The 240,462-nt window shown below is 37.4% G+C and overlaps 2 protein-coding genes, 2 long non-coding RNA genes, 1 other non-coding gene and 1 pseudogene across 15 annotated transcripts, besides 7 other annotated features; 2 read left to right on the top strand and 4 right to left on the bottom strand.

Moving 5' to 3' along the window:
- Positions 1-6,407: 6,407 nt before the first annotated feature.
- CCDC39-AS1 (CCDC39 antisense RNA 1) lies at positions 6,408-26,779 on the bottom strand. Its single transcript, NR_046725.1, has 2 exons — positions 26,670-26,779; positions 6,408-6,586 (listed from the first exon to the last, which is right to left on the bottom strand). It is a non-coding gene; the product is annotated as a CCDC39 antisense RNA 1 (long non-coding RNA).
- Positions 26,870-26,919: an enhancer, noted in NCBI's record as "active region_20877". NCBI's record gives its function as "activates an Ori minimal core promoter by ATAC-STARR-seq in GM12878 lymphoblastoid cells {active_cell/tissue: GM12878}" and the evidence as "EXISTENCE:reporter gene assay evidence [ECO:0000049][PMID:35858748]".
- Positions 27,000-27,099: an enhancer, noted in NCBI's record as "active region_20876". NCBI's record gives its function as "activates an Ori minimal core promoter by ATAC-STARR-seq in GM12878 lymphoblastoid cells {active_cell/tissue: GM12878}" and the evidence as "EXISTENCE:reporter gene assay evidence [ECO:0000049][PMID:35858748]".
- Positions 27,371-92,852, top strand: CCDC39 (coiled-coil domain 39 molecular ruler complex subunit). The gene is made up of 20 exons (NM_181426.2): positions 27,371-27,569; positions 42,874-42,993; positions 44,853-44,999; positions 46,132-46,290; positions 47,091-47,183; positions 47,280-47,408; positions 51,907-52,098; positions 54,594-54,697; positions 55,327-55,459; positions 58,501-58,695; positions 59,617-59,781; positions 62,603-62,740; positions 64,659-64,867; positions 75,268-75,391; positions 86,890-87,049; positions 87,495-87,601; positions 89,894-90,034; positions 90,165-90,344; positions 90,497-90,579; positions 91,783-92,852. The coding sequence occupies exons 1-20, from the start codon at positions 27,480-27,482 to the stop codon at positions 91,937-91,939; spliced, it is 2,826 nt and encodes a 941-aa protein (NP_852091.1). The 5' UTR covers positions 27,371-27,479; the 3' UTR covers positions 91,940-92,852.
- Positions 79,693-79,742: a silencer, noted in NCBI's record as "silent region_14926". NCBI's record gives its function as "represses an Ori minimal core promoter by ATAC-STARR-seq in GM12878 lymphoblastoid cells {active_cell/tissue: GM12878}" and the evidence as "EXISTENCE:reporter gene assay evidence [ECO:0000049][PMID:35858748]".
- On the bottom strand, positions 88,531-104,697 carry TTC14 (tetratricopeptide repeat domain 14). 7 transcript variants are annotated; one of them, NM_001288582.2, is made up of 13 exons: positions 104,438-104,697; positions 103,845-103,969; positions 103,537-103,736; positions 102,551-102,635; positions 102,253-102,382; positions 101,853-102,008; positions 101,023-101,094; positions 100,488-100,607; positions 100,257-100,379; positions 99,095-99,212; positions 98,050-98,159; positions 96,857-97,230; positions 88,531-89,480 (listed from the first exon to the last, which is right to left on the bottom strand). In NM_001288582.2, the coding sequence occupies exons 1-13, from the start codon at positions 104,596-104,598 to the stop codon at positions 89,293-89,295; spliced, it is 1,962 nt and encodes a 653-aa protein (NP_001275511.1). In that variant the 5' UTR covers positions 104,599-104,697; the 3' UTR covers positions 88,531-89,292. The 7 variants fall into 7 exon arrangements, with proteins under 7 accessions (NP_001275511.1, NP_597719.1, XP_016861228.1 ...); NM_133462.4 differs by lacking the exon at positions 88,531-89,480 and having other exon boundaries at positions 95,730-97,230; XM_017005739.3 differs by lacking the exons at positions 88,531-89,480; positions 101,853-102,008 and having other exon boundaries at positions 95,730-97,230.
- Positions 101,114-101,369: a silencer, noted in NCBI's record as "fragment chr3:180323279-180323534 (GRCh37/hg19 assembly coordinates)". NCBI's record gives its function as "represses an EF-1alpha promoter that drives an FKBP-Casp9 reporter gene in an ReSE screen in phorbol 12-myristate 13-acetate-treated (for megakaryocytic differentiation) K562 erythroleukemia cells {active_cell/tissue: K562(+PMA)}" and the evidence as "EXISTENCE:reporter gene assay evidence [ECO:0000049][PMID:32094911]".
- Positions 104,617-104,906: an enhancer, noted in NCBI's record as "active region_20875". NCBI's record gives its function as "activates an Ori minimal core promoter by ATAC-STARR-seq in GM12878 lymphoblastoid cells {active_cell/tissue: GM12878}" and the evidence as "EXISTENCE:reporter gene assay evidence [ECO:0000049][PMID:35858748]".
- On the top strand, positions 104,747-225,995 carry TTC14-DT (TTC14 divergent transcript). 5 transcript variants are annotated; one of them, NR_183701.1, is made up of 6 exons: positions 104,747-105,013; positions 122,183-122,512; positions 139,999-140,133; positions 140,720-140,852; positions 179,613-179,707; positions 180,685-181,033. It is a non-coding gene; the product is annotated as a TTC14 divergent transcript (long non-coding RNA). The 5 variants fall into 5 exon arrangements; NR_183702.1 differs by lacking the exons at positions 179,613-179,707; positions 180,685-181,033 and adding exons at positions 123,297-123,360; positions 142,875-143,449 and having other exon boundaries at positions 104,747-104,882; positions 122,203-122,512; NR_183704.1 differs by lacking the exons at positions 179,613-179,707; positions 180,685-181,033 and adding an exon at positions 142,875-143,449 and having other exon boundaries at positions 104,747-104,957; positions 122,203-122,512.
- On the bottom strand, positions 125,697-125,803 carry RNU6-486P (RNA, U6 small nuclear 486, pseudogene; annotated as a pseudogene).
- On the bottom strand, positions 164,024-164,159 carry LOC124900551 (U8 small nucleolar RNA). Its single transcript, XR_007096299.1, has one exon. It is a non-coding gene; the product is annotated as a U8 small nucleolar RNA (small nucleolar RNA).
- Positions 189,549-190,049: an enhancer, noted in NCBI's record as "H3K4me1 hESC enhancer chr3:180234599-180235099 (GRCh37/hg19 assembly coordinates)". NCBI's record gives its function as "activates a minimal SCP1, AML or CMV promoter by ChIP-STARR-seq in naive H9 embryonic stem cells {active_cell/tissue: H9 hESC(naive)}" and the evidence as "EXISTENCE:reporter gene assay evidence [ECO:0000049][PMID:30033119]".
- Positions 190,050-190,550: an enhancer, noted in NCBI's record as "H3K4me1 hESC enhancer chr3:180234098-180234598 (GRCh37/hg19 assembly coordinates)". NCBI's record gives its function as "activates a minimal SCP1, AML or CMV promoter by ChIP-STARR-seq in naive H9 embryonic stem cells {active_cell/tissue: H9 hESC(naive)}" and the evidence as "EXISTENCE:reporter gene assay evidence [ECO:0000049][PMID:30033119]".
- Positions 225,996-240,462: the final 14,467 nt, after the last annotated feature.

Raw genomic sequence — 240,462 nt, 5'->3', positions numbered from 1 at the left:
CCGGGTTCAAGTGATTCTCCTGCCTCAGCCTCCTGAGTAGCTGGGTTTACAGGCATGCACCACCACGCCTGGCTAATTTTGTATTTTTAGTAGAGATGGGGTTTCTCCATGTTGGTCAGGCTGGTCTCAAACTCCCGACCTCAGGTGATCCACCCTCCTCGACCTCTCAAAGTGCTGGGATTACAAGCGTGAGCCACTGCGCCCGGGCTTTTTTATTTCATTTCTTAAATAAGCCTCTGATTTATAGGTTATATAGTATGGTTTGTATAAACCAGTGTGCTTATCCTCCATATTGATAGTGAAATAGGGGCTGTGTCTATGTGTTAATGGTGGAACGGTGGCTGTTCTCTACTTGTGCTAACCCAGGGACTAGTCATTTGTATTTGTATTTGAGATGCCTCTTTCATTTGTCCATGCAATCATTCCATGATATGATCAAGCCTCTGCTAGAAATCAGGCAGTGCATTGGGCATTGAGAGACCAAAAAAAAAAAAAAAAAAAAAAACCCAAACAAATAAAATGTAAACAAATAACAAACATATCAAAAAAAAGTTATGATAAAATGCTATTACCATATATTCCACATCGTATATTATCACAGCATACTTTACGATATCATAATATGCCTGAGTGCCTATAATAGGATGCTGTGGGAGCAGGAAGTATTACACAGACTAGGCAGTCAAGGAAAGGTTCCTGGAGAAAAATATATCCACGCTAAGGCCTGTAGGACAACCAGATGTCAGCTATTGTTAGGCACAGAGGTAAGGGGAGAAAGAAAAAGCACTGTAGATGCGTTGTAGACATAGAAACTCCGCAAGAGGTGAGGGAGGACCTGGCATATTCTAGGGGTTCTGGTGCAAGAGTATCCATGTGTGAAAAGGAAGTAGAAGACATAAGGCTGAAAAAGTAAGCAGACCCCAGAAGGTGAGGCACTCATGAACCATGTTAAAGAGTTAACCACTGAACAGTGGAACGGGAAGCCTGTGAAGGTTTTGCTTTGTGAGATTTACACTTCAGGATGATAACCCTGCTTCCTACGTGAACCAAAGGGGCAGTGGCCAGGAAGGCTGAAAGCCTTTAGACAAATGCAGGAAAAAGGTGGCGGTGAACTGAGCTAGCGTAACAGTGGTGGCAGTGAAAAGAAGCAGACAGATTCAAAGATTTTCAAGAAGGGAACATGGACAGTTCTTAGAGTTGGATGACTTGTGTGGCCCAAGAAAAGAGAAGACTCTAAATGATACATGTGGTTGGGTCATTGTAGGTTACTTAACTACTTAGTTATCTTTTGTTCATGTTTTTCTCTAATCACTTGACAGCAAAGAAGGAAAAGTACCTTTAAATTTAGCAGTGCATTTAGTGTATTTTAATTTAGCAAGTGTGCATAATTTGCAAAAATAGAAGAAAATAAAAGTAATCTCCCATTCCTGCATTCAGAGACAGGTACTTTTTAACTCTTTTAATATACAGTTATTTCTAACTGTCCAAATTCTTATTATCTGAATTCAGAAACTGATATGAGTTTGGATAGCATGAAATATTTGTATTTCCTTCCAATCTTTTAATGTAGACATTTCACGAAATTGGCTACAAGTCAAATGTGTGATTGTGCTCTGATTTTCTATTTAACATTATATTTATACATTTCCCTATGTCATAATATAATCTTTAAAAACATGATTGTACTGACTGGATAATCATCCCCTGTACTATAATTTGTAAACCATTTCCCGATTGAAGAACATTTAGGTTTTGTGTTTTTTTTGCTATAATAAATACTGTAGCAATGAGCATGTTTTTACGCAGTATTAGCCTTTGTTTTCTTAGAATAAATTCCTATAAAAGGAATTGCTAAATCAAATTATTCACATCTGTAAGTCTCTTAATAGATGATGCCAAATTGACCTGATGTTTTATATGAATATTTCGAGTGTTCCCTGTGTTCCCAGAAAACTATGAGTGTTCCCAGAAAACAGAAACATTTCAAAAATGCCCTTAAATCAGGGATACATACCAGTTATTGAAAAAAGAGAAAATGTGACCATTTGTTTAGTGAGTCATTTCAAATAGAGCAGTAGGTGTGCCTGTCATAATAAACAATTGCCTAATATCTCTTCACACCAACTGAACATACAGCACCTATCACAGCCCAGTAGAGTGGGGATGGTGAAAGAGACCTAGTGAGGAGCTCATCAATTTGTGACACAGTCAGTGGAGAACAAATAAGACAATACATATCAAGCATTCTGACTTCATATTTACTCAGGTATTAATTCAGCACACATTTCCTGAGTGACTGTCAGGTGCCAGATACTTTGTTAGAGAACAGAGATACAAAGATGAATGGCACAGAACCTGCATTCAAGAAGTCTGGTAGGTAGAAACAGACTCATAAACCAATAATATCTACCATTACTCTAGTGTTTTCTATGTGCTACTCACTATATTAGTAAAAGATTCACAATTGTCTTCTTTATTTTCAAAACAATCTTGTGAAGGAGGTATTTTTCTCAACCTCACTTTCCGCAAGCAGAACCCCACATCCTTGCCTTTTTTTCTTTCTTTTTTTTTTTTTTTAATACATAGGAGAAAACCATGACTTGGGTAATTTGCCCAAGGCCACATGACCAGTGAATTGTGGAGTAGAAATCCAACTCAGATCTGTATAAAATCTGAAGTCTGTTTTCTTGTCCCAGTGCTATAGAATAAGAATATTACAAGAAGTATAAAAAGAATATTATTGTACAAAGCCCCAGGGGCATGGGACAAAGGTTTGAAGTCTACTAGATGATGAAAAACGGAAGATCCAACAAAACTCCATGGAGATTTTATGATTCTGTGGTATCATCTCAGATGAAGATACATTGCCAAGACCAGCCTGGTTGTGGAGACCCTAGGCCAGCAGCACTAGAGGAATTAAAGACACCCACACAGAAATATACGGTGTGGAGTGGGAAATCAGGGGTCTCACAGCCTTCAGAGCTGAGAGCCTCGAACAGAGATTTGCCCACATATTTATTGACAGCAAGCCAGTGATAAGCATTGTTTCTATAGATTATAGATTAAAAGTATTCCTTACGGGAAACATACGGATGGGCTCTGGCTAGTTATCTGCAGCAGGAACATGTCCTTAAGGCACAGATCGCTCATGCTATTATTTGTGGTTCAGGAACGCCTTTAAGCGGTTTTCTGCCCTGAGTGGGCCAGGTGTTCCTTGCCCTCATTCCGGTAAACCCACAACCTTCAGTATGGGCATCATGGGCATCACGAACATGTCACAGTGCTGCAGAGATTTTGTTTATGGCCAGTTTTGGGGCCAGTTTATGGCCAGATTTGGGGGCCTATCCCCAGCAATACATTCATAAGATAGATGAAGGAAAAAGACCACTCCAGGTTGAGGGATTATCATGAACAAAGGCCTACTCTTTAAATGCTGATGTTTTAGACTACAGAGAGTCCGTTTTCCACCATCTTTTACTTCTCACTCTATGGGCTGTCTGTGAACAATCTCATCCACTGTGGAGGCTGTAAACACTGGTATAGATATATTACTTTCAAGCCTATATATTTATTATGGCCCTCCTACAGATCAGCAGAACTGTATTCTTTTTTTATTTTTTAATTTTTTTTTTTAATCCCCCAGAGCATCCCTGCAAAATGAACTGTGTTCTTAACAACCCACTTCTCAGGTGTGTTGGCTTATTTCTGTAATCCCAGCTCTTTGGGATACTGAAGAGGGAGTTTGAGACCAGCTTTCGGGATACTTGAGGCCAGGTGTTTGAGACCAGCCTGGGCAACACAGTGAGACCCCATCTGTGCAAAGAAAAGCCCCAAGAATTAGCCAGGCATGATGCTGTGTGCCTGTAATCCCAGCTACTTGGTGGGCTGAGACAGGAGTATCACTTAAGCCCCCAAATTTGAGGCTGCTGTGAGCTATGATCGAGCCACTGCACTCCTGCCTGGGTGACCGAATGAGACCCTTTCTCTAAAAAAACAAACAAATAAACAAAAAACCCCAGCTGGATGGCTCCACTTGGATATTCAACAAGCACTTCAAATGAAACATGATTTGTTCCTTCCAGCCATGTTTCTTCCTATACTTACTTAAGTTAACCTGATTTCAGAATTTTCTTAGATTTCTAACTGTTCCTCAATATTTAAAATTCATTGATAAAATCAACAGGAATCTAGAATCACTAGATTTTCTTTCTTAAATATCTCTTGATTTTGTCTTTTCTTCTTGTCCTCACTGCCATACCTTAGTTCAGGCTTTTATTATTTCTCACCTGGAATATTGATTTCTAATGATACTGAAGCAATGTAGCATAGAGACAGTAAAGTGGAAAGAACATAAACTTTGGAGTTGAACAAAACTTTAGAATGTCATTTCCAACTTTTAACAACTAACTAAATTTTGGGGAGTTACTTATTTGACTCAAGGATTTTCCCTCTGTAAAATGGAAGATCATAATATCTACATTTCAAGGTTATTATAAAGATTTAGTATGATAATGGGCATAAAGTACCCAACACCATGCCTTGTATACAATAAGTGTTCAATAAATGGCAAGTGCCTTTTCTTTTAAGTCAGGACTTTTTTTAGTCACTGAATGAAAGAGATGGAGTTTGAATGAGCTTGAACAAAAGGAGGATAATATTGACACATGTAATTGAGAATTTCAAGACACTTTCAATCCAGGGCTGAAGCAATGTCAATAGAGTTCTGCCTCTTTTCTTCCTTTCATCTTGATTTTTCTCATGTGTTGGCTTCAATGTAATGGCAAGATGGCTACTGGAAACTTAGTCTACATTCTTGGAGAATGCTGTCTGAAAGGATTCAGGTATTAAACCTTAGAAGGGACACAGATTGGTCCTGCTTGAGTTATGTGCTTACCCATGAACTAATCACTGTGTCCCAGAAAATACAGCTCAACATTGGCCCTGCCTTGTGGTTATGTGGGACGCTGTGACAAAGCAGAGGAGAAGTTCTTCCCAAGAAATTAATGCTTTCAGACAAAATCAAACAAAACAACAAAAAAAATCCATGCCTGACATACCTTTCCTACTCAATTCCTGACTTTCAGCATTTCTGTCCAGTATATACTCCACAATATAATCACAGTTACCTTTATAAAACAGAAAGTATATTGTGTGACTCTCAAAACCTTAAAAACCTATACATTGCTCAGAGAACACCTGGCCAATTTCTTCATAGAGCTCAAATATGCACATCTATCTGACCCCAACCAACCCTCCATCCTTTCCTGCTGTGTTTAACCAATACCATCCGTTCCTTTAATAAACACTTTTCCCCTCTTCTTGTTTACTCAGACTCTTGTCCCCGCTTAGAGTGGCCTTTTTCTCCATGTCAGCTTAACAGTGGCCAGTCTGTCTTGTAGGGTGCAATGGAATTCATTCTTTTTGTTTATCCAGAACCCCTCTTTTGTTAAGAACCTGTTTTATTCTCACTGCAAAAATGTGTTTTTGGAAGGCTTGTCATCACAGCAGCGACTCAATTCTGGTGACATGACCCACACCAAGCAAGTCATCAGTTTTGCAGCCGCAATGATTGGTCCAAGGATAAGTAAGTAACCAAATGTGCCAAGTGGAGTCCTTCCTATATTGAAGTTAGGCGAGAGTTACTCTTTCCTTCTGAGTCATTAATTTGGAATTATGTTAGCCCAAAGCTGCCAGTAAACATGTTCTGCCAGCAAACAGAAGGAGAAAGCTCACATGCAGTAGGAGAAAATGAGGCCAACATGCTTCGTGACTAAGGAGAATCAGAGAGATAGGCTAAGGAGTCAGAGACTAAGAGAGTCTGGGTGTTCCAGGCCATGTTCCAACAGTGCCAACCCATAATCTCTGTTTTGTTTTTTTCTCTTAAACTACTTTGAATTGAGCCTCTGTCACTTGAAAGAAATTGTCTTCCAGGTCCTGCTTAAATATTTCTTTCACTAGGTTGCCTTTCTGGACTGTGTCGTTATAGACCTCTTTTATTACACTGATTACTGTCTGCTTTTTAGAAGGTATACATAAGTATTTAATCATTCTACTAGGTTCATTCATTCAGTAATGCTGGCCAAATGTTACTGTATTTCCGACTGTGCTAGGCTGAAAGCTTGACTCCTACCCTACTTAGCATAAAGCCTGGTAAAGAGTCGAGTTTTGAAAAATATTTATTGAGTTGAATTGTGAAAGGTCATTGAAAGACCTTTGTGTTTTCACATTGTGCCCAATGACATATATTTCTCTCTCCATTCTAAACTCTGCACTGATAACAGAATCACAAATGATTAAAATATTTCACTGAAAATGTAAATTTTGCAAAAAAACTATGTGAACTAGAGAACATGAGCTACATTCAAAGCGGAAAAAGGTTAGGTTTTCAAATAATAAACTCAAGCCATTTCTGTGTCTTACCTCTAAATAGCAGGTACAAATTGGTTTATTTGCATTTTCTTGGTTAATTACACATTTTGGAATGATCTTTCCATGTGGAAGTCATTGATAACAGGATCTAATTCCAGAGACCAAAGTGCCATTAGTTTCATTGAATTGAAGCATTTTCAGAGGTTGGAGTCAAAGCCTGGGAATTAGAAATCATGGGTCTTAATTACATCTTGGTCACAGATTGGTTGTTTTCTTGGAAGCACACAATCTCAAAAAATTCAAGTGCCTGTAAAATGAAGATGAGAATCTGTGCTGCCTTCAACTTCAGGCCTTTATAGACTTGAATAAAATATTACCTATAAACACCTTTGAAATCCTAGGATGGTATGCATTAATTACTTTCCTGAGCCTTTAAATCCAGGGGCTATTTCAGCAATTTGAACCAATAAGTAAATTGGACTGTGCTCTTACAGACCTTTTTTTATTATGCTGATTGCTCTCTGATCTGATTAAGATCTCTTGATACAGTGATACACAATCCAGTTGTTTGCAAAGAAGTCAAAGGAATAGGGAAGAGAAGGAAGCTGACCTAAATTGGGTACCTACATTACACTGGTTGGGTGTTGGGCTAGGCTCTTTACCTACCTTTAATCCTTAGCAAATTTTTATGGGATAGAGATAACATTTTACCCATAATGAAACTAAACCTTAGTTACCTCAAGTAATTTTCTTTAGGATCATGCAAGGAATAACTGGATGATGGTCTGTGTGCTGGTCTTTTGTAGAATTAATTATTATGTAAAAAGGGCTATGCTTTTGGTTCTGGCAGACTCAGCTGTTTACTTACAACGTTTAATAAAAACTAGGCACCCATTTTGGGTGTCTTATCAAAAGCAGTGCTATATGTTTTATTGTTAATTATTGCCAACTATAAAAGGAACTTTAGGCTTTAAGGGTGTTTTTGCTTTATCAGAGAGGCTCATAAACTTAGAAATTTAGCCCTTGAGTTTGTCTTTAGTTGGGACTAGGAATTCTATGGGAAGTCATTCTCAAGCTACAGATTTGGCATCATATTCACTTTGGAATCTTGTTGTAAAACCCAACCCTGAATCCATTTCATGTAGACTCTGAAGAGTGTGTGTGTGTGTGCGTGTGTGTGCATGTGTTTACAATCTCCTCTCTCAGATAGGGAATTATGACCCAAAATAATATATTTCTCTGGGAAAAGACTAAAGCCAGTTCTGTGGAGGCAGATAAGTGTAGGAAACCCAAGTCCTCTTTAATGTAACCTGGTTCCCTAAACTCACTTTACAGTGGCAGATGTTTCTAAATCAGCTTCAGAATTGACCTGTGATTCATAAAACCCGTTTGGCAGAGTCATCACCTGGACCCAACATGTCCTCATTTCTCATTCTGGAGCAAGTCAGAGCCAAAATAGTTAACAGAGGTGAAGAGGCAGGACTCTGGGCGAATATGTGAAGCAGCTAAAGTGAGAATCCTCTGGCAACAAGCCAAAAACCTTACCATGAAGGAGGCTGCACCCCATTCAACCAGCAGATAAGACAGGATAATACCTTCATGTTTCACTTGGCCAGTTCATAATGTACCACTCGAAAGGGAGCAAGTCTGTCAAGCTTGTGACTGCATTATCTGGTTTCCTTCACACTGCTCCTGCCATGCCTCCATTGTGTGGGAAGTGCATTACTTGTTGGAGCAGTGAGGCTCAACCAACGTGGAGAGCAGGCCTGGGAGGATTATGGTGAAGGGCAGTGAGGCTCAGCTAATGTGGAGCATGGGGAGAGGTAGAGAGATGTCTGACAACACAAGCCCTGCTTTGCCTCACACAACCAGACCCAGTTGAAAAGCCGGTTCAGATTTTGGTGGACAACTCTATTGGCAAAAGACAGCTAGAGTTTTTCCAGAGCTGTTTCTTTTGAGCTCAGAGGAGACAGTGTTAGGAGGTGAATACTACCCTCTTAATTTCGTTTATTGAAAAATAAGGTGTGTGTGTGTGCATTCATCATTCCTTATGTTGGCATATAAACATGGAAGTCTTTTTTGGAAGTAGCCATAGAATGCTATGGGATAAAGGTATTTCATTGATATTCTTCTTGCACATAAGACACATAATTTAACCTGATAATCCTTTCCCATGGAAACTGGTAGGCATCAAACAATATAGCATTAGTTTCTGATGATAATTAGGGTGTGTGAGGGTCCACATCTTGATTTGAGAGTTTATCTACATGTAAAAGCAAATAGTCTATAGCATAGTTAAAACAATCAGTGTATATTGACTATGAATTTGAAATAGTTTCATAAAAATTATTTTTTTAATTGAAATAGATAATGCTAATCACATTGATCATGAAAACTGGCCTTAGAAAACCACAGGGATCATTTAAAACATGCAGTTTAACAAATTTAAATAGATCCTCTCATAGATGATAGCCTGCTTTTCCTCATCTCTCTGCCAAAGAAAAATTTAAATTCTTCGGTTGAGAATATCACATAAAAAGTGCATAGTAGCTTTTACTAGAGAATCTCACACGCACAATTTTTTTAAGAGGCAAGGTCTCTCTCTGGAGTGCAATGGCACAATCATATTTCACTGTGGCCTCAAACTTCTGGACTCAAGGGATCCTCCCACCTCAGCCTCCCAAGAAGCTGGGTTGTGTGCCACTATGACAAGCTCAATTTCTTATTTTTGTTTATTTATTTTTTTTTGTAGAGACAGGGTCTAGCCATGTTGCTCAGGCTGGTCTTGAACTCCTGGCCTCAAACTATCCTCCCACCTCGGCCTCCCAAAGTGCTGGGATTACAGATGTGAGCTACTATGCTTCATATGCACTTTTAAAAATGAACATTGAACAATAACAAAGGCTATTAATAAAAATAGCTACCATCTATCTACTGAGTAACTACTAAGTGCCCTACATAGTAGTGTTTTACATATGTTATTTCAGTTAATTATCTCAAAACCCCTATATACTGATGAGGAAAATAAAGTCTATAGACTTCAAGGTCATATGGCTAAACTAAGTAGTGGATTTAGGAATGGAACCAAAGAGAACTGATGCCTGGAACTTGGCACTTAACCATTACTCGATCTTAAAGTCACTAATACCATCAACAGAATGCAGAGATGTAGCAAAAGGAGTTAAATGGCTTATCATATTGATAGATCTGGGGCAAGAGTTTCCAAATTCTCATTAGGAGTTACTCAGATCACATAAAATCGGCATTAAAACAAGCCAGGTAATCCTTCTTGTTTGCCAGCATGATATCAACAAAGGATTGACTAGGGAGATTAGATTCCAGTTAAAGTTAAAGCATGGCTGTTCCTATAAATATACAATGTAAGCACCACCCCACTGTCTAAAAGACCCCAGACATACTCCATTACAACCTCCTTAGATTACTTTTAAATTAAGATTTGCTATTTAGAAATATACTTTAATTATTTGAAAAAAGAAAAAATATATATTCAATAAAAAAACCACCTACCACCTCATCACCCAAAGACTACTGTTTACTTTTTGTTGTTCTTCTAGTTTGTTTGTATATTCTTCTAGTTTATTTCTGTGCCTATATATGCCTACTTTTAAAATAAAAACTAGATATGTCATAACATTATTTCATTTACTCTCTTTTGTTATCAATATATCATATGTGTGATGTTAATATAGTACTTGCTTCCTCTACAACAAAGTATTTATTTGTTATAGAGTGCCATATGAATTTACAACCATTTCTTTCCACTTTTTTATTATAGGAACAGAGCTATAATGATAATGTCTTGTGTATATACATAATTACTTCTCAAGACTTGATTTCTAAAATTAAAACTACTGGATAGTGCAGTGATTAAGGACACTTAGATTCTGTAGCTACAACTCAGCTTCACACCTGAAGAATTGTGAGATTTTGGGAAAATCACTTAGCTTCTAATTGCCTCAGTTTGGTTTTCTACAAAATGAAGATATTAGTACCTACCTCATGCTGTGGTCATTATTTTGTTTTTTAATATATGAAAAACACTTAGAGCAGTGACTGGCACACTGCAAATACAACATAGATATCTGTAACATAAAAAAAGGACTGGAGCAAAGGATATGCATCTTTTAAAAGACTTTGATAACATATTAACAAATTACCTTCCAGAAAGATTCTACCAATCTTTATTCCTTACAGCAGCGTGTAAGTGGAGTACTCATTTTCCTGCCCCCATGGAACAGTGGTTAAGAGTATGAGAGATCAGATCACCTTATCTCAAAGTCTGGCTCAACCACCCAGTATTTGTGTTATCTTGGGAAAGCTACTTGACCATGCTAAGCTTCAGTTTTCTTTTTTTGTAAAATGGTAATGACAATAAATATCTACCTCATAGAATTATTGTGAAGCCAAAATGAGACAATATAAAGTGCTTTAAAAAGTGCATAGTGTAGGCCAGGCTAGGTGGCTCACGCCTGTAATCCCAGCACTTTGGAGGCCAAGGCAGGTGGATCACCTGAGGTCAAGAGTTCGAGACCAGCCTGGCCAACATGGCGAAACCCCGTCTCTACTAAAAGTACAAAAATTAGTCGGGTGTGGTGGGGGGTGCCTGTAATCCCAGCTACTTGAGAGGCTGAGGCAGGAGAATCTCTTGAACCTGGGGGATGGAGGTTGCAGTGAGCAGAGATTACACCACTGCACTCCAGCCTGGGCAAAAGAGTGAAACTCTGTCTAAAAAAAAAAATAAAAATAAAAAAATAAAAAATAAAAATGCCTAGTATAGACTAAGGGATCAATAAATGCTGTTAGTCTATGTTTGCTGCCTCTTCATTTCAAAGATGAGGAAAAGTAGGACCAGAAAATATGGCATCTATGGCAGAAGCACTAAGGTAATAGGTCAAAATGACGCAAGAAATCAAGCGAGAAAAAAGAAATATTTGGTTCTGGATGATAAATATTTTCTGCTTGGCCGGCCAATATGGATATCTTTTTAAAAATGTCAGGATGCCTTCCTGTGTCTAGTGCTCAGCATATATTAATCAGAGACATGTACAGGGGAACTGAAAGGATGGTTACTAAACTTGTCACTGTGAGTTCAGAAAGGAGTGAATTTCATCTTGAAAGAAAGAATCAAGAAAATATGATTTTACAAGGAAAAAGAATAGTCTATGTATCAGAGTCCTGTGAATAAAATCAGTTTTCCAAGTACCAGATGTGGAACGAGTGATTGTGCTCAAACCAGTCAGCACAAACCAGTCAAAGTTGTATTAGCCATACTGTGCAAAACAGCAACTAAAACCATCTGACAATGAACATAATTCCACAGATAAAAACTTTACCAATGATACTTGAGTAGACAGACTGAAACTAGATGGTGTTCTGTCCTTTTTGGGTGCCACTGGCCAGCTTTCTATGAAAGTTAAGAGGCAAGACTGGATTCCCTAATTAGAGATGGTCTTGCAGAATATAAGACTCATCAGAGGAGACCTACAATACCAATGGTTTGAAAGATAAAGGATCTAGCATTGTTCACTTTGAGGAGTTTAAGACAGATAATTTTGTTATTTTTCTCAAGTTTGGCCAAGATTCTTAGAAAGGAAAGTGTACAATGGTTTATTTCTACTGAGAATGGAAGTGTAGGAAGCAAATTTCAAGCTGCAGCATGAAAGATTTAAGTTAGAATGATTGAAAAAAATTTATTTGCAATATGCCCTGAAAAACACTGCAAATGATTAACAAGGAAAGCTATGCAAGATCTTCAGAAGCATATAAAATAGGACTGTTTTTGTGTTGGTTTCACATTATTTTTGTGGGTCTTAACTAAAGGCAGGAGAATAGGCTAGGTAGATGCCCAAGTTTCCTTTCTATGATTTGATGATAAAAAAACTTGGTCCTATAAAGATTGCTCTGGTTTCTTTTCTATTGCAGCTACCCAAGGAATAGCTGTTGCCTTGACAACAAGAGACATTCTTAGGTTCCTCATATGCTAATAGGAAAATGGCCAATTTTCTTGTTCATAAAAGAAAACTGTTGGTTAATGTGTGCATCTCTCTCTCTTTCTTTCTCTTCCTCTTTCTCTGTCTCTCCCCTACCATTACTAGCTACCCTTCAATGAACCTTAGTGAGAGGCAGGGTTAAAAGAAAATAAGAAAGGGTAGAATAGTTTGTATCTTCAGAAATCCTCATTGAAACTTAAGACACTCACTCATAAAGGAGTTTGGAGTAAGATAATGATATGGGAATAATAAGAAATTGGCATTGAGTGTGGAGAGAAGAAAAAAATTTGATAGCATAAAATTCTCAGCCTATGGTAGGACATGGGCAGACACACTGACCGGATTCCAGGATGAAGGAGTCAACGTAACTTCACAAATGTGTCAACATGGGATAGTATTTGTAAGACAGTTTTTCAAATAACTGCTTCCAACTATCTAGGTACATGAATACAGGCAGTTCATCCGCTTTTGAATATACTGACTAGATTGTACTCAGAATGAGCTTTACATAGGATTTATGTGAATAAAACCACAGAATATAGCAGAAGAACAGCAATTACTTCCACATACAATTCACTAAAGTAACAAGCAACAATTAATTCCCCCAGGGCAAGAGCCATGGACTAATCCCTGCTTTCTCCTTTGCTACCTGAAATGTAGCCAAATGCAAGCTAAGAAACAGATTGACAGCTGATAAAAAGTGCTTTGAGTAAACTTACCCATATATTATGTGCAGAGCTATAGCTCATAGAATAAAAGCCAGCCACCTCTCTGCAGTGTCTCTTAAATTAAAGCCTTAGCTATAAGAAAGCCAAGTGTCTCAGCCCAGTGGAGGGGTGCTTTTTCCATATAGCAGCATGGAAGTTCAAGCTGAAGCCTCATACCAGCCTTGTTTTTGTGCTGTGCTCACATGGATGGTGTGTACAGTATCATGACAGACACACATTTCCTTATATCTTTACCCCGCATTTTTCTATACAGTGGTTACACGGTGGGTATGTTTTTTGTTTGCTGTTTTCACTACTCCTTGTTACACCAAGGATCTTTTTTTTTTGGCATATCGTTGTTAGAAAGTATTTTTCTTTTAATTATAAGAGTAGTTCATGCTCATTGTAAAGAACATGAAAAAAGTTCAAGAAAGAGCAAGGAAGGAAATGAAAGATAGTGTAATTTTGAAGAGCAACACTGAAAGCAAAGAAAGTCATTGCCAATATTTCTTTTACTAACAGCTAGTGCAGCATAAGACACGGGGCATAGAATTCCTGCCCCTTTTTTCTTTATTTCCTGTGCTGAGGCCTGGTCTTCCCGTGGACCCCGGATAATTAGCTGATGTTTACAAACATACAGGCACTCGTAGGTGTTAATATATACTCTGATGCCTTAAGGAGTGTGGTTGTTAGGAATGTTGGAGAATATATACGCATTTGAAAAGTTAGGCAAAAACATATTTACACTTTATAAGGTGATCTTAAAGAGGTTTTGAAAACTTTGCTACTTGTGGCACAATATTGCTGGTAGATTTGGGGGTTAGTTTTTTCACCCCAAATCCCCTGGTCCCTGATAGTTCTCACACAATGAGAAAAGCATCCTCTTGGTTGGCCCCCCTTTAAAATAGTCACAAGTCTTACTTTCTGCCTCTTTTCTCTTCCCCTATTTCATATTCTCCTTTCCTCTCATCTTGCCCATTTAAAATTATTCAATTTATGCTTATTGTCTACAAGAAAATATTTTTGTGATCTGGTATCTTTCAACTCGTCCTGCCTTATGTCATGTCATTCTCCCAGGCAAATGTTACTCCACAAAAGTCACCCTATGACCAGCAGTGTTAAACTACTGGTATTTCTCCACTAATTACAAGTAGTTCCTTGTACTCTCCCAGCCAAACTCAGGAGTTTCTACATTATTGTCTTTTTATTGTTATTCCCACCACGTGGAATGCACTTTCACCCAACTTTTTATGGGAACCTTTGTATCCCTATCTTAAAAGCTTCAGGTAAGAGGCTTTTCTTCCTGGGTGGCTCCTCTGCCCCTGCTGCCCTCCCACCTGGAGACATAGAAATGCTTGCCTTGATGAGTCCTGACAGCCTTGCTGTACTGTGTGCACTTGGTCTGCTCTTGTTAATTTAACAAAAGTTCTGGAAGGCAACATTCGAGTCTTCTTTGTTCACAGATACATGTCCCTATCACTCTCTACTGAGAGCATGTCACATATTTGGTGCTCAATGACTGTTAATACAATGAACGCATGAATGTCTACTGTGTACCTAGCGCTAGGGAGCCAGTGCTAAATAAGGCGGATGCTCTCTGACTTATGTTGCTTTTAGAATAATAGAAGACCAGGAGAAATAAAAAGTATAACAAACTCAAGGAGGCAGGACTGTGCCATGATAGCAAAAATATGGTGTTAGGGGGGCACATATAGGTTAGAGAAGGTTGGGATTAGCTGGGCAAATGTGAAAAGAGTACCCAGGCAGAGGGAACAGACATGTGAAAGACTGAAGTGAGAGAGAACTTGAGGGAAAAAAATTTAGTCGGGCTAGAAATTGTAGTGTTAAGGTGAAGGTGAGTGAAAGGTAAGGCTGGGGAAGAAGGAGGGGCCAGTTCAGGAAGGCCTTATATGCCATGTTAGAGGGGGTCATGGAGAGCCATGGAGGAGTGTTCATGGGGAAGGGGTGATGTACTCAGAGTTGAGGTTTGGAAAATCACTTTGGCAGAGGTATGGAGATGATATTAGAGAAATCAATTATGGAGGTCAGGAGTCCAGATAGCAGGCAGCTTCTGTGGTCAGTTCTCCACTTGATAGTAAACTCAAGGAAAGGATAATCATTTTTTTCATTGTTGTAAATTAAGGGCTTAGATCCTGTCTGAACGAATGCAATGTTTCTTTTATAAATGAAGAACTTTACTTATGACAATTATCATATCTCAAAAAAGTAAGAATTTAGAAGCTACTTCCCTTAGGAAGTTCTATCCCTTTACGGCTCATCTAGTCGTTCGGTCAATGTTATCACCTCTAGTTAGGCTAGTTATACAAAGGAGGTGTTAGCAGCACCCTACTCTGACCTCATCTACCAAGAGATATTTAAGTTGATTTATATTATCCACCTTGCCTATATTATAATTGATCATTTTTATTATATATATTTTTGGTCTTTTTCATTAAGTTGTCATTCTCTCGATAAAGATCATGTGCTTTTCTATTTTGTGTAACGTACCTAGGAGTAACCGATTCTATCCTGTTTCCTTGAGTTTGTTCAAAGATAGGTAAAAGAGTTAATGGAGATATGAATGAAGGAAAGCATAAATGATAAGTCATCTGAAAGGTTACTTCTGATTTTTCTATATTTGTATTAGAATTTAACCCTTAAAGGGGTATAGTTCATCAACTAAAGCCATTTTATTAAGCCTTGTGTCAGCAGATTATGAATACCTGTATTATCTATAGCACTGATTAGTGACCATAGCTCTCATCATCACTAAATCAAACTCAAAAGAGGCAAAAAATGGATAACTTCTGATTCAGATTATATGTCAAGTTTAGTTGTGTTTAGAGTAAATAGGAAACATAAATTAATTGTTTGTAGGTTGCAGGGTGATATGGGTTATTTGTGCTGACACTTAAAATATCATCCCTGCTTTTCTAAAGCTTTCTGTTTTTTATGATCCATAAAGAAACATTAATTTATGTGACTAGATTAATCACTGATTCAACAAAAACTTCATTTATAAATTTTTATATATCTAAGTTTATAACTTGAGTAACAAGCTGATTTATCCATTACGATCCTGAATTTGAACTTTCATTATTAATTATTATCATTATTTTGATTGCTTTAAAACAATAGCAACTAGCAGTGTTTAGAAGAATAAGAGGGATTATGATTTTGCATCTAGATGTTTTTCATGGATTGACAGAGAGTTCTGTGTGGGGTCAAAGATTTGTCATTTTAAAGTAAAAACGAACTGAGGGGAAAAATGTTAATAAATTGTTAGGTTGGTATCTGGTCCAAAATTATTTCTAGGGGGTTTTCTTCTTAAGTACATCTTTAAAGCTGCACCCAAAGATTTGGCTCAGATGTCAGGAATAATGATCTTCATTATAATAGTAGACGTTGATGAGAGTTCTGGGTCAAAAGAAAAAAGAAAAAAAGAAAGAAAGGAAAAAAAAAGAGAGAGAGAAAAAAGGCACTGTGATACTTTACATATACAGACATGTAGCACCATCTACTGGATCAGAGTAAATGAATAAAATCAGTAAAGTGTGTTTTTTTCACTAGTAAAAGTGTGGACCTCTGAATATCAAAGCTTCTTAAAGTATTGGTTTAGTGATTTCCTTTGATTTTTAGGACTATTTTACTTATATGTAAGAATACTTTGATATAAAGAGTCTTTTCTTCATTGTCTTGGGTTGTAGGAAATAGTCACAGAAAATTGTTAGCTTTTGTTTCAAGTCACTCATCTACAGAAATTAATTACACACACACACACACACACACACACACACCCCTGTACCCAGGTTAATTATATAATAATATACATACATATCTTTAAAAATATTAAGTAAATTACATAATTTTTTTTTACAAGGCAGTGGTTATCATGGGCAAAAACAAATTGTGAATGTGTATTTCCCAGAAAAGGATATTGAAAATCTGTAATTAGAGAGGTCTTTACTGTTCCTCTGCATTAGAAAATTTGTTTTAATGTAGTTATGTCTCTCTGTTATTAGGAGAAATAAATCCATAAGAATGATCCATTCATTAATTCATTAATTCAGTGAGTATTAATCAAGAGATTACTATGTGCCAGGAACAATGATGAAAACACTGAAAAAAGTAACAATGATTTCAGAAATATTGCATAATATTTGACTGTGAGGTTAATGTCCCTTTATAAAGACTTACATCCATCTCCTTAATTAACAGTGCTCAACAGAACAGCCAACAATCTGATACAGCCTTGTGAACTGTACACATTTAAAAATTTTTATACATACTGATCAAGATAATCATCACTAAAAAAGCATTTTGTGTAGATAAGGAAATTATGAAATAGGACAATTACAGAACTTCTCTGATATTTTCCCTATGTGACTTATTTCATTATCCAAGTCATTATCTATTTCATTATCTATTGTGGGAAAATGTATTTCCTTAGGAGGTAGTGAGTACCTAATCAGTGGAAGTGTAAAAGCACTGCATGTTGCTGATGTACATTTTGTAGTCGGGGCAATCTTGGAGGTTTCTTCTAATTCTGGGGTTATAGAAATGCTCTGAATCTGGTCATGTGCAAGTATATTAAGAATTAATTACATAAAAGAAGATCTGAACAAATGGAGACATTTAGATATTTCTGGGTAGGAAGACAATATGATAAAAGTTTCAGTTCTTAAATTATTCTGTATATTCAAGAAACTTTCAGTGAAAATGCCTAGGGCTCTTTAAAAAAAACTTGACGACTCAATTCCAAAGTTCATTTGGAGGTGAAAGTGTGTGATACTAGACAGAATAGTTGTGATGGTGGTGGTAGTATGTTTTGCCCTACCATACTAAAAAGCTATGCTACTCAAAACAGTGTGGCACTTTTGTAAAGATAAATAAATCAACGAAACACCAGACATCCAGAAGCATATCTTTCCATGTGTGAGAATTTATTATAAAAAGAATGCATTTCAAATCAAAAGAGAGAGATAAACTATTTAATGAATGGTCTATTGCTATTTGTTTTGAAAAAAGAGTTATGAATCTGCTTCCTCTCACACATGAACATACATTTCATGTGCCTTACAAATTTTGCTGTAGAATATGTAATTATATAAGTATGAGAAGAAATTATTGGAGACTTTTAAAATAATCTGGGAAAGGCGTTCCTCAGTGTAGCCAAAACATGAAAATCACCAAAGAAAGGACTGACAGATATAACTACATACAAATCTAAAACTCTTGTCATTGTCTTGTCATATCTATTCTTTCTATGGATTTTACTATTATGTTCCAGGCATTACTCTAGATTCTGAATATAGGGTGAACAAAATGCATATGCTTCTTGCCACTAAGCTTAAGCAAATTTTTTTTTAAATGCATATGGTTCCTGTTGTCATTCATGTTGTAGTCTAGTTGAAAGGATAGAAAATAAGCAAATAGAAACATAATTACTAATTGTGGTAAGTTGTTTGAAGGTAATTACTAAATGTGAAAAGTTTGCCATGAGAGAAAATAACTAGGAAAAACTGTATTGAATTAAATGGGCAGGGAAGTGTCTCTAAATTTATAGATAAACTGAAGAATATGGGGCCCTGGAGAATAATAAGGACCTAGCCATTAGGGAAGGAAAATGTTCTGGGAAGAGAGACCAGTGTATCTGAAGACACTCCTTTTTTTTGTTTGTTTGTTTTGAGACAGGGTCTCACTCTGTTGCCCAGGCTGGAGTGCAGTGGTGTAATCTCAACTCAGTGCAACCTCTGCCTCCCGGGCTCAAGCAATCCTCCCACTTCAACCTCCTGAGTAGCTGGAACTACAGGCACATGCCACCACGCCTGGCTAATTGTTTCATTTTTAGTAGAGACAGGGTTTTGCCATGTTGCCCAGGGTGGTCTTGAACTTCTGGCTTCAAGTGATCTGCCCACTCTGGCCTTCCAAAGTGTTGGGATTACACACATGAATCACCATGCCCGGTCAGTTTTTTGAGGCTCTGGAGAAACAATTTTGGAAAGTCAGTATGGCTGAAATGTAGTTAGTGAAGGAAAAGTTGGCAAGAGATGGGATGAGAGAAATAGGCAGAGGTCAGATCACACAGGACTTTGTAGACCAGTTAAGGAGTTTGGATTTAATTCTAACTAAACTAGGAGTCCATTGAAGAGTTTTAACTTGGGAAAAATTTGATTTAACAAAAGAAACCCTTAAAATGGCACAATTACTTTGGAAAAAGCTCTGGTGTGTTTTTATAAAACTAATCATGCATCTATCTTTTTTAGAACAATTTTATTTAAGAAACAGGGTCCTGGTATGTTGCCCAGCTGGTCTCGAACTCCTGAGCTGAAGCAATCCTCCTGCATCAGCCTCCTGAGTAGCTAGGATTATAGGTGTGTGCCACCATGCTGGCCAAACACCTATCTTACGGTCAGCAATTGCACTTCTTGGAATTTATTCAAGAGAAATAAAAACATATGTCCATGAAAACACTGGTACTGGAAGTACAGGTTAGTAATTCTGAAAGTACTTTAAATGTATACTGGGGCTGGAAAAAATAAGTAAATGAATAATCGATGGTAGGAGCAAGATTTCTCATGACTAGCAGGAAAGTTATAAATAGGTAAAAAGGGAAGGCTAGTACAAGCTTTATGGTACTGGGTGAGAGTCAGAGATAGCAATATGTGCTAGTGTTTAGCTTATGCATACAGAAGCAAAAACAATGATAGATATGTATGAATTCATGGGTTAATAATGTACATACGTATATTATTTAGCTCTGACTCTGAGAGGACCTGAAAGCAATGACACCACCACAAAAACAAACATACCCAGACTCCAGATCTTGGTTTCTAAACACCATTCTCCCATAAAAGGAACCAGGCCTCCTTGGAGAAATGGCTGATTCTCAAGCTGGGTTAGGAAAAATACAAGATGAACCTGAAAAGTCATGCAGTACCAGAAAGTAATGAGGTGCTCAAAAACAAACCAAATGAAACAAAAACAAAATGATGAAGGCATGTCAAAGACACACAGGGGCCAATGGCCAAGGATGGAACAAATTGAGCCACAAAATGACTAACATTGTTTGGATTATAACCCCAAATATAAAATACGCATTTGTCCATAGTGACATAAAAAGATTGAGCAAATAAAGAAGAAATAGTGTTATTTACAAAAAATTTTAAATATTGTATGTAGATATTATTCTTTTAGGCGATAGAGTTTAATCTCCCTCCTTTGAGACCAGGCTGAACTTAGTGAATTGCTTCCAAAGAATTGAGTATGGATGGGAAAAAATAGTAACTTTACAGTGAAGAAACCTGGCAAACATTACCTTAACAGAATGACTGAAGATAAAATCACAAGTGATGTCATGGAGACATAATATACCTCCGATATTATGTGATGAGAAGGACACTTAACCTCTGTGGTTTTCTTTCCAAAAACCCCTAACTCCAGCCTAAGCATGTGACAACCATCAGACAAAATCAAACTGAGGGATATTTTACACAATATTAGATGAGTCAGTGCTCCTGAATACTGTCAAGGTTATGAAAAACAAGAAAAAAATTGAGAACTTATCACAGACACAAGGGAGACTAATGAGATATAACAAGAAAATGCAATGTGATATGCTGGATTGGATTCTGGGACAGAAAATGAACATTAATGGAAGAACTAGAAGTCTGGGTTGGGTGCAGTGGCTCACGCCTGTAATCCCAGTACTTTGGGAGGCTGAGGCAGGCAGATCACGAGGTCAGGAGTTCGAGACCAGCCTGATCAACATGGTGAAACCTCATCTCTACTAAAAATACAAAAATTAGCCAGGTGTGGTGGCGGGCGCCTGTAATCCCAGCTACTCTGGATGCTGAGGCAGGAGAATCGCTTGAACCTGGGAGGTGGAGGTTGCAGTGAGCCGAGATCGTGCCACTTCACTCCAGCCTAGGCGACGAGTGAGACTCCATCTAAAACAAAACAAAACAAAAAAATCAAGTGTAGTGTATAGTAATGTAGCATGGTTGGCTTCTTCATTCTGATGAATGTACCATGACAATGTGAAATAATAACATTGGGGAAACTAAAACTTGGTGAGGGGTATCTGGAAACTCTCTTTACTATCTTTGTAAATTTTATGTAAATCCAAAACTATTCTAAAATAAAAAATGTGTTAAAAAGACTGGTACAAGGATGTTTATAATAGCTTTATTCATAATTATCCAAACCTGGAAACAACACAGTAATAAAAAGAAACAAACTATTGCTATGTACCACAATTATGGATAAATATCAAAAACATCATGCAGAGTGAAAAAAAGCATGTTATTTCTAAAAGTACAAACTGTCCTTGTATGAATCTGGGTCCAGTGAGGAGAAAGAAACCACATAGTAACTTAACAGGGAAAGTTTAATATAAAAATTCTTCATTATACAGAGGATAAGAGTCAACAATGGTTGACTGTTAAGATGTAAAGAGCTCTAAGGAATATAAAAATAGCAGCTATAAGGAGCAGCCAGTATCCCTAAAGCTGAAATACAGTACCCAAGGAAGAGACTCCTCCACCCCCACCACAGGGTTCAGTGAATGGCAGAGTTGTTTTGGTGCAGTGGAACTGGCTGAAAATCTATTCTTTATGATGCCAGGGAAATCTATTCATTGGGACATGTCTCACCAGAGGCACTCTGCTACAGAACTGCCCAAGTGAAGAGTTCAGAGTGGGGTGGGGCGCTAAGGAAAGCTTCTGGATGCTGCTGCCTGCTTCGCACTGCAGGAGCTGGGAACTGGAGAAGTCACAAGCACTGCAGGAGCCTAATGCTGGAGAAAATGCCTGTGATGCAGGGGCTGGACGCTGGAGAAGCTGTGTGCAACACAGGAGCCAGGGGCTGGAGAAGCTGTGTGTGCTACAGGAGCCTGCCAGGTGAGCTCATGGAAACCAGAAAGAAAAACAAAACAAAGCAAAAAAAAAAAAATCTATTTTCCTTCTGCAATGTCTCTCCTATGCCCTCTGTTGATAAAGCCTAATTTTATGCCAACAGCCAAAAGAGAACTCTTTAAAGAGCCCATACTGTTTTAACAGAACAGGAAAAATGGGTGAATTTGGAGCTGAGAGGCAATAAATTATTAACTGGTACAATATGGTACCTTTCTGTTTATTTGGAATTTTAAAAGAAAGAAAACTTACAATAGAAAAAAAAAACCTGGAAAAATAGTTGTCTCTGGGGATTTGGGGAGGTGAGAGGAGGGACTGACTGGAAAGAGGCATGAGGGAATGTTTTGTGGTAGTGGTAATATTCTATATCTTGAGAGTAGTTTAGGTTAACCAAGTCATGCACTTGTCAAAACGAAAGATTTGTGTTTTTCTTTGTATGTAAATTTCACTGTAGAGGAGAAATGTAAACAAAAGTAAACATAAGCATGGTATTTAAGAAGGAAGTGTATTGATTCTTAGAATTTATTTTGAAATACATGAAGAAATAATACGGATTGATGGATGAATAGAGAGATAAACATATGAAGAGGCAAATATTAATGGCAGGATCTAGGTACCAACTAGATCCAGAGGACTAAAACTATTTCAGCTTTTTTTATGTTGGAAACATTTTGGAATTTGATGTCAGAAAGAAAAGATTACCTTAATTGCTGAGGGGAGGATGGATTTTTAGGAGAACAAGAGCAGAGGTGGGCAGATTGATGGGGAGACAATTTTGGTAACGTAGTGACAGGTGATGAAAGCCTAAATTAGAGTAGTGGCAGTGGAGATGGAGAGCAGTAGGATCAGTACAGCTTTGGGGGCTGAAAGTGAGATGTAATAGTGATGTATTGAAGATGAGAGGTGAGGAAAAGGAAGGAATCAGTAATCACAGTCAGGATTTGATTTTATACAGTTCAGTAGATGGCGGTGTGCTGGCTGTGTAGAAAAGACAGGGAAACAGCTTTGAAATATGTGCAGTTGAAGTCAAGAATTCTATCTTAGACCTGTGAATCGGGTTTAAGATATCGATGAGACATCTTGACAGAATTTTCTAGTAAGCAGCTGGATGTATGTTTGGAGAACAGAAGAGAGATCTGGGCTAGAGAAATGTTAAGAATAAAATTAAGAAAATATCAGCTGTTTTGGACTGAGTTGGGCCCCTCCCCTGCCCAAATTCATAAGTTGAAGCCACTCCCAATTTGACTGTATTTGGAAACAGGGTCTTTACCGAGGGAACTAAGGTTAAACGAGGTCAGAAGTGCGGAACCCTAATCCAACAGGACTGGTGGTATCCTTATAAGAAGAGAAAGAGACACCAGCAATCCATGTGCACAGAGAAAAGACCATGTGAAGACACGGTGAGAAGGCAGCCATCTTGCAAGCCAAGGAGGGAGGCCTCATCAGAAACCATCCCTTGCTCTTGAATTGCTAGCCCCTAGAACTGTGAGAAAATAAATTTCTGTTAAGCCACCTAGTGTATGATATTATGGCAGTCCTAGCAAACTAATACACCTACCATAGCATTTAAAGACATGAAAATGGATATCATTACCTAGGAAGCAATTGTAAGAAGAGAAGAGTAGAGGGATCAGCTTTGGGTCTTGAGGAATACCATTGTTGAGTGGCCAAATGGGCCAAGATAAAGCAGCAAAGGAGATAAATAAAGTTAATGGGAAACTGACAGGAAAGAAAAACTCATAAAAGCCAAGAGAGGAAAATGTTTTAACAGGGAAAGAACAGGTGAGTTTAATGCTGCTGCTAGATTGGGTAAGTTGATGATGAAAGAGTCCGCTGAGTAGGAAGCATGCTGATGGCAACAAGGGTAGTTTCTGAGGTGTGTATGGCAAAATACACTAAAAACAAAGTTAAACAGAAAGCCTCCAAAAACAGACTGGGAGAAAAATACTTACACACACACACACACACACACACACACACACACACAGAGAGAGAGAGAGAGAGAGAGAGAGAGAGAATACTATCCATAACACAGAAAGCACTGCTATAATTCAATAAGATCACTGAGTAGGGAAAAACTGGGCAAAGAATATGATAAAGAAATTCTTAGAAGAAATGTGATGCTGAGTCTCCCTTATTAGGGAAATGTCCATTAACTATGAGATACTGTATTTTGTTCTCTATATTGTAAAATATTTAATATTTCATAATATCCAGGTATGCAAAGATACTCTCATATTTTTGGAGAATATGTAAAGCCTTTTTGAAGAATAATTTAGTGTTACCTATCAAAATAAAATTGCTTAAATCTGTTTTCCATTAATTTTACTTCTAAGAATTTTTCCTGTAGAGACATTTACATAGGTATGCAAGATTATATCATATTTCACCAAATCTAATTTCATTGATTAAAAGATGCATCTCGATTTCAGAGATATAAAAATGTGAAAAAAAGTATAACCAGAATTGATGAAATGCAGTATTATCAAGATGTGCATTGCAGCACTGTTTATAAAGTTATAATTGATAATACTGAATTTTAAGCTTCTGTAAAAAGACTAAGGTAGATCTAAATGTACTGACATGGAAACATGGCCACTATTGTTAAGTGAAAAGAATGGATTTGCAGAATAATATTTACTATATGATTATATTTATGTAGGACAAAATTGACATATGTAAATATTTATAGCTTCATTTAAAAATGCTGGTTAGGTAAACACTAAACAGTGGTACTCTCTTACAAGTAGGATTGGCATGGAGGTGAAATACATCTTTTTCTTTTACTTCATACATAGAAGTATTTTTTCTACATTATTTTTGCAGAACAAATAAACTTTATGTTTTAGCCTGCGCAACTTGATTTGGTGAATTTAAGGGAATAAGACAGTAAAAGGGTAACATCTTCTTTAGCATGTTGGAATTAAATTGAGCATTTCAACAACAAAGCTTATAAAACTATGGGTTTTGTTTCCAAAGCTAGATCTGGATGAATGCAAATAGAGTTATGGTCTAGAACTTGTAGAATTCGAGTGGGAACTAGGTGATACGAGATTCTGTAATGAGATACCATTTTAAGGCAGAATTGTAGAATTTGGAGAAAGCATGGGCATTTCATCTAGAAGTAAATATCATATAATTGTTATCCTCAAATTCAGGAAATGGAATCTTTGAGAAATGAGACATGGGATTCTCAGAGCTTCAGTTGCTAGACTTCTTATGCCCGTGCGGTATAAGGGCATGGAACTTACCTATGTAACTGTTTCTGTAGGACGTATTCCTAGAAGTAAAATTAATGGAAAGATGAAAAAGACTCCACAGTCATGCATTTGGCAGCTACAGCTGACACTGAGAGGGGTGCTTCAACTCATTGGCACAGGTCGAGGCAGCTCAGTATTCATATTAAAAACTGGGATGGTAAATTAGGTAATTTTAAGATACATGGGTGATAATACCAATTATTTTATTTTTACTTTTTGCTGTATTAAAAGGTAATTAAATGTGATTGGTTTCCTTAGCTCTTGTGAAGGTATTTTCGTAGGTGAATAGTTTTGTTCCAATTGATGTTTCTGTGAGGGCTGATTGCTGGAAGTCTTGTTCTGCCATTTTCCTCCCCACCTTTGACCCAACACCAATAATTTTAGAAAGCAGCATTGCCACAACATATCCCAAGTATAAATAACTATGTACCATCTTAACATAAGCTGAATACTAACATTTTCATTAGTTGGAATGACTAAACTATTATAAAATAAGTAATGATCATTTATAAAGGATTAAATGTCATTATATCTAAAATTCCACTATTACATGCAGGTCAAATTTCTTCTACAAGTTGAGCCTTTCTCCCCAGCCTTTAATCATTGTAGAAAGGGGGAATAAAATGCTTTGCTAATTCTAGTCTTTAAAGGCACTAAGTCCACAAGATTAAGTTTATGGAAAACAATGTAGGCACAAAGAGACAAAGCTCCTACAGGAGGATTTCAGAACTATAGTGACAAACAAATCGACTGTAAAAAGACATTTTTAGGACAGTCGAAATATGAATCTGAAATGGTTATTAGATGATATTGAAGAATAGTTGATTTTTATAGGTGTGATAATGATATTGTGCTTATGTTAGATAACATTAACCACTCTTCTACCAATACATGCTCATGTATTTAGGGCTGTAATGTCATGATGTCTATGATTATTTTTTCACTTGAGCAAAAGATACAGATGATGCTAACATGGCAAAATATGAATGCTAAATCAAGGTGATGCATATATAGCAGTTATTTATACTCTGCTTTCTATTCCCATATACATTTAAAATATTTATAATAAAAGTTTAACAATGTCTAGGTAAAATAAAATTCGAAAGAGCAAAAAAAATTACAGATGATTATTGGATACGTAAAATTAATTCATGCACAGCATCCCTTCTTTAATCACTTTGCCTCAAGGAGCCTCGGTTTAACTTACCGAGAAAATGAAAGGATTAGATTAGTTGATTGTTTTGTCCTTTCCAGTTCTGAGATACTATACAAGAGAGACTATAACTCAAATGCCTACCCGTGCCAAGCAGGTAATTCAAATTAGTGAACTGGTAAAGTGCTTTGTTGGTCTAAAGGGGGCGCCTCTCCAGCGGAACATTGCCTTTTGATAATGGGGATTGTGTCACCTACCCTTTTTCAAGCAGAGGAAATACAGACGTTTATGCGAAATTCCACACTTTAAATGTTAGCAAACAAAAATGCAAAGAAAAATGCAAGTATGGGAGTGGTGCCGGAGGGACCACCACACCGCGCCACAAGTGTGCGGCCTCCGCGCGGTCCGCGTCTGTGATCGACTGGGACATCCGCGATGGGGCCGGTGAGTGCGGTGAGGAAGGCTGGCCGACTGAAACAGGCGACGATCAGAACATCCCAGTGATGCCAGAGAGAGAGTTGTTTCCAAACACCAGTTCACTTCGGTCTACTTTCACCTACTGTAGTAGCTGAAATCTACACAACACAGCAAACACACCTTGAAAAGAAACTTAGTTTATAATCCCTGTTGGCTCCCGTCTTCCCCCAGGCAATCGGAGGATCGTGTGGTTTACTTCCAGCCAGCTGCCCCGTGGTCCTCCAGCCAGCTCCGGGGGCCACAGTTTTCACACGCTCCGGGAGCGATCCGAGAGCCGCCTTTTCGTGGAAAGTTACGCTGCCGCCTGGCAACCCCCGGGAACGTCGGGAGGGGCAAGTTGCTGCTCATCCCTCAGTGCTCAAGGTAAGAAAAAGATTCTTCGGCCTGCAGGCAGGGAGTTCTCAACCGGAAGTTTCGCCTTCGGGCTGGAGCGTTTCCTGTTTGGTAACTAAGGACGCGGGAAGGTTGCTAGGGCTCCCCCGGCAATTGCCGCGGCACTGTGCAGGTGCCTGGGCTTGACGCGGGTGCTGCTCACCCGCTGTACAAGAAGGCGGATCTTTGCTCTGTATCTTCTCTATCCGTTTGCAGTCATGAGTAGCGAATTCCTGGCTGAGCTGCACTGGGAGGATGGGTTCGCCATCCCGGTGGCGAACGAGGAGAACAAGCTACTGGAAGATCAGGTGAGATCAATTGAAGCAGGCGGGAGGAAGCAGAGAGAGCCTGTTGGGGGCGTTTTCTGGTTGGCAGTACTACCCCAGCCCTTTTATTTCTCTCCTTTCCTAATCCTGTGCTTCCTCTAACACTCCCCCGCACCATCGCCCTCCTCCCTTACCCTCTCTGCCTATTTCAGTAATTGTTAAGCATTTAAAAATGCTATTAAAACCATAATTGACATTTAGGGTTATAAAGCTCGAATTATTACTCCCTTCCTCATGCCCACTCCTCTTACTTATTTCGTTCCTCCTGGCGAGAGAGGAAAGGCTGGTTCCGGCGCCCGCTTTTTCCTTGCTCAAAAATTAAAGAGCTACTTGGAAAAGAATTTCTGAGGTTTGCATAGCAACGGTTATTTGCGCACGTTTATAAATTAAACTCCAGAAGGTTCATATTTCTTTGTGAGTTTTTGTCTGTAATGTTTAAAGCTGAAAGTGACTTGAGATGTTTTCAAGAGGAACAGCCCGGTAAGAATGAAATGTGCGGTTTACAGTTTTTCAAAGAGAAGATTGAGTTGTCACAGATTAACATAAGAAATTTTACGTTGCAAGGACGAACTTACACTAACTACAATTCATAGCAGTTGTTAAAAAAAAAAAAATTGCAGGCCGGGCGCAGTGGCTCACACCTGTAATCCCAGCACTTTGGGAGGCTGAGGCGGAGGAACCCTAAAAGCCAGGAGTAAAACAAGCTTGAACAACAAAGCGAGACCCCCCACAAACCCCTCCCACCGCGTCTCTACGAAAAAATAAAAAAATAAAAAATTGCAACCGGGTCAGCAAATTTTGAAAAACTTTGGTGGTGATATGTTGTGTAGAAGAAGGTCCAAGAATAACAGATGATGCTTACACAACTTTGTAAAACGGAACAGAAAGTTTTCTCAGCTCTAAAAAAGGAAAATGAAAATCCTGTTACTCTACCTTTTGAAAACAATGGAAATGCTTTTTAACACGTTCTGACCTATTTACTCATGTGTAATTTAGAAGACTGCAATTTTTCCCCAAAGGAGGGCAATATTAGGAAATGTAAGGGATCTAGCACTGAGTACCGAGGAATTAATACTAAGTATCCAGCCCTGGGTTCAGATCCTACTTACCAACCCTAATCCTGCTTCTTTTTTTGTAAAGCGGAGATGGAGATGAACAAACTAATTACTTCGCGGGCTCTAGGGACATAATATGGGTTAAGGTTCCATCCAAATTTTAGGTTTTAGTATTCTTGCCATAATATGTGTCACACAGGATTTTTATGTACATATTAAGTATATTAGCTCTTTTAAAAAAGTATAGAGCCATATAAAGAAGAAAAATGAGCACCACAATTGCATTAAATTAAATTGCTTTTTAAACTCTGACATTTAAAAAGCAACTCCTGTAAATTTAAGATATTCAAACAGAATAGAAGGGTATGAGATAAAAACATAAGGTATTTCCTCTCCAAAGTGTCCACTGTACTGTAGAAATGATTACCATGGCATTAAACACACATTTCAGACATCTTGGTATACAGATATACAGAAAGAAGAGAAAAATGAGTATTATAATGGAATTATATATATGCGGTATTTAACACAAAATATTTATTTTAGTATTTGAGAGAAGAAAAAGCAGTTGTTGAATTTCAGGTAAATATTACTTGATCACAAGAGGTGCTGATTGCTAAAAAAATTCCTCTAAGTTAAGAAAAAATTAAATGGTTAATGTTTCTAAGAACTCTATATTTCAAATATAGATTACTGAATGTCTCTGATTTTAAAGAATAAGTTAGCACTCTTACACATTTTCCCACCTCCTTTTCCCCTATTAAAAATAATGGTTTTATCATTTTTAATATTATCAAGTTTTATTTGCATTTGATTCAATGCCCTTAATTTATCACAAGTGTTTAGTGTTAGTTTTATACTTGATTTGCTTTAATGGTCCTTACCGCAGTCACTTTTATTCAGTTTATCTTTCTTGAACTTTTCATTTTGATTTGTCTTTTGGCTGGCTGGATTTTATCCTCAAATGATTGTTGCAAGAAGGGCCCATAGTACTGTGATTTTATATATATATATATATATATATATATATATATATATATATATATATAAAATTATTATTATTATTATTATTATAATACTTTAAGTTTTAGGGTACATGTGCACAACGTGCAGGTTTGTTACATATGTATACATGTGCCATGTTGGTGTGCTGCACCCATTAACTCATCATTTACATTAGGTATATCTCCTAATGCTATCCCTCCCCGCTGCCCACACCCCACAACAGGCCCCAGTGTGTGATGTTCCCCTTCCTGTATCCAAGTGTTCGCATTGTTCAATTCCCACCTATGAGTGAGAACATGCAGTGTTTGGTTTTGGTTTTTGTCCTTGCAATAGTTTGCTAAGAATGATAGTTTCCAGCTCCATCCATGTCCCTACAAAGGACATGAACTCATCATTTTTTATGGCTGCATAGTATTCCATGGTGTATATGTGCCACATTTTCTTAATCCAGTCTATCATTGTTGGACATTTGGGTTGGTTCCAAGTCTTTGCTGTTGTGAATAGTGCTGCAATAAACATACGTGTGCATGTGTCTATAGCAGCATGATTTATATTCCTTTGGGTATATACCCAGTAATGGGATGGCTGGGTCAAATGGTATTTCTAGTTCTAGATCCTTCAGGAATCGCCACACTGTCTTCCACAATGGTTGAACTAGTTTACAGTCCCACCAACAGTGTAAAAGTGTTCCTATTTCTCCACATCCTTTCCAGCACCTGTTGTTTCCTGACTTTTTAATGATCGCCATTCTAACTGGTGTGAGATGATATCTCATTGTGGTTTTGATTTGCATTTCTCTGATGGCCAGTGATGATGAGCATTTTTTCATGTCTGTTGGCTGCATAAATGTCTTCTTTTGAGAAGTGTCAGTTCATATCCTTTGCCCACTTTTTGATGGGGTTGTTTGTTTTTCTCTTGTAAATTTGTTTGAGTTCTTTGTAGATTCTGGATATTAGCCCTTTGTCAGATGAGTAGATTGCAAAAATTTTCTCCCATTCTGTAGTTTGCCTGTTCATTCTGATGGTAGTTTCTTTTGCTGTGCAGAAGCTCTTTAGTTTAATGAGATCCCATTTGTCAATTTTGGCTTTTGTTGCCATTGCTTTTGGTGTTTTAGACATGAAGTCCTTGCCCATGCCTATGTCCTGAATGGTATTGCCTAGGTTTTCTTCTAGGGTTTTTATGGTTTTAGGTCTAACATTTAAGTCTTTAATCCATATTGAATTAATTTTTGTATAAGGTGTAAGGAAGGAATCCAGTTTCAGCTTTCTACATATGGCTAGCAGGTTTTCCCAGCACATTTATTAAATAGGGAATCCCTTCCCCATTTCTTGTTTTTGTCAGGTTTGTCAAAGATCAGATGGTTGTAGATGTGTGGTATTATTTCTGAGGGCTCTATTCTGTTCCATTGGTCTATATCTCTGTTTTGGTACCAGTACCATGCTGTTTTGGTTACTGTAGCCTTGTAGTATAGTTTGAAGTCAGGTAGCGTGATGCCTCCAGCTTTGTTTTTTTGGCTTCAATGAGAACAAAGACACAACATACCAGAATCTCTGGGACACATTTAAAGCAGTGTGTAGAGGGAAATTTATAGCACTAAATGCCCACAAGAGAAAGCAGGAAAGATCTAAAATTGACACCCTAACATCACAATTAGAAGAACTAGAGAAGCAAGAGCAAACACAGTCAAAAGCTAGCAGAAGGCAAGAAATAATTAAGATCAGAGCAGAACTGAAGGAGATAGAGACACAAAAAACCCTTCAAAAAATCAATGAATCCAGGAGCTGGTTTTTTGAAACGATCAACAAAATTGATAGACCGCTAGCAAGACTAATAAAGAAGAAAAGAGAGAACAATCAAATAGATGTAATAAAAAATGATAAAGAGGATATCACCACCGATCCCATGGAAATATAAACTACCATCAGAAAATACCATAAACACCTCTATGCAAGTAAACTAGAAAATCTAGAAGAAATGGATACATTCCTGGACACATACACCCTCCCAAGACTAAACCAGGAAGAAGTTGAATCTCTGAATAGACCAATAACAGGCTCTGAAATTGAGGCAATAATTAATAGCTTACCAACCAAAAAAAGTCCAGGACCAGATGTATTCACAGCCAAATTTTACCAGAGGTACAAGGAGGAGCTGGTACCATTCCTTCTGAAACTATTCCAATCAATAGAAAAAGAGGGAATTCTCCCTAACTCATTCTATGAGGCCAGCATCATCCTGATACCAAAGCCTGGCAGAGATACAACAAAAAAAGAGAATTTTTAGTCCAATATCCCTGATGAACATCGATGCAAAAATCCTCCATAAAATACTGGCAAACCGAATCCAGCAGCATATCGAAAAGCTTATCCACGATGATCAAGTGGGCTTCATCCCTGGGATGCAAGGCTGGTTCAACATATGCAAATCAATAAACGTAATCCAGCATATAAACAGAACCAAAGACAAAAACCACATGATTATCTCAATAGATGCAGAAAAGGCCTTCAACAAAATTCAACAGCCATTCATGCTAAAAATTCTCAATAAATTAGGTATTGATGGGCCGTATCTCAAAATAATAAGAGCTATTTATGACAAACCCACAGCTAATATCATACTGAATGGGCAAAAACTGGAAGCATTCCCTTTGAAAACTGGCACAAGACAGGGATGCCCTCTCTCACCACTCCTATTCAACATAGTGTTGGAAGTTCTGGCCAAGGCAATCAGGCAGGATAAAGAAATAAAGGGTATTCAATTAGGAAAAGAGGAAGTCAAATTGTCCCTGTTTGCAGATGACATGATTGTATATCTAGAAAACCCCATCGTCTCAGCCCAAAATCTCCTTAAGCTGATAAGCAACTTCAGCAAAGTCTCAGGATACAAAATCAATGTGCAAAAATCACAGGCATTCTTATACACCAATAACAGACAAACAGAGAGCCAAATCATGAGTGAACTCCCATTCACAATTGCTTCAAAGAGAATAAAATATCTAGGAATCCAACTTACAAGGGATGTGAAAGACCTCTTCAAGGAGAACTACAAACCACTGCTCAACAAAATAAAAGAGGACACAAACAAATGGAAGAACATTCCATGCTCATGAATAGGAAGAATCAATATCGTGAAAATGGCCATACTGCACAAGGTAATTTACAGATTCAATGCCATCCCCATGAAGCTACCAATGACTTTCTTCACAGAACTGGAAAAAACTACTTTAAAATTTATATGGAACCAAGAAAGAGCCTGCATTGCCAAGTACTGTCATTTTAATTTCTTGCATCCTAGATTGCCAGTCTACTTCCTTGCATTGCCTGCTTTAAGTTTATACATCTTAAAGCATCAGCTCTTCAAGGTACTCTTCTATTCCTTCTGCCCCCTACTTCCCACCCACTTCCTTCTGGAGTGCTGTATTTTCCAATATGTACAGATTTTCCCACAGGCCTGTTTTACAACTGTTACCTTGGAAATTCTCTTTATTCCTCTGCTGAGCTGAGGCTGTATTTCCTAGATCACATACCTTCGTTTTTCTTGTGTAGGCTTACCTTCAAGATATTGTGAGTTCAGTTCCAGACCACTGCAACAAAATGAACGTTGCAATAAAGCAAGTCACACAGTGCATGTAAAAGTTATGTTTACTTTTACTTCAGTCTATTAGGTGTTCAATAAAAAATTCAAAACGTGTGCATACCTTAATTGAAAATACTTTATTGTTAAAAAAAATACTAACAAGCATCTGAGCCTTCAGTGAGTTGTAACCATTTTGCTGGTGGAGAGTCTTGTTTTGATGTTGATGTTTGCTGACTGATCAAGGTGGTGGCTGAAGGTTCAAGTGGCTGTGCCAATTTTTAAAAATAAGAGAACAATGAACTTTGCCGCATCAACAGATTCTTCCTTTCATGAAAGATTTTTCTGTAGCATGCAATAATGTTTGATAACATTGTATGCACAGTAGAACTTTCAAAGGTGGAGTCAATTCTCCAATACCCTGCTGCTGCTTTATCAAATAAGCTTATGTAATATTCTAAATTCCTTGTAATTTCAACAATGTTCACAGCATCTTCACTAGGAGTAGATACTATCTCAAGGAACTGCTTTCTTTGCTCATCTGTAAGAGACAACTCCTCATCTGTTCAAGTTTGTTAATAAAATTGCAGCAATTCAGTCACATCTTCAGGCTCCCCTTTTGATTCTAGTTCTCTAGCTATTTCTACCTTATCTGCAGTTACTTCCTCCACTGAAGTCTTGAACCTCTCAAACTCATCCATAAGGGCTGGAATATTCTTCTTCTAAACTCCTATTAATACCAATATTTGGTCTTCTCTTATGAATCATGAATGTTCTTAATGGCATCAATAATGATAAATCCTTTCCAGAAGGTTTTCAATTTACCTTGCTCAGATCCATCGTAGGAATCACTATCTATGGCAGATATAGCCTAACAAAATGTATTTCTGAAGTAAGTCTTGAAAGTCAAAATTTTTTGTTGATCCATGGGCTGCAGAATGTTCTGTTAACAGGCATGAAAACATTAATCTCTTTGTACGTCTCCATCATAGCTCTTGGGTGACCGGGTGCATTGTCAGTTAGCATTAATTTTTTGTTTGTTTGAGATGGAGCCTTATTCTGTCATCATCCAGGATGAGGTGCACTGGTGTGATCTTGGCTCACTGCAACCTCTAACTCCTGGGTTCAAGCGATTCTCCTTCCTCAGCCTTCTGAGTAGCTGGAATTACAGGCATGTGCCACCATGACTGGTTAATTTTTGTATTTTTAGTAGAGATGGAGTTTCACCATGTTGGCCAGGCTGCTCTTGAACTCCTGACCTCAAGTGATCTGCCTGCCTTGGCCTCCCAAAGTGCTGGGATTACAGGTGTGAGCCACCACACCTGGCCCAATGAGCAGTAATATTCCTTTTTTTCTGAGCAGCTGGAATCAAGAGTGGGCTTAAAATTTTCAGTAAACCATGTTGTAAACAGACATGTCATCCAGGCTTTTTTTTCCTATCTATAGAGCACTTGCAGAGTAGATTTAGCACAATTCTTAAGGGCCTTAGGATTTTCAGAATAGTAAATGAGTGTTGGCTTCAACTTAAAGTCACCGGCTGCATTAGCCCCTAAGAGTCAACCTGTCCTTTGTAGCTATGAACCCAGGCATTGACTTCTCCTATTGAGCTATAAAAGTCATAGATGGCATCTTCTTTTAATATATGGCTGTTTCATCTATGTTGAAAATCTGTTGTTTGGTGTAGCCACCTTTATCAATGATCTTAGTTAGATCTTCTAGATAACTTGCTGCAGCCTCTACATCAGAACTTGCTATCTCACTTTGTACTTTTGTGTTGTGGAGATGGTTTCTTTCCTTAAACATCATGAACCCAGCTCTGCTAGTTTTAAACTTTTCTTCTGCAGCTTCTTCACCCTTCTCAGCCTTCATAGAATTGAAGAAAGTTAAGGGCCCTTCTCTGGATTAGGCTTTGGCTTACAGGAATGGTGGTGCATGCCTGTAATCCCAGCTACTCAGGAGGCTGAGGAAGGACAATCGCTTGAACACAGGAGATAGAGGTTGCAGTGAGCCGAGATCACACCACTGCACCTGTAAGCTGATTGTGGCTGATTTAATCCTCTATCTGGACCACTAAATCTTTTGATGCAGGGAAGGCAAACTCCAGAATTGGGGCTTAGCCCTGGAGGGTTCTTGGCTCCACACAGGAAATAATTCAAGGGTGAGCCAGTGGTGTTAGACAGCAACTTTTATTGAAGTGGAAGTATGCAGCAGCAGAGGTACTGCTCCTTGTGGAGCAGGGATACTTGAAAACAGGTGCCCAGAGTAGCAGCTCAGAGGCAGTTTTGCAGTCATATTTATACCCACTTTTAATTATACATATACTTAGGGTCAGATTATGCAGCAGTTTCTAAAACAAGGGTGGTAACTTCCAGGTGATTGGGTTGTTGCTATAGAAAGGAGTGATAACTTTTTTTTTTTTTTTTTTTTTTGACACAGAGTCTTGCTCTGTCACCCAGGCTGGAGTGCAGTGACACCATCTTGGCTCACTGCAACCTCTGCCTCCCAGGCTCAAGCATTCTTGTGCCTCAGCCCTGCAAGTAGGTGGGATTACAGGTGCATACCACCACACCTAGCTAGTTTTTGTATTTTTAGTAGACACAGGGTTTTGCCATGTGGGACAGGCTGGTCTTGAACTCCTGGCCTCAAGTGATCTGCCAGCCTTGGCCTCCCAATATGTTGGGATTACAGGTGTGAGCCACCGCATCCAGCCCAAAGGGGTGATCACTTCTGGGTGTTGCCATGGCAATGGTAAACTGACATGGGACGCTGGCAAGCATGTCTTATGGAAAGCTGCTTCCCCTTCATCCCTGCTTTAGCTAGTTCTCAATTTGGTTGAAGCCCTGCCTTTGAGTCTAGACCCACCTCATATTTCACTTTCTCCATATCAGTGATAAGGCTATTTTGCTTTGTTATCATTTGTATGTTCAAGGGAGTAGCACTTTTGATTTATTTCAAGAAATTAAATGAAAAAAAGTAAAGAAAGCAAAAAAAAAAAAAAAAGAGAAAAAAAAGGCACTGTGGTACTTTACATATACAGACATGAAGCACCATCTGTGGAATTAGAGTAAATGAATAAAATCAGTAAAGTGTGTTTTTCCACTAGTAAAAGTGTGGACCTCTGAATATCAAAGCTTCTTAAAGTATTGGTTTAACCAAATCTTTTGATTTTTAGGACCATTTTACTTGTAGGTGAGAATACTTTGATATAAAGACCTTTCTTTTCTTCTTTGCCTTGGATTCTAGGAAATAGTCATAGAAAATTGTCAGCTTTTGTTTAATGTCACTCATCTTCAGGAATTAATTACACACACACACACACACACACACCCCTTCCATACACACCACTGTACCCAACTTAATTACATGATAATACTTGTACACATCCTTAAAAATATTAAGTATATTACATAATTTTTTTTTTACAAGGCAGTGGTTGTCATGGGCAAAAACAAATTATGAATGTGTATTTCCCAGAAAAGGATATTGAAAGTCTGTAATTAGAGAGGTCTTTACTGTTCCTCTGCATTAGAACATGTTTTTAATGTAGTTATGTCCCCGTTATGAGGAGAAAAAATCCATAAGAACGATCGATTCGTTAATTCAGTGAGTATTAATCAAGAGATTACTATGTGCCAGGAACAATGATGAAAACACTGAAAAAAAGTAACAATGATTTCAGAAATATTGCATAATATTTGGCTGTGAAGTCAGTGCCCCTTTATAAAGACTTTATTTACATCCATCTCTTTCATTAACAGTGCTCAACAGAGCAGTCAACGATCTGATGCAGCCTTGTGACGTGTACATTTTTAAAAATTTTTATAGATACTGGTCAAGATAATCATCACTAAAAAAGCATTTTGTGTAGATAAGGAAATTGTGAAACAGGACAATTACAGGACCCCTCTGACATTTTCCCTATGAGACTTATTTCATTATCCAAGTCATTATCTATTTCATTATCTATTGTGGGAAAATGTATTTCCTTAGGAGGTAGTGAGTACCTAATCAGTGGAAGTGTAAAAGCACTGCATGTTGCTGATGTACATTTTGTAGTCAGGGCAATCTTGGAGGTTTCTTCTAATTCTGGGGTTATAGAAATGCTCTGAATCTGGTCATGTGCAAGTATATTAAGAATTAATTACATAAAAGAAGATCTGAACAAATGGAGACATTTAGATATTTCTGGGTAGGAAGACAATATGATAAAAGTTTCAGTTCTTAAATTATTCTGTATATTCAAGAAAGTTTCAGTGAAAATGCCTAGGGCTCTTTAAAAAACACTTGACAACTCAATTCCAAAGTTCATTTGGAGGTGAAAGTGTGTGATACTAGACAGAATAGTTGTGATGGTGGTGGTAGTATGTTTTGCCCTACCATACTAAAAAGCTATGCTACTCAAAACAGTGTGGCACTTTTGTAAAGATAAATAAATCAGCCAAACACCAGACATCCAGAAGCATATCTTTCCATGTGTGAGAATTTAATATAAAAAGAATGCATTTCAAATCAAAGGAGAGAGATAAACTATTTAATGAATGGTCTATTGCTATTTGTTTTGAAAAAAGAGTTATGAATCTGCTTCCTCTCACATACGAACATGCATTTCATGTGCATTACAAATTTTGCTGTAGAATATGTAATTATATAAGTATGAGAAGAAATTATTGGAGACTTTTAAAATAATCTGGGAAAGGCATTCCTCAGTGTAGCACAAAACATAAAAATCACCAAAGAAAGGACTGACAGATATAACTCCATACAAATCTAAAACTCTTGTAATTCCTATATCTGTTCTCTCTGTGGATTTTTATTGAGTGCTATTATGTTCTAGGCATTACTCTAGATTGTGAATGTCTGGTGAACAAAATGCATATGCTTCTTGCTATTAAGCTTAAGCAAAAAATTTTTAAGAATGCATATGGTTCCTGTTGTCATTCATCTTATAATCTAGTAGCAAAGATAGAAAATAAATAAACAACAAATAGAAACATAGTTACTAATTGTGGTAAGTTGTTTGAAGGTAATTACTAAATGTGAAAAGGTTGCCATGAGAGAAAATAACTGGGAAAAACTGTATTGAATTAAGTGGGCAGGGACGGCCTCTCTAATTTTATATACAAACTGAATAATATGAGGCCCTGAATAATAATATACAACTAGCCATTAGGGAAGAAAAATGTTCTAGGAAGAGACACCAGCATATCTGAAGACCCCAAGTCTGGAAGAGTCCTTGGTTTTTTCATTTGTTTTGTTTTTTTGAGACAGGGTCTCATTTTTTTGCGCAGGCTAGAGTGCAGTGGCATGATCTGAGCCGACTGCAACCTCTGTCTCCCAGGCTCAAGTGATCCCCCTACTTTAGCTTCCTAAGTAGCTGGGACTACCATTGTGTGCCACCATACCCGGCTAATTTTTTTTTATTTTTAGTAGAGATGGGTTTTGCCATGTTTGCAAGACTGGTCTTGAACTCCCGGTCTCAAGTGATCTGTCCGCCTTGGCCTCCCAACATATTGGGATTACAGGCATGAGCCATTGTGCCTGGTTCAAAGGGGTAATAACTTCTGGGTGTTGCCATGGCAAAGGTGAACTGACATGGCACACTGGTGAGCATGTCTTATAGAAACCTGCCTTCGCCTGAACCTGTTTTAGCTAGTCCTCAATTTGGTCTGGTGTCTGAGTCCTGCCTCTGGAGTCTAGACCCATCCCTACCTCACTTTTTCCATTTCAGCAATAAGGCTATTTTGCTTTCTTATCATTTGTGTGTTCAAGGGAGCAGCACTTTTAATTTTCTTCAAGAACATTTCCTTTGTATTCACAACTTAGTTAATTGTTTGGTGCAAGAGGCTGAGTTTTTGGCCAATGTCAACTTTGGGCCTTCATCATTTCTAGCTTTTGATTTTTATACATAGAGGCCATCGCAAGGTTATTAATTGGCCTAATTTCAATATTGTGTTTCAAGGAATAGAGAGGCCCCAAAAGAGGGAGAGAGATGAGGGAGGCCTGATCAGTGGTGCAGTCAGAACAGATACAACATTTTTTGATTAAGTTCATTGTCTTAGAGAGGCACGGTTTGTGGCACCCCAAAACAATCACAATAGTAACATCGACGCTCACTGATCACTGATAACCATAACAGATATAATAATAATGAAAAAATTTTAAATATTGCAAGAGGTACCAGAATGTGACATAGAGACACAAAATAAGCACATGCTATTGGAAAAATGATGCTAATAGACTTGCTAGACACAGGGTTGCCACAAACCTTCACTTTGTTAAAAATGTGCCATTGGAGAAGTACAATAAAGTGCAATGAAATGGAGTGTGTCTGTATTATTCCCTTATTTTGATAGAATAGTTTCTTGTGTCTCCATAAGAAGACTGTTTGAGATGTAAACACTCTGAATCTTTGAATCTCTGAAAATATCTTTATTTACACTCACATCTGATGGTAGTTTGACTGGGTAGAAGACTCTAAGTTGAAAATAATTTTACTTCAGAATTTGGAATGTATCAATTATCTTCCAGCTGTGTTTCAGTTAGTAATCTGATATTAGTCTGATTTCTGTTTCTTTGTAGTTTACCTTTTTTAAAAAAAAACTCTGAAAGTATTTAGGGTTTTATCTTTCCATTGCATGTTTTATTTCGGCAACTATATTGATGAACTATATTTTCAAGTTCTTTGTTGCTTTTTTGTAGCACCATGGTCTTGTTTTAGGGGTAAAATATCTTCTCCAATCTGATTGTGTGTGTGTGTGTGCGTATGTGTAATGTGTATGTATTTAGTTCTTGTCTTTTTTGTCCTGAATTATCTGTTTCTTCTGGGATCTTCTTTGCTTATTTTGGCATCCTGCACATGATGTAAGTTTTCAATAAATATCTGGTGATTGTTACATGTCCCTTTATATTTAAGAAAGAAGCTATAAAATGTTGTTTGGAAACTCTTTGGGGAAGGGCTTTTCAACTTATGGAGAGTTAATTATGCTTTCATTTAAAAGTCAGAAGTTTGCTCTGGGGACATTATGCAATTATAAATGGCATAATTGATGAAGCAAATAAAAGTCATAAAGCTGTATGTACAAAACACAAAAGCTAATTACTTAAAAGCAAGACCTATTATAAATGCAAGTAGACTTTGACAAAAGTACAGTTACAGTGAGCTATTTCATTAATGAGCACCTCAGAATTAGACAACTCTACTAGACAAAAATAAGGATATATGGGATATAATACAATAAAAGTAAAAACATAGAGACACCTGTCTCTTGAATAGATAACATACACCTTAAAACATACCCATAAAACATTTACAAGAGTGGATCATGTACTATACCAAAACAAAATCTTAATGCATTAAAAGTCAATGACGAAACTTGAAAGCATTATGCTAAGTGAATAACCCAGAAACAAAAGGCCAAATATTGCATGATTGCATTTATATGAGGTACCTAGAGTAGTCAAATTCATAGAGATGGAAAGTGGAATGGTGGATGTCAGGGGCTGAGAGGAGCAGGGAATGGGGAGTCAGTGTTTATCTGTATAGAGGTTCAGGGAAGATGAAAAAGTTCTGTAGATGGATTGGTGGTAATGGTTGTATAACAGGGTGAATGTACTTATTGCCACTGAACTGTACACATAGCAATGGTTAAAATGGAATATTTTATGTTGTATATTTTGCCAAAATTAAAAAATTATAATCCCTAAAATGCTGTACAAACAAACATTTTGTAGGTCACATTATTTGATGATAAGCCAATAGAATTTATAATAGATTATTTTTAAATTATTTTTAAAAATTATTAAATAATTAAAAATGATCCTCCGTATTAAATACTTAGGCATGTTTCTGAGAAATATTCTTGGGTGGCCCTTATATGAAAAAGAAATTGAAAAGGAAAAATCACCTTTTAGAAAACAATAAAGAGACTGCTTTATGCCCAGATCCATGGGAAACGGCAAAAATTTTATTTAAAGAAAACATATAGCCTTAAATGCCTTTTTAATTCAATCATTAAGACAAAAAGTAAAGAAACTAAGAACTCATTTTAATAACTTTTTAAAAAAAGAACAGGAAACGAGAGGGAATTAAAAGTTTAATGACACAAAAAGCAAAAAAAAATTTAATATTAGTATAGGACATACAAATGAGTAAATTAGTATTTTTTTCTTAAATTGAAATTCTAATATTTCCTTTCACACTTCCGTGGATTGTGTTGTGTACCCTCAGGAGATATCCCTGACTTTGGGGACTGTAGCTCCAGACCTCAAGAAAGCATATTTTTATTTTGTTGAGCTTATATGCTGCTTTGAGGGACAGTATATTCTAATAATCCTGAGAATCTGTCTTATAATTTCCCAAGGATTTATTTTGTTTAACATTTACACAGTTTTGTTTCCAGTCAGAGTTATAATTCAAAGGTAAACAAAATACATTAAGCAACAGTTTCTAGGTACATAAGAGTCAGTTGTTCTGTTCTCTTAAACTTAGCCCAGTTCAATGGGGTTTGAAAAGGAGTTCTTGGAGAAGAAATCATGCTTGATGCCTTGCGACTATTCACATTTATGGTTCCTGCTCTGTTTTTGTTACATCTTGTTAGTATGCTCTTGTTCGCTTAAGATATCTTGTGGTTTAGGCCAGGTGTGGTGGCTCATGCCTGTAATCCCAGCACATTGGGAGGCTGAGGTGGGCAGATCACCTAAGGTCAGGAGTTCGAGACCAGCCTGGCCAACATGGTGAAACACCTTCTCTACTAAAAATACCAAAAAAAAAAAAAAATTAGCCAGGTGTAGTGGTGGGCACCTGTAATCCCAGCTACTCAGGAGGCTGAGACAGCAGAATCTCGTTGAACTCGGGAGGCAGAGGTTACAGTGAGCCGAGATCGCGCCACTGCACTCCAGCCTGGGTGACAAGAGCAAGACTCCATCTCAAAAAAAAAAAAAAGATCTCTTGTGGTTTAATAATGGAGTAGAATCTCATTTTTGCCCTATAAAAATATAGTATTGCTGTATGAAAAATGCATTTTTGAGTAGATCTGCTACCGCTGCAAATCTAAGAGAGATTTCCATTCCGTGTAATATGGTGCTAATTTTCCCACAGCAATCTCCAAATCACAACACTATTTTATAACATTTAAAGAATTAGTAGATTTTAGAAGTTCATGTGGACATTTAAAGAAACAAAATGCTATGTTTTTAATGTTTGTGTCCTCCCAAAATTCATATGGTGGTCTCAATCCTCAATGTGATGGTATTTCGAGGTGAAGCCTTTGAGAAGTAAACAGGTCATAGAGGTAGAGCCCTCATGAATGGTGTTGGTGCTCTTTTAAGAAAAGACAAGAGGGAGATGATCTCTTTCTCTGTCATGTGAAGATACAGCAAGAAGGCATCTGTCTGCAAATAAGAAAGAGGGCCCTCACCAGGAATCATATTAGTTGGCACCTTGATCCTGGACTTCCTAGCCTTCAGAACTGTGAGGAATTTCTCATGAATCAAATTAAATTTTGTTTAAGCTACCTAGTCTATGATATTTTTGTTATAGCAGTCCAAATTGACTAAGACAATGTAAATGAAAATTTAATTTTCTTTGATTTTAGGTCCTTCATATGGTAAAACTTAATAGGACTTTGGTTAATCATAGTATTTATTATTTACAGTTGTCAAAGCTGAAGGATGAAAGAGCAAGCTTGCAAGATGAGTTACGTGAGTATGAAGAGCGAATTAATTCTATGACTTCTCACTTCAAAAATGTTAAGCAAGAGCTCTCAATTACACAGGTACAGTAACTGAAATTTATGTTGATTATATCGTGTAGTCATGGAACATCTCATAGTATATTTACATCTGCGATTTTTACAGCTATAATAGGAAACCTTAGCATAATTAAACTATTGTGAACATAACCTTGAACATGAAAGTAGATAGAAAAAGGCTTAGAGGAACTAACTACTGGTCCAATTTTTTTTTTTTTTTTGAGATGAAGTCTCGCTCTGTTTCCTAGGCTGGAGTACAGTGGCGTGATCTCAGCTCACTGCAACCTCTGCCTCCTGGGTTCAAAAGATTCTCATGCCTCAGCCTCCCGAGTAGCTGGGATTATAGGCACCCACCACCCCCAGCTAATTTTTGTATTTTTGGTAAAGATGGGATTTCACCATGTTGGTCAGGCTGGTCTCGAACTCCTGACCTCAGGTGATCCTCCCGCCTCAGCCTCCCAAAGTGCTGCGACTGCTCCAATTTTAACCAAAAAATTAATCCATATGAAAGGAGAAATCATTATTCAAACAATCTGTATTAGACAGCAGGTTATTTGAGAAAGGTACAATGATGGTGGTGAGAAATGATGGCTATAAGCAGAAACAGAACTAATATAATACATAATAAAATTTCTGTCTCCTTTTTAATTTTTCAGCACAACTCACTGGGGCCATTTTGAGTGGAGGCCAGTAGTCTACACATCTTAGCATTGTTCAAGAATTGAAATTCATAATAATAATCCTGAGATTAAAAAGTTAGATTATACTTAAGAGACTTTATTTAAGATAACTGGGGAAGACATTAGGCATCTTAGAAATGTTAACATAAATATAATAAAAATTAAAACTTGTGGTTATTAAGTAAGCTTCATAATCTGTTCAAGTGTAGAAACTCACTCCCTAATGATGCCCAGCAAACCAGGCAGCTCAGCAAACAGCATTGGAGAGTTTTCTAACTTCTGTCTCAAACTAGTTTTTTTAAAGTGCATCTACTGTCTGAGAAATAGTATGTAGTTTCAAAAAAATGAACAGTGCCATATTTTAAAAAGCAATTTATAATCAATATAGATAAGTATTTCATGACTTACAAGTCTTATTAGAAAGTTACAAATTTAATAAACTTAAAAACAAACTCAGAATTCTTGAATCTCAATGTGATTGAGTAATTGATAAACTATTTGGAACAACACTTTTCCTTAAGTTGTTAAACTACTGAGCTGGGGATTGGAGAGGCAGAGACTCTGTAGTTGTATCTTATTATCATCAAACCTCAAATGAATAGAGTAATAGAGACAAAAGAATAATAAACCTCCAACAATGGTAGCTTTAGTACTGTAAAATTAATACTAAGTGATAACTTTGAAGCACTGTAAAATTAGTTAACACATACTCTTTTATTACATAAAACTGAACATAAAGATGTGATTATATGCTAATATATTCTAGAGAATATTCACAACCATTGGTGTTTAAATAATTATTTAAAAATAATGTCTGTTAATTAGAATATGTGATCAATTCATATAAAACATGTCATTTCTCAACTGTTTTTTAATGGATATTTCTTATTTGTAGATAATAAGTTTTAAGTCTAACTGAAACTTTGGTTTTCTTTAGTTTTCCTAGACCAGCGTAGTATCTGAAAACTATTGACAGTATTTTCTCCTAGCACAGTTCATTGACTTTCTTACAACTAGTGAGCAACACCAACTATATTGTAATCACAGTCTAATGTAATGTAGATTTTAGAGTAGTGGAATTAGTAGTACTTAATGTAAGCAATTTATGGGAACTTTGTTTTAATCTAATGGATTATTATAAATATTTGTATTCAAAATTTCTAAAATTTTAAAAGCCTTTTTATCTTGTGTGTTATTCTGTAGTCTCTTTGCAAAGCAAGGGAGCGTGAGACTGAAAGTGAAGAACATTTTAAGGCCATTGCTCAAAGAGAATTGGGACGAGTGAAAGATGAAATTCAACGGCTGGAAAATGAGATGGCTTCAATACTGGAAAAGAAAAGTGATAAAGAAGTATATGTTGAAATATTACTTAAAATTCTGTGCTACTGCTCATTCTTCCATCACCAAATGAGCATTGACTTTTTTTTTTCTTGTATGGGAAAGGCATACATTAGTTTCCTAGTGTTTACTTACGTATTTTTTGGACAGTGAAAGGCACATGGAGCTGTGATTTGAATGAAACAATAATAGAATAGTACATTTTCCCATTATTCATTCATCAGCTACTTACTGAGGCTTACTATATGCAAAGTACCATGCTTGCTGCCTGTTATAAAATACTAGGCGTGGTTTATATGTAAGTGTTAGATTTTTAACAGCCACATTTTAAAAAATACTTTTAGTTTTGAATTTCATTTAAAATATTGACCTTTCATATTGATTTATCAGTTTTGTGACTCTAACATTAAACTACTTTAACCTATTTCTGTCTTTTCTTTAGTTTATAGTTACTTGATTTGGGAGCTCTTTCCAAATTCTGATTCTTCTCTTTACATGTGCATATACATATGGAAATACACTTACATATTTTATAATGTAATCTTTGTGTATAATTACATACTTATTAATTTGTATTTGTTTATATAGTTGTCTCTGTTTTTTTATGAGTCTAGATTTGTTAAGTGACTAAATATACATAAATGTTTTTATCTCTTTTACTATATTTACTTCAGTTAGAAATGTTTCCAAAATTTCTCTATAAGAGACTTCTTAGGGCAAACAATATGATTGGAAATGGGGCTGAAGGATACTTGTCTTGGATTTGAGTTAGCATACCAAACATATTATTTTAATTATGATTGCATATATATTTGGGGTGGCTTTGGTGGAATGATTAATGCAGTTGCTGTGAGGGAGCTACCTTAAAGCCTAAAGGCTTTTAAAGCAAGCTTTGGCTCAACTACTGTTCTTGACTTTGTATAGTCATCTCTCCTCTATTTTACAATGAAAGAATTAAGATACAAGCTATATAATTATAGTTTATATTATTAAAATATGGCATATTATAAACATCTGGAAGGCAGGGACAGGATTTCCTCATTTTTAATTTTGCTCCATAGTATATAAAGGTATGTTTTATTTTAGTCTGTATAGTAAGTAATGTTTTGTAATCTCCCCTTTTCTCTCTCTCTTTGGAAATTAGAATGGCATATTTAAAGCCACTCAAAAATTGGATGGTTTGAAATGTCAAATGAACTGGGACCAGCAAGCATTGGAGGCCTGGTTAGAAGAATCAGCTCATAAAGATAGTGATGCTCTCACTCTCCAGAAGTATGCACAACAAGATGATAATAAAATCAGGGTGAGAAATTACAAATTGTAACTGTTAGGTTTTCTCTAACTCTGTAGTATGTCAACCTATTTACCTAAAGTTATACTTAGGATTTTTAAGGCAGCAATTCTTAAACTTCTGAGTCAGAGGCTTCTTGGAGAAGCTAATAAAGCCAAATGTCTTCTCTGTAGAAAAAATGACTATATTCAAATACCCATAAAATATTGCTGACTGTTTCATAGATTCTCTGATTCCCTTTGATTATTTGAGGATTCATGGATCGCAGGTTAAGAATATCCTGATTTATAAGGATGCTCAAAAGCATTTCAGAAGAGAAAGTTTTCCACTAGAACTATTTTAATATATTTTAGCTATTTTGCCTAAAATGTAGTTTGAATATTACATGTAGTTTTTGCTGATTTGAGACTGTAGTGCTATTGATTATGTTATAAAAATCACTTAAAATCTACTTATATCTGGTGATACTAATAAAGCTAGTATTATAAAACATGCTATTTTCTAGTAGATTTAATACCAATGCATTATTTTAAAACTTTCAAATAGGAAATTATAACTTAATCTTTTTTCTAATTTACTTTAAAAATATTAAAAGTCATTTTAGAAACAATTGAGTTTTTATGCAGCTATATGCAAACACATTAGATTAGCTTTTTGGGGTTAAAAGATAAGAAAGATATTTATTATTTCACAGTTTTAGATATAAAATAAATGTAAATGTATAGTGTAATACTATTTAATGTTAGATACACTAATAACATTTAAATTAATAGAATGAGAATTATAAGTATCTGTATATAATTACATCATAGGCACTGACTCTGCAATTAGAAAGACTAACTTTGGAATGTAATCAGAAAAGAAAGATACTTGACAACGAACTTACAGAGACTATAAGCGCACAGGTTAGTTTAAGGAAGATTTTTATTTCTTAATTTTCAAGGTGATGTTTGCAAAACCACTTAAATTCACAGAAATGTTCTTTGCTCTCTGTTTGACAGTTAGAATTGGATAAAGCAGCACAAGATTTTCGTAAGATTCATAATGAAAGACAAGAACTCATTAAACAATGGGAGAACACAATAGAACAGATGCAGAAGAGGGATGGAGACATAGATAACTGTGCTTTGGTAAAGTAGTTGTTTGGTCCTTGTAATGTTCAGCTGCATTTGTCTCTTTTGTATTTAACTCATTATTCCAAATGTAAATCACATTGTTATTTGAAAGTCACTTTTGTAGCAATATTCAGTAGTTTTGGTAAATATTTTTGAAAGCTGACTCTATATCCATTTGGAAATGTGATGAAGATTATTTGAGTGTAGTATTATAACTCCAAACACTGGATCCTGTCATCTCAGAATTGCGGAACAAGAAAGAGTCAGTAGATACTGTTCTGGCAATAAAACCAATGCCCTGACTTACACATGGCTGTCCAAGGTCCCTTGGATTTAATGTGTATGCTATTTGGCAATAAGTTACAGTAGGGAAATGGAACCTCCATGAACAGCCAAGGGACAAGGAGTCAGAAAAGAAACCTAGACTGCAGTAAAGTTTCACTTTTGAAGCTGAGACACCAATAATGACAAAGAGGCTTGGAAGCGGGGAATACTGCACTGATAACACAGACCAAGTGTTATCTCTTGTTATTTTCAGAGGTAATTTAGGAGAATGTTTTTGGAAAATCATTAAGGAATGAAATAATGGGGAATAAAAGTGGGAAGATTTGAGAAAGAGAAGGAATTCAGAGTCAGGTGAGAAGATGGGTTAAATTCTATCTACTCCATGGAAAGGCATTTGGCAAGCAGCTCAGGCTACTGGGAGTTTAAATTCTGGTATCTGGGTGTGGTTTACTTTTGGTTGTTATATTTTCAATTTCTGTAAGTAACCAACATTTTATCAACAAAACTGGTTATACCTCCCTAGGAGGGACAAAGGAGAACCAATCTTAACTATGAGGTTCTCTTAATTCTCTCTTTTTTTTTTTTGAGACGGAGTCTTGCTCTGTCACCAAGGCTGGAGTGCAGTGACCTGATCTCTGCTCACTGCAAGCTCCACCTCCCGGGTTCACGCCATTCTCCTGCCTCAGCCTCCGAGTAGCTGGGACTACAGGTGCCCGCCACCATGCCTGGCTAATTTTTTTGGATTTTTAGTAGAGACGGGGTTTCACCGTGTGTTAGCCAGGATGGTCTCGATCTCCTGACCTCGTGATCCACCTGCCTCAGCCTCCCAAAGTGCTGGGATTACAGACATGAGCCACCGCGCCTGGCAGAGGTTCTCTTAATTCTTTTTTTTTTTTTTTAAGGAGGTTCTTTTAATTAATGCTGATACTACCTTTTTTTTTTGAAACTGAGTTTCACTCTTATCGCCCAGGCTGGAGTGCAATGCCGTGATCTCAGCTCACTGCAATCTCTGCCTCCCGGATTCAAGCAATTCTCCTGCCTCATCCTCCCAAGTAGCTGGGATTACAGGCTCCCGCCACCACGCCCAGCTAATTTTTGTAGTTTTTTTTTAGTAGAGACAGGGTTTCATCATGTTGGCCAGGCTGGTCTCGAACTCCTGACCGCAGGCAATCCACCCGCCTCCCAAAGTGCTGGGATTACAGGCGTGAGCCACCGCACCTGGCCTGCTATTAATATTTCTTAACTTCTCATTGCTTTCAAACATTAAGCTGTTGACTTACAAGGAAGAAGCTGAAGCAAAATTAATGGAAGCAGAGTTTCTTTTGGCCAAGCTTGAGGATTGATTCCTGGGAACCTGGGAGTATAGATTCAAGTTGCCCTGAATATACACTCCAATTAGCAGCAGTTACAAGTTGATTTTTAAAGAGGGAAAAAAGAGCGAGTTCCTGAGTTGTTTATCAAGAATTTACATTGAAATAACATCAGCTATTGATTGGCTATACATTGTTGAGCTGCAGGGTGTGGGTTATAGTATCTGCTGAGGCATTATTAGGTTAATTTATAGCTGCTTGTGGCAATAGCAAGCTGTATCAAGACATGAGTACACAGCTCATAAAAGGGGTGCAGTGGGATGTTATTTCTGTCTGATTTTAATGCCTTTCTGGGCTTGATAATGTAAAATTCTCAGATAAAAATTCTTTTCTCAAGTCATGACTGCTTCCTCTCTGTCAGTCATGTGCGAGATCCAAGATTACGGATCCACAATCAGTTTTCTCATACAACCCCATGGCTAAAGTAACTCGGTCAGCTGATTTGGCAGAATACACAACTAGTAGCTCCCTGGTCACATTCATAGTGGTTCCTTACTTACATGTTGACATCTCCTGATTGTGCTGTCAGAGACTAAGGAGGGTGCTAAGAGGTGGTTCCGTTAGGCAGCAGGATGCTTCTAAGTGTTTGACAACTGCTATATGAGAATAAAACAAAACAACACATTTTGAAAAAACCCCTGATCTATAGGATTTCTGATTTCTATGGTTTTATTATTTTCATACTGTTACCAGAAAGGGGTCCTGATCCAGACCCTGAAAGAGTGTTCTTGGATCTCATGCAAGAAAGAATCTGAGGCAAATCCACAGAGTAAAAGTGAAAGCAGCTTTATTAAGAAAGCAAAGGAATAAAGGAATGGCTATTCCATAGGCAAAGCAGCCCTGAGGGCTGGTGGTTGCCCATTTTTATGGTTATTTCTTGATTATATGCTAAACAAGGGGTAGATTATTCATGCCTCCCCCTTTTAGACCATATAGGGTAACTCCCTGACATTGCTAGGGCATTTGAAAACTGCCATGGTGCTGGTGGGAGTGTCTTTTAGCAGACTAATGCATCATAATTAGCATATAATAAGCAGTGAAAATGACCAGAGGTCACTCTCTTTTCCATCTTGGTCAGGGGGGGTTTTAGCTGGTTTCTTTACTGCAAACTTTTTAATCAGCAAGTTCTTTATGACCTGTATCTTGAGCCAACCTCCTGTCTCATCCTGTGACTTAGATTGCCTGTCTGGGAATGCAGCCCCGTAGGTCGCAGCCTTATGTTAACGCTGCTCCTCTTCAAGATGGAGTTGCTATGGTTCAAATGCCTCTGACGGTAGCATATTGGAGGGTGGAATATTTTATCTCCTAACTGATATTATACTCTTTTGTTCCTCTTCCTGCAAAACAGTTCATTCCTGCCTTCTCAGCATTTTCTTTTCAGGGGTCTGGTCATAAAATCCTGAAATTGTATTCTTAAAAGAAACAACGTGTAGAAGTGGAAAAATATTTTTCTACTATGCTTTTATTACAGTGTAGAAGTTTTAAAATATTACTTAGTATTACCTATATGAAAATTTTATGATGCATAGCACTATTAAGTATGATGTTGAAGTAGAATTAAAGCATCTGATTAAGTGGTAGAAAAAATCATAAGGCAAGAAACTCTGGATTCATATTCTGAAATATTTAAACTTAGGAAGTTTTGACGTGTCTTTTGAGTGAATGAACACAGTAAATATTTAGAACAACTTAAAAATTGGATTAAACAACTTGAAAACTAAACAACTTTAAAATTTCCTTTTTAAAATATATCTCAGATGTGTAGCCATTTAATATGCTAATATGTATACATGCAGCATTTCTAAAACCTGTTGATTTCAGAACACATACCTCCTCCCCCAATCTCCTGTGATTAGTTGTTTGGAAGGACCTCATTTTGGAATACATGCAAGTAATACACATTAGGGTAATTTTTTTTCTAATTCATCCAACTTATTGCCATCAGCATCACTTGTAAAAACAACATCTAATCTTTTTATTTCCCAGCTTTGAAATCTTTTTGCTTCACATTGCTTAAAAGTTGATCTTTAACATGACATTTGAATTTTTTCACAATTTGGCCCTAAACCCTACCTTTCCAGCTTTATCTCTTTCATCTGGACCCCAACCCTTCTTAATATATTCCTTTTGCACCCCTGCCTTCCCACCCTACACTTTAACTACATTAGAGTATTTATGCAACCCCATTCATGTTTGTAAGCCTGACTCAAATGTTGCCTCTTGGGCACGTCTTTTTTCTTCTTCTACTTTTTCTTTTTCTTTTTTTTTTTCTTCCCTATCCTGGAAAGCCAGGAAAGTATAATGTCGACTAATGACTCCTCTTGGAAAGAATTCATCATCTCTTTGTTCCCATGGTACTTTGTCCACATTTCAGTTACAGTGTTTTGTGTATTCTATTTATTATTGTCTCTACGACCAGTGAAAGGCCTGAGTGAAGACATTCCTATTGAAACCAATAACTAAAATGCTATTTTCAAAACACTAAAAAAAAACCGGTCTGTAAAATATTTGGAAAACTTCATTGAAACCCCGCTTTCCATGTGAAAAATATTCAACACTGTTACATTTGTAGGTTTTTACCTTTCATATATAAAAGCATAACCATTTTTCTCATCTCTTTAGCAAAATTCCAGATATATGAAAGAAAACAGAGACATTTAACAATATGAATTTATAGACATTAATATGTAGCATACTAATATTTTGTTTTTATTAATATAAAAGTATTTAAAAATGTCTTCTAAGAAGTTTTGGTAAAATAAGTACTAAATGTAATAATAGAAAAATAGAAACTAAATTCCTTTTAGTTTTCTCAGTTTAAACATATATTTAAGTAAACATATTTGTTTTAATCCTAGGAATTAGCAAGGATAAAGCAGGAAACGAGAGAAAAAGAAAATTTGGTTAAAGAAAAGATCAAGTTTTTGGAAAGTGAGATTGGGAATAACACAGAGTTTGAGAAAAGAATTTCTGTGGCTGATCGTAAACTTTTAAAATGTAGAACGGCATATCAGGACCATGAAACTAGTAGAATTCAGCTGAAGGGTGAGGTATGTCAACTCAAAAAAGACTGGCTTGTATGTTCACGACAAATCACTATAAAATATAAAATAAGCATAAAGCTTTTCCTGTGATAAAGAAACTACTTCTAGTTTTTTTTTTTTTTCCTTTTTCTTTTTTTTTTTTTAATGTCTCTTTGTTTGTGGAACTTTTGGGATACTCTGATTAAACCCCTGATTAAGCACCACGGGGCGCCATTCACATCACAGGTAAATGGTTTGCAAATATTTTCTTCCATTCTGTAGGTTACCTTTTCATTTTGTTGGTGGTTCCTTTTCCTTAAAGAAAGTTTTTAGTTTGATGTAGTCCTGCTTGTTTATTTTTGCTTTTGTTGCCTGTAATTTTGGTGTCAAATTCAAAAAATCATTACAGATACCAATGTCAAGGAGCTTTTCTCCTGTGTTTTCTTTGAGAAGTTTTACAGTGTCAGGTCTTATATTTAAGTCTTTAATTCATTTTGAATTAATTTTTGTATATGGTACCAGAGAAAAGCCCAATTTCTTTCTCTCTTTTTTTTTTTTTTTTTTTTTGCGTGTGGCTATCCAGTTTTCTTAACATCATTGATTGAAGAGACTATCCTTTCCCCATTGTGTATTCTTGACACATTTACTGAAAATTAGTTGATCATATATGCATGGGTTTATTTCCGGGTTCTCTATTCTGTTCCATTTTTCTGTGTGTCTGGTTTTTTTTTTTTTGCCAGTACAGTCAGCCTTCCTTATCCATGGATTCTGCATGTGTAGATTCAACCAACAATTGATAAAAAATATTCAGAAAAGAAACCCAATAAAAATAATACAACAATAAAAAGGGAAACAAATTTTAAAAATATGAAAATTATTTACATAGCATTTACATTGTATTAGGTGTTAAAAATAATCAAGAGATTATTTAAAGTATACAGGAGGCTGTACATAGGTTATATGCAAATACATGTCATTTTATATAAGGGACCTACACATCCGTAGATTTTGGTATCTGCGAGGGATCCTGGAACCAATCCCCTGTGGATGCCAATGGATGACTGCACTATTTTGTTTTGATTAGTTTAGCTTTGTGATACAATTTTAAATAAAAAAGTATGTTGCCTCCAGCTTTGTTCTTTCTGCTTAAGATTACTTGAGCTATTTGGGATCTTTTATAGTTCCATATGAATTTTAGAATTGTTTTTCTGTTTCAGTGAAGAATGACATTGGAATTTTGATATTGTATTGAATCTGTCAACCTAAATAACAGAGAGAGGCCCTCTAAAAATATTGAGCTTAATTAGGAATGAGCAGGGAATTTGAAAATCCAGTATATACAGGCTATGACAGATTATAGGCATATCTAGGGAGATAAAGGAAGGCAAAAGTTTTTAAAGGTAAAATGAGTAACTTTACCTAAGTTGTATTAAAATAATAATCCTTGGCTATAGGAATCAATTAGGGTAGTGTCAGTCCAAGGTTGATCAGTCAGTTGCTGGGCAGATGTCTTTGTAGAAGGGTTTTGTACAAGGTTGCAGTGGTCTTTATGCAAGGCTGTGGTTCTGGCAGAGTCTCTTGGGATAGTTCTTGTTATTGGGCAAATATGTATGAGAACTCTCTCTTCATGGCCTTCCCCAGCTCAGTTTTGTCAGGGTTTGACACAAGTGACTCCATTTTGATTTTGACAACTTTCACAAATCTGTAGATCGCTTTGAATAGTATGACCATGTTAACAGTATTAATTCTTCCAATCCATGAACACAGGATATCTTTATGTCCTCTACAATTTCTCTCATCAATGTTTTGTAGTTTTTAGTGTACAGATCTTTTTCTTCCTTGGTTAAATTTATTCCTAAGTATTTTATTCTTTTTGATGCCATTGTAAATGGGATTGTTTTCTTGATTTCTTTTTTGGATTGCTTGTTGTAAGTGTATAGAATGTAACTGGTTTTGTATATTGATATTGTATCCAGAAACCTTACTGAATTTGTTCTGAGAGTATTTGGTGGAGAGTTTAGGGTTTTTGCAAAGGTCCTTAATAAAAAAGAAAATTTGTATCTTAGATTTTCTGTTTAAATAATTTTGATTAATAGTAAAATATAGTTTACTATTGATTAACAGTAAAATGTAGTTATTAGAAGTCTGATATATTAGAATCTTTTGAGATTTTTCAAATCCAGTTAAACTTATGATTCTTATGAGCACATATATATTAGCTTATCTGGACTTTGGGGATGTGCTCTTTCTGAGCAGGTCTAGTGATATTAGACATTTCTGTATTTACTTTCAACACATATGTGTTCTCTATAATTTGCTAGGATTATACAACAAAGCCAATTAAAATTTGATAGCAGATCAATATGGAAATCTGTTTATATATTAAATATAAAAAAATGGCTACTACTTTTGTGGGTGTGATGTAGGTTAGAACTTAAAGTGGGCAGAATAAAACTCAGAAATGAAATAAGTTATAAGATACAGAGTAAATATATAATTTCTGTCTGTTAACTAATAAATAGCTGGATTCTTTAAAAGCCACTGTGAATAGAACTTCCAGTGATTTAGAAGCTCTGAGGAAAAATATTTCCAAGATAAAGAAGGACATTCATGAAGAAACAGCAAGGTAAGAAAAAAACTATCTAAATATGTTTATGATTATTTTTTACTATATCTAGAAAATTATTAAATACTTAAGACTATTTGTTGTTTAAATAATTGCAATATTTTAGCTACTACTTTTTTTTTTTTTGAGAGGGAGTCTTGCTTTGTTGCCCAGGCTGGAGTGCAGTGGCGTGATCTCAGCTCACTGCAAGCTCCGCCTCCTGGGTTCACACCATTTTCCTGCCTCAGTCTCCTGAGTAGCTGGGACTACAGGTGCCCGCCAGCAGGCCCAGCTAATTTTTTGTATTTTTATTAGAGACGGGGTTTCACCGTGTTAGCCAGGATGGTCTTGATCTCCTGACCTCGTGATCTGCCCGCCTTGGCCTCCCAAAGTGCTGGGATTACAGGCGTGAGCCACCGCGCCTGGCCAGCTACTACGTTATTAAACTTAAAAAAATTTTACTCATATTTTCATCACAAAGACTCAGAAGCCATATTTTTATGGTCTATTAAATATGTAGTGGTAATAAAAAGGTTTACGCAAAAAACCCCTTCAAGTTATACAAATAAATATTAGGATAAACTATTATTTGTTTGTATGAAATGCTTTTTAGGCACGTTTTCTATCTTTTTGTGATAAACCCTCTTCAGGTTACAAAAAACTAAAAATCATAATGAGATAATACAAACAAAATTAAAGGAGATAACTGAGAAAACCATGTCTGTAGAAGAGAAAGCTACTAATTTGGAAGATATGCTAAAGGAGGAGGAAAAAGATGTGAAGGTAAAGTTTAGTTTTAATTTTTCTTTAAATCACAGAAAATTTAGCAACAGTGAATTAATTAGACTCCTAGGATCAGAGGACGAGGAGGTCTTGTAAGAAGCTCTGCTTTTTGGTATGATCACATTTATAATCTGGTTTTGGACCTCTTCTCATGCATTGCTTCTGAAGTTATTCTCAGTCTCCTCTCTCTTTTTTCTTTTTTTTTGTGATGAAGTCTGGCTCTTGTTGCCCAGGCTAAAGTGCAATGGCGAGATCTTGGCTCACTGCAACCTCCGCCTCCCAAGTTCAAGCGATTCTCCTGCCTCAGCCTCCCGAGTAGTTGGGATTACAGGTGCCTGCAACCACGCCTGGCTAATTTTTGTATTTTTAGTAGAGATGGGGTTTCGCCATGTTGGCCAGGCTGGTCTCGATCTGCTTGCCTCAGCCTCCCAAAGTGCTGGGATTACAGGTGTGAGCCACTGTGCCGGCCAGCCTCCTCTCTTTTTAAGCTACTAATTTTGATGTCTTTGTATTTATTTTTTATTTTATTTTATTTTATTTTTTTGAGACTAAGTCTCGCTCTATCCCCTAGGCTGGAGTGCAGTGACATGATCTCAGCTCACTACAACCTCCACCTCACAGGTTCAAGTGATTCTCCTGCCTCAGCCTTCTGAGTAGCTGGGATTACAGGCGCGTGCCACCACACCTGGCTAATTTTTGTATTTTTAGTAGAGATGGGGTTTCACCATGTTGGCCAGGCTGGCCTCAAACTCCTGACCTCAAGTGATCTACCCTCCTCCGCTTCCCAAAGTGTTGGGATTACAGGTGTGAGCCACCATGCCTGGCTACTTTTTAAAAAAGTAGCTCCCCCACTGTGCCCTGGATTCCATTCCTTCCCAAAGCCTACTGTACCTATGTCCCTGCCATCATCCATATATCTATTTGTATATTGCATACAAATAGTTCAAAAAGTGGCTTTGTTTTACAACTGATTTCTACATGATTATCACTGTTTTTTTGTAATCAAATTCCCATCATCATCTACATTCCTGATTTGTACTTCTTTATCATCTACTATCTCTTTAACCCCTTATACTCTGGCAAAATTTTTTGGTAAATGGGCTTTGAAATGCTATAACTTTGCTAATTCTACTGGCACCTTCTTCTACCTCAGTCTTTTTTGGCATGTTGATGGCATTAAAGCCAATTTTTGAGGAACTGGAAAAGGCTGGTGCACCACTTCGTCTTTGAAAACTTCAAAGTGAACTATAAGTGTGAACTATAAGTGTGACCTGACTCTACTTCTTGCTTTTACTCGTTTGGGGGGGTTGAAAAAGGGGTAGTTGAAGATGGTGGCAAAATCTCCCAATATAAGGCTTATATCTCATCTGGCTCCATTTGTATTTGGATGGGATCCAGCTTCCTCAGTGTGCTGTAAAATTTCTAAGTCATAAAATCATGCTGCAATCTTGACATGAATGATATTCAAATTACACATTATGTTTTAAAAGTTTTGGTGTTTTCTTCCTAAGAGCATAATTCCCTGTAACAGATGATATTAGTACTTATCAGAAACCTGTAAACACTGTGAAATTTATATGAAATAGACCTTTTCATCACAGAGAATTAAAAACTTCAGACATTTTTGAAGAACTGGCTAAATTAGAAAAATTAATAATATTAGCAGCAGGGTGTACCGATTGTTTTTTTAGCAGGGCTGTGTTCATAGTCTTGGGGGTTTTTTCATTGCTGTTGGTTTTTGTTTGTTTGAAAAAATCCCAACCCTATCTTTTTTGGAGATGTACTGTGTTATTCACCACGAAGCATTGGCTTTAAAACTCTGCCAGGCAATCTTTGAGAAGATCTTAAACCTATAGAAAATTGTTTATGTAAAATAATGCACTGAATATCAGATTATATTTCTTGTTTATGCAAAGATTTCAATGTGCCAGTCACAGACTTGTTTTGTGTCATATTCAGGTTTGTTGGTTGCTAAAGGAAAATATACTTATTTGGGTATAAGATCACATAGGCAAATTATTTCAGCATTTAAAAATGATAATTTTCAACTGATCATGGCATGGTAGATCAATTTAAAGCCTAGAACACATTGGTTGTGAGGCTTCCGGGTCAAGACAGGTTTGCTTCCTGAGAGAGTATCTGTGGGAATGGGAGACTCATTTCTATTTCCTAGAGCTGCACGTGGTGGAGGCCAACTGGAGGCAAAGAGTGAGTGACAGGTAGTTCCTGTAGTGTGCTGGTAGTGCTCCTACCAGCTTACAAGAGCCAATAGTTAAATTTTTAGAAATTTTCCTAAATACAGCTATGATTAAAAATGAGATTATATAAACTCATAGTTAAATAAATAGCGTTTACAAAAAAAGTAATACATACTCAGCACTCATTACTTCCAAATATTTTATTATTTTGTACTCTTAAGGTTACCTATGTCTGTTTTATCTGTATGTTGGAAACACCACAAAATGGTCTGTTTCTGTGAATTTCTTCCCAACTCTGCCTTTAGTGGAATCATGTTAGTAGCAGGAAATTGGCCATAATGGGAGTATTTATACCGTGGAAATCAGATTCTCCCCCTAGCCTCTCATCTCCTAGAGAGATGATGGTTAAACATTTAACATTTACCTGCTCACCACTGTATAGTGCTTGAAAGGTGGGAGATTGGGTGGTGTGATTTCTTCCCCATAGCACCCTCAAGACTTTAGGAAACTCTGTGCATGTACAGGCTGCATATTTCCAGTGGACTTTATTTTTTGAGGAAATCAGTAGAATGACCAACTGCTAGGCTAGGGTAGCATGGGATGAAATTAAGACGACAGGTCAAGGTGTATGACACGGGCGTAAAAGCTACCCTAGTCTACTAGAATAGAATAAACCATAAGAAATGCTGGGGACTTGTTAAAATTGTGGGAAGAGCTTTATCTTCTAAAGGGCTAAAATAGTGGAGGGTTCAAATTTATTTGAGTTTCTAAATTATTATGTTCATATAAATACAACATTTCAATATATTTAATTCCATTAATCACTATAATTCTCATTATCAGGAAGTAGATGTTCAACTGAACCTCATAAAAGGTGTGCTGTTTAAGAAAGCTCAGGAGTTACAGACTGAGACAATGAAAGAAAAAGCTGTTTTATCAGAAATTGAAGGAACTCGTTCCTCTCTGAAACATCTCAACCATCAGTTACAAAAACTGGATTTTGAAACCTTGAAGCAGCAAGAAATTATGTACAGCCAGGTAGATGTTACTTTTATGAATATCTTCCATATTGATTTATTACAGTTGTGATGGTCAAGATACGCCATGTTCTAAGAAAACAAAGAATTATAAGCCCTTTTGTGGAGGACAGACAGATGCTGAAGGTGAGACATCATGTTAGATCAGTAGTAGGGTGAGGGAGCCTTAAAAACTATTTTTTCCCCTCAATCTGAAATAAACAGGCAAGAGGAGAGAGAACTCTAGTGAGGGAGAACCGTGTTTTAAAGGAACCTGAGACATTTGCATCCAGAGTAAAACAGAAGAAGGCACGAGATATCTGAAACCGAGAAAAACTGTATGTTGATTCTTAGTTAGGCACCCCCACCCTCACCCCCATGCTAATAGAGTAAAAGCATTTTTTTCAGTTTTTCCTTATTTTGTTCTATTTATATATTTGTGTTAATCTCTTAATATTCTCCATCTCTACATCTTAATTTTCTCATCTAATATATATTCTTAGTTTTTAAAAATTACAGATGTTAAAGTATAATATTAAGAATAATTAATTAGATGTTCATATTTGAACCTTTCATGGCTAACAATTAGTGACTACCTGTTTTGTATCCCTTAGATAATGTGCCCTCAGAAATCCAAATTCATGTAAATCCAGTGAATTTACTGAGATTCCATCATGGTAGTATGATAAACATCCCCCAACTTTGTCATATTTTCAGAAGATTATTTCTGTGTCTATCATGTACCTTGATTGTTGAGATATAGTTTATTTTTGTTCCTCTTAGAGTGAAAAGGATTTTATCCTGAATTACTGAAAGACTAAAGTGACTTTATTACATGATAATGCCTAGTCCAAAGTCATAAGAAAGTATTCACTTTGTTTTTACACTTGTAGAAATGCTTTTTTTTTCTTTGTAATACCTTTTTTTTTTTAAACTGTAACAGGATTTTCACATTCAACAAGTGGAACGGAGAATGTCACGGTTAAAGGGAGAAATTAATTCAGAAGAAAAACAAGCGCTTGAAGCAAAAATTGTTGAACTTAGGAAGTCTTTGGAAGAGAAAAAATCTACATGTGGCCTTTTGGAAACACAGATCAAGAAGCTTCATGTAACTTAGCCAAAATACATTTTATATTTCAAATATCCTAGTCATTCTGTTTTAGGACAACATGTTCTTAAGACTACTTTGGATAGGGTGACTGCCACTCTACACACATATATAACAAATGTATGAACAATGTTCTTATTTTTGTACTATTAGTGTGTAATGTTACCATTGATGATGCATTTAGTATATGCTAAATATTGTATGACATGCCTCTAGTATTTTATTTCATATAATCCTTACAGATGTCTTGTGAGGAAGATACTATTATCTGTTTTATAGAGTAAGTAATTTGTCCAGGTTATACTGCTAGTACACAGAGAGCTAGGATTTGACCCCTCCTGCATTTGACTTCTAAATACTCTTCAAGAGTACACTGTTTAGAACATTGATAAGTTCTAGTTTTCTATTTTATTAACTGCCATAACAAATAACTTGATGGCCCTTTGTCTTTAAAACACCATGTAAAAAGAAACTGCTCTTTATGAGTCAGCAGTTGTTATTCAAATCTTTACTTAGTTATAATATTTGAAATGATTGGATTCTGTTAATAAGGTTAGAACGTCTTCATCTTTAGGCATTTTATTATGTTTCTTGTAATATAAAACCTATGTTAAAGTTTGACTAGAGAGTAAAAGTGAGATAGTGAGTGTGGACATGAATGGGGTGAGAACTTAGTAGGGTCTAATTGTTATTTACCACTGGAAAGACTATTGATGTGTCCTCTGGTGGTTATAAAAAGAATTGCCCTAAATTCCTTGAGGGCTGCAAAAGGTGGAGAGTTATTACTTTTTTTTTTTCTTCTTAAGAAGACAAAATTTTGGTTTGGAGTAGTTTGTAGTCTGATGAAATATTTTAAAATGGTTATCTTTGTTTAGTGGAAAAAAATACTTGTTTTTGGATCAGATAAAACTAGTTTTAAATTTCAAGGCTATACCACTACTGCTGTTTTAAATTTTCTGAGCTCTAGTTTACTCGTCTATTAAATGGGGGAAAAATTAATATTATTTTAGGACATTTGGGAGAACTAGAAGCAATTTATATCTTAGCACAATTGTAGGTACTCAATATGTGGTATTGTTTTGATTATTTAGAATATGAGAATGGTATAGAATGTTAGAGGTATGACTTTGTTTCTTGCCCCTGGCCTGGATTGTGTCTGTTTTGCTGTGTGGGGATGGTTATAATTCTTCCCCCTTTGAACTACTCTGACTGCTCCCTCCATCATACCATTGTCAAGTGCTTATGCCATTCCAACTCTGGTTTTAACAGAGAGATACATAAATTAATAGAAATGTAAGTGAATTAACAAATTATATTAAAGCTAGTTAGCCTTTGGTCATTATGAAGAGCTGCTCTTTTCAATAGTAGCAACAGATTGTAAAGTCATCCTGTATGCCCTCTCACATGCCACTCCATCTCATTTTACATACAGAAAATAGTTTCTTCAGGTTGAAAATCACATTGTTTTAGCTCTTTTTATCAAATTTAATTTTATAAAATCACATTTTTATGCAAAAAATTCCTCTTCTTACTATCTTGCTGAAATCTTAGGTCCCAATACTTCAGAGAAATGCAGGCAATTAGAAACAGAGGAGAGGAGGAACGGATAGAGGGAGGAAGAGAGGGAAAGAGATCTTGGAACTGGAAAGTTTAGATTTAGGAAACAAGAAGGGAATAAGAGCACAAACCTTATTCTGGGTTCTGGGTGGGAAGAGGGATCTAAACAGGTATAAAACTGGAAAACTGGTATCTGCAAATGTATGATCTATTTATGCATATGATGGAATTAGTTCTAATCAAACATTTTTCTCTTTAGCAATATGTGATTATGTATGTAATTAATAATAGCTGACATTTACATGGCACTTCTATGTGTCAAGCACTGTTATACACATGCTTTGACAATAACATCTTTAATCTTCACAATAACCCATGAAGGTAGAAACTGTCCTCATCTCCATTTAGAGATGAGGAAACTGAGGAAGAGTCCATCATACTAGGGTCAGATGGTTAGTAGGTAATTAAAGCCATCTGATTCTAAGAGCTTGTACTCTTAACCAGCACCCTATGGTTTCTCAGATTGTTGATATCCTTACTATCTGGGACTTGCGTAGAATCAAACAATGAACTCCAATATGGGAGTGGTAAACCATGTGATGAACTGGTGTATGCTCCCATCTCCTCATAAATGGCTGTCTCCTAGCACAGTCGCCCTCTGTATCCACAAGCTCCACATCTGCAGATTCATCCAACTGAGGATTGAAAATACTCAGAAAAATGGGTGATTGCATCTGTATTGAAAATGTACAGACTTTTTTCTTGTCATTATTCCCTAAATGATATAGTGTAACAACTATTTATATAACATTTACATTTTATTACATAAGTAATGTAAAGATAATTAAAGGTATACAGGAAGATGTGTGTAGATTATATGCAAATACTATGCCATTTTATATAAGGGACTTGAACATCCATACCTTTTGGTGGTGGTAGTGCAGTTGTCCTGCAACCAATCCCCAGACAATACTGAGGGATGACTGTGATTCATTAGGTTGAACTGGAAGTTATGTATTGCCTAGAATTACTGAACTCATACTACATCCAAAACATCAATTGATGATAAAAATGAAAATGTTTCTATGTGACTATCCATGTGTATTATATTACAGACATAGCAGAAAGAGAGATAATAAAACATAGGATTATTTTAAATATCTGAGTATATAATTTAATGTAAGATATATATAATACAGCATGTATTTAATATTTTTGTCAATATTTAAAACATACATTTATATACCTTTTTTCTTTTTTGCAGAATGATCTTTATTTTATCAAGAAGGCACATAGTAAAAACAGTGATGAAAAACAGTCCCTTATGACCAAAATAAATGAACTAAACCTTTTCATCGACAGATCAGAGAAAGAACTTGATAAAGCCAAAGGTTTTAAGCAGGTGCAGTAAAATTGTATGCATATGTAGTATTGAAAACCATGTTTCCATGTTAATTGTAGACAAATGAAAAAATATAGCAAATTATGAAAAAGAAAATGTCACTATAATCACTATACCCAATATAAACAGTGTTAAAGTCTATAATTTCCCTCCAGTCTTGTAAAGAAATTTGGCTTTTTATGTTGTATTAAAAAATTTCTATATATCATATGCTTCCTAAAACATTAACTATTCTTTCAAAAACATTTTTGAAGGCTTTCTATAAGTCCATTGCATGAAATTACCATAGTTTATTTAACCATCCCCTATTTTTTAGATTTTTGTTTCTTTCTAATGCTTGGCTATTGTAAATAGTACTACATGTACAGTGCAGTTGTTCAATTAGTTGTTCATTGTGCAGTTATTCAGTTAGTTCCTTTGGATAAATTCCTAGCTATATAATTATGATTCAGAAAGAAATGAATATTTTTAGCGTCTTGAAACAATTTTTAAGCCCAATTCTCTTCTAGAGGGTACCATTAATACTCCTATCAGTAGTATGTAAGCATTCTATTTTATTCACTACCACTGAGGCTGGATATCCTAATTTAAAAAATTGTTGCCAATTTGATAAACATGGTATCTCATTGTTTTAGTCTGCATTTTTAAAATTGGTGGTTTAAAAATATTTTGTTTAATGATACATTTTCAAACATTTATGTTTAAATAAAAATGTTTAAAACACTTTTCTCTGTTATGTCATGTTCCATATTTTTTTTCTTTGGAGCTCTAGTTTGTATTCTTGGCCCATTTTTTTTCCGCTGGGAAGTTTACATATATAAATTATAAAAGATTTTCATATGTAAAAATATTGTCTCTGTCGGCCGGGCACGGTGGCTCACACCTGTAATCCCAGCACTTTGGGAGGCCGAGGCGGGTGGATCATGAGGTCAGGAGATCGAGACCATCCTGGCTAACATGGTGAAACCCCATCTCTACTAAAAATACAAAAAATTAGCCGGGCGTGGTGGCGGGCGCCTATAGTCCCAGCTACTCCGGAGGCTGAGGCAGGAGAATGGCGTGAACCCAGGAGGTGGGGCTTGCAGTAAGCGGAGATCGCACCACTGCGCTCCAGCCTGGGCGACAGAGTAAGACTCCGTCTCAAAAAAAAAAAAAAATTATCTCTGTCATAAATATTGTAAATATTTTCCCCATTTACCTTTACATTTTTATTCAGTGTTTGTGACACAAAACTTTTTTTAAAACATCAAATCTCTTAGTTTTTTTTTCTTTTTAATTTTTATGCTTAGAAACTTCTTGGTTACACTAAAAATCAGACAAATGTTTACTATTTCTAGTAGTTACGTTGATTTCATCTCTTAAGATTTTTCATTCATCTAGAATATATTTTTGGTGCACGTGAGATGTAAGTATCTAATCTCTCCAAATGAAAAGCCACGTTTATGAAACAATAAAATCTTATATCCTGGAGTGTTTTTTTCTGGGGTTTCTATTCTGAAAATTGATTGATATGTGTACTCTTATGTCAGTACTCTATTCACGACTGAATTGTTTTAAAATAAAAATATATTTCCACATTATTTTGTGAGATTCAGAGTATAAAAATGGCCATTCATAGGGCTTTATGTTTTTTGGATAGCGTAAGTTTAACTTCAGGAATAACTTCTTCCCTTTGTTTTTTATAATAGCAAAGCTTGACTTTAAAATTGAATTATGAAAAAGATTTGGAATAACTATAAACCCTTTTCTTAAAAGAAAAAAAAAAACTATGATCAATTTTAGGCCTAGCTAATATCTTAGTCAATGGTTAAATTGGAAAAAGGTATATTTTCAAGTTTTACTTATATAGCAATAAAAAAAATTTTGGTTTTGCAATTAAAAATAATTTCAATATTTGACCATTTTGTTACGTTGATAGGATTTGATGATAGAGGACAATCTTTTAAAACTTGAAGTTAAGCGTACTCGAGAAATGCTTCACAGTAAGGCAGAAGAAGTTCTTTCCCTAGAAAAAAGAAAACAGCAATTATACACAGCAATGGAAGAGCGAACTGAAGAAATCAAGGTTCATAAAACAATGCTTGCGTCACAAATAAGATATGTTGATCAAGAACGGGAAAACATAAGGTAATTTTCAGTTTTAAAACTGCTGAGGAATTAAAAAAACAGGATGATGTCAGGAGAACTAGCTGCCCCCTCTAACATCCCGGATGTGCATCGTTTTTACTCATTCGAAATGGCTTTTCATATAAGAAAGACATAGGGCATGTTATAGCCATAAATCTAGGCTCTTCTTTTGGTTAATTCTTCATTCTTTAGATTGTCCCTTTTACATTAAGATCACTAATCTACTTGGAATTGCTTTTTATGTATGGTTTGTGGTAAAGTCCAATAACACGTCTTTTTAAAAATAGATATTCAATAGCTGCATCTATTGAAGTGATTTTGCACATCTTTTATAAGATTATTTCTGGCTACATGTTTTTTCTTTAATGTTACTGTCAATTTCATTTTTGGTTTGCTGCTGGTATGTAGAAATGCAGTTAATTTCTGTATATTAAGTATTCAGCAACCCTGCTTAACAATCTTGTTCTAACAATCAGTACATTCTAATTTTCTATATACTGTATTTCATTTATATTATTTTCAAATAATAACAGTTTTATTTCTTGCTTTCCAATCTTTATAACTTTTCTTTTTTCCCCAGTTCAATACTGAAGAGCAGTGTTGATTACAGGTATCCTTGTCTTATTATCTGATCTCAAAGGGAAAGCTTTCATTGTTTTTGCATTAAATATAAGGTTTACTGTAGTTTATTTCTATTTTTTAGATACCTTTTACCACATTGAGCTCCTATCTATTTTTATCCTTTACTAAGAAGTTATTTTGTTTAATCAAGAATGGATGTTGACTTTTATTATATGCTTTCTCAGCACTTATTGACAAGATGTATCTTCTTCAATCTGTTGTGTTTAATCATATTGATCAATTTTTCAAAGTCAAACCAACCTTACATTCTAGAATAAACCCAACTTGTCTGTTACATATTATCTTTTGCATACATCTAGATTTTGTTAGGGAATATTTTAATACAATTTTTGCATCTATGTTCATGTGTATAAATGACCCATAATTCTCCTTGCTCTACTGTCCTTGTCAGGGTATCAGGCTATTAAGGTTATGTCTGACTTCATAAAATGACTTGTGTGTATTTCTTATTTTTCTATACATTGAATATGTTTCTAAAAGAGTGGAATTATATCTTTTTTGTTTTTCAAAGACCCCACTGGAAAAAAAAGCCATTGGGAGCCTGAAGTTTTCTATGGGGGAACATTTTCAACTATTGGTTTATATACTGTTTATAGGACAATGCAGATTTTGTATTTATTATTGATTCTGTTTTGGTAAATTCTATTTTTCTCTAGGAAAAATTTTCTATATTTATCCAAATTTCAAATTTATTGCCATACAGTTGTTTATAATTTTATTAGTTAATAGTTGTAGTATTTTTAGAGATGATTCCTTTTATATTCCTGACATTGGTTATTTGTGCATTCTTTTGGGGTAGGATAATTCTCACCACAAGTTAATCAGTATTAACATTATTTGGAAAGGATCTGCTCTTATTGCTATCTTCTATTGTCCATTCATTATTTCATTAGTTTCTGATCTTGCCTTTACTATTTTTTCCTTCTTTTATACAGGGTTTTTAAATGTTATTTTCCTAAATTCTTCAGATGCTTAGCTCATTAATTTTCAGTTTTGAAGTAAAAAAAACCCTCTAAGTATTATATTAGCTGCATCCCACAAGAAATTAATATTGCCATTTTTTCTTTTTTACCTTTCCTGTCTTTCAATTGTCATAGACTTTACTTTTTAAACTTTATTGAGGTATATTTGAGATACATAAGTTGCACATATTTAAAGTGTACATTTGATAGGTTTTGACATACGTAATGTACCGGAGAGACCATCACCACCATCAAGATAATGTATCCATCACCCCCACAAGTTTCTTTGTACCCCATTGTAATTCCTCCCTTCGGTCCTTCCCCCATGTTTCTCTCTCCGGACAACTGATCTCCTTTTCATCCATATAGTTCGGATTGCATTTTCAAGAGTTTAACATAAATGGAATCCAATAGTAGGTCTGCCTTTTGTCTGGCTTTTTTCATTCAGCATAATTATTTTGAAATTCATCCATGTTGTGTATATCAATATACATTCCTTTTTGTCAGGGGTTGACACACTTTTTCTCTAAGAGCTAGATAACTAACTTACAGTTCCTTGCAGGCCATATTGTCTTTGTTTTATTTTTCAATTTTTTTCTAAAATTTTATTTCAATAATTTTTGAGAAACAGGTGGTTTTTAGCTACACAGATAAGTTCTTTAGCAGTAATTTCTGAGATTTTGGTGTATCTGAACCCAAGCAGTGTACACTGTACTCAAAGTATAGTCCTTTATCCCTCAGGTCCCTCTCACACTCCACCCCCCACAAGTCCCCAAAGTCCATTATATCATTTTTATTCTCTTCCATCCTCATAGCTTAGCTCCTGCTTATAAGCGAGAACATAACAATATTTGGTTTTCCATTCCTGAGGTACTTCACTTAGAATAATGGTCTCCAACTCCATCCAAGTTGCTGCAAATGCCATGATTTTGTTCCTTTTTGTGGCTGAGTAGTATTCCATGGTGTATATATACCACATTTTCTTTATCCACTTGTTGGTTGATTGGCATTTAGGCTGCTTCCAGTCATAGTTTGAATAACTCAACTCACTCAACTCTGTCATTGTAGACTGAAAGCAGCCACAGACACTGTCAAAGATGAGCATGGCTATTTTCCATTAAAACTTTATGAATACTGAAGTTTTAAATTTTCATGAAATATAATTCTTTTATTTTTCTAATCACTTAAAAATTTAAAAGTCATTCTTAGCTTGTGGGCTATCTAAAAACAGGTGGCAGGCAGGATGGTTTACTGACCCTGGCTTTCTCTTGTTAAATAGCAGTATTCCATTGCATGTGTTTACTCCAGTTGATTTATACATTTACCTGCTGATGGACATTTGAGTTGTTTCCAGTTCTTAGCTATTATAAACAAAGGTACTATGAACATATGTGTTCTTGGTATGGACATATGCTTTCTTTTCTCTTGGATAAATACTTAGGAGTAAAATTGCTGGATCATGTGGTAGGTATATATTTAACTTTTCAGGAAACATTAAGAAATTGCCATGTATTCATTATTTCTGTCTTTCCTGCTTTTCATTGTTTTTACTGAATTTTGTTTAGCCTTTTCTTTATTTGGAAGGTATACATTCTAATTTTAATTATTTTGTTGGTTATTCTTAGATTTAAAAGAAACTTTAATCATTTCTCTATGAATATTGAAAATTAGTTTCTATTATTTTCCCCTTCCTAAAGAGTAAGACTTTTAGCATCTCTTACCTCTTCTTTTCCTTTTCCCATCTTTCACATATTGTTGAAATACTGATTATAGTCTCTTGCTATTGTTTTTAATATTATGTCTTTACTTTTTTAAAAACTTCTTCATGTGCATTAAGCTGTGGATCCAAATGTCAGCAATAATTTAAAATTACGTATGTGTTTTGTTTCTTGATTTAATGGTTTTTTCATGTATCCCTTGTCATCATTCTATTTTCTTGGATTTCATTTCATTTTTTGGAGTATGATTTTGAATTTGTTTTGTCGAACTGATGTTTTCTGAAACTTTGCAGTCCTTGCATGTTTAATACATATATTTATTCTCCCTTAAACTTGAATGACAGAACATTGTAAAACATTGTTTCATATTCTGCTAGATTACAGTGTTGTTTATGAGAAGTCTGATTACAGATTAATGAAATTTATTTTGTAGGGAAACTGGGCTTTGTTTGTTTTCTTTCTGGAAGCTTTGGGACACTCTCTTTATCCTTGGTGTTTTATAATTTTCTTGTATGTGTCTGGGCATTTTGTCATTTTAAAGTTTCTCTTGCTTGACCCTTCCTGGAGCTCTTTCAGTTTTAAAAATTTTTTTATCTTTGGTTCAGGGGTACATGTGCAGGTTTGTTATACAGGTAAACTTGTGTCATGGGGGTTTGTTATACAGATTATTTCATTACCCAGCTACTAATCCTAGTACCCAATAGTTATTTTTTCTGTTTTTATCCCTCCTTTCACCCTCCACCCACCAACAGGTCCCAATGTCCATTGTTTTCCTCTTTGTGTCCATGAGTTATCATTTAGCTCCCACTTATAAGTGAGAACATGCAGTGTTTGGTTTTCTGTTCCTGCATTAGTTTGCTAAGGATAATGGCCTCCAGCTCCATCCACGTTCCCATGAAACACAAGATCTTATTCTTTTTTATGGCTGCATTGTATTCCATGGTGTATATATGGCACATTTTTTAAATCTAATCTGTCATTGATGGGTGTTTAGGTTGATTCCATGTCTTTGCTACTGTGAATAGTGCTACAATGAACATTTGTGCACATGTGTCTTTATGGTAGAGTGACTTATATTCCTTTGGGTATATACCCGGTAATGGGATTTCTGGGTTGAATGATACTTCTGTTTTTACTTTCTTGAGGAATCACCACATAGCTTTCCACAATGGCTGAACTAATTTACATTCCCACCAATATTGTATAAGAATTCCTTTTTCTCTGCAACCTCACCAGCATCTGTTATTTTATTTTATTTTATTTGACTTTAATGGCAGCCATTCTGACTGGTGTGAGATGGTATCTCGTTGTGGTTTTGATTTGCATTTTTCTAAAGATCTATTGAGCTTTTTTTCATATGCTTTTTGGCACATGCATGTCTCCTTTTGAAAAGTTTTCATGTCCTTTGCTCACTTTTTAATATGGTTGTATTTTTTCTTATAAATTTGTTTAAGTTCCTTATAGATGTTGGATATTAGACCTTTATCAGATGCAGAGTTTGCAAAAATTTTCTCCCATTTTGTAGGTTGTCTGTTTTCTCTGTTGATAGTTTACTTTGCCGTGCAGAAGCTCTTCAGTTTTAATTAGATCCCATTTATCACTTTTTGTTTTTGCTGTGATTGCTTTTGGCATCTTCATCATGAAATCTTTGCCCTTTCCTCTGTCCAGAATAATATTGCCTAGGTTGTCTTCTGGGTTTTTATAGTTTTGAGTATTACATTTAAATATTTAATCCATCTTGAGTTGATTTTTATATGTGGTATAAGAAAGGGGTCCAGTTTCAATCTTCTGCATATGGCTAGCAAGTTATCCCAGCACCATGTATTGAATAGCGAGTCCATTCCCCACTGATAGTTTTTCTCAGTTTTGTTAAAGATGAGATGGTGGTAGGGATGCAGCCTGATTTCTGGGCTCTCCTGTTGCATTGGTCTGTATGTCTGTTTTTGTACCAGTACCATGTTGTTTTGATTACTGTAGCCCTGTAGTGTACTTCGAAGTTGGGTAACGTGATGCCTCAAGCTTTGTTATTTTTGTTTAGGACTGCCTTGGCTATTCAGACTCTTTTTTGGTTCCATATGAATTTTAAAATAGTTTTTTTCTAGTTCTATAAAAATGTCATTGGTAGTTTGACAGAAATAACATTGAATCTGTAAATTGCTTTGGGCAGTATGGCCATTTTAACATTGATTCTTCCTATCCATGAGAAATCAGTTTTCTGCTGATTTCCTTGAACAGTGTTTTGTAATTCTCATTGTAGAGATCTTTCACCTCCCTGGTTAGCTGTATTCCTAGGTATTTTATTCTTTTTGTGTTAATTGTGTAATGGGATTGCGTTCCTGATTTGGCTATTGGCTTGGCTGTTATTGGTGTATAGGAATGCTAGTAATTTTTATACGTTGATTTTGTATCCTGAAACTTTGCTGAAGTTGTCTATCAGCTGAAGCAGCTTTTGGGCTGAGACTATGGGGTTTTCTAGATATAGAATCATATCATCTGCAAACAAGGATAGTTTGACTTCCTCTCTTCCTATTTAGATGCTCTTTATTTCATTCTCTTGCCTACTGCTCTGTCCAGGACTTCCAATACTATGTTGACTAAGAGTGACGAGAGAGGGCATCCTTGTCTTATGCTGGTTTTCAAGAGGAATGCTTCCAGCTTTTCCCCATTTACTATCATGTTGGCTGTGGGTTTGTCATAGATGGCTTTTATTATTTTGAGGTATGTTCCTTCAACGCCTAATTTACTGAGAATTTTTAACATGAAGAGGAGTTGACTTTTATCAAAAGCCTTTTATAGATCTATTAAGATAATCATGTTATTTTTGTCTTTAGTTCTGTTTATGTGATGAATCAGATTTATTGATTTGTGTATGTTGAGCCACGACAGCTTGCACCATGCACCTTGAAAAGCCGCAGGTACTCAATATCAGCCTGTGAAGGCAGCCACAGGGGCTATACCCTAAAAAGCCACAGGGGCAGAGCTACCCAAAGCCTTGGGAGCCCACCCCATGTATCAGTGTGCCCTGGATGTGAGACATGGAGTAAAAGGAGATTATTCTGGAGCTTTAAGGAGTGCCCTGCCAGGTTTTGGACTTGCATAGAGCCTGTGGCCCCTCTGTTTTGGCCAACTTCTCCAATTTGGAACAGGAACATTTACCCAATGCCTGTACCCCCATTGTATCTTGGAAGCAACTCGTTTTTTATTTTACAGGCTCATAGGCGGAAGGGACTTGCTTTGTCTCAGATGAGACTTTGGACTTGGACTTTTGAGTTAATGCTGGAGTGAGCTAAGACTTTGGGGGGATTATTGGGAAAGTATGATTGGTTTTGAAATGTGAGGACATGAGATTTGGGAGGCACTAGGGGCAGAATATGGTTTGGCTCTGTGTCCCCACCCAAGTCTCATCTACAATTGTAATCTCATGTCGAGGGAGGGACCTGGTGGGAAGTAATGGATGTTGGTGGTGGTTTCCCCAATGCTGTTCTTGTGAGTGAGTGAGTTCTCATGAGATCTGATGGTTTAAAAATGTCTCTTGCTTTCTCCTGCTGCCTTGTAAAGATGCTGCTTCCCCCTTGCCTTCCATCATGATTCATGATTATATGTTTCCAGAGGCCTCCCCAGACATGTGGAACTGTGAGTCAATTAAATCTCTTTTATTGCAAATTATCCAGTCTCAGGTAGTATCTTTATAGCAGTTTGAAAATGGACTAATTAAATGGTTATTCCTTTAACTGTGGTGTAGACTGAGTACAGTCAACAGATTTCTTTTCTGGATGTTTTCATAGGGCCAAGGCTTTGTGTGGGGTCTTTATTTGTAGCTGACTTCTTATCTTTGGTTTCACAGGGGTATATGTTAGGAAGTTATTTTTGGTGTTGAAGCTTTGGGGTGTGATCCAGTAGGTGGTGCTTAGGTGTAGTGGTCAGTAGGTAGGCTCTTGCTTGGCTGTGTGGCTGCTCTATATTTCCTCACAGTCATGCTCTCTCTCAGTGCTCTGTAAGTGGGGGCTGCTCTCTCACCTGAGTGCTGGCTGTAGATCACGGCTTGGTGCTACTGGGCTGCCCACCACAGCTCTGGGGTGATCTCAGGGTTTATGTTTCTTTCCCAACTTGGAGGCAGCTGAATAAGGTACCTTAGTAGTGGTTGTGGCTGAGGGTCTTTTGTCTCCTGATGGCTTCATCCCAGAGAGGTGCAGGTCAGCAATCACTGAATGCAATAAACCCAGGATGAGGTAGTCTGTGCTATGGGCCCAATCTGGGGACACCCTACCTGGTGATGAGCAGTGGGTGTTTATGTGATCCATGGGAGATGGACTGGCTTCCTCTCCTTGGGTGGATTGCAGCTTGTTGCAAATACGGATGAGGCACTTAGGGTCTCTGCTCCTTGGTTAATCTGAGGATAGCTGGGGTAGTACCACTGCAGAGCCAGTGGCAGAAGCTTTTGGTTGCCTCTGACGGCTCTACCTCTGAGAAACATTTAGCTGCTGTTACTGGTAGTGTTCAGCTGGTGGGGTGGGGTGGGGTGGGGTGGCTGTACTGCTGGTGTGAGCTTGTGGCTTGCTGGGGAGCAAGGAGTTAAGGGAGTCAGGAGAAGAGAGTGGTTGTCTTCTCTGCATGGTGACTGTAGTGTGCTGTAAGCTCAGGCATAGTCCTCAGGCTGTTTTTTCCCCAAATCAAGGGCAGCAGGGATAGAACTGCTGCTGTGGTCGTGGCAGAGGGGCTATCATGTGCCTCTGGGAGCCTCTGCAGGACACTCCAGGCCACTACCAGTGGGTATGCTCAGCCATGGGTGGAGCAACTGTTCTGTGGTCACGGGCTGGGGCCCCTGCCTGGTGAAGAGTCAGGGGATAGGGGTTCCCAGGGAAGAGGGGCTGAACTCCTTTCTGTATGGTCTATTTTAGTTATTTCATTCAAGTCTTCCTTTGGGTCAGGAGAATATTTTTCTATTTAATTTTTTTCTTACCATCATACTCTCCTGTTTTCTCCATTTGTTGCTCATTTTTACTAGATGTTGGCCCTTTTAGGTCTGTCCTCCAGGTTTCTTTTTTCTACTTGTATTTTACTTTCTCAGATATTCTTTATCTCTCTCTCCCTATTCCCCTCTCCTCTGCCTAATCTCCCCCCTTGTCTCTCTCTCCAGATTGCTCATTAAATCTTTATTCTTCACTGCTCTTACATTGAAGAAGAAAACTTATTTGCAAGCACTGTTATTCTTTCATTAGTCCTTTATTTTCATAGCAGCCCATCTTGTTTTATGGGTGTTTTTGGAATCAATATCCTCTTCTCTTTTAGATGGTACTAATTAGAAGACTGAACATTGTCTTCTATGCATTATGTGTCAGGTCTGTTCTTTGTTCATTTTTGCCATTTGCTTTCCATAAATGTTTAATGGTCCTTTGTTAATATTTATTAATGAATGCTTATTAATCGGTGGATATTGGTAGCTAACTGGTAAGGGTTTCCTCTGCAATTAAGTGGATCTCTGGTTTTCTCCAACAGATCGCTCCTCTAAATGGGAGGGCTGATTGTAGGCTCGTGCTAGTTTGTCCTGTAAAGAGCGTAATAGCTATTAAGCAGGGTTAGGATTTCATGGTTACAAAAAGTTAGGAGGTGTTTATTTTGAGTGATGAAGACTTTATCTCATTCCTAAGTAGAACTGCCTTTCTTTTTCATTTACTTCCACTGTCATGTTTTTACCTCTTTCTCTAGCTTCAACATACATGCTAGGAACTGTGGTAATTTTTTGGTTATCATTGGAGCAGAAAGCATTCCTGACATTTCTGTATGTTTTGAGGGGTTGAGGGGAATGGCCCAGAGTTGTTGATTATAGCCTCACAGATCACTCTTGTTCTTTTTCTTGTTTCTGAGTTTGGATTTTTTTCAGACTTCTTTGGTGGAAAATGGCTCCTGCTTCTGCAGTGGTCTTCCGTGTGTGTCTATTTTTTTTCCGTTAATCTTACCCCATCTGTTTTCCATGAATTCATGAAAAATTATTGTACCTTTCTGATTCTCAGAACTGCTATGTTGCTGTTTTTTTTAATCTTTTTTTATTTTAGAAAGGAAGAGTAATATACTGTGCTTGGTCCACAATCTTGAAGTCCAGCAAGTTTTTATGATCACATAAAGGATGAGTAAATATTTTCTGAGGAAATGAGTGATAATTAAAAATAAGAAAAACTGTAACTTATGACACTAAATATATCTTACCATGAGTTTTCTCTAGCAGTAGAAAAACTGGTAGGTTGAGGATTTCTTTTTCACCATGGTTAGAGAGCTTACTTGCATGAGTTTGTAGCAGGCAGTTGAGGCACTCTCCATATTGCCAGGCATATATTAAGATTACTAGTATTAAGTTCTAAAAAATAGCTCATAAAATATAAATTTACTGAAATAAAAGGAGAAAGTAACCAACAGATTTAAGAATCTGAATTCTGGAAGACAATTCTCAACCGCCCTGTTTGGACTATCTTTTTAAAGACGTTTGAATAGCAAACAGCCTCAGAAACTAGAGGTAGTATCTCCTTCTGGAGCAAAAGTTAGGCATGTTTGCTTATTTCCCACTATAAAATATTTGGGTTACCTAGGCTTGAGATTCCTCAGCTGTGATGCAAATCTACTGTTTGCAGCATCCACTTGAGCCCCTTCTTGCTCCCATGGGATGTAGGGAGCAAGGGGAGCCAGTCAAACAGGAATCTTATGCTTCTTGCTGTGTCATGAGAAATAAAGTCCGTTGTCTCTGAAACAGGGATTGTGTCTTCTGCCAGCAAAAGACACAATGAAACTGTGGCAGGCTAACTTGTCAGCTTTCAAGTAGGGTAAATATCAGATCCTTCACACTGAATTATTAAATTAAAACGTGAGAACAAATTTAATCTGTTTGAGTTTAGTAGTTACACAAATCCAAATGTCTTCAATAAGAACACCTGATAGTCTTTTTATTAAATTAAAACGTGAGAACAAATTTAACCTGTTTGAGTTTAGTAGTAACACAAATCCAAATGTCTTCAATAAGAACACTTGATAGTCCTTTAAAAATTGTAAAGTATGTTATTCATTTCTCAGTGTTTCTTTTTCTTATTAGCACTGAGTTTCGCGAGCGGCTAAGTAAAATTGAGAAGCTGAAGAATAGATATGAAATTCTGACTGTTGTTATGCTGCCTCCTGAAGGAGAAGAGGAGAAAACACAGGCCTATTATGTAATAAAGGTAATTTTAATTGATTCACAGTTGTGATGGTATGAAATTTTCTTTGTTAACTCATTCATCATAATCCTCTGAATTTAAATAAAAAAACAACAATATTGCAACTTTCCCTCCATGAAATCTAGCAACTATTTCACTTAATTAGGGCCACTATTACACTTAACAAAGGCCAAAACATTCATTCCTAAATGGAGATACTGAAAGCAGTATTCATTCTATATACCTCTAGTCCGTGAGGTCAAGCACTGCCCTCTGATTCCCAAAACTTACTGTGAACTTGCTCCAGAAGTCTTCCTCTTTTGAGTTCAGGTCATTCTACTTGACCATTCTTTGACACTTTTTTCTTTTTGCTATTATTTGCAGAATGTCATTTCTCCTAGGCAAGATTCGTAATCTTTTTAAGACCTATTATCACTCTAAGTGTCTTTGGTATGCATGTGACAACCTGTTCAACAATTGAGGCTTAAAGCTTTCCTTTACTTCACTATAGCCACCCACTCTTATGCCACACCCTGGCTGGACCTTAGCATTTCTTGGAGCTACACCACCTCTGAATTTTAAACTCCAGTTTACCATTAGAGTCCTGGTATGGCAGCTGTTCAGAGAGGAAGAGGGCTGCTTCCCTGCCCATATATCCCTATAATATGATATTATAGGGAGACAGACCAGGTGAATCTGTTTTTTTCTGATGTTTGACAGTTGTCTGTCATCCCATGGTTATCTTTAACCCAAAGGGGAAATTCATTAAGTGATGTGGAATTGAATGCTATTCTCTAAGCACTGCTATATTCATCTTTCCCATGTAGAAAATACCCTGAACAGGAGTAATTTCCTTTACAGAAAGGTCTAGGAAATTACTCAAAATGCTACAAACAAGGGATGGAACTTGTAACTTTGACTCACTTCCCTGTACCATACATGAATAGGGGTGAGATCATCTTCCAGTTCACACCTTCAGAGAATGGCTCTTGTGGATGCTCTCTCCCTTTGATTTCTACCAACTTAATTGGCCAAATTTTCTCCTGTAGCTCTTCTTCAAATCTGCCCCTAACAAATGCAGCAAGTATGGTATGCCTGTCACTTTGCTTGAAATTCTGCCTTCCCTATGAGAAATCAGTCCCAGCTCTCAAAACTTTCTTATAACTTGTCAGTCTGTAATACCTCAGGCTTCTGCCCAAACAGGACTTTTCTCCTCTCAGGTTTTAAAAGTTCCTGAAGGATAAAGGGTAGGCTCTAATTTTTTAGGTATTGGGAAATCGGAAGATGTTGCAATTCCAATTAAGTTTCTCTAACAAGTGGTGTGATGGGTTACCTAAAAGTACTGGTGTTAAGTGTGCCTTCATCCATATCCTACCACTGCTTCGGTAGGTGACCAGGAATAAGTTACTTAACCATGTGAGGCCTAAGTTTCCTCACTTGGAAAATGAAGAGGGTAATATTGTTACTTTTGTTGGGAGAAAAGAGAAAATACATGTAAAGCCCTTGGGACGGTGGCTGGCACAAAATGAGTCCTCAATAAATGTTAGTTATTATTATTACTGTGATGATGCTGATTAACCTAACTCACAGGAACACAGACAAGTTTTATATGAAGAAAGAATATTCCTTCTGTTTACAGTGAAAGTGCTGGATAAATATCAGAATAATGATTATGCTAAATGAACTGAGGCTATCAGTTACTTTCTCAATGTCCTGATGCCATATTTCTTATCTTCCATCTTCTCTGGGATCCACAGCTTGCCACGCAGTTATTCCCATTTTTTGTTGTTGTTGTTGTATAGCATGTTTACACTTTTTACTGGTAACACTTCACAAGTCTCAGATGTGTAAAAATGAAACTTAAATAATAACTAAACTCAGTCTAGCTTATATCAGGAAAAATTATGGCCTGAAAAATAGAGAAAAGCAAACCATGGGTGCAATGATGCCAGTGCATGGTGATACCAAGGTGTTGGCATTTTCTAGTGGGCCCTCCAGGTATTATCTGATTCTATAGGAGTGCAGACCTTCGACTCTCTATTGACTAGTTTATTTTACAACTCTGTAGGTATAGATGATAACTAACTTGCAGACAACTGATAGTAACGTAAGTGATATCTTGCTGCTAACAATGTAAATGAATTTTGGCCAGTAGAAATACAACTCTGCTCTGTAGAAAAGATAACCCAAGCACTGAAGTTTATTACACTAAAATATATTAATATGTTTTGCATCTACCAGCAAATTCATGTCAGCATTTCTGATTCAACATGTCTATAATATAAAATCTGTTTTCATATTCTTCTTTGAAATAAGTCTAAATATCTTACTGGCTCTTCATTAACAAGTTGAGTAAAACCTTTAATAAAAGTTCATTTCATATTTGTATAAGAATTTTTAACTATTTGAAAATAGTACCTTGGCATTTTCACTGCTGGGACAAACCTTGCCAATTAGAAGTTAAGTTTTGTTTTTTCAATGTAAGTCTGTTTTCCAACGTAGTGGATTCTGTTTGTTGATGTAGTAGATTTAGGATTTAAATTTAGTCAGTTCAAAATTTTTTCCCTTCCCTTATTCTTCTTATGTTATCTACAAAGGGATCTCTCCTGATGGATACATATATTATGTTTATGGCTGTGGGTAATAGGAATTTGATTACAATGCTAACCACTGTTGTGTTTTCTGAATGTTGTGGATGAGGCCTCAGCAAACTATGCACTCCAGCCAAATGCTGCCCACCACTTGTTTTGTAAGTAAGTACTGGAAGACAAAATACATACACTTATTCATTTATATATTGTTTATGGCTGCTTACATGCTACAATGACAGAATGAAGTAGTTTCGACAGACTGAATGGCCCATAAAGTCTAATTACTATTTGGCCCTTTACAGACAAAGCTTGTTGACCCTTTTTATTAGTTTCTAGGGCTGCTGTAACAAAATACAATAAACTAGATGGTTTAAACAACAGAAATATATGTCTCAGGCCAGGTGCAGTAGCTCACGCCTGTAATCCCAGAATTTTGGGAGGCCGAGGTGGGTGGATCACGAGGTCAGGAGATCGAGACCATCCTGGCTAACATGGTGAAACCCCATCTCTACTAAAAATACAAAAAATTAGCCGGGTGTGGTGGTGGGCACCTGTAGTCCCAGCTCCTCGGGAGGCTGAGGCAGAATGGCATGAACCCAGGAGGCGGAGCTTGCAGTGAGCCAAGATTGCACCACTGCACTCTAGCCTGGGCGACAGAGTGAGACTCCGTCTCAAAAAAAAGGAAATATATATCTGATACATCTGGAGTCTAGAAGTCCAAGATGAAGGTGTTGATAGGGTTGGTTTCCTCTGAAGGCTATGAAGAATAACCTGTTCTATGCCTCTCTCCTAGCTTCTGGTGGTCTGCTGACAATCTTTGGTGTTCCTTAGTTTGTAAATGCATCACCCTGAAATCTGCCTTCATCTTTACATGGTGTTCCTTCCTGTGTCTCTTCACACAGTTTTCCCTCTGTCCAAATTTCCCATTTTAATAAGGATACCAGTTATATCAGATTAGGACCAACCTAATGACCTCCATTTAACTTGACTATATCTGCAAAGACCCTATTTCCAAATAAGGTCACCTTCTGGGGTACCACAGGTTGGGATATCAACATATCTTCTTATAAGGGACACAGCTCAATTCATAGCTCCTGTCTTTGGTCTTGTAGTAAGCTCCTGTCTTTGGTCTTTGTTCTATGGGGCATACATGGCTTTTTCATCAACTCTAGTATCTTATAATATCTAACCCTTAAAGGCCAAACTGAAAAATATAATTAGTAACCAGTGAAGGACTAGTATTTTTCAAATCTCATTTCCAAGTTCCTCTTAGTCTTTATAAGGAAACAGTATAGTTCTGACTGCAATTTAATGACACTGTCCAATTAAGTTACTTGAAAATATTGGACAGACTTTTGAGAGATATATCATCTCTGATTTAGAAGCGAATGGAATCAGAATTTTAGAACTTCAAGCTATACATGGAATTATATCAGGAATTTGCATAAAATGAACAAATTCAACTCCTTCATTTGAAAAATGAAGAAACTGACCCAGTAGTCCACAACTAAAATTTGTTTGGCTCATTCCAGCTCATTTTCCCACTATTCTTTTATATTTCAGATGAAATGGGGTTACCAATTTGAGACTCAAAGGAATTAGATATAATTTCTATAATTTTTTTGCTAAACTTTTTAAAATTATGTAATACTTATCACAAAATATGTGTAACTAATGTTCTGAAGCACGATAAAATAAATGCCAGTGAAAATGTTAAGAATGGAAATATTACTAATAAAACTTATCTTTACAATTCCCCCTGCCCTGCTGCAGGCTGCTGTGAAAGTGACACATAAGCAGACTGTACTCCCCACAGCTTCCTACCCATGTAAATCACCTGAGAGGAACCACAACCTCTCTGGCCATGGGCCCATAGCATTTTCACTGCTGGGAAAAACCTTGCCACTTAGAAGTTAATTTTTGTTTTTTCAATGTAAGTCTGTTTTTCAATGTAGTGGATTCTGTTTCTTGATGTAGTAGATTTAGGATTTTGCCATTTTGAGAATTTAACGCTGGGCTGTGCCTTGAAACACTACTGCAACTACCACCTGTCCAAGGTGGGAGAGGGGTGACCAAGCACTCCAGTGCACCCCTAAGACAATTCCCACGACCTTGCTACTGGCTGTTGTGAGACGGAGGTGTGAGAAGACTGCACTCCTCACAACTTGTTACCCACCTGAGCACCTCACCTGAGAGGAACCCTGCATTCTGGTTGCAAGGCCACAGCCAGGAGCATTTGGAGAGTTTAATGCTACACCGTGCCCCACATTTGGGCCAAGTGCAGGTTGACATTGCTGCAGCTGTCTCCGATCCAAGGAGGGAGAAAAGAGACCAGGCACTCCCATGTACTCTGGTGACGATTCCTGCTGTCCCACTATGGCTGCTGTGGGACTTCCTACAGCTTCTTACCCATGCTGTTCCACCTGAGAAAGGTTGCACCCTCCCTGGTGGCAGGCCTACAGCACAGCCACCACAGCCCATATCTGAGTATTCTGCCAGTGTCCTGGGAACCACCCCACCTTTGACTGTCACAGCCAGAACCTCCTTAAAGGTATTACCAAGGGGCCTGGGACTAGTCTGCTGGCCCAAACCCATCCCCCAAGTACTCAAGTATGCCATCCAGGGGCCCAGATATTTACTAACCCAGTGCATCACTGTTGGCACATGATCAGTCCTGCTAGAGTCTGAAGTTGGGGCAATTCAACCTACAAATACCACCACAGCTGACACCCACTCCCATGCACTACCAACAGGCCAGAGGACCAGCATGTCCAACCCATTGCAGCTACCAGCAACACCAGTATGGACCTTCTGGGTTCCAGTGAGTTGCTTTACCACCGCTACTGCCATTACCTGCATCACACCAGCTGCCCAGGGGCCTGAAAACCCGCCTGCATGTCGGGCCCACCATTCCCACTACCAACATCTGAGCAAGCTACCCAGAGGCCCAAGAATCAGCCTTCCAGGATCCACTAACACCAGTGACAGTATAAGCTACTCTCTGGCCTGAGAATAGATACACTCAGCCCACCACTGCCACCAATGGGGCCCAAAGACAGGCTTACCTGGCATCCTAGACCCCAGCAAAACTTCACCAAAGCTCAACTAATAACCATACCTTAAGTCACTGAGGAAATCACAGATACCACTGAACCTGTGTACTGCCTAAGAAATCATACAAAGACCACACTACCACAGGCACCCCACATCAAAACACCAACTACATATGTACTTCTTCAGGAGAAAATCCTCTCCTAGGAAAGCAATTTCAAAAAATTAGCAGAAGCAACTGTTACATGAGATATGCATCTATCAATGGAAGGACACAGGAACCATGAAAAAGCAAGGAAATGTGACCCACCATATAACAACTGTTCAGCAATAGATCCCACTCAAAAAGAAATCCTTGAAATGCCAGATGAAAAATTCAAAATATTGATAGAAGCTCAATTAGATGCAAGAGAAATCTGAAAACCAATATAAAGAAATCAGAAATCAATTCAGGGTATGAGCAAAAAATTCACCAAGGAGATATCTTAAAAAAAAAAAAAAAGAAAAATAGACTACACAAGCAAAAGAAAGAGTCAATAACAGACTAGACAAGCAACAGAGAGAATCTCAGACCTTGAAGACAGGTCTTTTAAAATAATCCAGTCAGACAAATTAAAAAAAAAAGAATAAAAAAGAGTGAACAAGGCCTTCAAGATGTTTGGAACTAGTAAAGTGACTGAACTTACAAATTATCAGTTATGCCTGAGGGGTAAGAGAGAGAAATAAGTTTAGAAAGCCCATTTAAGGAAATAATTGATGAAAACATCTCAAGTCTAGTAAGAGAGTTAGACGCCGAGACACAAGAGGCCCAGCAATCCCCAGGAAAATACATTTCAAAACAATACCTCATCATGGTGTATTGTAATCAGAATGTCTAAAGTCAAAGTGAAACTGCAAGAGAAAAGTTAAAATTAGCAAGAGAAAAGCATCTAGTCACCTATAAAGGAAACCCCATCAGAATAACAGCAGACTTCTCAGCAGAAATCTTATAGGACAGAAAAGAATGGGACAGAATTTTCAAAGCACTAAAAGGAAAACAAAAACAAAAACAGAACAAAATAAAACCAAAAAACACCTGTCAGCCCCCAATTTTATATCCAGCAAGAATAAGCTTCATAAAGGAAGAAGAAATACCCAGCAAAGCAAACACTAAGGGAATTCTTCACCACTAGACTGGTCCTCTAAGAAATGCTCAAAGGAGTTTTAAAATGGAAACAAAATGTCAGTATTCACCATCGTGAAAACACACAAAAGTACAGGACTCAAAGGTCTTATAAAACAAACACACAAAAGAGGAAGAGAAAGGCATCACTGGCAACATAACAGAATTCTACCAAAACACAGACGACCACACAGAGAAAAAAAAGAAATAATTTATAAACCAACTAGGTAACAGTTGAAAATATGACAGGAACAAAATCATACATATCAATATAAGTTTGAATGTAAATGGATCAAACGACCCAATTAAAACATATAGATGGTGGAATGGATAAAAAATGTGATCCAACAATATGCTGCTTATATGAAACTCACCTTATTGGAAAAGACATATATACTGAAAGTAAAGGGGTGGAAAAAGACATTCCATGGAAACCAAAAGCAAGTAGGAGTAGCTTTACTTATATTAGATAAAAGAGATATTAAATCAAAACAGTAAAAGAAGACAAAGAAGGTTATTATATAATGATAAAGGGATTACTTCTGCAAGAGGATATAACAATCCTAATTATATATGCACAACACTGCAGCACCTAGATTCATAAAACAAGCATTACCAGATTGAAATAAAGAAAGAGCAAGACAATAATGGTGGGTCAACACCCCACTGACAGCACTAGGCAGATTATCAAGACAGAAAATCAACAAAGAAACACTGGACTTAAATCGGGCTTTAGACCAAATGGACGTTAACAGACATCTACAGAACATTCTACCCAACGACTGCATAATATACCTTCTTTTCATAAGCACATGGAACATCTCCAAGACAAGCCAGAAAACAAGTCTCAAAAAAAATAAAAAAAAAAATCTTCTCAGACCACAGTGGAGTGAAAAACCGGCAATCAATGCTCAGAAAACTTTGGGCACTTTACAGATATATGGAAATTAAACAATATGCTCCTAAATGATCACTGGGTTAACAAAGAAATCAGGATGGAAATTTAAAAAAATTTTTGAAATGAATGAAAATGGATACACAACATACCAAAACCTGTGGGATAGAGCAAAAGGAATGCTAAGGGGGATGTTTATAGCATTAAATGCCTATATCAAAAATGTAGAAAGATCATCAATTAACAACCTAACACTGCACCTCAAGGAATTAGCAAAACAAGAAAAAAAACAAAACCAAACCAAAGTTAGCAGAACAAAAGCAATAACAGATCAGAAGCAAAACTAAATGAAATAGAGACAAAAAAATTTACAAATGATCAAGGAAATTAAAACTTTGTTCCTCAAATGACAAACAAAATTGATAAACTGCTAGCTAATCAAGAACAGAGATCCAAGCAAACAAAATCGGAAAACAAAAAGGAGACATTACAACTGAACTACAGAAATATGAAAGATCATCAGGGACTATACTAACTTATAAATTAGAAAACCTAGAGTAAATGGATTCCTGGAAACAGATAAATTTCTGGAAACATATAATACACCCTCCCAAGGTTGAACCAGGAAGAAACAAAAATCCCGAATAAACCGATAATATAAATAGCAAGAATGAATCCATAATAATAATAATAATAATAATAATAATAATAATAAAAATCTCCAAACAACAACAAAAAAGCCCAGGGTAAGATGTAGTAACAGCTAAATTCTACCAAGCATACAAAGAAGAACTAATACAAATCCTCCTGAAACTGTTCCAAAATATTGAGGAGGAGGGAATGCTCCCTAACTCATTCTATAAGGCCAGTATCACACTGATACCAAAACCAGACAAGGACACAACACAAAAAAGAAAACGATAAATCAATATTCCTGATGAACATAGACCACAGACACAAAAATCTCCAGCAAAATACTAGCAAATTGAGTCCAACAGCACATCAGGAAGATAATACACCATGATGAAGGGGGTTTTATGCCAGGGATGAAAGGATGGTTTAGTATATGCAACTTAATAAACATGATACATCACATAAACACAATTAAAGACAAAAATCATATAATCATCTCAATAGATGCAGATAAAGCAATGTGATAAAATTCAGCATTCCTTCATGACAAAACCCTCCATAAACCAGGCATAGAGGGAACATACCTCAAAATAATAGATGCCATCTATGACAAACCCACAGCCAACATCGTATCGAATGGGGAAAGAGCTGAAGGCATTTCCCGTAAGAATTAGAACAAGACAAGGATGCCCACTTTCACCACTCCTATTAAACATAGTACTGGAAGTCCTAACCACAGCAATCAGGCAAGAGAAATAAATGAAAGTCTTTCAAATAGGAAAAGAGGAAGTTAAATTATCTGTGTTCACATGATATGATCTTACATCTAGAAAGCCCTAAGAACTCCACCAAAAAAAATCTTAGATTGGATAAATGAATTCAGCAGTTTCGGGATACAAAATCAAGGTACAAAAATCCATAGCATTTCTAAACACTAATAATGATATAGCTGAGAACCAAATGAAGAAGGCAATTCCATTTATAACAGATACAAAAACAGTACCTAGAAATGTATTTAACCAAGGAGGTAAAAGAGCTCCATAAGGAAAACTACAAAACACTGATGAAAGAAATTATAGATGACACAAAGGTAAAAACATTACATGCTCATGGATTGGAAGAATTAATATTGGTAAAATGACCATGGTGCCCAAAGGAATCTACAGATTCAATGCAACCCCTATCAAAATACCAATTTCATTTTTCACAGAATTAGAACAATCCTAAAATTCACATGCAACACAAAAATCCAAATAACCAAAGTAATCCTAAGCAAAAAGAACAAAGCTGGAGGGATTACATCATCTGACTTCAAATTATATCACAAGGCTATAGTAACCAAAACATCAATGGTACTGGTATAAAATGAGACACAAAGATCAATGGTACAGAAAAGAGAACCCAGAAATAGACCCACATACAGCTAACTGATCTTGGACAAAACTGACAAGAACATACACTGGGGAAAGTATGCTTATTACCTGTGTGACAAAAAAATCTGTACACCAAACCTCCATGACACACAATTTACCCATGTAACAATCCTGCACATGTAGCCCTTGAACCTAAAAGTTGGAAGAAAAAAAAGTGGGCTAAGGACATGAGTAGGCATTTTTCAAAAGAAGACAAACAAATGGCCAAGAAGAATATGAAAAAATGCTCATCATCATTAATCATTAGAGAAATGTAAATTAAAGCCAACAATCAGAATGGCCATTAGAAAGACAGAAAACAAGAGATGTTGGTGTGGATATGGAGAAAAATGAATGGTTATACACTGTTGGTGGGAATGTAAATTAACACAACCTCTATGGAAAACAGAATGGTTTCTCAGGTAACTAAAAATAGAACTACCTTTTGATCCAGCAGTCCTACTACCTGGTATCTACACAAAAGAATAGAAATCATTAAATCAAAAAGATACCTCCACTCCTATGTTTATTGCAGCACTGTTTACAATAGCAAAGATGTGGATTCAACCGAAGTGTCCATTGATGGATGACTGGATCAAGAAAATGTGGTATATATGCACAATGAAATACTATCCAGACAGAAAAAAGAATGAAATCCTGTCTTTTACAGCAACAAGATATAACTGGAGGCCCTTATCTTAAGAGAAACAACTCAGGCACAGAAAAACAAATACCATATGTTCTCACTTATATGTGGGAGCTAAATAACGCGTACACATGGAGGTAGAGCGTGGAGTGATAGACACGGAAGACTCAGAAGCATGGTGGAGGTATCAGAGGGACATGGATAATGAGAAATTACTTAATGGGTACAATGTACAGTATTCCAATGATAGGTAGTACACTAGTCACCACTACACAATATACCCATGTAACAAAATATACTTGTACTCCATAAATTTTTACAAATAAAAATAATCAGAAAAAAATTTATATTTCTAATTGACTACATTCAGGTTTAAATACATACATCTAAGAACTGAATAAATTTAAATGAAATTATTAGTGATTTTGACTAAAAATTTTCTTGCATATATATACACATATATATGTATATATATGCATACTATCTATGTCAGCCTTTAGGACGTTCTTTGGAATTGTTTAGGTACAGCTCTAGAGAACCGCTTAGCCCAGTGACAGCATTACCCTGGTAGAAAGTCACTGAGTATGTCCACTCTTAGAGGAAATAATTTTGGCCTTTAGCAATTCATAGACTTCATCTTTTTCAGCCACACTTATTACAATGATCTTTTTTTAAAAAAATTATTTTTAAAATTGTGGCAAAATACATGCCATTTTACCTCTTTTACTCCTAAATTTTGAAATAAAGTGTTCCTGAACCTCTTTCAGGCCAGAAACATTCTTCTGATTTAATATCTAGTATCAAACCTCCCTCCCTTTCTTCCCAGTAATATTTATACTTGATTAACTCTTTGGCAATTTTTGCTGGAAATTTTTATATAAGCTTTGGTTAGTTACTACATTTCCATCACGGTTTTGAATTCTGTATCCTATGTGCCATATTTTGAAGGCCTGATAATTTGGGCTTTCACTGTAAATCAAGCACAACAAATAAATGCTTGGTGCCATATGTAGGCCATGAGATAAACTGTTATTGTCACAAGTCAACTATTTTCTGCTCCAAAGACAGCCATTAGGCATTTCTTCCCATAGTAAATGCTTTTATTCAACCAGTTCTATTCTGTACTTCATAGGCTGCTCAAGAAAAAGAAGAACTTCAAAGGGAAGGTGACTGTTTGGATGCCAAGATCAACAAAGCTGAAAAAGAAATCTACGCTCTAGAAAATACCCTTCAAGTGCTGAACAGCTGTAACAACAATTATAAGCAATCTTTTAAAAAAGTGACTCCATCTAGTATGTAGGAGTTAACTTTTTTTTATACATATATACAGTGACGAGTGTATAGTTAAAAGGAACACTGTGAGACATGAGGAAGAACAAAAGCAAACTATGTTAGATTGGGTCAGAAAAACTAATCCCTTTTCTTTCCTCCCCCCACGACATTTTTTTTTCTAAGTGGTTTTCTAGGGTGTTACTTCCATTATTAGTTCAGGATCTGTATGGCATATCACCTCTCTAGGGTAATTAATTCAAAGACTGAAAAAAAATGGCAGCATATTGCTGCTCTATGTTGACAAAACAAGAAATGGCTACTACATGCCCATAGTGTTTTTCTACAAGTGGATATAAAAAATTTAAACTTTCATAACAAAAATATTGGTGCAATTTACATAATACTTTAAAATTGATTTCTACTTAGTATGTTGAAATTTTAAACTAAAAATGTTCTACATTTCAGGTGATGAGTATGAGCTAAAAATTCAACTAGAAGAACAAAAAAGAGCTGTTGATGAAAAATACAGATACAAACAAAGACAAATCAGAGAACTTCAAGAAGACATCCAGGTAAATTCTACAGGCATTTTTAGTAATATGCCTTCAATAAAAGTCAACTATCATTACTGCTACTTCTATTCTCTTGCTCTTCCACCAAGAAGACAGTTATTTAGAATCTCTTTTAGGGAAGTAGATAGTAAGAGATAACAGTCTCATTTAAAGGAGACAAAAACAAGTGCTCAGAGTCTTAGGTAAATTAGTTAAAATCCTAGTGGTAAGCCCTGATGATTACTTGTTATTAGTTGGTAGGTCATAGTTATTATGATCTACCCATTAATCCTTTAATGAACTTTAATTTCTTAAAGATCACATTAAGATTGCTCCTTAAAACAAAATAGTTTGAAAGAAAAAATAATAATCTAGTAGAAAGTACTTACTAAGGCAAATCACTGAAAGATAAAAGAATGTGCATTGTCTATTCACAATAGCAAAGACTTGGAACCAACCCAAATGTCCAACAATGATAGACTGGATTAAGAAAATGTGGCACATATACACCATGGAATACTATGCAGCCATAAAAAAGGATGAGTTCATATCCTTTGTAGGGACATGGATGAAGCTGGAAACCATCATTCTCAGCAAACTAATGCAAGGACAAAAAACCAAACACCTCATATTCTCACTCGTAGGTGGGAATTGAACAGTGAGAACACGTGGACCCAGGAAGGGGATCATCACACACTGGGGCCTGTTGTGGGGTGGGGAGAGGGGGAAGGGATAGCATTAGGAGATATACCTAATGTTAAATGACAAGTTAATGGGTGCAGCACACCAACATGGCACATGTATACATATGCAACAAAGCTGCATGTTGTGCACATGTACCCTAAAACTTAAAGTATAATTAAAAAAAAAAGTGCCTTGTAAGCAGGCGCTAAACATTGATTTTACTAATAAAGCAGAAGAGATACTGTGAATCTTTGCAGATTCCATGATTTCAATTGTCATTGTTTTATTTTTTCCAAAATAACATAAAAATACTTTCCAGTTGAATTACATAAAAAATTTAATCCATAAAACCATTATACAGTCATGCATTGGATAACAATGGGAATGTGTTCTGATGAATGCATCCTTGGGCGATTTTGTCACTGTGTGAACATCATAAGAGTGTACTTACACAAACCTAGATGGTATAGCCTATTGTTCCTAGGCTATAAGCTTGTAAAGTGTGTTACTGTACTGAGTACTATAGGCAACTGTAACACAGTGGTACTTGTGTATCTAAACAAATCTAAACATAGAAAAGGTACAATAAAAATATGGTATAATGGATTAAAAAAATGGTACACCTGTACAGGGCACTTACCATAAATGGAGCTTGCGGGACTGGAAGCTGCTCTGGGTGAGTGACTGAGTGAGTGAGTGGTGAGAGAATGTGAAGGCCTAATTGCTGAACACTACTGTAGACATGATAAATAATGTACACCTAGGCTACAGTAAATTCATAAAAATAATTTTATTTCTCCAATAATAAATTGACCTTAGCTTCCTAGAGCTTTTTAACTTTAAACATTTTTAATTTTGTAAAATTTTTTTACTCTTTTGTGATGACATTTAGCTTAAGCACTCATTGTTCAACTGCACAAAAATATTCTTTATATCCTTATTCTCTAAGCATTTTTCTATTTTTAGTTTTTTTACTTTTTAATTTTTTTGTTAAAAACTAAGACACATACACACACATAAACCTAAGCCTACCCGTGGTCAGGATCATCAATACCACTGTCTTCCACCTCCATATCTTGTCCCACTTGAAGGTCTTCAGGGTCAGTAACATGAATGGAGCTGTCATCTATGATAACAATGCCCTCTTCTGGAATATCTCCTGAAGGACCTGCCTGAGGCTGTTTTATAGTTAACTTTTTAAATAAATAGGAGTACACTGTAAAATAATAAAAGTATATTGTATAGTAAATACATAAATCAGTAATATCTTTTATTATCACTATCAAGTATTATGCACTGTACATAATTGTATGTGCTAGACTTTTATATGACTGGCAATGCAGGTTTGTTTACACCAGCCATCACCACAAACTCATGACTAATGTATTGTGCCACATTACAATGTCGCTAGGTAACAGGAATTTTTCAGCTCCATTATAATCCTATGGGACCACCATCATATATACAGTCCATCATTGACCGAGATGTCATTAAGAGGTACATCAACAGAAATAATGTATATTATGTACAAAAATAAATGAATTAAAATTAAATGAATACTTGATAAATGACAAGTTATAAAAGTCAATTTCTGATTCTAAAAAATACATGTTAATATTTTTTCTACAGAGCATGGAAAATACATTAGATGTTATAGAACATTTGGCAAATAATGTTAAAGAAAAGTTATCAGAGAAGCAGGCTTATTCATTTCAACTAAGTAAAGAAACGGAGGAGCAGAAGCCAAAATTAGAAAGAGTGACCAAACAGGTATCGATATCTTTTAAAAACTGACCTTTCATATTTACATTTTTGAAGTCCCAAATCCTCCTTCATCTATTAAAAATATTAAATTCTGGTAAACACGTTTATAGAATAATTGACTATTATTTACCAACAGTGTGCAAAACTCACAAAGGAAATCCGTCTTTTGAAAGACACAAAAGATGAAACAATGGAAGAACAAGACATCAAACTTCGTGAAATGAAACAGTTTCACAAAGTTATTGATGAAATGTTAGTTGATATCATAGAAGAAAATACTGAGATCCGTATTATCCTTCAAACATACTTTCAACAGGTAATACAGCACCTTCTATTAAATATTTCTTAAAAACTTCATGAAAATAAAAACTTTCATGACATTCATCATGAAGTGAAAGCTAATTAAAAATATTTATCTTCTAAAAAACAGTAGGTAGTACTAATGATTGCTATTGAATATTCCTCCAGAGTGGGTTAGAACTACCTACAGCTAGCACAAAAGGCAGTCGTCAGAGCTCTAGATCTCCTTCACATACTTCACTATCAGCAAGGTAAGCGGAGGGTTAAAAAAAAATCTGCTTAACTCTCACAGCTGTACACTAAGTGATTCCAGCCACTTCTACATCACCGCAGCTGTTAGGCAGGCCCATGCACTCACTGCCAGTGTTCTTTTCACTGTCAGACATCTCACTAGTCAGCATCATATAGATTAGATGCAGAAACAGCCAGCAGAACAAGAATTTCCTTCTGACTTCTGCTGGTGTCACTATTTCCAGTATAGCCCAAGTGCTCTGTGACTATGAGCTATTTCAGTAGGATAAAACAGAAATAAATTTGGGGGCTACATCTAGCATTTGGGGGTGAACCCCCAAGTTGGGGGAATTTTTTTAAAAACATGTAAGGGCAGCTTAGATGTACAGACATATAGAATATGATTTTTGTGATTCAAACCACACTGTGGTATTTTACATAATCAGGATTTGACTTTATGAAGCTTTATTTTGCTAAAAAGGAAACCCCTTTTTTTTTCTTCTGCAGTTGTTACCCAGAATTCTATCACCAGATGCTTAAGCAAACATTCTTGTGCTTTGCTGACAAAAATTTATTAATAATGATCCTGATTTTAGAATTCACAATCTCCTGCATTCAGCAGCTACTTATTAAATTACTATTCCTTAGTCCAGGTAAAAATTTCATGAAGAGGCCCCTAAAAAAAGTGTTTCATTTAAGTATAAAAAACTGTTTCTATATAACTGAACATCCCTGTACTTTCATAAAATATATATTTAAAACTTTTTTCAGAATTATATAGCTAGCTGTTTTTCAAATGACCCCACCACTTTATCCATCAATATGCTTCTCTCTTCTCTTCAGCTTAAATTACAAAAGGTATCATTTTAATTATTTTTGCCAGCACCAAATCCTCTTGGCCCTATTTCCTCTGTTTTGGAAACTTTCAATGCTTAATGATTCCAACTCTAAAAAACTGATTATAGTTCAAAGCATTTTTACCATGTAGGAACATACTTATTAAACTACTTTTCTACTGGTTTGAAACTCATCTATGTTCATCTTTCCTTTCCTGTTTAAATTGTTTGATATCTATTGATGGTCATTTAAAAACTTAACACTATTAATATGTACTTTTTTGATGTCTTTACTTATGGAATTATGGTACCTTTTGCCAATAATGAGAGGGTCTATACTAAAATATAAACTTTGCATTGAATTTATAATTCTGGTTTTTCTTCTAGGTCATCTAGGAGTACAAGTACATCTACTTCTCAGTCTTCAATTAAAGTACTGGAGCTTAAATTCCCGGCCTCCTCTTCACTAGTAGGCAGCCCTTCTAGGCCATCTAGTGCTAGTAGTAGCTCTAGTAATGTTAAGAGCAAAAAGAGCAGCAAATAAACATTTTAATCTCTTCTGAAAAAGTTGTAAACACAAAAACAAAAATATACTTTAAAATACAAAACGACCCAACACATTTTATCTAGTGGAAAGTGTAAAAACTTAGTGGTAAGTGTAAAAACTGATAGTTTTAAAAAAAAAGGAACGTTCTCATTTTCTCTACTGTTTTCTTCATACTGAAGAAATTAATAGCAGATTCTTGACAAGGCTACATGTTATACAAGCATAGGAAAAATGCTGTATTTCACTGTAATTCTGATGTTCGTAGTGTTAGAAAATAGTTTGCTTCATTATTTCACGAAACTACACTCACTTCTAATGTAACAATCTTTCAAGAAGAAATTTCTAAAGATTTACTGTACTATTATGAGCGTATTGCAATGTGAAAATCTCATTTACCCTACAAGACACCAAAATTAGGTTTTCTTTATTCAAAGTAACTATTTCTCAGACTTTTGGGGAGAAAAATTGTTAAAGGCAGTTTCTTCTTTTGCTATAATTTTTAACCAAAAAATAGCATCAACCCCTACCCACCCCACCCCCCCAAAAAAAAACCGGTAAGAGAAACACTGTATATCAATTTTAAAATGCAGCATAAATTTAGAAAAATCACTTCTGACCTTGAAATAAATCACTTCTGACCTTGAAATAAACGCATTAAAGATTTGCTTTCAGATACAGCCAACCAAGTATAAACAATTTTGAAATTTTCTTGATTTAATAAACGATTTAATGAAAGCTAGGTATGACTTGATTTGCAATAGAAATTTCATTTACAGTTGGAGGTAGACTGCCAAATGTAGTAGTTTTTCCAGTTAACACTTCATTATAACATGTGCCCAACACTTTGTACTCTTGGAATAGAGTGTGGAATATTATAAAACTGGATTTTAAATAAATGTATTAGAATTCACGAATGTACATGTGTCTCCTTCAAACCTTGGGAAAAAATGCTCATTACAACTGTCATTATTTTAGAACTGTTGTTTGTACTTCTTTCTGAAAAGCAGTAGTGGTAGTGAATAGTTCTCCTGATTATTTTTTGTTTTGTTTTAGAAATAGGAAAAAGGCATAGCAAAGTCAAGAATAAGGTGGGCGAAAAAAAAGGTAGGTAATAAAATTTTTGGCTAAAGTACTGCTCTAATGCATGAGATTTATAAGACCTAAAAACTAATTAAAGTCACTTTGCTCATCAAAGTTCTTATTCTCAGCCCTGTGCTAGTTTGGGAATTACTTAAAACTTGAAGTAATATTAAACACTCTTCTATGAAGGTAGAGGTTGTATCTTACTAGCTCTGTAACCTTGGATAGTTACTTCCCTGTTTTCCTCATTTGTACTATAGACACAGAAAGTTACCTACAAGTTTACCGAATTTGATAATATAAAAAAGATGCACAGGGCTTGACACACAGAAATTGCACTATATAACTTCTACTTACTGAGTTGCCACCTGGAGCTTAGCACAGAATTTGTGGAATGGTTTGGTTCTTGGGCCAGCATACGAATCTACATTTAATCCTTAAATAACAGTTCTAACAACTTCAGTGTAGTAATGACAAATGGTGCGACAGGGGATCAACCTATCTCCAAATCTGGACACTTATCCTCATATCCAAAAGTCATGCTTCATCTGCTTATGGAGACCAAGATATGGCAATATATGATCTTGAGAAAAATTACTGAAGATGTCGCTATTCTTGACAATGTAAATCCCCAATAATTTTTGCTGTGATGAACTTCCTTAGAAATTGGTTTGTATACTCTGCTTAATATGGCATAAACTGCAATTACTTTTGCGCCTACCTAATAAATTCAGGCAGCCTACAGGATAAGGTACTATTCTCTTACATTGAATGGGGTGTAATAGCCATTCTGACTGATGAGAGATATCTCATTTGGTTTTAATTTGCATTTCTCTAATTAGTGATGTTGAGTATTATTTCATACGCTTCTTGGCCATTTTTATCTCTTCTTTTGAAAAATACCTATTCATGTTTTCTGCTCACTTTTGGATAGGGTGATTTGGTTTGCTGAATTCCTTGTAAATTCTGGATGAGTCCCCTGCCTGATGCATAGTTTGCACATTTTGTCCCATTCTGCAGGTTGTCTGTTCACTGTGTTATTTCTTTTGCTGTGCAAGAACTTCGTAGCTTACTTAAGTCCCATTTTGTTTTTGTTGTGTTTAAGACACCAGTCTGGCTGTCACCCAAGTTGGAGTGCAGTGGCACAATCAGAGCTCACTGCAGCCTCGAACTCCTGGGCTCAAGCGATCCTCCCGCATAGCTGGGACTATAGGCATGCACCACCACACCCAACTTATTTGGATGGAGTCATGCTGCGTTGCCCAGGCCAGTCTCAAATTTCTAGCCTCAAGCAATCCTCCTCCCTCAGCCTCAAGTGCTGGGATTACAGGCATGAGTGACTGTACTCAGCCCCTCTTGCTTCCACTTTTGAGGTCTGAATCATGAATTCTGCCTACGCCAATGCTGGTAGGTTGGCAGGGGGGTAAGGGATGATAAATTATGAAATGGGTACAATGTACATCATTTGGGTGATGGTTACACTAGAAGCCCAGACTTCACCACTACACGATAGATCCATGTAACAAAAATGCATGTGTACCCCTTAAATTTATATGAATTAATTAAGGAAAAAAAAATTTTTTAAATGTTGTGTTTAAAATTTTAAGCTGAACTAGGGATTCCAAAAGGTCAAAGGCTATGTATGCCAAGAAGTAGTTTTCACTCTTTCTTTATAAACACGACTTTGTAAAGATGATACTGGAGCTATTAATACATAGAATTATTAAGGACTCTTTTTAAGATGAATTTCTTAAAGAAGCTTCTTCTTGGTGCAAAGACTAATGCTTTGAGTGACTAGCCGATTTCTATCACCATTATCTATTGCTCTTGACCAGGGTTTCTTTTCACTGTTCCATTTGCAAAAGAAATTTCAGATTTTTCACTAGGCTCTCATTACTGGAGTTTGATAGACACAGATAATACACACCCAGTACTTAAGGCCTGGACATTTTACTGTTGGCAAGAACTGCAAGACAGAACAAGGAATAAGTCTCTTCTTCCTCTATTATTCTCCCTCACTTAGACCTCTGTAGATCCTCAGCTACCCACCCACTTATCTAGTGTCATTGTGTGTGACAGTATCTAAAGTCCATTGTAATTTACAGCTTTGAGAATCTTAAACTGCAAACTCTAATGACATCATAAACCCAGTACCTATGACTCCTATCTCTATCTGTCTCCCAAAGAATATACCACACTATTTTCAGCAATTTGGGGAGGATCTTTATAATCCAAGTCTCTTTGTTCTTCAGCTCTAGCTGCTGGAATTTATTATTCTTAGTAAAACCAGGCTCTAGTTGGTCTAGTTATTTATTCAGACTCTGAGAAAGGGGTCATCAGAGAAGCATCAAGGCACAGGAGGTGGTAAGAAGAAATGCAGGTCAGATTTAACGACATGCCTAGTGCCTTCTGGACTGAACATCTGCTACACTAGGAGAGTCTCCCAATTTTCTTTCCCTAAAGAAAAGCCAGATTTACAATGTGCTTCTCTGCTACTGCTATGTTTTTGCTAAAAGGATTTTTTTCTTTTCTGATTTACCCTTGCGTGGAATACAGGCCCTAAGGGCCTTGTAAATATTTAAAGTTAAAAAGCTTTTTATGGCTATGCTAGCAATGAGGTAAAAAATAATGGAGAAATAAGCAAAATGGGCTCCTATTCAACTTTTATGATCTTATTCCTAAGGCACTTATGCTGGGTGGAAGCCAATGACTGTTCACAAACCACTTTTAATCAAATTGGGCTTTAGAGGAAAATTAAGACATATAATCTACCATTTAAAAATTTTAAAAAAAATTGGGCAAAAAATGTAATATTTAAACTGATAAATATAAAAGTGTTCAAGAAACATTCGAACATATAATCTTTCAAAAGCTGACGATTTTTAATTTAACAGAAAAGAAAATGAAATTAATTTTTATAAAAATGATCCAAGTGTTCAATGCACAAATTTTTCTCTCAAACAGCAGAATAAGATGCACCCAGGAATTCTCATATACCGCAATAGAATGAAGAAACAGTACTTTCAGAGAATTATCTTTAGGTGAAGAAATTCAAACTGTCAAGAGTAATATACTGTACATAAACATATACATAAAAAGTCTAAAAACCAAGCTGTGACAAGGGACCTAGAACTGAAACAAAATTTGAGAAAAACTTACTTAAAAGCATTTGTTTCCTGTAATCTCTACAAATAATTTTAGAAGCAGAGATTTCTGCACTCAACTGTTATGACTAATACAACCAAAAACTTCACTTAATGGCATTTTGTGTAATGGTGCCGATATCCTTGGTGTATTAATTTTTTGACTTATTTCCTTTTTCTTTTTCAAATTCAGCTATCTGATTAAATATATTCAGTAAATTCTGAGGTAAATTTTTCTTAACACTGCTTTCTGAGTGTTCTTTGCTACTTAGTGCATCTTCTTCTGGAACCTCTGTTTTGATATCCTCCCCATAATTGTCCTCTCTTTCATATTCTCCTTGATTTGTATTTAAACGGTATCTTTGCTCATGTCTACTGAAATCACGTGATCCAGAGTGAGCGTATTTTTTGTATTTCTCAACTGACTTCCAAGAGTATTCTGAGCTTGCTGGTGAGGTAGAATGCCTCACAGAACCTGGTTCCCACCTTCTATAGTGCTCTTTTCTTCCCTCTATATCCTTTTCAAATCTCCTATAACCATAAATCTTGTCCTCTGAATTCCTACAGAAGGAATCTGAGGAATTTCTTCTACTGGAAAAATGTCTTTCTGATTTATATGGCTTTTCTGTTTTGCTACTACCTGCTTGGGTTTTATAGCTGTTATAAAAATCTCTTGGATCTTCAGACCTACCTCCAAAATCATCCGGTATTTCAAGTGAAGATGAAGAGAGAGGGCATCTATCTTTCTCTTTTATCTGTGTCTTTTCATACTGTAACCTATCCTGCTTCCCCAGTAGTTTCTCCACTTCTTGTTTATGGTTAAGAAAAGATGCTGAAGTATTAGCTGGAACTGGGTAGCACTCATCTTTCCTATTCTGATCTATCTGATTTGAGGATGCCCTAGATGAATGCCTTCTGGAACTGCGAGAAGACTCTGAACGGTTCCTCTTATGTTTCTTATGCCTTTTGTGACCAGAAGAGGAAGAGGATGATGATGAAGACACTGATTCATCAGCAGAAGAAACACTTGAAGAAGAAGTTGATTTTCTTCTTTTCTTCTTTAGCCTAAAAAAAACAGTTCATTTGTCATATATATACAAAAATGTTTCTAAATTATTCATAAAGATGTGGGCCCTATTTGTTTCCTTTAAAGATTTTATAAAAGCTGTGGTTCAGATAAATGATACAATAATCTCGGCTACTACAAGATCTAATTTTACTATTAAGCACTTTTGGGGGAAAAAATGCTTGCAGACAGGTATCATTGTAAGCAAATCCATCATCTCTGAAAGACAGACTTTTTTCAACACTACCTTAAAAACTTAAGACTACTGAACACATAAAGGAGAACTCAACTTTTTTATTTGGCTACCTCTAGTTCATGGTTTCTTCACCTGATTATTGGTATTTTCAGCCAAATAATTCTTGGTAGGGGGTGGGGGTGCGGGTGGGAGCTGACCTGTGCATTACAGAATGTTTAAGAGCATCCCTGACCATTATACACTAGATGCAGTAGCACCCTATCAGTTATGGCAATCAAAAATGTCTCCACATCTTGTCAAATGTCCCCGGGTGAATAAATCCACCCCTAGTTGAGAACCACTGCTCTAGTTCTAAAATATTTCTTCCTAAAACATAATTAAAGTAACTTATTCTATATTTTAATTCTAAGATACTCTTTTTTTGTAGAATTCTAGCCTTAAATTCCACTTCATCTCTTTAATAAGAAAATACATGGAACACATATTTGCTAAAGATTCTTAACAGTCACTGATTGGCACTTGAAATACTTTCATATTTTTATTTACTTTACCTCCAGTATGGCACTTTGGGTTCAATTCAGTAGTTGCCTTAAGTTTAAAAATACTGAATATTATAGTTTACCTCTTCTCTTCTTTTAAGAGCTTACGCAACTTTTCTGCACTTGTTTCTATTTTCTTTGTTTTCTGCTTTTCTTCCTTTTCAGCTTGTTTTTCTCTTAATTCCAAAGATTTCTTTTAGAACCCAGATATCGAAAAAAACCACACGTTAAAAATAGCAGAATATATAAAACCCAGTATTCAAAAGACCACCCCCAACGAGAAACCCAATTTAGTAAAACCAAATCACCATAGAGCCAGCATTAAACAGTATTTTTTTAACATAAAAAAATTAGTCATACAGATGTTTGGCATTAGTCATTGAAATGGCCAGAACAGCATTGAGGACCATATTGCAGTTGGTATCCCATAAAAAAAGGGGAAGCCATTGCAGTGGTACCCATGACCCAGAGTGCAAGAAAGGTTAAAAAAAAAAAAAAAGTACATAAAAATTATTTTTAAAGATTGAAAAATTTAAACAGGACACATTTTACAAATAAAATTCAAATAAAGACATTCCGTTAAGGTGAAGTGAAGGAGGAATCACCATGTTCAAATACAAACCATTTAAAAAAATAGCACAGCCCAGTTGGATGCATGATTACATAGGAAATCATTTTCCAGTTTGTGGATGGGGATGAGCAGCACCAGATGTCACAGACACAGCAGCAATGGTCCAATTCAGAAGAAAATGCATGAGAAAACATCATCATCAGTATTACAGGAAAAGACAATTTAAAATATGTCTCAAAAAGGTTTTTATAATTAGCTCAATTATAGTAGCAACAATAATTTAAAAACCACCAGGTGAGCTCCCTATAAGGACATTTCTCAAAACAACATACCAAATTTAGGTAATAGTTTTCTCACAGCTATCTTTACTTTCGATTATGGACAAAAACAGAGGCACTATGAAGCAATGTCAAACCCAATTAGGAAAAACTATACCTAAAAAGAAACTTTTCATAATGCCTTACTTAAGTAATGTAGAATAGTTTTCCTCAGGAGAAAATTAAGTTTGGGCATTATTTCAAATATCACTAAATTTCTAAGAGGAAATAAGGAATCACCTGCATATATTTATGAAGTTTCTGCAAAGCATCCTCTGCATCTTTAAAAGTCTCATCCAAAGCCAAAGCTTTCTTATAGTAACTTTCAGCATTTAAAAACTTTTCTTCTTCTTCTAACCTAAATTTGAAAGAAAGATTTAGCTTTTTTGTAAAAACAACAAAACTATCCAAATATGCATACAGGTCAAAGGCTTATATGAGAGAGCTTATTAGGGAAAAGCCAAGTAAATTATTTTCCAAAATAAAATACCAAAATAATATGCTTTTTACTGTAATTTATTTCATAGACCACATAAACAGAAATCTTACTAGTAACTAAAGGTATATGTCCAATATTGGCACATTTTTGCAGTAATACACAAAAACCCATGATAAATGGGTGTCCACAAATTTAGTATGATCTTGAATTTTAGCACAGAATTATACCAGCAGGCTTTTTTCCCTAGTAGTTTATGAAAAATTATCTACAGAAAATTTTGGAAATCTTTGGAAATACCAACATACACATATATCACAATGAGCCTGTAAATAGCATAATCATTAGATGAATTTCACAAGTCTGGGTTGTGAAACACCAGAATGAGAAAGTTTGGACATAAAGCAGTCAAAAGATGTTGCAAAGTGCTTTGGGTTCTTAGAAGGAAAAAGAAATTACTATAAAACAAATACAATGGGATCACTTTTGTGTCAGTAGACTGGATATGGGAAACAAAGGACAAGTCAAAGATGAACAGTATCTCTGGCTTAGGTAACTACAGGGTATTGCTATTCACTCAGCTCAAAGACATCAATACAAGGCTATAAGACAACCACATATAAGTAGTTACTAGTTATCCACCTAGTAAGTATGTAAAAAGCTGCTCCAATCATTAAATAGAAGTTCCTATAAATTATAAACGAATATTGCAAAATTTAATCAACTTGGAATTTGTGATCACAAACAGGAATGACTACACAAATAGTATAGTCATTAAACCAAAAACTTTTGAGTATATTATCTAGGAAAAGAGTATTTGCCTAATCTCTTGTACTTTCCCATTTATTTATTGAAACCAAGAGTGTTATAAATTAAGTGCTTAAGAAACTATTTCCTTAAGTTCAAAATTTTTTAGTGGTTGGTTGAACATTAGACCTCCACTATTAAACAAAATCTGATACTTACTGTCCTCCTCTCTCTACAAGTGTCTGGCAGAGGTATTTTCTTGCATTTCTGTGAGTTGGACAGTTTTCTAATGCAAGCTCAAAATCTTCTATTGCTTTGTTCAAACTTCCTTTTGTCGCATATCTAGAGACATGAAACAAAGATAGAGGGCTGTATCTCACAAGCTCTTCATAAATCTTGTTCGCATTTACCTGGTAAACATTCCTTAAAATCCATGTATGATTCACTTACAATGCTCCACGAGCTACCAAAGCTTCCACGTTTTGTTTGTCTATTTCCAAAGCTTTATTGTATTCATTCATAGCATCCACATGGCGTCCAACTTTAAAATAGTCAACTCCGATCTTCACACTAAAAAAGACATTTGTAAAGCATCACAAACACTTCAAACAATATCTAAATAAAATGTTAGTGTGAATAAGTTTTAAAAGCAAATGTCATCAAACTTGGCAAAATATTTAGTTTTCAGAGTACTCACAATATACCTAAGGAACGTTCTTCTGCCTTTGGACATTTTCACAACAAATATTGGTGAAACCTAGATATCAATATACTAATTCCTTTTGAGAAAACTGAAATGCTGAGTAAAACTTATCTGTTAAGTGTAAAATGTAAGACTACTTACATCTATAAAAGAAAAGCTCATGTCAAAAAGGCATCACTTTAATGCATCTCAAATTTGTCTTATTGATGATATAAGCATGCTTGCCTTGCCCTAAGCTTTTAGACTAGATATAATGCAATTGTTGAAAGACAGTCTTCATACCATTTTAAAGCCCAAGATGCGGATTGTTTTTTTCTCAATGCAGAAGCAAAATCATCTTCAGAGAAATTTTTGCTATTAAAGAAAATAAAAATTAAAAAGTTAAACCACAAATATTTTTTAAGTAACTATACTTAACTCTGCTTGACAGGCACTCGACAGTGAAAGTATGAATCCCAAGCAAGAAATCTGCATTCTATTTACATACCAAAATCTTTGAACTTTCGAAATGATTATTATTGTTAAACAGTATTTTTCTTGGCCAGGTGCGGTGGCTCACGCCTGTAATCCCAACACTTTGGGAGGTCGAGGCGGGTGGATCACGAGGTCAGGAGATTGAGACCATCCTGGCTAACACGGTGAAACCCCAACTCTACTAAAAATCAAAGAAAAAAAAATTAGCCAGGCGTGGTGGCGGGCACCTGTAGTCCCAGCTACTTGGGAGGCTGAGGCAGGAGAATGGCGTGAACCCAGGGGCAGAGCTTGCAGTGAGCTGAGATAGCGCCACTGCACTCCAGCCTGGGTGACACAGTGAGACTCCGACTCAAAAAACAAAAACAAAAAACAAAAAAACCCAGTATTTTTCTTTAGCATACACACAAAATTCTTATAAAAAGTTTCTGCATCCTTCTCTACTTGGTTACATGGTACACATATTAATCACTGATAAGACAGTCCAGTCCAGAAGATGGGATCACCTGGTTCATTCAACCTTTGGCATATGCCTGCTACTAGGTGGCTTAGGATGGTAAAATACGTCCTTCAGCTAAACGCAGCTTCTGAGCTTACTGCCACTCCCCTCACCATCTAAGAGTAATACTGATGTACTATACCTTTGTAGGCCTCTCATTAAAGATGGTGGATTAGATTCATCTATTCCTAGTTTTTCTAGAAGGAATTCAACTACTCCTGGATTAACAAATCCCAAGGAACTCTGCATGACATTTTCATAGGACTCCAAAGAATTGCTATTTAGCTCAACACTTCTCCTTAAAAAAATACAAACACAAAAATTGTAAAATGACTAATTTGACATTCCATTTCTAGTAAAGAAATAATATCATTTGAGGTTTAAATACTAATTCCATTTTTTGCATAAGATGGTGTGGCAATATTATGATATGGTTTCCTTTTACCAAGTCTGAAGTAATTTAACCGTTATAAAAATGTGGTATTCCTCAATCCAAGAGACTTTTGTAATGAACTGTTGTTGAAATAATACGGATAAATTACCTGTAGTATAAAGGAAGCTCTTCAGAGCTAATTACACCTAATTTAATACCAGATAGGTGTGGTGGAAGAGAAGAGCTATACAGAGATACTGCTAGCTTTTCATGGTATCTGTCAATATCCTTGATTCCAGCTTAAGAAAAAAAAAAAGAGAACTAAGCTGATTAGTAAGAAAATGTAAACTAACATAAAAAATATAAACTTTCCCAAACACTACCCTCTTAGACTGTATTTTTTTAAATTAATAAAAACAAAAATTCAACAATCATTACTTTTTTATTAGTATGATGAAACTAATCACCTCGAATGATGTCACCAGTTTGGTAATATGATAAAGGATCCCCATGGTTACTGTGAGAAGGCACATCTCTTAAGGGACAAAGAGCCTGTAATGAGAAGTATTTTAAAACACCAGACATTTCAAGCTTTGATAAGAACAGTGTCTTCTTTTATCTTAGTTGTTTGGTATGAAACAGCTAGTAGTTGAACAACCTAAAGTAAAAATTTAAATAAGGATTTAGTTAAAAGTAATTTCCGTGTCCAAACACAGTAAAATATGTTTGCTGGTTCAGTTAAAAAACTAAAATCTCATGAAACTTTCCATTAGTTTAGGAACCAAATATGATGGCTTATGACAGTATACAACATGCATCAAAAACAAACTAAAATTTGTCTAAAAGGTATAAGGATTCCAGTGAAAATGAAATGCCAATTCTCCAAAGTATTTTGTCTGTTATCCAATCTGTAATACCTTCTGCTTTTCTTCCTTTTTATCTGCCTGGATAGATGGCAAATACCCAATCTTTTATCGTGACACATTAGTTTAAATTCAGGACTATCCATCTTGGGCAAAGTATCTTAATATAATGTACAAACCACTTACATTTAATTATTGTAAATATATAAATGAAACTTCTCTCCAAATTATCCACATGAAAATATACAATGCCAAATATTAACTAATTAAGAATACATATGTTCAACTACAAGAAATAAGTCTGAATATCAATCAACCTCACCACGTCCACTGATACCTCTTTGAGCATTTAGAAAAGAACACTGTGCCTGCCAACCAGTTTAAATTTAAAAAATCCCAAAAACCAGAAATGGAGGGAGAAACTGGGTAACTTACACTAATTTTTTTAAACTATTTTTCTCCAATTAACATTTAATTTCCAAAAGCATCTTGGCAGGTATACTTGAGCACAACTGCATGCAAAGATATAGTTCTTGCATTGAGATGCGTTAACAAAAACAGAAGCAATCCAAGTAACAAAAATAACTTACTGTGATTTCTAAGTGGGCTATATCTCTCATGATACCACTTCCTAAACAGATCAACACCATGAAAAAACCGAATTCCCGAATAGAACTAATTCTTCCAATCACTATATCACCACGCTCAATATCTCGGAAAAACAGCTCTCTCCGATCCATACTAGGTATCTCCATGAATTGCTCTAAAGGTGGCATGATTGCATAATGATCTAAAAAAAAAAAATTAACAAAATCACTAACGATAGTTTTGAGTTCCGTTTCACCTGAAGTACTGTTAAACCGAACCGCAATCTTAAAGATTTTAAGGCTAAACTGACCTTCACTGTCTTCATTAATTTCAGAAGTTGCAGGTGCATCTGATTTCCAGGAAAGTGCAAAAAGCAGATCCGCTTTTTTGGAGATGAATTTCTGTATCTCGATGTTGTCAACTCTCTTCTCTTTTCTTAAAAAGAAAAAAATATATATGAAAATTGGGTTATCTGCAAAGCCTCTTTACTTCTAACCTTCTGCTTATGGCTTTCATCGCCCATTCCGCTCCATCCTAAGCTGCAGACAATACAACCTCAGACAAAAAGTTTTAACTAGGCATTCCCTCATTAACCAACCTGGAGGTGGAGAGCGGGGAAACTTAAAAAGTGACGCCTCCAACTCAGATAGGAAAGCTCAAGGGATTTTTAGCTAAGGAATCTGCGCCTCTACCAAGCAGTGCCAGAGAAAAAGTTCAGCCCGCATCCCGCATTGCACAACCCAGGAGCGCCCCCCGTCCACCCAGCCCAAGACACCAGCGCGCGATCGTCCTGTGCTCACGGCCGCGGCTCCACTTCCTCTAGACGCAAACCCGGGGCTGCGGTAGTGGCTGCCAGAGCTGCGTCCCCTCTTCCGTGGCGCAGTGGCACCAACGTCTCATTACCTGCCCTGCAACGGGTGCTGGGGCGGCGGGCCCCGGGCTGGCTCGGCGGCCGACCCCAGGAGGCTACGGAAGTGTGGATTGTCCTGCTGTTCGCTCCGAAGTAGAGAGAGCAAAGACGACCCGTGGCAATTTAGCGACTGCCGCAAAAGGTCCCGGTCCATGGCTAGAGAATGCAGGGCCCGGAGGCCGACGGGCTGATAGTTCCCTGTTCCGTGTCCGCTACTTGAGCCGGGTGGTACAGGAAGCGGAAGAAACTGTCTGGAGGCTGCCGGAAGTACACAGACAGCACAACCAGTTACACCCGGAAGTGTTCTGGGGTCGCCCCCACGGCGGCGCGGCGGAGCTCAGCCTCGATCTCGCGAAACCGAGCGAGACTACGGAAGGCCGAAGGATTGGGCTCAGCATTGCTTGGGCTAAAGGCTGACTAGGGCTTCCAGGAAGTGATGTATGTGAGAAGTTTGCTTTTTAAAGTGTACGTGGGATCGTTATTACGTCGAAATAGCTCGAGCTGTAACCTAGGGTAAATAATAATTCCTTTTCGTATTCATCAAGGTGCTTCTAAGTGCCAGTGCCAGGGTAAGAACCCTATACGAGTCTCCAAGCTTCTTCCCTCGACGTACTCTCTGCGTAAATCAATACCTGTGTCTCTGGCGTAACCCCATTCAACCGGCTGCTCCGGGAAGGTTTCCAGGTGGTTTTAAGGGCAGAAGAAAGGAAGGACACGGACATTTGTTAAGCACCTGGAGTGGTGTTCTCCATCCATACCCCATTTACTGTTAGTGATTGTGAATTCTAAAACCAGGATGGCTTTAATGTCTCCACACGTGCATATGCCATTCAAGTTTTACAATAACTAATGAACACATGCATTTCTTATTTAGTTTATCTCAATGGTTGCTCAAAATTTAGTGTCTGTGGGACTTACTGTATAGTGGTATGTACGCAAAAGTCAATATACTGTTCTTATGGACAATTCAAGTGATTTTCAAAGGGAATTTCAACTTAGGTCCCCCATCCCCTTACTTACTGACTTGAGAACCTAACCACTATGGTAGCTATTGTACTTTTTCATTTTAGAAAACGAGGAAACATGCTCAGAGAGTCCCAGTAAATTGCTCAATGGCACACAGCTAGTAAGAGGCTAGAGTTAGGATTCCAAACGAAGTATTAATTGGTCTTCTCAGGCAGAGTTGCTGGATTGAGTATTTTATCATATGGAAGGTCTAACTAACCCTAATTTTGAGATCATGTAGCTTCGTTTTATTCCAGTATAAAATTTGTACCATTTAAATATGTTCAGTGTAAATAGTTCAGTATAGTCCTCTTGAACAGAAATAAACGGTGACAGTTAGTCTCTCCACTTCCCACCATGTGTCTTTGAGGAAATCAACTTGCCTTTCACTGTGTTACCACTTTTGTATAGGAGATCTAGCCCAGAACATAATCGATACTGCCACACTGTTTTGTGGAAAACCCAGGCAAATAGGTAAACAGTTTGAGACTTGAGAAAATGCAACAAACAAGAATGCAACTGTAAAAGATAAATTTGGGTTAGGCACGGTGGCTCACACCTGTAATCCCAGTACTTTGGGAGGCCGAGGGTGGATCACTTGAGGTCAGGAGTTCAGAGACCAGCTTGGCCACCATGGCCTAACCCCGTCTCTACTAAAAATACAAAAATTAGCCGAGCGTGGTGGCTCATGCCTGTAGTCCCAGCTACTCGGGAGGCTGAGGCACGAGAATCTCTTGAACTCCGGAGGCGGGGGTTGTAATGAACTGAGATCGCGCCACGGCAGTCCAGCTTGGGCGCCGGAGGGAGACTCCGTCTCAATAAATAAATAAATAAATAAATTTCAAGCTTCTATAGGCATATCAACTTTAATAAATGGTACAGACTGACTTGTTTTAAGCCATAACTCTAGAGAATGGTTGTTTTTAGGAAAGAGTGCTGTCACTGAAAAGGAAAGCTGACCACTAAAAATTATTATAGACATCTTGATAAGTATGTGATTTGTGTTAGAGTCAATCTGTGATCAAGGACCTCATTTTTTGGAGGGACTAAGAAACCGGTGTCTGAGAACCAGACACCAAATAGTGTTACTTAGCCTGGGAATGTCACCTTCTGAGGCCATTCTTCAGTAGCACATGGTTTTATCACTATGGGATCTGTCTATACTTCTTCCTAATTCCAACACTAGGATAACCCTCCCCCACCTCATACCTTGAACATCTGAAATGGCCGTGAACATAGAAAGCAGCTCCTTTTAGGGGGTAAACAGCATTTATCAAGAGTGATATTTTTCGTATAGTAGTGACAGAAGAAATGCACTTTAAGCAAATGTACTCAAAACTCAGCGTGGGATTTTCTGTCTTTGGTTAGTTCCTTATGTGAAAGTAGCCACATTAGTTGGGTGCCGAAGGCAGTCTTATTCTTTACTTCCGGAATACTACTCCCATTGCAGAGGATAAAGCCTTTTACAATTACAGGTGTATTTGAGTTCATTTTCTTTTGAGACAGACACCCCTTTGACTTTGAAGGGGACAGGGCACTGGATCTTTGACATGGGATTGGAGGGAGTGAGGAAAGGAAATGGGACTAGGTTTGCTTCTCATTTTAGAAAAACTAGTCCCACATGTGGGGCCTCTCAAGTGGGCGACGAAGAAAATACTGTTTTTCTTTTTTACTTCTTGCCTTACCTTAAAAAAATCTTTTTCGAGAAACTTTTCCAGATTAAGCAACATAAATAACTAAATGAATATGTTGAGGAGAGGGACAGGGGAAAGTGTGGGATGGGGTTGGGGGAAGAAGGCAGGACATCTAAAGCAGTCAGATCTTTGATGTCTGGTTCCTGTGCCTATTTTTATTGTAAATGTTAAATTCAATTTCTAAATAAACACATATGTACATTATTTAATAAACACTCTAGACCCTAGAGATATAAAGGTGAAGAAAATAACTCTGGTTCTTGAGTGGCTCACAGTGCAACACAGGATTAGACATAAGAAGAAACAAATATGGCACAGTGGTAAGTGCTATTGTGGACACCTACTAGGGTGTCTGCATAGATTCCTCTTCTCTGTGAAGTGAGGTAGTGGGAGTTGCTGGGGGTAAGAGGAGAGAGGGGGAGGCAACTATGTGCAGTCCAGGCACAGAGGGCAATATGATTAAAGAAGTAGAGGTGTGAAAAAGCAAGATACATTCTGGAGACAGCAAGTGTGAAATGGAGGTAGGTAGGGATATTTTAATTATAGACATTTGGTTATGTAAGCGTGTCATTTCAGGTAGGCTATAGATTGGTGGGAAGAAACCCCTGGTGCCTCTCTGTGGGTACAACACACATACATACACCCACACACACAGAGTAAATTCCTGATTTCTTTAGCAAAGAACACAGAAACTTAGGTGAAACAAGGTAGCCACATAAAGAAGTGGGAGAAGCAGCATATCTCATTGTAGCTTTTCTTGGATCTCCCAAGTTTCCACAAATAACTTCTGCAGCTAGTGACATAATCTGCAAAAGATAAAGTCTTTTTTTTACATCTCGGAAACGTTTATAACCAATTGTTAAGAATCTACAAATAATCCATGACTTTATGAGAAATATTTATAGATAGATTGTTTCTGGTTCTTGATCCTGATGCCAACAGTTTCAACAAGGCCTCACCTTTAGCTGGGGTTAAGGTTGGAGTGTGTGTGTCAGGGATGGTGGGTACCAAATAAGGTCCTAGAAATCTATTATGATACTTCTAACTTTAATTTTTCAGTATCTTTTAAAGGCTCTCTTCTTTTTAGAAAAAATGGACTTTATTTTTTAGAGCAATTCTGGGTTAAAAGCAAAAGTGAGGAGAAAGTAAAAAGTTTCCCATGTATCCCCTGCCCCCACATATGCATAGCCTCCCTCATTATCAATATCCCCCACCTGAGTGGTACATTTGTTAAATTGATGAACCTACACTGACACCTCTCTATCATCCAACGTCCATAGTTTATCTTAGGTTTCATTCTTGGTGTCATATATTCTGTGGGCTTGGACAAATGTGTAATGACATATTCACCATTATAGTGTATTACAAAGTAGTTTCACCACCCTAAAAATCCTCTGTGCTCTGTCTATTCTTTTTCTCCTTGGAACCCCTGACAACCACTGATTTTTTTACTGTGTCCGTATTTTTGCCTTTTCCAGAATGTTATGTATCTGAGATCATATAGTATATAGCATTTTCAGACTGGCTTCTTAGTAATATGCATTTTGGTTTCCTCCATGTCTTTTCATGGCTTGATAGCTTGTTTATCTTTAGTGCTGAATAGTATTCAATTTGCTGGATTTATAAAACAATTTATCCATTATCCTATTGAAGGATATACTGGTTTCTTCCAAGTTTTGGCAATTATGAACAAAGCTGCTATAAACATACATGTGCATATTGTTGGTGGACATAAGTTTTCAACTCTTTTGCATAGGAGTGCAAATGCTGGGTTGTGTGGTAAGAGTATGTTTAGTTTTGTGAAAAAGCACCAAACTGTCTTTCAAAGTGGCTGTACCATTTTACATTCCCATCAGCAATTAATGAGAGTTCCTGTTGCTCCACATCATCACTGGTGTTTGATGTCAGGGTGCTGAAATTTGGCCATTCTAATAGATGTGCAGTGGTATCTCATTGTTATTTCCATTTGCATTCTCTTGATGATATATGATGTGGAGCATCTTTTTATATGCTTATTTGCCATCTGTATATCTTCTTTGGTGTGGTGTCTGTTAAGGTCTTTGGCCCATTTTTTAATTTATATATTTATTAAAATATTTTAATATATTTGCAAATATTTTGTCTTGGCCTGTGGATTATATTCTCCCAGTGGTATCTTTTGCAGAGTAGAAATTTTTAATTTTAATGAAATCCAGCTTATCAGTTTTTTTTTTCTTTTATGGATTATGACTTTGGTATTGTATCTAAAAAGTCATCACCAAACCCAAAGTCATCTAGATTTTCTTCTATGTTATTTTCTAAGAGTTTTATAGTTTTGCATTTTACATGTAGATCTATAATCCATTTTGAGTTAATTTTGTGAAGGATGTAAGACCTGTGTATAGATTCATTTTTTTGCATATGGATGTCCAGTTGTTCCAGCACTACTGGCTGAAAAGAGTATCTTTTTTCTCCATTGTAGTGCCTTTTTACTTTTGTTAAAGATCAGTTGACGGTACTTATGTATTATGTTGGTCTATTTCTGGGCTCTTTATTCTGTTCCATTGATCTACTTGTCTATTCTTTTGCCAATACCATACTGTCTTAATTACTATAGCTTTATAGTAAGTCTTGAAGTCAGGTAGTTCCAGTTCTCCAACTTCGTTCTTCTCCAATTACTGTCTTTATTTTCCTGAAAATAGTCCCTTTTTGTTGCTTAAGCCAGATGGAGGAAATCTGTAGTTTGGAACCAAAGGTTTTGACTAATACACTAAGAAGCCACCAACTAGTAGCCTCTGCTTTTTCTACTCTGCCATTTTAAAAACGAAGAAACAAATATGGAGAGGTTAATACATGCTTTTGTTTTTCAAAAACTAACTTTAGAATACATGTCGTCTAACTGTGTATCTAGTACTCTTTCTACCATTACCATGCCATTTAGAGGGTCAGTGAAACCATGCTCTTTAAGGATGTAGCTTTAAAATATATGTATGGAATTTATTTTATTAAAAAAAATTATGACATAGGTCAGGTATCCCTTATCTGAACTGGTTGGGACCAGAGTGTTTTGAATTTGAGATTTTAGAATAATTGCATATATATAATGAGATACCTTGGGGACTCAAGTCTAAACAAAAAATTCATTTATGTTTTGTATGCACCTTATACCCACAACTTGAAGGTAATTTTATTTTACCCTTGGGACGCTGAGTAAACATGGTGCCACGTTCCTACATTTTGACTGGGTTCTACCACATGAGGTCAGGTGTGAAATTTTCCATTTGTGGCTTCATGTGAGTGCTCAAAAAGTTTCCAACTTTGGAGAATTTTGGATTTTGGATTTTTGGAGTAGGGATGCTCAACCTGTAGTTAATTTTATGTGTCATCTTCACTGGATCAGGGGATGTCCAGATAGTTGGTTAAAGACTATTTTTGGGTGTGTCTGTGAGAGTGTTTCCAGATGACATTAGCATTTGAATTGGTGGGCTCAGTAAAGTAGATTGCCATCCGCAATGTAGTTGGTCATCATCAAATCCACTGAGGGGCCAGGATCTGTGGCTCATGCCTGTAATCCTAGCACTTCGGGAGGGCCGGGAGGGCGGATTGCTTGAGCCCAGGAGTTTGAGACCAGCACTGGCAACATGGCAAAACCCTGTCTCCACCAAAAATACAAAAATTAGCCAGGTGTGGTGTCACATGCCTGTAGTTCCAGCTACCCAGGAGGCTGAGGTGGGAGGATCGTCTGAGCCTGGGAGGTTGAGGCTGCAGTGAGCCTTTCCCAGCCTGGGCGACAGAGTGAGACCCTGTCTCAAAAAATATATATATATCAATTCAGGGCCTGAATAGAATAAAAGGCAAAAGTAGGGAAAATGTGCCCCTTTTTGGCCCCACTGTTTGAGCTGGGACATCTCATTTCATCTTCTTTTGCCCTCAGAGTAGGATTTATATCATTGGCTCTCCTTGGCCTTTGGACTCAGACTACATTATGCCAGCAGCCTTCCTGGGTCTCCAGCTTGCAGATGGCTGATCCCAAGACTTCTCAGCCTCCATAATCCTCTATAACTGTATGAGCTAAGTCTTCATCGTGTGTGTGTGTGTGTGTGTATGTATGTATGTATGTATGTGTATGTGTATCTCCTGTTATCTGTTTCTCTGGTGAACTCTGACTAATACAAATGTCCGTTATTATGTTATTATCTAAAGATCGCCTTGAACTCTTTTTTTTCCCATAATGGGGCCCCTTGATTTCATTCCTAAGCACATGGTGTAAAAGGTTTAGATTACAAATTTGCTACCATATAAGGTAGCCATCTGTGTTTAACACTCTATTCAAAGCTGTCCTGAAGTGACTCAAGGAAGAGTGAGGAATACTAAATGGAAAATATGGCAAACTCAGCCAAATGTCTATCCCTGTTGTTAGAGGAATAATTCAAACTGCAAGCCCTTCTGATAAGAGTTGGCACATCTTCATTCATTCCCATGGTTTTTGTTTGAAAAGATTCTCCCAGCTTCTATTTCTTTTTCATATCACAGACCAACACCTTTCTTCAAGAAAAAAAACATTGTCAGTCTAATCCACTTGAGGGTGCTGTAAGATCATCATGGTATCCAGTTTTATGTCCTTCACCAGAAAACCTGCTAACTAAACAAGGATTTAGGGATGGGGAACTGTGACCCTATTATATACAGTCATTTTGGGATAATTTTATGTCTAACACTGTCTCCACCTTTTAGTGACTGATAAATGTTTTGAGGATATTATTTTAATTTAAATCAGTTCATATCTCATTAGAATTGATTAACTTAGTAATCTTGAGTTATTTTTTTCTAAGAAGAAAGATTACTGATTTCAGTTTCAATTCAGCATGGTTCTAAACAGACCCAGAGGTGAATATTGCACAACTCCAGGACAAGAGGCCAGAGTAGTGATACACTATAATCCATCTTCAGGGTATGTGGTATTCCTGGAGATGTGCAACTTTTGATCAGTTGTAGTGACCATCTGCAGTGCTAGTCTCAGCTAGCATTTCTTTCATGTTTGTCTTTGTTTACAAAAAGGATGAGGAAATAGAATGAAGATATTTCAGATTAAATCTATCATGATTGTTAGAAAAAAAGTCAAAAGATGTGTGTAATACTGATATGGAATAGGTTAAGGTGTTTGTCATCAGGTTCTTGGTCATGACTGCTCATAAAGACACACACACATACACACACACACACCTCTTAGATTCTCAGATTCTTGTTTTGCAGCAATTTCTCAGAATGCTATATGGGAGAACATGTCAGGATTATCATCAAAAGAATTGAAAGTTTAATGCTCAATAAATAGTATTTGTCAGTACATTCTGGATTGCTTCGATTTTTTAAATGCAATTTAGACATTCCTTTAAAATGAAAGCAATTGGTCATCTTCTAATTTTTAAACACATTCTTTTTTGTTTTATTGACAGCAGCACTAAAGGAGAATTTTGGGGAGTAGAAATATATTAGTGGCTTAGTATATTGCCCTTCTTAATGGAATTCATTGGAAGATCCAGTATGTCAGGGAAATGATTTAACCTTGATCTGGACCACATTAGACATAGCCTTTGATTATCTGTAGACATAATGGTCAAGTTGCCAAATGCATTAATTTATTCATTTAATAAATATTTGAGGCTTAGGCTGTATTTTAGGTGTTAGGAATATAATAGTGAAAAAAATACACCAACCTCCCTGCCTCTATGGAGTTTATATTCTGGAGGGAGACATATGATGAGTAACAAATATAATAAATAAGTAAATGATATAGTGCATGTATTAGAAGGTGATAGATCCTATACAGAAAGAAGTAAGTCAGGGTAAGGGGCATTGGAAGTACAGGGGGGTGGGTGTGGTAGTTTTTTTAATTATTTATTTATTTATTTATTTATTTATTTATTTAATTTTTTTTTTTGAGACGGAGTCTTTCTCCAGGCTGGAGTGCAGTGGGTCAATCTCGGCTCACTGCAAGCTCCGCCTCCTGGGTTCGCGCCATTCTCCTGCCTCAGCCTCCCAAGTAGCTAGGACTACAGGCACCCCGCCACCATGCCCAGCTAATTTTTTGTATTTTTAGTAGAGACGGGTTTCACCGTGTTAGCCAGGATGGTCTCAATCTCTTGATCTCATGATCCGCCCTCCTTGGCCTCCCAAAGTGCTGGGATTACAGGCGTGAGCCGCCGCGCCTGGCCTGGGTGTGGTAGTTTTAAATAGTTACAGCAGATCTCATTAAGAGGGTGACATTTGAGCAAAGATTTGAAGTAGATGAGGAGTTAGTCATTCAACCTGTTTGAGGGAAAAGAGTTCCAGGCAGAGGGAACAACCAATGCAAGGGTCCTGAGACAGGAAGGTATTTGATGTATTTGAGAAATAGCAAGGAAGGCGGTGTGGCAGGAACAGAGTGAGCATGGAGGATGGACGTATGGGGCTTTGTAGGCCATTGCAAGAACTTGGCTTTTACTGTTAGTGGTTGGGAGTAGCTTCAGGGTTTTAAGGAGGAGGGCACATTATGACTTTCATTATAAAAGTATCACTTTGGCTGTTATCTAGGTAGGAATTGATTAAATACCTATTGCTCACAATAAAAGGGAGAAAGTTTTGTAGGATGTCTTCTTATTTCTTAGCAAACATAATTTCATTTTAAAATTTACCTATCATTGCATAGAATAAGAATATGAAGTTTCAATAGCTGCAAGAAGATTAAGAGTGTAGGGCCGGGCGCTGTGGCTCACGCCTGTAATCCCAGCACTTTGGGAGGCCGAAGCAGGCGGATCACCTGAGGTCAGGAGTTTGAGACCAGACTGACCAACATGAAGAAACCCCATCTCTACTAAAAATATAAAATTAGCCAGGCGTGGTGGCGCATGTCTGTAATCCCAGCCACTTGGGAGGCTGAGGCAGGAGAATCGCTTGAACCCAGGAGGCAGAGATTGCGATGAGTTGAGATCGCGCCGTTGCACTCCAGCCTGGGCAACCAGAGCGAGACTCTGTCTCAAAAAAAAAAAAAAAAAAAAAAAAAAAAAAGAATGTGCGCAATTATGAAATAGGGAGTTATCATAGTGGAAAGAGCTTAGCCCAGAAGTCCCAGCTGTATTTTGAGTAAATAATCTAATCTTCCATGCCTCTCTTGCCACCTTTAAAACTAAGGGATTGGATGAGATGAACTTTGAGATCTAACCCTTAACATTCATTGTTCTATGATGAACAGTTCAGGTGCTAAAACTGCATGTCTCTCTTTAAGTCAGTGTGCTTCTTTTTCTATGAAATCTGTATGAAGTTATTTTCCTATTGTATTGCAGTACTGGTAAGTGTGGCTTCCTACTGTGGCTGGTCTCTTTAAATGAATGAGATTCTTTACAGTTCCTTTAGTTGTAGTTAGAAAAGGGACCAGCCACAGAAGTCACAGGGGGAGATTGGCTGATCACTGTTTGGAAGTCTCAGTGTGGCAGTTCCATCAGGTAGATTGAGTTCTGGACACTGATCCTTAGTTTTTCAAGTGCAGAAATTCAAGTAAGGCTCGACATACTGATACACACTAACCAAATTAAACACTGATTTAGAAATCAAGTTGACAATGTATTAAGGGTGAACTGTAAGCTTGACATACTGATACACACTAACCAAATTAAACACTGATTTAGAAATCACGTTGACAATGTATTAAGGGTGAACTGTAAGCTCGACATACTGATACACACTAACCAACTTAAACACTGATTTAGAAATCACGTTGACAGTGTATTAAGGGTGAAGTGTAAGCTCGACATACTGATACACACCAACCAAATTAAACACTGATTTAGAAATCACGTTGACAATGTATTAAGGGTGAACTGTAAGCTCGACATACTGATACACACTAACCAAATTAAACACTGATTTAGAAATCACGTTGACAATGTATTAAGGGTGAACTGTAAGCTCGACATACTGATACACACTAACCAAATTAAACACTGATTTAGAAATCACGCTGACAATGTATTAAGGGTGAACTGTAAGCTCGACATACTGATACACACTAACCAAATTAAACACTGATTTAGAAATCACGTTGACAATGTATTAAGGATGAACTGTAAATGTTATGTGAATCAGAAACTCGTAGAAGTATCAATATATTCTCCGGTGGAAAGCCAACTTCAGTCAGAAGCTTGTTTGTGAGCCCAAAATAAGAACAAAAACAGCCTGTTGGGTATTTTTTAATGACTAATTTCATCAAACTATGTAATCTTATGCATTCATTTCCTCTGCATGTGTATTTCTTCTAAGACATAAAAAACTCTGCTTACCTGTCATCCTTTTCTTTCTCCCTTTAATCTCTCTTTCTTTATACACACACACACACACACACACACACACACACACACATACACACGTATATAATATATAAAATATACATGTATGCATATGTAAATATGTAACTGAATAATAGCAAATATATTGAGAATATGACTGCTGCTATGTGTGTATATGTTTGAAAACTGCTTTCAATTTTGTTTTAACTTTCTTAAGATGGAAGCCCAATATATAAAATAGACAGGAAGATACTGAGAACTCAACCAAGTAATATATTTTCCTTTTTGTTTCCAGCCCCCTCTCCCTCATACACAGCAAATGATGGCTGGAGAGGTTACCTTTAAGTCAGCAATCCCTAACCTTTTTGGCACCAGGGACCGATTTTATGGAAGACAATTTTTCCATGGACTGGGGCAGTGGGGATGGTTTTGGGATGATTCAAGTGCATTACATTTATTGTGCTCTTTTTTCTATTACTATTACATTGTAATATACAGTGAAATAATTATACAACTCACCATAATGTGGAATCAGTAGGAGCCCTGAGCTTATTTTCCTGCAGCTAGATGGTCCCCTCTGGGGATGATGGGAGACAGTGACAGATTATCAGGCATTAGATTCTCATAAGGAGCATGCAACCTAGATCCCTTGCCTGTGCAGTTCACAGTAGGGTATTCACTCCTATAAGAATCTGATGCCGGCTGGCTTGGTAAGCGGGGGTACCCGCGGGCCTCCCCAGACCACTGCGTCCTCCGTAGCCCACGTAGCCTTGGCACCGCGTGCTGTGGGGGTCCTAGGCCCTCCGCTGCAGGGCCGGGGCACCGGTGAGGCCGAGGGGCAGGAAGTCACCGCCCAGCCTGGCAGTGTGAACGTGCAAGTCGATCCCCTAACCCAGAAAGCCCCAGGTGTGGTCTGTACGGGCGGCCCTGCTCCTGTTTTATTTTTTCGGGACAGGGTCTCGCTCTGCCACCCGGGCTGGAGTGCAGTGGTGTAATCACAGCTCACTGCAGCCTCGACCTCCCGGGCTGAAGTGATCCTCCCCCCTCAGCCTCCTGAGTAACTGGGACCACAGGTGCACCTGGCTGATTTTTAATTTTTTTTGTATTTTTTTTGGTAGAGATGGGGGGTGTCTTGCTATGTTGGCCAGGCTGGTCTCAAACTCCCGGCCTCAAGCGATTGTCCTGTATCAGCCTCCTGAAGTGCTGGGATGACAGGCATGAGCCACTGCGCCTGGCCTCTTTTGAATGGGCCTCCTTGCGTTTCTGTTTCAATGCCTGGTGCTACTTTTTTGGGAGCCCCAAGGCTGTACTGTTTGACTCCTTTTTTCCCCCTTTCTTTTTAACCTAAATTAAAGCTGCCACTGAAGAGCCCCACCATGGAAGACACGCCGTTGGTGATATCAAAACAGAAGACAGAGGTGGTGTGTGGGGTCCCCACCCAGGTGGTGTGCACGGCCTTCAGCAGTCACATCCTGGTGGTGGTGACCCAGTGGGGAAAATTGGTATCTGTGACTAGGAATAGTCTCTCTGTGGTAGTCCATGCTTATGGGACAAATATCTGCATACTTCTTGTATTATGGTTCTTCAGGGAAACAGAACCAATACGATGGGTATATGTATATTTAGAAGGAAATTTATTTTAAGGAATTGGCTCGTGATTTAGGAGGCTGACAAATCAAAACATACAGAGTAGGTTGGCAAGCTGGAGACCAAGGAAAAGCTAATGCTGCAGTTTAAGTCTGAAGGCTATCTGCTGGTAGATGGCCCTCTTTCTTGGTGGAGGTCAATCTTTTGTTCTATTCAGGTCTTCAGCTAGCTGGATGAGGCCTTACCCAGATGATGGAGGGCAATGTGCTTTACTCAAAGTTCATCAATTTAATTGTTAATCTCACCCCCTAAACACCCTCACAGAACATTTAGAATAATGTGTGACTACATATCTGGGCACCGTGGCCCAGCCAAGTTGACATATAATTAACCATTGCAATTATGTCCTACTTCAATGCCATATTTTAAGACAATGAAGCCTATTTAAAGCATTACAACCCCATGATGGTGAAGCAGCTGGAAATCACATGATTTGAGGAACAGCTGAAGTAACTAGGAATGTATAGAAATACTGCCTTGTTTAATCTACTGGGTTTCACACTTAATACACAGCCAATATCTGAGTTGCATCATCATTTCTTACATCAGAGTTATAATATGAATGGTAGAGATTTCATAGTCTTTTGGTGTAAAATTGCTTTAAGTTCATTTAAAGGCCTTTATCAACAAAATTTCTAAGCTTATAATGCTTTTTTATTTTTCCACTTTCAAGTTCTAGAACTTAAAGATATTCCTTATCCTCCATGGTGGTTTCTGAAAAATAATTTATGTGTTGAGCACTGAGTAAAAAATTTGGGGTCATGCGATGACTGATTTTGCATGGGTCATTGACTCCAGGTGACTTCCTTTTCTGAGCTATCGAAGATCATTCCTAATTGTGGCAGCCTAGATTTTTGCTGTTACCCATTTCATGTCTATTTCTGTGGCCACATTTCACTTCTAACAAACAAAAGAAACACCGTTATGTTAGGAAAGTTGTTTGGCTATGTTTTTATTATTTTTTTCCTGAGACTTTTTATTAGCCAATAATCCAGAATTTATTGTATCCATTTTCATTGGAATCGTAGTGACAAGCATCAATATGAGAATTGTAACTCAGAAATTCACCTAACGTTTATTTGACTATCTCCTTGTTCCAAATAGCTGTAGGTGCTGGGAATTCAGTAATGAACAAATCATAGAAAAATCCCAGTTGAAAAAAGATAGTGTGAGTGGTTATTGCTGATGTTTTGCTTTCATCCTGAGAAATGTTCCTTAATTCTAAACCTATGGACTTGGATATGAAAGGAAAAGTATTCTGTTTTTTATAGCTTCCATCAGCTCCACAGAATAAAATATCTAGTACCCTTTTATGATTTAAAGATGTAGGGAAGAAAAAAATTCACAATAAAATAGTATAATTTCACAATAATAAATATCATCACCTTGACTATATCTGTATAATTAAAATATTTCTAAGCCATTGCCATTACCTTTTATTTCAGGCTGAATTAAAGATAACTCATTTTCTAAATTGCATAACAAAGTAGTCTCTGTAGGACCCTTGGAGCTAGTGTTGTGCAAACTGTATCAGTGAAATTTCTGTACCATTTACTAGGATATTTGTTTTACGGAATAGTCTTGGTTTACATAAACTCTTTTCCCAGCGTTCATGGAAGCAAGAGAGTTGAACTGGGATACAGATTTTCTTATGATAGATTATATTAAAAATGATTAAACAAAAATATGTTTTATATAGATAATACTAAGTGGATTGACAGCATATTGCTGCTGAGATTTTTCTTGGAAGTCTGTCTTTTACAAAACTGTTTGTCTTTTTCAAACATTGATGCCTTATCTGTTCTGAGAACTCATATGTGATATTTTTGGCATACTTGTCCATTTAGGTTGTATGCAGCTTTCAGTTTTCCTAAAACTCTATCATAGGTGTTCATTTCAGTTTCTCTAAGATCCATGCAAGACTCATGTTCACTTGGGGCATATGACATGCTTCCTCTCTAAGGCTAGCCCTACCATGTCACATCTTAGGTCTTGGAGGGAGGGATGAAAATTCTTTTAGATCTTCCTCACTTTAGCATCCATTTACTCTTTTCCACACACTATGTTTTATTTTCCCAGAGACCATGAAGTGATCAAATACCAGCTCCCTAAGGAACTCTTTTCAGTTTAATTAGAAAAGAACAGTATTTAGTTCCTTTTTTTTTCTTCTGGAAGTCATTTCTAGCTCCTGTACCCATCTTCTTCCTCTGTTCCAGTAAGTTATCTTTTGTCCTGTATTGCCAATCAGTCTTCCAGCCCTATCTTACCACGTCACATACCTGGATTAAAGTCATTGCAGTAGTAATAAAATTTGACAAATCTGGTTTGCAGACGCATGGCAACTGGGGATAAGGTATGGTGGCATGACTTAGGAATTATTGATTTTTTTTCCTGGTCTGCGTGATTAAATGGTGATCCTTTTCTCAGTTGGGCACTTACCATAGAAGGGTAACTATTGTTTTAGGGACTGTCAATAATAGTATACATGAAGAAAATCAAAAGCCTTGACTCCTGATTGCAACTATGACTGAGTAACTGGTACAAGACTAACCCTTCCGCCATTAACAAATCCCCTGCCACAGAAAGGAAACAAAATTATATGAAACAACTGCTTTCAGATATCGGACAACAGGTCATGAAGGGTTTCACTGTCTGAGCGAAAAAAAAAATAAACTAGATAACTGTTATTATTGTCGAGTTTTCTGGTTAGAGGCACTTATTGGGCAAAGGTGCAGAGAGGTGAAACCCAGACAGAGCATAGCAGCCTTGCTGAGATGATGAGACAGATATTAGAGTTTGGAGAGGCACAAACAGCTGAAATTTATGGGTAGAAGACCAAAGAGGAGAGAACCAAGCAGGGAAAGAACTCCAGAAATCTGCATAGGTTCCTTTTGAGTATTTGCTTACTAATCTGCACAAATATAGGGTGAGACTCCACAAGACCAAAGAACAATGACCAGGGAAAGAGCAACTACTGGGAAGCTATAAGCTGAACAAGTATCAGAATTTCACAGGGCTGAACAAGTAGGGTGGAAAGACCCTGTGGAACACTCAGGCAATTCATTAGAGATCCCCAAAAGGCCATACCCCTTTTTGGTTTTAGTCCTAAGAAGAAGGGCTAAAACTAGCCTTATAGTAAAATCTCTTCTAGACCCTTCTTAACAAAGTTGAAAAGGAAGTTTCAAAATAGACAATGCAATTCAACATATCCAATATATATATAGATATCAAAAGTTACTAGACATGCAAAAAAACCCATGAAAATGTGATCCCTAACCAGGTTTAAAAAATCCATTAATAGAAACAGTTCTACAAACAGGCAAAATTAATGGACTTGGACTTTTAAAGAGCTATTATAATATGTATAAAAATTAAGGCTGGGTGCGGTGGCTCACGCTTGTAATTCCAGCACTTTGGGAGTTCGAGGTTGGCGGATCTTGAAGTCAAGAGATTGAGACCATCCTGGCCAACATGGTGAAACCCCATCTCTACTAAAAATACAAAAATTTAGCTGGGTGTGGTGGCGTGCGCCTGTAGTCCCAGCTACTCAGGAGGCTGAGGCAGGAGAATCGCTTGAACCTAGGAGGAGGAGGGTGCAGTGAGCCGAGATCACGCCACTGCACTCCAGCCTGGCAACAGAGCAAGAATCTGTCTTAAAAAAAAAAAAAAAAAGTAGGAATGGAGATGGAAGAAAGGAAAAATAACTTAGGCATTGTTTTTTTCTCTCGGTTTCTGCCTTGGAATAAATTCTGGTGCAAGTACAAGGAAGGAAGACAGTAGAGGTAAATTTCTTCTCCCCGTCTTCCTCTGATGGGTCTAGTCTCTGTGTCTTACACCTTCTCTCTGGAGCTCTAGTAGGCTTGCCGAGGTTTACCATGCTGTGGCGACTTGAAAGAAATGAATCAGAAAATGCATAAGGGATGCTTTAGAACAATGAATACCTGCTGACAACCCTGGGATACTGTGGAGTCCAAGAGGTATGGAAAAAAGCAGTGAATGTTTCTCTGTGTCCACAAGAAAGAAAGGGCACAGAATATAGGTGAGAAAGGGGAACTCAACAGACTTGGAGGAGACCTATTCGTTTCCTCAGCCAGGATGAGGAAACCCCTAGGGAAGACGTGGGAAGATCAGAAGAAAATGCTGCCACATCTCAGTAGATTATCAAAACAGTGGGGAGACATGATCTCCAAAGATACCAGCTCCTAAGAACGAGACCAGTTAAAATTCAAAGTACACAACCTCTATCAGGATGGCATGGTGGCATTTAGTTAAGGCTCCCATCCCAGCAACAACTAGGGAAGAGAAAGAGGGCAAAAAGAAGGCAATCTTAAATAGTGCTAAGTGCACTATTTATTTTGGTACATCTCAGTTTGTTTCATTTTGGTACATCTCAGTTTGTTTCTTGTTAAACAGGCTGAAATAAAATGATATCCTGCTCCCCAATTGCTTTTCTAAACATGTAGCTTTAGATTCATTAGTGAATAAGTTTAGAAATGTACTTATTTCTGTAGAGAAGTATGAAACCAGCCAACGAATTCGTGTGAAGCTAATGCACTTTGTGTAGGAAAGCAATTTACAAAGTAATATGTAGCTATCTTATTGAAAGGAAAGGTAAAAAAAGCATCATAGACAGCTAAAAAGAAATGATCTTCTGTATCATTTTAAAGATGTGATGATTAAATACTTGCATACTTCACTTTGTCTTATCTGCACATACACAGCTGCAATAAAAATCTCCATCTACCCTATCAGTGTGATCTGAGAGAACGGAATACTATGTCTACTTGGTTAAAGCTTTTCTTCTCTAAACATCAGGACGATTTAAGGAAAATACACATCTAAGCTCAGTTCTAATAGTTCCTTGCCACTCACTTGGAAAAATTCACTGTGGGTTGCAAGTTCATGTAGTAGTATACCTGGTTAAAATACAGCAGCTCTACCATTGTTACCTCATCATACTATAATTTCTTTGGGACGTGAACTTAAATTTATACAAGATTTTATTATAAAATGCTATCTAATTTAGGGATACTTAAATTTTTTTGGTTTTTTTGTTGTTGTTGGTTTTTGTTTTTGTTTTTTTTTTTTTTGACAGAGTCTTGCTCTGTTGCCCAGGCTTGAGTGCAGTGGCACGATCTTGGCTCACTGCAACCTCCACCTCCCGAGTTCAAGCGATTCTCCTGCCTCACCCTCCTGAGTAGCTGGGACTACAGGCCTGCGCCACCACACCTGGCTAACTTCTGAATATCAAGCTGAAATTACTATCAGATATCTTGCCACCACATAGAGGCTTTGAGTGAAGTCTGCATGGAGGAGAACAGAGCTGAGAGATGGAAAGATACTGAATCCCAGTGACGTCCTTTGAGATGTCGGATCAAGCTGAGCTGGGCATGAAGATAGAGCTACTCCTATACTTTTAAGATACGTAAGTTAATGAATTCCCTTGTTTGCTTGGATTAGCTTGATTATATTTTCTGTTACCTGCAGCAAGAGTCCTACTACCTTGAGTATTTCACACTTGCTCTCCAGATTCACTCTCTATTTTTTTTTCCAACCTTCTCTGTGCCTGGGGACTTACCTGTAAGGATTGTATCAAACAACACATTTGCCCTCTGGCTTCTGATTGTGTTCAGCCAGTGGCAATCTCCCTAGAGAGGGAGGTCAGAACATATATACTCTAGGGGCTCTCCCTGCTAGATCACAAAAGGTTGAATGGTTCTTCTTTTAAAGGCTATTGATCCTGTCAAGTTCCCTTTCCTCTCCAGGTTTGAGTAGCCATCTTCTCCCTGTACACATCAGATCCAGGGGTGTTATACCTTCTCACAATTGCAAGCTCTGGAATAAAACATTATCCCTAACAGGTTTCCCTTAGCCCTTCCCATATTTCTGTAAATAGCGCCTCTATTAAATTCTTCTCAATTATACAGTTTGAGTGAGCCGTCTCTTTCTGCCAGGAGCCAGAGTGATACATACTCCTTTCATTTTGGTATTCAAAATAAGTGGAAAATGCAGTAATTTTAAAAGACAAAATCAGATTAGCCATTTGAACAATTTGTTGCTTGATAGTGAATGCCCAATTTAGTATCATGATAAGATTTTAGAATTTTTGCAATACATGGAATTTTAGGAAGTCGGTGGTGAAGGGAACTGAAGGCTGTTGGCATCTACATGAGTGGGGACTTACTCTAAGATTTTGGATTATTTTCTAGTCTACCACTCACAGAAACTACCTTTTAGTGCAACCACGGTGGAACCCTGCCATAGTATCTCTAGGTAAGCATCACTATGCTCTTATAAATTTATATTTTCACTTCTCCAGGTCTTAAAAAGAGGACTGCTTGAATTTTTTGTGAATAAATGAATAAAGGAAATAATTTTAAGATGCACACTGAAATCTACACTCAGTGAATTTACATCTCATGATTTATAAGAACGAACTTTCCTTAGGTCTTTATATAGTTCAGAAGGACACAGCAACAAGTATGCTAATTTCAAATTTTTTCACTGAAGCAAGTTCTGAAGAAGTCAACTAGGTATCATGTAATTACTCTGTATATTTTAGGTGTTAAGATTAATTTAAGATGATTTATCACTCTAACTTTTTACCATGTTAGGCTTTTCTTCAATTAGTCTGAATTCATGAGCCCTGATGAGCTTTTTTAGTGATACAATATTTAAAAGATTAACTACATTGAACATATGTAATGGATTAATAGCAGTGTCTATTCAATATTAGCTTGAGGCTGTGGAGTATATTAAATCGTCAACATGAAGCAAAATGTTATTTCTGCTTTGAATGGAGAATACTAAATTAGTCAAGACACTTTCTCATCTCATCTGCCTTTCCCTGGCTCTTCACTTATAGTAGCAGTATTTTATATTGGACAACAGTTCAAACTAGTAATAAATATATGATTGCCATATTCTTCTGAACCACAATATCTACTAATGTTGCTAATCAAACAAAATATTTGGATTGCCCCAACCTAAGAAAAAAAAATTTAAGCCATAAAGTTGATAGGCGTATCCTGTCATATGTGTAGCATACTTCCTTTCAATCCATTTCAACAGCAAGCTTAAAAAATACGTGCCAGTCTTCAGGGAAATATAATAGATAAAATAGATAAGAATATTAATGTTATAATTAACATTACATAAGAGTTCTGTAATAGGAATTAGGGATTCAGTTTATGAAAGTCAAAAGGTGGTGATAAGTAGCATATTTTCACCTTCCAAATAAAGGAAAAGCTCAAACTTGACAAATACAAACATGGTAGGGTTTTTTTTTCTTCTCAGTCATAAGTCAGTGAATAGATAGATAGATAGATAATTCCTATAGTGTAGAATTCTGCCAGGCACCTTTGTTGATTCAAAAGTACAAAGAAATATGATTCCTGCTCTTAAGGACAGTGTAATCTAATCTAAGAGAAATGAACTATTAACACAAGCCCTCTAGTAATCCAGCCCTCTGAAATGTTATGGCTTCTTATACTGCCTTGTGTTAATAGTTCACCTCTCTTAAATTAGATTACACTTGATGAACCAATATTGACACATTATTATTAGCAAAAGTCTGTGGCTTGCATTAGGATTCACTTTTACAAAGTCTTGAGTTTTGAGAAATGTATATCATGTGTTCACCATTACAGTATCATACAAAATAGTTTTATCACCCCCCAAATCTCCTATGTTCCACCATCCCTCCATTCCTCCCCTAAGCCTGGAAACCACTAATCTTTTTCCTGTCCTCATAGTTTTACCTTTCCCAGGATGTCATATAGTTGGAATCAAATAGTATGTAGCTTTTTTAGACTGCCTTTCACTTAGCAATATACAGTTAAGTTTCCCCCATGTCTTTTGTGGCTTGATATCTTATTTATCTTTTTAAAAATCACTGAATAATAGTATATTGTATGATGTACCACAGTATGTTTATCCATTCACTTATTGAAGGATATCTTGGTTGCATCCAGAAACCACAGTGCTGAGTGATTAATGCTGTAAGAAAGATATGCAGGGTGTTAAAATGAAGAATGAGTTTGGCATTTAGAGGAGGCTTCATGGAGGAGGTGACACAAGCTGAGTCTTGAGGGATTAGTAGGAATAGAAAGGTATACTGGGGCAGGGGTCAGGGGAACAGGGAACTACAGGTAGAGGAGAAAGAAGACAGAGATGTGAGACAGCATGGCACATGTAAGGCACTGCAGAATCCCAATATGGCTGTGTCATCATGCAGGCTGGGGCTGGGCTAGAGGAAGCATAAGAGACTATCCTAGAAGGACTTTGTATACTAAAGAGTTTAGATTTATTCTGGATAAATGGAGAGCTGTGGAAGGATTTTAAAGGGAAGAGTGATTTAAAAAGACAATAACGTGGCTAATAGAAAATTTTAAATTACATATGTGTTCACGTTATATTTCTATTGGCCAGTTTCTATTTGGATATCCTGTCATCAGTCTGAAAATTCCATGTCTAAAATGAAATGTATTATTTTGCTCTCAAAACCAGTTCTTCTCTTTTCTATTTCTGCTGGTGGTGTCATAACCCATCTTCCCATTCCCTCATTACCCTAAAATCTGGCTCTACTAAAACATACCAATAGCCTCCTAATGAATATGGAACACTTCATGAATTTGCATGTCGTCCTTGCACAGAGACCATGCTAATCTCCTCTGTATCATTCAAATTTAAGTGTATGTGCTGATGAAGCAAGCACCTAATGTTTTTGTGATCCTCATTTTCATTGGTCTTTTTTTCCTACTGCTTCATGCAACTGAATCTCTACTTTCTTGATTATCTTCCTCCTTTGACTTCTGTAACTCTGAGCTACTACAGTTCCTATCCAATTTCTCTGATTACCTTATCCCTCCCTCTTTCTTTCACTGGCTTCTCTTCTTCTTCATACCTTAAAGATCTAGCCACATGCTCTGCTTTGTCTCCCTTCCCTCCTCTTCAGCTATTTCATCTATTGTAATGACATAACCATTACATAAATGAAAATGATCACATTACCATCTCCAGCCTCAACCCTTCTTTTTAGCTGCAGTATTGCATCTGCAGTTTTCTGCCAGATGTTTCTATTCGGACATCCTGTCATCAGTTTGAAAATTCTATATCTAAAATGAAATGCATCATCTTGCTCTCAAAACCAGTTTTTTTCTTTTCTGTCTCTGCTGGTGGTATCATGATTCTCTTTATCACCCAGCTTGAAATCTCTGATTTAAGTTGAACTCTTTCCTTTCTCCCTAGCCTCTCCCATTCCTCCAGTCATGAAAACCTAAAGACTCTTCCCTCCCAATGTCCCTGTATCCATTCCCTTTCTCTGGTCCCATGGATAGGTGTCCTCACATGCTACACAGTCAGCTGCTGCTTTCTGAACCCAGAGTATCTGGGAGTATGACATGGATATGAAACACAAGGTATGGGGTGGGGAGTGAGAATGGCAGTTCCTTAGATAAATGCTCCAAAGTGATTTATTCACAGTACATTTTGAAGTTGCTGACAGAACACAAATGAAACTAGTGATTAAAAAAAGAGCTGTTCTTATATAGTCATGGTCAGAGATGAAATTCTTTATTTGGAGGTAAAGAGTTAAATGTAGACATATAGGCAGGAAAAAAAAAACCAGCATGAAAGCACACTATGTACATTAGAAGAGTTGAAGAGAAATGAGCCTTATCATGCAAACCACATTGACTTTGAAACATATTGCAGTCATACTGTTCTGAAATTCTTATTGTAGGATACATATTGAGATTGTCAGAAAGGCTGTGTGAACACTGGGGCTTTTGCAGCACTGACAATATTTTTACCTATTTTGTTGCTTTGGCTTTTGAGCTCTCTTCCCTCCTTTCTTCCTTCCTTCCTTCCTTCCTTTCTTTCTTTCTCTCTCTTTCTGTCTTTCTCTCTCTTATTTTTTTTTAATGGAAAAGTGGTTCCTGAAGAGACAAAAGCCACTCCATGCGTTCTTTAATTGTTTGACACCTTTCATATGATATGGCCACAAGACACTCTATAATTCTCAAAGATATGAGACAGAAAACTGCAAAGAAGCAAAGTGTAAGGGTCTTTGGGTAGCCCTAGGTAGAAGTTACTTAGGCAATTCAAATGAAATAAAAACACTATATAATACAAAGTTCTATTTGAGTTTGGGCAGGCTGGTCAGAGATGACAATGCGAAGAGACTGTGTGCCTTTTTTTGTTCCTACTATGACACACTAGAGACGCATGACACAGTACGCGGGTCCTTCAAGTTCTCCAAAAACACTTAAGATAGATTGTTACTTTTAGTGTATCTCCCAATAAAAACTTTTGCTTCTTTGTTGTGTAAGTCTGTGACATCATTCTGATGTAATTTATCTTAGTTAAAGAATCAGTGAGTACAAAGCTGGGCTTGAGCAAGGATGTGTTATTTTTATTTTGATGTACCCAGTGTCATGTTTCTGCCCTTCAATCAGACTCCCATTACTCTTATGGTTTTTCATCTTTTCATGCATTTTTAAAGAGAAATATTCCTTATACTTGTATCATTCACTTATGTTTTAGTTTACTGACTCTCAAACTTTAGTGTGCATAAGTGTAACTGGAGGAGCTAATTTAAAATGCAGGTTACAAGTCCCTAGTTCTACAGATGCCAATTAAGTAGGCCTGGGATAGGATTTTTACTAGATTCTCTGTAGTTATTGTGATGCAGTATGCTGCAAGATCATACTGTGAACAACACAGGTATAGTGAATTTGAGAAAATTTCTTCTCATTCCTAAGTTATTGTGTGCATATTATTTCCTGTTTTTCATTTTGGAACACAAGTTTTATGTCCCTGCACATGGAATTTCAGATGACAAATGGTGTGGGAAATATTTAGGAACAAAGTAGAAGCCTACTTGGTATGTGAAGGTGATGCCAATTTGTCGAGACCAGCTCGATCAGGGAGACCCTAACCCAGTGGCACTAGAGGAATTAAAGACACACACACAGAAATATAGAGGTGTGAAGTGGGAAATCAGGGGTCTCACAGCCTTCAGAGCTGAGAGCCCCCAACAGAGATTTACCCATGTATTTATTAACAGCAAGCCAGTCATTAGCATTGTTTCTTTTTTTTTTTTATTATACTTTAAGTTTGAGGGTACATGTGCACAATGTGCAGGTTAGTTACATATGTATACATGTGCCATGCTGGTCAAAGAAATTTACAAGCATTGTTTCTATAGATATTCTGCTAACTAAAAGTATCCCTTATGGGAAATGGGATTAACTAGAAGTATCCCTTATGGGAAACAAAGAGATAGGCCGAAATAAAGGAATAGGTTGGGCTAGTTAACTGCAGCAGGAGCATGTTCTTAAGGCACAGATCGCTCATGCTATTGTTTGTGGCTCAAGAATGCCTTTAAGTGGTTTTCGGCCCTGGGCAGGCCAGGTGTTCCTTGCCGTCATTCCAGTAAACCCACAACCTTCCAGCGTGGGCGTTATGGCCATCAAGAACATGTCACAGTGCTGCACAGATTTTATGGCCAGTTTTGGGGCCAGTTTATGGCCAGATTTTGGGGGCTTGTTCCCAACACCAATTTAAAGAAAAGTTTAAAGTATTAAAATGGTGTTGAAATCCATTTCCTAGATGGCTTACTTATTGTTTTTATTAAATACCTGAAGTAGAAATTATTTATATAACCAATCAGTGAAACAGCGAGGCTAGGATGAGCCAAGTGAAGAGATGGGCAGGATCCCACGTTTACTTGCTCATTCATTTTTCCATTATTTTTGAGGAAAAAAAGTATTACTGACATTGATCAAGAAAGGCCCCCTTTTTATTGTGTTAAAATGTGCATAACAAAATTTACCATTTTAACCATTTTAAGTGTACAGTTTACGGCCTTAAGTATATTGACATGGCTGTGCAACCATCATTTGCAGAACTTTTTCATCTCCTCCAACTGAAACCCTAGACCCATTAAACACTAACTCCCCATTCCTCCCTTTTCCCAGCCCCTGGCAACCACCAGTCTACTTTCTGTCTCAATGAATTTGACAACGTTAGGTACCTCATATAAATGAAATCATACAGTATTTGTCCTTTTGTTGCTGACTTATTTTCACTTCACAAAATATCTTCAAGGTTCATCTAGGTTGTGTGTGTTGGAATTTCCTTCTTTTTTAAGGCTAATAATATATCGTATGTATGCACAATATTTTGTTTATCCATCTATTGATGGACACTTGGGTTGCATCCATCTTTCACTATTGTGAATAATGCTGCTGTGAACATTGATGTGTACTATTCGAGTGAGAAAGCCCCTTTTCTAATTTAGAAAAAAAAAAACCCTAAAAGGTCATTTCTATGCTTTTTAGATACACAAAATTTCTACATCCTCAGCCACCTACTCATAAAGTAGGTATAATGCTACCGCTTGCTTGCAGAACACACAAACCCCTAGGTGGTAGGTCTGCTGTGTTATTATTTATTTATCTGTTCTGACACAAATAACATACTTGCTCAACAGATGGTGAAGTCTGCAAGTAAAATACCATTTGAAAATTGGAGTTTAGGTTTGCCAACCAGTGACCTGGAACCAATCCATATGCAATAGTACCACAGCATATATAATATAGACATATAAGAGAAAAATAAAAATACAGCAGAGATCATTAAACCTACAGCAGACTTGTTTTTAGCTCAGTTCTTTCTGCTCTTGCAAGAAAGAAAGGAAGGAAGTTTCATCAATGATGCAAAAGCAAAATGATTGAGTATTAGGGGAATCTGCTTTCAAAAAAAGAGGTAAGTATAGGCAGAAAGAAGACAAAAAGAGCCAGAGCCTTTGCTAGAACGTTGGGTTGAACAGAGAGGCCTAGCTAGGTATGAGAGAATGTCGCTTTGGGGTGTCTCCCATGGAGGTTTTCCTGACTCCCCCATTTCTGTTAGTGTACTTACAAGACCCTATGAATAGCTCCTATAACACTTCTCTCCTTAGTTTGAAAGGAAATGAAGCACTGTCCTAGTCTTCCTGGAGTTTATACTCTTGATTATGGGGAGGTGGAGAAGTGGAGAAGTGAAACAGCTCAGTAAAAGCAAACAACCAAGAAATAAGATATATGAGAGACAGAGACAATGTTGCTTTAGAGAAAAGGGGAATTGATATAGACTGATACATTTGGAAGGCAACTCAGGAAGAAGTTGGATGGGGGAGGGCTTGATCTGGAATTGAAAAAACAGATAGGCTCTGGATCAGTGGAGAGGCGGAAAGCTTCTCTGAGAGATGTTATGTTGTAGAAGCTAGGCTAAAGACAGAAGGCAAGACTTGAGCAGGCTTTTTTTGTGTGTGTGTGGGGGGTGGGTGTGTGGGGGATGGAAGGGACATACTAGAATGTTCTTCCTCTAAAATAAGGAAAATACAAAAACAGTTTTAATTCAAGCAGCACTTCCTTTTCCAAACACTTGCACACTTATAACACACACACACACACACACACACACACACACAAGCTTCCTTTCCTTAAGTTTTTTCTTGCGATAACTAGACATCACAGCTTGACAAGATTATCTCTTTTCGAAGAGTTGTTACAGACTCAGGAACAATTTTAGCCACCTCTTTGAACTTTGCAAATTGGGCCAACCTATGCAAAACTTGCAGATTAAATTCTGAATACATATCAGAGTAGCAGATTGGGGTTTGGCAGAACTGGGTCATTAGATTCATTGATAACTTGGTGCAGAAGTTGCTAAAAGCCTAAAGAACATAAAGGGTTTCAGGAATCTTTATGCCTGGTGAACTTGTTGGTAGTTTTGCAGTTTTCCTCTTATCTCCAAATCAGCAATTCTAAAGAGCAGCTTGCCTAATGTGCACAATAAGTAGTCACTAAAGAGCAATTACAACAAATAACCATTGAACATTCAATGAACAGGGAGGTTAATACATTTCCCTGAAGTAATTAACATTCCCTTTCCTTGTTTTGTTTAAATTTTGTTTTTACCTAAATTACCTTAATGCTGCCCTTAGTGAAACAGTTTAAAATTAGAGTTGCTGGAATTGGATCTTTCTTGATTAAGTGATAGAAATACTGAGGTTAATTAGATCAAATCTGTATCTGGAGCTGTTGAGTACAGATCAGTGGTCCTGACGTTTTCCACGGAAGCCTTTCTCCTATCTCACAGTAGGCCCAGATTTTAAGACACGAAGATCTGCACCATTACCCCTGCAGCTCCTGTTTGTACATGCATGTCTGTAAAAACAAAACACACAGAGACCTAATGATTTGGAAGTATTATCTTGGGACTCCTGTCTTCTCACATTTTGCTTTGGAAACAGCTAGCACAAGTTCTATCACCTTAAGTGGAGCTGAGGTGAGGCTTAGCAGAAGTGTTCCAAATGTGTAGCCTTGTGGTAAAGAAGAAACAATTTATAAAAACCAAACGTCCATGGACCCCTGAATCAAAGGGTTTCAACTAAGTGAGATATGCCTCTGTCATTAACATTTCTTGCAAATACAATGCTGTCAAACTTTTGCCTATTTTCCAGTGGAATAAGAAGTTGGAGGTAACAATAAAGATCTCTGTTAACTGCTACTACTCCTCCCACATCCCAGGAGTAAATTTTATATGGCTGTTTTAACAATGGAAATATGAATAACTCAGAAACACATTTCGTACTTTTCTTAAAGACCAGTGCAGAATTATAGACCCCAAATACTACTGGTACAAACATTCATCATTATAAACAATAGGGTAATCAAGTAATCACCAATAAACTGGATTGATCATGTTGAACCTAAGTGAAAACTTTTTTTTTATTTTTAAATTATTTTTGTTTGTTTTTGAGAGAGAGTCTTGCTCTGTGCCCCAGGCTGGAGTGCAGTGGTGTGATCTTGGCTCACTGCAACCTCCACCTCTCGGGCTCAAGTGATTCTCCTGCCTCAGCCTCCCAAGTAGCTGAGACTAGAGGCGCCTGCCACCACGCCCGGCTAATTTTGTATTTTTAGTAGAGCCAGGGTTTCACCATGTTGGCCAGGCCATTCTTGAACTCCTGACCTCAAATGATCCACCCACCTCGGCCTCCCAAAGTGCTGGGATTACCGGCGTGAGCCACAGTGCCTGGCCGTGAAAACTTCTATATAATAACTTCTATATAATTAAAAAGTAAGAATTGCAGCAGTTAACACCAGAAGCAATTCATTCACTCATTCTTTTTGCCCACAAGTATGGACATGTATATGTATATATATGCACATAGACATATATATATATATTTGCATAATGTACAAGACATACTATGGGCTGGGTTCATGTTGGTGAAAAAAAAGACATGGTTACTGACCTTATGAAGTGTAGAGTCTACTGAGAGCAACAGACTTTAAACAATTTAATTAATTACAACTATGGTAAGTGATGTGGAATAAAAGTATAGTATGTTATGGTTATGATGGTATATAATGTCTGTGAAGTAATTTAGGGAATATAACATGTAATCTTTGTATTGTTAAAGCTAAACAGGTTCAGAGGTGGAGAAAAATTCTAGCATTAAGTTGGTTTTAGTTTTTATAGCCAAATTTAAGTAATGCTTAATAAACCATTTAGTTTTATTAAGCATTATTAGATTACTAATAAGTAGTTTATAGTACATAAAAATAAGTATATAGCACTTGTCTCATTTATTCAATCCTTCACCACCAAAGAAAGAACTCACAATTTTGAATCAGATCCTACCACAGGGAACCTTGCAGCTCTCAGGAAGCCAAAGATTATAGTTTAAGAGTTGTCACCTTAGACCAGGGAGAGCAAGTTGTGGCCCGTGGACTGTTATTTTATGGCTTGTGAGATAAGAATAATTCTTACGTTTTAAAACTTCAAAAAATAAATAAAAAGAAAGCTTTTTTGTGACATGTGAAACTTATATGAAATTCAAATTTCAGTGTCCATAAGTAAAAGTTTATTGTAACCCAGCCATACCCATTTGTGCTACAATAGCAGAGCTTTGTAGTTGCTACAAAGATCTTATGATGTGCAGAGCCTTAAATATTTACTATCTGGCCCTTTACAGAAAAAGTTGACTGACCCCTGGCCTGGATTATAACACTTTAAAAGACTCCCTTTTTGCAACACTACCAGTCCCCAACTTTAAAAGCTTTCTGTATTAGAGTTTTCCAGAGAAACAGAACCAATAGGGTGTGTGTGTGTGTGTGTGTGTGTGTGTGTGTGTGTGTGTGTGTGTGTGTATAGAGAGAGGTTTATTTTAAGGAATTGGCTCACATGATTGTGGGGGCTGGCAAGTCCAAAGTCTGCAGGGCAGATTGGCAAGATGGAGACACCCAGGGAAGAGGTGATGTTTCAACTCAACTCCAAAGGCAATAGGGAGGCCGAGTTCCCTCTTCCTTGTGAGATATGAGTCTTCTTTTCCTCTTGAGGCCTTTAAATGATTGGATGAGGTACACTCACATTATGGAGGGTAATCTGCTTGACTCATTTAAATGTTAATCTTGTCTAAAAAAATACCTTCGCAGCAACATCTAGAGTGGTGTTTCACCAAATCTGGGTACCATGGCCTAAGCAAGTTAACAGATAAAATTAACCGTCACATTTTCTTAACAGATCTTAGACATATGATCCCCATAGTATTAAGCAAAACTCTTATTTATAAGTGTCTAATGATTGGGATGGATGAAGACGGTGAACCCAATAATAATCAATTGGTGTGGGGCACAATTAATTAAGGGTTTTTTTTTAGACATGGTATGCTAATTCCTAAAAGGGAAAACTTAACTGCATATACAATTAATCAGTTGCAGCAAACAATATGGTTCTGAACCAAGCAGAGATTTTAGCAGAGGCGTTAACTCAGTGATCTGAATTTCCTTAGAGTTTTTTCCTGGGCAATTAGAAGACAAGAAGAAAATGAACTTTCCTCCTGGCTTCAGGAGGTGTAACCTCAGACTTTGTCCATCTAGCAGAAGTAGGGACTTGCTGCCTTCCTGTAGATGCTCCCAGACCTCTGGTTACCGGCCATATGAGCCTGGGGGTTTGGTGTGGGGAGGAAATCTACTTGAGCTCCCATACTTTCTCTGAGGGTTGACCTCTAAGGGGAGCTTCCATCCTTTCTGACTAGAGGCCTCTTAGAGAATTCCTTTGGTTTTACCACGCAATGGGCCATTGTCTCAGTTAATCCGCTTTCTCCTGTGAGCCTTAATTATAACACTACAATTTGTCACTTGAAGTTTTATACCACAGAAGAAGCAGTAGTCAAACTAGCCTCAGAGCCCATCCTCTACGATTCCCTTTTCAGCTTTTCTCTTGGCAGCCCCACTTCTCTCTCTACTGTTCATCTCCTCTGAGCCGTTTTCCAAGGGAGTGCTGCAAAGTGAGATTGCCTTTATGTCTGTGGATATCTCGACCCAAGAATAGATGCCAGCTCTTTCTATTCCTCTTTCGGTTTCAAGCCTGTGCCGCTCATAGGCCCAGTCCTACACTCAAAACCTCCAGATTTAACATTTATTTTATTCTGTTTCATCAGACCATCAACACACATTTCTACAAGATCAAATTTTGGTGTAGTTTAGACATTTAGCTAGCATTTATTAAGTGCCTAGGATTTTTCAGGCACTTATGTGTATTTGAATCTTGTGGCAACCAGCAGGTTAAACATTACTAAATTATTTTACCAATAAAGAAACTTAAGTTCTGTGAGGTTAAAAATATTTTTCAAAATTACCTAGCATGTAAATGGGAGGCCCAAGATAGTGAGCTCAGGCTTGTTTAATTCCAATGTCTGTGTTCTTTCTATTGTTATACGGTATCTGAGAGATCAACTTCAGCTTTTGAGTTCCTGGTTAGATAATGCCTTGTAGGACTAGCTAGCACAACTTATTGATATGCAAAGCCATTATCTATGCAACTTTGTCAGCTGTATGTTTTTTTGGTACTTAGAGTGGAATATGGCAGATGTCAGGAAGCAACAGGCATCTGCTGTAGCCAGAAATCGGCACCCACATAAACATCAGTTGCCTAAACGTTTTCTTTAATATATCCTGATATTTCCTCAGAAGTATACCATCTGCTCATGGAATAGATAACCTGAAAAAGTCTGACGCAGTTTTTCTTAAGTTATCTCTTTTCTTATAATGCATTACTTTGGTTCTTATGCATACCTAATCCAATCCTGTACAGAAGCACAAAATATCTGCCAGCTTACCCACATAAAATGGATTAAACATGAGAAGAAAAATAGGTAGAGATTAAGAGTTCAGCCTCTGCTGTTTGACAGACAGTATTTGAAACACTTAGCACAGTGATTAACCTATAGGAAAACTCAATAAATGCTAGATATTTTTATTATTATCTTTTTTTTACTTGCAGAACTTTCTCCCTTACTGTGAGTGGACTAATAATAACGAAGTCAGTTTAATTGATCTTTTATTTTGCCTTATGTAGCATGTAAATTTAAAAAACCAAACTAAGCTTTCCATTCATTCGTTTATTAAGAATTCTTGTTGTGCATCACATATTTTTTTTTCTTTCTTTCTTTCTTTTTTTTTTTGAGACGGAGTCTTGCTCTGTCACCCAGGCTGGAGTGCAGTGGCATGATCTTGGCTCGCTGCAACCTCTGCCTCCTGGGTTCAAGTGATTCTCCTGCCTCAGCCTCCTGAATAGCTGGGATTACAGGTGCATGCCACCACACCCAGCTAATTTCTTTTTGTATTTTTAATAGAGACGGGGTTTCACTATGTTGGTCAGGCTGGTCTTGAACTCCTGTCCTCGTGATCCGCCCACCTCAACCTCCCAAAGTGCTGGCATCGAATATTTTTCTAGTTGCTAGGAAGAAAATGTTGAGCAAAAAGAGAAGGTCCCTGTGCTCAGGGCCTTAGAGTCTAGTGTGAAAAAGAGAGAGTAAGCAAATGACCACACACATACATGTATACTTACAGAGAGAGGGGAATGAGAAGTAGGGCAGAGGTTTCTGTTGGTAGTGAGGAATTTGACTTCATATATGACATGTGAATTGAGATCCATAAGATGAGTAGGATCTCACTAAGGGAAGAGAAGTGAAAGGTAAATTATTCTAGAGGAAACGATATGTTCATTGCTCCTCCTTTCTCTTCCTTTCCTCCTTCCTCAGTTCCTCAAAGCTCATGACGGCACCAGGGGTAATGCACTGTATGGTTCTTCCAAGTGTTAAAAATACTGAAAATCTTTCATTACGTTGGTAAAGAGTTTCTGCAGCAAAATCTCTGAGTGGGTCCTCCCTAGTCTTCCCTCTGCCTTGGCTGCCCTAGACCCTTTCCCAGAACCCACCAGAGCCCCCCATAATCAGCAACTAAATGGTTGATGCCTGCTGCAAAAGAGGCACTCGGGGACCTACTTCCTCATTCGGGCTGGAGTCTGCTGTATTAGATTGGTGCTGGTGCCATGTTCGTTGTAAAATATTTTGAATGTCACTCATTGATACAATATCCACAGTTTCTCTAGTTAATCTCCTGGGAGAGATATAAAGAAGTGATAAATTACCTACCTAAATCAGTCTCAAGAGTTATTTGCTTTTCTTTTAATTCTTTAAATTTGCTTATAGTTTTTAATTTATTACCTACAACCTTTGAAGCTAACAGCAGAGAAACTATCTTGCCCTTTGCATGAATTACTATGTATCTCACTTTAATTCCTTGGCTCATTGTGATCATATTTTACCTTTGTGTTACTTATTTTAATGACAGAGTCACAGAAATTTTACTCTATCCTCCAAATACAGTTTAAAATATATAGATCTAATCACAGTAGAAGGTAAGCAAGAGAGCACAACTTCAAATCTATTTCTAGAGGATTAAATTCACAGTTCTGGTTAGCAAATAAAAAGACTATTGCTTTTCATACTGTTTTGGAAATTGAGAGCTAACTGTTGTGGTTGAACTGAGATATCAGCCAGTGTAGAAAATTTTAGTTTTATTATTGCCTGTACATATGGATGTCAAATCCTAGATGTTGCAGTGGGATATTTAATAAAAAGAAAAATGGGTTACATCCAGTATATTGTCCTTTAACTCACTAAATTTTCCTTATTTCTGTAGATGTCTAAGTGAGGAATGGATGCTTTTAGCATGTGAACGGAATCTTCTAAGGCCCTTTCCTGAATGATCACTGGAAATAAGGGCTTCTTTTTCAACTTCTCTCTGTTAGCTGTGTTTAATCTATTTGATTTTTCTTTATGAAGAAGTCGGGTTTGTGGAAGCAGCAGCCTTACCTTTCCATACATTATGTATGCACGCCACCTAATTTAGCACAGGTTTTAACAATACACGATATCAGTAATTATTCCAAAGTTTCCATCTGAGCTAACAAACTTCAGTCCTAGCCAGCAACTTCTCACTTTTAATGATGAATAGAGAATAAAAGACTGCTGCACAGGTTGTGTTTGTTACTTAACAAAAATTCTCAGGGAAGCCTAGAAAAGTTTCCAGAGGTTGTGATGAGCAGAGGAAGCAGGGGGCAGCTTTCATTTCTACATCTCCACATGGCAGGAGATTTTAATGCAGTAATTATCTTAGTGTTTAATGCTAATGAGTTAACTCTCATCTAACAGATATATAGCAGTTATATTTTGGTAGGAAAGAATACAGAACATCACCACAGAAGTTCAAAGACTTCAGGAAGCTTTATTTAGATAGCAAAATATATTCCATGACAAAAACAAACTGAATAATGAGAAATGAAAAAATGTGTCTACCTCAAAGGAAAGAGAAAACAGCAAAGCCTCCTCACGCCATACCAGGAAAAGAGAAAACGAGAGAGGAGTGCTACTGCAGGTGGAGCATTTACCTCCTTAAGAAAGGTGCTGTTATGGGCCACCAATTCCAAGTAGTCTGCCCTAAGATAGATGAGTGGTGAAGTCTATTCAGAATCTGACAGGGTCAGGTCCTGTGAATATCATGGTATCAAAAAATGATGGAGCTCGGAGGAATTAATTCACTTGGTTAATTGAGCATTTACTATTATAGCTGCCACTGTCCAAGCACTGAAGGTAAAGCAGTTAAAAAGGTACCCTAGGCCTGTATCCTCAAGGTTATTATCAAATACATTTTGAATGTAATTTCAGGTAACTGCAAATGCTATGAAGAGAAATGAAGTCTGAGGTGTGGGGATTGTGACTGAAGGGCTGAGTTGTTTTAGAGAGGGTAGTCAGGAATTGCTCTTTGTGGAAGAGACATTTAGTCAGGGGTCTGAATGATGTGAAGGTGTCAAATGTATAAATGTCCTTGGGAAGAACATTCTAGGCAAATAGAAATGCCAGTTCACGGGACCTGAGGTGGGGGTGAGTTCACATATTTGAAGAACAGCCAGAAAGCTAGTGGAGTAAGTTAGGGAGAGTGGGTAAGGATGAGATGAGAGAGGTAGTCAGGCTAGATCATGTAGTATTTTATTCAAAATTTGATGGGAAGTCACTGAAGATTTTGAGTAGGGGGAGGGGTGATGTGATCTACCCCATGTTTTAAAAATGATTACTCATATGCTATAAGGAGATGAGACTATAGAAGGGTAAGTAGAAAAGCAGGAAAGCCAATAGGGAGGCAATTGCAATATTCCTGGTGATGATGAAGATGGACATGCACTAAGTGGTAGTAGTAGAGTGGTGAGAAATGGTTGGATTCTGGATTTATTTTGATGGCAAACCTAATAAGACCTGCTAATGGGCTATGGGGTGAAAGAAAGGCAAACATCAATAATGATTCTTTGATTTTTAGCTTAAGCACCTGGGTGAATATTGGCAACTTACTACTATAAACTGAGAAACCAGCCTTAGGAAAGATGCTGTTGTCAGAACTTATTATCCACTTTACCTCAAAAGACCATCAGGGTCTCTTAATCTCTGCCATGACCAGCTACCTAAATCTGTCAGGTTACCCATCACCAGAGGGGCATGGCTCTGGAGTGAGACTGGGTTCAAATCCTAGCTCTGCTATTTACTATATGTGTAACATTAACAAGTTACTAACCTGTCTGTGACTCAGTATACTCATCTGGAAAGTGGGGATGAAAACAATGGTGCTTACCTCATTTAGTTTGGGTGGCAGTTATTGTATGAGTTTACATATAGCTCTTCAACAATGTGGCATATGGTTATTGTTCTTTTTTTTTTTTTTTTTTTTGAGACGGAGTTTCGCTCTGTCGCCCAGGCTGGAGTGCAGTGGCGCGATCTCGACTCACTGCAAGCTCCGCCTCCCGGGTTCATGCCATTCTCCTGCCTCAGCCTCCCGTGTAGCTGGGACTACAGGCGCGCGCCACCATGCCTGGCTAATTTTTGTATTTTTAGTAGAGACGGGGTTTCACCGTGTTAGCCAGGATGGTCTCGATCTCCTGACCTCGTGATCCGCCCGTCTCGGCCTCCCAAAGTGCTGGGATTACAGGCGTGAGCCACCGCGCCCGGCCGGTTATTGTTCTTTAAGTTAGCTGTTATCACACAGACTTTTCTGTCCATAAGCCATGCTTATATCTTAGACCTTATTATTGCTAATAATTGGAGTACAGTCTATATGGAGCTCTGGAGGCTTCATTTATTCAGGAATTTTTTAGGCTATTCAATTCAACAATTTCAACTTGTTAAAAAATTGTTTTTGACAGGTATGTAATCTAGGCCATAGAGAAGTTAAGTGAGTTGACAGAGGTCGCAGAATTAATTAGTGGCTGAGCTGGAATGCCTACTTGGATCATTTTCACTGCATTTTTACATCTCTGCCTTTCATTTAATTTGAATTTCTTGAGTTTTCTGTATCCTATCAAATTTCATATCCCTTATTGATAAGGTCACTTAAAGATTTTTGAAATGTCATTGGTCATTAATAGTGTCAATCACACATAAATCATATTTGGCAATTTTTGAGTCATATAGGCTTATAAATGTATAAATCCATTGGACATTACATTTGTGTTTTGTTTTGTTTTTAGCAATAACAAGCAAGATTCAGAAGTCCAACAAGTAAGACATTGATTTCATTAAGAGAGAACTAGTAAGCAAGCTATTTGGGAAGTACACTCTCATAAGAATATTGTTTCATGAAGTCTTGAGCAACAAAGGAAATAGTAAGTAAGGAGAGCAAAATGGGGGAATCACTGTGCAGGGAAACAGAAAGTACGTACTAGGCATGAGTTCCTGACATAGATTCTAGTTCAAATGTTAACCAGTTGTGCTATGTCAAAGAAGTCATTCAACCTCCCAGTTCCTTAGTGTTTTGCATGTAAAATGAGGGGAGGGAGCCAGGTGATCTTGGGATCTGTGCCATCACTAGACTGCTAAGGTAAGGCTTAAGTGATCTTGTCACCATTTTACATTTTGTTCATTGATTCTTATTCAAAGGAGTCATATGTAGAACCATTTGAAAATATTGGCTATAGATAGCTTAGGAGTTGAAGGAAAGTGTTAAAAATAGAATTAAATAAATGGATTTTCTCTGAGCAAAAGGCTGTCACAGACTCTGAGGACTAGTATAAGGAGTGAACAGCAGGGTGATTTTAAGAGCTCTTCTTGGGAAATTTCGTGACTATCAGACTCAACATTAGTCTATCCTTGCTGTGTCCTGCCCTGACCTTGTGTGCTATTTGTAGTTATGCCTCTAAAGTCTGGCATTTTCCTCCCAAGCCCAGACTAAGACTTTATTTGCTTGCACAGGTCCATGAAGTGCACTGCTGTCAGACTCCCTCTAAGAATACTTCAACTGCTCATGAAGCGGGGGGCCTTAACTATTTACTTCTTTTGGAAGCCTCCATCTGGCCCATCTATCTTTATTCTCCCAGGATCACAGGTACATTGTGATTATTGTACTTTCTTTTGCTGACCAAAGTCAGTTTTATCTCTCAGTCTGCTCATTAGATGGAGCCATCTAGTCCCTGGACTCTGTCATCCCTGCTGGAACTTCTGAACCCATTCTGAAGCAGGGTCCCAGAGTTTTTTTTAATCTTCTCCATAGTTCCTGGGTCTGCAGGGGTTGGACCATTCACCAACACTTCCCAGCATTGTCTCTAAAAGCCTACTTCTTCATCATGGGCTATCTGGTGAAAGGCCTGGTTTATTTGTTCATTCTATTTTCAGAAATGAGCTGAAAGTCACTGGGGCTATACTAACGAACATCAGGTACTATCCGTTAACACTCTTACCATCCATTCAGTTCCACTGACTCTCATGGAAGCAGTCAGTTACTATGGCTTGTTTAAATAGACAGATGGTGGGGTTGGCATATTGTCAGTAGTAGAATCAGAACCTCTGATCCACAGAATACTGTTCTTTTATTAAAGGTGTCCTATAAAAGTTTGAAATGATATAAAGCTCATTTATCCAACAGATTTATTATTATTCTTTTAACACAAACTATACGAAGCATGCACATGGGACTAGGGTTAAACATAGTGAAAAAGGCATTTAACCCTCTTTAGTAATGTCTGAGGTATCCAGAGGACCTGGGAATAGTTACAGATACTCTTCACATGTCTTCCTTAGAGCATATGTGAACTGAGTCATAGAAATGGCCCTAAACATGCTATAGTTGCCCAAGGTAAATATGCAAACTACTATTGGTTATATTTTCTTTGGTTATATATGACTATATTTAAAGAAATGAACAAAATACCCTGTCATGTCGATTACATGAATAAGTACTCAGTACGAGTTTATTGTATAAGTAAATCAATAATCAAATGTTTTTATGAAATGATCACAGTTAAGTTCACTACCACAGAAGTTAAAATAGAACTGAGTAGCTGCAACTCCTAGCTATTGTTTGTCAAACACAGGAAAAATCCCAGTTTGGGGTATTTTACAGACTTTAGGCCTTTTAGACTTGAGAGGTAACTTCACTGTCAAAGGCTGCAACTGAAGAGCCAGCAGGAAAATTTCCACACTGACCAAAACAATGATAGTTTTCCTGTTACCCCCTGTAAAATTTATCATGACGTTGGCTGTTGGCAGGGGCTACCGATGAGACTGGGAAACATTACTGTCAACAGCAAAAGTACTTTAATATTTATGCTTTTGACCTCAAATGAAATTTAGATGGCTAACTAAAAAATGATTTATATTTACCTTAACAAAGTATTGATTTATGCTTTGTTTGGCACTCTCAATATCTGTATTCCTTCAATCTTGAAATGTTTTTAGGTGGGTCTTGTGGTATAATAGAAAAAAATAAATCCCAGCACTGCCACATATGACAAGTTATTTAACCTCTTTAGCTTCCTATTTTTCTTCTGTAAGATGGGGATAATAATAATAATAATACCTATAATTATTATTCATAATATCTTTGATATAATGTGTGTAAAATATATAGTGTAGTGCTTCACACACAGTAAACGCTCAATAAATATTAGTTACTTATATTAGGTTGGTGCAAAAGTAATTGTGGGATTTGCCTTTAAAAGTACTAGCAAATGCCATTAAATGCCAATTAAAAGTAATGGCAAGACCCGCAATGGCATTAAAAGTAATGGCAAAACCCACAATTACTTTTGCACCAATGTAATATTAATGCCAATTAAGATATTGCCAATATTAAACACCTATTAAAAGTAATGGCAAATGCCATTAAATGCCAATTAAAAGTAATGGCAAAACCCACAATTACTTTTGAACCAACGTAATATTAATACAGTACCTTATATATAATAGATTATTATGAATTATTATTAAATGAAAGAAAAGTGAATAACTTTAGTATCACAGGATCTCAGGAATATTTTACCATTTATTATAATTTTACCCAGCTCTTTTTCATAGATCCGGCATATCACATTTTTCTTTTGTGAATATGTATGCTCTTTCTTAATCTCAGCCCTTTGCGTCATGCCAAGGAAGCCTTGGAATATTTTGTTTCTGAGGCCAAGTTTCATTGGCCTGTCAAGGGATAATCCTTCATCTGGGAAAAGAAATGGACATGGAGCTACTGCACACAAGGTTTGGGGTGTTTTTCTCTTAAGAAATATAAACATTAAACACGGGAAGTAACGAGAACATGAAGCGTTCTTCAGATTCTGCACATCTTGCCCCACATCATAAGATTTTCTGCTTGCTGCTGAATCATTTCTATTGGAGGAAAGTGTAATGCACATTTCACTGCCCCAAATAAAACCGGAAAAGTAGCATTTGTATATTGTCACTAACAATCACGTTCTGTGCGAAAGAGTGAGGAAGATCATCTCAGCTCCAGTGAAGCACTAACTGTGAACAAGCCCTTCTTTGTCCATCTCTCCTGTAATTAGATGTGGGTCAGGGGTTGCCACTGTTGGGAAATTTGAAACAATAAAAGAAAAGGACTCTCACAAGAAAGGGCCATGCAAACAGTGTGAGTGATATTTGATTATGTGTCAATATTGTTTTGAATAGAAAACAAAAATTATTGAAAAACCATTCTGACTGATGTCTGTTTATACAAGCTGTAAATCTTTCCTTCACTGCCTTATACAAATATTGATTGGTTAATTTCTGACCTATCAAGAAAAGAGTCTCTCTGATCAATGGCTAAGTAGTTTCCCAAGCAATGTCTCACTTTTATTGTCTAATTTCATATTTCTTCTGCATTTTTAAATGTGTTTATCTTGGACTAAGATATGTTCAATAGTTGCTTTTTTTGCCACATGTTCTTTTTCTTGTTTTAAGAATAAACCTTAATTCTTTTTTTTTTTTTATACTTTAAGTTTTAGGGTACATGTGCACAATGTGCAGGTGTCTCTGTCTCCTTCAGTTCTGCTCTGATCTTAGTTATTTCTTGCCTTCTGCTAGCTTTTGAATGTGTTTGCTCTTGCTCCTCTAGTTCTTTTAATTTTGATGTTAGGGTGTCGATTTTAGATGTTTTCTTGTGGGCATTGAGTGCTATAAATTTCCCTCTACCCAGTGCTTTAATTGTGTCCCAGAGATTCTGGTATGTTGTGTCTTTGTTCTCATTGGTTTCAAAGAACATCTTTATTTCTGCCTTCATTTCACTATTTACCCAGTAGTCATTCAGGAGCAGGTTGTTCAGCTTCCATGTAGTTGTGTGGTTTTGAGTGAGTTTCTTAATCCTGACTTCTAATTTGATTGCACTGTGGTCTGAGAGACTGTTAAGATTTCTGTTCTTTTACATTTGCCGAGGAGTCCTTTACTTCCAACTATGTGGTCAGTTTTGGAATAAATACTATGTGGTGCTGAGAAGAATGTATATTCTCTTGATTTGGGGTGGAGAGTTCTGTAGATGTCTATGAGGTCTGCTTGGTGCAGAGCTGAGTTCAAGTCCTGGATATCCTTGTTAACTTTCTGTCTCGTTGATCTGTGTAATGTTGACAGTGGGGTGTTAAAGTCTCCCATTATTATTATATGGGGTCTAAGTCTCTTTGTAGGTCTCTAAGGACTTGCTTTTGAATCTGGGTGCTCCCGTATTGGGTGCATATGTAGAATAGTTAGCTCTTCTTGTTGAATTGATCCCTTTACCATTATGTAATGGCCTTCTTCGTCTCTTTTGATCTTTGTTGGTTTAACGTCTGTTTTATCTGAGACTGGGATTGCAACCCCTGCTTATTTTTTGTTTTCCATTTGCTTGGTAGATCTTCCTCCGTCGCTTTATTTTGAGCCTATGTGTGTCTCTGCATGTGAGATGGGTCTCCTGAATACAGCACACTGATGGGTCTTGACTCTTTATACAATTTGCCAGTCTGTGTCTTTTAATTGGGGCATTTAGCCCATTTACATTTAAAGTTAATATTGTTATGTGTGAATTTCATCCTGTCATGATGATGTTTGCTGGTTATTTTGCTTGTTAGTTGATGCATTTTCTTCCTAGCATTGATGGTCTTTACAATTTGGCATGTTTTTGCAGTGGCTGGTACCGGTTGTTCCTTTACGTGTTTAGTGCTTCCTTCAGAAGCTCTTGTAAGGCAGGCCTCATGGTTACAAAATCTCTCAGCATTTGCTTGTCTGTAAAGGATTTTATTTCTCCTTCACTTATGAAGCTTAGTTTGGCTGGATATGAAATTTTGGGTTGAAAATTCTTTTCTTTAAGAATGTTGAGTATTGGCCCTCACTCCTTCTGGCTTGTAGAGTTTCTGCTGAGAGATCAGCTGTTAGTCTGATGGGCTTCCCTTTGTGGGTAACCCGACCTTTCTCTCTGGCTGCCCTTAACATTTTTTCCTTCATTTCAACCTTGGTGAGTCTGACAATTGTGTCTTGAGGTTGCTCTTCACAAGGATTATCTTTGTGGCGTTCTCTGTATTTCCTGAATTTGAATGTTGGCCTACCTTGCTAGGTTGGGGAAGTTCTCCTGGATAATATCCTGAAGAGTGTTTTCCAACTTGGTTCCATTCTCCTTGTCACTTTCAGGTACACCAATCAAACATAGATTTGGTCTTTTCACATATTCCCATATTTCTTGGAGGCTTTGTTTGTTTCTTTTCACTCTTTTTTCTCTAATCTTCTTCTCTCGCTTCATTTCATTCATTTGATCTTCAATCACTGATGCCCTTCTTTCCACTTGATCGAATTGGCTACTGAAGCTTCTGCATGTGTCACGTAGTTCTCGTACCATGGTTTTCAGCTCCATCAAATCATTTAAGGTCTTCTCTATGCTGTTTATTCTAGTTAGCCATTCCTCTAATCTTTTTTCAAGGTTTTTAGCTTCCTTGCAATGGGTGTGAACATCCTCCTTTAGCTCAGAGATGTTTGTTATTACCAATCTTCTGAAGCCTACTTCTGTCAACTTCTCAAAGTCATTTTCCATCCCGCTTTGTTCCATGGCTGGCGAGGAGCTGCGATCCTTTGGAAGAGAAGAGGCACTCTGGTTTTTAGAATTTTCAGCTTTTCTGCTCTGGTTTCTCCCCATCTTTGTGGTTTTATCTACCTTTGATCTTTGATGATGGTGACCTACATATGGGGTTTTGGTGTGGGTGTCCTTTTTGTTGATGTTGATGGTATTCCTTTCTGTTTGTTAGTTTTCCTTCTAACAGACAGGACCCTCAGTTGCAGGTCTGTTTGAGTTTGCTGGAGGTCCACTCCAGACCCTGTTTCCCTGGGTGTCACCAGTGGAGGCTGCAGAACAGCAAATATTGCAAAACAGCAAATGTTGCTGCCTGATCCTTCCTCTGGAAGCTTCGTCTCAGAGGGGCACCTGGCTGTATGAGGTGTCAGTTGGCCCCTACTGGGAGGTGTCTCCCAGTTAGGCTACTTGGGGGTCAGAGACCCACTTGAGGAGGCAGTCTGTCAGATCTGAGGCAGTTCTCAGATCTCAAACTCCATGCTAGGAGAACCACTGCTCTCTTCAAAGCTCTCAGACAGGGATGTTTAAGTCTGCAGAAGTTTCTGCTGCCTTTTGTTCAGCTATGCCCTGACCCCAGAGGTGGAGTCTACAGAGGCAGGCAGGCCTCCTTGAGCTGCAGTGAGCTCCACCCAGTTCGAGCTTCCTGGCGCTTTGTTTACCTAGTCAAGCTTTAGCAATGGTGGATGCCTTTCCCCTAGCCTTGCTGCTGCCTTGCAGTTCAATCTCGGACTGCTGTGCTGGTAGTGAGCAGGGCTCAGTGGGCATGGGACCCACTGAGCCATGTGCGGGATATAATCTCCTGGTGTGCCATTTGCTAAGACCATTGGAAAAACGTGGTATTAGGGCAAGAGTGTCCCGATTTTCCAAGTACCGTCTGTCATGGCTTCCCTTGGCTAGGAAAGGGAATTCCCTGACCTCTTGCACTTCCTGGGTGAGGCGACGCCTAGCTCTGCTTTGGCTCACACTCCATGGGCTGCACTCACTGTCCAACCAGTCCCAGTGAGATGAACCAGGTACCTCAGTTGGAAATGCAGAAATCACCTGTCTTCTGTGTCGCTCACACTGGGAGCTGTAGACTGGAGCTGTTCCTGTTCGGCCATCTTCAATGTTAATTCCTCTTTTCTTCTTTATTAGTCTGGCTAGGGTTCTATCTATTTTGTTGATCTTTTCAAAAACCAACTCTTGGATTTGTTGATTTTTTCAAGAGTTTTTTGTATCTCTAGCTCCTTCAGTTCTGCTTTGATCTTAGTGATTTCTTGTCTTCTGCTAGCTTTTGAATTTGCTTGCTCTTGTATCTCTAGTTCTTTTAATTGTGATGTTAGAGTGTCAATTTTAGATCTTTCCTGCTTTCTCTTGTGGGCATTTAGTGCTATAAATTTCCCTCTACACACTGCTTTAAATGTGTCCCAGAGTTTCTGGTACATTGTGTCTTTGTTCTTATTGGTTTCAAAGAACATTTTAATTTCTGCCTTCATTTCATCATTTACCCAGTAGTCATTCAGGAGCAGTTTGTTCAGTTTCTATGTAGTTGCGCGATTTTGAGAGTTTCTTAATCTTGAGTTGTAATTTGATTGCACTGTGGTCTGAGAGACAGTTTGTTATGATTTCTGTTCTTTTAAATTTGTTGAGGAGTGCTTTACTTCCAATTATGTGGTCAATTTTAGAATAAGTGTGATGTGGTGCTGAGAAGAATGTATATTCTGTTGATTTGGGGTGGCAGGTTCTGTAGATGTCTATTAGGTCTGCTTGGTCCAGAGCTGTGTTCGAGTCCTGAATATCCTTGTTAATTTTCTGTCCCATTGATCTGTCTAATATTGACAGTAGGGTGTTAAAGTCTCCCGCTATTATTGTGTGGGAGTCTGAGTCTCTTTGTAGGTCTCTAAGAAATCTCTAAGAACTTGCTTTATAAATCTGGGTGCTCCTGTATTGAGTGCATATATATTTAGGATAGTTAGCTCTTCTTGTTGCATTGACCCCTTTACCATTATGTAATGGCCTTTGTCTCTTGCGATCTTTGTTGGTTTAAACTGCGTTTTATCAGAGACTAGGATTGTAATTCCTGCTTTTTTTTTGCTTTCCGTTTGCTTGGTAATTCTTCCTCCATCCCTTTATTTTGAGCCTATGTATGTCTTTGCATGTGAGATGGGTCTCCTGAATACAGCACATCAGTGGGTCTTGACTCTAGCCAATTTGCCAGTCTGTGTCTTTTAATTGGGCCATTTAGTTCATTTACATTTAAGGTATATATATATATATTTATTTATTTATTTATTTTTGAGAAGGAGTCTCACTCTGTTGCCCAGGCTGGAGTGCAGTGGCATGATCTCGGCTCACTGCATACTCTGCCTCCCGGGTTCACGCCATTCTCCTGCCTCAGCCTCCCGAGTAGCTGGGACTACAGGTGCCCGCCACTGTGCCCGGCTAATTTATTGTATTTTTAGTCGAGATGGGGTTTCACCATGTTAGCAAGGCTGGTCTCGATCTCCTGACCTCGTGATCCGCCCACCTTGGCCTCCCAAAGTGCTGGGATTACAAGCGTGAGCCACCGCACCCAGCCTATGGTTAATATTGTTATATATGAATTTGATTCTGTCATTATGATGCTAGCTGGTTATTTTGCCAGTAAGTTGATGCAGATTCTTCATGGCATTGGTGGTCTTTGCAATTTGGTATGTTTTTGCAGTGGCTGGTACCAGTTTTCCTTTCCATGTTTAGTGCTTCCTTCAGGAGCTCTTGTAAGGCAGGCCTGGTGGTGACAAAATCTCTCAGCATTTGCTTGTCTGTAAAGGATTTTATTTCTCCTTTGCTTATGAAGCTTAGTTTGGCTGGATATGAAATTCTGGGTTGAAATTTTTTTTTTTAAGAATGTTGAATATTGGCCCCCATTCTGTTCTGGCTTGTAGGGTTTCTGCTGAGAGATCTGCTATTAGTCTGATGGGCTTCCCTTTGTGGGTAGCCCAACCTTTTTCCCTGGCTGCCCTTAACACGTTTTCCTTCATTTCAACCTTGGTGAATCTGATGATTATGTGTCTCAGGGTTGCTCTTCTCGAGGAGTATCTTTGTGGTGTTGTCTGTATTTCCTGAATTTGAATGTTGGCCTACCTTGCTAGATTGGGGAAGTTCTTCTGGATAATATCCTGAAGAGTGTTTTCCAACTTGGTTCTGTTCTCCCCATCACTTTCAGGTACACCAATCAAACATAGATTTGGTCTTTTCACATAGTCCTATATTTCTTGGAGGCTTTGTTGGTTTCTTTTCACTACTTTTTTCTCTAATCTTGTCTTCTCACTTTATTTCATTGAGTTGATCTTCAATCTCTGATATCCTTTCTTCCACTTGATTGATTCAGCTATTGATACTTGTGTATCATACTTGTGTATGCTTCACGAAGTTCTTGTGCTGTGTTGTTCAGCTCCATCTACATTTATGTTCTTCTCTAAACTGGTTATTCTAGTTAGCAATTCATCTTACCTTTTTTTTTCAAGGTTCTTGTCTTTCTTGCATTGGGTTAGAACATGCTCCTTTAGCTCAGAGAAGTTTGTTTTTACCCACCTTCTGAAGCCTACTTCTGTCAATTCGTCAAACTCATTCTCCCTCCAGTTTTGTTCCCTTGCTGATGAGGAGTTGTGATCCTTCAGAGGAGAAGAGGCATTCTGGTTTTTGGAATTTTGACCTTTTTGCGCTGGTTTCTCCCCATCTTTGTGGATTTGTTTACCTTTGGTCTTTGATGTTGGTGACCTTCGGATGGGGTCTCTGAGTGGACATCCTTTCTGTTGATATTGATGGTATTCCTTTCTGTTTGTTAGTTTTCCTTCTAACAGTCAGGCCCCTCTGCTGCAGGTCTGTTGTAGTTTGCTGGAGGTCCACTTCAGACCCTGTTTGCCTGAGTATCAGCAGCTGAGGCTGCAGAACAGCAAAGATTGCTGCCTGTTCCTTCCTCTGGAAAGTTCGTTGCAGAGGGGCACCTGCCAGATGCCAGCCAGAGCTCTCCTCAGCTCTTCTCTATGAGGTGTCTGTCAGCCTCTACTGGGAGGTGTTTCCCAGTCAGGATACATGGGGGTCAGGGACCTACTTGAGGAGGCAGTCTGTCCCTTATCAGAGTTTGAATGCTGTGCTGGGAGATCTGCTGCTCTATTCAGAGCTTCATGCAGGGATGCTTAAGTCTGCTAAAGCTGCACCCACGGCCACCCCTTCCCCCAGGTGCTCTGTCCCAGGGAGATTGGGGTTTTATCTATAAGTCTCTGACTGGGGCTGCTGCCGTTTTTTCAGAGATGCCTTGCCCAGAGGGGAGGAATTTAGAGAGGCAGTCTGGCCACAGCGGCCTTGCTGAGCTGCGGTGGGCTCTACCCAGTTTCAACTTCCCAGCGGCTTTGTTTACACTGTGAGGGTAAAACCATCTACTCAAGCCTCAGCAATGGCGGATGCCCCTACCCCCACCAAACTCAGGCATCCTAGGTCGACCTCAGACTGCTGTGCTAGCAACAAGAATTTCACGCCAGTGGATCTTTGCTTTCTGGGCTCCATGGGGGTGGGACCTGCTGAGCCAGACCACTTGGCTCTTTGGCTTCAGCCCCCTTTCCAAGGGAGTGAATGGTTTTCTCTCACTGGCATTGCAGGTGCCACTGGAATATGAAAAAAACTCCTGCAGCTAGCTCAGTGTCTGCCTTAATGGCCACCCAGTTTTGTGGTTGAAACCTAGAGCCCTGGTCGCATAGGCACCAGAGGGAATCTCCTGGTCTGTGGGTTGCAAAGACCATGGGAAAAGTGCAATATCTGGGCCAGAGTGCACCGTTCCTCCCGGTACAGTCTCTCACGGCTTCTCTTGGCTGGGGGAGGGAAATCCCCTGACCCCTTGTACTTCCTGGGTGAGACAATGCCCTACCCTGCTTCAGGTTACCCTCCGTGGGCTGCACTCACTGTCCAACCAGTCCCAGTGAGATGAATGGGTACCTCAGTTAGAAATGCAGAAATCACCCGCCTTTTGCGTCAATCTCACTGGGAGCTGCAGACCAGAGCTATTCTTATTTGGCCATCTTGCTAGCCTCAGGCTCGAGTTAATACTTTTAAGAGGTGTTGATTGGTTCTCTGTGAGGTTGTTCAGAATTCACTCATCCTACACAAACTTTTTGGAGATCAACTACTGATGAGATTAAAGAATTTAAAGATGATTTTAGGAAGCAAAATTCTAAAATGTAACTGATATAAAATTAATTAACTTGGAATTTTTTAACTTGTATGTTCTGAATGTTGGTGTTCCTCCACAATTCATATGTTGGAACCTAATAGTCATGTGATAGTATTAAAAGGTGGGGCCATTTGAAAAATGATTAAATCATGATGGTTCTGCCTTCATGAATGGGATTGCCATTATAACAGAATACCCAAGACTGGGTAATTTATAAAGAGTACTGGGTAATTTATAAAGAGTAATTTATAAAGAGTACTGGGTAATTTATAAAGAGTATTGGATAATTTATAAAGAGTACAGATTTATGTATCATGGTTCTTGAGGCTGGGAAGTCCAAGATCGAGGGGCTAGCATCTTGTTTAGGGACTTCTTGCTGCATCATAAGGTATCACATGAGCAAGAAACAGAAAAGGTAGCTGAATTCCCCCTTTTAAAATGAGCCCACTTCCATGATAACTAACATGATAACAGCATTAATTCATTCATGAGAACAGAGCCCTCATAGCTGAATCACCTCTCATTAAGCCCCACCTCCTAACACTGTTGCACTGGGGTTCCAGTTTGAAACATGTGAACTTTGGAGGACACATTCAAGCCATAGCAGTGCCTTTATAAAAAAGGTTGAAGGATGTGCTCCTGGCCTTTCATCATGTGGGAATGCAGCAAGAGGTACCATCAATAAAGCAGAGAGTGAGCCTTCACCAGACACTGAATCTGCTGGTGTCTTGATCTTGGACTTTCCAGCTTCCACAACTATGAGAAATAAATTTCTATTATTTATAAATTAGTCTAAGACATTTTGTTATAGCAGCCCAAATGAAGACAGAACTATAGCATTGTATTGTAATAGTTAACCTTTAGTGACTGAAATACAGAAGACAGAGGACATTCAGAGAGAAAGAAATCATGTTTCTTTATAACTTATTTATTATTAGTCAACAAACATTAATTGAGCATTTTGCTCTTGAACTAGATACTGGAAATACAAACAACTCAGTGGCTTTGCATATGTAATTTTTTCCTTCAAGAATGCCGCTACTAGTTCTCCATCTAGAAACCTACTCATTCTTCCAGATTTAGTTCAAGGGATATTCCCTGAACAAAGATAATTAGTTGATCAAGACTCTGTTCTTTGGTGTATTATTTGCATATTGTATATTATCTGCACATTACTAAATAGATAAAAGTAATGTGTCTACCAACTCATATCTACAAACTTAAGTGTAAACTCTTCACAGAGAGATATCACTGTTAACCTTGTATCTTTCCTTCTTGCTTTTTAATGTTCACTGTTTTATAAAATTGTGATATTTTTGCCTCATTCTCTACACATTACATGGGAAGCATTTATTTATGTGGCTAAATAGTCTTCAAATTAATGATTTTTTACTGGTACCATATCACATGTGTATCATATTTGATTTAGCTCTTACTCTGTTCTTGGACAGTTAGGTTATTTCCAATTTCCTAATATTATAAATAATGCTGAAATTCTTCAAGAAACTTTTTATTTTGAATTTTAACGTTTCTAGAAGTGATATTACTATGTCAAATGATATGAGCACTGTTAAGGTCAAATTACTTTCTAAAAAGTCTGTTCCATGAGTAATAAATGAGCATGACTATTTTACCACACCTGCTCTTGCCAACACTAGACATTATCATTTCAAAAACTTTGCCAGTTTGATACACAAGAAATATCTCATTTTATTTCTTGAATAATTATTATTGTTTTTATTCTGCTTTTGTCCTTTGGACAGTTGTGTTTTCAACCATGATTATTTTCTGCACTCTGTTGTTTAGCAAAAGAGGAATTAAGACATTAAATAAAAAGCAACTTCAAATATGCTTTAAAAAAGAATAAGAATGTTAATGTACATCTTGAGTCAATTTTTAATTATTGATAAGTACAGATATCAAAGTATTTTACCATTGTGGTGATAGTAACTGTAATGAGAAAAACCAAGACTCGTATTTAAAAAACCATCCCCCAAACTGGAAGGGAACTAAGAGACCAAAAAATGACTCAGGCAAGTCCAACATGGCGAGTACGTAAGTTTATTAGGACTTGCATATGAGGCACTCCTGGATGGCAGCAGGGCATCTTTAGAGATCTGTCCTGCCTCCCATCTCTAAGCTGCTTTTAAGCTAATTTTCTGGCTCTTTGCCGTGTGTGTGTGTGTGTGTGTGTGTGTGTGTGTGTGTGTTTGTGTGTGATGGGACTGTTTTCCTTGTTAGCTTCTCATATACTCTCTCCGAGATATTTGGGTTCTTAGGGACACCTGCTCCTTGGCTAGGCATCATGGCCTTGGCTCGCAGCCTGGCCTCCAGGGTTCAGGCAGCAGACATACACCCTTAAGTAACATGGTGAGGGACCTGTCACACTGCAATCCATCAGCCCTTACATTCTTTCCATAAATCTTGTGTAAGAGTCCCTGAGTGGGGTATGAGGGGAAGAACTCTACAAATGTGTAACATATAGACATGGCTTGTGTGTACAAGTCACATCCACAGTATACATAACAACATAAAAAACAGAAGCTAACCATAATTATAACGTCTATTAGCAAGCATAACTCCAATGAGTAGGTAAGGTGTGTAACCATTTTGAGCATGAGTCAAAGAAACCTAATTGGGCTGTATCATGGAACTAAGTTGACAAATTATTCAACGCATCTGTGACATTATCCTTTTTATCAGGGGTATAGGTACAACAACAGGTATTGTGTATAAGAGCACATGTTGTTGGTTCTCCATCAAATTGGCCATTAGGCTTCCAGGTGGAGACAATCCCCGGTGAACCTGGGTTGCACTATTGGTGCTGATGTACCTGGCACTCCAGTTCTGTAGGGAGAAAGGCAGACTGTTGTGAGGCATACTGTTATAATTTGATAGGGGGAGGTATCCATATACCCAATAATTGGACTGGTTGCTGACTGCTACTGTAGTTACATTCCAGTGCAGCTTCCATGGGTAGCAGGAACAACAGCCTACTGGCATAAACACAGGTGTTTAGCAGGAACCCTCATGGGTGTATCCACTCCTTGTAACATTATTACTGCTATATTATCTCCCATTGGCCCCATTAGGGAGGCCACCATGTACTTCATGTCTAGCTTATAGTACCATACATGGTTTCCTTCCCTAAGAGTGGGCACAGTAGCCAACTGGTAAGTTTCCAGCCTTGCCCACACTATCAGCACTATGCCTACTCCTGTAGGTATTGGTGCTGCCGTGTGTTGATATTGTAAAGCTCTCAGACCTCTATAAAGGAGCATAGCTTGGATCGCCTCTCCTCCATCAGTCTTCATAGTGCCCCCCAGTGCCATAAAACTGACCCAGTATGGGAGCAATTTCCAGCTCAACTTCAGGTCCACGTAGCCATTGCCACTTGGCAGATCCACTGCTGTTCTCAGGAGCACAGTCTGCCCATCTGTTTCAGGAGCATGGCTTGGAGTCTCAGGTAATCCTGAGAATTTGTGACACCTGTTTTACAGGCCTGCCCAACCATTCACAGGGAGTGATGCCATGTGTGGTAGTGGGTGACTTATTTAAAATTTGTATAGCTTCAGGGAGATCCTTAGTCTAGTACCCTTAAGAACTGTCCTGAGACAATGCACATAATTGAGTTTTTAACAGGCCATTTTTTTTTTCTATGAGGCCTACCCTGTTGGGTTATATGGCCAGTGGAATCTTTAGTCTATATTTTGTTCCAATGCCCCATGTTGGATATCGTGACCTGTGAAATGGGGGCCTTGATCACTATCCTTTTTGGCATGTCATACATGACACCAAGAGCAGTGAGACTCTTGGTCTCCAGTTGAGTGGCATGTCTTACTGGGAAGGCCCCTGTAGTAGCCCCATTGTTGTGTCTGTACAAGTTAAGGCATACCTTCTCCTTCTCCCTCTACCTGGGGACAGGAGGCCAATATAACTGACTTGCCAGTCTTGCACAGTTGTATGGCTCGATGTATGTGAGTTGGTGTGGAGGGAACTTTTCCAGGTCGCAGTTATGAGCAGATCTCACGGTTCTGAACAGCTGCCAAAGCATCTCCAGATTGGATTGGGATGCCTGCCGCCTTTCGTATGGCCCACCTGTCGCTGCCCCTTGGTGACTGCTCCTGTGATGTACCCATATGGCAGCCTCCTCCAATGGGCTCTGGCAAAGTGCCCAAACATGAGTAAGGGCATCTGCCTCCTGAGTTCTCAGAAGCAACCTGGGGCTGTGTGTATCCACATGGTACACCTGAGTTGGGCATCCTTCTCTTATAACTTGATGTGAATGTTCTGCCACATGGACATTCCCCAAAGGGGCTTGCCCCAAACCTGCCAACTGTCTGTGGCCCATTGATTGATTCACATGGTAAGTCCTGTTTGTGTAGCCCAACTATCTGTGTAGATAGATGATTAGCAGCCAAGCCTCATAGGTGATGGGTATCCAAACTGCCTGTAACCTAGCCCATTGACTGCTTTGTCCTAATCCCCGTTCTCTCCGTATGGTGTCAGTATCCCTTTGCACCACAAACTGCTGACCGTTGGTGTTAGGTAACTTTGCTAGACCCATCAGTGTATCAAGCCTAGTGAGTATCACCTGGGACTCCTCATATATGTGGTTGACCTGATAGGTGGCTCCATTGCCATGTCTGCTACCTCCACTTGTTCAAAGTGGATGGATCTTAATGCCTCCTATAGTGCCTGACTTAAAGGACTAGTGGACAAGCCACCCCTAAGTTGTAGACAGGGATGCCACTTATGCCGTGTGATTGTGCCACTCTAGGGGTGGGCTTGGCTAGGAGACCTTTCATTCACCCTTTTATGAGTAGGCAGTTTTTTTCTGTGGTGGTCTGCTTTCTGGTGATAGCCTCCACTTGTTGCAATGTCCTATACAGGGCTGAGAGTTATTGCCCCAGGACTGTATAGTAGGATTCTGACCCCCTCTACAATTGAGATAAAAGCCCAACAGGTAACAATTCCTGTTGGTTGCTTTTGCCACAAACTCCAGCTCATCCCTGTGGCATCTCTAGTGGCTTCTAATACAAAAGGATGCTGTGGCAGTGGGGCACCTAATGCTTTGGCTTGTTTTACAGTATTTTTGATTTGTCAAATGCCTCTTGCTCTATATGTGTACAGTCTCATTTTTAATTTTCCTTTATTGAAGGAAAGGTGAAGGGTTTGTACCAAACGAATAAATAGCTCAGTAAACCTAGGACAACCTGGAGTTAGCTTACTATCTGGGGAACAGGCTACTGTGATACCTTATTGATGACAGTTTTAGGTATGTTTTACATCTTCTCCAACCAGGTGACTCTCAGGAATTTGATGGCTATACTGGGCCCCTGTTTCTTCTTGGGGTTGACTTCTCATTCCCTGTCCTTTGAGCCATCCAAGATAGTTTGTAGGGCAGTCTTCAAATCTGTAAAAGGCTCTGAGGTTTGCATGTCATCATTAATATGGTAAAACAGGAAGACCAAGGCAGGCAGAAAGAGTCTAGACAGGTCCTTTGCAACCATACTGTGACATATGATGTGGCTGTGCAGGTACCCTTGTGGTAGCACCTAAAAAGTCTATCATTGGCCCTACTAAGTGAAGGCAAACTGGTCTTGTGAATCTTCCACTAAAGGAATACTAGGAAAGGTGTTAGACAGGTCAGTCACAGCATGGACATTTCCCAGTGTACAAACCACTTGCTGTAGCAGTTGAGCACTATTGGGTACAGCTGCACGTGCGGGGACACCACTTTGTTCAGCTCACGGTAGTCTACAGTCATTCTCCAGGTGCTATCTGGTGTCTTCACAGGACACATAGGGCTGCTACAGGGGTTGTGGGCCATACTGACTATTTGTACTTTATGTAATTCCTGAACTGTTTGGGTGATTTCAGAGTGTCCCCCTGGCAGACAGTATTGTTTCATATATATTGCCTGTTTGGGCCGGGGCAAGTGTACAGACACCCATTTGGCCCATCATCCCTTTTTTGTTCCTTAATTACTTTTTGGACATGGTCTTTGTTTTTATCCAGCTCACTGAAGTCCACCAATGCTTCCCCCATATTACAACCTTTTTTAAACTGGAAGTGATCAAGACATTCAGTGAGTGCCTAAAATAACTTTAAGAGTTTAAACTACATGAAAGTTTTACCCACAAGCATTGATCTCATTTACATTTACTCAATCTATTCACTTTTAGCAGTTTATCTGGGTTACTAGTGAGAACCAAGACATTCTGTAAAGCTACATATCATTGCAAACTATTTTTCTGTTAACTATTTTCATAGCTTGTGAATATCAGGTATTCAGCTAAGCAAGAACCTTCAAGTTAAACATGGGCATTTTTGCTGATAACTCAGAAAAATTCAGCTGTTTCCATTAAACCAACCATATCAAATTAATCTTGCTTATTAAAAAAATCACACAAACAAAGATCATTTTGTTTTTGGCTGGGTTTACAGTCTTATAACCTTCATGTCAAACTCTGACACCATAAAGTATCTAGCAGAAGCAAATATAAAATGTATCTATTAGCAAACTCAGACAAAAATGTATGCTGACACTTTTGAAGATACACTTTTATTTTACCAGTAATTTTAAAGCCAGTTTATTTACCAAAGATTATTGAATTTATATAAACTTGGAAAGCATTTGAACTTATTTATGAGTACTCATTTATTTATAAGTTAATGTGGTAGAATGCTAGATATAACACATAACATAATACATGTACATACACATAAACACATTTAAACATGTATGCACACATACAAAGATCCAATGGCTTTCACCTTGGAATTCTAGCCATGAGACAGCATCATAAACTCATTATATTACAAAAGACAGCTGGATTCAAATTATTTTTTATAAAATTGGGACCTGTTCACATGGCTAAACTTTATTTGCCCTGATAGATAATCCAAGGAAAGTTGTGGATCAAAATTTTGGGTAAAGCAGTTTCCATGGCAGTTTGATTTTTAAAAACCTGTTTTGTCCTTTTTTTTTCTTCAGTTTCAAATGAATTTCATTGTTTACATTTTAGCTAGAACTGGCTGAACTGTACAAGAAAAACAAAATCCCCAAATAACCTTGAATTAGTGTTACCATAAACAGTGAGTTTTATTTCAACACTAGCAACTTAAAAATAGCAGATTCAAAGCAGGCAGAAAAAGAGAGAGAGAAATAGAAAGTGTTAGAAGATTCTGCTTAACTTTATAGTTGTGGGTTAACCATTTGAGCTCTGATTTTTTTTTTTTTTTTTTTTGTAATTTGCCTGTCAGTTTTCAAATGTGCACAAGAAGGGACCATGATATGTAACAAGCTGGAGTCCTAGAAAACCTGATATGCCTTTGACCCTCTGCAGGAGTTTTTACTCTTTCTCCCTTTCCTGCTCTAATGATTTCTTAGTAGCTAGCCTTATTGCAACAACAGTGCATTTACTATCTTTATTGTACTTTAATATCTTAGCTTCTTGCAATAGGTGCTCAGTCTCTACCAGTGTTTTCCAAGTGTCCCCATACTTATGTGGTGGCCCACAAAGTTTGAACAATTGGGCTAGTCCACCTCACATGCACGTTGCCAACTCTGAGATTTCCTCCATAGATACTCCTCCCTGACTCACCATTTGGTCTCTCAGATCCTGTTCACAATGCCAATTTTAATGAGAAAAACCTGGAATCATATTTTAAAAACCATCCCCCAAACTGAGAGGGAGCCAAGGGACCAAAAAGGAGATAGCAGTGAAGTGGAATAGAATTGAATACAGAATCTGAGCTCTGGCCCTACTGTGTGAATACCTGAAAAATACTCATCTCTCTAAAATGAGATTTTCTTATTTGTAACAAGGAAAAGTTTGGTTAATAGAGATCCACAATAATAAATTTATAAGAGAAAACCAGAATTAAACATAGTCTCTTATCAGAAAAAAATGGCCAGCCATACTATTTATCTATAGTAACTGATTTTAAACATATTTAGGCTTCTTTCTTAAAATCTAACCCTCTGCCATTTCTTAAAATATTAAATGATTTGTGAAAATTTATTCTTCCCCTTCAACCTTACTTATATGAAATCTAAAACCTAGGTTGACCTTGGAGATTATCTATTGGATCTGATCCAATTCAATGGAGTGCCAAATTTAATTTATGATTTCTGTTGGAGAGTATACATAAAATGAATTTGGGAGTGTAATTCTAAATGTTTAGGTCTATCAAACAGCTCTTTTTTAAAAGAGAAGCATTGGTAAAAATCATTTTATCTTTCTAGATTCTAAAAATATACTATTGAATACATAAGGCATGCAATATACCTGTTTCTTTTAAAGTTACTAGATGCTTGATTTGTTTGAACAAAGTGACAGGTAGTAATCTATCATAGTCTCTTCATTTACAAAAAAAAAATTATCAGATGTTATCCAGTGACTTAAATCTGCCAGGTGAACATCTTTCTTTGGTCTCAGGTGAAGCTGTAAATCTTCATTCATGAGTTTTTTTCTTCTTTAAACACATGTATAGCTGTTTAGTTGAATTACAGAAGGTGAGAACTGAAAGAGATCTTATGAATGACTTCACTGTAACCCCTCATTGTAGCATGTGCCTCATCCTACAATTAATTAGGTTATACCACTCATTGGTATAATTTATACACACATCAGGTTTGGAAGACCTGAAGCTTGAACTAATATTTTCACTCCTAGTAGATCACTTTTCTTTCACATCGTCTGATGCATAGAAGATACTCTAATAATATCTAGTGGCTAAATGAATGGGTCATTGTGGCAAAATACTTTAACATCACAGGCTATTTTTACATGGTAATGGATGTAAAGGTAAGATAAGCAAACTGAGAATAAGGAGGTTTCAGTTTGAACTCAAGCCTAGGGACTTTTGAAATCATTTCAACTCTATGTGTCTTCATTTCTTTATCTCTAAGATGAAGTACCATAGGAATTTTAGAATAGTTTTTTCCTGTTTCTCTGGAAAATGACTTTGGCAGTTTGATAGGAATAGTGTTGAATCTGTAAATTTTGGGGGACAGTATGGCCATTTTAACGATATTGATTCTTCCAATTCATGAGCATGGAATGTTTTTCCATTTATTTGTGTTGTCTCTGATGTCTTTCAGCAGTGTTTTGTAGTTCTTCTTGTAGATATCTTTCACCTCCTTGGTTAAATATGTTAGGTATTTCAGTTTTTTTGTGTGCCTACTGTAAATGGGATTTTGTTCTCGATTTGACTCTCAACTTGAATGTTATTGATATATAGAAATGCTACTGATTTTTATACATTGATTTTGTATCCTGAAACTTTGCTAAAGGCATTTATCAGTTATAGGAGCCTTTTGTGGAGTCTTTAGGGATTTCTAGGTATAGAATCATATCAATCATATCATCAGTGAAAAGAGATAGTTTGACTTCTTCCTTTCCTATTTGGATTCATTTTATTTCTTTCTCTTGCCTGATTGCACTGGCTAGAACTTCCAGTACTATACTGAATAGGAGTGGTGGGAGAGGGCATCTTTTTCTTGTTCCAATTATCAAGGGGAATGGTTCCAGCTTTTGCTTGTTCAGTATGATGCTGGCTGTGGGTTTTTCATTGATGGCTCCTATTATTTTGAGGTATGTTCCTTTTATGCCTAGTCTGTTGAGGGTTTTTATTATCAAGGGATTTTGGATTTTATTGTATGCTTTTGCTGCATCTATTGAGATAATCATATGGATTTTTCTTTTAATTCTGTTTATGTGGTAAATTACATTTATTGATTGCATATGTTGAACCAGCTGTACATCCCAGGAATAAAGCCTACTTGATCAGGGTGTGTTAACTTTTTGGTGTGCTCCCGGATTTGGTTTGCTAGTATTTTGTTGGGGAATTTTGCATCTATGTTCATCAGGAATATTAGCCTGAAGCTTTCTTATTTCATTATGCCTGTGCCAGTTTTTGCTATCAGGCTGATGCTGGCTTCATAAAATGAGTTAGAGAGGAGCCCCTCCTCCTCAATTTTTTTTGGAATAGTTTCAGTAGGATTGATAACAGTTCTTTGTATATCTGATAGAATTTGTCTGTGACTCCATCGGGTCCAGGATGTTAACAAAGCTGGAGGCTTTACACTACCTGACTTCAAATTATGCTAAAAGGCTACAGTAAGCAAAACATTATGGTACTGGCGCAAAAAAAGACACCTAGACCAATGGAACAGAATAAAAAACCCAGAAATAAAGCTGAACACCTGCAGCCATCTGATCTTTGACAAAGCCAACACAAATAAGCAATGGGGGAAGGACTCCCTATTCAATAAGTGGTGCTGGGATAGCTGGCTAGCCATATGCAGAAAAATGAAACTAGATGCCTACCTTTCACCATATACAAAAATTAACGCAAGATGGGTTAAATATTTAAAAATAAGACCTCAAGCTATAAAAATCCTAGAAGAAAACCTAGGAAATACCCTTCTCTATATCAGCCTTGGCAAATAATTTTTGGCAAAGCCCCCAAAAGCAATTGCAACAAAACCAAAAATTGACAAGTAGAACCTAATGAAAGTAAATAGCTTCTGCACAGCAAAAGAACTATCGACAGAGTAAACAAACAACCTACTGAATGGAAGAAAATATTTGCAAACTGTGCCTCTAATAAAAGCCTAATATTTAGAATCTATAGGAACTTAAATCAACAATCAAAAACAACCCTATTAAAAATGGGCAAAGGACATGAACACACTTCTCAAAAGAAGACACACAATGCCAATAAGCATATGAAAAAATGTTTAACATCACTAATCACTAGAGAAATGAAAATCAAAACCGCAATGAGATACCATCTCACACCAGTCAGAATGGCTATCATTAAACAGTCAAAAAACAACAGATGCTGGTGAGGCTGCAGAGGAAAGGGAACACTTACACGCTGTTAGTGGGAATGTAAATTAGTTCAGCCACTGTGGAAAGCAGTTTGGAGATTTCTCAAAGAACTCAAAACTGAACCACCATTCAACTCAGCAATCCCCTTCCAGGTTATATACCCAAAAGAAAATAAGTTATTTTACCAAAGAGGCACATGCATGCATATGTTCATTGCAGCACCATTCATAGTAGCAAAGACATGGAATCAACCTACGCGCCCATCACCAGTGGATAAAGAAAATATGGCACATACGTACCATGGAATAGTATGTAGCTGTAAAAAAGAATGAAATCTCATCCTTTGCAGCAACATGAATGCAGCTGAAGGCCATTATCCTAAGCAAATTAACACAGGAACAGAAAACCAAATATTGCATGTTCTCACTCGTAAGTTAGAGCTAAACATTGGGCACTCAGGGACATAAAGATGGTACCAATAGACACTCTGGACTACTTGAAGGGCGAGGGAGATGGGTTGAAAAACTACCTATTAGGTACTGTTCTCAGTATTTGGGTGATGGGATCAATCATACCCCAAATCTCAGAATCATGCAATATGACCAGGTAACAAACCTACACATGTACCCCCATTTCTAAAAGAAAAGTTGAAATCATTAAAAAATAAAATAAAATGAAGTTATTGGCCTTTATATTTACCAAGATTCTTTTATTTGAAACATGTATATTATTGAAAGTTAAAGACTGTGAACGCATTTTTATTTCATATGTTGGTTTGCAAGTAGAATTAATGGTAGGTGTGAATTTTGTAATCTGATTATTGGGCTCATATCCTACCTTCACATTTTTAGCAAGTAACATTGAGATTGATCCGAGACTTGAAACAAGTGCTCTCAATATTTGAGAAAATATTTTCATGTAAAATGCTGACTAGGACCATTTTAATATGAAGTTATGTCTCTAATAATTCAAAATATGCTATTAATTAGTTTTAAAATTTCAGACTAGCAAAGTCAGGACTGAACATATCAAGGTATCAAATACTTTACTGTCAGTCTACCTCATGCTTCTAACTCCACCTCTGGCTTTGTCTGACATCAGGGTCAGACTCTTACTGACATTTGTGAAGGACAGAAAGTGGCTTCATTAGAATCTTCAAAGGAAACCAGAGTAAAATAAGAGACAAAGGGGTTCCTTAGAGAAAAGAATTACTACAACAAATGAAAGAGTCTGTCACAATGGGAAGAGAGAATTGATGTAGGGTACAAATGTGAGGCTGCTTTTAAATTTACACAGCTCAGACTTCTGTGGTCACTTATGACCCTGGAAAAGAGATAGTTATGTGCCGAAGTTAAAAGCAGTTTATTACTATGAGCCCAAACATTTCTGCTGTCAGATTCCTTCTCCCTTCTCATGGAAGGGTTGAAAATGTGGACATCATTTCTCTACCAGTCAGAGAGAGGTGAGGACTGGAGGTCAAGGTTGGGTTAACACCAAGGTATTGGTGACCCGAATAAAGTATCAGGTGGTGTTTATGACAGGAACTTGGAGGCAGGTAGGATGTCATCCCAAGCATCAGAATTTGAGAAGATAGACACTCCAAAGGATGTCAAAGGCCATTGACACCATGTGGGCTCTATGCTAAGCAGAATTAGCTAAGAGGAATGTAAAGCGCCAGAGCATAAGGATAGCAGAGACACAGGAAGCTGTGGAAATTCTATGTGAGATAGTCCCCATCCACTTTGGAGTATCTAAGAGACATCAGAAAGGATGGAAGCCTTGCCATTTGGTAGGTGAGAACTATTAATCTAGTGGCATTGGCAAAAAGGATTGAAGTAGCTATACTTAAGATCCACAAGCAGGTTGTAACTAGAGAGTCACTTGAGTTAAACTATATTTTATAAAATGAATTTTAAAAATCCCCCTAATTTGGTTGATAAGATCATCATTTATATAGAAAAAAACCTATCATTAACCAAAATTGGAAGAGCAGTTTCTTTCATATTACAGACATAATTGACTATTTCACAGTTTATAGCTTTGGTCCATATCTCAAAACCTGGGGTCCCAGGTTAATCAAAGGGTCATCAGGTGCTCCTTGTGGCTATTGATCACCCACATCCCATATTTTAGCCATAAACCTCTAATATATATTTTTTTCGGGAAGAATAAGATAGGAATAATCAGGATATTGTAAGTCATGATTACACAGAGACTTTAATCATGTATCATGTGAACTCCAATTATCATGTTCTAATCTGCCCTTCAAAAGGAGAAACAGATAAGGATTATTCCACCTGACCATAACTCCAAGATATCGTTATGGTATCTTTGTTACATTTATTCCTGCTCTTTGTCTTGATTTTCTTTATTTAGTTTGGCAAGCTTCTGCTCTTTGGCTATCTTGCTGCCATCTCCCTGTGAACAGATCAAGGGTTTTACACAGACATTGGATACGTGCTATGGATAAGTTTGCTTTGTGTTCTTGTCTTCTTATTTAACCATTTAACAGAAGGGCCTCTTCAGGGCTATATGTGCAGCTTTGAAAGAGTTTAATTTACTTACATTCATTTTGAAGTTCTGAAAAATTACTATAGTGCTCATTTGATTTTTTTCTCTTTAGGGTTCTCCCCTTCTTTTGTGTTTAGAGGAAAGATAAATTGAAGGAATATAGAGGGAAGGGGAAGAAACCATTTCTTTTTATTTTTTTATTTTATTTTTATTTTTATTATTTTATTTTACTATTATTATACTTTAAGTTTGAGGGCACATGTGCATAACGTGCAGGTTTGTTACATATGTATACATGTGCCATGTTGGTGTGCTGCACCCATTAACTCGTCATTTAGCATTAGGTATATCTCCTAATGCTATCCCTCCCCCGTCCCCCCACCCCACAACAGTCCCTGGTGTGTGATGTTCCCCTTCCTGTGTCCATGTGTTCTCATTGTTCAATTCCCACCTATGAGTGAGAACATGCGGTGTTTCGTTTTTTGTCCTTGCGATAGTTTGCTGAGAATGATGGTTTCCAGCTTCATCCATGACCCTACAAAGGACATGAACTCTTCATTTTTTATGGCTGCATAGTATTCCATGGTGTATATGTGCCACATTTTCTTTATCCAGTCTATCATTGTTGGACATTTGAGTTGGTTCCAAGTCTTTGCTATTGTGAATAGTGTGGCAATAAACATATGTGTGCATGTGTCTTTATAGCAGCATGATTTATAATCCTTTGGGTATATACCCAGTAATGGGATGGCTGGGTCAAATGGTATTTCTATTTCTAGATCCCTGAGGAATCACCACAGCGACTTCCACAGTGGTTGAACTAGTTTACAGTCTCACCAACAGTGTAAAAGTGTTCCTATTCCTCCACATCCTCTCCAGCACTTGTTGTTTCCTGACTTTTTAATGATCGCCATTCTAACTGGTGTGAGATGGTATCTCATTGTGGTTTTGATTTGCATTTCTCTGATGGCCAGTGATGATGAGGACTTTTTCATGTGTTTTTTGGCTGCATAAATGCCTTCTTTTGAGAAGTGTCTGTTCATATCCTTTGCCCACTTTTTGATGGGGTTGTTTGTTTTTTTCTTGTAAATTTGTTTGAGTTCACTGTAGATTCTGGATATTAGCCCTTTGTCAGATGAGTAGGTTGCGAAAATTTTCTCCCATTCTGTAGGTTGCCTGTTCACTCTGATGGTAGTTTCTTTTGCTGTGCAGAAGCTCTTTAGTTTAATTAGATCCCATTTGTCAATTTTGGCCTTTGTTGCCATTGCTTTTGGTGTTTTAGACATGAAGTCCTTGCCCATGCCTATGTCCTGAATGGTATTGCCTAGGTTTTCTTCTAGGGTTTTTATGGTTTTAGGTCTAACATTTAAGTCTTTAATCCATCTTGAATTAATTTTTGTATAAGGTGTAAGGAAGGGATCCAGTTTCAGCTTTCTACATATGGCTAGCCAGTTTTCCCAGCACCATTTATTAAATAGGGAATCCTTTCCCCCTTGCTTGTTTTTGTCAGATTTGTGGAAGATCAGATAGTTGTAGATATGCAGCATTATTCCTGAGGGCTCTGTTCTGTTCCATTGGTCTATATCTCTGTTTTGGTACCAGTACCATGCTGTTTTGGTTACTGTAGCCTTGTAGTATAGTTTGAGGTCAGGTAGCGTGATGCCTCCAGCTTTGTTCTTTTGGCTTAGAATTGACTTGGCAATGTGGGCTCTCTTTTGGTTCCATATGAACTTTAAAGTAGTTTTTTCCAATTCTGTGAAGAAAGTCATTGGTAGCTTGATGGGGATGGCATTGAATCTATAAATTACCTTGGGCAGTATGGCCATTTTCACGATATTGATTCTTCTACCCATGAGCATGGAATGTTCTTCCGTTTGTTTGTATCCTCTTTTATTTCATTGAGCTGTGGTTTGTAGTTCTCCTTGAAGAGGTCCTTCACATAGACATTGATGGGACGTATCTCAAAATAATAAGAGCTATCTATGACAAACCCACAGCCAATATCATACTGAATGGACAAAAACTGGAAGCATTCCCTTTGAAAACTGGCTCAAGACAGGGATGCCCTCTCTCACCACTCCTATTCAACATGGTGTTGGAAGTTCTGGCCAGGGCAATCAGGCAGGAGAAGGAAATAAAGGGCATTCAATTAGGAAAAGAGGAAGTCAAATTGTCCCTGTTTGCAGATGACATGATTGTATATCTAGAAAACCCCATCGTCTCAGCCCAAAATCTCCTTAAGCTGATAAGCAACTTCAGCAAAGTCTCAGGATACAAAATCAATGTGCAAAAATCACAAGCATTCTTATACACCAGTAACAGACAAACAGAGAGCCAAATTATGAGTGAACTCCCATTCACAATTGCTTCAAAGAGAACAAAATACCTAGGAAACCATTTCTTTTTAATTCTCCATTTGAGAATTTAAGAAGAAGCAGCAAAGAAACTAATTCTACATTTTAATAAAAATGAACAGATTCAGCTCATGGTGAAAAAATGATACGTAAAAATACATTTGAATTTTAACTTCAAAGTAGAAGTTAAAGGGGTTACTAAATGGTTCCAACTTTTTTTTGTAGCTAGATTTGACAAATATTTTAGGGGTTTTTAATAGGGGGTTACTAAATGGTTCCAACTTTTTTGGTAGCTAGATTTGACAAATTTTATTGAGGGATTACTCTGGCCTTCAGATGCAATAAAATAAAATCACAGAACATCCCTGGGGGTTATTATTTAGTCTCACTTTTAAGATGAAGAAACTAAGGTGAAATTTAGTAAGGTTAGTAAGTGGCAGAATCAGGATTAGAGCTCAGGCTTACACATTACTCTTCCGTTGTGCCCCAAACCAGTGCTTCTCTGTTTTGTGTTGCTACAACATACTACTACACACTAAATAATTTATAGGCAGAAATGTATTAGCTTAGGGTTCTGGAGGCTGGGAAGTCCAAGATCATCTGGGAAGGGAATTATTGCTGTATCATCCCATGACAGAAGCACAAATAGAGGGCACATGAGAGAAAAGGGGGCCAAAATTATCCTTTTGTAAGGAAACCATTCCTGTGATAACTCACCCACCACTCATCCATTCATGAGGGTAAAGCCCTCATGGTCTAACCACCACTAATCATTAGGCCTTATCTTCCAACAATGTTATAATGAGGATTAAGCTTCCAGCACATGAGTTTTGGGGGACATACTCAAACCTTAGCTTCTCCAATTATGATCTACACATAAATCACCAGGGGGTCTGGTTAAACTGTAGAGTTTTTAAAAAATTATTTTTAAATTTTGTGGATACATAGTACATGAATATATTTATGGGGTACATGAGATATTTTGATACAAGCATACAATGCAGAATAATCACATCAGGGCAAGAACTGATAAATAAATTCAGTAAGGTTTCAGAATACAAAATTAATGTACACAAATGAGTAGTCCTGCTATATACCAACAGTGACCAAGCTGAGAATCAAATCAAGAATTCAACCCATTCTACAATAGCTGCAAAAAATCAAAATACTTAGGAATAGACCTAACCAAGGAGGTGAAAGACCTCTGCAAGGAAAACTACAAAACACTGCTGAAAGAAATCAGATGACACAAACAAATGGAACAAATGACAAACAAATCCTATGCTCATGGATGGATAGAATCAATATTGTGAAAATGACCATACTGCCAAAAGCAATCTATAAATTAATGCAGTTCCCATCCAAATACCACCATCATTCTTCACAGAACTAGAAAAACAATTCTAAAATTTTTATGGTATCAAAAAAGAGCCTGCATAGCCAAAGCATGACTAAGCAAAAAGAACAAATCTGAAAGCATTACATTACCTGACTTCAAAATATACTATAAGGCTAGAGTCACCAAAACAGCATGGTACTGGTGTAAAAATAGGCACATAGGCCAATGAAGCAGAATAAATAACCCAGAAATAAGGCCACATACTTACAGCCAACTGACCTTCAATAAAGCAAACAAAAACATAAAGTGGGGAAAGAACACCTTATTTAACAAATGGTGCTGGGATAATTGGCAAGCCACATGTAGAGAATGAAACTAGATCCTCATCTCTCACCTTATACAAAAATCAACTCAGGATGGATCAAAGACTTAAATCTAAGACCTGAAACCATAAAAATTCTATAAGATAACATTGGAAAACCCCTTCTAGACATTGGCTTAGGTAAAGACTTTATGACCAAGAACCCAAAGACAAATGCAACAAAAACCAAGATAAATAAATGGGACATAATTAAACTAAAAAGCTTCTGCACAGCAGAAGAAATCTTTAGCAGAGTAAATAGACAACCCACAGAATGGGAGAAAATCTTCACAAACTATGCATCCAACAAAGAGTTAATATGGAGAATCTACAAGGAACTCAAATCAGCAAGAAAAAATAATCTCATCAAAAAGTGGGCTAAGGACATGAATAGACAATTCTCAAAAGAAACCATACAAATGGCCAACAAACATATAAAAATACTCAACATCACTAATTATCAAGGAAATGCAAATCAAAACCACAGTGTGATACCACCTCACTGCTGCAAGAATGTCCATAATAAAAAAAAATAGATGTTGGCATGGATGTGGTGAAAAGGGAACACTTTTACACTGCTGGTGGGACTGTAAACTGGTACCACCATTAGTAGTTTCCTTTTCACTGTGAAGATTCCTTAAATAACCAAAAGTAGATCTACCGTTTGATCCAGCAGTCCCACTCCTGGGTATCTACCCAAAAGAAAAGAGGTCATTATACAAAAAAGATATGTGCACACACATGTTTATAGCAGCACAATTTGCAATCGCAAAAATATGGAACCAGCTCAAATGCCCATCAATCAATGAATGGATAAAGAAAATGTGAGACACACACACACACACACACACACACACACACACCCCATGGAATACTACTCAGCCATGAAAAGGAATAAAATAACGGCATTTGCAACAACCTAGATGGAATTGGAGACCATTACTCTAAGTGAAGTAACTCAGGAATAGAAAACCAAATATCTTACATTCTCACTTATAAGTGGGGGCTAAGCTATGAGGATGCAAAGAATGATACAATGGACTTTGGGGACTCAGGAGAAGGGCAGGAGGGGGTGAGGGATAAAAGACTACACATCAGGTACAGTTACTCTACACCTGCTCAGGTGATGGGTGCACCAAAATCTCAGAAATAATCATTAAAGAACTTACCCATATAACCAAACACCACCTGTTACCCCAAAACCAATTGAAATAAAAAAGAAAAATTAAAAAAAATCACATTAGGGCAAATACGGTATCCATCACCTCAAGCATTTATCATTTCTTTGTGTTACAGACATCCCATTTATATACTCCTGTAGTTATTTAAAAATGTATAACAACTTTTGTTGACTGTAATCACCCTGTTGTGCTATCAAATACTAGATCTTATTAATTCTTTCTAACTATATTTTTGTACTTATTAACCATACCAGGGTCCGTCCCTGCCCTGCATTATTCTTAGCAGCCTCTGGTAATCATCATTCTACTCTCTATCTCCATGAATTTAATTGTTTTAATTTTTACCTCCCACAAATGAATGAGAACATGTGAAGTCTATCTTTCTGTGCCCGGCTTATTTCACTTAACATAATGTCCTCCAGTGCCATGCATGTTGCATATGACAGAATCTCCTACTTTTTAATGGTTGAATAGTACTCTGTTGTGTATATGTACCACATTTTCTTTTTCCATTCATCTGTCGATGGACATTTAGGTTGCTTCCAAATCTTGGCTATTGTGAATAAGCATGGCAGTGCAATAAACACATGGCAGTGCTTATTATAAAATAAAAGTATATCTCTTTGATTTACTGATTTTATTTCTTTTGAGCGTATACCTAGCAGTGGGATTGCTGGATCATATAGTAGTTATATTTTTAGTTATCTGAGAAACTTACATATTGTTCTCCATAGTGGCTGTACTAATTTACATTCCCACCAACAGTGTATGAGGGTTCCTTTTTCTTTACATTCTCACCAGCATTTGTTACTGCCTGTCTTTTGGATACAGTCAATTTTAACTGGGGTGAGATAATAATATCTCATTTGATTTGTATTTCTCTGATGATTGGTGATGTTGAGCACCTTTCCATATATGTGTTTGCCATTTGTATGTCTTTTTTTGAGAAATGTCTAAATCTTTTGCCCATTTTTAAATTGGATTATTAGATTTTTTTCCTATTGAGTTGTTCAAGCTCCTTATATATTCCTTTTATTAATCCCTTGTCAGATAGATAGTTTGCAAATTTTTTTCCCCATTCTGTGGGTTGTTTCTTCATTTTGTTGATTGTTTCCTTTGCTGTGCAGAAGTTCTTTAACTTGAGATGTTCCCATTTGTCCATTTTTGCTTGGGTTGCCTGTGCTTTGGAGTATTACTCAATAAATCTTTGCCCAGTCCAATGTCCTGGAGAGTTTCCCTAATGTTTTCTTTTAGTAGTTTCGTAGTTTGAGGTCTAATATTTGTCTGTAATCCATTGTGATTTCAATACTATCTTTCCTTTTCTCATCTTATATGATGTTAGAACCAGGTACTGTGAATTTTGTTCTTAGGAAGGTGCTTTCTTGTGTGTATAGTTGTTCAATTTGGTGTTCCTACCATGGCGGGCAGGAGAGAATTATCACTGGGATTCTTCTTGGCCATCATCTACTCTCACTCTAAACTGTGAGTTTTAATGCAGCAGGTCTGGGGTAGAGTCTGAGATTCTGCTTGCCTAACAATCTCCCAGGGAAAGCTGATGTAGCTGGTTCACACACCACACTGTGAGTGACAAGACCTTAAACTTTTCTGACTTGGAGAAATAAAAAGGAACTTCTGTAATGACAAGCTTAAGAGGCACAATTAATACACCTACCAGTTTGCCTTTTAAATATTTTGTTTTTTGGAAAAATCTTACCGTGTATTCTTTATGATCCCGGAATAATTTGATTGTGTTCACAATTGTTCTGGTATGATCCAGTGAATATATAACATGCCTTTGAGAACATGATAGTAGGAGATACTAGTAAAAAAAAGTACTCAGTGACTTTTTTGAAATAATAACTTGAAAACAAATCCAAATTAGACAATGCAGAGTAATTATGGCAAAGAAAGTTTGGGTGACTACTGAGAAAATTACTTCCTCAATCAGTTGCGTGGAAGATTTAATTGAAGAAAATGAATACACTCCCATCTTTCTCTTTTCTTTAATATTTATTTGGGCTTTAAATAGGCAACATCAGCTATAATCTAGTTGAGATCAACAGCCCCCAAGTTATAAACAGAAGCTGTTCAGTCAAAATTTTCCAAATCAAGTCTGACATCAGATAAGCCGTTCTGAGGGCTTTAAGATTGAAGTATATTTCTTTTTAGTGCTCCTAAATTTGCGAATTCTTTTCTTGTGACTAAAAGCTAATAAAACTATTTTTAAATTTAATGATAGTCATAAGAAGATTTCACTGATAGTAGAAGTTACAGCAGGCAGTCTACTTCTAACAAGAGAGTATTCTAAATTTTAGAATAAGTAGTAGAGTCTGAAGAATTCAGAGGTGAGGATATCAACTACCCTAAGACCCCTTCCTCCAATGTCATATGAAGACATTGAGTCCAAAAGAGATGTATTAACTTGTTTGAGGTCAATCAGCTTGTTGGTGGCACAATTTTTGTTAGAAGTTTGGTCAATGGTCACAGAGTCAACTGTTAGAAAGGCCAAGTATATAAAATATAACATAAAAGGAGATCATGGGAAATGTGGTAAATAGCATAGGGGGAAGGTCACTGACAAACAGTTCAAACTGATTATTTATATGTGAAAATGAGGGCTCAGTATAGACAGATCATCTGCCTTTTATTTTTAAATTTTAAAAGTTTTTTATTTTTTTTTGAGACAGGGTCTCACTCAGGCTGGAATGCAGTGGTGCGATATTGGCTCACTGCAACCTCTGCTTCCTGGGCTCAAGTGATCCTCCCACCTCAGCCCCCCAAGTAGCTGGGACTAAGGCATACATGCCACCACACCTGCTAATTTTTGTATATTTGTAGAGACGGGGTTTTGCCATGTTGCCCAGGCTGGTCTCAAACTCCTGAGCTCAAGCAATCCACCCTCCTTGGCCTCTCAAAGTTCTAGGATTACAGGTGTAAGCCACCATGCCTGGCCTCATCTGCTTTTTAAATAAAAGTTGGGAATTCAGAATTATATGAAAATATTTTAATTGAAAAATACAATGAACAAAAACAAAAGCAAAAACAGTGTGAGTCAAACAAAACACACATGTAGAGAAGACTGGACTTATGGGGCTGTGTTTGTATGATGTCTGACCCAGGCTTCTGTTCTCCCAGTCTAATGTGCTTTTATTTAAAAAAATTTTTAAGTTTTACAGTTTTTAAAATATGTGTGGGTACATAGTAGGTGTATATATTCATGGGATACTTGAGATGTTTGATACAGGCATGCAATGTGAAATAAGCATATCATAGAAAATGGGAGTATCCATTCCCTCAAGCATTTATCCTTTGAATTACAAACAAACCAATTATACTTTATAAGTTATTTTAAAATGTACAATTAAGTTATTATTGATTATAATCACCCTATTGTGCTATCAAATCATATGTCTTATTTATTTTTTCTATTTTTTTTGTACCCATTAACCATCCTTACCTTCCTCGAGCCCTCCAATACCCTTTCCAGCCTCTGGTAACCCATCCTTGTACTTTCTATGTCCATGATTTCAATTGTTTAGATTTTCAGATCCCGCAAGTAAGTAAGAACATGCAATGCTTCTCTTTCTTTGCCTACCTTACTTTTCTTAACATAATGATCTCCAGTTCCATCCATGTTGTTGCAAATGACTGGATCTCATTCTTGTTTATTGTTGAACAGTACTTCATTGTGTATATGTACCATGTTTTCTTTATCTATTCGTCTGTTGATGGACACTTAGGTTGCTTCCAAATCTTAGCTATTGTAAACAGTGCTGCAACAAACAGAGGAGTGCAGATATCTCTTTGATATACTGATTTTCTTTCTTTTGGGTACATACGCATCAGTGGAATTGCTGGATCATACGGTAGCTAAATTTTAGTTTTCTGAGGAGCCTCAAAACTGTTCTCCGTAGTGGGTTGTACTAATTTACATTCAACAGTGTACAAGGGTTCCTTTTTCTCTACATCCCTGCCAGCATTTGTTATTGCCCGTCTTTTGGATATAAGCCATTTTAACTGGGGTGAGGTGATATCTTATTATAGTTTTACATTCAATGTTATTATTGATAAGTAAGGACTAACTCCTGCCATTTTGTTATTTGTTTTCTGGTTACTTTGTGGTCTTCCTTCTTTGTTTCATTCTCATCTTCCTCTAGTGAAAGTGATTTTCTCTGGTAATATAATTTAGTTTCTTGCTTTTTATTTTTTGTGTATCCATTGTATGTTTTTGGCTTGAGGTTACCATGAGGCTTGTAAATCTATCTTATAACCTTTTATTTTAACCAGACAAAAACTTAGCACTATTTGCCTAAACAAACAAGGAAAAAGAAAACTATTAAAAACTCTATGCCTTAGTTTCATCCCCTCAATTTTTAACTTTTGTTGTTTCTGTTATATTTCATTGTACTGATTATGTCTTGGAATGTTGTTGTAGTTATTATTTTAGATTGGTTCATTGTTTAGTCTTTCTACTTAGGATAAGAGTTTCAGTGTTATAATATTCTGTGTTTTCCTGTGTACTTACTTTTACAGTGAGTTTTGTACCCTGAGATTGTTATTAGATCTTTAGGGTGTCGATTTGCTGGCTGGAAACCTCTGTGGCTGCAGCATTTTTGCCCAAGTTCTTGTCCTGCATTGTCCAGGAAGAATGAGGTATGCAGACAAGTGAAGAGTGAACAAGATGAAGATAAGCTTTATTGAGTATTACAACAACTCATAGGAGACCTGCAGTGGGTAGCTCCTCTCTGTGGGCAGATTACTGTCAAGTGTTCAGTTCTCAGCAGAGAGGAGGCCCTGGAGATGGTAGCTTCTCTCTGCTACTGGTCATCCTGATGTCTGTAGCTCTCAGCAGATATGAGGCCCTGGAGAGGGTGGCTCCTCTCTGCTGGCAGGTCACCTCTGCAGCTCTCAGCAGAGAGGGTAGCTCCTCTCTACAGCTGGTTGTCCTGTCATCTGCAGCTCTCAGCAGAGAGTGTAGCTTCTCTCTGCAGCTGGTTTTCCCATTGTCTGTCTGCCCTCTTTATCCTCTGGTCATCCTCGGCCCTGCTCTGGCTGAGCCAGGGATTTTATGGACCTCAGAAAGGAGGAAGTGTGTTCCAGTTAGTCCATGGGTGGCCATGGGCGCCTGGAAGAGGCACCAGGAGACCCCACTTAGGTCTGCAGGTCTGGCACTCCAGCCCCCAGCCCCCAGCCTTCAGGCCCTCCATGGCCTAAAGATGGGGCCTTACTGGGGACCTGTGTTCTACCCAGGAATCAATCTGCCTCCAGCTGCCATTCATGGCCCTTGGGGGTTGCCTCCAATCCCCTGCTCAGAGATCAGAACAGGTTCCAGGAGTGGAGAGAGGTCAGGCAGCAGGAGAAGACACCCCAGAGCCTGCAGGGATGGGGGGGGGGTCCTTCCTGGGGCCCCCGAGGGTGCAGACTGCAGAGATGCCCAGGTTCCTGTGCCTGGGTGGCAGGCTGCAGCTGCACCTGGGAGCTCTCGCTCTGCCAACTCGGAAGGGGTGGGGCTCCTACTTGTCCGCGGCTCCCACCAAATCCATGGAACCAGAGGCCCAAGTCTGCAGTCGAGGGTCCTGCAGCTGCAGCTGCACCTTGGAGGTCAGATCCTGCCTGTTCCCAGCCCCTCTCCCAGAGGACAGGGAGGCTCAGATCCACAGTGGCAGTTTGGGTGGCTGTGGGTCCTGCCTGCTCCATAGAGCAGGAGGCCTGGGTCTGTAGCTGCCTTTCGGTGGCTGCAGTGGCACCCAGGGAGCTCCTGCCCCAACTCAGAAGGGGTGGGGCTCCCACCAGCTCCATGGAGTGGGCAGCCCCAGCCACCCTTCCCTGCTGCAGCCGGCATGATGGCAGGAGCCACTGCCATCAAGATGATTATTTATTGCTCATTAATGTCCTTTTTTTTTTCATTTAGCATTTTTTGTAGGACAGGTCTGGTATGAATGTAATCTTTCAGCTTTTGTTTGTCTGTGAAGTCTTTATTTCTCCTTCATGTTTCAAAGCATATGCTATTGTAGGGTAAAAGTTTTTGTCCTTCGGCACTTTAAATATGTCATGCCACTCTCTCCTGAACTGTAAGGTTTCCACTGAGAAGCCTGCTGTCAGACCTATTGGAGCTCCATTTTATGTTGTTTCTTTTCTCTTGCTGCTTTTAGGACCCTTTCTTTATCCTTGACCTTTGGGAGTTTCATTATTAAATGCCTTGAGGTAATCTTCTTTGGGTTAAATCTGCTTGGTGTTCAATAACCATCTTGTACTTGGATACCGATATCTTTCTCTAGGTTTGAGAAGTTCTCTGTTATTCTGCCATTGAATAAGCTTTTTACCCCATCTCTTTCTCTACCTCCTCTTTAGGGCTGATAACTTTTAAATTTGTCCTTTTGAGGCTATTTTCTTGATCCTGTAGGTGTACTTTATGTTTTTTACTTTTTTCTTTTGTCTCATCTGACCTGTATTTTCAATTTAGCCTGTCTTTAAGCTCACCAATTCTTTCCCGTGCTTGATCCATTCTGTTATTAAAGGACTGTGATGCATTCTTCAGTATGCCAGTTGCATTTTTCAACTCTAGAATTTCTGCTTGATTCTTTTAATTATTTGAATCTCTTTGCTTGTCTGCTATCAAATTTATCTGATATCATTCTGAATTCCTTCTTTGTGTTATCTTTAATTTCTTTTTGTTTCCTCAACCCAGATATTTTGAATTCTCTGCCTGAAAGGTCACATATCTCTGTTTCTCTAGGATTGCTCCCTGGTGCCTTATTTAGTTCATTGGGTGAGGTCATGTTTTCCTGGATGATGTTGATGCTAGCAGATGTTCTTCAGTGTCTGGGATTGAAGAGTTAGGTATTTATTGTAATCTTCACTGTCTTGAATTATTTTTAGCTGTCCTTTTTGGAAAGGCTTTTCAGATATCTAAAAGGACTTGGGTGTTGTGATCTAAGCTGTATTTACTTTAGGGGGCCCCAGTAATGCTGTGGCACTTGCAGACTCGTAGAGGTACTGTCTTGATGGTCTTGGACAAGATCTGGGAGAATTCTCTGGATTACCGGGCAGACAGTCTTGTTTCTTCCCTTGCTTTCCTTTCTCCCAAACAAAGAGTCTGTCTTTGTTCTGACCCACCTAAAGCTAGGGGTGGAGTGACACAGCACCCGTGTGGTGACCACCACAGTGACTGTGCTGGATCAGACCAGAAGCCAGCACAGCACTGGGTCTCGCCCAAGGTCTGCCGTAGCCACCTTCTGGCTAGTATCCATGTCCACTCAAAACGCTGGGGCTCTACAATCAGCAAGTGGCAAAGCAAGCCAGGCCTTTATCTTCTCCTTCAGGGAGGCAAGGTCTCCCAGGCCCTGGGTGAGTCCAGAGGAGCTGTCTGGGAGTCAGGGACTAGAGTAAAAAACCTTAGAAGTCTACCAGGTATTCTATTGTATTGCAGCTGAGCTTGCACTAAAACCACAGGATGCCGTCCTCCCACTCTTCCCTTCTCTTTTTAAAGGCAGAAGAGCCTCACCTTGTAGCCACCACCACCCCAGGCCACAAGGAGGATGGCCAGACTACCAACCAATGTTCCCTTAAGTCCCAAAGGCTATTAAGTCAGCTTGTGATGCATGTTGCCTGACCTTGGACTTACCCTTCAGGGCAATGGGCTCCACTCTGGACCAGGGCAGGTCCAGAAGTGCCATCTAATATGGTTCGGCTCTGTGTCCCACCCAAATCTCATGTTGAATTGTAATTCCCAGTGTTGGAGAGGGACCTAGTGGAGGTGATTGGATCATGGGATGGATTTCCCCCTTGCTGTTCTCATGATAGTGGGTTCTCATGAGATCTGATGATTTAAAAGTGTGTGGCACTTCCCCCTTTGCACTCTCTTTCTCCTGCGCCACCATGTAAAAATTGTGCCTGCTTCCCCTTTGCCTTCAGCTATGATTTTAAGTTTCCTGAGGCCTCTCCAGCCATGCCTTCTGTACAGCCTGCAGAACCATGAGTCAATTAAACATCTTTCCTCCATAAATTACCCAGTCTCAGGTATGTCTTTATAGCAGTATGAAAACAGACTAATACACCATCCAGGAATCAAGTCCTGGAGTTGGAAACCCCAAGATCCCAGTTGGTGCTCTGCCTCGCTGTGGCTGTGCTGGTACCTCAGGTGCAAGACAAAGTCCCCTTTATGTTTCCCTCTGCTTTTTTCTCAAGCAGAAGGAAAGCCCTGTAGCTACCACAGCTGGGAGGTTATCAGTGTTATTAGCCTTGGCATTCATTCTTGGTCTCAACCATTTGTGAGACCTACTGATAGGTCAATGTCATATAATAAATGGCCATTTTCCTAACACATAAATTTAAGCTGCAACATTTGATTGCTGTGAATAAGAGAGATATTTATTTGGTGGGAGAGCTTAAACTACATTTCAGCATTTGCAAGTATTAAAAAAGTTAATACAAGTAAAGTATATCAAGCATATAGAAAATCAATGTTAGCTGATATTATTATTTATTATTTCTTGTGGCTTTTTGTTTTCTATTTTCTGCTATGCTTATAATAATTCTTGTAAAACTATTCTTTAATGCGATTTGTGGGGAAAATTATTTGCTGCTATTGTAGTCCAGAATTGGGAATTACCCAAGAAACCAAGACTTATCCCTTGCAGATGTCAAGGGTTTCTTCTGTTCAGCCCTGGGATCTCGAGGAAACTTGCCAAATTTAGCCTAGTACATAAACATACCAACTTGGGTAATAATTAAGGTGCCATGCCTTACCCTGTTTTTGAGAGGTAGGATACTAAAATTGAAGTTAAATTTATCAGCATATTTTGAGAATAGGTATGACGGAGATGGATTCCAGTATTTCTGGATGGAAACAACTACTTGCTAGCCCCAAAGGAAAAGGCTGCTAGAGCTGCTTCTGCAAAATACTTCTGGGTAACTGGAAACTTTGGGAGTCCTTTGAGACTCATACCATTTGACTAGGTCACTCTTTGTCCTTCCTTATCATTATCATCTGTAGATTTTAAGGATTATATTATTTCTGACCAATAATAATTTAATTCTAATTTTCTACTGATGTGTGTGTGTGTGTGTGTGTGTGTGTGTGTATGTGTGTGTGTGTGTGTGTGTGACAGAGTCTCACTCCATCACCCAGGCTGGACTGCAGTGGTGTGATCTTGGTTCACTGCAACCTGTGTCTCCTGGATTCAAGTGATTCTTGTGCCTCAGCCTCTTGAGTCAGCAGCTGGAATTACAGGGGCGCACTTGATTTTTGTATTTTTAGTAGAGATGGGGTTTTACTATATTGGCCAGGCTGGTCTTGAACTCCTGACTTCAATTCAGGTTAGGTATGGGCTCCCACACCTAACCTTATTGATTTTTTTCCATTAAAAAGTTTATTTTCATGTATCACATTTTGAGTTAGTTATATTATGCACAAATTATGTTATAGAAAAGGCATGCTTAGTTTTTGGTCTGATGAATGTGGATAAGAGAAAAATTTATCGTGGCTGTGAGCAGTCCAAAATATGGTCTAGAATAAGGAATGTAGGAAATGAAGACTATTGTAGGGCTTATTAAATTATAACATTTCATAATTAAATGAAAACTAATAAATGAAATATAAACATCAGACTTGATTTTTTCCCCTAAAGATACAGTTTTAAAAATTAAATGGAAAAATGCTCATAGAAAATTATCTTTAGAATTTATCTTTTTCTGACTAGTTATTTACCTTTTGTATTTTTTAGTAATAAAATTTACTTGGTGGAGTATTTTCCTTCCTTAACCATACTTTAATATTTTTGACTATCTTACCTCTCTCAACCTGAAGGCAGACAGTGAGCAGCAAGGGATTTGGAGACAAACTTTGGGGAATTTGAGTGTTTTTAAAAGTCACCTCCATAAAATTTTTATTTTTTTCACAAAACCCTTAGACATAAAGTTCTCTATGTGCTGCTCCAAATGAAGTTTCCTTTTAGACAGAGCTGTGGTGTTTCAAAATTAAGTCTCCTTATGGCCTGCCTTTCTCCCTAGGCAGAACACCTGAGCCACAGTATCAGAACTAGGGTTGGAAGCCTGCTTTTCCTGGAATGAAACCCCTCACTCTTCAAGTGTCCAGGAGACAAGAGGTAACAGTCCCTGGTCTCCATATTCATGTGTGAAATCTCTGCCCTATGAGCAAGCTGAGATGAGGGTGATTTGGGACCCAGTACTGTGGCTGGAGTAGGCTTCCATTCTCTGAGCCAGGGCAGAGATGGGGAGACCTGCTACTCTCTACAATCTGGAATAGAGTTTCTGCAGCACAGGGCATGGCTGGGGCAGGATGGCAGCCTACTCCTGCTGTGGGGGAACTGTAGCCCCAAACCAGGTGTGGGGAAGGAATAGAACTCCTGTCTTTTTGGTTGCAACTGCCTGGAGTAAAGGACTTGGGGTACAGCTTCTATAATACAGAGTTGGCATTGGGGGAAAGGGAGCAAGTCGTGACCCAAAGGCCACAGACTTGCTTTTCTTACTGAGATTTACTAGATTTTCTCAAATAAATGTTTCACCATTTGCTGTATGTTTTTAAGACACTTGCCAGATGACTGTTGTGTGTATTTTAAAAGTAGTTTTTACCAGTTTTATTTCCTTTTTCTGGGGAGACAGTCACTGAGCTTATTATTCCCGCGTTCTGGAGGTACAACTTTGAGCTTTTTCTAGAGGTGCAAGTCACATAAATTCCTAGTGCTTCATGTTTCTCATTTATAAAATAAAGCTTGTCATGAGTATTTACTCAAATGATGTCTGAAATTTACCTAGTTCATAGAGGTAATAGAATGGATATTAGATCTCTTTTCTGCTTACCCTTTTGCTGATTATAGTTTCAATGTTTTTTACTCTATTTCATCAAGAGCCTTCAGCTCAAATTTACAGTATATATATTCTGTCTGTAAAGACTTCAGATCACTCAGCTATTTGTCAGAAAAATAAGATGCTTAATCAATCAGTGAAAATCTTATGTTTATTTCATATTAATTCAACAACTATTTATTGATTTCCTATTCTTGCTAGTCATTGTGCAAGCCTATCTCTAGAGAGGCTAACAGACTCTTTCTGGCTTTGAAAGAAACAAGCTGCCATATTGAAACAAGCTGCCATATTATGTGTGAGCTGCCCTAAGGAAAGACACACATGGTAAGGAAGAGAGGATGACCTCTGGCTGATAGGCAGCAAGAAACTAAGGACCTCAGTCTGAGAACCTGCAAGGAGCTGAATTCTTCCAATTACCATGTGAGCTTGGAAGCAGCTCCTTCCCCAGTCAAGCCTCAGATGAGACCCCAGCCCTGGCCAACACCTTGATTGCAGCCTCTTATGAAGATTGTAGTCCCTAAGCAGAAAATCCAGATAACCTGTGCCCAGATTGCTGAGCCACAGAAATTCACTGAGATAATAAACGTGTGTTTCAAGCTGCTGAATTTGTGGTAATTTGTTGAAAACTAATAGGTAACTAACAGATAATGTATGCCCTGTTCTTTAAACATATTCATTTATTTCTCCCTTTCTTTTCTCTAGCTCAGTGTTTCTCAACCTTGATACTGCTAACATTTTGGCCCAGGTCATTTATTATGGGGAGCTGTCCTGTGCATTGTAGGATGTTTGCAGCACTTCTGTCCTTTACCCACTACATGCCAATAGCACCTTCCCAATTTTGACAATAAAAAATACCTTCAGATATTGTCAAATGCTCCCTGGAGGGAGGACCCTCCCTACTGAGAACCATTGTGTTCCCTTTGTTTATAATACACTTACCCATCATTTTTGCTTGATAATCTGTTATAACAGAGTTCAAATGTCTTGTCCTCTGATGCTTTGACTGATAAAGAGGGTATAGGCGGATTATTTTTAGGAACGTCTCCAAATTCTTTCTGTCTCTACCCTGATAAGGTGGGTTGTACATGGTATAAAATTTTAGGATGATCTAATTATTGATATTATTATTTTTATTATGTGCAGGATTGTGTAGGGTTATAGGAAGATTTTCTGTTCCCCAAGGTTTACAGAATATTGATTTAAAATCATTATGTGTGCCCTCAAACAATCAAATATTTGAGATCCTAGCCCTGGCCAACACCAGTCATAGATTTAAGTAGTCAAATTATAGTAGGAGGTGGGAAAACAAATAACTGCCATTGGATAAAAGTTTTCATAAATGTGATAAATTTAAAAATATAATCATTGTCAAAAATAATCAAGCTTGTCTTCTTTTTGTTTACTAACAACTTTCTTCATGTGGACTGTGTGAGACATTTTGGTTTTGACATTAAAGCAGTAGCATAACTCAGTTCCATACATAATTTATTTTGTTTTTGAAGTGTGAATTCAGAAACTCATTTTAATGCATAATTAAGCTAAATTTTGTGTGGTTTATTTCATTTCACTTTTAGAGATTATCTACTTGTGTTTGACATGCATTTATGAATGCTTTAGTAACTCAATAATGAGACATTGGAGTCATTTTCTTAAAACCAAAGAAAAAAAATAATGTCCCATGGAGGTAGGGGTATGGTATTCTTGACTCTGAGAAATATTTGCTTTTCTAATCACCTGAGAGATATATTGAGGGTACACTCATGATCTCCTATCTAATCTGCATGATTTTATTCTGAGATTTTGCTGCCATTTTGAATTACAGGATAGCATGTTGACAGTCAACTTCAAGGATTTCTCATAGGCATATTTGGTGCAAACTAAACTTTATTAGTCACTGTGTGAATTAAGATAAGAAAAAAATTAAAGTTACTCCCATTTCCTTTAACTTGGCAAATGAGACAGATAAAAACTTCCTCTAGTTCTATTTCACAGTTTAAAAATTACCATAATTTGAGAGGAGTGTGCTGTTTTCACTTGGCCATTTGTATACTTTAGTGGACTTGAAGGTTAGACTTTGTTACGGTTTGGCTCTGTGTCCTCACCCAAATCTCATCTCGAATTGTAATCCCCGCATGTCAAGGGAGGGACCTGTAATCCCCATGTGTCAAGGGAAGGATGCGATTGGATCATGGGGCAAGTTTCCCCATGTTGTTCTTGCGATAGTGAGTGAGTTCTCACAAGATTTAATGGTTTTATATGCCTGGCATTTCCCCTGCTTGCATTTCTGTCTCCTGTCTCCATGTGAGGAAGGTCCTTGCTTTCCCTTTGCCTTCTGCCATGATTGTAAGATTCCTGAGGCCTCCCTATCTGTGTGGAACTGTGAATCAATTAAACCTCTTTCCTTTATTAATTACCCAGTCTTGGATAGTATCTTTATAGCAGTGTGAGAACTGACTAATACAGATTCGATTGCTTTATATACTGAAGTTCCATGTTAGTATTTTGGTGTTTTGATTTTTTATAAAATCTGAAACAATTCATTGTATATAGAGCTTCAAGTTCATGGATAGCTTAGAGACAGTGGATCCTCTATACATTATATAATGATATATTGTATCATTTAGGACTCTAGATTGCGAGCTCCAGAAAATGAAACTCAAACTGGCATAAGAAAAATGAAGAATTTAATACCTCATGTAACTAAAAAGTCCAGAAGGTATGTCTGGCTTTCAGGTGTAGGTGCAGACCTTGAGGCCCAAGCTCTCAAATGGTTTCATTAGGACTCTGTTTCTCTCCACTCATTAGCTCTGTCTTCCATTTTTTCTACTGTAACTACAGCCTGAATTTTTAAGAACATGGCAGGTGCTATGAGAATTACATAGCTGGAGTAAAGTGAAGAGCAGTTCCCTGAAGAAGAAGGAGGGGAGTTTGGGGAATGTGGAGTTCTGGTCAGAAGAAAAGATGAATATGGGGCAGACTGAAAATTGGTATCTACTCCAGAACCCAAATTTTAAGCATGTGGAATAGTAAAGAGCAATGTAATCAAAGAAAAAGGAGTTTTAATTCGACGTTTATTTCATCAGATTTTCATAGCTTGATTTATGCATCTCAATAGTAAGAATATACATGCCAGGAAGACCAGATGTTCATTTTCACTGGGCAACCTTCACCTTGGGTAATGCTTGAATGGCCTCCAACTGTGTTTACTTCTGCACCACTTCCTTATTCCTGCTCTAGTACTAATAAGTCTGAGTGAATACACTGCTTAGATTTGTAAATATAGTTAGTGTTCTGTTTCTTTAAAATTATGTAGGTATGGGGTTTCCATTTGAGGTAATGAAAATGTCCTGGAATTAGATAGTGCTTATGGTCGCACATATTGTGAATATGGTATACTAAAAAACACAGAATTGTACAGTTTACAATGGTAATTTTATGGTATGTGAATTATATCTCAAGAAACAAAGGAAAAAGTACATAGAACTAGTTTAGATATGCATTATCCCCATGAATATCATTGTCAACAATCCAACATAGATTAAATAAATTAAAAAACAAGAACCAGGCCCTTTTTTTTTTTACAATAAACTTTCGCTATTTTTATACATGTTGGTCACACAAAGCTTATAGGTTTTCAATATGGGGAATTAGTGCTCCCTTCATAATCCTTTGTTTAGTTATGATTGCACAATGACATACATTTGTTGTAAAAATGATTATTTTAATTGCCATATATACACTTTCAATAAGTGTATACCGTTGTGTAATTCTTTTTTTCTCCTTATTAACCGTTAAGTTCAGGAGTATATGTGCAAATTTGTTATATAGGTAAACTTGTGTCATGGGGTTTTTTGTTTTGTATAGATTATTTCATTACCCAGGTATTAAGCCTAGTATTCATTAGTTATTTTTCCTGATCCTCTCCTTCCTCCCGCCCTCCCCATTCTCTGGTTGGTCCCCCATGTCTATTGTTTCTCTCTATGTGTCCATGTGTTATCATTATTTAGCTCCTACTTTAAGTGAGAACCTGTATTTGGTTTTCTAGTCCTGTGTTAATTTGCCAAAGATAATGGACTCCATCTCCATTCATGTTCCTGTAAGGGAGATGATATCATTCTTTTTTATGGCTGCAGAGTATTCCATGGTGAATACGTACCATATTTGCTTTATCCAGTCTACCATTGATAGGCATTTAGGTTGACTCCATGTCTTTGCTATTGTGAATAGTGCTGCAGTAAACACACATGTGCATGTGTCTTTATGATAGAACAATTTATATTCCTTTTGGTATATAGGCAGTAAGGGATGGCTGGGTTGAATGGTAGTTCTGTCTTTAGGTCTTTGAGGAATTGTCACACAGTTTTCCACAATGGTTGAACTAATTTACATTCCCTGTAACAGTGTGTAAGCATTCCTTTTTCTCAGCAACCTCGCAAACATTAGTTATTTTTTGACTGCTGTGATATGGTATTTCATTGTGGTTTTATTTTCATTTCTTTAATAATCAGTGATGTTGAGCTTTTTTTTTCATATGCTTGTTGGCCGCATGTATGTCTTCTTTTGAAAAGTGTCTATGTTTTTTGTCCACTTTTTTATGGGATTGCTTGTTTTTTTCTTGTAGATGTGTTTAAGTTCCTTATAGAGACTGGATTTTGTCAGATGCATAGTTTGAAAAATTTTTCTCCCATTCTGTAGGTCGTTTACTCTGTTGATGGTTTCTTTTGCTGTGCAGAAGCTCTTCAGTTTAATTAGATCCCATTTGTCAATTTTTGCTTTTGTTGCAATTCCTTTTTCATCTTTGTCATAAAATCTTGGCCATTCCTATGTCTAGAATGGTATTGTCTTGGTTGTCTTCCAGAGTTGTTACAGTTTTGGGTTTTACATTTAAGTCTTTAATCCATCTTGGGCTGATCTTTGCATATGGTATAAGGAAGGGGTTTAGTGTCAATCTTCTGCATATGGCCAGCCAGTTATCCCAGCACCATGTATTGAATGTAGAGTCCTTTCCCCATTGCTTGTTTTTGTCAGCTTTGTTGAAGATCAGATGGTTGTAGGTGCGTGGCCTTATTTCTAGGCTCTCTATTCTGTCCCATTGGTCTATGTGTCTGTTTTTGTACCAGTACCATGCTGTTTCGGTTACTGTAGCCCTGTAGCATAAAGTCAGGTAGCATGATGCCTCAAGCTTTGTTCTTTTTGCTTAGGATTGCCTTAGCTATCCGGGTTCTTATTTGGTTCCATATGAATTTCTAAGTAGTTCCTTCTAGTTCTGTGAAGAATGTCATTGGTAGTTTGATAGAAAGAACATTGTATCTCTAAATAGCTTTGGCCATTATTGAATCTCCAAATAGTATTATGGCCATTTTAATGATACTGATTCTTGCTATCCATGAGCAAGAGATGTTTCTCCATTGTTTGTATCATCTCTATGATATTGATTCTTGCTATCCATGAGCAAAAGATGTTTCTCCATTGTTTGTATCATCTCTGATTTCTTTGAGAAGTGTTGTAGAGCTCTTTTACCTCCCTAGTTCGCTGTATTCCTAGGTATTTGTGTGTTTATGTGTGTGTGTGTGTGTATGTGTGTGGCAATTTTGAATGGAATTATGTTTCTGATTTGGCTCTTGGCTTGATGGTTGTTGGTGTATAGAAATGCTAGTGATTTTTATACATTGATTTTGTATCCTGATACTTCACTAAAGTTATTTTATCAGCTTAAGGAGCTTTTGGGCCAGAACTATGGGGTTTTCTAGATATAGAATCATGTCATCTGCAAACAGGGATCGTTTGATTTCCTCTCGTCCTGTTTGGATGCCCTTTATTTCTTTCTTTTGCCTGAATGCTCTGTCCAGGACTTCCAATACTACATTGACTAGGAGTGTTTAGGGAAGACATTCTTGTCTTGTGCTGGTCTTCAAGGGAATGCTTACAAGTTTTCCCCATTCACTATGATGTTGGCTGTGGGTTTGTCATAGATGGCTCTTATTATTTTGAGGTATGCTCCTTCATTATCTAGTTTATTGAGAGTTTTTTTAACATGAAGTGGTGTTAAATTTTATCAACAGCCTTTTTCTGCATCTATAGAGATGATCATTTTTTTTGTCTTTAGTTATGTTTATGTGATGAATTACATTAATTGATTTGTGTGTATTGAACCAACCTTACTTCCCAGGGCTAAAGCCTACTTGATTGTGGTAGATAAGCTTTTTGATGTGCTGCTGGATTTAGTTTGCCAGTGTTTTCTTCAGGATTTTTGCATCAATGTTCATTATTGGCCTGAAGTTTTATTTTTTCACTGTGTCTCTGACAGGTTTTGGTATCTGGATGATGCTGGACACATAGAATAATTTAGAGAGGAGCCTCTCCTCTTCAATTTTTTTGGAATAGTTTTAGTAGGAATGGTACCAGCACTTCTTTGTACATCTGGTGGAATCTGGCTGTGAATCAGTCTGGTCCAGGGCTGTGGTAGGCTATTTACTACTAATTCAATTTCAGAGCTTGTTATTGATCTGTTCAGGGATTTAATTTCTTACTGGTTCAGTCTTGGAAGGGTGTATGTGTCCAGGAATTTATCAATTTCTTCTGGATTTTTTAGTTTGTGTGCATAGATGTGTTCATAATATTCTCTGATAGTTATTTGTATTTCTGTAGGGTCAGTGGTAATATCGTTGTGTCACTTCTAATTGTGTTTATTTGGATCTTCTCTCTTGTCTTCTTTATTAGTCTAGCTAATGGTCTATCTGTTCTATTAACTTTTCAAAAAAAAAAACAAACTCGTGGATTCACTGATCTTTTGAATGTTTTTTTGTGTCTCTGTCTCCTTCAGTTCAGCTCTGATTTTGGGTATTTCTTGTCTTCTGCTAGCTTTGAGGTTTTTTTGCTCTTGGTCTCTAGTTCTTTTAGTTTTGATGTTAGGTTATTAAATTGAGATCTTTCTAACTTTATGATGTGGGCTTTTAGTGCTGTAAATGTCCCTCTTAATACTGCCTTAACTGTGTCCCAGGGATTCTGGTATGATGTGTCTTTGTTCACATTAGTTTTAGAGAACTTCTTTATTTCTGCCTTAATTTAATTATTTACCCAGAAGTCATTCAGGAGCAGATTGTTCAATTTTTACGTAATTGTATGGTTTTGAGTAAAATCTTGATTTCTAATTTGATTGTGCTGTGATCTGAGAGAATGGTTGTTAGGATTTCAGTTCTTTTCCATTTTTCTGAGGAGTGTTTTATGTTTAATAATGTTGATTTTAGAGTATGTGCCATGTGGTGATGAGAAGAATTTATATTGTTATTTTGGGGTGTAGAGTTATTTAGATGTTTATCAGGTCCATTTGATCCAGTGCTGAGTTTTGGTCCCGATTATCTTTGTTAGTTTTCTCCCTTGATAATCTATTACTGTCAGTGGGCTGTTGAAGTTTCCCGTCATTATTTTGTGGGATTCTAAGTCCCTTTGTAAGTATCTAAGAACTTGCTTTATGAATCTGGATGTTCCTATGTTGGGTACATATACATTTAGAATAGTTGGGTCCTCTTGTTGAATTGAACCCTTTGCCATTTTGTAATGCCTTTCTTTGTCTTTTCTGATCTTTGTTGTTTTAAAGTCTTTTTTGTCTGAAGTTAGGACTGCAACCCCCACTTTTTTTGATTTTCATTTACTTGGCAGATTTTCTTCCATCCCTTTATTTTGAGCCTATGTGTGTCATCATTGCATGTGAGATGGTCTCTTGAAGACAGCATATCATTACATCTTGGGTCTTTATCTAGCTTGCCACTGTGCCTTTTAATTAGGGCATTTAGTCTATTTACATTCAAGATTAATATTGATAAGTGTGAATTTGATCCTGTCATCATGATGTTAGCTGGTTATTATGCAGACTTATTTGTGTGGTTGCTTTATAGTGTTGCTGGTCTGTGTACTTAAGTGTGTTTTTGTAGTGGCTGGTAACAGTCTTTCCATATTTAATGCTTCCTTCAGGAGCTGTTATAAGGCAGGTGTGGTGGTAAAAATTTTCTCAGCATTTGCTTGTCTGAAAAGGATCTTATTTCTCTTTCACTTATAAAGCTTAGTTTGGCTGGATATGAAATTCTGGGTTGGAATTTTTTTGCTTTAAAAATGTTGAATATTGGCCCCCAATTTCTTCTGGCTTACACGGTTTCTGAGAGATTTGCTGTTTATCTGATGAGATTTCCTTTGTAGGTGACCAGGCCTTTCTCTCTAGCTGCCTTTAACATTCTTTCTTTCATTTCAACCTTGGAGAATCTTGTTATTATGTGTGTTGGGGATGATCTTCTTGTGAAGTATCTTACTGGGTTTCTCTGCATTTCCTGAATTTGAATGTTGGCCTCTCTAGCTTGGTTGAGGAAATTCTCATGGATGATATCCTGAAATATGTTCTCCAAGTTGTTTCCATTCTTTTCATCTCTTTCAGGGACATCAGTAAGTCATAGATTTAGTCTCTATGTAATCCTATATTTCTCAGAGGTTTTGTTTGTCCCTTTTCATTTCTTTTTCTTTATTCTTGTCTGACTGTCTTGTTTCAGAAAGCCAGTCTTCAGGCTCTGAGATTCTTTCCTGAGGTTGGTCTATCCTGCTGCTAGTACTTGTGACTGCATTATGAAACTCTCATAGTGTGTTCATTCAGCTTTATCAGGTCTGTTGTGTTCATTTCTATACTGGCTATTTTGTCTGTCAGCTCCTATATCATTTTATTGTGATTGTTAGCTTCCTTGGATTGGGTTTCAACATTGGATACTCCTGTATCTTAATAATCTTCCTTCCTATTCATATGCTGAATACTATTTTTGTCATTTCAGCCACCTCAACCTGGTTCAGAAGCCTTGCTGGAAAGGTAGTGCAGTCATTTGGAGGAAAGAAGGCACTCTGGCTTTTTGAGTTGTGAGAGTTCTTGAACTGGTTCTGTCTCATCTTTGTGAGTTGGTGTTCCTTCAATCTTTAAAGTTTCTGTCCTTTAGATGAGTTTTTTTTTTTAATCCCATTTGATGACCTTGAGGGTTTGATTGTGGTATAAGGTGGGTTTTGTCACCTAGCTTTGTTTCTGGAAGATTTTAGGGGGCCAAATCTCAGCTCCCAACTCCTGGACTGCATGTTGTAACTGGGGGACTTATATTGGGCCCCAATTTTGTTCTCTAGCTCCTCTAGGTTTGGAGCTCACTGTGCTGGGGAGTTCAAAGTGCTCTTGAGCTGCTACTCATTACACTCCAATGGGTGGTGTCAGCCAAAGCCTTTCATAGGATGATAGCATTGGGATCCATCCTTGTTTGCATGTGCCAGCATCAGCGGCAATGCAGTGGGGTGCACATTTGTTGGCTGTGGCAGGATGCTACTGGATTCCAGAGTGCCTGCCTCCATGTGGGAATTCATAGCAGTGGAGGAGGCAGTGAGGCTGGGGACACAAGGGGCCCCCCTTGGTGACTGTGCAGGTGGTCATTCTGGTGGTGGTGTTAGCATGGGGGCAGGGTGCTGGCAGGCCCAGGTCTGTGTGTGTCCTCTGTGGCCATTCAGGGCAGGGGAGAGTCTGCTGTTCTCTTTGCCTAGTTTCATTCTGGTGGCAGGGTCGGGCAGGGGCAGGTCACTGGTGTGGGAAGGGCTGGCAGGCTTTGTGCCCACCAAGGCTCTGACTGCAATGGCGGGACCGTGGGGGCAGAGTGTACTCTTGTTGGCAGCAGAGGCAGGGCAGCACACACATGCTGGCAGGGCAGGGAAGGCAAAATCTACCCACACATACACGTACAGGCAAAACCACATGGAGGGTGGCTGTGGGCCTGAGGGGAAGCTGCAGTGAGGGGAAGGAGCGGTCAGGCTACTGTGTTGCTGCAGGGGCACCCTGGTGGAGCTTGCTGCTAGTCAGGTACCACCAGCACAGGAGCTATGATGCAGGCCTCCAGGACACCCAGGGCTGCACAGCAAGCAGGCACAGCCAGGCTGGGGCCTCAGGAGAAGCCAGCAGACCAAGGGGTACTATGGTCAGACTGGCCTCCTCTGATGGGCAAGACCACCCCACAGAGATCAAGTCCAACAGTTCCCCAAGGCCAGAGTCTCCTATGGGAGCAAGTTGAGTGTAGAGGGATGGCTGTCCCTGGCCATGCTCTATTACAGATGCTCCTACACTAAAACCTTTGGGCTCCGCATTGGCTGGCTTGCTGCCTCACCACTTCTCTAAGGAGTTCTCCCTGCCAACTGAAGTGTCCATGGTAGTCGAGAGATCTCCTGCCAGGATTCCAGGGGCCCTTGATGAGAGCGGGTTGCTCCTTGCCAGTTCAACTCATTCATTCCCCTGGAGTCTTTTAGAACTGGGAACGAGTCCTCATGTTTCTCCTTCTTCAGCCCAGCTTCTGTGTCTTCCCTCCATCTACTCTCAGTGCCCTCCCTCTGAAGATCTGTTAGAAGTGTGCCAGTCATCCTGGTCCCTCATTGGGAGCTGTTCCCCCTGGCTGCATCTAGTCAGCCGTCTTGTCTGAATCCTGTAAATTGTTTTCTATTTTAAGTTTGTTCTGATGACATTGATTGAAATGTAATATTTGGCCTCTTGCATCTGATAATAAAACTTTTGAGTTTGAAACAATTATGCATGTTTCTGATATGTTTTATTATGTGTTGTTTTTATTAATTATAGAGGAAAATGTTGTTTTCCAGTTCTGGGCAGGAAGCTAACTGTTGCCTTACTTATCACCGAATTTATTTATAATTATGGAGTGTTTTGTACATTTTTTTGAGGTGGCAAAGATAACTTTAGCACAGTAATTTCTTTTGCAAATACATTTTTTAAGGACCAAAATTACCCTAAAATTTTTCTTTTGTTATTAGGAAACCCGTTTTGTTCTGCACAAAGCTTGGTTTGGCCATGGATAAGGAACTTCAGAAGATTAGGGAGAAATCTATGAAATTGTTTCACCATCTGTTAGTGATGTAGAAACATGTCATCATAGCTGCTGAGGTATTCTTCACTTTTCTCCCCCTTTTCACCTTATTCCTTCTTTCTCATCATGCTTTTCCTTTTTAACTAAGGTTTATAATATGGGACTAACATGCTCTCATTTATCTACACCCCAAACCTGAAGTCACTACAAAGGACTCTGTCTCCCTCAATCCACATCAATTTGTCACTACATCCTACTGATTCTGCTTCCTATAATCTCCTTTTCTGTCTGCTCCTTTTTACCCCACTGCTATAGGTCTTCACAATTTTTTCATGTATCTTCTATCACTCTCCAAAATGGTCATTCCCCATTCTCACCTTCTCAATTCTGCAATCTTAGTCCTATAGACAAGGTTATTTTTCTAACATGCCAATTTGATTGTATAACTTGACTTGTTTCAGATGAGTTCCTGTAGCCTTCAGGATATGGTTCAGATGCTATGGCTTGACACATCAAATCCTTTGTGTTCTGGTGTCTGAACATTTATTCAGATCAATTTTCTGCATTGTTAGCACCTGCATTCTTTGCTCCAAACCAAATGCACCTGAGGCTTTTATTCATAAAGATCACTTTCTCATTTGCCTTTTCCCCACTTCTTTGTTCTGCCTAGCTCAGTTAACTCTTACTCATTCTTCTAATTTTTGTCCAATCATTACCTTTATTCTAATGGTATTCACAACTACTGTGGCTCAATTTGATGCCCTTTATCTGACCCCCTTAGCACCTTGGCATAGCACCAAGATTCTGGTAGGTGCTCAATAAATATTTGCTGACTGAACATGTGATAGTTAATTTTATTTAAGAACTTGGCTAGGCTATGTGCACAGTTTTTTGGTCAAACATTAGTCTAGATGTTGATGTGAAGGTATTTTGTAGATGTCATTAACATTTATAATCAGTTGACCTTAAGTAAAGCAGGTTATGCTCCGTAATGTGAATGGGGCTCATCCAATCAGTTGAAGGTCTTAAGATAAAAAAATGACATTTCCTGGAGAAGAAGGAATTCTTCTTGAGTTTGCTGCCTGAAGGAGTCTTGCTTAAGTTTGCTGCCTACTGGCCTGCCCTACAGATTTCAGATTCAAGACTACAACATCAATTCTTGTTTTTCTCCAGCTGGCCAGACTGCCCTTTGGATTTTAGACTTCCATCCCCCATAATTATGTGAGCCAGTTCTTTAAAAATAAATTTATCTTCTATCTATCATCTATCTATCTATCTATCTATCTATCTATCTATCTATCTATCTATCCTATCTATCTATCTATCTATCTATCTATCTATCTATCTATCTATCATCTATCTGTCATCTCTCCTACACCAAGAGGTTATATATAACAATCCTATATGTAATATGTGTGTCTTCTTGGTTCTTGGTTCTGTTTCTCTGGAGAACTCTGATTAATACATAATGTATTAATAAAGTTGAGGATGCTCTGAACATACATTATTCCAATCATTTGAATAATGCTATACATATTATAGTTTGTTATTTGAGGATATAAAAGAATACAATTTAATTACATTTTAAGTTTAATTAAGCTTTTACAGGAAACTTTTTTTTTTTTTGAGGCAGGGTCTTGTCCTTTTGCTCAGGCTGGAGTGCAGTGGCACAATCATGGCTCACTGCAGCATCAACCACCCAGGCTCCTGCCCCAGCCTCCCATGTAGCTGGGACTGCAGGTGTGTGCCACATGTTCTGATGATTTTTAAATTTTTTTTGTAGAGACAATTATCTCACTATGTTGCTTAGGCTCGTCTCAAACTCCTGGGCTCAAGCAGTCCTCCTGCCTCAGCCTCTGAAAGTGCTAGGATTACAGGTGTGAGACACTGCCCCCAGCCAGGAAACCTCTTATTAAAGTTTTACTTGTTAATAAGTTTATGTGCAAAATTTTCAGTGGATTAAGTCTGTCACATTTAAATATTGTATTTTCGTAGCAATACATGAAGTGAAAAGAGGGCCTTTCCATGGAGCGTTAAGGAAGCCCAGCTTTAAAATGACTATTGGGATTATTACTGGCAATCTTGATTCTAATCCTTGCTTTTTGTTCACTAGTATTTTGGTGATAGAGTTCTGGTCAGTTTTGCAAAAATAACCTGAAATTCAAAGTATGGCTTACTCTCCTAGTTACAAGTTTTTATTAAATGCTAAAATATGTGATAAATTGGTGGAGCCCTTTTGAGCTAATTTCTGTTTATTTCCCTCAAATGTTCCATGAAGAAATGGAGTGCAACAATGGAATTTTATAGCTCTACAGGCATTGACTTGTCCTTTATCTAAGGCATTATTCACCTCAGTGGACAGATTAATTTTCTTTCATCTTGATATAAGAAAAAATAGGTTTTCAATATGAAGCAAAAATGAGCCAAAGAAAATAAATGTGCCCACATGAACCAACATTTTCTCTAAACCAAATAATAAGTGTAATTTTGAAATTTAAACAATTGCCAAAAGCTTATAAGATAAATTTAAAAATAAAACAAATATTATGGAAAGATAAGAGTTACAATAGCTACAAGTTCAGCAGTCTTCTAATAGGTCTTACTTTTGTTATTATCAGGCAGTTTTGACTTGATCCAACATGGTGCCAGTTGAGCTAAAATTTAATTCAACAATTATACTCCTACTGATAGTAAAGCACTATACTAGTCAAACGCAAAAATATATTTAATTTGAAACAGTTTGATATAAGAACAATAATAGAGGTACGCAAAATATTTCAGAGGGACGATAGCTATAGAGTGAGAATAATGTTAAGTGGTAATAGTTGGATATGGTTCATAGAATTGGAATTGGAGTTGGGCCATGAAAAATGATCCAGTACTTTGACTAACAGTTTTGGGAGTGAGGAAGAGGTTTTCAAGCATCAGAGCCATTTGAGCATCATAAGGAAGACTCTAACGGCAGGAAAACACAAAGCTATTTGGAGTAGGGTTTCAATTCCAGATAATTGTCTGGAAAGGGAAATCCTGGCACCCAGGAGACCAGTTTAAAGGCCATTTTAGTGATCCAGAGGAGCACGATGAGAATCTGAGCTCAGGCAGTGGCAGGAGGAGAGATAAGGGGGTGAATGTGAAAGACAGTATAAAGCTATATTTGATATTTTAAGGTCTTAGATAAACTTTTTAAAAATGAAACTTTCTTCATAAACAGACTTCATCTAATAATCTAAATTAAATTTGAAGGGAAAATTCAAATCTTGTGTGAATTTAAATATTTAACATGAGTATTGTTACCTCTCCTAATCAAAAGGTGGGTCCTCAGCATGGAAAACACAGTCAACTCTAGATTACTGCGAAAAGATAGGTAAGAGAGTGCTGGGCTGTTTTAAATTCAGATGCTGAGTCTTAATTAAACTTAATCCCAGGGTACTGACAGGGCTTGTGGTTATGGTCACAGGCCAGTTATTTGTGATCTTTGAAGGACCGTGCAGAACAAGGATGAACAGTATACAGAGATAGATAATACTTGTTTCAATTATCAAAAGGTGGTGTGTGTGTGTATTAAACGTGGAGGGTAGGGAAATATATTTTCTAGGAATAGAATTATGAATTTAACAAATATTCCTAGAAGAATTCTGGAAAAGATATATTGAAGAGTAGCTTTGTGTCCATAGAAAAAAGATGTCTTATATATTAGGAAACATAAAGTGTTCAAAGAACGAGTTATGCCAAACTTAGTTTCTTTTTATTTAAATTTTTATCATATTAGTTGCATATGTTCATTAAAGACAATTTGAATCACCCAGAAAAGTATAACAAAACAAATAATCTAAATATAATTTTTACTGACATTTGTGTGTATTTCTTGCCCTTATGTTTTGGGTCTTCTATGTAATGTATTTAGAGTTCATTTTTAAATGTAATATTGATTAGATAAAAAAATACAAATATCATTTCAAAAAGATTTTGGCAAATAGTTCTGCAACGTTTGTAATGAAAATTAGCAGTCACTTACCCTATCCCTTTGGATCCCAGAAGTAACTCTTATTGTTTAAGCTGTTTCTTTTGAAATTTACTTTTGTATTAATAATAACAGATTTATTTTTACTATGATTACCTGACTTTTCAGATCTATTGATTTGCTATAATGGAAGATGAGAATTTGCTCTTGTCCACCCATCCCCCCAACCACTTGAAAACATACCCACACTCACTTTGTTTTCTTTGATATTATGTAATAATTTTTGTTAAATATTTAATGTCTATATTATTATGATTATTATATAAATATAATTTCCAGCCCAGCTCTTCAGTGTACTCTGATCATATTTCCTTTCTTGTAAAACATTTTTACTCGCCTAGTTTTTTTTTATTTGCTTAGTTTTTAATGTACTTTTTATTAAGTAAAGTGCTTGTCATTCATTCATGTAAGCCAATCCCTCAGTTTCATCTTTTCCTTGGTGATGTATCTGGACGACATCTTTGGAGCCATCTGACCTCAGTCTCCAGAATGGATAAGTTTCTCTCTGAACCTGCTTCTCAGCTGGCTTCTTGGGATTTACTTTTCTTCATAGGTATCCTAGGGATTATCTTTACTTTTTTCCAGTATTGGATCCCCTTTTTTTCTGGATTTCACGTTTTCCCATTTCTAGATTTATTCTCTTCTTTTGGTGCGACACATCCTTATGTAGCTTTTTGAGAAATAATTCACTGAAGTAAAATTTTGAGACTTTATATATCTGAAAATGTCCTCATTTTACCTTTACTTTTATTAATAGTTTTCAGGAATAGAAGTCTAGGTAGGGACTATTTCTCCTTCAGAATTTTGAAGGCATTTTTATGTTTTGGTTTATCCTTTCATCTTTTAAAATAAAAGACAATGAAAGTAAATATGTGTGTATGTATACATACATATGGATAGATTCCAACTAGTCCTTCTGTTTTCAGTCTCACCGGTACCCCTACCTTTATTATTACATCCAGGTTCTGAGCCTCTCTGGGATTATACATTTTAAATCAGCTAACATTTTGGCTTTCCCGGGCACATTTTTTTGTTGTTGTTCTGTTAAATTGATTATTTTTCAAATTCAAAATTTTATTTTTATCATCCCTTGTCTGCTGTCTTATTTTGCATATTCTTTGTCCTTTTAGTTTTATGACTCTAAAAATTACTTTACTGGTTTTGTAGTGGAACTAGTCTGTTTCTGCAGAGTTTTTTTTCCCCAATTTATATTCTACTCTGTGAAAGCCTATATCTTACATACTCTTGTGTAAACATTGGTTAAATAGAAATAACTGTTATAGGAAAGGGGTCCTGATCCAGACAGACCCCAAGAGAGGGTTCTTGGATCTTATGCAAGAAAGAATTTAGGGTGAGTCCACAGTGCAAAGCAAAAGCAAGTTTATTAAGAAAGTAGGGGAATAAAAGAATGGTTATTCCATAGACAGGGCAGCCCTGAGGGCTGCTTGTTGCCCATTTTTGTGGGTATTTTTTGATCATATGCTAAACAAGGGGTGGAGTATTCATGCCTCCCTTTTTAGACCATATAGGGTAACTTCCTGACATTGCCATGGCATTTGCAAACTGTCATGGCACTGGTGGGAGTGTAGCAGTGAGGACGACCAGAGGTCACTCTCATCACTTTCTTGGTTTTGGTGGGTTTTAGCTGGCTTGTTTACTGCAAATTGTTTTATTAGCAAGGTGTTCATGACCTGTATCTTGTGCTGACCTCCTGTCTCATCCTGTAACTTAGAATGCATTAACTGTCTGGGAATGCAGCCCAGTAGGTTTCAGACTCATTTTACCCAGCTCCTATTCAAGATGGAGTTGCTCTGGTTCACATGCCTCTGACATAACTGCATAATACTACATAAAATTAATGTACCATCTTTCTTTTATTATATTTACATATCTATATATTTAAGGTATACAACATAATATTTTGACATAAATGATTACTACAGTCAAACAAATGAACATATCCATCACCTCACTGTTACTCTTTTGTGTGTGCATGTACCATCTTCCTTAACCTTTCTTTTACTATTATGTATTTCCATTTTTTTAACAATGAATGTGTTTTTGCATAAAATTTTTTCAGGATGTGGAAAATGATGTCAACTATGAATGAATTTACTAATGGTAGGCTGCAGGATCCTGTACTTAGCTTTGTCCTATTAGCTTTGTTTTTTAGTGACTTTAATGAAGTAATCTTTCAAAAGCTTCTTTGCCTGTAAGATCAGGTTTAGGACAGATTGAATTTACTTTGCATGATTCCAGAAGGCATAATGTGGATAAAAGTTTTAAGGAGGCAGATTTTAGTTTAAGAGAAGAATTCTAATATAGTATTTAGAGTCATTCAAAAAAGAAACAAAGCTGCTTAGTAAGAAAGTAGGCCCCTCTTTGCTAAACAGTGAGCTCTAGGAGGGCCAGGACCATCTGGTTCTCTAAAGTCCAACCAACCCCTAGCACAGGGCTTTATAGAGTGGGCATTTAATAAACAGGTATTGAATGTTGAAAGTATTTACTCTAATTAACCATGTGATAGAATTGTTATAGCACAAAAGATGCCTATTCCTAATGAAAAATTTACCTCTAAAACCCTTCAGAGGCATTCTGCATCTGAAAGGACATCCTAAAAGCCAACAGCTGATAACATGGGGAAAAAATAAATTCAATATCTAAAAGTCTTCCTTTAGACATCTGCATAGAACCATTGGTGATATCACTTTTTTTGATAGATAGCTCACTTAGATATGTTGTTTATTTCAATAGTCAGAGGATTAATGACCTAATTTGCTTTAGTAGTGCTTCACATGGCTCCATTTTTTTTCTGCCGTGTAATCACAGGCCATCGTTCTCTACTTAAAGCTGATTACCAAGAGAGTTGTTTTTCCCCTCTTGGTGTCCTCTTAATTTAGCAGAGTCATTTCATTTTGATCATCTTTTTGCCAAAATAATGAAAAACCAAATTACCTAACAAATATAAAACTTATACATTTTTGTATTTAATAATTTTTTACACGATAACAACTTCTTTGCATGTATATTTGCCTTTTTTCTTAGTATGTACATTTTGCTTAAACAGCCATCATTATTTTGCCTTATTTACATGCTTTACATGCCCTAGGAATTGCAGGAAATTTATATATGGCAAAACTTTAGTTCTTTATAAGCTATCTGCTATTACTCTGAGTATGAAGTTCAAGTTAAAACAATTTGTAAAGTCCTTAAAAGAGACATGACCTTTAGTACTCCTTGTATTGCTAAATAGTTTATGTGGTTTCATTTACAATCAGCCATTTCAAAATTGAACATGAAATTAGCAATTCTTTACATCATTTTCCTATTCCTATTTATATGGAGTTCATGTAAGTCTAAACTCTGATAACATTTTATCTTTCTTATACACCATTTACCCTTTTGACCATTTGTTTGTACTGGCTAAAAAGAGCCAGATTTCTCCAGGGCAGTACCCATGATTGAGTTGTCTGAATTTCCTGAAAACTTCTACCAAGAACTTGATAAATATTTGTGAAACAGATTAAATTAAGTATATAACTGAATCCAATTTTTTTGGTGAAACTCATTATATAAATGTAACAGAAAAAATAATATTTTACTGACTGACATCAGAGTTCCTACTATGAAGAGTATGGTCTTGCTTAAAAAAATACGTGATAAACTGCTTTGCTAGGTGGAAGGTGATGCCTCAAGGGAAACCATTCTGTGTAAGAAATGAATACATATTTCTAGGTGTGGGTGAGCAAAAATAAGAGGAAAAGGAAGGACATGGATAAAGGTTTGTGTGTTTGGAAGGAGAGGCTTCCGAACTACATGGCAGGAAGCTTGCAGCCTCTGAAGAAAGTGGGAAATTCCAGCTTTGGGGTGGTCAATAATACCTATTCAATAATACATAAGACTAACATTCCAGTTGAAATTGTTTGTGTTGCTGTATGAAAACCCCCAGGGAATATGGTTCACCGAGGATAAACTGTGGAGAAATTAATAAGTTGCCTAAACTCTTAAAGCCATTAAATAGTGGGGCCAGGATTTGAATCTAGGTGTTCTAGTTCCAGAGGCAATATTCTTGATAACTATACATGTTATGTACTACTGTACTGTTTGGCGTAGTAAAAAAATCTAAGACACAAAAAAAGGTGAAACGATCTTAAAGTATCAAGTGAAAAAAAAAAAAGGTAGATCAGCAACCGAGAACAGCCGTTGTCTCAAGTTTCAGCACTGTTGTTTCTTACCTATGGTAGAAAGATTTTTGAGTTATCTAGTGCTTTGTTTCTTAATTTCTTCAAGTTTAAATGAGAACCATGCCTAACTTGAAGCCTTTCATGGGAAAGTTTTGAGAAGGAATTAATACATAATTGAAACATTTAAGTGATGTAGAGAAAGATCTAATAGAAATTACAAGGTCATGTATGAATACTAAAGATAATTTGAACCATCAGCTAATCGTCCAATGGAACTGGATAGTGTTTCAGCTACTAGTTGAGTTGAAAAATGGAAAAGACAAGTAATTCAAGCTTCGAAAGATATTTCCTATATCTTGAATATTTTCTTAGTGGTGAAATATGCTTTGAGGAAAAACAGATGCTGGATTGGGTGACCCCTTGACCTTAGCCAGACTTAATTTTTTTTTGAATTTCTTATTTTCAGTTTATTGTTTTAACATGTTATATGCACAGTAAATTCATCGTATAAAGAGGGTTTAGGATGCTTCCCTTTGTTATTAATCCCCAGTGTGGACAAATGTACAGTCAGAGAGGAACTGGAAAGCAAATTAAAGTCCTTTGGATCAAAGTCTATAGGAAACTAAATGGTAGCAGCCCATTGATCACCCACACAGTCTGCCAATGTCAGAGCAATTATACTGGGCCAAAGACACTAAGTAGAAAGTATTACACAAACAAATTTAAAATGGGTGGGATGGAGGCCTATAGCACTTTGCTGGGATCAAAACAGTTCCGGTGAAGAGACAGAGTCTCAGTGTATGTTCAGTTCCCAAGAAACAGTAATTTGAGAGGAAGCTCCATAATGCAATTTAGTAATATTATTTTCCACTTATAGTTCAAAATAGAGTGATTGCTTCCCATGAGGTCAGTGATCTTTGTAAAGTGAAATATTATTGTGATAAAGGCAAGGAAAGACAAGCTAATAAATAAAGAAAAAAACCCCAAAATCATCAAAAAAGAAAAGTTCAATTTGTAAAAACAAACAAAAAAAATACTTGGATTATGTTGTATTATTGGTTTAAAAAATTATAATGAGGACTTAGGAAAAAAATGAGGAAGAGGAAGGGAGGAATAACATGGAAAAAACCACAGTCCTTCAGGAGTACTTCAGGAGAACGAATCCAGCCTGAGATAGGTCTGGGTGACTGGTAATTGACACTGAGACCCAGAAGATTTCATCCAATTTCACATAACAAGGTCGATAAGTTTTTAGGATTCTCCTGGTGATTTTTTTCTCATTTTCTTTTTAGTGATTAATGAAGTGTGATTTGCAAAGTGAGGGCTTGTACATTTCTTCATTAGCCCTTCATGTGTAATTTCTGTGGAAAGAGCCTGGTGCTAGAACCACGAGGCTGTGAAAACAAGACTTTGACTCTGCCCTCAGGGAACTTACAGTTTTATAGGGGAGACCCATATCTAAAATAATATTAAAAAGGTAGAAAATGGTAAATCTAAAAGTGTAGTTCAGATATAGTCCCATGAAGACTTAGAGGTAGGAAAGATTACTTACGTCACTGGAGATGTGAGAAGGATTTATGGGGAATTCAGGTCATATGTCCCAAGGAGAGTGAATAATTATATTTGGTTAGAACCTAGGATATGATGTAACATTTCTGGTGGTTGACATTTAGGGTTACAAAAACGGCCCCTTCTCTGTGAGTGTCTAAAGTTTGGGGTATGGACTGCAGCATGATTTAGTAGCAAATGGGCCTAATCTAATCCTTTCACATACTCTAAGTCACAGCCACGACTACTCACCTTTCTATTTTTTCTAGGGGAACTTGACCCAGGTTCGTTCCATGGCGCTGTGTCAGAACTCAAAAAAAGGATTCTTTCCCATGTTGAATTCCATTCATATCATTCTGTGGGCACTATTTATTTAAATATTTTCTTTTACTTAGAGATTTAGTTCTAAGAGATTTGCTTTTATAAAGGCCCTTGGGTGACACATACTATAAGAAATTCAGTTTATTTTCAATATATTTGTATTAATTCTATTGAATAGATTATTGGTTAAAGGAAAATCTATTAGTATTTAATGACACTTGCTTTTTATGACATTGCATGCTCATATATAATCACAGTGAAGAATCAGAGGGTACCCTATATTATATAACATGAAATATTTTGAAGAAATTTGATCTTGAATTTTACTTCAGATTTTCACCTTTTAGGTTGTGCTTAACTAATAATTAAGTGTGTAACAGGCACTAAAACTGGGTGTATATATATATTCATATATATTTGTATCTATATATATTTGAAATTTTTCTAGCAATTTATGAAGTTAGGAAGAAGAAAGTCAGTCAACCCTAGAGCTCCTAAGAATTTAGTGATTTGTTACTTAACATCTCTTTCAGCCTTGATCAACTCTCAGTTTGCAGTTATTACAAAAGGTATCGACTTTTCACCTCTTACTGGGAAAATAATCATTAAGGCCTCCTTGACATCTCTCCTATTCATTGCCTTCTTCCTCTAACAAGTGCCAGATCTATTTCAGATCCTCATTATCTCTTCTCTCGACTATGTCAAGGGCCTCCTAATTGGTCTCACTGTCTTCTGTTTCTGTCTCGGGGAAACTAACCCAACTCCTAAGAAACTAATCATGCTAAAATATGGCATGGATTATGCCATCTTCTTACACAAAATTATTCAGTAATTCCCTATTGCAATCTGATCTAAGCTCAGATAGCTTGCCTTGATTTGCAAGGCCATCACAATCGATTTCCTTCATATAACATATGTTCGAGTCAAAGTTGATAACTGCTGGCCAGGCATGGTACCTCATGCCTGTAATCCCAGCACTTTGGGAGGTCAAGGCAGGCATACTGCTTCAGCCCAGGAGTTCAGGACCAGCCTGGCCAACATCGTGAAACCACGTCTCTGCAACAAATAATAAAAAAATTAGCCAGGCATGGTGGCATGTGCCTGTAGTCCTAGCTACTAGGGAGGCTGAGGTGGGAGGATCGCTTGAGCTTGGGAGGTCAAGGCCTCAGTGAGCCATGATCATGCCACTGCACTCCAGCCTGGGTGAAAGAGTGAAGCCCTGTCTCAAAACAAGCAAACAAACAAGCAGAAAAACAACCCACCAAACTTGATAACTTCCCTGTAAATTGGATAAAAGTTGATAACTGCCATGTGTCACTGGAGATGTGAGGATTTAGGGGGAAATCAGGAGGCATGTTCCAAGCAGACCTCTACACTTAAACACATAATATCTGGAAAGTCCTTATTATTTCTAGTTGTAAGAATCCTCATCATCATGCAAAGTAACAAGCACTTTCAGCCTAATTCTGTCATGCCTCAGCCCCTCCCAATCCAGCCAGAAGTAGGGGGTTATCCTTTCTCTGAACATCCGAACTCTTTCTTTGAGCTACCTTTATGATAATTACCACAATCTGCCCTACATTATCAGTTTTTGTGCACTCACTTAAGCCTTTCCTATACTGTAAAATCCTTAAAGACCACAGTCACGTCTTACTATCCTCACATCTCCCATAGCACCTATCCCGGTGGTCTGCATATTGTTGTTACTTAATCGATTCTGTTCCTTGGAAGATGTATTTAATGTAATTTTGACCTGCCCAAAGGTTATGATTGTTATCCATCTTATTGGTGGAAATTGGGGGCTTCCAATAACTACTTTGAGTTAGTTATCCTAAAACATCTGACATATTTTAGGTCATTTTTTAATGTAAAATATTTTAATTAAAGTTGATATAACTGGACATAATATGAGAAGAGTGACAGAAAAGAAAATGCTACAGATTGTACTTAAGAATTTGTTGAGCTCAGAATAAGGAAGCAGCATCAGTTCCAGAAATATCTGCTAGTTAAGACCCAAGAAGTCAAACATACCTAACCATCGTGCATATCACATTCTCTCAACAGGAGGTGCCAAGAAGAAAAGGAGCAATCTACCATCTGCTAGGCCATCTGTTTCATAAGACCTATTCCTTATTTAGAGCCATTGGGGTTTTCATTTATTTTAAAAAATGATCAGCATCATCAAAGACCCCAAGTAAGAGCATATGATAATATTATCTAATAGGCATCTAGGTTAGCAGCAGGTTCTATTTTTCTCCAAGTTGTTTCCCTGTTGAATCATATCCTTCACAATGTATGTAATATGGAAAGAGCACAATCTGTGAATCAGAAGCCCTAAGTCTGAATCCTAACTCTGCTTCCTACTAACTTATCTAGGGCAATTGCCTACATACCCGACCTTAAAATTCTTCCCATGTAAAATGGAAATAATAACGTACCTCACAGGATGTGAGTCAAAATGTAAGCTCCATAAAGGCAAGCATCTTCATGTGTTTCGTTCACTGATGTATCCTAAGGACTCATAACATTGTTTGGCATATAGAAGATGCTCATTCGATACTTGTTGAATGTGATAATGCTGAAATAAGATTGATACCTATAAAAATGCTATAAAGACTGTTATTCAAATAATAGAATTCCAGGATAAGGAGCTTAAGGATTTATCTAATTCAGTCTCCTTGATTTATAGATGAATAAACTGAAGACTGGAAATATTGAGCAGCACAAGATGTTATAGCCACATTCCTTTTTAAAATTGTGTAATCAACCGGGTGCAGTGGCTCACGCCTATAATCCCAGCACTTTTGGAGGCTGAGGTGGGTGATCACTTGAGGTCAGAAGTTTGAGACCAGCCTCACCAACATGGTGAAATCCCAACTCTACTAAAAATACAAAAATTAGCTGTGTGTGTTGGTGTGTGCCTGTAGCCCCAGCTACTTGGGAGGCTGAGATATGAGAATTGCTTGAACCTGGGAGGCAGAGGTTGCAGTGAGCCAAGATCACACTACTGCAGTCCAGCTTGGGCAACAAAGTAGACTCCATCTCAATAAATAAATAAAATAAATAAAAGTAAAATTATAATTTTACTTTTATAATTAAAATTATAAAAGTAAAAGTATAATTAATCCATCACCTTAGTACAATGCTTTACAAACTTCAGTCTTCTGTATAAAACTTTCTCTATTTTTGCTATATTCATATACTTTAATATTTACTTACTACTCTTCTTTAGGTTGAGTTAAATCATTGAAATTCAATACTTACTTTAGCCTTGTCTTAAGCAAGAATGTTTGTGCAATAACATTTTGTTGTTCAAGCAATAGTTTTTCAATACACATTAAGATAAAAAGTGTACACTTAGGTATGACCTAAAATTGTTTTTCCAATTTCCAGTCATGTGTATTCCATGCCCTTAGAAAAATACTACCTAAAACCATCTGGGATGTATTATGACTCTGTGTGAACATTCTTCATGGAATAAAGTAGCAAAGAAATTTCTAATATGGTCAATTCACAAGTTTTTATATGAGAATAGAGGAGCATATTACCACAGGATCTGCCTTGCAAGAGCTCCTGAGGGAAGCACTAAATATGGAAAGTAAAAATGGTTACCATCCACTACAAAAACATACTGAAGTACAAGGACCAGTGACACTATGGAGCAATCACATAAACAAGTTTGCAAAATAATCAGCTAGCATCATGATGACAGGATCAAATCTACACATAACGATACTACCCTTAAATGTAAATGAGCCAATTAAAAGACACAGAATGCCAAGCTGGATAAAGAACCAAGACCCATCAGTATGCTGTCTTCAAGAGACCCATCTCACATGCATAGACACACATAGGCTCAAAATAAAGGGATGGAGGAAATTTACCAAGCAAATGGAAAAATAGAGAAAAGCAGGGGTTATACTGACAAAACAGACTTTAAATCAACAAAGATAAGAAAAAGAGGGGCATTACATAATGGCAAAGGGTTCAATTCAACAAGAAGAGCTATCTACACTAAATATATATGCACTCAATACAGGAACACCCTGATTTATAAAAGAAGTGCTTAGAGACATACAATGAGACTTAGACTCCCACACCATAATAGTGGGAGACTTTAACACTCCACTGACAATATTAGACAGATCATCAAGACATAAAATTAACAAGGATATTCAGGACTTGAACTCAGCTCTGGATCAAGTGGACCTGATAGACATCTACAGAACTCTCCACCCAAATTCAACAGAATATACATTCTTCTCATGGCCACATGGCACTTACTGTAAAATTGATCACATAATTAGGAGTAAAACACTCCTCAGCAAGTACAGAAGAACTAAAATGGTAACAAACAGTCTTTCAGACCTCAGCACAATCAAATTAAAACTCAAGACTAAGAACTTCTCTAAAAACCACACAACTACATGGAAATTGAATAACCTGCTCCCCAATGACTCTTGAAAAAACAATGAAATTAAGGAAGGTATCAAGAAATTCTTTGAAACTAATGAGAACAAAGGGATAATGTGCCAGAATCTCTTGGATGCATCTAAAGCAGTGTTAAGAGGGAAATTTATAGCACTAAATGCCCATATCAAAAAGCTAGAAAGATCTCAAGTTAACAATCTAACATCTCAACTAAAAGAATTAGAGAACCAAGAATAAACCCCAAAGCTAGCAGAAGACAAGAAATAACCAAGATTGGAGCTGAACTGAAGGAGATAGGGACATAAAAAATCCTTCTAAAAAAATCAACAAATCCAGGAGCTGGTTTTCTGGAAAAATAAATAAATAAATAAATAAAATAGGTAGACTGCTAGCTAGACTAATAGAGAAGAAAAGAGAGAATAATCAAATAAACACAATCAGAAATGATAAGAGGGATATCACCACTGACCCCAGAGAAATACAAACAACCATCAGAGAATACCATAAACACCTCTATGTACATAAACTAGAAAATTGAGAAGAAATGGATAAATACCTGGACACATACACCCTCCCAAGACTGAACCAGGAAGAAATGGAATCCCTGAATAGACCAATAATGAGTTCTAAAATTGAGGCAGTAATAAATAGCCTACCAACCAAAAAAAGCCCAGGACCAGATGGAGTCACAGCTGAATTCTATCAGAGGTACTAAGAAGAGCTGGTACCATTTCTACTGAAACTATTCCAAAAAATTAAAAAGGAGGGACTCCTCCCTAACTCATTCTGTGAGGCCGGCATCATTCTGATACCAAAACCTGGAAGAGATATAAGAAAGCAAGAAAACTTCATGCCAATATCCTTGATGAACACTGATGCAAAAATCCTCAGTAAAATACTGGCAAACCAAATTCAGCAGCACATCAAAAATGTGTATCCACCACAAACAAGTTCGCTTCATCCTGGGATGCAAGGTTGGCTTAACATATGCAAATAAGTATGATTCATCACATAAACAGAACCAAAGACAAAACCATGTGATTATCTCAATTCATGCAGAAAAGACCTTCAATAAAATTCAACATCCCTTCATGTGAAAAACTCTCAATAAACGAGGTTTTAAAGGAACATACCTCAAAATAACAAGAGCCATATATGACAAACCCACAGCCAATAACATACTGAATGGGTAATAGCTGGAAGCATTCCCCTTGAAAACGGGCACAGACAAGGATGCCCTCTCTCACCACTCCTATTTAACATACTGTTGGAAGTTCTGGTCAGGGAAATTGGGCAAGAGAAAGAAATAAATTGTATTCAAATAGGAAGAGAGGAAGTCAAATTATCTTTATTTGCAGATGACATGATCCTATATCTAGAAAACCCCTTAGTCTCAGCCAAAAGCTTCTTAAGCTGATAAGCAACTTCAGCAAAGTCTCAAGATATAAAATCCATGTGAAAAAATCACTAGCATTCCTCTATACACCAAGAGGCAAGCAGCAGAATCAAATAATAAATAAGCTCTCATTCACAATTGGTGTAAAAAGAATAAAATACCTAAGAATACAGCTAACAGGGAAGTGAAGGACCTCCTCAAGGAGAACAGCAAGACACTGTTCAAAGAAATCAGAGAAGATACAAATGGAAAAACACTCCGTGCTCATGGATAGGAAGAATCAATATCATGAAAATGGCCACACTGCTCAAAGTAATTTATAGATTCAATGCTATTCCCATTAAACTACCATTGGCATTCTTCACAGAATTAGAAAAAAACTATTTTAAAATTCAATGGAACCAAAAAAGAGCCCCAAATAGCCAAGACAATCCTAAGCAAAAAGGACAAATCTGGAGGCATCATGCTACCTGACTTCAAACTATAGTACAAGGCTATAGCAACCAAAACAGCATGGTACTGGTAGAAGAACAGACACACAGACCAATGGAACAGAATATAGAACTCAGAAATAAGACTTCACACCTATAACCTTCTGATCTTCAACAAACCTGACAAAAACGAGCAATGGGGAAAGGATTCCCTATTTAATAAATGGTGCTGGGACAACTGGCTAGCCATATGCACAAAATTGAGACTGGACATCTTCCTTACATCATATACAAAAATCAACTCAAGATGGATTAAAGACTTAATGTAAAAAATGCAAAACCAAAAACCATAAAAACTCTAGAAGAAAATCTGGGCAATACCATTCAGGACATAGGCATGGACAAAGATTTAATGACAAAGATACAAAAAGCAGCTGGAACAAAAGCAAAAATTGACAAGTGGGATCTAATTAAACTAAAGAGCTTCTGTAAAGCAAAAGAAACAATCATCAGAGTGAACAGACAACCTACAGAATTGGAGGAAAGTTTTGCAATCTATCTATCTGACAAAGGTCTAATATCCAACATCTACAAGGAACTTAAACAAGTTTGCAAGAAAAAAAAACCAACCCCATTAAAAAGTAGGCAAAGGACATGAACAGACATTTATCAAAAGAAGACATATATGTAGCCAAGAAACATATGAAAAAATGCTCAACATCACTGATCATTAGAGAAATGCAAATCAAAACCACAATGAGATACCATCTCACACCAGTCAGAATGGCTATTATTAAAAAGTCAACAAACAACAGATGCTGGCAATGTTGTGGAGAAAAAGGAATGCTTTTACACTGTTGGTGGGAGTGTAAATTAGTTCAACCCTTGTGGAAGACAGTGTGGTGATTCCTGAAAGGCCCAGAGGCAGAAATACCACTTGACCCAGCAATCCCATTATTGGGTATATACCCAAAAGAATATAAATTATTCCAGTATAAAGATATATGCACACATATGTTCATTCCAGCACTATTCACAATAACAAAGACATGGAACTGACTTAAATGTCCATCAATGATAGACTGGATAAAGAAAATATGATACATATACACTATGGAATACTATTCAGCCATAAAAAGGAGTGAGATCACGTCCTTTATAGGAACATAAATAGAGCTGGAAGCCGTTATCCTCAGCAAAATAATGCAGAAACTGAAAACCAAATACTGGATGTTCTCACTTAAGAGCTAAATGATGAGAACACATGGACCCTTGGGGGAAACAGCACACACTGGGGCCTGTAGGAGGGTGGGAGGGTGTGAGGAGGGAGAGCATCAGGAAGAATAGCTAATGGATGCTGGGCTTAATACCTAGGTGACGGGATACTCTGTGTAGCCAACAACCATGGGACACATTAACCTATGTAACAAACTTTCACATCCTGCACATTTAGCCTTGAACTTAACATAAAAGTTGGGGAAAAAGAGGAGTATAGATAACTGAAAATATCAAATAATTGGAAAATCAGCGTAAGTTTTTCTCTTCTTTTTCTGTTTCAGTGGAGATGAAGAGTCAGATCATCATGCTATTGTAGTGGGTACAAATTTCAAAGTTATAAAGTTGGCTGTGCAAATATGACAGTTTCTTTCTTTATAATTGCACTTAGGTCTTGTGACTCCATTTCTGCCATTGTTGGAGAATGTAATCTAGTTACTTAGAGGTCGATGTAGGTATTAGTGAATTTTGTCTCATCTTTTTTTAAAAGTAAATACTTTATCAATTAAGGTTCTTCTTTCCCCGCCTTTTTTTTCCTTGTCCCAGGAGGAAATAAAGTTCAGCCCCGGCAGAATGGGTGAGATAGGGGGTGCTCTCATATGTCATGCTGACATTGGTCTTTAGGTGCTTTGCAGTCACCTGCTCTTTTTCCTGCACAGATAGTTTTCTCCATCCCCCTACATCTGCTGTCCAGCGTCTGCCATAATCTCTAGTTTGTATGGCCTTCATCACATTCCCTGACAGTATCTCCTCATCAAAACCATGTGATTCAGTCAGGCTCACTGATTCTCCCCAGGCCTCTTGTGCCACCCATTTCTAGGTGTATGAATTACTCTCTCACACCAGATCTGGCCTGTGAGGTGTCCTCAGATCATTTGACCCTCTCGCTTGGTGTTCCACTCTATCCTAGGCTGCTTGTGTGACTTCTCTAAAAGTTTTGCAGTCTCCTCTGGCTATACTCTGGGAATTAAGATACTGGTTCTTTTGCTTTATAATTCCCCAAGCTTGTTAGAGGTTTCTATTTTCCTCTCACCCACATTCCTGGGGCTTCATATCCGAGTCCAGATTCTCTACTTCTCTCTCTCTTTGCAGATTCCTTTCTTTCTAGTTCAGTGTTGTTTAAAAAAAATCTTTTCGTGTGTTGGGGGAAAAACTGTTTCTATATCCGCATTCCTTATTTCACACTGTGTAGTTTATGGTGTGAACTTTATATGCTGAGACTGCCAGGCTATTAGTCTTTTGAAGCTCATAAACCACTCTTCTTTACTCTATGAGCCCACCTATTACAACTAAAAACCTTGCCTTTCAAGCCTATTTGATTTTTGGAGGTAAAAACCTGATTCCTGAAAGTTTTGAATCCTAAACCATTCTCATGGTAGTGTGTCTCTGAATTAATGCAGAAGGATTAAATACAGGGAAGTTGGAGGAAAGGGGAGGCATACAGTTGACACTTAAAACTTTGATACATTATGCAAAAAAAAATTCATAACACATTATGCATACGGATTCTTCATCTGTGTATGCACCTTAAACTGTTATTTTATTATCTTTGTTTTTCAGACAAAACAAGAATTCTAACCCTTAATTTGTGTGTTTTTTTCTTTTAGTTCTCATTTTTAAAGTCCTTAAATTTGCTGGCTCTGTATGATCCTCATATTTTGGGGTACCATAGTTATAAAGGCGAATAAACATCTATACTTGCGTAGCATTTTAAATTTTAATTAGAAAAGCTTCTCTTATAAATACCTCTAATTGTGTGGCTCCAGTGGCTCAATCGGTTAGCGTGCGGTACTTATAAATACCTCTAATTTTTCCCATGATTCTATTACGGAGACATTACTCACAAAGACAAGGAAACTGAGGCTCAGAGAAGTGTAACTATGAAGCAGTAAGATTAACTTTTTAAATGACTAATTTTGAAATAAAAATCATAACTATATAAAGTGTTTTTGTAGCATAAAATTACATATTTATATGTAGTATTAATATGCTTATGTAAATATATCTTAAAGTTTGGTAATGGAAATATATGCAGTATATGTATAGTCAAAAGTGTTATCTTAATAATATCAATTGCACAATACTTTGTTTTATTATTTTGAAATTACTTTTTCTTTATCCAAGTGATACATGCACATAGTTTAAAAATTAAGTTAAGCTAAAAGGGTATCTGACCCAGTCTAGTTCTCCACTTCAGAAGGAAGCATTTCAAGTCTTAGAGGGGTTTTATCTGACATTAACCTTCATATTTCTAAAAAGATACACTTACATTGTTATTTTTTGGTCTAGCAATTTTAGACATTATCTACTGACTTCCTCTTAAAATAGTTGAGGATTTATTGTCATTCCAACAGTGCTATATTAGAAAAATGTTGATATAACTAAACTTATAAATGAAGTCAGGCAAGCTTAGAATCACTTTTATCATGATTAGATATTAGCAAAATTATTCTTTTCTCTGCAGTTCCTATTTTATTTTAGCCATTTGAGTATTGTTGAGTTGTAGTGCCTCATTTGAATTTGTTCATTTTGTTCCTGAAATAATTTTTTATAACTTTTAATTTGAAGAGAAAACACTCTACCATATGTATGCTCATGTGCACGTGTGCACACACACACACAGTGACAGGAAATGTTAAAAAATAATGAAAAACATACTTCAGAAAAGCTTGCATTTATTTCTTAATATTTAAAAAATAAAGAGTTGCCTCAGATTTGCAGATAGTTTGAAATGTTTTTCAATTTTTTTCTGATAACTTTACTTACATTAGTAATTACGCTAGTAAAAATTCAATCCTAATAGGTTTGTTGAAAATTTCCTTTGAACTTTCTGCATATTTTCACTATGACATTTTCATTTGAAATAATTGGGTCGGATTAAAAATGTCAATAAATTCTTTTCAGTTCATGAAATCTCGCATCTAGCTGGAGAGTTATATAAAATTAATTACCCGATGAAAATAGTAAATTATAATCTAGTCACATAAAAACTGCTGAAGAGCAAGAGCTATTTTATTGATGCTTAGAATATTGACTGGCTTAAACAGAAATAAAAATATTTGAAATATTATTATATCTTGGTGAAATTTTTGGTCAGCAGTATTTTTGATGCAGAAAACATTTAAAAATCAATTTTCACGTGATTGTAGAGACAATAACATTGTCCATTATATATCAAATCATGATTCCAATGAAGATTAGTGTTCTTTTGTTTAAAAGGCTGTCAAATGTCAAGTAACTTTTAATTGCTGAAGCAATTGTCTTTGACCCTGCTAACAAAGGATTCTGAATTCTTTTGTCTAAAAATAGCCAGAAGTTTTCGTCATTGGGGTTTAAGTATGCTTGTCATACTGGCAAAATCCGTATACAGTACTCTTCTTGCACCTTAAAATAATCAAGGTATGCTAAACCCTATTCCAATTGCATGGAGGAATATGTTCGCAGAATACATTTAACAAGTACAGTCATCTACTGCGATATTGTTTTCATGGTCATGTTTATATTTCCTTTGTTATAATATAACTTGGGCATACCCGCCATCAGGAGTTATGAGAGCTGTAGCATAACTGTTAGAATAATTTGATTATGCACAGGTAATAGAATATTGATACACTTAAGTCTGTGAGATTTCACCTTATGGAGACTCGGTACTAAAGTAAATCATATGTGCTATAGATTGTAATAGCAAAAACAAAAAACAAAAAAAAGGCTAAATTTTCATTCACAAAATGCTGTTAAAGTAAATTATGGGGTGCCCATTTGGAAAAAAATTTCTCAAAACACAGTGATAAATGATAAAGAACAAATTTTAGGGCTCATATATATAAATTTGTTTAAAATTTATTATGCACATGTCTAAGCTTGTATCTGCATGGGAAATTTCTGGAAAGAGATCTCCAAAGTGGAGAAGTGGTTAGGGGAAGGAAAGGAGACTTTATTTTTTATTACTTTCTGTATGGCTTGAATTTTTTTTTTCTAAAGCCATGAGCAGCATTTCTATTACAGCTCTAAAATTAATTGATTAAAAACAGGCTCTTGCAAATATATGAATAGACATTTTAAAAATATATATAAATTACCAATAAACCTACAGAAAAATGTATGCCAGTAGTATCCTAATACTGTAGCCAGATTTTCTTAAAGTCTTGCCAAAGATGCACTTTATTTCAAGAACAATTTTTTTATTGATAAAGATGTCATACTGATTTTGAATAATAGCCTAGTGATAGTCATAGCCAAAGGCAATATTATTAAACTTTTAACTCTCATGAGCTCCAGTACACAATAAATTAGCTAGGTACCTAAATTTCACTACTGATTCTGGGACTAAAAACTATAGGGTAAATATCTTAGGGTTATAAAACCAAGGGACACCATATTATTACCTGTGGAAACATATCTTACCTCTACTTTGTTCAAAGGCCTGCAGTACTGGATCTAATTTACATTTATTGTGCAGGGCCTCCTACCAAAACCTGTAGTAGTCCACATTTTTACAGAAATAAATTTTTTATGATTGGACTGAAACATGAAGCATTTATGTGTAGCTTGCTCCAAGTACTGAATATAATTACTCTTGGCTTCCCAGCAGTCCTTGTTAAATCCAGCCACCATGTTCAAGACCTGTGGTTTTATGGGACAGTCAGAGTACATTTTAGTCTGTACAGTTTACAGATAATTTCTCCAGAAGGCAGTGAGGGAATGAGGTTCTACCCTTTCTTTCAGCATCTCCACTGCTTGATCCAACTGTTTGAACAATTATATGCAGGGTTACACAACACAAGGAAGGGGAAATGATAATTTCCAACTATAAGATCTATATCTAAACTGTTAACTGATAATGAAGAAAATTTAAATTAATAAATGATTAACAGAGCTGGATTCTTTTTTTTTCTTTTTTTCTTTGATGGAATCTTGCTCTGTCACCCAGGCTGGAGTGCAGTGGTGCAATCTCAGCTCACTGCAACCTCTGTCTTCCAGGTTCAAGCAATTCTTGTCCCTCAGCCTCCTGAATAGCTGGGACTACAGGCGTGTGCCACTACGCCCAGCTGATTTTTGTAGTTTTAGTAGAGATGGGGTTTCACCATGTTGGCCAGGCTGGTGTCGAACTCCTGACCTCAAGTGACCCACCTGCCTCGGCCTCCCAAAGTGCTGTGATTACAGGTGTGAGCCACCATGCCTGGCCAAGAGTTAGATTCTAGAAATATGATCAGCTATTACAAACTAGTGGTCTTGTATGTATTTGGCTGGCACAGCTTTTCTAAAACTTTAAACTTGAATGGCTTTTTAGGCCAATAATGTACTCTCTAGCTCACCACAAGCAGCACTACTTCCTAAATTTTTATTCCTACCTTTTCCCACATTTACATCCATACACTTGTCTTCTGAAGGGATTTGAGAATCTATTTGCTTTGACATTCCCTAACTTCTTGCCATTTAAGAGTATTAAGTTATAATTTTAAAGTAATAGGGTGAGAGGTGTAGAGATCATAGGGAAGTAATCTTCCTAGTTCTAATAGGGTAGGAATGGTGATTCTGTGGAATCTTTCTATTTCCGGCCTTACCTACTGTGATTTCTGAGCTTCCAAAGGGTTCATTAATCATGTAGGTATCAAGCAACTATGGACTTAAAACCTTGGAGAATGCACATGATAAGAAATTCTAGGTATGTCTTACCACAAAGCTGGATCAAGATCAGAAATAATGAATTCTTGTTTTAGATACCAGGATATTCAGAATTCTGGCATTAGCCAACATGCCTGTGCCTGCCCACCTGTACTTCCACCAAAGTTAAATTGTCAAGATTTCTGACAAAAGAGGCTTTTAGGCTTTGAGAGTGAGGTAACTTATCCTCTAAAATCCATGCTGTTACAAGCAATCTTGATAAATCTGGAGGGAGGGTTATCAAATCAGAGGCTCTGCATTTCATTTTCCTACTTGCTACATTTCAATTGAGAATTTTCAGCAATTGTGCTGTATAGTCTACAATTTTTTGAGGATAAAAGAAAATTCAGACATTTGTCTGTTTAAGCTTCGATAGCTATTGACTTACTAATGTTGACAGGGATCCACTGATCTAATTCTTCCAGGATGAAGTACAGCTTGGCTGACCCAGTTCTTGGGATGGGAGGATTAATGAACTCTCTAAACCAAACTTTTGGAGGAAAAGAACTTCAGAGGAGTTGGTAAGCATCCTACTTATGCGATTACTATTAATGACTGAATTCTTTGTTTCTGATTTTGTTAACAAAGTGAGAGAGCTGGTCACATTATTTTATTGACTGCTTAAACATTCAATTACTTGGAGACAAGATGCAAGAAGCTAGGATTGGTAGTGGCTAAGTAGGTGGGGGTTCTGGAGTTAGAGGGCCAGGGATTGAGGTCTGGCTCCTTCACATTTTGATTTGGGCATTGTCAAACTGTTTGATTTGGGCTTTCTCAGAGATTATCAGTTGCTTCTAGGGAGGGGATAAGTATGGGGGATAAGAGTTGGGGATAAGTATGTGGGATTTGTCATTAGCCTTCCTGTTTAAATCTTGCCCTGGTACTTCCAAATTGTGTGATCAGGAACATGATAAATGCTGAAAAATTTTTATCCTCTTCCCCCTTCTCTTCCTGCTCTTTTTTCCCTTCTACTTTTCTTCCACTTTAGTAGTAGTAGTGACAGTAGTAGTCGGCATAGTTGTAAAGGTTAATGGCATAATTTCTATGGTAACAGTAGAATTAGATGTTGGGGAAGATTACCATGGCAGACTCCTATATCACCAGAAACAAAATTTGTGTTCAGGGAACATACTCGAGGAGGGGAAGGGAGGGAAGCAAAGAAGATTGGGGCTAGTTAATGTTGGGAATATTATTTGGCAAGATCAACAGCATCTCTGGTGGTAGGCACTAATACAAAGTTTGAACATTAGCTGATGATAGTAGGAGAATTGGAAATCAGAGTCTCATTTTCTGGCTACTTTTCTCTGCAGTCTCTAGCCTGTTGAAAGTGGAATCTGAAAGTTTGTCAAAAAATGCTTTCTTGTTATAAAGAGTTCTTGTGTGAAAACCTGGAACTGAATACTAAGTATTCTTGGTCCATGCTCTTTACGTACCAACATAGAACAGCAAAGCATTTTTTTTTTTATACTTTAAGTTCTAGGGTACATGTGCACAACGTGCAGGTTTGTTACATATGTATACATGTGCCATGTTGGTGTGCTGCACCCATTACATTAGGTATATCTCCTAATGCTATCCCTCCCCCACCCCCCACCCCATGACAGGCCCTGGTGTGTGATGTTCCCCATCTTGTGTCCAAGTGTTCTCATTGTTCAGTTCCCTCCTGTGAGTGAGAACATGTGGTGTTTGGTTTTCTGTCCTTGTGATAGTTTGCTCAGAATGATGGTTTCCAGCTTCATCCATGTCCCTACAAAGGACATGAACTCATCCTTTTTTATAGCTGCATAGTATTCCACGGTGTATATGTGCCACATTTTCTTAATCCAGTCTATCATTGTTGGACATTTGGGTTGGTTCCAAGTCTTTGCTATTGTGAATAGTGCCGCAATAAACATACATTTGCATGTGTCTTTATAGCAGCATGGTTTACAATCCTTTGGGTATATACCCAGTAATGGGATGGCTGGGTCAAATGGTATTTCTAGTTCTAGATCCCTAAGGAATCGCCACACTGTCTTCCACAATGGTTGAACTAGCTTACAGTCCCACCAACAGTGTAAAAGTGTTCCTATTTCTCCACATCCTCTCCACCACCTTTGTTTCCTGATTTTATAATGACCACCATTCTAACTGGTGTGAGATGGTATCTCATTGTGGTTTTGATTTGCATTTCTCTGATGGCCAGTGATGATGAGCATTTTTTATGTGTCTGTTGGCTGCGTAAATGTCTTCTTTTGAGAAGTGTCTGTTCATATCCTTTGCCCACTTTTTGATGGGGTTGTTTGATTTTTTTTTGTAAATTTGTTTGAGTTCAGTGTAGATTCTGGATATTAGCCCTTTGTCAGATGGGTAGATTGTAAAAATTTTCTCCCATTCTGTAGGTTGCCTGTTCACTCTGATAGTAGTTTCTTTTGCTGTGCAGAAGCTCTTTAGTTTAATTAGATCCCATTTGTCAATTTTGGCCTTTGTTGCCATTGCTTTTGGTGTTTTAGACATGAAGTCCTTGCCCATGCCTATGTCCTGAATGGTATTGCCTAGGTTTTCTTCTAGGGTTTTTATGGTTTTAGGTCTAACATTTAAGTCTTTAATCCATCTTGAATTAATTTTTATATAAGGTGAATGGAATGGACCCAGTTTCAGCTTTCTACTTATGGCTAGCTGGTTTTCCCAGCACCGTTTATTAAATAGGGAATCGTTTCCCCATTTCTTGTTTTTGTGAGGTTTGTCAAAGATCAGATGGTTGTAGATGTGTGGTATTATTCCTGAGGGTTCTGTTCTGTTCCATTGATCTATATTTCTGTTTTGGTACCAGTACCATGCTGTTTTGGTTACTGTAGCCTTGTTGTATAGTTTGAAGTCAGGTAGCATGATGCCTCCAGCTTTGTTCTTTTTGCTTAGGATTGTCTTGGCAATGCAGGCTCTTTTTTGGTTCCATATGAACTTTAAAGTAGTTTTTTCCAATTCCGTGAAGAAAGTCATTGGTAGCTTGATGGGGATGGCATTGAATCTATAAGTTACCTTGGGCAGTATGGCCATTTTCACGATATTGATTCTTCCTATCTATGAGCATGGAATGTTCTTCCATTTGTTTGTGTCCTCTTTTATTTTGTTGAGCAGTGGTTTGTAGTTCTCCTTGAAGAGTTCCGTCACATCCCTTGTAAGTTGGATTCCGAGGTATTTTATTCTCTTTGAAGCAATTGTGAATGGTGGGAGTTCACTCATGATTTGGCTCTCTGTTTGTCTGTTATTGGTGTATAGGAATGCTTGTGGTTTTTGCACATTGATTTTGTATCCTGAGACTTTGCTGTATTTGCTTATTAGGTTAAGGAGATTTGGGGCTGAGACGATGGGGTTTTCTAAATATACAATCATGTCATCTGCAAACAGGGACAATTTGACTTCCTCTTTTCCTAATTGAATACCCTTTATTTCTTTCTCCTGCCTGATTGCCCTGGCCAGAACTTCCAACACTATGTTGAATAGGAGTGGTGAGAGAGGGCATCCCTGTCATGTGCCAGTTTTCAAAGGGAATGCTTCCAGCTTTTGCCCATTCAGTATCATATTGGCTGTGGATTTATCATAAATAGCTCTTATTATTTTGAGATACATCCCATCAATACCTAGTTTATTAGGAGTTTTTAGCATGAAGGGCTGCTGAATTTTGTCGAAGGCCTTTTCTACAGCTGTTGAGATAATCATGTGGTTTTTGTCTTTGGTTCTGTTTATATGATGGATTACAATTATTGATTTGCATGTGTTGAACCAGCCTTGCATCCCAGGGATGAAGCCTACTTGATCATGGTGGATTAGCTTTTTGATGCACTGCTGGATTCAGTTTGCCAGTATTTTGTGGAGGATTTTTGCATTGATGTTCATCAGGGATATTGGTCTAAAATTCTCTTTTTTTGTTGTGTCTCTGCCAGGCTTTGGTATCAGGATGAGGCTGTCCTCATAAAATGAGTTAGGGAGGATTCCCTCTTTTTCTATTGATTGGAATAGTTTCAGAAGGAGTGGTACCAGCTCCTTTTTGTACCTCTGGGAGAATTCGGCTGTGAATCCGTCTGGTCCTGGACTTTTTTTGGTTGGTAGGCTATTAAATATTGCCTCAATTTCAGAGCCTGTTATTGGTCTATTCAGGGATTCAACTTCTTCCTGGTTTAGTCTTGGGAGGGTGTATGTGTTGAGGAATTTATCCATTTATTCTAGATTTTCTAGTGTATTTGTGTAGAGGTGTTTATAGTATTCTCTGATGGTAGTTTATATTTCCATGGGATTGGTGGTGATATCCCCTTTATCATTTTTTTATTGTGTCTATTTGATTCTTATCTCTTTTCTTCTTTATTAGTCTTGTTAGTGGTCTATCAATTTTGTTGATCTTATCAAAAAGCCAGCTCCTGGATTCACTGATTTTTTTGAAGGGTTTTTTGTGTCTCTGTCTCCTTCAGTTCTGCTCTGATCTTAGTTATTTCTTGCCTTCTGCTAACTTTTGAATGTGTTTGCTCTTGCTCCTTTAGTTCTTTTACTTGTGATGTTAGGTTGTTGATTTTAGGTCTTTCCTGCTTTCTCTTGTGGGCATTGAGTGCTGTAAATTTCCCTCTACACAGTGCTTTAAATGTGTCCCAGAGATTCTGGTATGTTGTGTCTTTGTTCTCTTTGGTTTCAAAGAACATCTTTATTTCTGCCTTAATTTCGTTATGTACCCAGTAGTCATTCAGGAGCAGGTTGTTCAGTTTCCATGTAGTTGTGCCATTTTGAGTGAGTTTCTTAATCCTGAGTTCTAATTTGATTGCACTGTGGTCTGAGGACAGTTTGTTATAATTTCCGTTCTTTTACATTTGCTGAGGTGTGCTTTACTTCCAACTATGTGGTCAATTTTGGAATAAGTGTGATGTGGTGCTGAGAAGAATGTATATTCTGTTGATTTGGGGTGGAGAGTTCTGTAGATGTCTATTAGGTCTGCTTGGTGGAGAGCTGAGTTCAAGTCCTGGATATCCTTGTTAACTTTCTGTCTCGTTGATCTGTCTAATGTTGACAGTGGGGTGTTAAAATCTCCCATTATTATTATATGGGAGTCTAAGTCTCTTTGTAGGTCTCTAAGGACTTGCTTTATGAATCTGGGTGTTCCTGTATTGGTTGCATATATATTAAGGATAGTTAGCTCGTCTTGTTGTGTTGATCCCTTTACCATAATGTAATGCCCTTCTTTGTCTCTTTGGTCTTTGTTGGTTTAAGGTCAGTTTTTTTTTTTTTTTCTGGAGACGGAATCTCGCTCTGTCGCCCAGGCTAGAGTGCAGTGGCATGATCTCGGCTCACTGCAAACTCCATCTCCCGGGTTCATGCCATTCTCCTGCCTCAGCCTCCTGAGTAGCTGGGACTACAGGCACCTGCCACCATGCCTGGCTAATTTTTTGTATTTTTAGTAGAGACAGGGTTTCACTGTGTTAGCCAGGATGGTCTTGATCACCTGACCTCGTGATCCGCCTGCCTCAGCCTCCCAAAGTGCTGGGATTACAGGTTTAAGCCACTGCGCCCAGCCTAAAGTCTGTTTTATCAGAGACTAGCATTGCAACCCCTGCTTTTGTTTGTTTTCCACTTGCTTGGTAGATCTTCCTCCATCCCTTTATTTTGAGCCTATGTGTATCTCTGCATGTGAGATGGGTCTCCTGAATACAGCACACTGATGGGTCTTGACTCTTTATCCAATTTGCCAGTCTGTGTCTTTTAGTTGGGGCATTTAGCCCATTTACATTTAAGGTTAATATTATGTGTGAATTTGATTCTGTCATTATTATGTTAGCTGGTTATTTTGCTTGTTAGTTGATGCAGTTTCTTCCTAGCATCGATGGTCTTTACAATTTGGCATGTTTTTGCAGTGGCTGGTACTGGTTATTCCTTACCATGTTTAGTGCTTCCTTCAGGAGCTCTTGTAAGGCAGGCCTGGTGGTGACAAAATCTCTCAGCATTTGCTTGTCTGTAAAGGATTTTATTTCTCCTTCACTTATGAAGCTTAGTTTGGCTGGATATGAAATTCTGGGTTGAAAATTCTTTTCTTTAAGAATGTTGAATATGGGTTTCCACTCTCTACTAGCTTGTAGAGTTTCTGCTGAGCGATCTGCTATTAGTCTGATGGGCTTCCCTTTGTGGGTAACCCAGCCTTTCTCTCTGGCTGCCCTTAACATTTTTTCCTTCATTTCAACCTTGGTGAATCTGACAATTATGTGTCTTGGGGATCCTCTTCTCGAGGAGTATCTTTGTGGCGTTCTCTGTATTTCCTGAATTTGAATGTTGGCCTGCCTTGCTAGGTTGGGGAGGTTCTCCTGTATAATATCCTGAAGAGTGTTTTCCAACTTGGTTCCATTCTCCTTGTCACTTTCAGGTACACCAATCAAACACAGATTTGGTCTTTTCACATAGTCCCATATTTCTTTTTTTTTTCTTTATTATTATTATACTTTACGTTTTAGGGTACATGTGCACAATGTGCAGGTTAGTTACATATGTATACATGTGCCATGCTGGTGCGCTGCACCCACTAACTCGTCATCTAGCATTAGGTATATCTCCCAATGCTATCCCTCCCCCCTCCCCCCACCCCACAACAGTCCCCAGAGTGTGATGTTCCCCTTCCTGTGTCCATGTGTTCTCATTGTTCAATTCCCACCTATGAGTGAGAATATGCGGTATTTGGTTTTTTGTTCTTGCGACAGTTTACTGAGAATGATGATTTCCAATTTCATCCATGTCCCTACAAAGGACATGAACTCATCATTTTTTATGGCTGCATAGTATTCCATGGTGTATATGTGCCACATTTTCTTAATCCAGTCTGTCATTGTTGGACATTTGGGTTGGTTCCAAGTCTTTGCTATTGTGAATAATGCCGCAATAAACATACGTGTGCATGTGTCTTTATAGCAGCATGATTTATAGTCCTTTGGGTATATACCCAGTAATGGGATGGCTGGGTCAAATGGTATTTCTAGTTCTAGATCCCTGAGGAATCGCCACACTGACTTCCACAATGGTTGAACTAGTTTACAGTCCCACCAACAGTGTAAAAGTGCTCCTATTTCTCCACATCCTCTCCAGCACCTGTTGTTTCCTGACTTTTTAATGATTGCCATTTAACGCCACATATCTACAAGTATCTGATCTTTGACAAACCTGAGAAAAACAAGCAATGGGGAAAGGATTCCCTATTTAATAAATGGTGCTGGGAAAACTGGCTAGCCATATGTAGAAAGCTGAAACTGGATCCCTTCCTTACACCTTATACAAAAATCAATTCAAGATGGATTAAAGACTTAAACGTTAGAACTAAAACCATAAAAACCCTAGAAGAAAACCTAGGCATTACCATTCAGGACATAGGCATGGGCAAGTACTTCATGTCTAAAACACCAAAAGCAACGGCAACAAAAGCCAAAATTGACAAATGGGATCTAATTAAACTAAAGAGCTTCTGCACAGCAAAAGAAACTACCATCAGAGTGAACAGGCAACCTACAAAATGGGAGAAAATTTTCGCAACCTACTCATCTGACAAAGGGCTAATATCCAGAATCTACAATGAACTCCAACAAATTTACAAGAAAAAAACAAACAAACCCATCAAAAAGTGGGCGAAGGACATGAACAGACACTTCTCAAAAGAAGACATTTATGCAGCCAAAAAACACATGAAAAAAATGCTCACCATCACTGGCCATCAGAGAAATGCAAATCAAAACCACAATGAGATACCACATAGTCCCGTATTTCTTGGAGGTTTTGTTCATTTCTTTTTACTCTTTTTTCTCTCAACTTCTCTTCTTGCTTCATTTCATGCATTTGATCTTCAATCACTGATACCCTTTCTTCCACTTGATTGAATCAGCTACTGAAGCTTGTGCATGCGTCATGTAGTTCTCATGCCATGGTTTTCAGCTCCATCAGGTCATTTAAGGTCTTCTCTCTGCTGTTTATTCTAGTTAGCCATTCATCTAATCTTTTTGCAAGGTTTTTAGCTTCTTTGCACTGGGTTCGAACATCCTCCTTTAGCTTGGAGAGGTTTGTTATGACTGATCTTCTGAAGCCTCTTTCTGTCAGCTCGTCAAAGTCATTCTCTGTCCAGCTTTGTTCCATTGCTGGCGAGGAGCTGCGATCCTTGGAGGAGAAGAGGCGCTCTGATTTTTAGAATTTTCAGCTTTTCTGCTCTGGTTTCTCCCTATCTTTGTGATTTTATCTACCTTTGGTCTTTGATGATGGTGACCTGTAAATGGGGTTTTGGTGTGTATGTCCTTTTTATTGGTGTTGATGTTATTCCTTTCTGTTTGTTAGTTTTCCTTCTAACAGTCAGGACCCTCAGCTGCAGGTCTGTTTGAGTTTGCTGGAGGTCTACTCCAGACCCTGTTTGCTTGGGTGTCACCAGCGGAGACTTCAGAACAGCAAATACTGCAGAACAGCAAATGTTGCTGCCTGATCCTTCCTCTGGAAGCTTCGTCTCAGAGGTGTCAGTCGGCCCCTCCTGGGAGGTGTCTCTCAGTTAGGCTACTCAGAGGTCAGGGACCCACTTGAGGAGGCAGTCTGTCCGTTCTCAGGTCTCAAACTCCATGCTGGGAAAACCACTGCTCTTTTCAAAGCTCAGTTGGAAATGCAGAAATCATCTGTCTTCTGTGTTGCCCATGCTAGGAGCTGTAGACTGGAGTTTTTCCTATTTGGCCATCTTGAAATACCAATTACATTGTTTTTTTTTCATAAACTGATTCTCTACCATCCCAATCCTCCAGACTTCCCATTAGCATTCTCCAAGTTATTATGAGTTCATGAGGGACCTGGCCCTGGAAGATGTTCAGTAATATCTTTTGAACTGAATCCCTTCCAACATTGACATGCTTCTTCTTCTTTTCTGTTTTGCAAGAGCTTTACTTTCACTTTATTCTAAAGTTTCCAACTAGTCTAAAACAATGTCAGACACAAACATTTTTCTTGAATTCACACAATCACACAAGATATCAATCTCTCAATCTCTCTTTGGTTCTATTTTTTACTGTAAAACAATTTGGTGGTATGGTTTATCTAGCCCGTCAACAGAATTATGACCCATACTTGTCAACCTCTGGTAAATTCTACCATGATAATTTTCTTTTTTTGAGATGGAGTTTCGCTCTGTTGCCCAGGCTGGAGTGCAGTGGTGCAATCTCGGCTCACTGCAAGCTCTGCCTCCCAGGTTCACGCCATTCTCCTGCCTCAGCCTCCCAAGTAGCTGGGACTACAGGTGCCCGCCACCACGCTCGGCTAATTTTTTGTATTTTTTAGTAGAGACAGGGTTTCACCATGTTAGCCAGGATGGTCTTGATCTCCTGACCTCGTGATACGTCCACCTTGGCCTCCCAGAGTGCTGGGATTATAGGAATGAGCCACCGTGCCTGGCCCTACCATGATAAATTTTTTACCTTTGAGTGTAGTAACAAATGAAGATATATGTAAAATATATGTATTTAGTTGGTATTGTCTAAGAGTAATTTAATAAAGGAAACACAGAAAACCACTCACTGGAAGGGATAAGTATTTCCAAAAATAACTGGAAGTTTCTGAAATTGTCTATTTTTTCACTAAAGCCAATGCATTTTGACAAGAAATAAAAAATTTCCCTTAAACTGAGATTCTGGAATATTGGTTTCTTTGGTAATTTCTCTCCCTTTCAGCAAAATCATTGTCCTGTAAATGACATTTCTCATCTATATTTTAGATCACAAACTTGACAACTTATTTGTCTATTCCTTTAAATCTACCTCTCAGATGAACATATTTCCTCTGTATGAACTGCTGAAAGTAATCACTTTTTCCCGTAACACCTTTGTTTTAAGTAGAACAATAATTATTTGACATTTCATTAATTCATTAATTATTGACATGATCTAAAACTGTACCATAACGCCCTTCAATATTTTATGGTCTTCCACTGTATTCTTCTGCTCATCCTTAAAAGTTTTAACCATTTTAAATTTTGTAACTATGTACCTACCTGTTGTTTTGGTCTTTCTACTATGTGTTCATTCTTGGAGGCAAGAGGCAGTGGATGTGCAATGTAGAAGCACCAGAACATAGCACAATTTCAAAAAAGTCAGTGAGTTACAGCTTAAGTCGGGCAGCAGTGGAGAAAAAGAGTGCTCTCATGTTACAGGTTGTAGGAAATAATTCCACAACATATTGGGTATTTACTACGTGTTGTACACGATCCTAAGCACTTTACAATCATTCTCTCATGTAATCCTAACAAGACTTTGGGGAGTAATTATTTTTTCACGTTATAAATGAGAAAACAAATGCTCCACAGGTAAGTTGCCTAAGGATACACAGCTAACAAATACAGGAATTACAATTTCAATCCAGTTTAATGGCTATGACACTATGTTAATGGCTATGTTATATCATCTTTCTCCAAGGACATCAAAACTTCACGATTCCCACTCTTGCATCATTTACCACCTAACTGCTGGAAGTATCAGCCTACTCATCGTTATTGGCATCACCTGGAAGCTAGCTAGAACTGGAGACTCTTATGTCTTACCCCAGACCTACTCAATCAGAAATCTTCTTTTTAACAAGGTCTCCAGGTGCTTTGCACATTAAAGCTTGCACACCCAAGGCCATGTGCAACTTATATTCATCTTGCTGTTGCAGGCTTAGCTTCTGACAGGTAAAGCTGAACTGGTGTCACCCATTCCATGTTCCTGCCTCTGTGTCTTTGAGCCTTCCTGCCTCCCAGAATGTACTCTCCCTGATATAGTTTGCCTCTGTGTCTCCACCCAAGTCTCCACTCAAATTGTAGTCCTCATGAGTGGAGGGAGGGACCTAATGGGAGGTGATTGGATTATGAAGGCACTTTCCCCCATGCTGTTCTCGTGGTAGTGAGAGTTTTCACGAGATCTCATGGTTTTAAAAGTGGCTGTTTCCCCTGCATGCTCGCTCTCTCTCCTACCACCGGACAAAGTGCCTGCTTCCCATTTCACCTTCCACCATGATTCTAAGTCTCCTGAGGCCTCCCCAGCCATGCAGAACTGTGAGTCAATTGAATCTGTTTTGTTTATAAATTACCCAGTCTCGGGTAGTATCTTCGTAGCAGTGTGAAAATGGACTAATACACTCTCCTCAATTTCTCTCCCTAACCAAAGCCAGCACATTCCCAAATAACTTATTTACTCAATTGCCACTTTATTATTCTTTTGTATTCTGATCAATTGGAATTAATAATTTTTTTCTTTTGGACTCCCACAGTCCTTAGCATATATTTCTATGAAGCCTCTGATTGCTTCACGTTGGGAGAAGGATCCTGTCCTTCTCATAGCTCTTGTTTTCACAGCCCAAGTTCTGGAAAAGTGCCTTCTTTGACATTGCAGATGTTCAGTAAATGTTCATTGTCTAAATAAATAAATGGTTTGAAGGGTTTGTTTTTTTCCATGCTTTCTAGAAACTTTGTCTTGATTTATTCTTTGTTCTGAAGGTTATTTAGAATCATGATTCTTAATTTCCAAGTAGTTAAAGTTTTATCCTGGTCAACTTTTAATTATGTATTTCCATTTTTGTTTGGTGATGAATATAGACTCTATTTTTAGAAACTTGTAGCTAAGCACATAATAGAGTTTTATAAATGAACATAAACAAAGAAAAAGTAGTTGAGAGGTGAAAAATTCTATATACAATTATAAAATTTAGTTTAATTTTATATTGAGTTCACCAGTGTTATTACAAAATCTAATTCTGAAAGAGGTATGATAATATTGTATATGTGCTATAATATATGAATAATCAAATATAAATTTCTCAGTCTTCAAATACATTCCTTAAATATGTTATACTTTAAAAAATGCTTTTTTAAAAAAAATTCTCACTCTAACCTAAAATTTAAAATTTTAGAATAACGTGCACTATGATATCTGTGTTTGGGTTGTATGATAGTTTTCCATACACTTTCCTTAGCAGCATTTACATAATTAAGGCATACTTCATTTGCACAGACAATCTGATTTCCCCTACCCTTCACTCACAACCCTTAAAACCCCCAATTTTCCTTAAGACAGATGTAATGTTATTGGCAGTGATATAATCTATCTTTGTTAGAAAATAGTAGCAATTCTGCATTTCCAGATGGTAGAGTGTGCAGGAAGCTGTATCCTAAGTTTATAAGCAGCAAAGGAATAACAACTCTGGCTATAGAATTAGCATTCAAAAATGCTTTTAAGTCTCTCCCTGTGTGCCCTTCTGTTCAGCTGCTACCTCCACTGTCCCTGAGCTCCGTGTTTTGAGTAGGTCTTGTGGCATAGCATCTGTTTGTGCATAATACAAGTAGGGCAGGAGAGTTTGGGCCATTCCAGAGCATGCAATGGTCTGGGGTCTCTCTGTTCTTGGGCTCTCTGGGAAGTGGCAGCAGATGGGAAGACAAATTGAATAAAGGGAGGGGGTGTCCAGAACACAACTGTGAGATGTGACCTTACATAATAATTGAAGAGAAATGTTAGCTCCTGCTGCCTAGGAGTAGGGTTTGGTTCATTCTAAAATTCTGTTTACATTAATTAGGTTCACTGCTGAATGGGAAGCTTGCTGAGCTTGAAAATCTCCTGTCTTTCAAAATAATGAAAGAAGGTTGGCTTCCTTGGTGGGTTCTTTGCCACTCTTTTACTCTATGCCCCATCCCCCAATTATTTTAGACATTAGTAGAATGCTTTCCTGAAATGATTGAGGTTAAACGAACCTTGCCATTAGGCACTTACTTATTTTGGACTCAGCTCAAATAGGTGTAAACATTGTTTAACTGGCCCCTGGAAAAAAAAAAACAAAACAGAACAGGATGGGAGTAAGAGCATCCACTGGAAACCTTTTCATTTCTCACTCAGCAAAGGAACAGCTGGCCTTTTAAGCGTGTAACTCACTAATCTTCCTTTTTTCATAATTACTCTCATGTTTTCTAATTCTAATCCTTTACCTCTTCTTAGTAAGGATCCTGGCAAGAAATAGATGGCACATACAAATTGAGTAATTTCAGAGTTTAATAAAGCAATAATTTATAAGGGTGTAGGGGCTGAATGTAGGGAAAATTCAAGGGATAATGCAGTAATCTGGGTGTGATAACAATGGCCTGTTGGTAACAGGAGCTGTGGCTTTTAGTTGAGGGTCACAGTCTAGGCCATAAAAACCCTGCAGTGGGGAGCCAAAGGAATAAATACCCCAATTTTCCTTTCTCCTTTCTCTTAACTTTTGGTGGCGTATTCCTTTTTACTATACCCAACTGGAAGCAATAGGACAAGAGAGCTTGTAAATGTCTATAGAGGTGCATATACGCATACCTTTCCCCACCAGAGAGCAGGTGGAGAGTGGATTTGGAGGGGCAAAGGGAAGATCATTAGCATCTCTGAGCTCTGCTTCTCTGAATCCTTTGAGTTCTATTTCTTCCTCCTCCCCACCGTGTGTAGGTATCACTTTTCGCCATTTGCTCCTCTCATTCAAACTGCTCTTTCTTGCAGATCGTACTCTTTCTCATTCTCTCATAACTGCAAAGTCTCTGTCAGTACTTTCTAAAATGTCAGCTCTCCCTCTAACTGGGTTAATTTTTAGATTTTCTTGAAAAACTAGGCCTGTCTTCCTCCAGAGCCACCATAGCTCACTGTTTATCATGATTGTACTTTGCAGTATAAGGACTGTGGCTGTCTGCATACTATTCATTGAGAAAATTATAGTTAAGTAAGGAAGTAATATTTCTCTTCTTAAAACAACTGAGGAGGATCAGACCATATCCATTCTTCAACTCAGTGCTGCTATGTTGACTTGATTTGGACAGAAACTATTGGTGCAATTAGGTAGATTTACTGCCTCTCCAGGGCATGCAGTGGTTGAAATTAAAAATAATTACTAAAATACAATGTGCCATTGAGACCATAGCAATGGCAACCACATACCAGATAAATGTCCCGTAATACCGTTCCAATTCATTGGCCTAAGCATTCTGACTCTAGAGCATATACTTTTAGTACTTCGCCATCGTGGACATGGGAGTTGGACAGAAAGGGAGGCACCAAATGTGATGCCAAAATTTTGATTTCAAGTGATGGGGAGAGTGATGAGAAGTCACAAAGGCACCAAGTTTTGAGGGGAAGACAAAGAGTTCCATTTCAATTTGTGCTATCTAAGAGGAAGCGTCCGTTAAGCAACTGGATATGAGGAAGAAGGGAGTTTAGAGAGTGTGGGTTTTAGGAACGTAACTGTAGCTACAGAGATTCAGGAGTCATAAGCATAGAAGTGGTAGTTAAACTGACAGTAGATATGCTTGTCCCTTTCAAGTATGTGGAATCAGAAGGAAAAAGGGCTTAATTTTCCTCCCCTTTGCTGCACCATCAAATTCAAGACATCATTTTTTTCTTTATCTTCTGCATAGTCTCCTTACTGGTCCTTATTTTGACTCCTTGTCAATTCATTCTCCTACACAGCCTGCAGCCACGGTGATCTTTTAAAATGTGGACCAGTAAAGTTTAAAACCTTCAGTTTTCTCATACTGGGAGTAAAATCCAAACAATTTATTTGAAAAGTCTACAAGACCCTGGATGTCTATAAGGCACATGCTCTACCTTACATCTAACTGTATTTTACACTATTTTCCACTTTTCACTCTAAGCTCCAGTCGTACTAGCGTTCCTTAAATTTCTGGCAAACACCAAATTCTTTTCCATACCGTGGTCTCCAATTCTTCATCTGCTGTTATCTTCTTATCCTTCAATCATCAGCTTAAATATCACTTGCTCAGAGAACTTCCCCCTAATGCCCAAATGTAGAGTTCTCCATTGTTACATCTTATTATTTTGCTTCATAGTACTTATCTCTATTTAGGATTATATAATAATAGATTTCTCACAATGAAATGGGGGAGGCAGATATTTTATATTATATATAAAATTTGATAGTGACAGATCTACTCAACACTCAGTGCCTACCATGTAGTAAATACTCAACAAGAACTTGTTGAAACAATGAGTCTATAATCATTCAAATTATCTATAGTCTACACTATAGTCAATATTCTCTATCATTTATGCTCTACTTATTTATTTCTCTATCATTTATTTATATGATTCTTCATGCATCAGGCACTAAGTAATTGGAACTCTAAAGCCCCATTTTTAGTCTCCCCACAGGTTTAAAGAGATCCTTGTTATACCTTATGCAAGCAGCTGTGGATGAATTTCTGTCAAGATCAAATAAAGACAGCAGCATTCAGCTGGAAGACAGGAATGACCTTATTTCTCTACGTCCTGTTTAGAAAAAAACCCTTATTTCCATAATTGGCTATGGTGTTGTCTATAAATATTATGCAAACTACCCTGAGTCCTTATAATAACCTTATAGGTTATAATGAGAGATGAGTAGCAATGGCCCTGATGACAAGAAATCCTCTGGGTATGAATGTTTCCAGCATGCTTATGGAGCAGGATGGCAAGGTTAGGGTTCATGAAGTAAAGACAGGTGAAGCAGAACGTGTACTTTTACTAGATCATCTCTTTTTTATTTTTTTTTTTTTTACTCCTTTCCTACTTTATCTGTTTCCTCCAGGGTAGATGGTGAAATAAGGGAGAATATAGAAAAAAGGTAAGAAATCTTACATGTAATCTGGTTGTAAAGGCTGTCTAATAAAGAAGGGGCTATAAGAGGCCCCTAATAAAGAAGGCACTGCACAGCCAGTGTCTCCAGAGATGACTTCCTGTGACCCAACTCAGCCCCTGCTCCTAGAGGGGCACCTTCTCTCTGTTTCTCTTGGATTTCTCTATTCCAGACAGTAATGTAGGTTATATAGGGTAGCTCTAGGCTGGTTACTTTCTGTAGTCTCGCATTGGCCTGTAGAAATTCATATTGTTACTTCAGCTCTGGGGAAACTAGAGTGTTCTCCCTTGCCTCCTCCTCTGTTTGCTACCACCATGGGCGGCTCCAGCCACCTTCATAATCTTCAGGTGAAAGGCAAGCATCCATTTTCCTGTTCTCAGATGCCTTCAATTTCCAGGGTAACATATCAGGTGTTTCCATGAACTCACTCTCTGTGTTCCAACCTTGGTGGTCGTGCTGAGGTGGACCTCTGCTTCTGTGGTTCCACCTTGAGAAGTGAGATGTTTCTCTCCCCTTCTCTGAGGTTACTCCCAGTCTTCAAGAGTGGCTCTCCAGGAGTTCTATCCAATGGGAGGAAAGAAGAAAGCCAATATGCTTTTCTTTGGATCCCCTTACCAAATGTTCTCCATGCCTCTGTCCTTTCCCGCACTAAAGTCCCTTTTCAAAATAGCAACCAGAGTAATGTTTGTAAAAAGTCAAGTTACATGTTATCACTTCTTTGTTGAGAATTTTCCAGGGGTTTCTCATTTCACTCAGAATAAAAACAAATTCAAAGTTCTTATAAATAAATACAATTTAATAAAATAATAAATAACATTCAAAGTTCTTATCATGGTCCATAATCTCCCTTGATCTGCCCCGTCACTATTTCTCTGGCCACGTTATCTTCTATTTCTTTACTTTAGCTCACTCTGCTCCTTGCTTTTTTTTGAACACACCAGGCATGCTCCTTCCCATATGCTTAGAATGCTCTTCCTCTGAATATCATTTGGCTACCTTCTTAATGTACTTCAACTTGGATGTCACCTCAGAGAGAACTTTGCTGACTACCTTATCTGAAACGGCCCTCCCATTCTTCTGGTATCTGAGCAGCACTGACAGTGTACATCCTGAGCTTTAAAAATCCACAGCCATTATGTCTTTCCTTGAGTCTAATACAAATATGCAATTTTTTCTTTATTGATTTTGAAAAATATATCCATTCATTTAGCTCTTGTGTTCCTGGGAAGGAAGGATTATTATGCTCTTTATTAGTTCTGCAGCAAATAGTTACTTGATAAATGCTTTTTGAAGCCTGGAGGAAAATCCAGACAGACAAAATAGTTTCTGTAGCTCTCTAAAGCTCATTACAGGACATGACATTTACTGATTTATATAGTTTGGATATTGAAAGTTATAATGAATATTTTTGCAGACTTCCTACACTCTAGTTTCTACTCTAGCCCTTTCTGTATAACACTGTCATACCACATTTTAAAAAGAACTGCTGTTATCACCTTCCTTCTATACTTGCAGCCTTCAAAATAACGTATATGTAGTTGTATGTGTGCATAATGCATGCTTGTGTGTATCATATTCAGCCAAAGCTTGCTTGCTTTTTCCTTCCTTCTTTGTGATAAAGGAAGCCTCCTTTATCACTATTATTTAGTAAACATTGTTACATACTGGTCTGTTTTAGGTATTTTACCTACAAGATTTCCCTTAAGACTTTGGGGGACTGTTGGGAAGACATGATTGGTTTTGAAATGTGAGGACATGAGATTTGGGAGGGGCCAGGGCAGAATGATATGGTTTGGCTGTGTCTCCACCCAAATCTCATCTTGAATTGTAGCTCCCATAATTCCCAGATGTCACAGGAGGGACCCAGTGGGAGTTAATTGAATCATGGGGGTGGGATTTTCCCATGCTGTTCTTGTGATACTGAGTAAGTCTTATGAGATCTGATGGTTTTATATAGGGGAGTTCCCCTGCATAAGCTCCCTCTTGCCTGCTGCCAGGTAAGACATCCCTTTGCTCTTCCTTCATCTTCCACCATGGTTGTGAGGCCACCCCAACCGTGTGGAACTGTGAGTCCATTAAACCTCTCTTTCCTTTATAAATTACCCTCTCCTAGGTATGTCTTTATTAGCAGCATTAGAACAGACCAGACTAATACAAACATTTTGCAAGGATCCATTATTATCCTCATTTTACAGGTGGAGAAAATGGGGCTTGTACTGGTTAAGTAGACTGCCCCAGGTTACCTAGCTAATAAGTGGTAGAATTGCAACTGGGAGCTAAGTCTGCCTCTTCCAAAGCTGCTATACCAATGTTTCCTCAAACTCAAAAAACACTACTTTTATTTTCTTGTTTGGATATTATTTTTTTACCTTTTCATGAAGGTATAATGTAGATACAATAAAGTACACAAATATTAAGTGTTCAGTATAATGGATTTGTAAACATATGCTCATCCAGGTAACTACCATTCATATCAAAATATAGAACATCTCCAGCATCTCAGATAGATCACATTTTAGGGATCAGAAAATTTCTAAAGATGGCTAGTGCTAATTTATTTTTATCAAATTAACATAGGCCAACAGAAAACTGTATACAAACTCCTTATATTTATAGTGCTTGTATAGTACTATGTAAATTTATAATTTATGTGTAACTGTATAATTTTAATATGATGAAACTAAAAACTCAATACAATTTCAATTAGGATAAATTTAATGAAACATAATGTATTACTAAAATAAAATCTGCACACCATGTGAATATACTATTGATTTTATATCTAGATTCTTTGCATTTGTTATGTTGATGTCAATATGTGATATCTTTTTCCCATTTGAATTGTATCAGAATCTTTATTCGTACATTGCTCTATGATGTCATTTAGACTTTGTTGGATGTGAATACATAATTTATGTTTATTATTTCTGAGTGACAAATAGTTATATACATTTATAGGATACAATGTGATGTTTTAATATACACAATGTATGATTAAATCAAGCAAATTAATGTATTCATTACCTCTTTTACCTATCATTTATTATAATGAGACATATGAAATTTACTCTTATTTTGAAATATACAATATGTTATAATAGACTATGGTCACCCAATGCCTGTACCCCGTTGTATCTGGGAAGTAACTAACTTGCTTTTGATTTTATAGGCTTATAGGCAGAAGGGACTTGCCTTGTCTCAGATGAGACTTTAGACTCTGGACTTTTGAGTTAATGCTGAAATAAATGAGTTAAGACTTTGGGTCTTAACTACTGTGCAGTAGATCTCAAAACATATTCCTCTGTCTGTCTGAAACTTTGTGCCCTTTGATCAACAATTCATTTCTCCCCTCCTCACCTCCTCAGTCGTTGTTAACCATCATTCTACTCTCTACTTCTATGAGTTCAACTTTTTTAGATTCCACATATGGGTGAGATTGTGCAGTATTTGTCTTTCTGTGCCTGGCTTATTAATATTACTTAGCATAATGTCCTCCAGATTCATCCTTGTTGTCACAAATGACAGAATTTACACAGTTTTTAAAGTTAAATAGCATTCCATTGTGTATATATACCACATTTTATCTATTATCTGTTTATTGATACTTAGGTTGCTTCTATAATCTTTTCTATTGTAAATAATGCTGCATGAACATGGGAGTGTAGATACCCCTTTGACATGTTAATTTCACTTCCTTTGGATATATAACCAGTGTGGGATTACTGGATCACATGATACTACTATTCTTAGTATTTTGAGGAACCTTTATACTATTTTCCATAATGGTTGTATTAATTTACATTTCCACCAACAATACACAAGGTGTGTCTTTATTAGCAGCGTGAGAACAGGCCAGACTGTTTTATCTGAATCCTCGCCAACACTTTGTCTTTCATCTTTTGATAAAAGACATTCTAATACATATGAGATGATACCTTATTGTGGTTTTAATTGCATTTTCTAATGATTAAAGATGTTGAACTTTTTTTAATGTACGTGTTGGCCATTTGTCTGTCTTCTTTTGAGAAATGTCTGTTCCTTTACCCATTTTAAAATCAGATTATGTTTTCTTGCTATTGAATTCCTTATATATTTTGGATATTAATCCTTTATCAGATGTATGGTTTGTAAGTATTTTATCGTATTCTGTGGGTTGTCTCTTCACTTTATTAATTGTTTTCTTTTCTGTGCAGAAGCTTTTTAGTTTTCTGCCATCCCATTTATCTATTTTTGCCTTTGTTGCCTGTACTTTTGGGGTCATATTAAAAAAATTATTACCCAAACCACTTTAATGAAGATTTTCCACATGCTTTCTTCTGGTATTTTTATAGTTTTGGGTCTTACAATTAAATCTTTAATTCATTTTCAGTTTATTTTTGTTTATAATGTGAGACAAAGTTCCAATTTCATTTTTCTGCATATGGATATCCAGTTTTCTCAACACAATTTATTGAAAAAACTGTCATTTCTCTATTATGTGTTCTTGGCACATTTGTCAAAAATCAATTGACCATTAATTTGTGGGTTTATTTCTTGACTCTGCATTCTGTTCCATTGCTTGATGTGTCTGTTTTTATGCCAGTACCATGCTGTTTTGATAACAATTCTCTTATAGTATGTTTTGAAATCAAGGAGTTTGATGCCTCCAACTTTATTCCTTTTGGCTCAAAATTGTTTTGGCTACTGGGGGGCTTTTGTAGTTCTAGACAAATTTAAGAATTGTATTTTCCATTTCTGTGAAAAGTGACATTGGAATTTTGGTACAGATTGCATTAAATCTGTAGATCACCTTGGTAGTATGGACATTTTCACAATGCTGACTCTTCTAATCCATGAATACAGGATATCTTTCAATTTATTTGTGTTTTCTTCAATTTCTTTCATCAGTGTTTTATAGTTAAATATACGGGTCTTTTACACCTAAGTATAAAGATCTTTTACACCTAACTATTGTTAAACTTACCCGTAAGTATTTAATTTTTTTTGTTGCTATTGTAATGGGATTGCTTTCTTAATATTCTTTTCAGATAGTTTACTAGCACATAGAAACATTATTGATTTTTGTATATTGATTTTCTATCCTGCAAATTTACTAAATTTATCAGTTCTAACAGTTTTGTGGTGGAGTCTTTTTTTTTTGTTTTCTTTTTTGAGATGGGGGTCTCACTATATTGCTCAGGCTGGTCTCTAACTCCTGAGCTCAATTGATCCTCGTACCTCAGCCTCCCAAATTGCTAGGATTACAGGTGTGAGCCACTGCACCTGTCCTTGTGGTGAGGTCTTTAGAGTTTTATATATATACGATTATTTTGTCAGGAAATAGAGACAATTTCGTTCTTCCTTTACTATTAGAATGCCTTTTTATTTCCCTCTTGCCTAACTGCACTGGCTAGAACTTCCAGTACTATGTTGAGAAGAAGTGATAAGAGTGGGCATCCTTGTTTTGTCCCTGATCTTAGTGGAAAAGCTTTTAACTTTTCACTATTGAGAATGATAATAGCTATGGGTTTTCATATATTCATTGTGTTGAAATACATTCCCTTTAATCTGTTGAGTTTATATCATGAAAAGGTATTGAATTTTGTGAAATACTTTTTCCACGTCTATTGAGATGATCGCATAATTGTTATTCTTCATTTTGTTAATGTGGTGTATTACATTTATTGATTTCTATATTTTGAAACATCCTTGCATCCCAGGGATAAATCCCTGGGATTTAATGTGTCATTGAATTTGTTTTACGATATTTTGTTGAGGATTTTTCGCATCTATGTTCAGCAGAGATATTGACCTATAATTTTCTTCTCTGCTATTGGTCATTGTCTGGCTTTGGTATCAGGGTGATGCTCATCTTGTCAAAAGAGTTTAGAAATTATTTTTTCCACTTCACTTTTTGGAAGAGTTTGAAAATAATTGGCATTAATTCTTCTTTAATGTTTGGTAGAATTATGCAGTGAAGCCATCTCGTCCTGGGCTTTTCTTTGATGGTGGGTATTTTTATTACTTATTCAATCTCCTTACTCATTATTGGTCTGTTCAGATTTTCTATTTCTTCGTGATTCAATCTTGGTAGATTTGATGTGTATGTAGGAATTTATTCACTTATTCTAGATTATTCCATTTGTTGGTGTATATTTATAGTAGTTTCTTATAATGTATTTCTGTGGATTACTTTTCTTGGTGGTCTCCACTTTCATTTCTGATCTCTTCATTTGTCTTCTTTTTCTCCTTTGTCTCGCTAGAGGCTTGTCAACATTGTTTAGCTTTTCAAAAAATAAACTGTCAGTTGTTTTTATTTTATTCTGTTTTTTTTTCTCTAATATCTATTTCTGCTCTGTTCTTTGTTATTTGCTTCCTTCTGCTTATCGGCTTTGCTTATTCTTATTTTTCTAGTTCCCTGTGGTATAATATTAGATTATTTATTTGAGATCTTTCTTCCTTTTTGAAATAGGTATTTGTTACTACAAACTTCACCCATAGGACTGTTCTCACTGCATTTCATAAATTTTAATATGTTATGTTTCCATTTTCATTTGTGTCGGTATTTTGATTTCCTTTTTGATTTCTTCTGTGACCCATTGATTGTTCAGGAGCATGTTGTTTAATTTCCACATATTTTTGTATTTTCCAGGATTTCCCTTGTTATTGATTTCTAATTTCATGCCACTGTGATCTGAAAAGATACTTGTTGATTTCAATCTTCTTACATTTGTAAGTTTATTTTCTTGGAGTTCCCTGAACTTCTTTAAGATGATTATTCTGAACTTTTTGTCAGTCATTCCATAGATCACCATTTCTTCTGGGTCCATTATTGGAGCTTTATTAGTTTCTTTTGGTGCCATCTTTCCCCAGTTTTTCAAAACCCTTGTGTCTTTACACTTATACCTGTGTACTTAAGGAGACCACCACCTCTTCTGGCCTTTATAGTTGTTCTTTGGTGGTGACAGATCTTTACTATTTAGTCTGTCCTGAAGTTCTGGATGCACCAGCTGGCAGCAACCCTCAACAGGCATGTCTTGGTGTTGGTCTTTCTTCTTGTGCTGGGTCACTTCCTGTCCTCTGAGGTTGAATGGTACTGCTGGCTGTGCTCCATGGTCTGGTGAGACTACTGACCAGACTCTACCATTAGGCAGAGTTGTTGTTGGGCTCTGATAGTTTCTGATCAGGCAAGGTTGTTAGGAGATACTTTTGTCTAGAATCTGTCGTTAGGCAGGGCTGTGTGCTTGGCTCTGAGGTTAGGTGATGTCTCTGGGGTTGCTGCTCAGCCACATGGAGTGGGTAGGGCTAGAGACTATCTCTAAAGATATGTATGGATTTGGGCTTGCCTCCTGGCCTAGGGTAGGTTTAAGCAGAGCACTGAGGCTTAGTGGAGTTGCTACTCAGCAGCTGGGTTTGGGTGGGGCAAATGCTCCCTCAGAGGGTACTCACTAGCCTGTAGTTGCCTCCTGGCCTGGGGAAGACTTAGGAGAGCACAGGTGCTTAGTTGGATTACCTCTTGGCCACTGGGGTTGGGTGAGGCTAGATGCTCCCTTCAAGGGTAATCACCAACCTGCAGTTACCTCCTGGCCTGGGAAAGCCTTAAGGAGAGCACTGGGGACATGTGGAAATACTAGCTAGGTACGTGAGTCTGATAGACTTGTAGACATGCTTCCTGCAACATGATGCTATTCGCTAGTATCTCTGGTGTGGTGCCTTTATTGGTCAGAATTCGGAGCAATGGCCAAGGTCTGCACACTGGTCACTGTGAGCCCCACCCCCATTCTTTGTTTCTAACTGACCCAGGTGGTGTAGCCCTGCTGGTACTACCAGTGTTTTCTGTGGGATGAGACAGAAGCGAGCCTCTTGCAAAGGGTCCTAAAATGGTGGAGAAGCTGAATGTCTGCCTCCAACTCATTTTTTCTCAACATAGAAACCATCAGTCTAGGGGGGAGTTTTCTGTGTGTGGTGCTGTGCTGGCTTGAGAAGGGAACATAATCAGGTAGAACCATTCCTCTTGGCCTTCAAGTGTAGCTTTTCTAAGTTCTGTGACGCAGGTGGGTGTCTCAGCCTTACTCCCAAGTTATGGGATATTCATGAAGGTATTCTTGTCTGTTAATAGTTGCTGGTTGAACTTCTGTTGGGGGAAGTGAAGGTGGAGAACTCTAATTTCACCATCTTGCTGAAGTCACTCTCCACAATCATTTATGTTTTGAGTCAGTCTCTATTTTGTTCTCAGGAGCCCTCAATAATTAAAGTAGTTTGTGCCTATATAATAATGTACATATTGAAATGTGGGTACTGAAATCTCTGGTCAGTACATTGTATTAATGTGGCCATTAGGATAAATCTATCAAACTATATATATTTGCTTAAATAAATAAAAACACAAAATTTAAAAATTCTTATAGAAAACTTGTGGATGACTTGGGCTATCTCCATGAAGTTTTAGTTTGGGAAACACTGTGTTCTGCCATGCTTACTCTAATGTCTGAGCCCCAAGGTCTGCCATGTCATGAGTCTTCTCTACTTAGAAACTACTACTGGTAACAATACATACCTTCGACTGTTGTTAGCTTGGTGTCCTCAATGTCTTGGGAAGGTGTTATGGATATATCTCATACATTCCTTAACTTTCCCAAAAAACTCTCCTCTAAGCTATTGCCTATCTAATGCTGACTATTCTTAAAATCCCAGTTTAAGTTCTACCTTCTTCATAAAATCATTCCCAATGTATTAAATCTATATGAATCTCCTTTTCCTGTAGTATTGTATCCATATTTTACTACTTATAATGTTTTTTTGCAACTTAGCGTAATATATTATAGTCTTTTATTGTTTATTCTATGTCTGTTACTCTTGACCCCCAACTAGATTTTAAGAATTTGGGTTCAGGAAATTTAAGTTCTGTGATAGTGTGGTGTCCATTAATTATGGCTCCATTACATATTAACTCTGTGAATGGTAGCCTTTGAAATTGTTTTCACGTTTAAAAATTGACATTGTGAATTCAGAGGAATTAACACATTTAAGAAATCCTATAATATCTTAGGAAAAAGGAACTTCATGGTGGATGTTTTTTCTATACTGAAGAAAAGTATCGATGTAACTGCATGAAGACTTACTAAGAAGATAGCCTGAAAGACATTGAAATTACCGATTATTACTTATAATTGGTGTTAAAATAAACCATCAAAAGAAGCATAAAATAGTTTACAAGTGACTTTGGAGTCCTATAGAGCTTGAATGATGAAAACAAGTAGCTATCAGAAGTGAGTAGTTGACTGAGTATGTAGTATCATGACATAGGCATGAGTTTCCTGTACTATTTGGGCACATGGGGAAAGTTGGAACATACCTGGAAAAACCCAGAAGGCAACCTGAAATTTGAAAGCAGTTTAGAGATAATATTTTGTAGACACATTAAAACCAAATAAGATACAGGAAAGCAAACCTGGCACTGACAGATCAATAGTGGAAATGATGCATTCTCACTGGAGAAAATAAGGAAGAGGAACATTAATAATATTTTTGGCCGGAAATATCTTCACACCAGTGCAGAATATAAATAATGAAGAAAGTGAATTTGGTATGCAAAGACAGTATGTAATTATTATCTTGGGATCATGGTGGGATGGCATTTACAACTAAAATAAGTAATGGAAAAGTCTAAAGACAAACCTTGTTCAAAGAAGACACCAAAAAAAATGGTAGTATACTTGTGAATGTGCTTTTTTTTTCCTCCAAAAAGTTAAAGCAGTGAAGTAAACTTCTAGTCCAAGCCTAATCTGATAAATAAGAGAGAACTGCTTTGAGATGTAAAAATGTAAAAGAGCATAGATAGCAGTGACCTCATTCTGGAGTTTGTAAAACCAATGAAAGGAAATGAGGCATTGTAAGGCCCACTAACTCATGCTAAGTAATGACAGCTCTTATTTATTGAGCAGTTACAATATAAAGGGCATTGTACTAAGAATTTTATATTGATTGCCTCATTTAATTCTATTATCCCAGTTTATTTATAATAGAATATATATGAGTAATATATATTCATATATATGAATAATATATAATAATGAATAATATATATGAACAATATATAACATATATACATAATTATAAAATATATTCTCTTATATAATAAACCTGTGTTTATTTGGTTCTCTCTTTTTCACCTTCATTGTAAGAATTGGGTGATATGGAGGAATGATGCCAGTGATGTTTTCTTTATTCTTCTGTTTGAATTTTATGTTGTTTTTTTGAAACAGAGTCTCAATCTTGTCACC

The sequence above is a fragment of the Homo sapiens genome, chromosome 3 (assembly GCF_000001405.40).
Source record: "Homo sapiens chromosome 3, GRCh38.p14 Primary Assembly".
NCBI lineage: Eukaryota > Metazoa > Chordata > Mammalia > Primates > Hominidae > Homo > Homo sapiens.
The sequence above is the reverse complement of the archived record's forward strand: the minus strand, read 5'-3'. Positions and strand labels throughout refer to the sequence as shown.

Bases quoted from the DNA above. Each gene is read 5' to 3' on its own strand.
- CCDC39 (NM_181426.2), top strand. From the start codon at position 27,480: ATGAGTAGCGAATTCCTGGCTGAGCTGCACTGGGAGGATGGGTTCGCC. The intron at 46,291-47,090 runs GTGAGAAATTAC...ATTACATCATAG, and splicing joins AAGATGATAATAAAATCAGG to GCACTGACTCTGCAATTAGA. The intron at 90,580-91,782 runs GTAAGCGGAGGG...TTTTTCTTCTAG, and splicing joins CATACTTCACTATCAGCAAG to GTCATCTAGGAGTACAAGTA.
- TTC14 (NM_133462.4), bottom strand. From the start codon at position 104,598: ATGGACCGGGACCTTTTGCGGCAGTCGCTAAATTGCCACGGGTCGTCT. The intron at 103,737-103,844 runs GTCAGTTTAGCC...TTTTTTTTTTAG, and splicing joins AATTAATGAAGACAGTGAAG to ATCATTATGCAATCATGCCA. The intron at 101,095-101,852 runs GTATAGTACATC...TTTCTTTAATAG, and splicing joins TTAATGAGAGGCCTACAAAG to CAAAAATTTCTCTGAAGATG.